General features: G+C 41.0%; 4 protein-coding genes and 1 pseudogene across 20 annotated transcripts; 2 read left to right on the top strand and 3 right to left on the bottom strand.

The window, feature by feature from the left end:
- Positions 1–14,240: 14,240 nt before the first annotated feature.
- Positions 14,241–150,983, top strand: ABL2 (ABL proto-oncogene 2, non-receptor tyrosine kinase). 14 transcript variants are annotated; one of them, XR_010840114.1, is made up of 15 exons: positions 14,254–14,695; positions 117,709–117,771; positions 119,229–119,399; positions 123,116–123,411; positions 126,438–126,710; positions 127,804–127,888; positions 129,397–129,574; positions 130,190–130,374; positions 131,387–131,539; positions 132,422–132,511; positions 135,232–135,405; positions 135,950–136,183; positions 145,771–145,921; positions 148,636–148,729; positions 149,220–149,302. XR_010840114.1 is itself a non-coding variant. In XM_067030924.1 (15 exons), exons 1-14 carry the CDS (start codon positions 14,539–14,541, stop codon positions 146,438–146,440), a joined length of 2,253 nt encoding a protein of 750 aa, XP_066887025.1. In that variant the 5' UTR covers positions 14,254–14,538; the 3' UTR covers positions 146,441–146,471; positions 148,636–148,723. The 14 variants fall into 14 exon arrangements, 10 of the variants coding, with proteins under 10 accessions (XP_058912172.1, XP_066887039.1, XP_066887025.1 ...); XM_067030924.1 differs by lacking the exon at positions 149,220–149,302 and adding an exon at positions 146,398–146,471 and having other exon boundaries at positions 148,636–148,723; XR_010840117.1 differs by lacking the exon at positions 117,709–117,771 and adding an exon at positions 146,402–146,471 and having other exon boundaries at positions 14,272–14,695.
- Positions 42,205–42,554, bottom strand: LOC131752384 (mitochondrial import inner membrane translocase subunit TIM14 pseudogene; annotated as a pseudogene).
- Positions 146,143–178,473, bottom strand: TOR3A (torsin family 3 member A). Of its 2 annotated transcripts, XM_059056502.2 has the most exons (6): positions 178,034–178,473; positions 176,797–176,910; positions 175,962–176,227; positions 173,950–174,128; positions 149,940–150,064; positions 146,143–149,344 (listed from the first exon to the last, which is right to left on the bottom strand). In XM_059056502.2, exons 1-6 carry the CDS (start codon positions 178,434–178,436, stop codon positions 149,094–149,096), a joined length of 1,338 nt encoding a protein of 445 aa, XP_058912485.2. In that variant the 5' UTR covers positions 178,437–178,473; the 3' UTR covers positions 146,143–149,093. The 2 variants fall into 2 exon arrangements, with proteins under 2 accessions (XP_058912485.2, XP_058912494.2); XM_059056511.2 differs by lacking the exon at positions 176,797–176,910.
- Positions 165,888–166,289, top strand: LOC131752379 (small ubiquitin-related modifier 1-like). Its single transcript, XM_067020231.1, has one exon. It carries the CDS (start codon positions 165,945–165,947, stop codon positions 166,287–166,289), a length of 345 nt encoding a protein of 114 aa, XP_066876332.1. The 5' UTR covers positions 165,888–165,944.
- A 3,917-nt stretch (positions 178,474–182,390) lies between the features above and the next one.
- Positions 182,391–229,830, bottom strand: FAM20B (FAM20B glycosaminoglycan xylosylkinase). Of its 3 annotated transcripts, none has more exons than XM_067030965.1 (8): positions 229,777–229,830; positions 211,115–211,623; positions 205,826–205,912; positions 202,147–202,256; positions 191,518–191,689; positions 191,111–191,302; positions 188,891–188,950; positions 182,391–186,386 (listed from the first exon to the last, which is right to left on the bottom strand). In XM_067030965.1, the coding sequence occupies exons 2-8, from the start codon at positions 211,489–211,491 to the stop codon at positions 186,155–186,157; spliced, it is 1,230 nt and encodes a 409-aa protein (XP_066887066.1). In that variant the 5' UTR covers positions 211,492–211,623; positions 229,777–229,830; the 3' UTR covers positions 182,391–186,154. The 3 variants fall into 3 exon arrangements, with proteins under 3 accessions (XP_066887066.1, XP_058912466.1, XP_066887071.1); XM_059056483.2 differs by lacking the exon at positions 229,777–229,830 and adding an exon at positions 229,553–229,745; XM_067030970.1 differs by lacking the exon at positions 229,777–229,830 and adding an exon at positions 227,226–227,248.
- Between the last annotated feature and the right edge of the window lie 58,528 nt (positions 229,831–288,358).

The following is a 288,358-nucleotide window of genomic DNA, read 5'->3' on the forward strand; positions in this document are numbered from 1 at the left end:
TACTTTTTTCCTAATTATTTATTTTGATGCTCTTATTTTCCAGATTTGTAAATGAGAGCCCATTCAAGCTAGCCTTTGCGTTCTTTGGACATGCCCCACCTTCTCTGAGCATTGCCTTCTGGCATAGCTCTAGAGTCAGCTATTTTCCTGCCCCAGACCTGTTTCAGACCATTTCTCTAAGAAGTTCTGGTTCTTTTTAGTAGAGAATTGTATTTAGAAGCCAAGATCTAGGCACTAGATGTGCTATTGCTATTGGAGTGTTTCTGATCTCAAATCTTTTCATGGATAGAGTAGAGAATATTATATATTTTAAATTACATATCATATTTCATAATTAGTAATAAAAACAGATGTACATTTCCATCTATGTACAAGAATACACCCAGGGCTGGCATCGTGGGTGTGAGACCTGTGTGGTTGCACAGGGCCCCCCACTTAGAAAGACAGCTGCACTTGGTTTAATGCTCTGCTCTCACCATCTTGAAATTCTTAATTTTGAACAACGGACCCCACATTTCCATTCTGCACAAAGCTCTACCAATTAAGTAGTCAGTTCTGAATACACCATAGGGTTCCTTTTAGTTTTTTCTCTTTCTATATCTGTAACTCCTTTCGCTGATAGAACCCTGGCTGAAATTACGAACAAATTTACTTATTTGATTATGCCCCTTGTAGGTAATGAATCTCCTATAACTACTGCTTCCTCCCTGATGTGGATACTCTCCTCATGGCATCTAGGCTCTGACACCCCATGCTGAGCCACCACTTCCACATGGTTGCACTTCCCACAATATTCAGGTTCTGACAGTTCATGCAAGACTGCTTCTCCATGGAGATGCCCTGCTCACCCCACTTGGACTCTGACACTCTCTCTCCCCACTGGCTGGCTGTCCTCCCAACACGAATTCTCCTTTACCTTGCTGGGGCTCTGACAACCCATTCCAAGCTACCCTTCTATAGGTATAGTGTTTATACAAACGAAGAAACAAATGGATATAGACTAGCCTAGAATAGAGAATATGAGTATATCACAAGAGTAAGCATTGTTTCCTGAAACTTTTTAAAGTTCAGTTATATATCAATGTATGTGTGTGTATGTGTGTGAACATACATGCTTGTATGTGTGTGTATAACTGAACTGTAATGTAAAATATACTTTTCACTATGGAGCAGGGTAAAATAAAATTGAAAAACCACTGGTACATACAGTATGATCCCAATTTTGCTTGAAAAAAGCGGACCCCGCCTCTATACACAAAGTAACAATATGAGGTGATGGATGTGTTAACTAACCTTATTGTGGTAATCATTTCACATTGTATACCTTAACCTTATACGATGCTATATGTCGATTATACCTCAATAAAGCTGGAGAAAAAAGTGAACCAACTTTTAACAACTGAGGGGAGGCTTAAAGGCCAACTTTCATTTCTTAATCTATGTTCTGTATTACTTTAATTCTTAGGACAGAGGAAGTTGTATATTATTTATTTTAAAGATAAAATTAACAGGGCTTCCCTGGTGGCACAGTGGTTGAGAGTCCGCCTGCCGATGCAGGGGACACGGGTTCGTGCCCCGGTCCGGGAAGATCCCACATGCCAACGGAGCGGCTGGGCCCGTGAGCCATGGCCGCTGAGCCTGCGCGTCCGGAGCCTGTGCTCCGCAATGGGAGAGGCCACAACAGTGAGAGGCTTGCGTAACGCAAAAAAAAAAAAAAAAGAAAAAAGAAAAAAAAAATGAACAAAAACCGTGTGTGTGTGTGTATACACACACACACACACACACACACACACACACACAAAAGAAAAAAACTGAAAGGAAAAACACCAAAAATATTTATATCTGAATGGTGGTATTATAGACAACATTTGCATTCTTCTTTATAATTTTATACATTTTCTAAGTCTCCTGAAATGAGAATTTATTACTCTGGTAGTTTTCCATTTATGTTTCAAAAGAAATATATTTGACAAATTATTTGTAGAAATGATAGAAAGTAGAGATTTCTAATGTTCTATTAATAAATACTTAATGGCCACTTTGTGTATACCAGGCACTGTACTAAGTTGTTGGGAATACACTGGTAAATGAGATCAACCCACTTCCTGCCCTCATGGACTTAGAATCTAGTGAGGAAGACAGCTATTAAACAAGTAATTACAATAATGTGGGATAAATGTTGGTAGCAGGTAATAAATTGCTTTGAAAGTGCGTAGCAGCGTGAAGGTGAGGTTATCTAACCTAGACTAGGATTTGGGAAGTCTTCCTAGGGGAAGACTTAGGCTAAGAGCTAAGAGCTAAGCAGAAGTTAGCCAGGCAACCTGAAAAAAGGACTGCATTTTAGGCAGCGGGAACATTGAGAAGTAAGTTCAGCTTTGCTTCTTTTGCTGAAAGCAGACTCACAAGAGATGTAGCTGTGGAGCTGGAGAGGAAACAAGGAAGCTGAGGAAGGTCTGGCAAACCCTCTTAAGGGAAACATGCGAAAATGTCTTTGTAGCTTCTTCCATCTGCACTTGCAGCTTTTCTAGATAGCTCAGTGGAAAATATAGTAGTTCTTGAAGCCACTAAACTAGTCACTTACTCACTAAAGGAAGACACTTGTGTGTACAATAAAGGACGGCACTTCTATGAGATTTTCAGCTTTTTTTTTTTCAGGTCTTCATTTATTGCTAAAGGTTTCTTTTCAATTGTGAGAAAGTTTATTACTGATCACTTCAAAACATTAACATGCTGGGAAAGATCCTAATGGAGTAGCACAACTTATGTGCTCTACAGACATCATTCTCCAATTTACCATTTATGGATGAGTAATATGCATTAAATAAACATGGTATTTTATGGCATTTGTATTGACTGTATTGGTTGTATTGATTAGGATTATTACAGAAAAACAGCTCAAACTAGCTTAAGAAAAAAAATGGATTATAAATATAAATGCTTGCTTTTTCTCCCTGCATATCAATTCCCTCCTCTTCTCTGCTCCAAATGAAGGGAAACATGGCTGCCAAAATATCTTGCACTTTACATCTCACAGTCCAAGTTCTCAAAGAGGGGCTGACCTCTTTCAATTCCAGTTCCAAAATGTCCAGGAGAGGACTGTAATTGGCCAAGCTTGGGTCAGCTGACCATCCCTAGACCAATCACTATGGCTGGGGGTTTGAGAGTAAGGCAATTTTGTGTTGTTCTGAGAGCATCACATATATTAACTCCTCATACAACCCTTGAAGGTATACATTATTATTAACCTCATATTATAGGTAAGGAAATTCAGAGAGGAGTTTTCAGAAGGAAAGCATAAACATTGTAGCAAATGCTGAAGTTTGCCCAAACAAAATGGTAGCACTTCTGGTATTCCCCTTCCTGCCTTTTCTGGTAACTCTTCCCCATTACCCTATCCAGAGAAGTTTTCATGTTCTTCTGTGACTTGCTATTTTTTTTTTTTTTCAGTAAACTTTGGAGATCTTTTTAAGCCCTATATGCCTATTTCATTCCTTCTTTTTTCAACCAGTGCTTAGTATTACATTAACTATTCCTATGTTGATGAACAGTTACTTTGGGTTCAATTTTTCACTATTAGAAACAATACTGTGGGATGAATTGGGAGATTGGGATTGACAGATATACACTAATATGTATAAAATAGATAAATAATAACCTGCTGAAAAAAAAATAAAATAAAATTCAAAAAAAAAGTAGAATTAGGAATTAAAAGAAAAGAAAGAGTACTCTGTGGGACTTCCCTGGTGGTCCAGTGGTAAGGAATCCACCTTACAATGCAGGGGACGTGGGTTAGATCCCTGGTCAGGGAACTAGGATCCCACATGCTGCAGAGCAATTAAGCCCATGCACCACAACTACTGAGCTGGTGTGCCTCAACTAGAGAGCCCGTGTGCTGTAAACTACAGAGCCCACCCGCCCTGGAGCCTGTGCACCACAACTAGAGAAGAGAAAACCTGCACGCTGCAACTAGAGAGAAGCCCATGTGCTGCAACAAAACATCCCACATGCCTCAGCAAAGATCCTGCATGCCGCAACTAAGACCCGACGCAGCCAAAAATAAATAAAATAAATAAATAATAAATAAGTCTTAAAAAACAAACAAACAAACAAACAAAACAATACTGTGGGAATTCCCTGGTGGTCCAGTGGCTAGGACTCCAGGCTTCCACTGCAGGGCCACAGGTTAGATCCCTGGTCGGGGAACTAAGATCCTACAAGCCATGTGGTGCAGCCAAAACAAAACAAAAAACAAAACAAAACAAACAAAACCAATACTGTGACCATACTTGAACATGTATCTTTGTGTAAATGTAAAAGTAATTTTTAGGAATTGCTAGGTAAAAGAATATATGAATTGTACACATAGTATGTATATTGTGTTTACAAACTGAGTATGTGTATTGATAGATACTGCTACAAAGACTGGTTTCAATTTACACATGGGCCAGTTTGTCCTTCATACTAACCTCAACGACTCTAAACAGGTAACTTCTAAAGCCTGGGGCATAGATAAGGGTTAATGTGGGCCCAGAGAAGGGACATCTAATCCAGCATGTCAGTTAAGCCTTCTTGGAGGAGGTGACTCCTAAGCTGAGTCTTTTTTTTTTTTTTTTTTTTTTTTTTGCGGTATGCGGGCCTCTCACTGCTGTGGCCTCTCCCGTTGCGGGGCACAGGCTCCGGACGCGCAGGCCTAGCGGCCATGGCTCACGGGCTTAGTTGCTCCGCGGCATGTGGGATCTTCCCGGACCAGGGCACGAACCCGTGACCCCTGCATCGGCAGGCGGATTCTCAACCACTGCGCCACCAGGGAAGCCCTAAGCTGAGTCTTAAAAAGACAAATAGGAGTTAGACAGTAAAAGAAGTGTGAAATGGATTAAAAAGTTAAAGGATGGAAAATATCTAGTGTTAGTGAGGATTTAGAGCAACCAAAACTCTTCTAACATTACTTGTGAGAGTAAAATTGGTGAACCCACTTTGGAAAACCATTAGATAGTATCTACTAAAGCTAAACATCACATCTCCTTTGTTCCAGAAAAATACCTAACAAAATGCATATCTATGGTCACCAGAAGACATGTACTAGGATATCTATATGAAAACTATGCTCATCAGCAACAGAATGGATAAGTAAAGTATACTATAATCTCATACAATGAAACCCTATACAGCAATGAAAAATAAATGATCTGCAACTATAAATGAAAATATGAATGAATATCAAACACATAACATTGGGTGAAAGAAGTCAGACACAATGATTACATACTGTCTGATTCCATTATATAAAGTACAAAAATATGCAAAAATCAATGTATGCTATTAAAGTCAGTATAGTGTTACCTTTGTGGAGTTGGGAGGAAATGTGTAGAGACTGAAAGGGAGCATGGAGAAGGCTTCTGAGGTACTGATAATGTTCTGCTTTTGGACCGAGATGCTGATGACATGGGTGCATTTAGTTTGTGAAATTCATCAAGCAGTACACACACACACACATGCTTTTCTTTTTTTTTTTTTTTTTTCGGTATGCGGGCCTCTCACTGTTGTGGCCTCTCCCGTTGCAGAGCACAGGCTCCGGACGCGCAGGCCTAGCGGCCATGGCTCACGGGCTTAGTTGCTCCGCGGCATGTGGGATCCTCCCAGACCAGGGCACGAACCCGTGTCTCCTGCATCGGCAGGCGGATTCTCAACCACTGCGCCACCAGGGAAGCCCCATGCTTTTCTATATGAACATTATGCTTCAATAAAAAGATGGAAATAAAAGAAGGGGGTATTTGCTTTCAAGATAGAGGAAATGGCATAAGTACAGACACCGAGGCTTGATGAGTTCACTTAGGAGCAGCCCTTAGAATGGAAAGAGAAGGAGACATTGGGAGTGTGAAGGAGGCAGAGGAAATTTATTCAGTAGTGGGAATAAGATTGGCCTGGGTCCCTTCTGATTCTAAAAATCTATGCTTTTATGATTAGCCCAAGGCCATATAGCTAGTTAATTGTCAAAAAGGATAAGACCCTATGGAAGACTGTAAACATAACCATAATATTTTTCTGGTCCTCTTATTAAGAGGTGGAGCCTATTTCCCCATCCTTTAAAACTGGGCGGGCCTCGGGGGCTTCCCTGGTGGCGCAGTGGTTGGGAGTCCGCCTGCCGATGCAGGGGACACAGTTTCGTGCCCCGGTCCGGGAAGATCCCACATGCCGCGGAGCAGCTGGGCCCGTGAGCCATGGCCGCAGAGCGTGCGCGTCCGGAGCCTGTGCTCCGCAACGGGAGAGGCCACAGCGGTGAGAGGCCCGCGTACCGCCAAAAACAAAAACAAAAACAAAAAAAACTGGCTGGGCCTGTGACTTGCCTTCATTAATAGAATGTGGTGGGAGTGATGTTGTGAGAGTCTTGGAGACTAGGACTCAAGAGATGATACAGCTTCCCCTCTTGCTCTCTTAGAATACTGAGACCACCATGCTTTAAGGAAGCTCAGTGTTATGGCTTGAACTTGTTCCCCAAAATTCGTATGTTGAAATTTTAACTTTTTTTTTAACATCTTAATCAGAGTATAGTTGCTTTACACACATACACACACACACACACACACACACACACACACACACACACACGGGGAGAATGCCATGTGAAGATGAAGCCAGAGATGGGGTGATGCTATGCACCAAGGAACACCAAAGATCACCAGGAAACCACCCGAAGCTGGGAGGGAGGCAGAGAACAGATTCTCCCTCACAGCCCTCAGAATGAACCAACCCTGCTGACACCTTGATCTTGGACTTCTAGCCTCCAGAACTATGAGAAAATAAATTTCTGTTGTTTAAGTCACCCTGTGGTACTTTGTTATGGCAGCCCTAGCAAACTAATATACCTCTTGTTCTCCAATAGGTTAGACTGTTTACATTAGCTTGCTAGGGCTGCCATAACAAAGTACCACATATTGGGTGAGTTAACAGAAATTTATTTTCTCAATGTTCTGGAGACTGTAAGTCTGAGATCAAGGTGTCAGCAGGGTTGGTTTCTTCTGAGACCTCTCCTTGGTTTTGTAGATGGCTGTCTTCTCCCTTTGTCTTCACGTGGTTGTCCCTCTGTGTGTTTGTGTCTAAACTTTCTCTTTGTATAACGATGTCAGTCATACTGGATTAGAACCCACCCTTAGGGCCTCATTTTAACTTATTTACCTCTTTAAAGACCCTATCCTCAAATACAGTCACTTTTTGGGGTACTGGGGTTAGGGCATTAACATATGAATAGGGAGGTGGGTATAATTCAGCCCACAAGAGGCCAATGGAGGAGAACTGAGACAGCAGCACCAAATGCCAGATATGTGAATTGCCAACCTTCCATCTCAGCTGAGTCTCCAGCTGAATGCTGTTACATGAGTGAGCCTAGGTGAAATCAACAGAATAACTATTCAGACAATCCACACAATTGCAAGAAGTGATAAATCGCTGTTGTTTTAAGCCACTAGGTTTTGGGATTGTTTCTTATTCAGCAATAGATACCTGAAAGAAAAACCCATTTCACAAAAATCTAAGCCAGGCTCAGTTTCACTACACTAGTTAGTGGTAGGCTACATGTTAAATGGATTGTTTAGTCAGCTATTTCATTATTACCATAGAAAAGGGGTGGTACTAATTTATTAATTTAAAATGAGTAGATATTATTGCCACTAGTAACATATAGCACTTTGCCAATTGTTTGAGATAGTCTCTTAATAATTTATAGTTTTTGTTTGTTTGTTTGTTTTTGTGGTACGTGGGCCTCTCACTGTTGTGGCCTCTCCCGTTGCGGAGCACAGGCTCCGGACACGGAGGCTCAACGGCCATGGCTCATGGGCCCAGCCGCTCCACAGCATGTGGGATCTTCCCAGGCCGGGGCACGAACCTGTGTCCCCTGCATCAGCAGGCAGATTCTCAACCACTGCGCCACCAGGGAAGCCCAATTTATACTTTTTTAATCAAAGAAATATTGAATCATAGACCCTTGAGGCTAAAAGGAACAACAAGAGGTCATTTAACCCATCTCCTTATCTTCAAAGAGAATGACTTATTCTATGCCAGCCAGATAAGAATCCTCCTCACTGTCATCCAAAAAAACTTTGAAAGTGTCGATCTGTAAATGGAACTGTATTTGGCACTCTATAGGCCTTCAAAGATTTAATACAACAACAATGCAGAGACAAACCATACATAAAACCCAAAGTACTGCATGTGCAAACAGCTTTAAAAGAATGGATAAAAAGGATACGGTATGTACAGGCAATGCTTGGACATACTATGGCTTCATTTCCATACCATTGCAATAAAGCAAATATTAAATAAAGTGAGCCAAATTTTTTGGTTTCCCAGTCTATGTGAAAAGTTATGTTTATACTCTGCTGGAGTCTATTAACTGCAATAGCATTGTGTCTAGAAAAACGCCACAATATACAGACTTCAATTAAAAAATACTTTATTACTAAAAATGCTAATCATCATCTAAGCTTTCAGCGAGTCAGAGTAGTAACATCAAGGATCACTAACTACAGTGGCACAGTGGTTAAGAATACACCTGCAGGGGACACAGGTTCAAGCCCTGGTCTGGAAAGATCCCACATGCCGTGGAGCAACTAGGCCCGAGCGCCACAACTACTGAGCCCACGTGCCACAACTCCTGAAGACCACACATCTAGAGCCTGTGCTCTGCAACAAGAGAAGCCACCACAGAGAAACCCGTGCACTGCAACGAAGAGTAGCCCCCACTCGCCGCAACTAGAGAAAGCCCACATGCAGCAGCGAAGACCCAAAGCAGCCAAAAATAATAATATAGATAAAATAAATAAATTTATTTAAAAAAAGATCACTAACCAGAGATCAACATAACAAATATAATAATAATGAAAATAATAATGAAAAAGATTGAAATGTTTCCAGAATTACCAAAATGTGCTACAGAGACACAAAGTGAGCAAACACTGTGGGAAAAATGGTGCCAACAGACTTGTGTGATGTAGGGTTGCCACAAACCTTCAATTTGTTAAAAAATGCGAAATCTGTGAAGCTCAATAAAGCAAAGTGCAACAAAATGAGGTTTGCCTGTATATACAACAGAATTTTATTCATGAGAAAGAAGGGAATCTTGCCATTTGTAACATTTGTGTTAAGTGAAATAAATCAGACAGAGAAAGAAGACTACTTGTATGATATCCTTTATATGTGGAATCTTAAAAAGCCAAACTCATAAAAACAGACTAGAAAGATGGTTAGTAGGGGCTGGGGGGAGCAGGGAGCGGGAGGAGGATTGGTATTGGTCAAATGGTACAAACTTCCAGTTACAAGATGAATAAATTCTGGGGCTCTAATGTACAGAATAGTGATTATAGTTAATAATACTGTATTACATACTTGAAAGCTGCTAAGAGAGTAGACCTTAAATGTTCTTACCATAAAAAGAAATGGTAATTATGCGCCTGCTAGAGGTATTCGCTAACACTATGGCAGTAATAATTTTGCAGTATATAAGTGTATCAAATCAAGGCACGGTACACCTTAAACAATGTTATATGTCAGTTAAATCTCAATAAAGCTAAAAAAAGGGTTGGTTGGCCTGGGGTGACCCAGCACTGGAGACTACGGGCCCTTTGGTGGGATTGATGGCAGACTCTGGGAGGGCTCACGCCAGGGAGTGCCTCCCAGGGCTTCTGCAGCCAGTGTCCTTGTCCCCGCGGTGAGCCACGGCCACCCCCACTTCTGTGGGAGACCCTCCAACACTAGCAGAATAGCACAAATGATTGCAAAATGTGGTAAGCTTCATGATATTGGTCTTGGCAATGATTTCATGGATATGACACCAAAAGCACAGGCAACAAGAACAAAAATAAACAAGCGCAACTACATCAAACGAAAAAGCTTCCGCACAGCAAAGGAAACAATCATCACAGTGAAAAGGGAATGAGTGTCGCTATACTGGGACCCACGTTTCAACATTTGGCAACAGATGTGAATCGCAATATCAGCAGTCTTTCTCTGATTTTTGTGGGCCGTGACTTCGGATATTTGGGTGGCTCTGTGATTGGTGGAGTTCTTTTTGACAATATGAATCATTTTCTTCTTTAGGGGGTGTCAATGTTCTCTACCACAATTGGTCTTTATCTTGTTCCATTTTGTAAGACTGTGGTGTTACTGATTGTCATGATGTCCATCTTTGGTGTTTCAACTGGCATTCTGGATACAGGTAATCCTACTGGAAATAAACCCAACAAGGAGAAGACAAGCATACAAAACCCAGGGACATTGCTGGATATGTGCTGGCCCATAAAATGGTATAAGTTTTGTGAAAATTGTGAAACCACAAAGCAGTCTCAATAACTGATGACTAGTTTAAAAGTTTCTCTGTTTTATATAAATATATAAAATAGAAAGGATAATAAGAACAAAATAAAGATTAACAGGTATAGAATTCAATGCATTCCTCCCTCAGTAAAAAATTTCTGTACTTGTACCATAGAATAAAACATTGAGTTAAAATAATAAATAAATAAATAAAAATAAAGCTAAAAAAAGAAGAAAAATGCTACATATGAAATTACATTTTTCTTCCAATTTATCTACACAAATATTTTGAGCCCATGTAGATAATATAGACAGAGATTAGCATAACTATACAAGCATATACATTATACAGGTAAAAGAAAAGATTTTGAGAAACATGACAGGTCCCAAATATTTGAAGGGCTGTTGTGTAGAAGAAAAGTGAAATTTATTCTATGTAGCTGTTGGGTAGAACTAGGACCAGGGGTGAAACAGATGGAAGTTTCAGGGTGGCATGTGTCAGTTTACCTTTAGGAAGAACTTTTTGACAATTAGAACTCTTCAAAATAAATGGGCTCCCTCACTGGAGTTATTGTGCAGGGAATTCCAGAAGATTATCCTAGATGACCTCTAAGGTTCTTTCTAACCCTATGACATTGAGCCATATGTCAAAATTAAACGCATTTGGGGGATGTAGAGGGAGGGTAATTGAATTTTATGGGCAAATAATTGTTAACCAGCTGTGGTTGTTTTAGGTATGGACCAAGTAGAGTACAGGGAAACTATTACGTCTCCATGGATAAGTCTGAGATTTTCCTAAGAAGGAGGCAGGATCTGAGTAGAACCCTGAATACTGTAAAGGGAGTCATTGGGCACCATATTGGGGAGAATCTGAGTATTGCAAGAGTCAGAGTTAAAAGGAAGACATCCTAGAAATAGGCCTATTGGATAAAACATATATGCCTGCTATAGAAGGTGTGGAGATTTGAGGAACAGGAGCTGATGAACATTAGGCAATTATAATCCAGTGTATCCTGGAAAATAATTTTGAAACATCACGTGAAAAATTTAGACATTGTACATGATGAAGGGGAGGGGAAGCACAGTCAAAGCAATGAGAGGAAGGAGTATTTTTGTTTTAGTGAGTTGCTTGGTGGGGAACCTAGAAAGAAAAGGCTAGCGGCAGGAGAATCTAGCAGAGAGATGATCTGAGTCTAAATGAACACTGTATCCATATAGACATAGAGAAAGAAATCCTGACTAATATGGGAGAAAATGTAAGGATGTGGCAATAGCCTGGAAATCCAGATTGGTAAAGATAGGGATCAGTGAAGCATTGCTTACCAGTTCCCTGTTTCTGGAAATAGTGGTATTACTCCGATTATAGGGAAGGTAAAGATGATGAGCATCTATGTCTTCATTGTGCCTTGTTGGTGTTGATGATGGGTTTGCTTTTGGGGGCCATCCCCTGGCCACTGCTCAGGTGAGGCTGTCCCTGTGCTACTGTGCACCATCCCTGCTCCTTTTTTTCATCTGGTTTCTGCACCTGCCTGGAGTTCACAGCTGCCCTCATTTCAGCTTGAGCTAATAGTACTTGGGATTGTTTTAAATGTTTTAATCGTTTAATTGTAATTCTCAGGTGAGTCACTTGGGCTTGGTTATATTGAGATGAAATACTGTCCTGCACCTAAGTAAGTAGATTTCTCCCTGGTCTATCAACCGCCCCTCCCCCTCATTCTGAAAATTCCCATTTCACTTTGAAAAACATCTCCACTTACAAGATATTTGCTTTAGTCTAGGCAGGATCTTAAGACTCTATGGTAGAGGAATCTTCATATGCTAAACAAAGGTAATATTTCACATGCAATAGTTCACATGTGCAGGTAACTGGTGATGACCAGGTAGGAATGACTAATAAAGTGATATATGATTCCACCTGTTTTTATTGGTTGATTGGTGTTTTTGTTTTTAGTTAAATAAAGGTGGCAGGTGGTGGATGGGGGCTCACATGAATAAATACTGTAGAATTTGTTCTATTATCTAAAAATATACCACTTGAAAAAAATTAGGCCTGGAAAAGTTGATGGATTTCTGAAAACATTACATTTTTTGTACTAATAGTAAGTGCTTGTATGACGCTTTTTATATGCCAAATACTGTTTTAAGTGCTTTATGTATATTAACCAATTTAATTCTCACAACAGCCCTGTGAGGTAGGTACTGTTGCTATCATCATTACTTCACAGATGAGGAACTGATGCACAAAGAGGTTAAATATTTGTCTAAGAGCAAACAAATATTGAGCCCAGTTTTGACCTCAAGCACTTAAGTGCCTCCCTTAACCACTGAACTATACTACACTTACCCATTACATACTATGAAAGAAATAGAGAACCCAGACCATTATCCCCCAAATTAAATTCTCTCAGATAATAAAAATCAAACAACAAACCAAATCATGGCTCTGTGACCACCTTTATCCCTTGTCAATGATTTTTTTTTTCAGTAGTTGCAACACTTCAGGAATTAAAAGGAAAAGACAAAGTATTTTAAACACAGGAAAACTTTGACCAAATGGAAAATTCACATTGTATCCAGTGCTAAAGCATAGTGTTTCTGTTCCCATTTGGTGGGCAATTTCAGTTATTTCTGGTCATACCCTGGATGGCAACGGAATAATTTCAGAGCACTTTTATAGTAGTGAGTATTAATGGTTCATCTAAGGTCAGCCCGGTTCTATGAAAGACATATAAAGGAGAGCTGTATCCACCTTTTTCCCTGAAATTTATCTTCCCAATGGTTGTTTTGTTGCTTCTTTGCAATAGCTCCCACATCCTCTGCTTTAAAGCAGAATTTCAGTGTGGTACCTCCAATAGTTGATGCTTTTTATAAAGGAAATAGGGAAGCTAAATGAATAGCTAAAGAATAATTATCAAGTTCTTTGAGAATGTAAAAAACTGGATCAATATGAACATGCAAGAATGCTCAGTAGGGGGGAGATGATAAGTGAATATTTATACATATATATGTATGTGTGCGTGCATTAAAAACATTTCTCTTCTGCCTGAGTCACTGTCTTCAGATAACATAAGTTAAAGATAAGTTCTCATTCAGAAACAGGGTCAAAGGTAGTTTTATTTTTCTCCTTTGTCATCAAAGGAGACCTGACCACGTTGCACTATATATAAAGCATGCCGGTAAGAAGATTAGCTTTACTGTCAAGCAATGTTAAGGGTAACAGAAACACACGTGGTTACACAGTAAAGGAGTTCAAGAGGAATTCATGGTAATACAATATGAGGAACCGGGTCATAACTGCTTCTCCAATGAGGCTGTAGAGTGCAGACAACCGAGGCGAGTGCAACTTAACATTATGAAATAGTTTCAAAAAATTACAATGAAATAATGTACCTTTTTATTATCTTCATGTAAATTTTATATCATTTATTTTTGCCTGTAGGTCGGCTTGATGACGAGGGTATTTAAAGGAATTCTCCGGGGCATTTTAGGGAGCCTCACCTGGATGGCAAGCACCAAACGCCTTGTGCTTTTCTGTCCCAACAGTGCCTGCTAAAGAGCGAGCTGTGCACCTGGGGCGCTAAGCGCGACTGATTGATTTGACAGGTGGAGGTGGGACAGGGAAGGCTTTAGACCGACCAACCCTAAAAAAAGGCGGTAGCATGTAGAACCGAACGTGGGAGGGGTTGGCTAAGGCGGATTCGGATGTGGGAGGCCGAGGTGCCGCGAACGAACCGAAGGGCCGAAAGACCTTAAGCAGCAGCAGACGTGCCAGTGAGGTAGGTACGGGGACTGCGGGGGGCGGGGGCGAACCCACCCTCCGAGGAGAAGGGGGCGCGCGGACGGGCCGGGCCGGGGCCGGGGCGGGGCGGGGCCGCTGGGAAGCCCTCCCTCCCTCGGAGTAGCGGAGGTGACTGGTCGGGTGAGGGGCGGGAGACGCTCTGTCCCACGCTCTCCCAGTGCTCGGTGGTTTAAAGATGGCGGCGGCGGCGGCGGCAGCGTTGAGGGCGCGGAGCCGCGGGATGGGGAGGGAAAAGGAGAATCTGTGAGGCGTCGAGAGGCAGCGCGGCGGCTGCTGTGAGGAGTCGGGTGCGGAGACGCCGGTGGCCGGACCGTTTAGGGCCGGGGCCTCGAGTGGGAAGGAGAGGCCGGAGCAAGCGCCTGGAGCCGGAGGCCGGAGCCGAGGAGGAATGTGACCACGGGTCGGCAGGGGCGCGGGAGTACGCAAGTGCAGGGATGGGGCAGCAGGTGGGCCGCGTCGGGGAGGCTCCGGGGCTTCAGCAGTCGCAACCCCGCGGGATCCGGGGCAGCAGCGCAGCCAGGCCCTCCAGCCGCAGGCGGGACCTGGCGGGGCGCACCGCAGAGGCCGGCTTCAATATCTTCACCCAGCACGGTGAGTGTGTCCGGGAGCAGGCGTGAGGGCGTGGGGGAGGCCGGAGGTGGGGTTGGGGCGGGGTGGGAGGCAGACAGGCAGCCCTAGGGGGTCGAGGGGTGGAGGGGTGCCCAAGAGTGGGGGCGGAATCTGCTGCCATCTGGGCCAGTCACGGGAGGCGAGTCACACCCCTCCCCCCCTCCCGTCTCCAGCCTGACTGGCAGCTCCCGGGGGCGGAGGAGGAAAGAGAAGTGGTCTTAGGGACCTTGGATGGACTGTTTTCTGCCCTGGGACGCGACTGTGCGTCTCGGGGAAGACGGTGGATAGTGTTCTCAGGGGAGAGAAGGATGAAGGGAGGTGTGAGCTCAGTCCAGGTGTTAGTATAAATCGGTCGTTAGCGAAGGGAACATGAGTTGTGCCTCGAGGGATTGGGAAATAGGAACTGAATCTCAGCAGGTAGTGGCCTATGAAGTATATATGTATAAATCAGGCCAATGAGCAGTGTCAGGAGAGTGAACAGTGCCCTGAAATACCCTTCTACGGGAAAGATAAGGGTAGTATCTTAGCACTTCGAATTTCTTTTTGTTTTTTCAAACTGGAAATGAAGGGCTTTGCCAAACCATCCTTTGTACTGCTCTTTTGAGTAGGACACATTACTGAGATGGCTGGCAGGGGTTAGAGGTTGGTGGGCATCGTTAGGACTTTGGATACAAACGAGTTTTTCTTCCTACCAGGTGTGTGTATATATATATATATATATATATATATATATATATATATATACACACACACACACATAAATACATACTTACATCCTCTATATGGTCTGGAACCTATTACTTTGGCGTCATTATCAAGGTATTTTTAAAACAGTTGTCTCCAGACTCGTGATCATGTACTCCAAGAATTTATGTATCTTTATTACTGTACTAATGTGTTACTCAGAAATGTACACAGAAACAGAATTTAAGAAAGGATGAGATGAAAAAATAAATATAACAAGAGTTCTAATAAATTTTTTCCTGCAGCCCAGTGGATCCTTTTGCACTTCCTCTGAGATGCACCCACACCACTTTTGAGGCCACTTGTCTAGAGGAAGGAAGAATGGAGAAGGGGGGAAAAAACCAAAATTAACCTTCATAGAGTTGAGATACCCTAAGACCTGAGAGAGGCTGAAGAGATAGATGTGACTTCTGTGTAAAGGACTGGCTAGTTGAGGTTGGATGAGAGGTAGCAAACTGGACTTTCACTGAAGAGGCATATGGAAAATAATAAAAGAGGGTATTCTGTGCTGCATAGGTAGGGACGACAAGGAAGGAAAAGAAGTGTGAACTATTCCTCAGAAATGGAGTTTTGGAGGAACTTAAGACAAATGATAGTATGCAGAGAAAGAGATGAACCTTAGAAGCTGTGGCTGCTAGGTGAGTTGTATCAGAGTTCTGGGTTTGGACTTTGTGAACAACCTGAGTTTCCTAATGGAAGATGTATAGGTGGTTTGGGCCATTCAGGAGTTACATGTCTACTCTAAAAGAGGTGAGTGAGCTTCTCTTCCAGGTATATAAACATTTTATGAAGGTGCCATATAAGTTAGTCTGTATCGAAATCACTTCCTGAAACATAGGAGAAAGAATGGGTAAATAGTTTTCAGGGAAGAAATGATCCAAGTAGCTTTGCTTTGTGGGAAGTGTTAAGTTATGTATTAAAGTTGGCCCAGTAGGTAATGGTGATCCTCTTCCTCTAGCATCTATTCAGGACGTAAGATTTTCTGAGAAGGAGGAGGTCATGAAGAATGGAATAGGAGATTTTAAAGAGTGAATAGGATTTGGATCTATGGAGCAAGAAAAAGAGGGCAGGCTGTGCAGGAGAAACAACTGAAGTGTGAGCAATTGAAATGAACGTAATTTGTTGATGGAATAGTGAGGGGAGACATCTGTCATGAGTGAAGCAAATCCTCCAGGAGTGAATCCTAGAGCAAAAGTTGCAAGAATCAAGTTCTGGTCTTGGCTCCACCTGGCTGGGTGATTTAGTCACTTACCATCTTTGGGTTTCTTTATCTGTTAAATGTTGGATTGGATGATTTCTAAGGTACCATCTGACTCTGAAGATGTTATGATTCTACTGATAATTGAGAAGCAGTGGGAAGAAAACTTTGAATACATTGGGTTATGGGCTGGGTTAATGAAAATGTGGCAGAGGAGTTTATATCCATTTACCTGATTGGTTAGTTTATAGGCTATGTAAAGAAACCCAGGTGTGAGGTGCTGAAAGCCTTGGCCTTGGGTGGAGGCAATGGAAACAGGTGGGGTGAGTTTGAGGGATATTTCATGCATTCAACAAAGAAAAGTTTTTTGAGCACCTATTATGTACTGGGCCCTGGGGATGTTGCTGTGAGTATAACAAGGTCCCTGTCCTTGTGGAACTTAAGGATTTTATGATTTGGTTTAGAGGATGAAAGAAGAGAGGACGACTTTGGAATACTTAGGAGGCATTCTGCCTGGATTTGAAACCTGGCTTGACTGCTTATTTGTGACCCTGGACAAGTTATTTAACTTTTTTGTGCCTTGGATTCTTCATTTGTAAAATGGGAATAATAAGAATACCTGGTAATAATAGTACCTAGATTAATGAGTTAATATGTACAAGGCACTTAGAATAGTGCCTGGCATGTAGTAAGGGCTAAATATGTGTTGGCCCCGGCCATTACTACTACAACTACTACTACTATTAAAAATAGGTATGAGTTAAAGATAATAAGTTTTGAAATTGGCTGTATTGACAAGTTTGGAAGTTAGAAGCTGATTGAAAGGATGGGAATAGGGTAAGTTTGTTGCCAAAGACTAGTATGTAAAGAATAGAATTGGCAAATAATATAGGAAACAAAGGTTAAGTGAGCACTGTTTTTAGACAGATGGGTGTTTATAAACTTCTATAGCTCAGAGTTTCTCAACCTTGGCAGTTACTGCCATTTTGGGGTGGGTCGTTCTTTGTTGTGGGGGTCTGTCGTATACTTTGTAAGATGTTTAGCAGCATCCTTGGCCTCTGCTCACTAGATGCCAGTAGCACCCCTTTCTGGCAAACTACCCCCCGCCCCCAGCCAGTTGTAACAACCAGAAATGTTTTCAGACATTGCTAGATTGCCCCTTGGTGAGAACCACTGCTTAGAAACATGATAAATTCTGGTTTGAATGAATAAATTCAATTAGATTCAAAAGCTTCTCTGTGGACCTGTTTGACATTTACACAAAAAACCTGGCAACTAGTGTACAAGCCAGTGTCTTGAGTTTCAGTATTGAGGTATTAGCACATAATTTCATATATGAAAGTTAGGTTTGACTGTTGAGTTTATGTGTAGGTTTAAATATAGATTAAATATTGTACGTAGTCAGTAAAAATGTATGTACGTTACAGAAATGGGTTTATCAGAGTCCATGATTTTTTTCTGTAGATAAAAGAAATGGTGTTTTCTCATTGAAAATGAGAATTATTTTTATTAATATGTGAGTAAGTTGTTATAATTTGCTTTGGCAAAAATGCCTTTTGTGAATGTAATTTAGAAGGAATAAAAATAATTGAGCTGTTTTTTGGTATGAAAGAGGTGAGTGCTGTGTGATTTTTCTGAAATCTGCTATTGAACCTTTTTGGTGAGCTGATGTTTTGTGACTAGTAATCTAGGGTTGAATACTTCCTTGTCTTTTTAATATCTGACATACATTACAACAGTTGAGTGATTTCACTTCAACTTCACTTCCTTCTCTCACTCATTTGCTGTAAATGCTATTAAAAATTAACCTTAAATTGTGAAGTTTTGAGTAATAAAACTTCTCCCTTAAACTCATCAGTTTAAGTGGTCTGATTTCTTTATTTAGGATTTGTAGTTCATGTTTTAGTCTTTGCAGAATGAAAGATGTCGGCACCACAGGTTGAAAACGATACTGTAGAAAAGAACAGGAAGGCTGTTTCAAGGGAATTTTAATTATGGTGACTTAGTATAGTGGCTACTGATTCTTATGAGAACCAGACTTTTAAAAATAAATCAGCCGTTAGGTTTTTGTTAACCTCCAAATCTGCGTAAGTTACAGGTATCTGGGTGTGTCTGTATTTTTAGAAAAGTGACAAAGTAATTTGTGGTACAGATTCTTTTATCACAGCCCAATTGACAGTAAGGTCCCAGGTAAATTTTGAAGTCTGAAGTTTCTCCTTAAGGGTCTTAAACTTGCTTAAAAAAGAAAAACCAGGGGCTTCCCTGGTGGCACAGTGGTTGAGAGTCCGCCTGCCGATGCAGGGGACGCGAGTTCGTGCCCCGGTCTGGGAAGATCCCACAGGCCGCGGAGCGGCTGGGCCCGTGAGCCATGGCCGCTGAGCCTGCGCGTCCGGAGCATGTGCTCCGCAGTGGGAGAGGCCACAGCAGTGAGAGGCCCGCGTACCGGGGGGGAAAAAAAAAAAAAGAAAAACCAGTATCTTTCCCCCTTGCAATTAGTATACTATATCATTTTTTTTTCTCTTCACTCTCTCTGTCAAAATCAGTAATGATGGTAATACTAATTTATATTTGTGTAGTTTTTTTTGAGTTTATGAACACCTTTTATGTCCTTTATCTTATTTGATCTTTACAATTACAGTTGGCCCTTGAACAACATGGGTTTGAACTTTCAGGGTCCACTTACAGGCGGATTTTTTTCAATAAATATGTACTATAGTTTTATCACGGTTGGTTGAATCCACAGATGCCAAACCTGGATATGGAGGACCACCTGTGAAGTTATAAGAGGATTTTCGACTTCGTGGAGCGTCGGTGCCCCAACCTCCAAGTTGTTCAAGGGTCAGCTGTACTCTGAAATAGGTGGGGACAGATATGAATCTTCCCATCTTATAGATGAAGAGTTAAGAGAATTAAGTGACTTCCCAAGGACATATAGCTGTTAAGTTATGGGCCTGAAACTAAGGCCTTTGTCGCCAAATCTTGCCATAGTGTAGAGATTTAGAGAACGTGGGTTTTATTTTATTTTATTTTTTTAAATGCTTTTTTTTTTTTTTTTTTTTTGCGGTACGCTGGTCTCTCACTGTTGTGGCCTCTCCCCGTTGCGGAGCACAGGCTCAGCGGCCATGGCTCATGGGCCCAGCCGCTCTGCGGCATGTGGGATCTTCCCGGACCGGGGCACGAACCCATGTCCCCTGCATCGACAGGCGGACTCTCAACCACTGCACCACCAGGGAAGTCCAGCATTTATATTTTAAGTCTCTGTTTTGTCTAAGTCTCTATTTTTCTCTCAAGTGACTCTTGATTATTAAAGGACTTTCAGAAAGCAGCAAAAAGGTAGGCAAGTTTTAGGGATCTGAAATCACCTTAGACCTGCCTTCCTTGAGGGTAAATGTTATCTTCTTAGAATAATTTGTCTTATGGGTCTTTCTTACTCTTTTCATACTGGTGTTTTTCTTCCTTCACAGAAGTTGAACTAGAAACACAGGCCAAGGCATATGTAAAGTTTAGGTTGAGACCTCATTCTAAGCTGGCACATTTGTTTGTTAGTTAATATTTTATGATTTTTTATACTGTAATCTCCTTCATCTGACATCCTTTAAGAACTTTTTGTGCCTGCTTGTATTATTTTTACCTCTGGTTATAAAGTTTCTTGTTAAAAGCATGTTTTAGTAGAACTTTTATATTCTTAATTTTGTGAGTCAAATTGGGCTTTTTCTCATATACTATGTGTATAAAATTTCAAAATACATAATGTTAACCTCATCAGTCTTAACAGATTTCTTCTGGAATAGATAAATTTGGAGTGTCACTGTTGATACTTTACCAGATCATATAGAATCGTCCTCAAACTTCAGTGTGGAGACCCAGATTGCTGGGTCCCACCCCCAGAGTTTCTTATTTAGGTCTGATGTGGGATTCGAGAATTTGCATTTTTGACAAATTTTCAGGTGTTGCTGAAGGCTGCTGGTTGGGGCCACACTTTGAGAACTGTTGGTAATGTGAGATTAAGAAGAGTGGTGGATCAAAAGTAATTCAAAGATTGTCAGTTGTCAGAAAACTTAATGTATTGACTGTTCTACTTAAAACTGGTTCAAAAGTCCATTTGTTGCAAGTCTAGTGTCCACATGCAGGTGTCCACTGTCTTATGCCACATTTTTTTGCGGCAGGAATAGATGCTTTGGCCTCAACTTTTTTTTTTTTTTTTTTAATCTCTAAAAGTTCATATGTTGAAGGTCTGTTGAGAGGTGCACTTTTGAAAGAATCTTGTGTCAGGGAAAAGGGAGGTAAGACACAGAGTTCTGCTGACAGACTTAGAGTGGGCCTTAGTCCCTGGAAGAAGCTGTGAAGAAATAATTGCCACTTATTGAGTGCTGTGTGCCAGGCATGTTCTAAGTACTTAATTGCAGGGTTTTTTTCACTTAAACCCCATAAAACCTTGCTTGCCCAAATTGAAAAAGATAAGAGACCAAAGAAATTGGGATACCTATTTGTGATTCTATAGTTATGTGTGATGATACCTAGTTACCTTTTGGGGTTTGTGTATATGTACATATGTATATGTATGTGTGTGTATATAGGAAGATGTTTTTAGTCTTTTTTTACCCTTTCTCTCTTGAGACCAATGATGAGGGTTTCAGAATGGTAGACCAGGGTTAGATCTATATACTTACTCTGTGGCTATGGATTGAGACTTAGATATTATGGCCTAACAAATGGAGCAGTAGGTGCTCACAGTGCAATTTGAAATCTCATGGTAATGTTGAACTGTTGGTTTAACCTCTAGACTTAGTATTACTAATATTTCTTATTTAAAGACTTTTATATCCCCTACTCCCTGTCGATAGATTACAACTCTCCTTTTCTCCTTGTATTGGAATCTATGTAGCCACTTAAAGTGATCTATGTAGTTTATTATTGTAATATGCAACTTATAAAGACATTTCTTTTTCCTTTTTAGGTAATATGATAGAATTAAAAAACTAGTTTAACACTCTAGAGTATTTTCTGTGTTTCTTTATTCAGTTATTTTACAGTAATTGCCTATGTTAATATCTGAGAATTTTTAGGTATAATTTAGAATTGCTGTCCAAAAGAATGATGCTGCTTAAGTAGATATTGATGAACACTCTCATGAAACAGTTAATAAACTAGTCTTGTTTTGTGTGTCTGTGTGTGGGGAAGTGTGATATTTTGTATGATAACTGTTGGTTACTAATCTCTGCCTTTTGGGGTTGAGGGCATAATTTCAGTATGTAAATTTGTGATCATTGTACTAATTAGAATGATTTCTCAGTTTAATTCTTTTCTTTTTTTTAAATAAATAAATTTATGTATCTATTTATTTTTGGCTGCATTGCGTCTTCATTGCTGTGCACGGGCTTTCTCTCGTTGCGGCGAGCGGGGGTTACTCTTTGTTGCTGTGCGCGGGCTTCTCATTGCCGTGGCTTCTCTTGTTGTGGAGCACGGGCTCTAGGCGCACGGGCTTCAGTAGTTGTGGTGCACGGGCTTAGTTTCTCCGCGGCATGTGGGATCTTCCCGGACCAGGGATCAAACTGTGTACCCTGCGCTGGCAGGCGGATTCTTAACCACTGTGCCACCAGGGAAGTCCCAAGTCAATTATTTTCAATTGAACTTTCACTCAAATAAATGCACAGATTAATGCACATTAACTATAATACTGTGACAGATTTAATTTTGGTTGCTTAAAAAAATGAGACCTATATTGAGCTTCTTCTCTGTCTTTGCTTTGTGCTGTAAATGTGCTAAGTCTATGGTGGTGGTACTGTGGGCTCCTCTGTAGTGAACTCTGCCAGTATTGGCTTTTGATCCAGCAGAACACAAAGCTCAGCAGGCCCAGGCAATTTATATTCCCTGGTTTGCTTTTCCAAGGAGAGGGAGGGTTTAGAAAACCTTTCACTTGATGTGGTCAAGGTCAAAGAAAATGTTCTGTGGCTTAGTATAATATACAATATGTACATATACAATTTTGTTAACATGTTCCTTTCTCTATGCTAATTCCAGCAAATTAAAATAACAATACTGAGTTAGTACTAAAGATTGCCACTTAGCATTTTGTGGTTCCAGATAATTACTAAGAAAACTTGGTAATTTTCTTAGGAAAACTTAAACATTTTCCTAAGACTAGCAGTACTAACAGGCATAATTCATATCACCGATCTGTTTCTTATAGGAAAGAAAGGTTGACACTTGAAGGTTTTTGTTATAGTAGCTTTCTTTTATTAATGTTGAAATTTGCATTTTTAAATTATGTAAAAATATATAAAGAGGTATCTCAATGTAAAAAAAAAAAAATCAGTACAGAAGCATGTAGATTAGACATGAAAGTCCTCTTTGATGTTCCGACCCATGATCCATATTCCCTTGTTAGAGGAAACTACTGTTCATGGTTTGATATGTTATCTTCCCAGAACTTTTTATGTATTTACATTTATGTGAGAGCACATATTAATACTTCTCTTGCCATTTCATAAATGCAAGTAAATGCATTATACTGTATGAATTTTTTCCTCCCAGATTTGTTTTTTGCATTTAATATGTCTGGAAGACCTTTCTATGCCAGGATGTGTACATTTCTCATTCTTTTCAATAGCTTTATAGTGTTCTGTGCTCTTGATATATATTTTAACCATTTTGTTTGATGTTAACCATTTTCTTATTGACGAATATTTGTTTACAAGATTATTAAAGATCTCCTGTTTTCCTCATATTTTTTCTTATTACCAGCTTGAACCTTTCTGAAATTTATATATACATATTTGAGATTGGAACCAACTTAATGTTTTTCCATTGTACTAGTAATTGAATAGTTCATCAATTTCCACTGCTTTGAAGAGCTGTATTTCTTATATATTTAATTCTCAAATGTCCACAGATCTTTTTAAAACTCTTTCCATTGTTCCGTTCATCTTTATTTCTTCCTGTACGTTGGTAACATATTTTAATTATGGTAACTGTATTACAAGCTTAAAGTGTATATGTTTACCTGGGTAGTTCCCTATTATTGTTTTACTTTTCAAAGTTTATTTGGATGTTATTGCATATTATATCTTCCAAAGATTCTTAGGACCAGATTGTTAAGATTCAGAAATCTTGATGGGATTTTGATAGTGATTGTATTGAATTATAGGTTAATTTGAGGGTGAGTTGACATTGTTGCATTATTGTGTCCTTACATCTGAGAATATGGTGTCCCTTTGCCAGTCTAGGTCATCTTTGTGTCCTTAAGTAAAAGATTTTCCATTGGTTTCTCATTGTTTTTGGACATTTCTTGTTAAGCTTATTGGTGGGCTTCTTAAAATTTTTGTTGTGATCATAAGTGTAATTCTTCTGCATTACATTTCCTAATTGCTTATTGCTAGTATATGAGTAGTGATTTTTGTTTGTCAGTCTTGGGTCTGGTTGCCTTACTGTATTCGTATTGCATCTAATCATTTTCCCTTTAATTCTCTTTCTAGGAAGGCAACCAGATTTTCTGTAGTAGTAAATTTCTACCAACGTTTTTATTTTCTTAAAACTGATATTCCTAGAGGCCTCTTTTTTTAAAAATAAGGAAGAGTTTTAAGCTGTTATTACTATTCATTCTTTATCACACTTCTATACTGTAAGGCGTTTGGTTGGAGGAGGCATGGTGGAAGTAGGAGTGGGTTGCAGGGAGAGAGACCGTCTATCCTTTTTCTTAATGAATTCTGGTTACTATTATTGGTGGTAACAATACATGTTTTGTCCATTTATTTTCTACAAAATAGCTAAGGTATATATAATACATATATCTAAAGTATATATATAATAAATGTGTATATATACACATAAATATCACATATATATTATTAAGTGTACTTTCAGAGAAATTGCCTGGTATATTTTAATATGGCAACTAGAGAAATTGTTCCTCTACATTTTGCATTAAGAAGTGTCATTGGTGACTAGCGTCTAGACTAAAGCATACAATTTATGTTTTTGCACTGGGGAATAGTAAGTTTGGTAAATACATTCCTAATGTTGACAATTCATAGTCACAGTGCTACATCAGTAGTTGAGACCTCTGAACATTGATTTTTGGTAAACGTAAATCTTTTAGCTATGAAAAAAGGTGTATTCTGTGTATACTGTAGAGAAGTTCCGGATTCTCTCCAGATAGCATCTGGACTTGTGTTTAGCTTCTGAATCAATATATATATTTTTAACTCTGCCGATAATCCATTAGCTAACTCAAAGACCAGATTCAGTGTGGAATGATTAATTCTGTGAAACTGAGAATTAACTTTAAGGAGGTATGAAGAAAGAATATTTTCTTTTATAAAAATGTATATTTATCAGAAGTTAAGTTTCTGATACCAGTAAACTCTGGTCTGTTCTTCAGAAATAGAAATAAAATGTGAGGAAAGCATTTTTTTTTTTAAAGGAAGTATTTCAAACATACAGAAAAGTAGAGCGCATAACAGAATGTCCAGGTACCCGCCATCCAGATTTAACAAATGTTATGTCACATTTTAAAAAAAAGAAAACATTATAGAGACAGTTGAATACCCTTTGCAGAGCTTCTCAAACCCATTCTTCTCCCTTCCTATCCTGAATTTAACACTACCCTGATGGTGTTTATCCTTCCCCTCTACATAGTTTCATTTTATTCCACTTGCAGTTATCTGTAGAGGGTGTGTGTGGGGCAGGCGCCAGTTTGTAGCTTTGTATGTTTGAAAGATTTACGTAAATTCTATGCCAGATGTATCTTGCAACTTTCTGTTTCTATCCTGTGTGTTTCTGAGATATATCCATTTGAAATAATATAGTTCAGTATTCCACTGTGTAACTATACCACAGTTTATTCAGAATTTTTCATATTTATGGTTTCCAGTTTTGCATAAAATAGATGCTTGGAGTTGCTATTTGCTCTGACCAGAAAACTCTTTATAGTTATTTTTATCAGAGATATATATGGAGAGTTTATAAATATTCAAAGAATATGACAAGATTTGAAATGGAAAAAAAAGAAAGCAGCCCCGTCCCTCTTCCTAGGTTGGCACTGTCCAGTATGGCACCTTCTAGCCACATGTGACTATTCAGCAAATGTCCTTTGCCCTTATTGAGAAGAGCTGTGTTAAAATACACACTACATTTCAAGAACTCAGTATGAAAAAAGAATGTAAAATATCACATTAATGTTTTTATGGTGATTACATGTTGACACGATAATGTTTTAGATATGTCAGATTAAATAGATTTAAAAAAATGTATTTATTTATTTATTTTTGGCTGCGTTGGGTCTTTGCTGTGCACGGGCTTTCTCTAGTTGCGGTGAGCGGCGGCTACTCTTTGTTGCTGTCTGTGGGCTTCTCATTGCGGTGGCTTCTCTTGTTGCGGAGTACGGGCTCTAGATGTGCGGGCTTCAGTAGTTGTGGCTCCCGGGCTCTAGAGCACATGCTCAGTAGTTGTGGCGCACGGGGTTAGTTGCCCCATGGCATGTGGGATCTTCCCGGATCAGGGATCGAACCCGTGTCCCTTGCATTGGCAGGCGATCCTTAACCACTGCGCCACCAGGGAAGTCCCTAGAATAGATTGGTAAAATTAATTTTATGGATTAAAATACTTAACCTAGCATCCAGAATATGTAAAATGACATAGTTTTGCTCACATTTGTGGCTTGCATTTCTGTTGGACAGTTCTGCTTTAAATGGTAAGCTCTATGAGAGCAGGAACTTGATCTTGTTCACCACCAGAGTCCATGTGCCTTTAACAGTGACAGGCACAAAGTTGACCCTCAATAAATTTAAATGAATTGATACATTCAACAAGAGAAGGTATTGTTTGCATTGTTCACTTAGGAATATATTATACCTGGCATGTTACAGTGCAGAGTTTATTCCATAGAGGTGCTTTGAGTTTTCTTTGCAGTTACTGATTGGAAAAAAGTTACTTTAAATTTGGCTTAATTATCCAGTGTATGTTTTTCCTTTTACTACCCTATTTTTAGCTTAACTGTACTTTTAAGTCTTAGGATTTCATAATGTTTTCATTCTGTCTTTATCATTATATTTTTCATTTTCTATTTTATTCTGTTATTAATCCTGCTGTTTGGGAATATTCTAATGGAAATCCATTAGAATTTGTAAGTTCTTTGATCTAATTATTTCAAGTTGTCTGTTTCTTGAAATTACTAGCTGCTTCAAAGAGAAAAGTCATCTTGGCCATGGGCTGTATCAGAATGGCTTTAGCTCTGGCAGATTTTCTACCATGCTGTTACTTTTTCAAGTCTGAGGTCATGCTTATCCTTTTATGTTTATCTGTTTATTCTTTTTTCTTGGCAGTATATAAAATCTTTTTATTTTAAAAATTCTTCCTCTTTTTTTTTCTTCCAGTTTATTGGGGATATAATTAACATATAACCTTATCCAAGTTTAAGGTATACAGTTGTTGATCTGATACATTTATGTATTGCAGTGTGAGTGCCATCATAGCAATTAACTGATACTTGCATCAAGTCACATAATTACCATTTCTTTTTTGTGGTGAAAATATGTAATATCTACTCTTTTAGCAACTTTCAAATATATAGTATTATTAGGTATAATCACCATGCACTGTACTAGATCTTCAAAACTTGTTAATCTTATAACTGGAAGTTTGTACCCTTTGACCAGTGTCTCCCCATTTCCCCCGCTTCTTAGGCCCTGTTAACCACCACTCTCCTCTCACTTCTCTGCGTTTAGTTTTTGTGTGTGTGTGTTACGCAGGCCTCTCACTGTTGTGGCCTCTCCCGTTGCGGAGCACAGGCTCCGGACGCGCAGGCTCAGGCGGCCATGGCTCACGGGCCCAGCTGCTCTGCGGCATGTGGGATCTTCCCGGACCGGGGCACGAAGCCGTGTCCCCTGCATTGGCAGGTGGACTCTCAACCACTGTGCCACCAAGGAAGCCCCTGAGTTTAGCTTTTTTAGTTTCCACATATAAGTGATATCATACAGTATTTGCCTTTTTTCTGTCAGACTTATTTCACTTAGCATAATGCTCTCAAGGTCCATCCAAGTTGTTGCAAATGGCAGGATTTCTTCTTTCTCATGGCTGTATAATATTCCATTTTGTATGGTTTTTTTTTTTGTGTGTGTGTGTGTGTATGTGTATCTCTCCCATCTTCTTTATCCATTCATCTCTTGATGGACACTTAGGTTGTGCCCTATCTTGGCTATTGTGAATAATGCTTAGTGAATGTGGGAATGCAGATATTCCTTTAAGGTGCTGTTTTCATTTCCTTTGGGTATAAACCCAGAAGTCAGATCACTGTTCATATGGTAGTTCTATTTTTAGTTTTTTGAGGAACGTCCATACTGTTTTCTGTGGTGGCTGCACCAATTTACATTCCCACCTACGGTGCAGAAGGGCTCCCTTTTCTCCACACCCTTGCCTGCCAACCCTATCTCTCTCTTTTTTTTAAATGATAACCATTCTAACCAGCATGGGGTGATATCTTTTTGTAGTTTTGATTTTCATTTCCCTTATGGTTAGTGATGTTGAGCACCTTTTCATGTACCTGTTGGTCATTTGTATGTCTTCTTTGGAAAAATGTCTATTCAGATTCTCTGCCCATTTTTAACTTATTTATTTTTCTTTTTGTCTTTCTTAAATTTTTGGCCACACTGCGCAGCTTGTGGGACCTTAGTTCCCTGACCAGGGATTGAACTGGCACCCTCAGCAGTGAAAGCGCGAAGTTCTAACCAGTGGACCGCGAGGGAATTCCCTGCCCATGTTTTAACTGAATTGTTTTTGTGTTATTGAGTTGTATAAAATTCTTCCTCTTAAAGCTTAAGAGCTTGGTAGGTAGATGTTTGAGGAGTCTGTCTTAAATGATTATTTCTCAGTCTTTATATCATATACCAACTGTCTTTGGTTTTTGGTTGTCCTTCTAGTTCAGGAAATTTTGACTATTTCCCTGGTTTCCACATTATTTACCTTTTCTGTTTCCTCTTTTGCCCTTATAGATTAGTTCTCATTGATCTTTTTTCTATACCTCACCATTGATTTCTTACTACTGTAAAGTTTCATCAGATTTATTTTTGATTTACTTGTGTTGAACTATTACTCTGCTGTAGTCGATTCTATCTTAGCAGTTTTCTGTGGGTAATGTGTGTGAGTAGGACTCTTGGTTACAAGTAGGAGAGACCAACTCCAGATTATGTAATACCTGGAAAATTTATATGGCGATAGTGGAGGCTCAAGAATAGGAATGCAGCTAGACTGGCCCAGAAACAGGACGTGGAAGGCTGCTAAAAACTCAGGCAATGTTTATTTTCTGTCTCTTGGATTTTGTTTTGTTTTGTTTTGCTGTATGCGGACCTCTCACTGTTGTGGCCTCTCCTGTGGTGGAGCACAGGCTCCAGACATGCAGGCTCAGCGGGCATGGCTCATGGGCCTAGCCGCTCCGCGACATGTGGGCATGTGGGATCTTCTTGGACCGAGGCATGAACCTGTGTACCCTCCATCGGCAGGTGGACTTGCAACCACTGTGCCACCAGGGAAGCCCCTGTCTCTTGTTTTGGCTTCTGTTTGCTCACGTTATTCTTCTCTCTTAGACATTCAACTCATACCATACTTTCCTTCTTTTTTTTTTGTAATCTCTCCTCTGACCAAAAGGATGGTCTATATTAAACTTTAATTTCTTTGTCTCAGTTCCAGATTCCCAGGAGAGTAGCTGTGATTGGTGGTCAGATCACCTCTGTAATATTGACATTTTGGGTTGAATGGTTCTTTGTGTGGGTTGTCCTGTGCATTGTAGGGTGTTTAGCAGGATTGTTGGCCCCTGTCAACTAAATGCCAGTAGCGCTCACCTAACTGTAACAACCAAAAAATGTCTCTAGATATTGCCAGAATCCCCTTGGAGATAAAATCACCCCTGCTTGAGGACCACTGATCTAGAATGTGTTTAGCTGCTCTGGGCCTACCACTGTGTGAGACTGATGTTTCAGGAGAGTCTTTGCGAGCTAGGCAGGTACTCAAAATGCTTTAAGTATTTTCAGTTTTTTGTAACAACTATAAATTAGCACTGTTTTTCATTATTTTTAGGTGTTCTTTTTTTTTTTTCCTTCTTTTTTGCTGTATGCGGGCCTCTCACAGCTGTGGCCTCTCCCGCTGCGGAGCACAGGTTCCAGATGCGCAGGCCCAGCGGCCATGGCTCACGGGCCCAGCCGCTCCACGGCACGTGAGATCCCCCCGGACCGGGTCACGAACCTGTGCCCCCTGCATCGGCAGGCAGACTCCCAACCACTGCGCCACCAGGGAAGCCCAGATAATTACTATTAAAGGGAAAATATTTCCTTAAAAAACTATATGTAAGAGATTACTGATCTACCAGAAATGACTTTGTGTTTGTTCCCTAATCTTGATGTAAACAGATTTTTCACACTTGCAATTCTTGAAGCTTTTGGGTTTTCTAGTTGAGTGCTTTCAATTATAACATCAGTCAGTGCCATTTATAAGCATGCTTTTAATAGCTGTGGACTCTGGTGTTAAGACTATGTGGGTTTAGATCCTGGATTAAATTTATGATTTAGCATACCAATATCTTGACATAGGTAGAAAATAAATAACTTGCATGGGAATACATAATTTCTATGGTCTCTTAGGGTTCTGAATTTTTTATATGTGTCTGTTTCCTCATCTGTAAAATAGTCATGCTAATAGTACCTGTCTCATAGAGCTGTGAGAATTAAATAAATATTGCATGTAAAATTCTCAGAGGGTGCGTGGTGAATGGTAAGTACTCAAAAAGTGATAGCTATTAATGTTTTTTTTTAAGTTGCCTTTCTAACATTTTTATTGGTTAATGTACTTAACAATTATGGTAGCATTAAGGCTGAGATAATCTTGAGACCTTAATACAAGATAGTATATTGTATTTAGGCTTCTTCTGTCCCTTGGTTTAATTCCCAGATTTCAGTGCTTCTGGATATATAGTTAAGTATAATGTATAGTTTTATTTTATTTTGGTACAGTTATCAGCATTCTGTTTGGATATTTCTAGCACTTAGGTCGATCACAGTCTTTCTCTCTCACAAAGGGCACTTTTCTCTCTCACAAAGGTATCATCCTGAAATACCTTTCCATTCATATGAATAGAAAAGTAAGTTGTAGGGGCCTTAAGAAAAAAAAAGGGAGCAGGGAATGGTGAACCAGTGGAGCTAACTCCAGTGGAAGCGTGTGTTGTACGTGTGTACACTGGAGATCATGACACTCCGTCGGTATGAGTCATGGTATGTCTGGGCCTCATGGAAACTGGAGCTAGTAAGCCATTAGAAATTAAGACTGCATACTCCATCTTTCTCTTTTAGGGGCTGCAAGGTTTTGGCATCGTTTTTTGCTCTGTATATCTGTTCAGTTTTCCTTTCTTCCAGCTGGCGTTCTCCGTTTCAGCTTGTAGTAGTACATGGAGTGTAATGGCTGCTCAGCTTCTTTATTATGATAACTCTCAATGTATTCTTTTGGCATTTATCCCTGCTGCTAAATGGCTCAGTCTTTTTCTCTTGTAAAATTTAAATCATTTATTTACTGAATGCTCAGTACCTTTGCATAGCTCAAAAATCAAATGGTATAGGGACTTCCCTGTTGGCACAGTGGTGAAGAATCCGCCTGCCGATGCAGGGGACATGGTTTGATCCCTGGTCCAGGAAGATCCCACATGCTGTGGAGCAGCAAAGCCCGTGCACCACAACTACTGAGCCTGCGGCTCTAGATCCTGCAAGCCATAGCTACTGAGCCTGCGTGCCACAACTACTGAAGCCTGCACACCTAGAGCCCGTGCTCTGCAACAAGAGAAGCCACCGCAACGAGAAGCCCGAGCACCACAACAAAGAGTAGCCCTCAATCGCCACAACTAGAGAAAGCCCGCGTGCAGCAATGAAGACCCAATGCAGCCAAAAATAAATTAATTAATTAAAAAAGAAAAATTTCTTAAAAAAAAAAAATCGAATGGTGCAGAAGTGTTTCTGCCATCCCCTTTCCCTGGCCACTCAAATTTTGGCAATCCAAATCAACAGGTTCTTATGTATACTTCCAGATAGGTGTGTGTGTATATGTATACACACATATATATACATATATATACACATACATATATGCATGTGTATCCTCCCAGTCTTTTTTTTTTTTGAGAACAATGGAAGCATATATACTGTTTTGCACCTCGCTTTTTTTTTTTCCACTTAATTTATCTTGGAGATTCTTCCATGTTAGTAAGTAAAGCACTTGCTTTTCTTTTTTTTAATGCATGGCATTTCATTGTATGGATGAATTATATAATTTGGTTGTTTCAAACAGTGCTGTAGTGAAAAATCTTATGTATCATTTGAAACATGTGCTAGGTATAGCTGTAGAATAAATGCCTTGAATTGGAATTGCTGACAGAAAGGATATAGGGATTTCAGAATAGCCATTTATTAAATAAACTATGTTGATTCACCTTTTTGTATAGTAAAATCCTGTGTGCATTTGATTCTGTTTCTGGATTTTCTGTTCTTTCTGTTGATTTGCCTAATTATGTGCCAGTATCACACTGTTTTAATGTATTTTTATAATGTGTGGTATAAATAAGAATATATAGCCTTTTGTGCTAAACTGCCTTGCTTTAAATCTTCACTTCCTTAGCTGTGTGATCTTGGGCAAGTTACTTAACATCCCTATAATTCAGTGTCCTTATTTGTAAAATAGAGATGATAATACCTATCTAATAAGGTTATTAGGAGTAAATGAGTAAGTTTATATAAAGTGCTTAGAAATAGTGTTTGGCATGTAATTAGTGCTTTATAGGTATTAGCTCTTTGTTGTTGCTGCCGTCCAGTAGGACTAGTTCATTTCTCTTTATTTTCAGAGTATTCCTGGCTATGCCTGCTTGCTTATTTTTTAATATTAACTTTCGAATCAGTTGGTTTGTCTAGTTAGATTAGGTTATAGGTTGGTAACAACAGCTCCCCACCGCAGTCTTAGTGCATTAACACATCAAAAGTTTGTCATACTACCTGTTCAGTGTAGATCAGTGTGTGTTGGAGGAGGGGGTCTTGGCAGAGGTGGGAGAGGGATTCTGCCTATCTTTTCTCATCCAGAGACCCAGGCTGTTAAGTCTTACACCGTCATTCTAGAATGCTGGCGGTTGCGTTGCAGAGGGAAAGAGAGAATGGTGAATCAAGTACTAGTGGAAACTTTAAAAACCAGAAGAGATGTTTGGCATCACATCATGTCAAGGGGATGGGGAGGGTACAGTTTTGCTATGTGCCTGGGAGGGCAGCTAGAAATATTTGATGGAGAGCAGTAATGACTACCTTAAGTTTGCTCTGCTGGTTGCTAAATATTGGGTCGTTCTTTGTGTTGTATATGTAACACACTAACCCCCTCCCTTAGAGAGAGGACCCAAATTTCTATCTAGTAACTATGTTGAGCTCAGAGGAGGTTCCTTTAGGCCCAGAGAGCTGTGAATGAAACAGATGTTATCAGCTGGACTATTAGAAGAGCATCCTATTAGTATCTTCTCAGGCTCCTTGGTGGTTGTGGGAGTAGAGGTATGAAAGGAACTTCCACTTTCAACTCTACATATGTCTATATTTGAAAAACAATTTTTTTTTTTTTACAGTTAGCAGGTGCTGTGTAAAGAGATATGTTAAGACAACCTACCGCAAAAGAATCCTCTTATCTCCTATTTACACTAAATTAAATAATGTATAATAAGTGGCACAGCCAAAACTGGACTGTAATGTAAGACTTACTTAGCCCACTGTGCTTTCCAGTATACCAAGCTACCTCTCTTAATGCATGAGCTTCTGTGTTATAGCTTTCTTTTTTTTTAAGACTGTTTTAATATTTTATTTATTTATTTATTTTCTTATATTTTTTTGGCTGCATCGGGTCTTAGTTGCAGCATGCAGGATCTTCATTGAGGTGTGTGGGATCTTTCATTGCGTGCAGGTTTCTCTCTGGTTGTGACCTGCGGATTTTCTCTTTAGTTGTGGTGCGTGGGCTCCAGGGCGTGTGGGCTCTGTAGTTTTGCAGCACGTGGGCTCTCTCGTTGAGGCACGGGAGCTCAGTAGTTGTGGTGTGGCATGTGGGATCTTAGTTCCCCAACTAGGGATCGAACCCGTGTCCTCTGCATTGGAAGGCAGATTCTTTACCACTGGACCACCAGAGAAGTCCTAGCTTTCTAACAATAATATAAATGTAGTTTTTTTTGTTACTTGCAATGAATATAGAAAGAGAAAAAGCAGTTTACTTTGAGGAGGATAATTTTGGGGAAAATAATGGAAGTGAAGAATGATCTAAAGTCTAAGGAGGACCTCAGTGAGAGGACAGTCTGTACTAATAGGGAGGGTGATGGTGCATGTTAACTGGCTCCTAACTTGAAGATCTTTCCTGGAGTATTTTGTTTTTTTTATTTTTGATCACTGAGTTTTGAGGGGAGAGCTTACAAAGCTAACAGAAGTATGGCCGGCCAAGTGTGAAATGTTTGTTTTTTGTATTATTTGTACAAGTATAAAATGTTTATTACAAAGATCTTGCTTCATCTTTAAACTAGAAAAAGGGAGAAAAAGCCATATATTTACTACTCGTTTCTTTCATTTCTTTAAGGGTAAAGGAAAAGAATTTTTTCTTATTACAAAAGTGGTATATTTCATTATTAAAAAAAAACATAAGCAAAAAGTAAAACAACCCCCAAACCCATCTTCCTGTTTGGGGACAACAATCATTAAAGTTCTCGTGTGTAACCTTTTAAACCCTCTTTTCATAGTTTGTGTTGTTAATCAAAAAGTATATAAAACATACATGCAATTTTTGTTAACTATCTTTTTTTCACTTCATATATTTTGAAACTTTGTAAATCTTAAAGGAGAAAGGGTTTTTTTTGTTTGTTTTTTTTTGGTCCTCTTAGAACTTCTTTTGCATTTATTCTTCCTCATATTATTTAACACCCATACTTTAGTCTTACACTTTTGTAATTCCTGTTTCCTTAGTTAGATAAGTTCTTCATTGAAGGCTTCTGTATTCTTCATTCTTCTGAGCTTATTATTAAGTTAATTTAAGGACAGGATACATTAATGGGAGAGATTGTAGGGAAAAAAGCAGAAGACATTTCAGCAATTATTTCACGGTACAGATCAGTGAGTAATTCAGTCCAGCATTGCTTAATTTGCTGATACAACCCCAAAACTAAGAAAGTACAACCGTGTGTATGTATATTTAAAAACCTTTCCTTTTTTTAAGCTAAAGTAAAATATTTCTATGATGTTAATTTTTTAATATGACCCTTTGAATAGAGCATACTTAGTCTGAGGCATTAACTCAAAAATGTGGAGGAGGACAGCAGGGTTGTGTTCTATTCCTTTTGAAATGTCATGAGTTGTTTAACTTCTTTCAAGAAGAAGGAAGCGTGGGTTTACTGTCTAGTTTTTTTTTTTTTCCTAATATATTTATTTATTTATTTTTGGCCACGTTGGGTCTTTGTTGCTGTGCGCAAGCTTTCTCTAGTTGTGGTGGGCAGGGCCTACTCTTTGTTGTGGTGCGCAGGCTTCTCGCTGCAGTGGCTTCTCTTGTTGAGGAGCACGGGCTGTAGGTGCACAGGCTTCAGTAGTTGTAGCATGCGGGCTCAGTAGTTGTGGCTCTCAGGCTCTAGAGCGCAGGCTCAGTAGTTGTGGTGCATGGGCTTAGTTGCTTCACGGCATGTGGGATCTTCCTGGACGAGGGCTTGAACCCGTGTCCCCTGCATTGGCAGGCAGATTCTTAACCACTGCGCCACCAGTGAAGTCCCTGGAGACACATTTTGGATAGAAAACAGGGATCACCAAAAACAAAACAGCAGCAGTACGTTGTTTCCAAAGAGAACTTCTCAGCGGTGCAGAAAAGACTGAACATAAGCAGGCTTGAGACCCATAATCCTTAGAACCCCCTGCCTACAAGGTTGGCCCTTGGCTGGTATCTAGGAACTTTGATTTTGGGAGGGTTTCCACCATTCCCAGAACTGTGAAGAGTGGCTCACTGTGTCTAAACTGTTAGTACAAACAATGTGGTTTATGCTCAACACCTACTTTCCTTTTGGGAGTCAGAATTTTGCTACATGGTAGGTAGAGGGTGCCTACGTGACGAGCCCCTAAGAAAAACCTTGGGTACTGGACCTCTAAGGAGCTTACTCTGTAGACAGCATTTTACACATGTTGCTAAAACTCATTGCTAGAGGAGTTAAGTGTGTCTTTTGTGACTCCCCTGGGAGAAGTCTCTTGGAAGCTTGTACCTGATTTCCTGCAGACTTTACCCCATCTGACTTTTCCTTTTGCTGATTATGCTTTGTATCTTTTAGCTTCAATAAATCATTACTATAAGTACAACTGTGTGCTCAGTCATCATAGTGAATCATTGAACCTGGGAGTGATCTTGGGGAAGCCCCCCAGCACAACAGTGGATCAGATAAAATTATAACTGGAATCTACCATGCTCATGGAAAAAGGCCTCTACATGGAAGTATCCAATAGGTAGATGTCAATTTTTTGGTTTGAATAATGTCTAAATAGGGTAGTAGATAGAATAAATGAAACTAAAAGTAATTTTGGGGTCAATAGGAGAGGGAAGAAAGCTCTTAATCTGTGACTGAGAAACTTTGGTTCAAGGTTCTATTTTTATGAAGCTGGATCTTGGTGTCAGGCTATCTGCTAAGGTTCTGTACTTTATAAAAATGTTATTCTAAAGGGAGAACTTGAAGCAACAAATGTGACTCAAAGCGCTATGATGTAGAAAGTACATGGGGTTTGGATCTAGACAGATTTGGGTTAGAATTGTGGTTTATTAACTATGTGAATTGTTTGAACTTATTTCTTCATTATAAAATGAGGATAATACTGCTGTATGGCTGGCTTGATTATTAAACAAGATAATGTATACAAAGCTTCTCCCACTGTCTTGCACAGAATTGCCTTAAAAATTGTTAGTATACTTTTTCTGCTCTCAAGATATAGAGAGATTGGAGAAATTTAAAGGGGAAAAAGGAGAGAACATGAAGCTTGGGTTTCTCTTCTCCTTATTGGTTTGATGTGAGGTTGGGTGTGAAGGTTAGTGAGGAGAGAAGAATCATTAAGTTTTAGAAAATGGAATTTTAAATTTATCTCCAAAATCACCCAGGGGAACTTTTCATAGTTTAAGAACTAAGAATATCATTAAGTACAAAGTCAAGAAGGGGCTAGGGGAGGCGTAGGAACTTCATGAATGTTTTTCTGTACCTTTATGGTGAGGTTGTCATAAATTAGTTGACACCTGTGTGTTATCAGGTTTCAGTAACTGATTAAATACATCCAGCGTCTATTCTCTCATGATGAATACTCCCAGGTAATAATGGGACAATTTGGACTAATTTATAGGCATGATTTCCTATTAGAATTTTTAGAATCAGTGTTTAGAAATAGTGGCATCTTAAAACAGAATTGTATAATTCTGATGTATGTATGTGTTTTTGTTCTTTTTATAACTTTATTTTTTAAATTTATTTTTATTTTATTTATTTTTGGCTGTGTTGGGTCTTCGTTGGCTGTGTGTGGGCTTTCTCTGGTTGCGGCGGGCGGGGGCTACTCTTCGTTGCTGTGCGTAGGCTTCTCTTTACGGTGGCTTCTCTTGTTGCAGAGCACGGGTTCTAGGCGCCCGGGCTTCAATAGTTATGGCACGTGGGCTCAGTAGTTGTGGCTCGTGGGCTCTAGAGCATAGGCTCAGTAGTTGTGGCGCATGGGCTTATTTGCTCCGTGGCATGTGGGATCTTCCCGGACCAGGGCTCAAATCCTTGTCCCCTGCATTGGCAGGCGGATTCTGAACCACTGTGCCACCAGGGAAGCCCTATAATTTTATTTTGAAAGTTAACATCATAGAATAGTTGCAAGAAAAAATTAAGAATTCTTTTACTCTTTGCCCTGTTTTCCCAATTGTTAACATTTTATTTTGTTTATGTTCCCTCCCTCCCTTTCTACCTTTTCCTCCTTTGCCTCCTCTGCTTAACCATGAGTATGTATCAACATCACCTGTAGAATATTAAAAAGAAAAAAAGTGCGTTCCTTCTGAACCAATCAGGTGCATTTACTAGGCTAAATCCCACAGCCTTGAAGTATATCTGCTTTAGTGTTCACTTTTCTCAGTATATTATTTTATTATCCCCTGGGTTCCATTATTGCTATTGAGAAGTTAGCTGTCATTATAATTATCCTTCCTGGAGACAGTCTGTCGTTTCTTTTTGGTGGTTTTGTAAATCTTTTTGTCTTTAGTATTTAGCATTTTCACTACACAGTAACTACTAGGTATAGATTTCTTATTATTTATCCTGTTGGTAATTCTTTGTGCTTTTTTTTTTTTTTTTGGCCATGCTGCGTAGGTTGCAGGATTTTAGTGCCCCAACCAGGGATTGAACCCTTGAGCCCTTGGCAGTCAAAGCGCCGAGTCCCAACCATCGGACCGCCAGGGAATTCCCTCTCTACTCTTTTCTTTTTCAACATTGTTTAGACATATGTTGGACCTTTTGTTCTATTCTCATGTTGCTTAACCTCTGTTCCGTATTTTCAGTTGTTGTATCACTGTGCTACATTTTGTGTATTTCTTCAGAGTGCTCTTTACCTGATCTAATCAGCTATTTAATTCATCGAACTTCTAATTTCAGTGATTATATTTTCTGTTTCTGCAAGTTCTATTTGATCCTCTTTAAATTGTCTTTTTAAAAACTGTGGTAAAATACACATAGTATAAAATTTACCATTTTAACAGTTTAAGTGTACAGTTCAGTGGCATTAATTACATTCGCATTGTGTGACCATCGCCACTATCCATCTTCAGAGTTATTTTCATCCTGCAAAACTGAAACTCTGTACCTATGAAACAATAACTCCTCATTTATCCTTCCTCCAGTCCCTGGCAACCACCATTCTACATTTTCTCTATGACTTTGGCTACTCTAAGAACCTCATATAAGTGGAATCATACAGTATTTGTCCTTTTGTGATTAACTTATTTCATTTAACATAATGTCCTTAAGGTTCATCCATGTTGTAGCATGTGTCAGATGATATTTCATTGTATGCATGTTCCACATTTTGTTTACCTATTCATCTGTTGATGGAACACTTGGGTTGCCTCCACCTTTTGACTACTGTGAGTAATAACTGCTATGAACATCTGTGTACAAATATGTGTTCGAGACCCTGCTTTAATTTCTTGGGGGTATATATCCAGAAGTGGAATTGTTGGAATATATGGTAAATCTATATTTGAGGAAGTGCCATACTGTTTTCCATAGTGGCTGCATCACTTTATGTTCCCCCCAGTACTACTCAGGGGTTCCAGTATTACCACATAGTCATCAACATTTATTATTATTGTTTTTTTTTTATGGTAACCATCCTAACGGGTATGAGGTGGTAAATCATTGTGGTTTCAGTTTGCACTTACCTAGTGATTAGTGATGTTGAGCATCTTTGCATGTGCTTATTGGCCATTTATATATCTTCTTTGGAGAAATGTCTATTAAAGTCTTTTGCCCAAAAATAAATCAGGTTTATTTTGTTGTTGTTGAGTTGTTGGTCTTTTTTGATAGTGAATTTTGTTTCTTCATTTACTGTCATCATCCTCTTTTTCTTTAAACATATACAGTACTTTATATATATTGCTGAGTAACCAGTTATTTCAGAGTTTAGCAGCTTAAAAATACCAATATTTATGATCTCACATGATTTCTCAGTGTCAGATATCCAGAAGTTTCTTAGCTTGGTGGTTCTGGCTCAGGGTGTCTTGTGAAGTTTCAGTCAAGCTGCCAGCTGGAGCTGCAATCATCTGAAGGCTCATCTGGGGCTGGAGGATCTGTTTCCAAGATGGCTTATGCATGTGGCTGCTGGTGGGAGGCTTCATTTCCTTGCCCTGTGGGCCCCTCTGCATGGCTGTCTCAATGTCCTCATAGTATGGCAACTGGCTTTCCCCAGAGCAAGTAATCTTCGAACAGAATGTCATAATTCCTTTTATGACCTAGTCCCCAAGTTACACAACTTTACATCCATCTTACTCTGTTTGTTAGAAGCAAGTCCCTAATTCTACTCCAAGGGTAGGGAATTAAGCTCTGCCTCTTTTTTACTTTTTTTTTTTTTTTCCCCCGTACGTGGGCCTCTCACTGTTGTGGCCTCTCCCGTTGCGGAGCACAGGCTCCAGACGCACAGGCTCAGCGGCCATGGCTCACGGGCCCAGCCGCTCCGCGGCATGTGGAATCTTCCCGGACCGGGGCACGAACCCATGTCCCCTGCATCGGCAGGCAGACTCTCAACCACTGCGCCACCAGGGAAGCCCTAAGCTCTGCCTCTTGAGGAGAGGAATATCAAACAGTTTGACAAGGAATAGATGAGAACAACTCTAGTACTGTGTTAATGCTAGTAATGAAGTAGTTTTTAACAACAAACTAAAACTCTAAAGAATAATCTTAGATGACAGAAGCAAAGTTTACCTCTTACAGGTTAAATGGGGCCAATACTAATAGTATTTACATGTGGCTGGCATTGTTCTAGGTGGTTTACACATGTATCGCTTAATTTTCACAGCAACCTAATAATAGAACTAATGATACAACTCTCTAAGTAACCTAATAAAATGAGCAGCCATTATTTAAATAAGTCAGTAAAAGGTGAGATACATAGTGCTATGAGAAGCAATAATAGTGAAATTTTACCTAGTCAGGGAGATGAGTGCTGATTTAGTTGAGATTTGAAGGATGGGCAGTTATTAAATATATTAGTAGATAGGAGTGGGGAAGAGTGTTTCAGATAGAGGGAGCAGAACGTATAAAGACCATGTGGATGGAGAAAGCATGGTAGCATTATTTTCAATGTGTAAGTATAATTGAAAAGGCTTTGTATACTTGTATTCTTCATTAGATTTTGCTCGATTACTTGGCAAAAATATGAAATAGTCATTGTTTAGTGTTATGTATATAGTGTCTTAAAAATTTGTTTTTAAGTCATTCTCCTTATTCTCCATATTATCAGAAATTATGTGGTATGTAAAAACATTATTTTCAAGCCTTTGTCAGTAGTTTCTCAAATTCATTTTTTGTAACCACTAGCTCTTTAAAAGTATTCTGCTTAATATTCATAATTCAATTGTTCACAGATCAGTGAGGTAATTTGAGTAATTTTCTGTTAATATTCTCCAGTTATCTTTTAATTTTTGTCATTTTGATTATAGTGTGTCTTGATGTGTTCCTCTGTGGGTTAATCCTGTATGGGACTCTCTGTGCTTCCTGGACTTGTTAGTGACTGTTTCCTTTCCCAGGTTAGGGATGTTTTCAGCTGTTATCTCTTCACATATTTTCTCAGGCCCTTTCTCTGTCCTCCTTCTGGGACCCCTATAAGGTGAATATTAGTGCACCTGATGTTGTCACGGAGGTCTCTGTCCTCATTTCTTTTCATTCTTTTTTTTGTGGCAGTGATTTCCACTACTCTGTCTTCTAGTTCACTGATCCATCTTGGCTGCTCTCCTTTTTATGGTATTTTGAGTTACATTTGTCATATGTTGAAATGCCCCAGGAACACTTTGGCCATATCCTGGGTTACTCCCATGGAACCACTGCAATACCTCCAGACACAAAGCCTGAGGCTTTGGGCACCCCTGCCTGGCCATGGACTTGGCAATCTCCTTCTTCCAAGTAATTTTCCTAGTAAACTTCCTTTGCTTTGAATTATATTATTAAGAAACTGTTAAAGAAGATTGATTTTACATTTCTAAATTCATGCTCAGTTTATATAACAATTCTTAGAAGAGATTATATTTGAAACAGTATTTTTTCAAGAAACAGATTTGGTTCTGTCTTGCAGGGCCCCTACTGACTTCAAAATTATGAAATTAAAAAAAAATGTTAACATTGCTTTGACCATGGAAAAAATCTGCTTTTCAGGTAAGAGTTTTAGTGAATTTGTCATGCTCAAATACTTAAAAGTTCAATTTAATAACCAAAAAAACTGTTCCTCACCAGTCCACTAGGGGAGACTCCAGTACTTAGGAAGAAAATACAGTTGCTACTATAGTTTAAAAATTATCTCTTGCTTAATAAAATTATTACTTTCCTGCTTGCTTAGATTTAAAAAAAGTATACTATTTAGGACTGGTTTGGGTTATTAATTTGACAATATTCATCTGTGGAAGAATTTACAGCATTTTTTTCAGCTTTATTAAGGTATAATTGACAAATGGTAATTTTGCATATTTAATTAAGGCATCAAGTTGTATGTTTGTTATGTTTTGATATATGTTGATGATACAACAGGCATGATGTTTTGATGTGTATACATTGTGAAATGAACACCACAGTCAAGCGAATTAACATATCCATCACCTCACAAAGTTATTTTCTTTTTTTTAATGTTGAACACTTAAGACCTACTGTCGCAGCAAATTTCAGGTATACAAATACATTATTATTATTTTTGTTAGCTTTGAGGCATTTTATTATAAAAAGCTGGTACTCATATACATAAATGAGTAAGAACTTAAAACTCATCATACATGTACTTCATTTTTTAGCTTGACCTTCTAGTAAATCTTTAGCTTCATTGATTTTGGCTGCTATATAAGAAGATCCTCCCTTGTCTGGGTGATTTAAAAGCATAATTAGTTGATGAGCATCTCTTATTTTTGCCTTATTGGCAGTAAGGCTTACATCTAGTGTTAATGCTGCTTCCTGTTTTGTCATTTTGGGCTCAAACCCACCTCTGTAATAGCCACCACTGAAGGCAGATTTCGGTAGACTTTGAAAAACTTGTTTTACTTGAGGCTCCATATGCTTCATCCTTGGAAAGCGTAATGGCCTGCAAATCCTTCAGCAGCAATGGTCAGTCCAACTGCTACCACTGTACTGGCCATGGTTCCTGCTCGGCTCCTCTGCTTCCACCGGGAGCGTGGTTTATCCCACCCCACCAACTCTATGCCTCTACCACAAAGCAACGCGGCCACCACCACCAACACGTGCAAAACCCCAAATACGTTATTTTTAACTCCAGTCACCATGCTGTACATTAGACCTCCAGAATTTATTCACCTTGCATAACTGAAACTTTGTACCCTTTGACCAACATCTCCCAGATTCAAGAAAGCAATTTAGGCTCTTGTGCTTACTAGGAAAAGGTTATCACACTTAATGTTTCAGAAAATACTTCAGTCAGCCAAAAATTTATTCTTTATTTATTTTTTCTAAGCCCTTTTTTCATTTCTTCTATGATATGATTGTATGAGTTTTCTACATATCATGGATTTCATTCCTGTATGCCTTGAACATAGATTCTTAAAGTGACTTTGTCAGATTTAACTCATCAATTCATCTGATTTCTGCTATTTATAAGTACAACAGATGGGTGAAATCATGTGCCATCATGATAGCATGCTTTGAAAAGTGTTTCCATTTTTCAGACAGTTTGGGATAAGAGTAAGTATATATATTTGTCCATTGAAAATAAAGGTGGTATAGGAATTATTGAGAGTTTGTTTCAATTTGAGCTTGGGTGATGATTTTATAGGATATTATGGTGATAACAGTGTTGGGTAGAAGGACTGTGTTTGACTTCCTCATATTGTGTGTTTTGTTATTTTTAATCTCTATAGCCCTAGCAAAATGGGGAAAGAGCTAGAGAGTGTTGGGATAATCAGGCCTTTTAGTTATGCATCTGGTTAGGTTGACTAGCATGGCCTAGATACCAGCTATGTATACCTATGATAGAATGAGAGCCAGAGTATTCCTATGAACCATATTTTGTAACTAGTTCTGTAACTGCTGAGTATGGTTAAGTTCCCTGCTATGTACAATGATTAATCAATAAATGAAATGTGACTGGTTCATGTTTTGTTGTATTTTGACTAGAGGAAAGGCAAAATGTCACAGTGTCACTGTTAGACTCACTTGCTTTCAATACTTTTTTGTTTGTTTGCAATGTGCTTTTTTTTAAAGTAAACAAAACAAAGACCATTGATAGTGTTTTTGCATAGGTCTAAACTTAATTTTTATATGATATGTTCCAACTGATTGTCATTGTTTTCTCTGACTTCAATTGAGGGAGTAATTAATTGTTCCATCTTTCATATAACACTATATAAACTGTTTCTTGGTAGTTTTGGGAAAACTCTTGGGTTTTTTTTTTTTTTTTTTTTTAACATCTTTATTGGAGTATAATTGTTTTACAATAGTGTGTTAGTTTTCCCTCTAGAACAAACTGAGTCAGTTATACATACACACATGCTCCCACATCTCCTCCCTCTTGCATCACCCTCTCTCCCACCCTCCCTATCCCACCCCCCCAGGCGGTCACAAAGCACAGAGGTGATCTCCCTGTGCTATGCAGCAGCTTCCCACCAGCTATCTAATTTACATTTGATAGTGTATATATGTCCCTGCCACTCCCCCACTTCGTCACAGCCCACCCCTCCCCCTCCCCATATCCTCAAGTCCATGCTCGAGTAAGTCTGTGTTTTATTCCCGTCCTACCACTAATCTCTTCATGACATTTTTTTCCCTTAGAGTCCATATATATGTGTTAGCATACGGTATTTGTTTTTCTCCTTCTGACTTACTTCACTCTGTATGACAGACTCCAGGTCCATCCACCTCATTATAAAAAACTCAGTTTCATTTCTTTTTATGGCTGAGTAATATTCCATTGTATATATGTGCCACATCTTCTTTATCCATTCATCTGTCGATGGACACTTAGGTTGCTTCCATGTCCTGGCTATTGTAAATAGAGCTGCAATGAACATTTTGGTACATGAGTCTTTCTGAATTATGGTTTTCTCAGGGTATATGCCCAGTAGTGGGATTGCTGGGTCGTATGGTAGTTCTATTTGTAGTTTTTTAAGGAACCTCCATACTGTTCTCCATAGCGGCTGTATCAATTTACATTCCCACCAGCAGTGCAAGAGGGTTCCCTTTTCTCCACACCCTCTCCACCATTTATTGTTTCTAGAGTTTTTGATGATGGCCAATCTGACCGGTGTGAGATGATATCTCATTGTAGTTTTGATTTGCATTTCTCTAATGATTAATGAGGTTGAGCATTCTTTCATGTGTTTGTTAGCAATCTGTATATCTTCTTTGGAGAAATGTCTATTTAGTTCTTCAGCCCATTTTTGGATTGGCTTGTTTGTTTTTTTGTTATTGAGCTGCATGAGTTGCTTATAAATTTTGGAGATTAATCCTTTGTCAGTTGCTTCATTTGCAAATATTTTCTCCCATTCTGAGGGTTGTCTTTTGGTCTTGTTTATGGTATCCTTTGCTGTGCAAAAGCTTTTAAGTTTCATTAGGTCCCATTTGTTTATTTGTGTTTTTATTTCCATTTCTCTAGGAGATGGGTCAAAAAGGATCTTGCTGTGATTTATGTCATAGAGTGTTCTGCCTATGTTTTCCTCTAAGAGTTTGATAGTGTCTGGCCTTAACATTTAGGTCTTTAACCCATTTTGAGTTTATTTTTGTGTGTGGTGTTAGGGATTGTTCTAATTTCATACTTGTACATGTTCCTGTCCAGTTTTCCCAGCACCACTTATTGAAGAGGCTGTCTTTTCTCCACTGTATATCCTTCCCTCCTTTATCAAAGATAAGGTGACCATATGTGTGTGGGTTTATCTCTGGGCTCTCTATCCTGTTCCATTGATCTATATTTCTGTTTTTGTGCCATATTGTACCATATTGTACCATTGTACAATATTGTACCATATTGTCTTGATTACTGTAGCCTTGTAGTAGAGTCTGAAGTCAGGGAGCCTAATTCCTCCAGCTCCATTTCTCGTTCTCAAGATTGCTTTGGCTATTCGGGGTCTTTTGTGTTTCCATACAAATTGTGAAATTTTTTGTTCTAGTTCTGTGAAAAATGCCAGTGGTAATTTGATAGGGATTGCATTGAATCTGTAGATTGCTTTGGGTAGTAGAGTCATTTTCACAATGTTGATTCTTCCAATCCGAGAACATGGTATATTTCGCCACCTATTTATATCATCTTTAATTTCTTTCATCAGTGTCTTACAGTTTTCTGCATACAGGTCTTTTGTCTCCTTAGGTAGGTTTATTCCTAGATATTTTCTTCTTTTTGTTGCAGTGGTAAATGGGAGTGTTTTCTAAATTTCACTCTCAGATTTTTCATCATTTGTGTATAAGAATGCCAGAGATTTCTTTGCATTAATTTTGTATGCTGCTACTTTACCAAATTCATTGATTAGCTCTGGTAGTTTTCTGGTAGCATCCTTAGTATTCTCTATGTATAGTATCATGTCATCTGCAAACAGTGACAGCTTTACTTCTTCTTTTCCTATTTGGATTCCTTTTATTTCTTTTTCTTCTCTGATTGCTGTGGCTAGAACTTCCAAAACTATGTTGAATAAGAGTGGTGAGAGTGGGCAACCTTGTCTTGTTCCTGATCTTAGTGGAAATGGTTTCAGTTTTTCACCATTGAGAACGATGCTAGCTGTGGGTTTGTCATATATGGCCTTTATTATGTTGAGGAAAGTTCCCTGTATGCCTACTTTCTGCAAGGTTTTTATCATAAATGAGTGTTGAATTTTGTCAAAAGCTTTCTCTGCATCTATTGAGATGATCATATGGTTTTTCTCCTTCAGTTTGTTGATATGGTGTATCACGTTGATTGATTTGTGTATATTGAAGAATCCTTGCATTCCTGGGATAAACCCCACTTGATCATGGTGTATGATCCTTTTAATGTGCTGTTGGATTCTGTTTGCTAATATTTTGTTGAGGATTTTTGCATCTGTGTTCATCAGTGATATTGGCCTGTAGTTTTCTTTCTTTGTGACGTCTTTGTCTGGTTTTGGTATCAGGGTGATGTTGGCCTCATAGAATGAGTTTGGGAGTGTTCCTCCCTCTGCTATCTGTTGGAAGAGTTTGAGAAGGATAGGTGTTAGCTCTTCTCTAAATGTTTGATAGAATTCGCCTGTGAAGCCATCTGGTCCTGGGCTTTTGTTTGCTGGAAGATTTTTAATCACAGTTTCAATTTCAGTGCTTGTGATTGGTCTGTTCATATTTTCTATTTCTTCCTGGTTCAGTCTCGGCAGGTTGTGCATTTCTAAGAATTTGTCCATTTCTTCCAGGTTGTCCATTTTATTGGCATACAGTTGCTTGTAGTAATCTCTAATAATCCTTTGTATTTCTGCAGTATCAGTTGTTACATCTCCTTTTTCATTTCTAATTCTATTGATTTGAGTCTTCTCCCTTTTATTCTTGATGAGCCTGGCTAATGGTTTATCAATTTTATTTATCTTCTCAAAGAACCAGCTTTTAGTTTTATTGATCTTTGCTGTTGTTTCCTTCACTTCTTTTTCATTTATTTCTGATCTGATCTTTATGATTTCTTTCCTTCTGCTAAATTTGGGATTTTTTTGTTCTTCTTTCTCTAATTGCTTTAAGTGCAAAGTTAGGTTGTTTATTCGAGATGTTTCCTGTTTCTTAAGGTATGATTGTATTGCTATAAACTTCCCTCTTAGAACTGCTTTTGCTGTATCCCATAGGTTTTGGGTCGTTGTGTCTCCATTGTCATTTGTTTCTAAGTATTTTTTGATTTCCTCTTTGATTTCTTCAGTGATCACTTCATTATTAAGTAGTGTATTGTTTAGCCTCCATGTGTTTGTATTTTTTACAGATCTTTTCCTATAATTGATATCTAGTCTCATAGTGTTGTGGTCGGAAAAGATACTTGATATGATTTCAATTTTCTTAAATTTGCCACGGCTAGATTTGTGACCCAAGATATGATCTATCCTGGAGAATGTTCCATGAGCACTTGAGAAAAATGTGTATTCTGTTGTTTTTGGATGGAATGTCCTATAAATATCAATTAAGTCCATCTTGTGTAATGTATCATTTAAAGCTTGTGTTTCCTTATTTATTTTCATTTTGGGCGATCTGTCCATTGGTGAAAGTGGGGTGTTAAAGTCCCCCATTATAATTGTGTTACTGTCGATTTCCCCTTTTAAGGCTGTTAGTATTTGCCTTATGTATTGAGGTGCTCCTATGTTGGGTGCATAAATATTTACAATTGTTATATCTTCTTCATGGATCGATCCCTTGATCATTATGTAGTGTCCTTCTTTGTCTCTTGTAATAGTCTTTATTTTAAAGTCTATTTTGTCTGATATGAGAATTGCTACTCCAGCTTTCTTCTGATTTTCATTTGCATGGAATATCTTTTTCCATCCCCTTACTTTCAGCCTGTATGTGTCCCTAGGTCTGAAGTGGGTCTCTTGTAGACAGCATATATATGGGTCTTGTTTTTGTATCCATTCAGCCAGTCTGTGTCTTTTGGTGGGAGCATTTAATCCATTTACACTTAAGGTAGTTATTTATATGTATGTTCCTATTACCATTTACTTAATTGTTTCGGGTTGTTCTTGTAGGTCTTTTCCTTCTCTTGTGTTTCTTGCCTAGAGAAGTTCCTTTAGGATTTGTTGTAGAGCTGGTTTGGTGGTGCTGAACTCTCTCAGCTTTTGCTTGTCTGTAAAGGTTTTAATTTCTCCATCAAATCTGAATGAGATCCTTGCTGGGTAGAGTAATCTTGGTTGTAGGTTTTTTTCCTTCACACTTTAAATATGTCCTGCCACTCCCTTCTGGCTTGTAGAGTTTCTGCTGAAAGATCAGATGTTAATCTTATGGGGATTCCCTTGTGTGTTATTTGTTGTTTTTCCCTTGCTGCTTTTAATATGTTTTCTTTGTATTTAATTTTTGACAGTTTGATTATTATGTGTCTTGGCGTGTTTCTCTTTGGGTTTATCCTGTATGGAACTCTCTGTGCTTCCTGGACTTGATTGACTATTTCCTTTCCTATATTAGGGAAGTTTTCAACTATAATCTCTTCAAATATTTTCTCAGTCCCTTTCTTTTTCTCTTCTTCTTCTGGGACCCCTATAATTCGAATGTTGGTGCGTTTAATGTTGTCCCAGAGGTCTCTGAGACTGTCCTCAGTTCTTTTCATTCTTTTTTCTTTCTTCTGCTCTGCAGTAGTTATTTCCACTATTTTATCTTCCAGGTCACTTATCCGTCCTTCTGCCTCAGTTATTCTGCTATTGATCCCATCTAGAGTATTTTTCATTTCATTTATTGTGTTGCTCATCGTTGCTTGCTTCCTCTTTATTTCTTCTAGGTCCCTGTTAACTGTTTCTTGCAAATTGTCTATTCTATTTCCAAGATTTTGCATCATCTTCACCATCATTATTCTAAATTCTCTTTCAGGTAGATTGGCTATTACCTCTTCATCTGTTAGGTCTGGTATGTTTTTATCTTGCTCCTTCATCTGCTGTGTGTTTTTCTGTCTTCTCATTTCGCTTATCTTACTGTGTTTGGGGTCTCCTTTTTGCACGCTGCAGGTTCGTAGTTCCTGTTGTTTTTGGTGGCTGTCCCCAGTGGCTAAGGTTGGTTCAGTGGGTTCAGTAGATTCCCTGGTTGGGGGGACTAGTGCCTCTGTTCTGGTGGATGAGGCTGGATCTTGTCTTTCTGGTGGGCAGGTCCTCGTCTGGTGGTGTGTTTGGGGATGTTGGTAACCTTATTATGATTTTAGGCAGCCTCTCTGCTAATGGATGGGGCTGTAGTCCTGTCTTGCTATTTGTTGGGCATAGGGTGTCCAGCACTGTTCTTTGCTGGTCCTTGAGTGAAGCTGGGTCTTGGTGTTGAGATGGAGATCTCTGGGAGATTTTTGCCGTCTGATATTACGTGGAGCTGGGAGGTCTCTTGTGGACTAGTGTCTTGAGGTTGGTTCTCCCACCTCAGGGACACCGCCCTCGTGCCTGGCTGGGGCGCCAAGAACCTTTAATCCACACGGCTCAAAATAAAAGGCAGAATAAATAGAGAGGAAAGAAAAGGAAGGAAGGAGGGAGGGAGGGAAGGAAGGCAGAAAGGAAGGAAGAAATGAAGGAAGGAAGCAAGAAAGGAAGGAAGGAAGGTGCAGAGGAAGAAAGGGAGGAAGGAAGAGAGGAAGGGAGGAAAGAAGGGGGGAAGGAAGGAAGAAAGGAGGGAAGGAGGGAAGAAAGGAAGGAAGAAAGGAAGAAAGAAAGGGAGAAGACAGAGTAGTATAAAGTATAGTTATTAAAATAAAAAATAATTATTAAGAAGAAAAATTTCCTTAAAAAAAAAAAACAAAACAGAAAAATGGGTCGGTCTAACCCTAGGACAAATGGTGAAAGCAAAGCTATACAGACAAAATCTCACACAGCAGCACACACATACACACTCACAAAAAGAAAAAAAAGGGGAAAATAATAGTATATCTTGCTCCCAAAGTCCACCTCCTCAACTTGGGATGATTCGTTGTCTGTTCAGGTTTTCAACAGATGCAGGGCACTTAAAGTTGATTGTGGAGCTTTAATCTGCCGCTTCTGAGGCTGGTGGGAGAGACCTCCCCCTCTCCTCTCTGTTCGCACAGCTCCTGGGGTTCAGCTTAGGACTTGGTCCTGCCTCTGCATGTAGGTTGTCCGAGGGCGACTGCCCTTCCCTCAGACAGGACGATGTTTTAAAAAAAATTTTATTAAGTAGAGATTACTTAAGTGATGTGGGAATATGTGTATATAGTTAAAATGATTTCATACAGGAAGATTGTCATATCACATAACACCTAATATTTTAATATACAAGAGTTGGAAAAGTATTCAGCATTATATGAATTTGAAAATTAAGTGCAGTGGTCTCTTATGTTATAGCTGGCAGAAATCAGTATTTATTCTTTCAAGTATGGTTTTATAATTCTGATCCTTCGTGATATAATACAAGTATAAAGTCCTGGGAAGGTCCTTAGGTCTAGTGTTGATATGTGAAGGATTTCATTACTATTGTCATGCTGGGTTTTCTCTTCTGAAGATGACCTTCTTCACATGGCCTTCATGTCAGTTGAGAGGAGCAATGTTTTCAAGAGAACTGGGAGTAACTTCCTGTTTAACTTGGGGATTAGCTGTGGTTAGAGTAGATAACAGGAAATGACTGAACAGCTACTTCCACTTTTCCCTTCCCAACCTTCTCACAACCCCATTACCAGGGCTAGGACTTCAAATTCTGGCTATACTGGAGCATATCTTAGAATATTCTTTGTAATTGCTGTCTTTGGTGACAAAATTTCTGATAACAATGTCCTTGGCAAACAACCTCATAATTAGTTAGTAAAAGGTATTACCACACTTGGCTGTTTTACCCTACCTGAATGAACTAGTGAATGTAGCTAACAACTTGCTAGTGACTCTTACAAGAGTAAGAGAACTGGTTAATATGATTCAACAGTAAGGGAACATTTAAGAAGGGAACGTAAAAGTTCTTGTGCTCTGAGAAATTCCTGAAAAACCTTATTAAACTATCCCAGGACATGAATAATGTCATATTTTTACCAGTAGCGTTCCACATCTTGAGAATGCAGAATTGAACTGGGAAGTTTATGTAATTCCAGCATCAATATTACTATCAAATTTTAAAATGTTATTAAAATTAATAGAAAGTTAACACATTAATTCAAGATTGAAGTTAACACATTAATATAATAAATGAAAAGTTAACACACTAATATAGTGTTAACACATTAAATAGTTCAAGATTTAAGAGGTATACATTTAATTGTCCCGTATCTCTCTCCCTTTAGCCATCCGGTTCTCTTCTCCAGAGGCAATATTTCCAGTTTAAATACACTTTGAACATTTATTATTTAAAGGACTTCTTTGGTATGTGTGAATAATTAAAGTTGATAGCATGGATTTTAGAGTCAGATGTTAAAATTTTTCATTTACAGTTGTCCCTCAGTATCTGCAGGATATTGATTCTAGGGCCCTCTGTGGATGCCGAAATCTGAGGATGTTCAAGTCTCATTTAAAATGGTGTAATATTTGCATATAACGTACGCATGTCCTCTGTATACTTTAAATCATCTTGTGATTACTTATAATGCCTAATACAATGTAGATGCTATGTAAATAGTTGTAAATACTGTGTACAGTGTTTTCGCCCTAAGAATCTTTGCTGCAAAGAATTATGCTGGAAGCAGTTTCACTGCACAACTACTTGACCATAAGACAATTTTGCCTTAAAAGATAAAATAACAAAAGTAAAAGAGAGACATTAAAAAGGACCTAATGAAACATGAAAAATTGAAAACAAAAACTTAAAAAGATCCTATTATGAAAAATGAAAATACAAAAAAAAACCTTGAATATATTTAAAGTGTTTGGAGATTCATGGTTATAGTTGTATTTGGCTGTATTGGGAATAAAGCGATACTTCTTTTTCAAAGTCCAACATTGAGGATTCAGGATCTAATGCTTCATGTCAGTTCTTTACAGTATAAAAAAAATTTGCTATTAAGTGTCTTCAGCTCTGCCTAGAAGTAAAATGGAAAAGGGATGCTGCTATTTCTTATCAATATATGTAACGTATATAACTGGTAGTACATATCTGGACTGCATTTAAGTGTTCCATCACATGCCTAGTCCTTATATTTCATCATATCATCTAAGCCAGATTCAGTGCTAAATACCAAAATTCTGTCTACATCATATTCTTCATTATTGAATAGCAAAAAATTTTCACCATTTTAAAGAAACTTATACTCATCAAGAATCACGTGGACTTCCCTGGTGGCGCAGTGGTTAAGAATCTGCCTGCCGGGCTTCCCTGGTGGCGCAGTGGTTGAGAGTCCGCCTGCCGATGCAGGGGACACGGGTTCGTGCCCCGGTCCGGGAGGATCCCACATGCCGCGGAGCGGCTGGGCCCGTGAGCCATGGCCGCTGAGCCTGCACTTCCGGAGCCTGTGCCCCGCAACAGGAGAGGCCACAACAGTGAGAGGCCCGCGTAACGCAAAAAAAAAAAAAAAAAAAAAAAGAAAAGAAGAATCTGCCTGCCAATGCAGGGGACACGGGTTCAATCTTCAATCCCTGGTCTGGGAAGATCCCACATGCCGCAGAGCAACTAAGCCAATGTGCCACAACTGCTGAGCTCACGTGCCACAACTACTGAAGCCTGAGCGCCTAGAGCCCTTGCTCCACAACAAGAGAGGCCACTGCAATGAGAAGCCCGCGCACCGCAACAAAGAGTAGCTCACTGCAACTAGAGAAAGCCCACATGCAGCAACAAAGAGCCAGTGCAGCCAAAAAAAAAAAAAGAATCATGTAACCATTTCTTTTTGGGGGGATAGGAGGAGCTTGAGTCTTCTTTTGCCTCCAGCTTCTTATATCGAGTGATAAAATTGGTAAAGATGGCATTAGAGAACAAGCTGTTGTATCTGAATTAGCTAAAGAATCAATAATTAATGCTCTTGAAGCCTTGTGAATTATTAACTGCATCTTTTGTGTTTGCTATAGCTTGGTAAACCTTTGGTTTTGTTGGGTGGGAAGGATGACTGTGCCCCCCAAAAGATTTGCAAAAACTGCTAGGTTATCATTTTCTAGTGTAATGAAACCTAAACTGTTGGTCAGTTATTTTATCTTTTATGCAAAATGGTCTTATGGCCAATTAGTTGTTTGGCAAAGCTGCTTGTGGCTAAGCGTCTCATGGTGAAAATACCTAGATCCTGTAAATACAGTATAAATGCTATGTAGATAGATGCTGGCGTGCTGCAAATTGAAGTTTTGCTTTTTGGAACTGTCTGGGTTTTTTTTTTTTTCTTCCCCTGATTATTTTCCATCTGTGGTTGGTTGAATCTGCCAATGTGGAACCCACGGATATGGTGAGCCAACTACATTTAATAGTTGCGCTTTCTTGGTACTGGGAATATGGCATTGAACAAATGAAACCACCTACCTTCATGGAGATTATCTTGTAGTGAGTAGAGACAGGCTTTTTTTAAAAGTTTACTATATCATGTGGTGATGAGTTCTGAGAGTAATATAAAGCTAGGTAAATTAGAGTGATAGGGGAAATGCTGTTTTGAATTGGGTGGTCAGAGAAAGCCTCTGGTAGGGTGACATTTCAGTAGAGAATTGAATGATCCGAAGGAGCGAGACTTAGGAATTTCAGGAGAAAAATATTCCAGAAAGAGGACCATCAAAGGCAAAATTCTGGAGAATATTTGTAAAGCAGAGGTTTTTATCCTTCCAGAATGGTGGAGGAGGCTGGACTGGGTAGAGAGGACTGGCTCAGGTGGAGAATGCTAGGAGATAATACATACAGGGAGAAAGAAGGTAAAAGTTGTGTGTAGGATGGGGATCTGTTGGTGTAGGGGAGTTATATTTTAAAAGGTTCAGTCTGTCCACTTTGTGGAGAATAAACTCTTGGGGGCAGAGGTGAAAGCAGAGAAACTAGTTATGAGTCTAAAATAGCCATAGAATATGCAGCAGTGTACTGGATACAGAGAGCTTTATCAAATTTAGTTTGGTGTCACTTCTCTCTAGGATTTGACTTCTACTGTTGAATAATGGGGTAAAAAATGACAGTGAATGCATAATGAATATTCATTTTTAAATGGTAACTTTAGAAATTATAGTTAAGCTCTGTAATGATTTAAATTTGTTTGTATAGATTCCCCAAGCATCACTTGCATCTTAAAGAAATATGGTGAGAAAAAAAAAAATAGGATAAGATTCCCAAAAGAACTTCCAGTACCTTTTATAGTTATATTACAGTATGTAGTAAATTTTTTTCTTAGGCCTTCCAAAAATGGCTATGTTGCAGATTTTTGACAAATACTAGGTGCTATGTTTTCCTCTCCAGTTTGACTAGGTGACTTCTCAAGTTTGAAACTGCTTTGCTTTCTCCAGCATATATCGATATGCTAAAAAGTATTTAAAAGTCAAAATTCTTAGACTTTAAGCAAGTAGGTTGCTAGTGGTGGAAATAAATGGAATATAAAAATGTCAACATGTAAAATTTAAACTTTCAAGTCACTGAGTAATTCATCTGAATTTGCTAGCAAACTTCCTATGTTTGATATTGTGGAAAGGAATCGCATCAAAAGAAATGTCTCAGGATTCTTAATATCTAAATGGGTAAATAAAGGCATTTTGAATCAAAGATGAAGTCATGGATAAGGGAGACATAAAGATCAGACATGGTAAAGATGTAGGAAATAGAAAAGCTAAACAGACACTGTGACGCATACTTAAATATAGTTAGTGTTGGAAGGAGAAGAGAAATAGAAAATGAAAGTTAAAGGGAAAGCCTAGTATATTGAGAGTTTATGAAATCTTTTAAATAAGGAATTGCTAGATCCAGTCAAGTTTAGGGACTACATTGAAATAACTAGCATAGTCATACACCCACTCAAGAAAGAACTCTGAAAGTGAATTCCAAAAATATTATATTATACATTATGTAGTTATAGCCTACAAGGGCATTGATAATTTTCTCTATTCTTAATTTCTGTTAATTTCATCTGCTTGTATAATGTTCCTGTGACTTATAAAGTAGCTATTAAAAGTTTCACATTGATGGTGTAGAAGATAATTTCAAGTTTTTTCAAATGTTTACAGAAGGAACTTTATCCAGAGAAGTAGTATGTATTTTTATTAATATATTTTCATACCTTTTCTTGGATTTTTATTTTTGCCATAGTCTTTAACTACAACTATCTTTTAGATAGTATAAGGCTACCTTTAACCCCAATTATGTAATAATTTATTATTATTTCTATTTAAGATAAGAAAATAAGATATAACCTCAGTTTGGTTCATGGAATCGTAAGATTTGAGCTGCAAATAACCTTAGGATGATCTCTTCCTCTGCCCCTTAATTTTGCAGATGGGGAAATGGAAACACAGTAAATTTTCATATCTGTGATGGAGAAAAGATTATAACTTAGGTCTTCTGATTTCCGATTCAGTGCTCTTCTATAACATTTTGCCTTATGTTTGTTTTGTATTATCATTTTTTGACTGTTTCAGTTGTACACTAATAAAGACAGGAGTTATCCTTTTTTGTTATTAAATTGGTGCTCTATGATTATCTTGAGTGCTTTGTGCATACATATAAAGATGCTCTCTTTATATTGAGAAGATGACAGCCTTGATTATCTTCCTCCAAGTGAAAGTTAACTTGGAATTTCTAGGGATACAGTATCTAAACCTTTTAATCTTAATTGCCAGCTTTCTGGTTGTGTTTATTGCTTTCTTATTTATTTTGATTTGAATTAAATTTTGCATAGTTAACTTTATTTAGAAGAGTTAAGTATGCAAAGTATAAGTGGAAATTTTTCTGTTAATAGCTTAAAGACCTTACTAATTTTAATAAGAAGAACCAGTTTGGCTTTATAGGTTGTCTGATTTATGGAATAGTTTAGGACATTCATTATTTTTTTGAAGTATAAGTAACTGCAAGTAGATTGAATGGTTTTGCTTATAAGAATCATTGGGACACTTGATTTAACAAATAGCTAAGGATGTTAGCATTTTACTATGCCTAATAGTTTAAAAAATTAAATGGAGAAAGTATCTTTAATTAATTTTTAAATTTTAAATAATGTTATCCTTAAATTTTTATTGACATTATTATTTAGTAAGCCAAATATTTACAGATATGTAGAAACAAACTTTGTTAACTCCTAACAAAATAGTTACAGTTTCCAAAACTTTGAGGTAATGAGGCTGTTAAAACACCCATAAATATTGAACTCTAAAGCACCCTGTTGGTATATCTAGTGATTCTAGCCAAAGTAGAGGAAAAAATGAAAGCTGCTTATAACTGAAATGTGCTCTTTGTGGAAGAGTTGTGAAAGAAATTGTTTTCTTGAGCAATGTTTGATACTCATCACAGGCAGACATAGCCAGCTATACTGACAATTGGTTATAAATATAATAATTGGCAGGAAAAGTCACAACTATCATTGGCAAAGGAATTAACACCTCACTCCTTAATCACCCAGCATCTGTCTTGAAGTTGATGCACACACAGTGTTTTCCTTGATTGTGAATTTTAACCAATAGCATTCTATGCAGTATAAAGTGTGTTCCTTGATTAGTCATATCCAATTCGAGTTTTGAAAACTTACTGTAGGAGAAACACCTGTGCCTACCCCATTTACATGAAAGATTTTAACTGGAAAGCACACTACAAAAATAAGTTGCAGTTATTAATAGATAGAGTAAAATACTGACCTGTACATAGTTTCCAGTAAAAATAACACAAATATGCAGTCAAAAATTTCTCAAACTAAAAACAGGGTTGTTTGTTATACAGTAAATAAATTTAGTGGAAGAGTGGGTATATTTAGCATTAGTGTGTATTATTAGACTCAAGTCAGTAGTTTTAATGGTTTAAGAATAATAGTCATTCTTGGGACTTCCCTGGTGGCTCAGTGGTTAAGAATCTACCTGCCAATGCAGGGGACACGGGTTCGATCTCTGGTCTGGGGAAGATCGCACATGCCGCAGAGCAACTAAGCCTGTTCACCACAACTACTGAGCCTGTGCTCTACAGCCTGCAAGCCACAACTACTGAAGCACGTGTGCCCTAGAGCCCACGTGCCACAACTATTGAGCCCGCGTGCTGCAGGTACTGAAGTGTGCGCACCTAGAGCCCATGCTCTGCAACAAGCCATTGCAATGAGAAGCCCGTGCACCGCAACGAAGAGTAGCCCCCACTCGCCGCAACTAGGGAAAGCCTGTGCGCAGCAACAGAGACCCAATACAGCCAAAAATAAATAAAATTTTAAAAAAAGAATATAGTCATTTTATTATTTTTTTATTTTTGAGACATCTTTCTTGTCCCTTAAACATTTTGATGCAGTAATTTTCTTGTAATAGAATACTTTGGAAACTGTTAAATGTAATACATATCTTGTTTATCTTTTTGGTTTGTAAGTTTTATCTCAATTCTGAATATAATGTAGATGTTTAAAAAGTACAGTTTTTTTGGAAAATGTGTTTTAAGTTACTGAATCTAGCTAAGCTTCAGTTTCTGCATTTTAAAAATGAGGATAATTTTAGCACTTTTCTACTCGCAGGGTTGTAAAGATTTAATGAGATGTCCACTCTTGCCACTCTTATTCAACATAGTTTGGGAAGTCCTAGTTACGACAATCAGAGAAGAAAAAGAAAAGGAATCCAAATTGAAAAAGAAGTTAAACTGTCAATGTTTGCAGATGACATGGTACTATACATAGAAAATCCTAAGGACACTACGAGAAAACTGCTAGAGCTTATCAATGAATTTGGTAAAGTTGCAGGTAACAAAATTAATACACAAATTTGTTGCATTTTTATACACTGACAGTGAAACATCAGAAAGAGAAAGAAACAACCCCATTTACCATTGCATCAAAAAGAATAAAATACCTAGGAATAAACCTACCTAAAGAGACGAGACCTGTACTCTGAAAATTATGAAATGCTGATGAAAGAAATTGAAGACAAACAGATGGAAAGATATGCCATGTTCTTGTATTGGAAGAATCAATATTGTCAAAGTGACTATACTACCCAAGGCAATCTACAGATTCAGTGCAATCCCTATCAAATTACCAGTGGCATTTTTCACAAAACTAGAACAAAACATCTTAAAATTTGTGTGGAGACACAAAGGACCCCCAATAGCCAAAGCAATCTTGAGAAAGAAAAATGGAACTGGAGGAATCAGGCTCCCTGACTTCAGACTATACTACAAAGGTATAGTCATCAAAATGGTATGGTACTGGCACAAAAATAGAAATATAGATCAATGGAACAGGATAGAATGCCGAGAAATAAACCCATGCATCTATGGTCAGTTAATCTATGACAAAGGAGGCAAGACTATACAATGGTGGAAGGACAGTCTCTTCAACAAATGATGCTGGGAAAACTGTACAGCTACATGTAAAAAAATGAAATTAGAACATTCTTTAACACCAGACACAAAAATAACTCAAAATGTATTAGACCTAAATGTGAGACTGGACACTCTAAAACTCTTAGAGGAAAACATAGGCAGAACACCCTGACATAAATTGCAGCAAGATCTTTTTCGATCCATCTCCCACAGTAATGGAAATAAAAAGAAAAATAAATGAAATGCGACCTAATTAAATTCAAAAGCTTTTGCACAGCAAAGGAAGCCATAAACAAAAGGAAAAGACAACCCACAGAATGGGAGAAAATATTTGCAAATGATGCAACCAACGAGGGATTAGTCTCCAAAATTTACAAACAGCTCATGCAGCTTAATATCATCAAAACAAACAACCCAGTCAAAAAATGGGCAGAAGAACTAAATAGACATTTCTCCAAAGAAGACATACAGATAGCCAAGAGGCACATGAAAAGATTCTCAACATCACTAATGATTGGAGAAATGCAAATCAGAAGTACAGTGAGAGCACCTCACACCACTCAGAATGGCTATCATCAAAAAATCCATAGTCAATAAATGCTGGAGGGGGTGTGGAGAGAAGGAAACCCTCCTACACTGTTGGTGGGAATGTAAATTGTTACAGCCACTGTGGAGAGCAGTATGGAGGTTCCTTAAAAAACTAAAAATAGACCTACCATATGATCCTGCAATCCCACTACTGGGCATATACCCAGAGAAAACCATAATTCAAAAAGACACGTGTATCCCAGTGTTCATAGCAGCACTGTTTACAATAGCCAGGATATGGAAGCAACCTAAATGTCCATCAACAGAGGAATGGGTAAAGAAGATGTGGTATATATACAATGTAATTTTACTCAGCCATAAAAAGGAACGAAATTGGGTCATTTGTAGAGACGTGGATGGACCTAGAGAGTGTAAGTAAGTCAGAAAGAGAAAAACAAATATTGTGTATTAATGTATGTATATGGAATCTAGAAAAATGGTATAGATAATCTTAATATTGCAAAGCAGAAATAGAGACACAGACATAGAGAACAAATATATGGATACCAAGGGGGAAAGGGGTGGGTTGGGAGGAACTGGGAGATTGGGATTGACACATACACATTATTGATACTATGCATAAGTAGACAACTAAGGGGAAAATACTCTATAGCATAGGGAACTCTACATAATGCATTGTGGTGTCCTAAATGGGAGGGAAATCCAAAAGGGAGGGGATATATGTATATGTATGGCTGATTCACTTTGCTGTGCAGTAGAAGCTCACACAACATTGTAAAGCAGCTGTACTCCAATAAAAATTAATTAAAAAAAAAACAAATTAAAAACAGCTACCATATGATCCTGCAGTCCCACTCCTGGGCATATATCTGGATAAAAACATGGTCAGAAAGGATACATGCACCTAAGTGTTTACAGTAGCCAGGACATGGAAGCAACCTAAATGTCCATTGACAGAAGAATGGATGAAGAAGATATGGTACATATATACCATGGAATATTAATCAGCTATTAGAAAGAATGAAATAATGCCATTTGAGAAATATTGTCTGATATTGCTTATATGCAGCATCTAAAAAAAAAAGTACAAAAAAGAAAACAGAAACAGACTCACAGACTTACAGAATGAATTATGGTTACCAGTGGGGAAGGGTGGGATTGACAGGTACACACTGCTATATTTAAAATGGATAACCGGGCTTCCCTGGTGGCGCAGTGGTTGAGAGTCTGCCTGCCGATGCCGGGGATGTGGGTTCGTGCCCTGGTCCTGGAAGATCCCACATGCCGCAGAGCGGATAGGCCCGTGAGCCATGGCCGCTGAGCCTGCGCGTCTGGAGCCTGAGCTCCGCAACGGGAGAGGCCACAACAGTGAGAGGCCCGCCTACCGCAAAAAAAAAAAAAAGAAAAAAAAGGATAACCGACAAGAACCTACTGTATAGCACAGGGAACTCTGCTCAATATTATGTAACGACCTAAATGGGGAAAGAATTTGAAAAAGAATAGATACATGTGTATGTATAACTGAATCACTTTGCTGTACACCTGAAACTAACACAACATTGTTAATCAGCTATTCTCCAATATAAAATAGAAAGTTGAAAAGATTCAATGAGATATGTGTATTTTGGTTGGCACGTAATAGGTGTATTGGTTAAGAATGTAGACTTTCTGAGTTAAATCCCATGTCAGCTACTTATTTAGTTGCATGACCTTGCAAAAGTTATGTTACCCTTCTTAGTCTCTTTGTTCCGTTCCCTTGAGTCTTCCTTTTCCGTAAAATACAGCCTGTGTTTGCAGCTGAGTCATTTTCTCAGCCTGTTTCCTCCTCATAGAAATATGGGGAATCCAAAGACCTGTTTTCATTTTATACTGTCTCTCTTCTCTTTAGTTCAACCTGGTAGTGCTTCTGCTAGTACACTTTTTGTGATAGGAGAAGTTACAGCATTTTCGTATGTACTTCATATGCTCATGGAAGTGATCTAGAAGAAAGGAGGAGAGGGAGATACTGGTGATATAGAAGAGAGCAGAAGAATTGCTGGAGCTGATATTGAAAAGAAGACAGATAGTTGTTCATTTATTATAACAAGAAGGAAGGCAGAGCATTTAGATGCTGATAGATGCTGATACTGTGGGTGGATATAATAGTAATTCCTGGAAATTTTGATCCCTTTAATTTTCTGAGCAAAGTTATCAGCTGAGGGCAAAAAAGGGTATGGAAGAAGGCATTAGAAGTTTGAGAAGCAGAGTGCATGTAATTGTCATTGAGAGAAATGGGAGAGTGAAATGGCCTAGGAAAATACAGTATTATTCCCAGGCAGAATTAAGGGCTTACTTGAATTTAAAGGTCATGAGTTAAAAGTGTCACCAGTCAGTTTGGTTGTGTGTGTGTATTTTTCCTCCATCCATATTGATTTTAGGAGTAGGAGAATAGAGAATTTAATCAAGCTTGTGATTTTGCAAAGTGAGTGTATCCAAGTGAGAGGGGAGCGAGTGATTACGTTTATGGATGATGGAACTTAAACTGGGTAAAGAGAGAAGAGGGGACTTCAAGGGGTGAGGGACAATGAAAAAATAGTTGAGTGGGTAGATCTGAGGTCCTGATGGGATCAAATTATGATAAGAGTTCATGCTGGAAAGAATGAGTTAGTAAGATAGAATATGTATTCAAAATGGGTTGTGTGTAATTTAGATTATTGAGAAGGGTGCATTGCAGTGTGTGGCTGAGGTAAGGTTACATTTAGTTCTCTGATCTTCACAGCAACCTTATAATGTAGGTAGCGTAAGCATCATTGTTCATGTTTTATAGATGAACAGACTGTAGCTCAGAGAGGTTGGACAATTTCCCCAAGGTCACAAAGCTAGAAAGTTGGCTACATAGGACTCAAACTCCATTACTCTCTCAGTACTCACTTCTCTACCATACTGTATCAAGTTTCTGAAAGATGGTGACTTGTTATCTTCTCTTTGAACCTAAATGGCAGTCTCAAGACTTTTAAGAAATACACATGAAAAAAATTATTTTCCTCTTCAGGAATCTTCAGAGACTAACGTAGCGATAAGGGTGATGTTAGAGGGGTTCATTACTGTTATTACCTAACTGATCTTACTGAACACACACACACATACACACACACATATTAGATGCTTAAATAAGACAGTTTTTTTGTTTAAACTCCCTTTTGTAAGGGGGCTTAGGGTGGGTGGGGGACAGGACAAGTAGGAATGTACTATTGTTTCAGCAGCATGCCTGGACAGACAGCTGTGCTGTTAGAATGTGTCTGCCCAAATTCATGTGCATTCTTTATGATGGCAGTTTGCACCATGGTAAGTCTCTAGGAAAGGATAGTGGGCTACTGGATGGTGTCCATTTGGGATATGATTCTCCTCTCTCCCCCAGTAAGATAGTAATTATCATACTTTTTCTTTGTGGTCTTAAACATTTTGCTTTGTGGTAGGAGGCAGACTTTGAAGAGTTCTTTAATTGTGAAGGAAGAATGAGGTAATTATAATTAAGTATAGTATGAACTAATGTGTTTACATTTTTGTAAAATGTTTGCCAGAGTAGAAAAAATAGGGTGCCTAAATTGCAGTTGTTTTTTCTTCTCTTTTTTTAAAAATTGTTTTTAATTGTGGTAAAATACATACAACATAGAATTTACCATCTTATCAGGTAATGTTTTAATATGCTCTAGTTTTATTTTGTTAATATAATATTCTGTTTAAAATTAGTAGTTCCCTGTGGATGGCCCTTAATGAATTTTGGCCAGAGGAATTCCCCTACATTACCACTCTTCTATCTTCTACCTGCTACTAGTATGGAAACTTTGTACCCCGTTAGCGTGGAGTCTGGTGACAGAACAAGAGTAGTAGACTTTAGTTGCCTATGTTCATACAGTATCTTTGAAACATGGGTCATATCAGCTCCTTCCTACTTTTCTCTTTGAATCCTTCATGCCAGTTCCTCAGAGAGATTGTATAGGAAAGCCTGAATCAGAGTGTATTGATCTTGATCAGAGTGTATCTGATCTTGTCATTTCCTTAATAGCTTTCATTGATTTCTTACCATCTTCAGCATGAGGTCTGAACTCCTTAGCAGAGCATCCAAGGCTTTCATAATCTGGTGCCTGCCTAGTCTCAGACATGCTAGGCTTCAGCCATACTAAAATACATGTTGAAAAAAAAAAAAAAAAAAAAAAAAAGGGGCTTCCCTGGTGGCGCAGTGGTTGAGAATCCGCCTGCCGATGCAGGGGACACGGGTTCGTGCCCCGGTCCGGGAAGATCCCACATGCTGCAGAGCAGCTGGGCCCGTGAGCCATGGCCGCTGAGCCTGCGCGTCCGGAGCCTGCGCCCCGCAATGGGAGAGGCCACAACAGTGAGAGGCCCGCGTACCACAAAAAAAAAAAAAATAAATAAAATAAAATAAAATACATGTTGTTCTCTAAACATGGTCTGTGCCTGGCAAATAGTAGGTAGTCTAGAAATATTTCTTGAAAGAATGAAAAAAAATACATATATGTATATATCTATGTGTATATCACAGTTGTACTTTTTTACATGCTAACATGCTGACTTTTATTCCACGTCTAACTCTTGGCTTTCCTTTAAGACTCAGGCCAAGAATCCTCTTTTAAGAGGCCTTCTTTGCTTTTGGCTATACTAGTTGGCACTCTTGTTCTATGATACCAAAACATTCAGGCCACATCTCTGTATGTAACCATGATAATTACTTTTTAATTTCTCCCACTAGTGTGTGAGGTTCTTGAGGGCCAGGGATCATGTCTTATTTACCTCAGTACTCCCTAGCTCTTGGCTTATTCTTCACAGATACATTCTATTACAGAAAACTTTTGAGATAGCTGTTCCTCTTGTTTCCTAATTTTACATTATGTAGCATTATATATTGAACATTCCTGGCTTTTAAATTTCACTTCTTCGCCTTCCCAAAGCGAAAATTGCTTCGACACTTGACTTGTGAAATAATCAGTATTCCAGTGAGTATGTGTCATAAAATCAAAATCAGTAGAATATGATTGCTTATTATGGGATTGGGATGTTAGGTAGGAAGATTAGAATTGCAGACTTCATCTTCATGTGGAGGAATTATCTGAACTTTTTAAATAATTGAACAAGATTAAGTCTTACCCTTCTATATCAGTACATCTGAGTTTGCACATTTTAAATTGGTGATTCATTAAATTGTTCCTTCTTAACATGTAACTATTGTTAATGCATTTGTGTTTCCTAATTTCCACTCTCTTTTTGTCAATCTTGCTTTCCTTCCTATTCTTGACGTCAAAAGTTGTGTCATCTGGGTATTCCTTAGAATTAATGACTTAGTCAGTGGGTGATACATGTTTGTTCTTACAAGAGGACTTTATGATAGATGTTCTTCCTTTTTAGAGTCCAGAATCTTAATCATTTTACTGTAAGTTTTTACTCTCTCTGTTACTAAATTTAGTTGTGAAATCATTAGGTGAAACAATATTCAAGGAGAGTATAAGCATACTAAAAATGTCTTGGATTTTTTGGCATGAATCTAGGTACCATAAATATTTATTATATAAACAGCAACTGTGTGAAAACCTGAATTTATTTAGATTTATTTAAATTATTTATTTTTGGCTGCATTGGGTCTTCGTTGCTGCATGCAGGTTTTCTCTAGTTGCGGCAAGCGGGGGCTACTCTTCGTTGTGATGCACAGGCTTCTCATTGTGGTGGCTTCTCTTGTTGCGCAGCATGGGCTCTAGGCGCGCGGGCTTCAGTAGTTGTGGCTCGCGGGCTCTAGGGCTCAGGCTCAGTAGTTGTCGTGCACGGGCTTAGTTGCTCCGTGGCATATGGGATCTTCCTGGACCAGGGCTCAAACCCATGTGCCCTACGTTGGCAGGCAGATTTTTAACCACTGCGCCACCAAGGAAGTCCCTAAATTTATTTAAAATAATTTTAAAAAATTAAAGTATGGGATTGAAGACATCTCTGTTGTGTTTTTTCCTGGGGTAGACCAGCTCTTCCGTGCCAGAACTACCTGACTCCAGCACATCAGCTTTTATGGGATTTACTCTTAAAATTTTTTTGTAGTGCTATAAAATATATATAACAAAGTTTGCTGTTTTAACCACTTTCAGTGTACAGCTCAGTGGCATTTATTACATTCACAATGTATTGCAACTATCACCTCTATTTCCAAACCTTTTCTAACAACCCAAGCAGAAAATATCATCAATAAGCAATAACTCCATTCTTCCCTCCTCACAGCCCCTAGTAACCTCTAATCTACATTCTGTCTCCATGAATTTGCCTAGTCTAGATATTTCATGTAAGTTGAATCATACAATATTTGTCTTTTTGTATCTAGTTTATTTCAATTAGCATAATGTTTTCAAAGTTCACCGTGTTGTAGCATGTATCAGAACTTCATTCCTTTTTATGGCTGAATAATATTCTGTTGAATGTATATATTACTTTTGTTTATCCATTCATTTTTTTCTTTCTTTTTTTAATATTCATTTATTTTGGCTCTGCTGGGTTTTAGTTGCAGCATGCGGATTCTTAGTAGAGGCATGCATCTGGGATCTAGTTCCCCCACCAGGGATTGAACCTGGGTCCCCTGCATTGGGAACGAGGAGTCTTACCCATTGGACCACCAGGGAAGTCCCTCCATTCATTTCTTTTTAGGCACTTGGGTTTTTTCTGCCTTTTGACTATTGGGAATAATGCTGCAATGAACATTGGCGTGTTAAGTATCTGTTTGAATCCTTATTTTCAGTTTGTTTGAGTATATACCTGGGAGGGGAATTGCTGGGATGTGATACTTCAATGTTAAGCTTTTTTTTTTTTTTTTTTTTTTTTTTTTGCGGTACGCGGGCCTCTCACTGGACGCGCAGGCTCAGCGGCCATGGCTCACGGGCCCAGCCGCTCTGCGGCACGTGGGTTTCTCCCGGACCGGGGCACGAACCCGTGTCCCCTGCATTGGCAGGCGGACTCTCAACTCCTGCGCCACCAGGGAAGCCCAGAATGTTAAGCTTTTTGAGGAACAACCAAAATGTTTTCTATGGAAGCTGACCATTTTACATCCTTACCTGCAATGTACTGGGATTCATTCTTAGGAGATAATTCTACCTGTAAGGCCTTTAACTAGTTATATATTACCTTGGATGGGTCTGTTAATTTCTATTTCAGTTACTTCATCCTTAAAAGTGGGGCTTGAATTAGATAATCTGTAAAGTTTCTCCTGTCTCTTAAATTCCATGGCTGACATTACAATGAATTTCCATGATGTTTACATTCCCAGTTTTTTTTTTGTCCTCTCCTCCCCTTTAAAAAAAAATAAAAAGAGCAGTTTGTACAGTGGGAGACAGAACCTCTATATGCCTGGTGGTACAAGTATATTCAAGTCTCCAAATACTTTCTAATTCTTATTTGTTAGATATGTTCATAGTTCAAAGTTAGTTTATTGAAGACTTTTCAAGCACATCTACATTGAAATATCATAAACTTTTATTGTATTCTGTGGCTATGAAAATCATAACTTGGGCAGAACTTTACTTTTTGCACAATTTATGTCAAAAAAGGTTTTGCTACACACCATTCTACATTAGTGATATATATAGTATTTACATATTATATGTCGTATATATTGTATATTGAATCACATAGTAAAATACTTATCACTTATAAGAAAGTAGGTTACTTTTAAGAGTGTATCACCATTTGCATATAGATAATTATCTCTAGATACTTAATGAAAACTTGAAATAAAGGGGGAAAAGCCATCAAGGATAACTGCAAACTTAAAACAGACACAAGTATATTTACACATAGCACTTCAATTACATACCAAAATGTATTACACATATACTGAGTAGAGAGACCAGAAGTCTTGGATCTTGTGTTATGGGCATTCTGTTAGAAGGCCAGGACACTCCAGTAGGCCATAATGTGTTAAGGTAAAGAAGTTTTAGTAAGAATTTTTTCCTTGGCTACTGATGATTGAACAGGGAGAACATTATGAGTAGCTCTTATTCCCGGACCAAAAACTTACTTCTTTTTTTTTTTTTTTTTTTTTTTTTTTTTTTTTTTTGCGGTATGCGGGCCCCTCTCATTGTTGTGGCCTCTCCCGTTGCGGAGCACAGGCTCTGGACGCGCAGGCTCAGTGACCATGGCTCATGGGCCCAGCTGCTCCGCGGCATGTGGGATCTTCCCAAACTGGGGCACGAACCTGTGTCCCCTGCATCGGCAGGTGGACTCTCAACCACTGCGCCAACCAAGGAAGCCCCAAAAACTCACTTTTAAACTGGTTATGTAACTTGTTAATATACAGTTGACCTCAGCTTTGCAGGAAAAGGGCCATCTTTTATTCTTAAGTATTTAAAAAGTTGATTTTAGCACCTATTGTTTTCCAGGTAGCCCCAGAAAACAAGATTTGTGAAAGAGGTAACAGTTTTAGTCTATTCTTGCTGTCCCTAATGAATTACATGAAGTAATTGCCATTAAATTTAATGAATTGGGAATTCCCTGGCGGTTCAGTGGTTAGGACTCCGCGCTTTCATTGCAGGGGACATGGGTTCAATGCCTGGTCAGGGAACTCAGATCCTGCAAGCTGTGCAGTGTGGCCATAAAAGTAAATAAATAAATAAATAAATAAAATTAAATGAATTAATTTCTATTAAATCCAAGGTTCCTTATTTTCCTGTTTATTTGGGTTTCAGTGGATAAGGAAGCAATGATAACAACTCATTGACCTTCTGATAGTGCCTTTAGACCCAGGGCAAGATACTCCCAAAGACCGACAGTCTCCCTGAGGATGGCTGTAGTTGGAAGGGGATGGTATGTCATGACTATTCTTGGAACTTGATTTAGCTGTTTCTATGCTTCTTTGGCAGAAGTCAGAAGGGTTGGGATGGATCTCAGGGCATCTTTGGAATAATCAAGATGCTTAGTGTAGCAGCCCAGTTTGCAACCAGTTTTTGTTTTATTTTGTTTTACAGTGTTTTTGTTTGTTTATCTCTTACAGTGTTTTCAATCCTTGTTCTTTTTGCCAGTAACAGACACCTGTGCCTCACTAGTCCCTCCCTTTCCCCTAGGCTAAGGTGTTAAGTTAAAATTGATTTTTTTCTATTGATATACTCACTCCTAAGTTTGGCTCATCAAAATCTAGAGTTTTACTTTGAAAAAATGATCAACTACTTGTATTTTTTTTTTTACCATAGGAAAATGTAACAACGTTAAAAACTAGCTGCTGTTACCACATAGCACAGGGAGATCAGCTCTGTCAGTGCCTTGTGACCACCTAGAGGGGTGGGACAGGGAGGGTGGGAGGGAGACGCAAAAGAGAGGAGATATGGGGATATATGTATATGTATAGCTGATTCACTTTGCTATAAAGCAGAAACTAACACACCATTGTAAAGCAATTATACTCCAATAAAGACGTTTAAAAAAAAGGCTGACAGCACCAACAGTATATCAACTGGACGTGGAAAAATGGAGCTCACAAATGTTGCTGATTGTAGGGCAAATGGTATAACCACTTTGAGCAACTGTTTAGCACTTATGCTTTTACTGTTAAGAATACACCTATCCCATGACCACCATTTCATTTCTAAGTATTTACTGAAAAGAAATGAAAGCAAGAAAAAAAAAGCAAAAAAAGCATGTTCATAGCAGTTTTATTCTTAATAACGAGAAACTGAAAACAGCAAAATTGCCCATCAGTAGGTTAATGTATAAACAATCTGTGGTATATTCATATAATGGAATATTAGTAACAATAAAAACATTTCTGATATACAAAAAACCCAAAACTAGCTGCTATTAATAACGGCCTAATAAGGCTTTTGTTTTCTTGAATAGCACTTGACTATTCCAGATACTTGCCTTCATCTCCCAAAGTGAGAGACTTTTAGAACTTTAAGAACTCTTTTGTGCGTATAGTTAAAAGGAGTGATAATTGATTTCTATCAGTTTCTTACAACCTCTTTTGATTGTGGAGAGAGCGGTAAGAATTTTACTAACCAGTAATCTCCTTTATTAATTTGATTCATCATCCCTTTCATCAGCAATGTCTTACTGGATAGGGCATGAGCTCACATTCTCATTTATTAGACTTACAAGACAGCATGCCAGACAGTAGTAAAACTTCCTAGGACATTTGTCTGCTGAGAGATTAAAATTAAGAGCTAGATGTTTATTCCTTTTTTAAAAATAAATTTATTTATTTATTTTTGGCTGCATTGGGTCTTTGTTGCTGTGTGCGGGCTTTTCTCTAGTTGCGGCGGGTGGGGGCTACTCTAAGTTGCAGTGCGAGGGCTTCTCATTGCAGTGGCTTCTCTTGTTGAGGAGCATGGGCTCTAGGTGCACAGGCTTCAGTAGTTGTGCCACACAGCCTCAGTAGTTGTGGCTCACGGGCTCTAGAGCGCAGGCTCAGTAGTTGTGGCGCACAGGCTTAGTTGCTCTGCGGCATGTGGGATCTTCGCAGACCAGAGCTAAAGCCTGTGTCCCCTGCACTGGCAGGTGGATTCTCAGCCACCGTGTCACCAGGGGAGCCCTAGATGATTATTCCTTAAGGACATCTATTTAAGGAGAGTAGCTTCCCCCTCCCATCCTACTCCTCAGATAGCTAATTTATTTCCTTTAGGTAGCTTCAGACTTGTCTGTTCTAATATTCTAAATAAGCCACCAAATATTGTGAAGTATTCTTGGCTGTGGAAATCTAGTCTTTACCAGCTCCAAGTGACTGGTGGTGGCTTTTCTTTTTTGAGTCTGGCCAGGGAACAGAAGGCCAATTCAAGTGGTAAAGGGAATAGGGTAAAGGAGCTAGCTCAATATCCAATATCAGCCTGGTCTAATATTCTACCCCTCTTTATTTTCTTTCTGGTTTTGGCATCCCTAATTTCCTATTCCTTCTTTGGCCATGTACATTTTCCACCTTGCCTATTTGTGCCCAAACCCCAAAACAAACAAAAACCCCAAGAATCCCCTATCTTATATATTTTCTCCTGTTTTTGAAATCAAAAGTGCTCTAAGAAATTTCACAGGGAGTAGCAAAAGGTAAAGACACTAAGAGGAGGTCAGGGGATAATCTCTCTTTTATCTTTCTCTACCTTCTCCTTTTTGCTTAGAATCAATAGAAAAGTTGAGGGATATTAAGAAAAGTTGTAGAAGGTTTTAAGACTATAGTGTGGACTAAATTGTAATATTCATATATATTTCAAAATATTTCAGACTAATTCTCAGGTGTATGTACTGGTAGAGGGGATTTCAGCGAAGAATATCAAAGAAGAATGAACTATAGTACTGCAATGGCTTTGGGTGTCTGCAAGTAGTAAGGATGGGGTAAGCTTCTTATTCTTTGACCCAAGGTGAGGAGATAGGAGTACGGGAGTAATATGTTCCCAGGGCTTGCAGGGGAGGGGAGGGAAAGTCAGAGACAAAGGAAGAGAACATGTTATAAGTGAAGAGATGCTCCACAGCTGCTTTTAAGACATACATACATAGGTCAGAATACAAAAAAGTGGAATTTTTTTCTTCTTTACCTGAAATTTGACATGAATACACACATGCTCACACACAAATAGTTAATAAGGGGAAACCGTAATAAAAATGGTGGTTTACCAATATATTTGAAGCTTTTTCTTTCCCCCCCTTGCAAGCATGAAGTATCATGCTTCAGGGTTTGTTTTTGTGTGTGTGTGTGTGTGTGTGTGTGGTACGCGAGCCTCTCCCGTTGCAGAGCACAGGCTCTGGACACACAGGCTCAGTGGCCATGGCTCATGGGCCCAGCCGCTCCGCTGGCATGTGGGATCTTCCCGGACCGGGGCACAAACCCTTGTCCCCTGCATCGGCAGGTGGATTCTCAACCACTGCGCCACCAGGGAAGCCCCTTCAGGGTTTTTTTGAGTGTTATTGTAATTTATTCTTTTAAAAAACATTTATTTGTTTTGCTTCTGTATAGTCATACATCTAGTTAGGTTCAAAAGTCATTCTCTTCTGAATTAGTATCCAGATAAGACCTATTTATCACAATGACATTTTAAATAATTGACATAACATTTGATATCTAATGGAATTGATATGTATCTTAAATCTTCATCTTTAGGTTCTCTCCCTTCACTTTTTTTTGTTTGTTTTACATCTTTATTGGAGTATAATTGCTTTACAATGGTGTGTTAGTTTCTGCTTTACAACAAAGTGAATCAGCTGTACATATACGTATGTTCCCATATCTCTTCCCTCTTGCGTCTCCCTCCCTTCCACCCTCCCTATCCCACCCCTCTAGGTGGTCACAAACCACCTAGCTGATCTCCCTGTACCATGCGGCTGCTTCCCACTAGCTATCCACCCTACGTTTGGTAGTGTATATATGTCCATGCCACTCTCTCACTTCGTCACAACTTACCCTTCCCCCTCCCCATATCCTCAAGTTCATGCTCCAGTAGGTCTGTGTTTTATTCCCGTCCTACCCCTAGACTCTTCATGATATTTTTTTTTTCTTAGATTCCATATATATGTGTTAGCATACGGTATTTGTTTATTTGGCTGCATTGGGTCTTCGCTGCTGTGCGTGGGCTTTCTCTAGTTGCGCCGAGCGGGGGCTACTCTTCGTTGCGCTGTGCGAGTTTCTCATCGCGGTGGCTTCTCTTGTTGCGGAGCACGGGCTCTAGGCGCGTGGGCTTCAGTAGTTGGGGCTCGCAGGCTCTAGAGCCTCAGGCTCAGAAGTTGTGGCGCATGGGCTTAGTTGCTTCGCGGCACGTGGGATCTTCCCAGACCAGGGCTCGAGGGAACCCATGTCCCCTGCATTGGCAGGTGGATTCTTAACCACTGAGCCACTAGGGAAATCCCTCCCTTCACTCTTAATATTGTTTTGTGCAAAGGAAAAGGTTATTATTTCTAAAAAGGCAGTGAATGCCTTTGTAGCTTTAAAATTTGTTACTGTGTTACTCTACTTGTATCAGCTATTTCCTAGAAAATGCTTCAAAATATTTCTTGATGGTTTTGGAAGAATGTTTGGAAGTATTTTTTTTAAACTAAAACTTTTCTTTATAATTTATGACTTTTTAAAGAATTTATTTATTGATTGATTTGGTTGTACTGGGTCTTAGTTGCAGCAGGCCGGCTCCTTAGTTGGGTCTTGTGGGCTCCTTTAGCTGCGGCTTGTGGGCTCCTTTAGCTGCGGCTTGTGGGCTCCTTAGTTTTGGCACATGGCATGCATGTGGGATCTAGTTCCCTAACCAGGGATCGAACCCAGGCTCCCTGAATTGGGAGCATGCAGTCTTAACCACTGCACACCAGGGATACATCTTGAAGTCTCTAATTTATGTTTAATACAAGTTTCTAAATGTCCAGATAAGGTTTGTTATATACATATTTTATAGTGCAGAGTTCCCCATAATATTCTGGGTAGACATTTGTCTGACCATTTTAATTTAGTATTTTCAGAAGAGATTTGCTTGCTTTTTGGCCAAAGTTAAAACAGAGCTAGTCCATGTGTATTTTTTAATAGGGATAGAAGAATAGGCTTTATGGCATGATTTTAGGAACACCAGCAGTGTCTCTCTGCTAGTTAATGGCTAAAATTCTTTGTTTGGAGGAATTTCTTTCATTTTTCACTGTGTAGCCTATTAAGATGTAGATATCATTATAGTTAGCGAGGTGGTGGGATTCAGTGCCATTATATGTGCATTAACATCTTAGTAGGGACTTCCCTGGCGGTCCAGTGGTTGAGAAGCTGTGCTTCCAATGCAGGGTGCACGGGTTCGAACCCTGGTCTGGGAACTAAAATCCCACATGCTGCATGGCCAAAAACAACAACAACAAAAAAAAAACCCAAAAACATCTTAGTAGAAGTTACTTATTATATTATCCTTAAATTCTAAGGCTCTAGAGCACAATTTTTCTGGAGACCTTGCCTGGAGGAGTAAACACCCTTAGCTCTTGTGTAGTGAAAATAAATGGAGTCCATTCTCTTCCCCCTAATACCACTCTCCAATCAAAGATAAAATCACTTCAGTCCTTCAGATAGAAAGAGATCGACCTGGGACAGTGTGTATGTGCATTCATGTATGTGTGCATATAGAGGGTAGTAGGAGTATCGTGAGGAGTGAAAGTCCTTGGGAAGTAAGGAGACACATTCATAAGAGAGGTCAGGAAAGGAGGGTACCTGTCCATCAAGACCTACTTTATGATCTTCTTTAGAACAAGACCTGATTAAGGAGTTACTTTTTCTTGAAGTGCAGCATATACCAACTTTTAATTCTAGTCTTTGCTATTTGAAAATGCTGATAACCTATTATTATTTTTAAGATGATTTAATTTGCTTTTTACTTTGCCATGACTTATTTTAAGCTCTTGCTCTATGATCAGTTTTAGTGAGGAGAAAGGTAGTTATATGTGGTCTCTGTTGGGATTTCCCCCACTGTGGGAGTGTTTCATAGCATCAATAAGGAACATTTGTGGCCAGTAGTTAGGTTTGATGATTTTATTGTTATTTTTCTGGGTACATGAAAACTCATTCTGTGAAGTTTGACAGAGTTCCTTACAGAATTTTATGTCCATTTCCTTGTATTTAGGTGTAGCATTATTAAGTACATGTTGTACTTTTGTTTCATAGCAGTGTAAAATGAACCTATTCTAACCATATCTCTAACTTAGATGTTAAGCTTTTTGAGAGCAGTCTCTATATCTTTCATCTTTGTATCCCTCTTAGTATCTTGCTAACAGTAAAACCCTGCTGTAAGTGGGTTCAAAATGTGGTGTGTTATGAACAGGTTAGTAGAATTATCAACGAGCTTCTGCACAAATGGCCCATCACCAGTCATGTTATATCACAATTATAGTCCCTTGAACAGAGTAGTAGTTCAAAAATTTTTGAGTGAATGACGATTTCTGTATATATTAATTAATGCTAACACAGATTACTGAAGTTTACACTTTCCATTTAATTCTTTTTTATTCTCAGATACAACTGTGTTGGGGATTTGTATTGTGTATTTTTTTTTAGAGAGAGGTATTAATGTTTGGTCTTAATGACTAAAATAACCTACCTTTTTAGCAGGTTTTTCTATAGAGTTGGATAGAATGAAAACAGTGTTCTTAATTCAACAAGAGCTACTTTAGGTTATTTCCTGTATTTGACTTTCCCTGCTTATATTTTACATAATTGTTTAAAGTCCCTTGGTTTTGACTTTCAGTGCTTCTACTGGTATGCTTGGTGTTTTGAGAGACTGGTTAGATTCCTTTTGTGTGCAAAAGGGTTTATTCTTGTTTGTATTATACTTCGATGATTTTCATTTGGAATTGCTCTTTAGAAGTGATATTTATCTAAATCTCAACTTTCTGAAAAATTAAGGCAAGCAGAAAATGGGAGGAAATTCTAACTCAGAGGTCTTTTAATACTTAATCAGTATAACCAAGCAAACCTGTTTAAAGATAGGACTAGTTTCCAGATTAAGTTCATCTATATTATCCTCTGTGAGTATTGTGGAGAAATTTAAGTTTCGACTGTAATGAACTCTGAGTCAGTAAGTATATTAACCAACTCAGTTTTGACTGACTTGAATATATTTGGCCCCCAGAGTAGATTTTACCATTACTTATTGGATATTTTTGGCATTATTAATATTACTAAATGAACTAGAATTTGGCTGAAAATTTGAAGCCTCAGTAACTGGATGAGTAAGTCATGCTAGTTAGTGTCATATAGCAGTGTTTTTCATACTTTTTTATTCACATATTTCCTAAAAGGACTTCTGGAAGATCTAGGTTAGAAGAGGATGTAACTGTAAAGGGGTAGCATGAGGGAGATGTATGTATCTATTTTGTATCTTGTGCAAACAGGTAGTGATTACATGAATCTATACATGTATTAAATTCATAGGACTGTACACCAAAAGAAAGAAAATAGATGTGTACTCTCTTGCACATGTTTTTGGTGACATCTAAAAACTTTTTTCATCGTAAGTTTAAATAATTGCAAATTATATAATTTTGGATGTGTTATAAATAATGATATTTTAAAATAAAGCTCTTAACATCATTTTAAAAGAAAAAGTATCCAGGAATCTAAATACTGCAGTGATTTATCACTTACCATTACCATTTAACAGCTGAAAGTTGTAAATTATTCTTGTTTTCTTTGGATTTGTATTTCTGTCCTACTTACCTCATAGAATTTTATCCTAATGTCACATTATGTTGACTCCCCAAATAACCATATCATAGTCCTCTGCACCTAAGATAAGTATATTAATTGAAATTGGATATTTTTTAGTTTCTCTGTTTAAAAATTTTATGATTGATTTAGGATTTGAACCTGTTAGTACATAATCAAAGCAATATGAATGTATTTTTGATAATTAAAAGTAAGATTTTATTGGAAATGCATTATATCAGCTATTGCTGCAAAAATTCTATGTTAGTAAATAATCTGAAATTTTCAGTGGTTTAAAACGATGTTTTTTCCCTCTCCCTCATGAGTCTCTGGGTCAGCTGGGTTTTGGTTGATCTCAGCTGAGTTTGACTGGGTTCAGCTGGATTTGACTCCAAGCTCATAGGTCTGCTCTGCATGTCTCATGATCTTCCTGTGGAGAAAGTGGAAACACAAGAGGGTGAGAAAGAAACACACATGAAAGCTCTCAAGGCTCTAATTCAAAACTGGGGGACTTCCCTGGTGGTCCAGTGGGTAGTACTCTGCGTTCCCAGTGAAGGAGGCCTGGGTTCGATCTCTGGTCGGGGAACTAGATCCCGCATGCATGCCACAACTAAGAGTTCACATGGCACAACTAAGAAGTCTGCCTTCTGCAAGATCCCGTATGCCACAACAAAGATCCTGCGTGCCACAACTAAGACCTGGTGCAACCAAAATAAATAAATAAATATTGAAAAACAAAACAAAACCAAAATTGGGCAGAGAAAGTCATATGACCACGCCCAACATCAGTGAGGCCAGGAAACGTACTTTCTCTATTCTAGTGGTAGGTAACTGCAGCGTCTTTTGGCCAAAGATTTGTATGTATAATTCTATAACAGGGAGGAACTGAAAAACTGGGAACAAGAGTCCAACCTATTTTGTGCATCTTTTAATTAGATGCTTTCTTGCATGTCCATGCATATTATTATTATGCATGGACATGCATATTATCTCATTAGAATGAGATACCTAAATTGATATCTGAAGCAGTAGGAGTTAGCCAGGAAAAATCCGAGTAGGGGCAGTGGGGCACAACGTATTCAGGGGTGAGGGAACAATATTTGCCCAAAAAAAAGAGGGTTTGGGGAATTACTGAGTATGTGCAAAGCGTAAGATGAGAGTCCAGGTGTTTACCAAAAGGAGAATGGGTAGGAGAGTAAGGCCGAGGTCCCCGCAAAAGAACCTTTTATGCCATGTGAGGGAGATTAGACTTTAACTTTAATGCAGTGGGGAAATCATTGGAAGGTTTGAAACAGAGTAGTGATGTAATCATTTTCCCGTGAGCTAGAAGAAGAAAATCATCTTTGGCTGTTTATGCATATTAGATTGATGTCAGATAAGACCAGAGGCTGAGAGACCAGTGAGGAGACCACTGCAAAAACCCAGGTGAAGAATAAGGTGGCCTAAACTAAGGTTGTGGAATTAGGGCCAGAAAGAGGTATTGTTGAACCACAGAGAACTAATTTGATCTGTTTTTAGCCAGCGAGTACATTGGTCACATTCTCTCATTTATATGTAATTTGAATGTTAGAACAAGGGCAGTTTTTCAATTAACATATGTCTTCAATCTTTAATTTTATAAAATGGTGTGAATGTTAGCAGTATCTGTTAAAAATGATTTTACTATTTATTTACTATTTGTAAATAGTAAAGTTTAATACAAATGTCAATTATTAATATGCAGGATGTTCTTCATTTGAATTCCTTGGGAAAAGTTAATAAGTGAATATGTTGTTCTATTGAGGCAAAGAGAAATACTATTTAATTATTAGCTCAGTGACGTAGTGTGTATTCTGTGTATTTTCTGTTTCCTTGGTTTAACTATTTGTCCCCTGCTCCATAATCCAGAATATTCAAAATACATATTTGTCTGAAAAACTCTTGAAATTGTTACTGCTATTAATGGCTTCTAATTGCTAACAAGATAAATCTGAAATTCTTGGTGTGGCATTCAAGGTTCTCCAAGATTTGGTCCTTGCTTACCTCTCCTACTTTAATTTTCTTAGCACTTCATTTCATGCACATACCTGCCTCCGCACAAAGAACAAACAGAAATCCTGGGGCCATACTAAATTTTTTTCCGTTTCCATCATGTGCTGTGCAGTTTGCTGTCATTGATCTCACTTTACTTCAGATGGTTGATATAAAAATGACTTGTATGTCTTTAAATTGGAGGTGATGGATGAGGGCCAGATGTCATCTTTCCAGTTTACAGATATATCCCAAGTGCTTGTTATAGTGTTTGGTACAAAGTGGATGTTTGATAAATATTTGAATAATTAATAAATTGATGAATTAATACTGAGAGGCATTTTAGAATTTCCTATGGATTGAGTTATATTGTTTCTTTATGTGGGCACAGACACATCATATACATTCCATGCAGAAATGTGTGTGTGAGTGTATGTAAGCAGTTGTTGCATACTTCCCTAGTCTCAGTGAAACAGCTGATTGCTTGGATTACAGAGGATTGTATTGTAGATCTTTAGGAATGATCTAGGTTTATTTGTGAGTCCCTCCCTAGGAATGTCAGCTCTGAGCTTGCATTGAAGTCATTGTACCAGGTGCTAGTTACATTGACTTTGAGAATTCCACGAGGGAAAGAGGATTGGCACATTCCTTTCATCCCTTAGATATTTCATTATCTTTTGCCTAAACAACATAGGCAATGATGTGTTTCTGCTAAGATGCAAAGACCTTGGAATACTGAATTCCACACATTTTATGTGTTTAGGAAGGCTATTACTTTCCTCTAAACTTTTGTCACAATTCTGAACAGAAGGGTATTTATATCTAAAATAAGTGTGGAAATTTTAGATTGTCAAATTAAGCTGTAAATTCTCATCTGTAGGTATTACTAAAATTTAGTGTTCTGTAATACGATATTTACGGCATGGCTTTTTATTATTTTCATGTAACTGGTGTGAAAATATGCTTCAGCCCCATTTTTTGCCTTTTTTCTCTTTATTTTTAAAATTATCATACAGTAAAATTGATTTTTCTGTTCGTTTTACAGTTCTTTGGATTTTAACCCCTGCAGATCTGTGTAATCCCATAATCAGAGCAGTTACATCATTCCAAAAAACTTTCATGTACAATCCCTTTGTAGTCACATCTTTCTTCTACCCCTAACCCCTGGCAGCCACTGGTCTGTTCTCTGTCACTACACAATTGACCCTTGAATAACGTGGGGATTAGGGGTGTCAGCCCTGTGAGCAGTAGAAATCTGGATATAACTTCACAGTTGGCCCTGGTACCTACAGTTCCACATTCATGGATTCAACCAAGCACAGTTTGTTGTAGCACTGTAGTATGTATTTAGGGAAAACTTATGTATAAGTGAACTTGCACAGTTCAAACCCATGTTGTTCAAGGGTCAACTGTAGTTTTGTCTCTTTAAGAATAGCATATAAATAGAAGCATACAGTGTGCTTGCGAGACTGGCTTCTATTGTAAATTTAGCAAAATGCCTTTGAGATTCAAGTTGTGTATATCAATAGGTCATTCCTTTTTTATTGCTGAGTAGTATTTCATTGTATGGATGTACCACAGTTTATTTGTAAATCTGTTGAAGGACGTTTAGGTTATTTCCTGTTTGGGGCAGTTATGACTAGAGCTGCCATAAATGTTTCTGTAAGGGTTTTTGTGAATACAAATTTTCATTTCACTAGGGTAAATACCTGTGAGTGGAATTGCTGAGTCATATGGTAAGTGTTTGTTTTACTTTATAAGAAACAGCCAGGCTGTTTTCCAGAGTGGTTGTATCACTTTGCATTCTCCCTAGCAGTGTTTGAGAGTTCCAGTTGGTCAGCATCCTCAGCACTTGGTATTGTCAGTGTTTTTCATATTAGCCATTCTAATAGGCATGTAGTGGTATCATCGTGGTTTTAACGTGCATTTTCTTAGTGGCTGCTGATGTTCAACATCTTCTCATGTGCTTATTCACCATTTATATAACCTCTTTGGTGAAGTGTCTGTTCAAGTCATTTGCCTGTTTTTTTTAATGGGTTGTTTTCATAGTGTCTTAACCCATTTTTGTTTGGCCTTTGTATATCCTGAGTAAGTAATGTTTCTTGTTCTTATCACTTTTCTTATTAAAAGGCAGTGTCACAGGACTTCAGAGAAAGACCAACAGCCAGTTTTTAAAAGTGGGTTACTCTAGGGACTTCCCTTGTGGTCCAGTGGTTAAGAATCCACCTTCCAATGCAGGGGATGTGGGTTCGAGCCCTGGTCGGGGAACTAAGATCCTACATGCAGCGGGGCAACTAAGCCCACGCACAACAACTAGAGAGCCCGTGTGCCACAACTACTGAGCCCACACGCTCTGGAGCCCGTGTACCACAACTAGAGAGATGCCTGTGTGCTGCAACGAAGAGCCCGCTCGCCACAACAAAAGATCCTGCGTGCCACAACGAAGATCTTGCATGCTGAAACTAAGACCCGACACAGCCTAATTAATTAATTAATTATTTAAAAAGTGGGTTACTCTGTAAGTCATCCTGTGATTTTGGCTACATTATTTACCTGAAAAGATTATTATAAAAATTAGATAATTTTAATTCATGTGTATGAAGTGCTTGACCTAAAGGTGTGTCCAAACCTTTCTCATCCCCCTCAGTTCATATTTCAGAGTGCCTTCCCTGGAATACTAGTTGTTTGTTTGTTTGTTTATTTGCTTTTTAGTATCTTTATTGGAGTATAATTGCTTTACAATGTTGTTAGTTTCTGCTGTACAACGGAATACTAGTTTTTTGAGATGCTTAAAAATAGCAGACTGAGAAAAGAAATCTGAGATATGCTACATGCTGTAGCTGCCTTTTGGATGGCTGCTATAAACATGAGTATATTAATGACTCTAATAAGTTAGACATTTCTTTGTTATAAGACTTGTTTTATTCAGTATTGTCCTGTGACATCTACTCAATCTACTTTCATGGAACATACTTTGGGAAATACTGACTTACTAGTATGTTACCCCAAATAGTGTGGCACATGATAAACACTCATTATTTGTTAAATATATAGATACATGATTTCATTTAGTTTTAAGTCTTGAAACAAGCATTTTAAAAAATCATATGCTTTTTTTAAAATCTCTTTTTATGACTCATTTATTCCATTTCTAAGGCAGTTTTAGGCAGTAGTTTGAACGTTTGATTCCTATACCAGTACCATCACTTTCACCTCTGGGTGATAGTAGAAATGCAGATTCTCAGGTCCCACCTAGGCCAACTGAATCAGAAACTCAGAGTGTTTTCTCAGAGGAAAACCTGTGTTTTCCCACAGGTTCTTCAGGTAATTCTTGTTTGTGCTAAGGCTGAAGAACCCACTCTAGGGAATCACTCAGTTTGGGATTTTGTTAGCAGAGGAACAACAACTGAGAAGGGAAGATTCAGATCATCTAGGTCTGACTAGGATTAACCAGAATATCTTTTTGTACTATCTACTGATGTTGAAAAACTTTATAAAACACACTAGAAAACTCATACAACAGATTGACTCATTTTATTGCCTTAGACAGTAGTTTTCCAATTATGGGTTGTGAAATCAGTCCAGTGGGGGAGCCACACTAGCAGTTGAGATTGAGATGGTAGAGAGGAAAAGAAAAGGGAACATAAGAATGCGTCACATGTAGTAAAAATGTTTTATGACTGTTTCATTTGTACATGTTTGTAAGCAAGGTCACACTAGCACGTATTTTCCTTGGATTACGGGTTGGGAGCTTATAAGGTAGAGCAGAAATGCTGTAGAGGGAGGAGCACTGGATTCAAAGTCTGAAAACGGGCTTGAGTACCACTCAGGATTTTTGTCAAAGCCCTATATATTGTAGGATTGTTGTAAAGATTAACAGTGGGGCAATTTGCCCTCCAAGGGACATTTGACAACCTTTTGAGGTATTTTTGGTTTTCACAGCTGGGGATGGGGTGCTATTGGCATTTAGTGGGTAGAAGCTAGGGATGCTGCTAAACATCCTATAATGCACAGGACACCTCCCCAAAACAAAGAATTATCTGGCCCAAATGTCAGTAGTGTCATGGCTGAGAAACTCTCAATTAAATGATTCCATTAGAAAAATTGTAAATTGTCATAAAAGGTACATACTATTTTATTAATAATTTAATTAGAAACACTTACGTTTCAGTATTATCTTTCAAAGGTGAATTTTTATCATAAAGTATAACATGTAAGGAAGATGAAGAAAATTGGAGCAAATCTGTATGATCTTGGATAAGTTATTTACCTGACAGGATTATGAGAATTAGATAGTTAGATGTGTACTAATTAGATACATAATAATATGATAATTATATATATATTTATACATGTTCCAAAAGGTTGGTATTCAATTTAAATAGTGTTTTTTAAAGTTGAATCTTACTTTATTTCATTTTATTTTTGTGTGTCTAGAAAGACAGTAAACAAAGCCATATTTCATTTTTAAACCATACGACCTCTTTATTTTATTTTTAAAAATATATTTATTTATTTATTTTGGCTGTGCCGGGTCTTAGTTGCGGCATGTGGGATCTTTAGTTGCCATATGCGGACTTCTTAGTTGTGGCATGTGGGCTCTTAGTTGCGGCATGCATGCCGGATCTAGTTCCCTGACCAGGGATTGAACCCTGGCCCCCTGCATTGGGAGTGTGGAGTCTTACCCACTGGATCACCAGGGATATCCCTTAAACAGTGTTTTTAAAAAATTTTGTTAACATCTTTATTGGAGTATAATTGCTTTACAATGGTGTGTTAGTTTCTGCTTTATAACAAGTGAATCAGCTACGCATATACATATATCCCCACATCTCCTCCCTCTTGAGTCTCCTTCCCATCCTCCCTATCCCACCCCTCTAGGTGGTCACAAAGCACTGAGTTGATCTCCCTGTGCTATGCGGCTACTTCCCACTAGCTGTCTGTTTTGGTAGTATATATAAGTCCATGCCATGCTCTCATTTTGTCCCAGCTTACCCTTCCCCCTCCCTGTGTCCTCAAGTCCATTCTCTACGTCTGCGTCTTTATTCCTGTACTGCCCCTAGGTTCTTCAGAACCATTTTTTTTCTTTAGATTCCCTATATATGTGATAGCATACGGTATTTGTTTTTCTCTTTCTGACCTACTTCACTCTGTATGACAGTCTCTAGGTCCATCCACCTCACTACAAATAACTCAATTTCGTTTCTTTTTATGGCTGAGTAATATTCCATTGTATATATGTGCCACATCTTCTTTATCCATTCATCTGTCAGTGGACACTTAGGTTGCTTCCATGTCCTGGCTATTGTAAATAGAGCTGCAATGAACATTGTGGTACACACTTAGGTTACTTCCATGCCCTGGCTATTGTAAATAGAGCTGCAATGAACATTGTGGTACAAGAATTTTGAATTATGGGTTTCTCAGGGTATATGCCTAGTAGTGGGATTGCTGGGTCATATGGTAGTTCTATTTTTAGTTTTTTAAGGAACCTCCATACTGTCCTCCATAGTGGCTGTATCAATTTACATTCCCACCAACAGTGCAAGAGTGTTCCCTTTTCTCCACACCCTCTCCAGCATTTATTGTTTGTAGATTTTTTGATGATGGCCATTCTGACTGGTGTGATACCTCATTGTAGTTTTGATTTGCATTTCTCTAATGATTAGTGATGTTGAGCATTCTTTCATGTGTTTGTTGGCAATCTGTATACCTTCTTAGGAGAAATGTCTGTTTAGTTCTTCTGCCCATTTTTGGATTGGGTTGTTTGTTTTTTGGATACTGAGCTGCGTGAGCTGCTTGTAAATTTTGGATATTGGTCCTTTGTCAGTTGCTTCATTTGCGAATATTTTCTCCCATTCTGAGGGTTGTCTTTTCATCTTGTTTATGGTTTCCTTTGCTGTGCAAAAGCTTTTAAGTTTCATTAGGTCCCATTTGTTTATTTCTGTTTTTACTTCCATCTCTCTAGGAGGTGGGTCAAAAACGATCTTGCTGTGATTTATGTCATAGAGTGTTCTGCCTGTGTTTTTCTCTAAGAGTTTGATAGTGTCTGGCCTTACATTTAGGTCTTTAATCCATTTTGAGTTTATTTTTGTGTGTGGTGTTACGGAGTGTTCTCATTTCATTCTTTTACATGTAGCTGTCCAGTTTTCCCAGCACGACTTACTGAAGAGGCTGTCTTTTCTCCATTTTATATTCTTGCCTCCTTTATCAAAAATAAGGTGACCATATGTGTGTGGGGTTATCTCTGGGTTTACTGTCCTGTTCCATTGATCTATATTTCTGTTTTTGTGCCAGTACCATACTGCCTTGATTACTGTAGCTTTGTAGTATAGTCTGAAGTCAGGAAGCCTGATTCCTCCAGCTCTGTTAAACAGTGGTTTTTTTTTTTTTTTTTTTTTTTTTTTTTGCGGTATGCGGGCCTCTCACTGTTGTAGCCTCTCCCGTTGCACGCAGGCTCAGCGGCCATGGCTCACGGGCCCAGCTGCTCCGCGGCATGTGGGATCCTCTCGAACTGGGGCACGAACCCGCGACCCCTGCATCGGCAGGCGGACTCTCAACCACTGCGCCACCAGGGAAGCCCTAAACAGTGTTTTGATAGGTACGAATGGTGCAGAAAATAGAGTAGTTGTTTAAAAAAACAGTTCTGTATCAATACAAGCAGCTTCAGAGAAGCTTATATTTAGACACATTACATTAATCCAGTTCAGGTTATTTGAGAGATTAATATAATTCTATGTTAGCCAAGTATAAGAAAGTGTAGCTACCCATGGCTTTTAATCAGAATTCCAGGAAGGCTGCAAGGTAATGATATTCAGAAAAACAACCTGAAATGGCAAATTTTGAAGGGATAGGTAGAGATCCCACCATATTCTCTAGCCTCTTTCTTTTTTATTGAAGTATAGTTGATTTACAGTATTATGTTAATTTCTGTTGTATGTTAAAGTGATTCTGTTTTTTGTATATATATGTACAGACACGTATGTGTATATATATATATATTCATATTTATTCTTTTCAGGTTCTTTTCCATTATAGGTTATTACAAGATATTAAATATAGTTTCTTATGCTATACAATAGAACTTTGTTTATCTATTTTATATATAGTAGCGTGTATCTGTTAATCCCATGCTCCTAGTGTATCTTCCCCCACTTTCCCCGTTGGTAACTATAACTTAGTTTTCTAAATCTGTTTCTATTTTGTAAATAAGTTCATATGTATCATTTTATAAGATTCCACATGTGATATCATGAGGTATTTGTCTTTCTCTTTCTGACTTCACTTAGTATGATAATCTCTAGGTCCATCCATATTGCTGCAAATGGCATTATTTGACTTTTTTTTTTTGCGGTATGCAGGCCTCTCACTGTTGTGGCCTGTCCGGTTGTGGAGCACAGGTTCCAGATGCGCAGGCTCAGCGGCCATGGCTTACGGGCCCAGCTGCTCTGCGGCATGTGAGATCTTCCCACACTGAGGCAGGAACCCGTGTCCCCTGCATTGGCAGGCGGACTCTCAACCACTGCACCACCAGGGAATCCCTCACTGTTTTTTTTTTTTTATGTCATCTGTTGATGGACAGTTAGGTTGCTTCCATGTCTTGGTGGTTGTAAATGTTGCTGCTATGAACATTGGGGTGTCTGCATCTTTTGGAATTAGAGTTTTGTCCAGATATATGCCCAGGAGTGGCATTTCTAGATCATATGGTAGCTCAATTTTTAGTTTTTTAAGGAACCTCCATACTGTTCTCCATAGTGGCTACACCACTTTACATTCCCACCACCATTGTAGGAGGGTTCCCTTTTCTCCACACACTCTCCAGCATTTATTATTTGTAGACTTTTTTTTTTTGCGGTTTGTGGGCCTCTAACTGTTGTGGCCTCTTCTGTCGCGGAGCACAGGCTCCAGACGCGCAGGCTCAGCGGCCATGACTAACAGGCCTAGCCACTCCGCGGCATGTGGGATCTTCCTGGACCGGGGCATGCACCCGTGTCCCCTGCATCATCAGGTGGACTTTCAACCACTGCGCCACCAGGAAAGCCCTATTATTTGTAGACTTTTAATGATGGCCATTCTGACTGGTGTGAGGTGATACCTCGTTGTAGTTTTCATTTGCATTTCTCTAGTAATTAGCAATGTTGAGCATCTTTTTATGTGCCTGTTGGCCATCAGTATGTCTTCTTTGGAGAAATATCTATTTAGATCTTTTGCCCATCTTTTGATTGTTTTTTTTTAACATTTATTTTTTTAACTTATTTGGCTGCATTGGGTCTTAGTTGTGGCATGTGGAATCCCTCGTTGTGCCGGGCGGGCTCTTTGTTGAGGTGCGTGGGCTTCTCCTTAGTTGTGACGCATGGGTCCCAGAGTGCACAGACTCAGTATTTGTGGCACATGGGCTCTCTTGTTGTGGCACACGGGCTCTAGAGCACTCAAGCTCAGTAGTTGTCGTGTGCAGGCTTAGTTGCCTGGCAGCATTTGGTATCTTAGTTCCCTGACCAGGGATCGAACCCGCGTCCCCTGCATTGGAAGGCAGATTCTTAACCACTGGACCGCCACGGAAGTACCGGGTTGTTTGTTTATTGATATTGAGCTATATGATCTGTTTGTATATTTTGGAAATTAATCCCTTGTCGGTTGTGTTGTTTGCAAATATTTTCTCCCAGTGCATACGTTGTCTTTTTGTTTTGTTTATGGTTTCCTTTTGCTGTGCAAAAGCTTTTAAGTTTGATTAGGTCCCATTGGTTTATTTTTGCTTTTACTTCCTTTGCCTTGGGAGACTGACCTATGAAACATTACTACGATTTATGTCAGATAATGTTTACCTACGTTCTAGGAGTTTTATGGTGTCATGTCTTATATTTAAGTCTTCAAGCCATTTGGAGTTTATTTTTGTGTATGGTGTGAACAAGAGTTCTAGCTTCACTGATTTACATGCACCTGTTCAGTTTTCCCGATACCACTTGCTAAAGAGACCATCTTTTCTCCACTGTATATTTTTGCCTCCTTTGTCAAAGATTAATTGACCATAGGTGTGTGGGTTTATTTCTGGGCTCTCTGTTCTGTTCCGTTGATCCATGTTTCTGTTTTTGTGCCAGTATCATGCTGTTTTTGTGTGTGTGTGTGTGTGTGTGTGTGTGTGTGTGTGTGTGTGTGTGTATGTGTGTGGTATGTGGGCCTCTCACTGTTGTGGCCTCTCCCGTTGCAGAGCACAAGCTCCAGAAGAGCAGGCTCAGCGGCCGTGGCTCACGGGCCCAGCCGCTCGGCAGCATGTGGGATCCTCCTGGACCAGGGCACGAACCCATGTCCCCTGCATTGGCAGGCGGACTCTCAACCAGTGTGCCACCAGGGAAGCCCTATCATGCTGTTTTGACTATTGTAGCTTTGTAGTATTGTCTGAAGTCTGGGAGGGTTATGCCTTCAGGTTTGTTCTTTTTCCTCAGGATTGCTTTGGCAATTCTGGGTCTTTTGTGGTTCCATGTAAATTTTAGTATTATTTGTCCTAGTTCTGTGAAGAATGTCATGGGCAACTTGATAGGGATCGCATTAAATCTATAGATTGTTTTGGATAGTATGGCCATTTTAACAATATTAATTCTTCCAATCTAAGAGCATGGGATATCTTTCCATTTCTTTGAATCATCTTCATTTTCCTTTATCAGTGTTTTATATTTCTCAACATATAAGTCTTTCACCACCTTGCTCGGGTTTATTCCTGGGTATTTAATATTTTTGATGTGATTTTAAAAGGGATTGTGTTTTTACTTTTTCTTTCTGATATTTCACTGTCAGTGTAAGGAAATGCAACTGATTTCCTTATGTTAATCTTGTACCCTGCTACCTTGCTGAATTCGTTTATCAGTTCTAGTAGTTTTTGTGTGGAGTCTTTAGGGTTTTCTATATATAGTATCATGTCATCTGCATATAGTGACAATTCTACCTCTTTCCTTCCAATCTGTATACTTTTTATTTCTTGTCTGATTGCTGTGGCTAGGACTACCAATACTACATTGAACAGAAGTGGTGAGAGTGGACATCCTTGCCTTCTTCCAGATGTTAGCAGGAAGTCTAGCCTTTTTAAAATAGATTAATCTCTTAAATTCATAGGCAGAAAATCAAGAAATCACCTGAACCAGAAATCCCATCATAAACAGCTTTTGCTGATAATTTATGAAACATTCTGTCAGTACATTTGAGGCACTATCTTGTCTAGGACTACTTACCACTCCTTCACCAGCAAGATGTGATAATCTTCATGTGCTCTGTGACTATTACACCATCTGTTACCTTCATTGTGAGAAGAAAAGAGTTAGCATAGATCCCCTCTGTGCACTGGAAAATTAATTGATCTTGGACATCATGTTCTAAGGATTCCTGATTAAAGAGATTATCTGTCCTTAGAGTGTGCATCTTACCCACATTAAAGTTGGATGAAACCAGCTTTCATCTGATCATCCAGTACAGTCTGATAGAAAAGGCAGAAACTTCATTGCTAAGGTCTGAAGATAGGGCTTGGTGTACATTCCTTCTAATTAGCCTTTTCATCTTCACCAACCAAATAACTAACTTTTTATACAGCTCTTATTTTGTATCACTGTTTTAACATCTTTACATACAATAACATTTAATTCTTATGCCTTTTCTATAAGAGTAGGTACTATCATACCGTCCATTTTTGGTTGTGGAAACTGAGGCACAGAAATGTTAACTTGATGAAGGTCACACAGTTACTAAGTGTAGAACTAGGATTCAGACACAGGGAATCTGGCTTCAGAGTCTGTGCTCTTACCTACTATGCTCTACTGCCTATTTATACTCATAACAGCTGTCTTGAAGGGCGGTTTTAATTAAATTAAATTTCATGTGCCTAACACTTCACATGTATTAGGTACTCATTAAATTAGTCATGATATTATCATATACTCTTGTTAAACACAACTAGAAAGAATTCTGCAAAGCATGACTTCAAAATGCCTCTTTTTATTTTTTTTAATAACAGTTGTCTTTTAAAAAAAATTTTGGCTGCTCTGGGTCTTCGGTGTGTTGCTTGCAGCTCATGGGCTCTTTGTTGCAGTGCACAGGCTTCTCTAGTTGTGGTGCACGGGCTTCTCTAGTTGTGGCATGTGGGCTTAGTTGCCCTGCGTCACGTGGGATCTTAGTTCCCTGACCAGGGATCAAACCTGTGTCCCCTGCATTGGAAGGCGGATTCTTAACCACTGGACCACCAGGGAAGTCCCTAAAACATCTCTTTTTAAAAGCTAGAAATTATGTATCTAAATAGGAATGCTTTAGAAAAATTTTCCCACATAATAAGTAGTTATTTTGAGATGGTCATATGTATTTTTCCCTTTATTAACTTGGTGTATTGCATTGACTGAATTTTTTTTAAAATATTTATTTATTTATTTTTGGCTGCGTAGGGTCTTTGTTGCTGTGTGCGGGCCGTCTCTAATTGCGCGAGCGGGGGCTACTCTTCATTGCGGTGTGCGGGCTTCTCATTGCGGTGGCTTCTCTTGTTGTGGAGCATGGGCTTTAGGCACGCGTGCTTCAGTAGTTGTGGCTTGTGGGCTCTAGAGTGCAGGCTCAGTAGTTGTGGCACACAGGCTTAGTTGCTCCATGGCATGTGGGATCTTCCTGGACCAGGGCTCGAACTCATGTCCCCTGCATTGGCAGGTGGATTCTTAAACACTGCGCCACTAGGGAATCCCTGCATTGTTTGATTTGTATTTCGAATCAACCTTACATTCCTGGGATAAGTCCCACTTGGTATGGGAATATGTATAGTCCTTTTAATATGCTCCTGCATTTGATTGGCTAGTAATTTATTGGGGGTTTCTGCATCTGTATTTATAAGATGTATTGATCTGTAGTTTTCTTGTGGTATCTTTTTCTGGCTTTATCTTTTCTTTTCTCCTCCCTCATCATGGAAAAGACCTTGTTTTACCCATTTCCACCTTAGGTCAGAGGTCAGTTTTACTGCATAAGTGCAGAAAGCCAAGCAATCAGGTGATTGTGGAGGTCTATAAAACATTCTGGGGCTTCCCTGGTGGCGCAGTGGTTGAGAGTCCGCCTGCCAATGCAGGGGACGCAAGTTCGTGCCCCAGTCTGGGAAGATCCCACATGCCGCCGAGCAGCTGGGCCCATGAGCCATGGCTGCTGGGCCTGCGCGTCCGGAGCCTGTGCTCCACAACGGGAGAGGCCACAGCAGTGAGAGGCCTGCATACCACAAAAAAAAAAAAAAAAAAAAAAATTAAAAAAAAAACCATTCTGGTTTAGGCAATTCAGGGCACATGATCCTTGGCATAGGAGGATATTTAATAAAATGCATATGATTTTGTAATACTATCATGGTTCTGTTGTGCCATGCTGTAAATAGAGTGGCTTTATTTGTTTTCAGAGTTATTTATTTATTTTTGTCTTATTTATTTATTTACTTATTTATGTTTTCAGAGTTATTAATTGCCCACAATTTCAAGGCTTATAAATGTTAGAGGCAGAATTTCAAACCTTACTCCAAAATTGTCTCTCTGGTTATAGTCATAAATTAAAATTAAAAACACATATAGTTTGCATTATGTGGCCTGTTTATCTGAGAAAAGGGATAATATTATATTTCTATCATTGTTAAGATGAGGATTAGTGGTAATAGATATAAGTGCTTGGCTTAGGTCAGCAAGTACTCAGCAACTGTTAGATGTTAATTTTCTCCCATTCTCTGTCTTCTAAATTGCTCCTAAATGATACGGTGCTCAAAAGCAGAATTTAAGTTTCGCTCCTGTGGGGTTAACATAACATTGCTTTTTTCAACCTCTTAACTTATTCTTCCCTGTCCCTTATTTCTTTTCCTCACAGTCTGGCTTAGCATTTAGGAAGAGTTTTGATATCTGATTTACATTCTTCCTCAGTCTGTCCTGTAAATGTTACTAGTGAGCACAGTATTCTGCCCTTCCATCATCAAGTTAGAATCAGTGGAAATATAGCAAAACTGAAAAGGGAAATTGAAATTTGTAACACTTTTGGGTTAATTTAAATGTACAAAACCACTGCTCTCTTGATCTGGGCCCAGATATCCTGGTGAAGAAATTCTACTAGCTCCTGCTCTTAAGGATTCTGTATTTTTATCTTTTGGATACCTCTAAAGTATTCTCTTTTCCTCCTTTCCTCCTTCCTCCCTTTTCCTCCCTTTCTTCCCTTTTCACCTACAACTCTCACCTGGATATTTGAACTAGTGACCTGGAAAGACATTATTGGCAGTGGTGGTGGTGTTAAAGCAAAGTTTTTTTGCTGCCCTGTATGATTTTACCCCACATCATAAATTAAGCCAGTGATAATAGTGAACTTTGAGTCATAGTATAGTTACATAATACATAGTATTTATGTAGTACTTATAGTACTGTGTATTCTCAGATCTTTTAATAAAAATAACTCAGAGCTTTATTAACTAAGATGTATCTTTAAAATTTTTCAGTAATTTCGTAATTTCACTGGTAGTTTTATTTTAGCTGGAGAGAAGTACAGAGTTTAGCAATGAAATCATATGGATTGAGTCCTGAGCATGTTTTTTTTTCGTGTGTTTTTTTTGGGGGTGGTATGCGGGCCTCTTACTCTTGTGACCTCTCCTGTTGCAGAGCACAGGTTCCAGACGCACAGGCTCCACGGCCATGGCTCACGGGCCTAGCCGCTCTGCGGCATGTGAGATCCCCCCGAACCGGGGCATGAACCCACGTCCCCCGCATCGGCAGGCAGACTCCCAACCACTGCGCCACCAGGGAAGCCCCTGAGCATGTTTTTATAGATTATTTGAACAAAAATATATATATTATTTTGAGCCTTAAACCAAAATAATTTTGTAATTTGAAGTATGTTTTTTTTCCCTTCTTACCTCTAACACTCGTGCTGTAGGGAGGGTTCTATTGCTTTGGACAGCCATTGCTGCTGAAATAAGGGTAATGAATCAGGTCTCTGTTTCTTTTAGTTAAGGCCATTGGAAATACCTGAATTCAGCCAGCAGGAAATAGCTTGCAGCCAGGACCCAAGTATAGAGAATGTAGTATATACATATACACATGCCTCTTCATAGACATTGGAAAACTTGCTCCACCAGTTGGAAACAGGAAAGACCAGCTTTTTTGATTTTTAGCATCACATGAAAGGATTATTTTACTAAGTTATCTGCAGGGCAGTGACAGGTGTCCTAGAGGGTAAGGTTAGAGGACCTTTAGAACTATAAGGAATATTTCCTAATGAATGCCCACATATACGGTATTTTTTTTGTTTCAGATGTTTGTGAGATGAGCCGTACATTAAGGGAAGCCTTTTGTTCAGCTCATTACTTCATATTTGAGGACAAATCAAAAGTAAAGACACAGTATTTTGTTTTGGTCTAAATGAGATTCTTCAAAGAAGAGATGAAAGTTGTCAGTTAAAGAAAGGTTATATTTTTGGATGCATTCTGAGTTCGGGCATGACCTACACAAATTTTTAAAACTCTTCTGAGTCATTGTGCCTTAACTCTGGAAAAATTTGTAATTACTCTGCTGCTGGCAGTGAATTCCAGCAGTTTCCTTTGATGGAATCCGTTTGTTGGTGAGCACATGTATATCATTCTGATTAGTCTCTTAGGTTTGACTCTTTTTTTTTTTGTTTTTTAATTTAACTTTTATTTTTTATCACAGCAAATTTGATTACAATGTTTTCTTTATTCTAGGTGTGCAAGATGTGGTTTTTTCACACATATGCATATATCTATTCCTTTTTTTTAAACATCTTTATTGGAGTATAACTGTTTTACAATGGTCTGTTAGTTTCTGCTTTACAATGAAGTGAATCATTTATACATATACATATGTTCCCATATCTCTTCCCTCTTGCGTCTCCCTCCCTCCCACCCTCCCTATCCCACCCTTCTAGGTGGTCACAAAGCACAGAGGTGATCTCCCTGTGCTATGCGGCTGCTTCCCACTAGCTATCTATTTTACATTTGGTAGTGTATATATGTCCATGCCACTCTCTCACTTTGTCACAGCTTACCCTTTGCCTCCCCATATCCTCAAGTCCATGCTCTAGTAGGTATGTGATTTATTCCCGTCCTACCACTAATCTCTTCATGACATTTCTTTTTCTTAGATTCCATATATATGTGTTAGCATACGGTATTTGTTCTTCTCCTTCTGGCTTACTTCACTCTGTATGACAGACTCCAGGTCTATCCACCTCATTACAAATAACTCAGTTTCATTTCTTTTTATGGCTGAGTAATATTCCATTGTATATATGTGCCACATCTTCTTTATCTATTCATCTGTTGATGGACACTTAGGTTGCTTCCATGTCCTGACTATTGTAAATAGAGCTGCAATGAACATTTTGGTACATGACTCTTTTTGAATTATGGTTTTCTCAGGGTATATGCCCAGTAGTGGGATTGCAGGGTCGTATGGTAGTTCTATTTTTAGTTTTTTAAGGAACCTCCATACTGTTCTCCATAGTGGCTGTATCAATTTACATTCCCACCAACAATGCAAGAGTGTTCCCTTTTCTCCACACCCTCTCCAGCATTTGTTGTTTCTAGAGTTTTTGATGATGGCCATTCTGACCGGTGTGAGATGATATCTCATTGTAGTTTTGATTTGCATTTCTCTAATGATTAATGATGTTGAGCATTCTTTCATGTGTTTGTTGGCAATCTGTATATCTTCTTGGGGAAATGTCTATTTAGTTCTTCTGCCCATTTTTGGATTTGGCTGTTTGTTTTTTTGTTATTGAGCTGCATGAGTTGCTTATAAATTTTGGATATTAATCCTTTGTCAGTTGCTTCATTTGCAACTATTTTCTCCCATTCTGAGGGTTGTCTTTTGGTGTTGTTTATGGTATCCTTTGCTGTGCAAAAGCTTTTAAGTTTCATTAGATCCCATTTGTTTATTTTTGTTTTTATTTCCATTTCTGTAGGAGGTGGGTCAAAAAGGATCTTGCTGTGATTTATGTCATAGAGTGTTCTGCCTATGTTTTCCTCTAAGAGTTTGATAGTGTCTGGCCTTAACATTTAGGTCTTTAACCCATTTTGAGTTTATTTTTGTATATGGTGTTAGGGAGTATTCTAATTTCATACTTTTACATGTAGCTGTCCAGTTTTCCCAACACCACTTATTGAAGAGGCTGTCTTTTCTCCACTGTATATTCTTGCTTCCTTTATCAAAGATAAGGTGACCATATGTGTGTGGGTTTATCTCTGGGCTTTCTATCCTGTTCCATTGATCTGTATTTCTGTTTTTGTGCCAGTACCATACTGTCTTGATTACAGTAGCCATGTAGTATAGTCTGAAGTTGGGGAGCCTGATTCCTCCCGCTCCATTTTTCGTTCTCAAGATTGCTTTGGCTATTCGGGGTCTTTTGTGTTTCCATACAAATTGTGAAATTTTTTTGTTCTAGTTCTGTAAAAAATGCCAGTGGTAATTTGATAGGGATTGCACTGAATCTGTAGATTGCTTTGGGTAGTAGAGTCATTTTCACAATGTTGATTCTTCCAATCCAGGAACATGGTATATTTCGCCACCTATTTGTATCATCTTTAATTTCTTTCATCAGTATCTTATAGTTTTCTGCATACAAGTCTTTTGTCTCCTTAGGTAGGTTTATTCTTAGATATTTTCTTCTTTTTGTTGCAATGGTAAATGGGAATGTTTTCTTAATTTCACTCTCAGATTTTTCATCATTCGTGTATAAGAATGCCAGAGATTTCTGTGCATTAATTTTGTATCCTGCTACTTTACCAAATTCATTGATTAGCTCTGGTAGTTTTCTGGTAGCATCTTTAGGATTCTCTATGTATAGTATCATGTCATCTGCAAACAGTGACAGCTTTACTTCTTCTTTTCCGATTTAGATTCCTTTTATTTCTTTTTCTTCTCTGATTGCTGTGGCTAGAACTTCCAAAACTATGTTGAATAAGAGTGGTGAGAGTGGGCAACCTTGTCTTGTTCCTGATCTTAGTGGAAATGGCTTCAGTTTTTCACCATTGAGGATGATGTTGGCTGTGGGTTTGTCATATATGGCCTTTATTATGTTGAGGAAAGTTCCCTCTATGCCTACTTTCTGCAGGGTTTTTATCATAAATGGGTGTTGAATTTTGTCAAAAGCTTTCTCTGCATCTATTGAGATGATCATATGGTTTTTCTTCTTCAGTTTGTTGATATGGTGTATCACGTTGATTGATTTGCGTATATTGAAGAATCCTTGCATTCCTGGAATAAACCCCACTTGATCATGGTGTATGATCTTTTTAATGTGCTGTTGGATTCTGCTTGCTAGTATTTTGTTGAGGATTTTTGCATCTATGTTCATCAGTGATATTGGCCTGTAGTTTTCTTTCTTTCTGACGTCTTTGTCTGGTTTTGGTATCAGGGTTATGGTGGCCTCATAGAATGAGCATGGGAGTGTTCCTCCCTCTACTATCGTTTGGAAGAGTTTGAGAAGGATAGGTGTTAGCTCTTCTCTAAATGTTTGATAGAATTAGCCTGTGAAGCCATCTGGTCCTGGGCTTTTGTTTGTTGGAAGGTTTGTAATCACAGTTTCAATTTCAGTGCTTGTGATTGGTCTGTTCATATTTTCTATTTCTTCCTGGTTCAGTCTTGGCAGGTTGTGCATGTCTAAGAATTTGTCCATTTTTTCCAGGTTGTCCATTTTATTGGCATACAGTTGCTTGTAGTAATCTCTCATAACCTTTTGTATTTCTGCAGTGTCAGTTGTTACATCTCCTTTTTCTTTTCTGATTCTATTGATTTGAGTCTTCTCCCTTTTTTTCTTGATGAGTCTGGCTAATGGTTTATCAATTTTATCTTCTCAAAGAACCAGCTTTTAGTTCTATTGATCTTTGCCATCGTTTCCTTCATTTCTTTTTCATTTATTTCTGATCTGATCTTTATGATTTCTTTCCTTCTGCTAAATTTGGGGTTTTTTTGTTCTTCTTTCTCTAATTGCTTTAGGTGCAGTTAGGTTGTTTATTTGAGATGTTTCCTGTTTCTTAAGGTAGGATTGTATTGCTATAAACTTCCCTCTTAGAACTGCTTTTGCTGCATCCCATAGGTTTTGGGTTGTCATGTCTCCATTGTAATTTGTTTCTAAGTATTTTTTGATTTCCTCTTTGATTTCTTCAGTGATCACTTCGTTATTAAGTAGTGTATTGTTTAGACTCCATGTGTTTGTATTTTTTACAGATCTTTTCCTGTAATTGCTATCTAGTCTCATAGCGTTGTGGTCGGAAAAGATACTTGATACGATTTCAATTTTCTTAAATTTACCACGGCTAGATTTGTGACCCAAGATATGATCTATCCTGGAGAATGTTCCATGAGCACTTGAGAAAAATGTGTATTCTGTTGTTTTTGGATGGAATGTCCTATAAATATCAATTAAGTCCAACTTGTTTAATGTATCATTTAAAACTTGTGTTTCCTTATTTATTTTCATTTTGGGCGATCTGTCCATTAGTGAAAGTGGGGTGTTAAAGTCCCCTACTATGATTGTGTTACTGTTGATTTCTCCTTTTATGGCTGTTAGTATTTGCCTTATGTATTGAGGTGCTCTTGTGTTGGGTGCATAAATATTTACAATTGTTATATCTTCTTCATGGATCGATGCCTTCATCATTATGTAGTGTCCTTCTTTGTCTCTTGTAATAGTCTTTATTTTAAAGTCTGTTTTGTCTGATATGAGAATTGCTACTCCAGCTTTCTTCTGATTTTCATTTGCATGGAATATCTTTTTCCATCCCCTCACTTTCAGTCTGTATGTGTCCCTAGGTCTGAAGTGGGTCTCTTGTAGACAGCATATATATGGGTCTTGTTTTTGTATCCATTCAGCCAGTCTGTGTCTTTTGGTGGGAGTGTTTAATCCATTTACATTTAAGGTAATTATTGATATGTATGTTCCTATTACCATGTACTTGTTTCGGGTGTGTTCTTGTAGGTCTTTTCCTTCTCTTGTGTTTCTTGCCTAGAGAAGTTCCTTTAGCATTTGTTGTAAAGCTGGTTTGGTGGTGCTGAACTCTCTCAGCTTTTGCTTGTCTGTAAGGTTTTTAATTTCTCCATCAAATCTCAATGAGATCCTTGCTGGGTGGAGTAATCTTGGTTGTAGGTTTTTCTCCTTCATCACTTTAAATATGTCCTGCCACTCCCTTCTGGCTTGCAGAGTTTCTGCTGAAAGATCAGCTGTTAACCTTATGGGGATTCCCTTGTGTGTTATTTGTTGTTTTTCCCTTGCTGCTTTTAATATGTTTTCTTTGTATTTAATTTTTGACTGTTTGATTATTATGTGTCTTGGCGTGTTTATCCTTGGGTTTATCCTGTATGGAACTCTCTGTGCTTCCTGGATTTGGTTAACTACTTCCTTTCCCATATTAGGGAAGTTTTCAACTATAATCTCTTCAAATATTTTCTCAGTCCCTTTCTTTTTCTCTTCTTCTTCTGGGACCCCTATAATTCGAGTGTTGGTGCATTTAATGTTGTCCCAGAGGTCTCTGAGACTGTCCTCAGTTCTTTTCATTCTTTTTTCTTTCTTCTGCTCTGCAGTAGTTATTTCCAGTATTTTATCTTCCAGGTCACTTATCCGTTCTTCTGCCTCAGTTATTCTGCTATTGATCCCATCTAGATTATTTTAAATTTCATTTATTGTGTTGTTCATCATTGCTTGTTTCCTCTTTAGTTCTTCTAGGTCCTTGTTAAATGTTTCTTCATTTTGTCTTTTCTATTTCCAAGATTTTGGATCATCTTTACTATCAGTATTCTGAATTCTTTTTCAGGTAGTCTGCCTATTTCCTCTTTATTTGTTAGGTCTGGTGTGTTTTTATTTTGCTCCTTCATCTGCTGTGCATTTTTCTGTCTTCTCATTTTGCTTATCTTACTGTGTTTGGGGTCTCCTTTTTGCAGGCTGCAGCTTTGTAGTTTCCGTTGTTTTTGGTGACTGTCCCCAGTGGCTAAGGTTGGTTCAGTGGGTTGAGTAGGTTTCCTGGTTGTGGAGACTAGTGCCTATGTTCTGGTGGATGAGGCTGGATCTTGTCTTTCTGGTGGGCAGGTCCACATCTGGTGGTGTATTTTGGGATGTTGGTAGCCTTATTATGATTTTAGGCAGCCTCTCTCCTAATGGATGGGGCTGTAGTCCTGTCTTGCTATTTGTTGGGCATAGGGTGTCCAGCACTGTATGTTGCTGGTCCTTGAGTGAGGCTGGGTCTTGGTGTTGAGATGGAGCTCTCTGGGAGATTTTCGCCGTTTGATATTATATGGAGCTGGGAGGTCTCTTGTGGACCAGTGTCCTGAGGTTGTTTCTCCCACCTCAGAGACACAGCCCTGACACCTCACTGGAGCGCCAAGAGGCTTTAATCCACATGGCTCAAAATAAAAGGGAGAAAAAATAGAAAGGGAAGAAAGAAAGGAAGGGAGGAAGGAAGAAAGAAAGGAAGAAATGAAGGAAGGAAGGAAGAGAGGAAGAAAGGAGGGAAGGAAGGGAGGAAGAAAGGAAGAGGGGTAAGAAGGGAGGAAGGAAGGAAGGAAGGAAGGAAGGAGGGAAGAAAGGAAGGAAGAAAGGAAGAAGACACAATAAAGTAGGATAAAATATCGTTATTAAAATAAACTATTAAGAAATATTTTATAAAAACAAAACAAAGAAAAAACAAACAAACAAAAAACGGGCCAGTCAGAGCCCTAGGACAAATGATGTAAGCAAAGCCATACAGACAAAATCTCACAGAGCAGCACACACATACACACTCACAAAAAGAAAAAAAGGGGAAAATAATAATATATCTTGCTCCCAAAGTCCACCTCCTCAACTTGGGATATTTTGCTGTCAATTCAGGTTTTCCACAGATGCAGGGAACTTAAAGTTGATTGTGGAGCTTTAATCCACTGCTTCTGAGGCTGCTTGGGAGAGACCTCCCCCTCTCCTCTTTGTTCGCACAACTCCTGGGGCTTAGCTTTGGACTTGGCCCCGCCTCTGTGCCTAGGTCATCTGAGGGCTTCTGCTCTTCGCTCAGACAGGACAGGGTTAAAGGAGCAGCTGATTCAGGGGCTCTGGCACAGGCCGGGCGGAGGGAGAGGCACGGATGCGGGGCGAGCATGAGGCGGCAGAGGCTGGCATGACACTACACCAGCCCGAGGTGTGCCGTGCATTCTCCTGGGGAAGCTGTTCCTGGATCTCGGGACCCCAGCAGTGGCGGCCTGCATAGGCTCCCAGGAGGGGAAGTGTGGAGAGTGACCTGTGGTCGCACACAGGCCTCTTGGTGGCAGCAGCAGCAGCAACCCTAGTGTCCCACACCCGTCTTTGGTGTCCGCACTGACAGCTGCGGCTCGTGCCTGTTTCTTGAGCTACTTTACGCGCGGTGCGCTTAATCCCCTCTCCTCGTGCCCCAGGAAGCAAAGCGGCAAGAAAAAGTCTCCTGTCTCTTTGGCAGCTCCGCGCCTGTCTCTGGAGCTCCTTTACGCGGTGCGCTTAAACCCCTCTCCTCGTGCACCAGGAAGCAAAGAGGGAAGAAAAGTTCTCTTGCCTCTTCGGCAGCTCCAGACTTCTCCTGGACTCCCTCCTGTCTAGCCATGGTGCACTAACCTCTTCAGGCTGTTTTCACACTGCCAACTCCAGACCTCTCCCTGGGATCCGACCTCTGAAGCCCGAGGCTCAGCTCCCGGCCCCTTCCCACCCCGGCGGATGAGCAGACAAGTCTTTTGGGCTGGTGAGTGCCGGTCGGCACCGATCCTCTGTGTGGGAATCTCTTTGCTTTGCCCTCCTCACCCCCGTTGCTGCGCTCTCCTCCACAGCTCCGAAGCTTCACCCCTCCGCCACCCGCAGTCTCCGCCCACGAAGGGGCTTCTAGTGTGTGGAAACCTTTCCTCCTTCACAACTCCCTCCCACTGGTGCAGGTCCTGTCCCTATTCTTTTGTCTCTGTTTATTCTTTTTTGTTTTGCCCTACCCAGGTACGTGGGGGTGTTTCTTGCCTTTTGGGAGCTCTGAGGGCTTCTGCCAGCGTTCAGTGGGTGTTCTATAGGAGCAGTTCCACGTGTAGATGTATTTCTGATGTATCTGTGAGGAGGAAGGTATCTCTGCGTCTTACTCTTCCGCCATCTTCTCTTCTCCCCTGCATATATCTATTCTTCTTCGGATCCTTTTCACTGATTCTTCTCAAAATCTTTGAAAAGATTGAAGAGTAAGGAATACTTACAAAGACATTCTATGAAGTCACCTTCACCCAGATATCAAAACCAGATTGGGGGGGGGGACTTCCTTGGTGGCACAGTGGTTAAGAATCCGTCTGCCACATAAATCACAGCAAGATCCTTTTTGACCCACCTCCCGGCCCGCCGTCTGCACGACTGTCGCGGCTTCATCTGCCCAGGCCCCTCCAGAGCCGGTAGCCTCAGTGAGGCCGCCCTCCCCTCGGGCTCTGGTGCAGTTCCATGATGGCGGAGGGAATAGACACCAAGCCGGGAGTTCCAGCTCTTAGGTTTGACTCTTAAATGTCATCCTATATATGGACTGATGAATCAAGTTCATTCTACTTGGGGAGTCTGGCTGTCTTAAAATCCTTCTCTAGAAGGTAAGAAGAAAACATTTCTCAGTAGTTTTTGTACCACTCTCTATTGAGGCAGACTTGAATAGCAAAAGGAGCATGGGCTTTGGAGTTATATATAACCTATGGTTTTGAATCCTGGCTTCACCAGCTAGCTCTGGAACTTGAATAAGATACTTAGCATTTCTGAGCATTTGTACATTGGTGATAATAAAGCCTGTCCTTCAGGGCTATAGTTAATAATATTATAATTTGTAATATATCAATTAAAGTGTTCAAAGTGCCTGGTTTATAATATGTGCTCCATAAATGGTAGCTATTATTATAATCAAAGTGTAGAGAGAGCTAGAATTGCTTTGAGTCATTTTTAATTTGCATGGAAAACTCATGCTGGCAGAGTTTTGTGAACACTAATTAAAAAATACTGATTAGTATAGAGGAAAATTAGTGATCACATTGTTGAATGCAAACAGCTATCTGTTTAAATAATCTTATCTGCAAATGGCTGGGTGATTCTTTCCCAAATGCAGATATTTTAATACTATCTCATGACAACTATACCTTCAAAAAGAGGGCAAATGATAGTGTGAGAAATAATGAGAAGGGGGTGCTATTAGGGGATGATATTAAAGAATTCTCTTAGAGACAGCACAATCCCTAAGTTCCCCCTATATCACTCCTCTAAACAGGATTCTTTTTCAAGAATGACATCTGTACATGGAACTAATAAGCAAAGCAGGATACACTTTCTGTTATTAGAAGGAGTTTTTGCTTCAAGCCTATTGAAGAAATATAGTTAGCTAGGACCAAGTTATAGATCTTACCTCTTTTGTTGCATGAAAAGACCATACCTTCTAAAAAGAAACAGGAGAAAAGCACAGTAGACAGAGAAAATGTGGCCGAGTCAACATCTCTGAATATAATAAATTATAGCAAGTTCTCCATTTCCTTGAGGGTGGAGTTGAAAGTCAAGATTCTAATTCAGTTTTGTGAGGAGAATAAAGATCTGCGAATGGCGAGGAGACATCAACTTCTCTTTTCATGGAGACCAATACAGAATTAAGTATGCCATTTGAAAATAATCAAAATTATAAGCCCATTAGAATAAATTTCTGAAATATTCAGACTTTGAAAACTTTGCTATTTGATTTTGGGAACATGTGTGGACTATTTTTACTTTTGGGCAGTTGATATTTTGGCCACAAAATGGGTAAAATACTTTAGGAATAGATTATAACATGTTTCATTTAAAATTTTATTCATCCTTGAAAATTAAAATTGTTTATGCTTTATAAAGATATAAAAACTACTTACCTATTGATAAAGTTGCTTTGAATTTCTTTCTAAAAAGCATATTGCTTTTATAAATTTTGAATCTTAGGAATCTGACTATGTAGAACAAAAATCTAAATGAAATAAATCAAATTTACACATCCCAAACAGTCTATGAACTAAATTCTTTCTGTTGCCAAGTTCCAAATCTTAAATTATAGGAATTGGTAGATTATATATTAATTTTAATCTCAAGGCTAAAAATTGATGTAAGAGTATGTGTTAGAGAATATATTTAAGAACAGGATACAAAAGAGACTGGATATAAATGTATGAAAAATATTATCAGTAGTTATTTCTGGGTGATGGGATCCTGATTGCTTTTAATTGTCTTCCTTTCTGTGTGTTTTGGATTCTAGAAAATGGACAAGTATTGCTTCTATAATTAGGAAAAAATGATATGTCAACAGATATTAAATACATATTCTAGGAAAATTAATGAGTGAGGCATATAATTTGCAAATATTTTCTCCCATTTATAGCTTATATTTTCATGTTCCTAACAGTATCTTTCAGAGAACAAAAGTCTGGTTTTGCATTTTTTTCACCTTTTATGCCTTAAGTAAAAACTTTATTGGGACTTCCCTGGTGGTGCAGTGGTTAAGAATCCGCCTGTCAATGCAGGGGACACGGGTTTTATAGCTGGTCTGAGAAGACCCCACATGCTGTGGAGCAACTAAGCCCATGTGCCACAACTACTGAGCCTGTGCTCTAGATCCCGTGAGCCACAACAACTGAAGCCCGCTCACCTAGAGCCAGAGCTCCGCAACAAGAGAAGTCACTGCAGTGAGAAGCCCACACACCACAATAAAGAGTAGCCCCCGCTCTCTGCAACTAGAGAAAGCCCATTGGCAGCAACAAAGACCCAATGCAGCCAAAAATAAACTTATTTTAAAAAAAAAGAACAACTTGGGCTTCCCTGGTGGTGCAGTGGTTGAGAGTCCGCCTGCCGATGCAGGGGACACGGGTTCGTGTCCTGGTCCGGGAAGATCCCACATGCCACGGAGCGGCTAGGTTTATGAGGCATGGCTGCTGAGCCTGCGCGTCTGGAGCCTGTGCTCCGCAATGGGAGAGGCCACAACAGTGAGAGGCCCATGTGTCTCAAAAAAAAAAAAAAAAAAAGAACGACTTTTTTTTTTCTTTTGTGTAAATGAGAGTTTATTGACAAAGACAAAGTTAAGCTTCCCCAACTGCCACCCTACCCAAGAACAGATCCCAACAATAAAAGAACAGTAAGCATTCTTAGGACAATACTTGTCCCTCCTCTCCAACTCCAGAGTTCCAAGGTTCACAACACAGGCACACAAAACTTGGGCAAGGACAGACGCTTACGGAATCTCTGACCAGCAAGAGTTCTGGGTGTGTGTGGGCTTCCCTTGCCCTTTGTAAGACACCAGCTGATGTTATAAAGACATATTGAGGCAGAGGAAAGGGGAATGCAGGGCAGTCTCCAATCTGTTCCCCAATTCGTTCCCCAGTTCGGCCAAGCGTGAAATGAACCCAAAAGGAAGCTGTGATGGAGGCAACAGGCTCTGTCTCTTTAGGAGAGAGGTCCTTTTCCATGGAGCAGAATCAGGGGCAAACTGGGATGCAGCCTCTTCAAGGACCGAAGAGTTGATTGGCTCAAAAACTTTATTGACTTATGATTTACATTCTATAAAACTTATATTTTAAAAGATGTACAATTCAGTGATTTTTAAAAAATGTACATAGTTATGCAACCCTCACTACGATAATAGTTGTTAGAACATTTCCATCACCCAAAACGTCCCTTGTACTAGTTTGTAGTCAGTTAGCATTCCTAACCCAGTCCCAGGTAACCACTAATCTCCTTTTCTCTACATATGCTCTTTTTGGAGATTTCATATGAATGGAATCATGCAATATGTAGACTTTTAATCTGGCTTCTTTCATATAGGATAATGTTTTTAATGTTCTATGGAGATATAGATCCACATATCATAAAATTCACCCATTTAAAGTGTATAATTCAGTGGTTTTTAGTATATCCACAGAGTTCATCAACCATCAGTACAATCTAATCTTAGAACATTTTTATAACGCCCCCAAAGAGACCTTGTAGCCATTAGCAGTCGTTCCATATTCCTCCCCACACCCCCAGTCCTAGGTTACCACTAATCTACTTTCTCTATGGATTTACCAATTCTAGACATTTCATCTGAATGGAATCACAGAATATATGTTCATTTTGACTGGCTTCTCTCACTTGGCTTAATGTTTTCAAGGTTCATCTATGTTATAGCATGTATCAGTACTTCGTTCCTTTTTATTGCTGAGTAACTTTATCCATTCATTAATTGATGGACATTTTGGTTGTTTCCACTTTTGGGTGTTATGAATAATGCTGTGAACGTTCATATACAGGTTTTTGTGTGGACATATGTTTTCATCCTTTTATTTTTAACCTACTTATGAGATTATATTTGAAATGAGTTTCTATTAGATAGCCTATCGTTGGATCATATATCTGCCATATGTCTGTGTTTAGGCCATTGTCCTTTAATGTAATTATAAATATGTGAATTTAGGTCTATCATTTTATTTTTTTAATGTTTGTTCCTGTTTCCCTTTTCCTGCTCTTTCTTGGGTTCACTTTTTTTTTTTTTTTTTTTTTTTAATAAGTATTACATTGTAATTTATCTGTTGTGTTTTGGGCTATATCTCTTTGTATAGGTTTTCTAGTGGCTGCTCTAGGGATTGCAGTATACATATTGAACTTTTCACATTCTGCTTAGATTCAACATTTTACCACCTCAAGTGAAATGTGGAAACCTTACTGTCATGTAATTTTCTTTCCCCTCTTTATGTCGTAGTTGTTACATATTATATCTATATACATTGAAGAGTCCCTACAGATAGTGTTATACTTTTTGCTTCCAATCATCTAGCATATTTTAAAGAACTCAAGAAGAGAAGAGTAGTCTATTCTATTTACTATTTTTGTTTCTCTTTCTTCATTCCTAATGAATAAAGTTTCCTTCTGGTATTTCCATTCTGTCTGAAGAATTTCCTTTAACAATTCTTTTAGAGCAGGTCAGCTGTCAATGAGTTTTTTCCTTCAACTGAGAATGTCTTTATTTCACCTACATTTCTGAAGGATGTTTTCTGTGATTATGGAATTTTGGGATGACAGTTTTTTCTCTCAGCACTTAAGATAATGTTTTTTCATTTCTTTCTAGCCTCCAAGGTTTCAAATGCAAAATCTGCAATATTCCAGTCATTGTTCTTTGTAAGTGTGATCCTGCAATGAAGTAGTGAAACGCCCCACCTTACCTCAACCTGTTACATTTATCTCTTATGGACTTTATTTCTCGCCTAGCACTTGATATATCCTGCCTAGCAAAATGCTTTGCACATAGTATCCACTCAAATAATTGGCTGAATGAATGATATATGATGCAGATTAAAAGGGCCAATATTTTAATAATTTAATAAATGGGGGTGTAGAAGTGGGTAGTGTGTCATCTATTTATATATAGTTCCCAGATTTTCTATAATGAGTATATATTGCTTTTATAAACTGAAAACAATTTAAAAAGAAAACATGTCATACTAATAATTTTGTTGCATTTAATCTTAGGCTTTCATTTATCATTTTTTTGGTGGTTCGTTTTTCATGTGCACTTTTTCATTTTATTTTTTTCTCTAAAATGTTAAAGGTGGTATTAGATGGGTTAGATAATTAAAAGCAGCATAGAATGACAAAAGTATCTTTTCATATTTTACTTTTAGAGTATTTTTAAAATATCTTTGTTGGAGTATAATTGCTTTACAATGTTGTGTTAGTTTCTGCTGTATAGCAAAGTGAATCAGCTATATGTATACATATATCCCCATATCCCCTCCCTCTTGAACCTCCCTCCCACCCTCCCTATCCTACTCCTCTAAGTCATTACAAAGCATTGAGATGATCTCCCTGTGCTATGCAACAGCTTCCCACTAGCCATTCATTTTACATTTGGTAGTGTATACATGTCAGTGCTACACTCTCACTTTGTCCCAGCTTCCCCTCCCCCCCGCCGTGTCCTCAAGTAGAATGTCTTTTCTTAATTTTTGTAGTTTTCTAACTTAGATGCTGTCGTCATTTAAGATTCATTTCCCACAGAGCTGTTTGCACATCCTTTGTATGTCTTTAATGACTTTGACTTTTCTGAACCTTGCCTAATTTTTGTGGGAGTTGTGTAGGTTTTTTCCTTCTACTTTTTTCTTTGACCAGTATTTAATGTAAGGGTGCTCCTGAATGTCCTATCATTATTGTAACTATTCTTTTCTTACCCACAAGTTATAAATAGAAAGGTACTTATTGTCTGAACTTGGTTTTGTAGAGAAATGTTGAATTATTGAGAATTTTTTTAGGGGTCCCTTATTCAGTTCTGTACAGTGCAATTCACAGAGAGGTCAATACGCTTTAGTAAAAAGTATATGTTGATTTGTGTTTGTGTGCATAAGTTGATAACAACTGGAGATGTCTAGTTGCCTTAATAGGAGTTGAACAACATAAACAGCACTGATTAGTTCTTCTCCAACTTCATGAAGGAACCGTTTAAATGTAACTGGCATTTTTTCACATTCATGATCCAGAATAAAGAAACCTTAGTATTTATTCTTGAATTGTCCTCATTTAAGAGTGTGTTAATTGGCATGAAATATTATGCAGCTGTACATAGGAAGAGAACTATTTCTGTGTGCTAATGTGGAGTGAACTTATAGTTAAGTGAGAAGAGCAAAATGGAGAAAGTGTGAAATATCCTACTGTTTAAGAAGAAGGAAGGGTTTGTGAATATGTATCCATTTACATTAAAACAGTGTAAGAATAAAACAGTTAAATTCAGGTTACCTCTAAGGAAGGAGTGAATAGGGTAGAGAGGGGAGGGTGCCCCATTCTATAGATTCAACTTTGGAACCATGTAAATATTTTATGTAATGAAATGAAATTTTAAAAGCAGAGCTTAAAAATTGAAAATAAATGAAACATTAACTCAGGTGGATATCCTAGAGGCAGCAATTCTCAGAATCTGATTGTGGGGTTTCCCTGGTGGCCCAGTGGTTAAGAATCTGCCTGCCAATGCAGGGGACATGGGTTGGAGCCCTGGTCCAGGAAGATCCCACATGCCACAGAGCAACTAAGCCCATGCACCACAACTACTGAGGCCTGCACGCCTAGAGACTGTGCTTCGCAACAAGAGAAGCCACCTCAGTGAGAAGCCTGCGCACTGCAACGAAGAGAGCCCCCTCTCACCACAACTAGAGAAAACCCGCACGCAGCAGAGAAGACCCAGTGCAGCCATAAACAAACAAACAAACAAACAGATTGTGTTCAACAAATCTCTGTGCTGACATTTGCACTGATGGTGCCAAAGCACTGTAGGTAAGATGTTTATGCCCTTAATAGAAATCAAAGTAGTGACATTAAACAGCACCTAGTAGTCATTGCATTGTCGCTGCCACGTTCTTGCAGTTAAAAGTCAGTTTTCATATTGGTTCAATATGAAACTTGAATTCAATATGAAAATTCTTCTACTCTGAATAGAAGAAGAGTAGAGTAGAAGAATGTGTGCTTACCCCTTCTTGTGAGAGCCCTGGAATCACAACTAACTGCTGAACAACTATCCACAGGCAGATGCTGGAACCCACCAAAAAAGATACCCTGCATCCAAAGACGAGAGAAACTGCAGTGAGATGGTATGAGGGGCACAATCATGATAAAATCAAATCTGATAACTGCCAGGTGGGTGACTCACAAACCGGCGGAAAATTATACAGAAGTTTTCCCACTGGAGTGAAGGTTCTGAGCCCCATGTCAGGCTTCCCAACCTGGGGGTCTGGCAACAGGAGGAAGAATCCCCAGAGAACTGGACTTTGAAGCCAGCAGGATTTGATTACAGGACTTCCACAAGACGGGGGGAAACAGAGACTCCATTCTTGGAGGGCACACACACAGTCTTGTGCACACAAGTACCCAGGGGAAAGGAGCGGTGACCCCATAGGCTACTGAACCAGACCTACCTGCTAGTGTTGGAGGGTCTCCTGCAGAGCTGGGGGGCAGCTGTGGCTCACCACAGGGACAAGGACACTGGCAGCATCAGTTCTGGGAAGTACTCATTGGCATGAGCCCTCCTGGGGGCTGCAGTTAACCCCACCAAACAGCCTTTAGGCTTCAGTGCTGGGTCACCTCTGGCCAAACAATGAACAGAAAGGGAAGACAGCCCCACCCATCAGCAGACAAGCTGATTAAAGTTTTACTGAGCACGGTCAGTGCCCACCAGAGCAAGACCCAACTCTACCCACCACCAGTCCCTCCCATCAGGAAGCTTGCACAAGCCCCTTACATGGCCTCATCCACCAGAGATCAGACAGCAGAAGCAAGAACTACAATCCTGTAGCATACGGAACGAAAACCACAATCACAGAAAGTTAGATAAAATGAGAAGGCAGGTGATTATGTCCCAGTTAAAGGAACAAGACAAAACCCCAGAAAAACAACTATATGAAGTGGAGATAGGCAATCCACCTGAAAAAGAATTCAGAATAATGATAGTGAAGATGATCCAGGATCTCAGAAAAAGAATGGAGGCACAGATTTAGAAGATGCAATAAATGTTTAACAAATACCTAGAAGAACTAAAGAACAAACAGAGATGAAGAATACAATAACTGAAATGAAAAATACACTAGAAGGAATCAATAGTAGAATAACTGAGGCAGAAGAACAGATAAGTGACCTGGAAGACAGAATGGTGGAATTCACTGCCACGGAACAGAATAAATAAAAAAGAACGAAAAGAAATGAAGACCGCCTAAGAGACCTCTGAGACAACATTAAGCGCACCAACATTCACATTATAGGGGTCCCAGGAGGAGAAGAGAGGGAGAAAGGACCAGAGAAAATATTTGAAGAGGTGAAAGCTGAAAACTTCCCTAACATGGGAAAGGAAACAGTAAACCAAGTCCAGGAACACAGAGAGTCCCAGTCAGAATAAACCCAAGGAGGAAATGCTGAGACACATAAAAATCAAATTGACAAAAATTAAAGACAAAAAATATTTAAAAACACCAAGGGAAATACAACAAATAACATATAAGGGAACTCCCATAAGGTTATCAGCTGATTGCTGAGTAGAAACTCTGCAAGCCAGAAGGGAGTGGCATGATATATTTAAAGTGATGAAAGGGAAGAATTGACAACCAAGAATACTCTACACAGCAAGGCCTTCATTCAGATTTGACAGAGAAAAAGACCTAAATGTGAGACTGAAGAACTCTTAGAGAAAAACATAGGCACAACACTCTCCAACATAAATCACAGCAAGATCTTTTTCGTTCTGTCTCCCAGAGTAATGGAAATAAAAAGAAAAATAAACAAAAGGGACCTAATTAAATTCAAAGCTTTTGCACAGCAAAGGAACCCATAAACAAAACGAAAAGACAACCCACAGAATGGGAGAAAATACTTGCAAATGATGTGACCAATGAGGGATTAGTCTCCAAAACAGCTCATGCAGCTTAATATCATCAAAACAAACAACCCCGTCCAAAAATGGGCAGAAGACCTAAATAGACATTTCTCCAAAGAAGACATACAGATAGTCAAGAGGCACATGAGAAGATGCTCAACATTATTAACATTTCCCCAAAGAAGACAGATAGCCAAGAGGCACATGAAAAGATGTTCAACATCACTAATGATTGGAGAAATGCAAGTCGAAAGTATGAGATATCACCTCACACCAGTCAGAATGGCTATCATCAAAAAATTCACAGCCAGTAAATGCTGGAAAGTGTGTGGAGAGAAGGGAACCCTCCTACACTGTTGGTGGGAATGTAAATTGGTACAGCCACTGTGGAGAACAGTATGGAGGTTCCTTAAAAAACTAAAAACAGAGCTAGCATATGATGTTGCAATCTCACTGCTGGGTATATATTCAGAGAAGAACATGGTTGGAAAGGATAGATGCACCCTAATGTTCATTGCAGCACTGTTTACAATAGCCAAGGCATGGAAGCAACCTAAATGTCCATCAACAGAGGAATGGATAAAGAAGATGTGGTATATATATCCAATGGAATATTACTCAGCTGTTAAAAAGAATGAAATTGGGTCATTTGTAGGGTTGTGGATGGTCCTAGAGTCTGTCATACAGAGTGAAGTAAGCCAGAAAGAGAAAAACAAGTACCGTATATTAACGCATATATGTGGAATCTAGAAAAATGTTATAGATGAACCTATTTGCAGGCCAGGAATAGAGACGTAGATGTAGAGAATGGACGTGTGGACACTGGAGGAGAACGGGAGGGTGGGACGGATTAGGAGATTAGGATTGACATATATACACTACCATGCGTGAAATAGATAGCTAGCAGGAACATGCTATAAAGCTTGGGAAGCTCAGCTCGGTGCTCTGTGACGACCTAGATGGGTGGGATGGGGGGTGGAGTGGGAGGGAGGTCCAAGAGGGAAGGGATATAGGTATACATATAACTGACTCACTTCATTGTACAGCAGAAACTAACACAACATTGTAAAGCAATTATAGTCCAATTTAAAAAAAAATGAAATATGCCATTTGCAGTAACTTGGAAGGATCTAGAGATTGTCATATTGAGTGAAGTAAGTCGGAGAAAGAAGTATCACATAATATTGCTTATATGCGAAATATAAAAAGAAATGCAAATGAACATATTTACGAAACAGAAACAGACTCACAGACTTAGAGAATGAACTTACGGTTACCAAGGGGAAAGGGTGGAGGAAAGGGATAGTTAGGGAGTTTGGGATTGACATGTACACACTGCTATATTTAAAATGGATAACCAACAAGGCCCTACTTACTGTATAGCACAGGGAACTCTGCTCAGTGTTACATAGCAGCCTGGATTGGAGGGGAGTCTGGGGGAGAATGGATACATATATATGTATGGCTGAGTTGTTTTGCCGTGCACCTGAAACTATCACAACATTGTTAATCGACTATACTCCAATATAAAATAAAAAGTCTAACAAAACAGTTTTACTTAAAAATTTCCTTGATTAAGCAGTAAAAATGATTAATTTTATAAAAATCTTGATTCTCAGATACATGTCTTTTTAGTATTCTATGTGACAAAATGTAAAGTACGCATAAAGTACTTCTGCTGCTTGCCAAAATATTGTGGCTGTATTTAGAGAGAGCCATGTGCAATTTTTTTGTGTTTTGAGCTGAACTGGCTGCTTTTTTCATGGAACACTGTTTTCACTTGAAAGGTTGAACGACAAACTATTCAGATTTGGGATTTGGTAGACATTTTCTCAAAAATGAATGAAGTGAGTTTGCTGTTTCAAAGAAGACAGGTATTAATTGTTGGAAATGGTAGAATTTGAGCTTTTAAGTAAAAATTAGAATTTAATAAAATTAGTAACCATCTTTCTGATCATGACAACTTCTTACTTAAAACTTTTGTGATGCGATTGATGGTGATAGTAATGAATAGGATGTTTCAATGTTTTATAACAAAGTATATCAACATTTAGTGAATCATGATTTCCAGATGATCAATGCATGATGTTAAAAAATGCAAAGTACAGAATAGACCCATTCCAAGTACAAGATAAACCAACAAATTTTAATTTGACAGATTATGAAACTTTTGTGTCTATGGTTTCAGATTTCAATTTACAGTTAACCTTTGTTGAGTTTTGGTGTGGTACAAAGAAGAATATCCATAATAATCTGAAAGAATGTTAAAATATACCTTCCTTTTATACCTCCATATCTTTGTGCAATAAGATTTTCATATACTTAAACAAAAATAACATCACAACAGGTCAAATGCAGAATGAAGATTCTACTATCTTGTTTTAAGCTAGATATTAAAGAGATTTGCAAAAAATGACAATGTTACTCTTACCTCTTAATTTTCTTTTCAAGGGTAGTTATTTTTAATAAATATGTTAACATGAGTTTATTGTTATTTTAAAATTAATATTACAGTTTCTCAGTTTTAATTTCAAATATGATAAATAATGATAGACATAACCCACATAACAGAGGTCTTTGGAAACGTCAGTAGTTCTTATTTTTTAATTAAAAAATTTTAATTATAAAATATACATAACATAAAACTTACCTTTTAAACTATTTTAAGGTATACAGTTTAGTAGCCTTACGTACAGTCATCCATTTCCAGAACTAGAACAACTTCTAGATATTTCACGTAAGTGGAATCATACAATATTTGTCCTTCTGTGCCTCACTTATTTCACTTAGCATAATGTTTTCAAGGACCATCTATGTTGTAGCATATGTTACAATTTTATTCCTTTTTATGGTTGAATAATATTCTGTTGTATGTACCACATTTTGTTTATTTGTTCATTCCCTCTGTACTCCTGGTAACAATATAGGAGCCTTAAAAAATGTAACTATTAATTATTGGTAATTTAAATAGCAGATTTACTGATTAAATAGTAAATCATATGGTGTAGAATATAGATATGTATAAAATATGAATTATGGAGCTCCTTTGCCTTTTGTGTAATTTAGGCAAGGAGAAATTCAACGCAGTATTTGAAATTCTGAGTCATTAATTTGAGGCAACCCATTAGTCATTTAACTCTTGCTTTCCCCATGATGTTAACAGTACTGGCTTCATAAAGGTTAATTTCTTGGAGTGCATAATGTTTGTTTTTTTTACACTGTTAATAATTACCTACATCAAAGTCATTCTTTCTTTAAGTTTACATTATAATTTTGTAACATCTTTATTGAAGGCTATTTCAGTTCTACTACCTATAATTTTACCATTACCTTTATTGACCTGGAACCAAGCACAGTGGCTGGTACATAGTAGGTACTTAACAAATATTTCTTGAATCAATGAGTGTTCTTAGGTGTACAGTAACACATTCTTGTATTATTTTTGTAGATTATACCACTGAAGTCATCCATCATTTGTAGATTTTACTAATTTCCTATAAGGTTCTTAAGTTTTATTTAACTTTGTTCCTATGTATTAACAAAGATTAGGCTTTCAATTTTAAAAGTTTTAATACTCAAAAGTTTTCAGCACTATCATGCCATGTTTTTAACCTTTATTAAGCTATAATAGAGTCAGAATTTTACTGAAGGCCGTCATTTCCTGGCTTCTGTGCTTATGAATCAGATTGTAACTATTTCTTTGACTTTGGATTTGTGGTTTCATGAACTAATTTAAGTGATGCAAAAGATGAGTCTTGTTAGGCGTTTCCTCTCTTTTAAAAGTGTAAACACTTTTATTGTAAAAGCGTTTTCTTCAAGGAAACTTTTCTCTACAGTCTCACTTCATTATCACTTAGGAATGAAACCCCATCTATATGTACTAATCCCTACGTGTTTTATTATTTGTTACTCATGTGTGTCGGTTTTTACTTATTTTTTCAAAATGTTCCAGAGGTTTTGAAGTATCTCCATTCTGACTCAATGTTTTGCTAATTACTAGACATTTTCCTTTATGTAACTCTTCACCCACTTGGGACTTGTAAATGCTTACCCTTCCATTGGTTCCTTCTTGCTACTGAGTACATGAGTGAGTGTCACATGCATATGGTATTGCTTGTCAGAGAGTGGAATTCCAAGACTTCCTCTGTACATAGATCAGTTAAACTTTTGTGATTCTGGGCAGAGGAATGGTCTTTGGGACAGCTCTGCTTCTACCTAATTGTTATGGCAGAGATCAGGACACATTGCTTTGCTGCCTGTGCAGTGAGGCCTCAGAAACTGCTCTACCCAACTTGACAGGTATGATATAAGGGTGATAGTTTGGGGAGGGTATATAATCACAGTAATCAAGCATGAATGGAGATTTCAAAAAATTAATATTATCTACTATTATCATCTTTATTCTTGGCCAGTGAAGCTTCATGTGTTTTTTTTTTCCTGGTATTTCATAGTAGGGCCTTAGTAAGTACCTATTGAATGAAAGAAGAAATGAATAACATGATATTTTGTAGTATTAAGATACATATGGCTTGATATTGAGAACAGTTGATTTATCTAACCACCTTACACAGTTTTTAAAAGAGGTGTTAAAAAAGTATTAGTTTCTTAGGGACTTCCCAGGTGGTCCAGGGGTTAGGACTCTGTGCTTTCACTGCCGTGGGCCTGGGTTTGACCCCTGGTTCAGGAACTGAAATCCTGCAAGCTGCGTGGTGCAACCAAAAGAAAAAAAAAAGTATTAGCTTCTTAGAGAATATGCAGTCAGACAAAGTAGAATTCTAGCAAGATAAGGGTTCGTAAAAATGCTTGGAAATGCCTAAAATGAAATTTTTGAATATTAATTTCTCCAATTACTACCTGACAAATTTCTACCTAGAAATTTCTTAAACTTAGAAATTTCTGCTAAAAGTTATTGAATGACTAATTGGTAAAAAGTGTTTTTAATAAAATTAAACATTAATTTTAATTAAACATTAGACATTATTTAAACAGTAATTAAACATTAAATGTTAAATTTAGGAATTATCTCTGAATTTGAGTTTTATTCTGGATTTTAACTTGTTTAATCCTGATAATTTACTTTGTACAAGCTGCTACTTCTATGTTTTACCTTATTTTTATTGTTTCCTACAAGTGTATTAGTAGAAAAAAGTAATAAAATTACCTTTTCTTAATAGTCACAATGTATTTCTGCTACCTGGGTTCTGTATCCCATAAGTAAAAATTAGAGTCTTCTGTTGTGTCATCTTAAGTTCATGATATACCTCAACAATAGTGAGTAATGAAAGATAACTCACTGTCAGGTTACCTCATGTATAGTAGTCGCTTGACATTGTTCAAAAATAAAACATTCCTAGCCTACACACTTGTATTTGGGCGGGTGCAGTACATCTGAATCATCCAGATTTGACTGTCTTAAGCCGATGAGGAAAGTAGCATAGACTAGACCTACTGGATAACATGGTTGCACTTACTTCCTATAGGTCCTCCCTCCTCTTTTTGTCTTCATTCCTTAGCTTGCTCTACCCCATTTAGTTTTTTAACTCTTTATAATTTAAAACATGTTCATTCCTGGCCTCAGGAAAATGTTAGGATGTTTCTTGTCTTTGGAAAATTTCCCCTTTTGTTTGGTGCTAGTGGGTAGGATGGGGTTTAAGTGGATATCCTGTGCAGGCGGATTGTACAGGAAATAGAGCCTTAGTACTGTGAGAACAAACGAGTGGGAAGAAAGAAGAAACGAAGGAAATAAGATCTTTTGACTTGACCAGAAAGACTGTGAAACCAGAGATGGGAAGAAGGGGATTGGGGAATAAAAAGGATTGTTTTCCACATTGTGGTTCTTTTAGTACTTTGGTCTCAGAAATGACTCTTTTCCTGTATTTATTATTTTGTATATATTACAGAAATGTATGGTATTTTTTGGCCCGTATATATGTTTTAAGTTTTCATAAAATTGTGTCATAGGTCTCATTCTCTTTTCTCCTTTTGTCAAATAACATGGTTTTAAGAAGCTGACTTGCCTTTAAAAATCCTCCTTTGAGCTTGATGGAGTTCCTCTCCAGTACAGATGAATCACATGTCATAGATATGTTCTTGTACTTTGACAGTCTGTCATTCTACTATCATCAGAGCAGAATTCCTGCTCATCCAATTTAAATGCTTTCTCTTCTCTGAAACCTTTTCTGACTGCAGAGTTTTGTTTTCTTATTCTGTCCTCTCATAGCATCCTCTGTGAGTATAGGAGTATGCATGGTTCATTTATTCAACAGATTGTTTTCAAGAGCCTCTTATATGCATTCACTGTTTGGGGTGCTTGGAATTTATTAGTGAACAAAGCAGGCAAAAATATCTGTCCTCTTGAAACTAATATTCTAGTTGGGTGAGGTAATAGTTGATGTGAATGTGATGATAAATAAATTACATATTTTGTGGTAATAAGAGTGATGGAGGGACTTCCCTGGTGGTGCAGTGGTTAAGAATCCGCCTGCCAATGCAGGGAACATGGGTTTGAGCTCTGGTCCGGGAAGATCCCACGTGCTGCGGAGCAACTAAGCCTGTGTGCCACAACTACTGAGCCTGTGCTGTAAAGCACGTGAACCACAACTACTGAGCCCACTTGCCGCAACTAGAGAAAACCTGCGCACAGCAACGAAGACCCAACACAGCCAAAAAAATAATAATAAATTTATATATTTTTTAAAAAGTGATGGAGAGAAATACATTAGGAAAGGAGGCGTGGAGGATGTGGAAGTGTTGTCAGGAGTAGATGCATTTTAAAATAGGATGGTCAGAGAATGCCGTACCAAGAGGGTAACATTTGAGTGAAGTGCCATGTGGATGTCTTGGGGAAGAATGTTTTAAGTGGATGGAAAAGCCAGTACACAAAGGTCCTGAGGTAGGAAGGAGTGTGCCTGTCTTGTTCAAGCAACAGCAGGGATGCCAGTAGTCAGAATGAGGTAAAATGGGAGAGGAATAGTAGGAAGATGAATTGGGCAAGGTAAGTTGCAAAGGGCCTTGCAGGCCCCTTGTAAGGACTTTAGCTTTTATTCCAAGATAAGGAGCCATCAAAGAATTTCAAGCAGAGGAGTAAAGCAATCTGACTTATGCTTTAAAAGCTGGTTGGTGTGTTGAGAATAGACAGTAGAGAGCTAGGATAAGAAGCATGGAGATCAGTTAGAAGTCTAGTGAAATAATCTAGCTGAGAGGTGATGCTGGTAACAGGGCAGTAGTAGTGGAGGGGGTGAGAAATGGATAGATTCCAGATATATTCTTGGAGGCAGTGCCAATAGGATTTCCTGATGGATTGGATGTTGTGTTGGAGAGCAAAAAAGGAGTCATGATTCCAAGGTTTTTTGTTTTTCTTTCCCCACCTTTATTGATATAATTGACATGTAACATTGTGTAAGTTTAAGGTATAATAATACATAAGTGTTGATTTGGTACACTTTGGTAATGCAAGATGATTACCATCATAGCATTCATTAGCTAATACCTGCATCATGTCGCATAATTACCATTTCTTTTTTTGTGGTAAGAACAGTTTCAATCTAGTCTCTTAGCAATTTTAAAATTTATAATACAGTATTATTAGCTATAATTACTGTGTTATACACTAGATCCCCAGAGCTTATTTATCTTACAGTTTGTACTCAAACTTCCAAGGTGTTTGGCCTGAGGAACTGAAAAGATGGACTTGCCATTAACTGAGGTGGAAAATTCTGTGAGAGCAGCACATTTGGGGGAAAGAATGGATGCTAGTTTTTTTATAGTAAGTCCAAATAATGTTATTAGTGATTTTTAATCTTTATATTCTGAGGCCCAGCATGGTGCCTACTGTATAGTAGATGTTCACTAAAATCATTAGTTTTGTAAGTCTTAGATTTTTAATATACTGGGTTTCACAAAGTAAGGTATAAATATACAGTATTTGTTGTTTTTGGCCTGATAGGATTTAAGAGTTGGCTTCATTCAGTGTCTACTTGATTACTGTTTCTGACTTGGTAGTACAGAGGTTCTTGTTACCCTTGATTTTTGTTCCTCTTACAATGTCAAATAAGGGGGACTTTCTTTTATCTAAAAAGAAGGAAATATACTTGAACTGTTTGACAATCATTAAATCAAATAATAATCATAAAACATTGTAATGTGTTACCACTATCACTGGCAAGAAACATTTATCATTGTGGATGGAACATGTGATATTCAGTACAGAACCTAAAAAATATTAGAATATTCTCTGTACTTCTTTTTGGCGGTTCTTTTCATTTTAATAAAGTAGCCCAATGGAAATTCCATTAGAGTAGATAATATTTCATTAGAATGAAGAAAAACATAGTACCTGAGACCAGTTTGAAGCATGTTTTATATGATATAGTATTTTGTTTGTTTGGTAATCCTAATTTGTTATCTTAGTATATATAATACAGCTGTTCCTATTCACTATAATTCTGCATTTAAACAAGAAGCAAGGTAATCTGTTTCAAATTAACTTTTCAGGACTTATGGACATATCTTCAGGTTTGTTGTAACATTCTTAATGTAAAACAATTAGCTGTGAAATTTAAAAAATATATTCTTTTTAAGAGGAGGAAGGAATGTGAAGAAGTGAAATAAACTGTTAGAAGAACATCCAACCTATAAGAGGAATTTCTATCTATATGATACGGTTATGAAGCCATTTTAAAAACATTGGTTAATGCTATTTTAAGTTTAAAAGACATCTCAATGTTTTCTGTCACTTATATTTTTGTGTAATTTGGTTATTCATTCAGTCAACAGTTACTGAACACATATTATGTGACTCTTGCTAGAAAAGAGTTACAGTTCTTATGCCAAGGAGCACATTGTGAAGTTGGGGAAACGAACATAAATTGAGGATAAAGATAGGAGGTGTTACTGCAGCAAGTGTAATGCTTTTGTGAGCACAGGGAGGAGGAGCATGTGGGGCTTCCAAGGGGAGGTTATATTGGAGTTGAGTATTATATCAATAAAATGAATAGAAGTCAGCTAGTCAAAAAAAAAAAGGGTGGAATGAGTTCACGTTCTAGGTAGATAGGACTATGTGAACAAAGGCAAAAAGGTAGGAAGCATCATGGTGTATGTTCAGATGTAAAATTTCAGGTGTGGAATGGGGGAGAGGTGAAGCTGGAGGAATAGGTAGAGATCTGATCATAAGAGACCTTGTAGGCCATGTTAAAGAGATTTTAGCTTGATGGTGAACTATTAAAGAATCTTAAGAAGAGTGACATGGTCAAATTTTTGTTTTAAATAGATCACTTTGCCAGCTGTGTGGAGGATGGATTTGAGGGAGACAAGACTGGAGGCAGTAGTCCAGGTGAGAGATGATGGGAATCTGAACTAAGACATTGGCAGTACAGAAGGAGAGGAGGGAATGGATTGGAAAAGAAATAAAATCACAGATTCAAGGGTTTTTCTTGTTCATGTATGATAAAACCAAGTTTAAATTAAAAATGAGTGGAAGGAGAGGGAGAGAGAGACATACTTGAAAAGTGTTGTTTTATGACAGAGGCAGTTGGATAGTGGCAGATTGCCACAAAAACCAGTTTTTAGTGATTAAGAACATTGCTACTGAAAGATGAGTGTATTTTTTGTACAATCATCCTGAACTGTGAGAAGCAGGTGATCTTTAAGATGGTATAGGGATCACCGGTTTGTGTAGTATAACTAAATCTAAGAACCACAATGCCTTGAGGAAGAAACCAGGTCTTACAAGGCTTCAGCCAGTACACATGATAGAAACTCAATAAATCATGTCCACTGCTGGCAGTATTTTCTAGAGCCCTAAGTTAGTTATTTTATAAAAATGTACCACTTAGGAAAAGAAAATAGGGTAAAAATTTTTTTTTCATTAAAACAATTAACAATTGAAAGCTGTTATGTTATAGACAGTGCATGGTAACACAAAGGTATTTTGGGATGCCAAAAATATTTTGTATTAAACCAAAATATTTTTCTGTTATTTAATAGATAATTTTAGGATTTTTTTCTAAAAGCACTATTTCTGGGCTTCCCTGGTGGCGCAGTGGTTGAGAGTCCACCTGCCGATGCAGGGGACACGGGTTCGTGCCCTGATCCGGGAAGATCCCACATGCCGCAGAGCGGCTGGGCCCGTGAGCCATGGCCGCTGAGCCTGCGCGTCCGGAGCCTGTGCTCCGCAACGGGAGAGGCCACAACAGTGAGAGGCCTGCATACCGAAAAAAAAAAAAAAAAATTTAAAAGCACTATTTCTGTAATTTTCTATATGTAAATGGAAGGCCTGGATTAATACAATCTGTACATATTTCTTAAAATCTCTGTTATCTTTTCCACAATTTGTTTTATATGGAGAGAATAAGGGGAGAAAGGTACTTTGGGAGGACTTATAAAACATAACTATTCCTTCTTAAAACCACCGTCACCTAGACAAAATATCTTGTGTGTTTTATAAAATGAACTGCCATTTCTTTTTGAGATTTCTTTTTTTATTTTGAGGAAACTGTGCCTTTCCTATTCATTTATTTCTGATTTTGGTTAATGCAGATAACAGCCAAATGCTCATTTTGTGTTCTTTTCTCTATCTTGTTGTATTTTCAACAAGTAGACTTCTCTCCTGCTTAGGAGATGATGCTATTTTGCTCATTCTTCATGACTACACAACTACGTGTACAATTTTGTTCCACCCTGGAGCCATCAGTATAATGCCAGCAGCTAAAATATTGTGTATGTACTGAATTCAAAGGAATTTCCATCTCTTGGACTTACTGTGAACTCCTTTCTCTTTATGTCTTTCAGAAGCCTTGCACCGCCCCTATGGTTGTGATGTTGAACCCCAGGCCCTGAATGAAGCCATCAGGTGGAGCTCCAAGGAGAACTTGCTTGGAGCCACTGAGAGTGACCCTAATCTTTTTGTTGCACTTTATGATTTCGTAGCAAGTGGTGATAACACACTGAGTATCACTAAAGGTGAGCTTCTGTGTAACATCCTCTCACTTTTCAGTTTTTATTAGTGGTTAAGAAATAAAGGGGTGGGGCTTCCCTGGTGGTGCAGTGGTTGAGAGTCCTCCTGCCGATGCGGGGGACACGGGTTCGTGCCCCGGTCCGGGAAGATCCCACATGCCGCGGAGCGGCTGGGCCCGTGAGCCATGGCTGCTGAGCCTGCACATCTGGAGCCTGTGCTCTGCAACGGGAGAAGCCACAACAGTGAGAGGCCCGCGTACCGCAAAAAAAAAAAAAAAAAAAAAAAAGAAAGAAAGAAATAAAGGGGTGTATTCTAGATTCTGCCTCTGACTAAAATTAACTAGGCAATTTGGACCCACATACCTTTGGGTCGTTCTTGTATTTTAAACCTGTGTAGGGGATAATGCCACTTTATCTACTTCATAGGATTTTTATTAAGGCTAGAATGAGACGAAGTACTTTAGAAAAAACACCACACGATATATACATAAACTTAACTCATTACGTATAGTACAATTCTGTACTATACGTAATATGCCAGCATTCACCTGCCACAAAGGTGAGGTTTACCGTACACCTCTTCTCTCTGAACTGTGGCTAAGATGTCATGTTGCCAGACCCCAATGCTACTCTAAGTGTCGTTAGTGGACTGACTACCTACTTGAGAACCATTCATTACCAGTCTGCACTGAGATTAAGAACTTTCACTCAAAATGTAAAACAACTGTATTGATAAGTACACTATTTATTATTTGGTTCAGCTGACATTTTCCTTTTTTGGAACAAGACTTTCAGCAGGAAGAAAGTAATCCAGTGATTCACATTCTGGCACAAGCATCTTGTTGCGGACCTACTTTGATTAGCACTGGCCTAGACAACTTACCTCTCATTTGTGTTTATATGGGTTAGTGAAAGGACTAGTAGGAAGGTTTTCTATAGTAGTAACACTCTCAACAGAGTAGTAGTTTATTTTCAGTAGTAAATTTTTATCAAAGGGAACATCGAGAACATGTCCAGGTAAAACCAACCATTATTGTTTTTTGAACAAGGACAGAAAACGTGAAACTTTTTTGAGAAAGAAATAGTATACGACATTCTCATTGTGTACGTGAGTTGGATTGCTAATCTGCTTAAGCTTTTCTTGTCTTTTGCATTTATGAAAGCTCCCTACTGGGAAAAAATAAGATTCAGGATAATTTTTAGCTAAATGAAAATGTAACTTAAATGATTATTTGTCGAACATATTCTTTTTATTTGTGAGGGTTCAGAATGAGGTATTAAATGGGAATGCATATACCAAATTAAGAAGACAGGTCTCCACTCAAGGAATGTTACCATTAAATAAAATTTTTATATACATCAATTATTAAAATCCAGCCAGATTCTTCAAAAGCAGAAATCCTTAAAACTGAGTTTCTCAAATGGGGGTATGGGTATGTCCCAGAGGTACCTGTGCAAGGAGGTTTCAAAAGTACAGGAAAAGTAAAGCGCATTATTATCTCCTAACATCAGTTTACTTAAAGATTTTGGGGCAGCAGGTTGGTGATGGTATTTGTACATGTGTGTGGGGGGCTGTTTTTTATGATGGGAGGAAAATTTTACACAGGTTTAGGATAAAACAAAGGACTTCAAAAGCATTTTATACTGTGTGGTAGGTAGTCTCTTTGGGCTACGACACACTCTTTTACCTTAAGATGCTTCAGTGGAGAAGTTGGTGAAGTGAAGACTCAGAACCTTCTTTCCTAAATATAATTTTCATGTCAGTTATTTTCCAAGATAGCTCAGTCACCAAGGAAACATTGATAAAGAAAGCCTGTTGATTCATCAGTTACCAGTAATGGCAACTATTAGTGTGCAGCTCAAGAAGTGGGATTCCCGTTATCTTATGACCAACAGTGATTTCTTTTAAAACCTACGAAATGCCAGGTTTTTATCCAGGTTCTTATTAATATATAACAATGTCATGCTAAAGCTAATTTATGATTTTAAAAGACAAGAAAATATTTTAAAAATAAAATAGCAGTACTTATTTTAGTTCCTTCTTCAAAGATAATATTTTGCTTGAATTAAAAAACAAAGTTCTCCCAGGATTCCTCTGGCAATAGGGCCAATGTTTATATCCATTGTCAATTTCCATGGTATTCAAAACTTCCAGAGTGGAAAATTCTCCTAACTGCTAAAAAGAGAAAAACAAACAACCAAAAACCTAGGGAGTTTGACTGTATCCTGATTATGATGACATGTCATTATCAGTTCTTTGTAAGGAAGCAACAGTAATGTATGTGGTAAAGAACTTAGTCTTTAATTCTCATTCTCTTAGAGTAGTGGAGAAAAGCTACAGACTGACGAGTCTTATTTAGCTTTTCTGGCAGCCGTAAGGTTTTTTTTCCCCTGCAGATATGTATTTATCAGTACACATGCATTTCCACCACCACATGCGCATACACTACTATATACCTATATGTATATATATATTTTTTATGTGTGTGTGTGTGTGCAGTGTGCACAGCATATGCTCATGTTTTTTCTCATTGAATGTCTCTCATACCAGGGTCTTGGGTGAGGTGCTAGGGGCTAATAGAAAGTTATCCTATGGCAAACATTTCTGTAGACCGCTGAAAAAAGTTAGATGGCTGCCAGAATAGTAATTTTGAGTTTTTCCTCAACAGCCTTTGCCTGATAACTACTGAGCCATGTGCTTTTGATTGCTCTGGCTTTCTTCTGTTTCCTGACACTGAGAAGTCAATGTGAACTCTGTAAGAAGGCTTGCATCTCAGATATGGGATCCTAAGACCTTATAAGGATTCTTTAAGTTATCATTTATCACTAATGATACCTCTTTCACCTTCCCTGTTTTGCCTGTGCTGCAAGTACAGGTGCAGGGTGTATGTTTGGGGAGTCTAAAGTTGATGTTCACAGCTTTATTAGATCAAGGACATTGAAGTTGATAGCAAAGATAACTCCGAGTAACTTGTGTCTTGGGTTCCAAATTCAGACTCAGCTTCCCTTTGCCACACACTGATTTGAGAGGAGCAGATAGGGGTGATTAATTCATCATGGGGAATGGGAGGGAAATTGGGAAATTCTAACTTTTAAAACTTGAGTCCTGGAAAAGATTGTGCTTCGGGAGTCCTCACTTCCCAACTCCACCTCCAAGTACTTTTCTTTCTGAAAATGTTGCTGAAAGCTCTGTGGTCGGTTCCTTTTTGTTCTTTGCTTTTTTTGTATTGATGGTTTTTGTAGCCTTTGTGCCAACTGAAATTTAGAAGTTACTTTGTATTTTACATGTCTTATCCCTAATCCTTGATTGTGGTTAACACTGAACAATATATAAGATACATTCCCTGACTGACTGTTTTGAGGAAAAAATTAATTTCATTTTTTGAAGAGTGAGACTGTGTCATTTTCCAGACATTTGAGTAACCTTTTAATCTTTGTATGTTACCTTAGTTGCATACATGGAGTTTCTGGTTAAAAACCTTTAAAACTCTGTAGGTAATGTCAGAAAACCATCTCTTAACTATGCTGCTTTTGTTTAAGCTATGTGCTAAAGATATCAATCAGGCTATGGTGACAGCCAAGTTTTCACTATTTTTAAAAATTTTGTTGGCTTAAAAGTTTTTGATTCATTTTTCAATGAGTTTTAAGTTTGACAGTAGACTGCTTCCATTTGAGATAGTCTTAACATCTTTTCTTTCATTCTGTGATGACTTCCTGGCTAGGTGAAAAGCTACGAGTCCTTGGTTACAACCAGAATGGTGAGTGGAGTGAAGTTCGCTCTAAGAATGGCCAAGGCTGGGTGCCAAGCAACTATATCACCCCAGTGAACAGCCTGGAGAAACACTCCTGGTACCATGGACCTGTGTCTCGCAGTGCAGCAGAGTACCTACTCAGCAGTCTAATCAATGGCAGCTTCCTGGTGCGAGAAAGTGAGAGCAGCCCTGGGCAGCTGTCAATCTCGCTCAGGTATGAGGGGCGTGTGTATCACTACAGGATCAATACCACCACAGATGGCAAGGTAAGACTGGCTGGCAGCCGCCTCTAGGTGTGGACTGGCTGCTCTTTAGAAATAATATTCAGAACGACTAAAGAATATAGTTTTTATGTCTGACATGAAATAAACTAATCACTGACGTGAGTTTGAGCTATTGGCATGTGAGAGAGAGCTTACTCTTTTCAAAAGAATATGGTAATGGAAATTAAAAACACTATTATGTTAATAGTTTAATGATGAGCTAGATTTGAAGGTGAAGAATGAAGAAAACAGCTGTATAGTTAACTGTTCTCATCATCAGTATACAAGTATGCATGTATGCATCTAGTACATTATTTAGAATTCTTGTATCTATGAAAATGATAATGATCTCTACCAGAAAGTTTACCGAGTAAGAATTTAGGCTTCTGAGACTGATGTTGATCATTAATTTATGTTAATATAAATATTTCAATCAGTCATTTAGCAGTTTATATGTTAGAAAGACCAACCATCTAGAAATGGCCATATTAGAATGGAACTATTTTACTTTATAAATGGTAAAGTATAGGCTTATGTCAGTTCTTCTGTTGAACAGTAAATTTAGATTGAATTGTTTCTTCCACTCTTTCTCTTTGTGATATGCATAGTAGGGGAAAAGCACACAGGCTTTAAAGCAAGCACATCTGGTTTGCTGGGTAACTCCATCATTTATTAACATTGTGACCTTAAGCCTGTTTCCCATCCCATATTATTGGATTCTTGTGAGGATTCAGTGAGATAATTTCCATAAAACATAATGGCTGGTAAAAAGTAGGAGATAGTAAATTATTAATTTTCTTTCTCTTTTGCATCACCTTACAGACATATTTTTTCTTGATGAAACCCAATAGAATCAGATAAGTGATGGTATAAGAGAGACTCAACAGATCTACTTCTGGTTGTATACCCAATAGAAATGAGTGCATATGTGTACAGAAGACATGTACAAGAATGTTCACAGCAGCATTATTTATAGTAGTCAGAAACTAGAAACACCCAACTGTCTAACCACAATAGAATGAATTAATACATTGTGGTATATTCGTAAAACAGAATCTCATACAACAGCAAAATTAACGTAGTACTGTTACACACACTCTCAGGAAAAACTGTGACCCACCAGCTGCCTACTTCTGTAAATAAAATTTTATTGGAATACAGATACACCCATTCGTTTATGTATTGTCTACAGCTGCTTTCCCAACATTACGGCAGATTTGAGTAATGACAGACGCTATGGCCACAAGCCTAAAATATTTACTATCTGGTCCTCTAGAGAAGTTTGCTGACCCCTGTCATAGATGAATCTCATACACATAAAGTTGAGCGGAAGGGGTTAATGATTGCCAGGGGATGGGGATAAGGGGAGTGGGAATGACTGCTAATGCGTATGGGTTTTTTTTGTAGGGTGATGAAAATATTCGGGAATTAGATAGTGGTAGTGGTTGGACAACCAGTGAATATATTGAAAAACACTGTATTGTACACTTGAAATCATGAATTTTATGGTGTGATATATGAATTACATCACACAAAAAAAGTTGAGTGAAAGAAAGCAGGCACAAAACAGTACTTACTGTGTGATTCCATTTGTATAGGTATAGTTCACAAGCAGGCAAAGCTAATCTAAGGTGTTAGAAGGCAGCAGAGTGGTTACATTTGCAGGGGTAAATAGCTGGGAGGGCACGAGGGAGGCTTCTGGGTGCTGGTAATATTATAACTTTCCATGTGGGAGATGTTTACATGGGTGAGTTCACTTTGTAGAAATCATCAATTCTCCATTTATTAATTGTATACTCTTCTGTATACACTAGAAATTTCTTTTTTAAAAAAATAAGCAAGCTCCCTTGGGAGATAAAGCCCAAAGACTGCTATCTTACTTTATACTTCTTACTGCTTATCACAAATTAACTACTATTTTGTTAACAACTCTCTGAAGTAAAATTATGGCTTTTTGTAAAATGGCCTAGACACTCAAAAGCATATTTTAATGAAATAAAAATTATAAGATATTTGAATACCCTCTCCCTACCAAAAAAACTGAAATCAGTGTTTTTCAAATTATGTTCTGTGCAAGATTCTGAGGTGGTATTTCATAAACTTTTACAGGAAGCCAGTCCCCTCTTTTACCTACTTTAATCAGTGTTTCTCTTCCTTTATCTCATATATATGGGTTCCATAGTCTTTTTGCATAAAAATATTTGAAGACCAGTGATCTTGATGATCCAGAGAGAGATTTTGGAAGCTTTTCCCTCTCAAGACTAGAGCTACTTTAAGAACCATAGGAAGAGTGGTTTAAATGAGATTAAACTGAAGTTCTGTTTCCCTCTGCCATCATGGTTTAATTCTTCCATTTACCTCAATAAGATAATTCCTTATTTTCATATTTTTTAATCAATATTTTTTAAACTGAAGTATGATTGCTATACAATGTTGTGTTAATTTCTGCTGTACAGCAAAGTGATTCAGTTATACATATATCGACACTCTTTTTTTATATTCTTTTCCATTATGTTTTATCATAAGATACTGAATATAGTTCACTGTGCTATACCATAGGACCTTGTTGTTTATCCATTCTATATATAAATCTTACAACTGCTAACCTCAACCTCCCACTCCATCCCTCCCACCCCCCTCCACTTGGCAACCACCAGTCTGTTCTCTATGTCTGTGATTCTGTTTCTGTTTCAAAGATAAGTTCATTTATGTCATATTTTAGATTCCACATGTAAATGATATCATATGATATTTGTCTTTCTCTTTCTGACTTACTTCACTTAGTATGATAATCTCTAGTCACATCCATATTGCTGGAAATGGCATTATTTTGTTCTTTTTTATGACCAAATAGTATTTCATTGTATATAGGTACCACATTTTCTTTATCCATTCATCTGTCAATGGACATTTAGGTTGTTTCCATGTCTTGGCTATTGTGTATAGTGCTGCTTATTTTCATATCTTAAGACCAGTGAAATAATGACCTCTTCCAGGTTGGTTTAGCTTTTCTCCACTCTCCTCACCAGGTGTATGTAACTGCTGAGAGCCGCTTTAGCACCTTGGCCGAGCTTGTTCACCATCACTCCACAGTGGCTGATGGACTGGTAACAACACTACACTACCCAGCACCCAAGTGTAATAAGCCTACAGTCTACGGTGTGTCCCCTATCCATGACAAATGGGAAATGGAACGAACAGATATTACCATGAAGCACAAACTTGGGGGTGGTCAGTATGGAGAGGTTTACGTTGGCGTCTGGAAGAAATATAGCCTTACTGTTGCTGTGAAAACACTGAAGGTGGGTTGCTGAGAATTACAGTTTTCAGGCATCTTTTTCTTTTGTGCTGAATCAGTTGGAAATAATCAGCTTGCCCTTCTTTAGCTTTGGAATGCTTTCCACCCATTGGTGCCAAGCACATCAGCAAATTGTGATGATTAACCCTGGTGCTGTTGCTGACAATGCAGGGGCAGATTATTCACTGAAATGCAGTGAAATCCACATGTGGGGAAGGTTTGTCTCTGGAGGCTGTTGATGTAGATCTTGGTGGGAGGTTAGAAGCACGTTATTACTTGTAAAAGCAAAGCAAGCTGCTTTCCTTCCTCAGAACAACCCCTGCTGGACAGAATTCTTCATGCATTGTTGGAGAATCATGGGCACTGTCTTTTCTTGTTCTGTCCTTTATCTCCCTGCTGCTTGCTCCTCCCATCTCCATGAGACTAGATCACTTTTTCTTGTTCTTCATATTCACAGAAATCTTTTTCCTGATGCCACCCTCTTTCTCCTTTAAGCATCCTGATATCGAATTACAAGTTTTGTCACTCATTCCATTCTCTGAAGATTTCCTCATATGCCTCAGTAGCTCTGGCATGTCACTCGAAAGGACTGCTCTTCACCTATGAGTAGTAGTCAGTTCTTTTGCAAGCACTTATTAAGTGCTTGTTCTGAGTGTGAAACAGTATGTACAGCCTTGCAGGTATACTTTGCTCCTTAAGAAATTTGTCAGGAAGACAAATGTGTAAACAGCTAACTGTTCTGTCTCCTCTTTCAGAGGCTTGAGGTATGTAGGGAAGTAAACTAGCAGAGAACTGAGTTATCTATCCAAGTCTTTTGTGTTTCAGTTGTGATAGGACATGATTGCTGAATTTTACTCACCCTACTAAATTTTACTCCAGTTTCAAATATTGAATAAATTCAAGGAGACATTTTTCTTTCTTATTTGGACTTGTATAGAGCATATTATTTTGTGATAACATTTCTTGAAGTAAGTGCTAAAATATTCAAAAGATACCACCTTTTAAAGCTGAAGTTTTAGGATTGTGAATTGACTCAAATAATTAAGATGGGGCTTGTCCCTTTCCTCTTTTTCTTTCTTATCTTCCTCCCTTTCCAGGAAGATACTATGGAGGTGGAGGAATTCCTAAAAGAAGCTGCAGTGATGAAGGAAATCAAGCATCCTAATCTGGTACAACTATTAGGTGAGGACGCTTGCCTGAACCATAGGTTTCTTCAAAGATACTTGTCCCCTAATCCCCTGTTTTTTCCAAATCCTCCTTTTGAATCACCATAGTGGAAGCTCCTAGTACAAATCTATTTCAATAAATGGTTGTTGTTTTAATTAGCAGTCTCTGTGTTTAAAAATTACCCAACAAACAGTGACCTGGATTGATTGCTATGTATAAAACTGCCCAGGGCTTCCCTGGTGGCGCAGTGGTTGAGAATCCGCCTGCCGATGCAGGAGACACGGGTTCGTGCCCTGGTCCGGGAAGATCCCACATGCCGCGGAGCGGCTGGGCCCGTGAGCCATGGCCGCTGAGCCTGCGCGTCCGCAGCCTGTGCTCCGCAATGGGAGAGGCCACAACAGTGAGAGGCCCGCATACCGCAAAAAAAAAAAAAAAAAAAAAAACTGCCCAGCTTATGGTAATTGCCCCAGACCAAAGTTCAGAATCATTCAAAATGATACTAAACCAAAAACTGTCCCAAACTTTTTGCAAAATAAAGAGGCATTAAGCAAAGGACTATGATTAAAGTCCTTCTTTTATCACAGTCATAAAGAGGCATTAAGCAAAGGACTAAGATGAAAAATTGTGACCACCCATCAGTTTACCTTTACAAGCAGAAAGTGCTGTGCTGTGATAGATTGGCTTCTCACCTATTCAGATCACAGAGAAACCTTTGACTGAAACAATTGCCCTTTTAAAAATAGGGCCAGTTTCTTCGGGTGTTCATTGCAGCAAACTATCCCAAAGGAAATAGTTTCTTTTGGTTTTTTTTTTTTTTTTTACAAGGAGTCCTCCATGTATTAGTGAAATTCTTAACTATAGAAACAGTTATAATCTTTTTTTTTTTTTTTTTTTTTTTTTTGTGGTACGCGGGCCTCTCTCACTGCTGTGGCCTCTCCCGTTGTGGAGCACAGCCTCCAGACGCACAGGCTCAGCGGCCATGGCTCACGGGCCCAGCCGCTCCGCGGCATGTGGGATCTTCCCGGACTGGGGCATGAACCCATGTCCCCTGCATCGGCAGGCGGACTCTCAACCACTGCGCCACCAGGGAAGCCCAGTCTTTTTAAAAAGCATTATTACTATGTGAGTCTGGGCTCACATAGCCTTCAACATATGCACAATTGCTATTACTTTTAGATAAACATTGTTAGCATGCAGTTGATGATGGGAATTGTGGGCATGTACAGAACTCTAGAAGTATCGGTAGTCCTGACCCCTTATGGAATTAATACAAGTAACTCTGCTTTTGCTCAAACAGACACATACTCAAAATGCATGTAAATTTCCAGAGTGTGATATCAATGGAAGTAGACTTCCTATCAGCCAGCTTCTTAACTTTCCTGCATTATTTTCAGAGAATGACATGGCAAGAAAGGAAAACATTACTGCTGAACTAGACTTTAAAAATTGTCCATTATTCTTGCCAAAGTGGTTTGGAGTGTTTGAATATATACTAATAAAGCAAGCTCTATTTGAACTATCAGGTGTATGTACTTTGGAGCCACCATTTTACATTGTGACTGAATACATGCCTTATGGGAACTTGCTTGATTATCTCCGAGAATGCAACCGAGAAGAGGTGACTGCAGTTGTACTGCTTTACATGGCCACTCAGATCTCTTCTGCAATGGAGTATTTAGAGAAGAAGAATTTCATCCATAGGTGTGTAAAACCTGATTATCGCCTATGATTAACCATGAAACTGCCTTGCCTGACATGCAAATAAAGGAAGAATATGAGAATCTTCCCAGAAATTTTCAGATAACTCAGGAAAGTAATTTTCTCTTTCACAGGGACCATTGTAATGTCATTTCCTATAAACCTGCTGTGTATTCTGATTAAAGTATTAATGCAGGGCCTTTGCTGTTCTCAGAACAGAAAGCTGTTTATTTTACCCAAGATTATATCCAAGATCTTTTTGCTCCATCTAGCAGCTTAAGTTTAAAAATAGCTTTCTGTCTTAGGAAAGAACTTGAAACCTTGTAGAAGAGCATCTGTTACTCACCTCTGAAACCTAGCCCACTGTACTTACAAATAGGAACCCATTTTCTGAAGCCTGCTTTATTGTGGCATCACAAAACCGCCTCTTGATGAGTACTCTACAAGTGATGTATAATTAGTGGCTTTCTACCATGTCAGCGATTTTCATAAAATACCGTATCTGTCAACAGTTACTTATCAACTCTGCTTGTAGCACAAATAACCGATAACAGAGCATTCATGACCATTTTCCAGAACCATCTGGTTGGAATCACATTTGGCTTCTCTTTCTCACAGAGATCTTGCAGCACGTAACTGCCTGGTGGGAGAAAACCATGTGGTAAAAGTGGCTGACTTTGGCTTGAGTAGATTAATGACTGGAGACACCTATACTGCTCATGCTGGAGCCAAATTTCCTATTAAATGGACAGCACCAGAGAGTCTTGCCTACAATACCTTCTCAATTAAATCTGATGTCTGGGGTAAGGTTGGAAGGGACATTTTTGTGTGTTTTGTCATTTTCTTTATAAGTAAATGCTTAATTCTTTAGAGGTTCTCTTTTATATGTTCAGTATCCTTTGCCTTTACACCTGTTTGTTCTTCTTCAGTCATTCAGCAAGCATTTATTAACTATGTGCTATCTGCCAGGCATTACTATCTGTGAGGCACTTACCGTAGAAAGAAGTTGTAAAGAAAAAAGTAAAAAAAAGTCCCTGCCTTCAGAGCACTCACAGTCTAGGTATTATATTGCACTGAAGTTCTAATGATCCTCTCTGTGAACCTCCCTGTTTTCCACATTAGGCTTTATTGCTTGTTTCTAGAGCACTGTGACACAGAGTAGCAACCTCTTTTCAAGGAAGGCATGGTGAAGTTTCATCTAGAATTTGTCCTTGTAACTGACCTTGTTTCTACTGTCCTGAAAAGAAATATGATTTAGTAGAGGCTCAGGGGAAGGAACAAGTCTCGAAGTTTGGATTGTGGGCCAGTAGAAATCGTTGAGGATTCTAGGTCATATTTTACCAGAAATCTCAAACTCAGGAATAACCTGTGAGAAAATCAAGCAAATTCTTTTTTAACATGCGAATTTTATCTGATTTTAAATGAGTCCATTTTTATATTATTCCTCTAGTATTAACTGACTTAAAAATTGTGAAATTCATTAAATAGACCATAAATTGCTCTAAGAATAGTTTGCTTATGCCCCAGACTTCTTACATGGTCATAGTTTATTTTCCCTCATTGAAGTAAAGGAAATCCAAATAAAAATTGGGAAATTTAAAGAAAACTGTCTTTAAAGTGAAGTGTTCCTTCATTGAAGTGTTCCTGTGGAAGATATCTTCGAAGAACAAGTCATGTTGTAAGAATTATAAGAGTATACTAATGTTGTAGTAGTGTGACTGTTACCCACAATTTGAAAGAGAAGTTACCTAATGGTATAAAATAAATAATAAATCAGAAGAAGTATAAAGCTCTTTTTTTTCATCCCTTTTGCAGCTTTTGGGGTGCTCTTGTGGGAAATTGCTACATATGGAATGTCACCATATCCAGGTATTGACCTGTCTCAGGTCTATGATCTACTGGAAAAAGGATATCGAATGGAACAGCCTGAAGGATGTCCCCCTAAGGTGTATGAACTTATGAGAGCATGTGAGTATTTTTGCATATTTTAATTTTGAAGGTTTAAGTGAGCAATTCAGGATGATTAACAAAACTGAAAACATTTTTCCTCTCAATGTTGTAAGATTGTGTCCAGCCTCATGACATAGAGTTGGTCATTGATCATCCAGTTGGGATATCGCATGCTCTACCAGTGAGTCTTATTGGAATCCGAAGAGTCATTCTCTGTGGCCCAAATATTCAGCCAATTTTCCACATTTGCATATATAATAGGATAATAAGAAATTGGGTTTGGAGATTAGGTAGGGGAGGGCTGCTTTCAGCTACACAAAATGATTGTTAAAGACTATGGAGAATGCATGAAATTGACTTCTATGATGAATAAACAAAAGCATCTGACTTCTTAAAGATGAGAAAGTAGGAAGGTGAGTAGTGAGTTAAACTGCAGTGTGTTTGAATATGTCTTGTTATTTTCCCATTGAGCATTGGTGTTGCCTATTGCTCTGTCTTTGTCAAATGTGAATTCCAAGCTCCGCCTTTCTGATATACTGTTGTTTCCGAATGTGTACAACTGATTATTTATAAGAGTGAGTTTAAAGACAGGTTTTACTACTTTTCATTTTTCCAGTGGAAGGAAACTTGTCATTTTCTAAAACATCTCCCCACCCTTCTGCATCCCTATAGTAGAGGGAATAGGAGCTGAGGCTACGTAGAAGGACTGGCCCTAGGAAGTGGGTTCATCACACCTCTGAGTCTGGAACTAAGAAACAGCTGCCTCACTATCATTGTGAACTTGCTGTAACTCTGCTTTAACAAGCATGTGTCCTAATGCATGGAACTCACCATCAGGGTGCCCCTGAATATTTAATTCCTGCAAGAAGCTTTTAATACTGTTCTTCTTTTGTTACATAGGCTGGAAGTGGAGTCCTGCCGACAGGCCCTCTTTTGCTGAAACACATCAAGCTTTTGAAACCATGTTCCATGACTCCAGCATTTCTGAAGGTGAGAATCTGGTGATTTACTGTCAGTGGTGGCTAGTTCTGAGTGCTGGGGATGATAAAAACATTTCAAAAATTATAGGTTCTTATAATTTGGGACTCCATTTCAAGATATTGAATTCTTGGCCCTTATTATTCTTGTTTTGCTTTTTTTTTTCTATTTTAAGATGTATCTTTGTGTCTCTAGCTCATATTAATTAGAAATTAATAAGAGAATAAGTTCAAGTTCAGTGGTTAAGCATTAACATGATGCAGGAAAGAGAATAGGAAAAAGTGAGAATGTAAAATATTTCATCTCTCTAAACCACACCTATAAAGGCAGAACCAAGTCATAAAAGCAATATCCAGAAATTCCATTTCTGGAAATAGATCTTAAGGAAATAATTAAGAGTATGAACAAAGATTTAGCTGTAAGGCTGTTACATCAGAGTGTAGTTTATAATATTGAAAAATTAAGAACAATCTAAATATTGAGTGTGCTAATTATTATATCCATGTAATTGAGTAGTTAAAATGATATTCTTAAATATATTGACACAGAAAGTTTAGAATGAGAATGTTAAGCTATGAATAGTGAGAATCTTTTTCTTATCTAAAAAACAAACAAGTACATGGACACATACAGGAAGTTTTCTACTTCTGTGTATAATGTCTCTTTAAAATTATCTGCAAAAGTGAAACAATAAACTTACTTGTTATAAAGGGAGGGAGACTATTCCTAGAGAGCTAAAAACAAACAATTCTTAGTTACACTTGCCTGTAGACATTTTGGTGTAGTACCAGAATTGTATACATATTTTTCAAATTTTTCTTTTCCTTCATAATTGAACAGAGAACTTACTGTTTAAGTTCAAGTTAAAAATGTTAGAAGAGGAAGTCAGCTAAGTTGATTTCTGTCTGCTTCCCTTAGTGATTTATCGTGTCTAGGTAAGAAGAAAGGAAGAAGTACAACACCAAAGTTTAATGAAAAGTATTTTCATCCTCGTCCCTTGATGTATGGAACTTCTGCAGCTTGGGGAGGGCACAGCTTGCCCTTTGGGCCAGATCAATCACAGCACTCTTCTTTCCTCTGTTGCTTTATATCCTATGCAGTCAGAGTGGTAGAAGTCGTAAATATTGGTCAAAGAATTGGGTGCTTCTGTGTAAACGTTTAACTTCTGTTGAATCCTTAGCTAAATATTTCTGCTTCTCTTGAAAATGTTATATCCTTTTAGAAAAGCAACCGTATCAATTTTCAAAGCTAATTTCAATTAAAAATTGCTAAGCAAAAAATTTAACATTATTAACCCACATTTTATTAAGTATTTAATCTGTGGTAAGCACTATACTAGGTCTGAGGACATAGAGGTAAGACACAGTTCTTACCTTAAAAGGTTGTATATTAGTTGTAAGTGAAAGAAACTTAGCTCAAACTTTCTTAAGCAACAAGAGGAAGATTTATTGCCTCATAACCAAACCATGGAAAAGCAGGGATGGTGCTAACTTCAGGGTCACTTGAAAGCCATGGACTCAAATAGCTTCAGATCTCCTTTCTTCTTCTCTTTCTTTCCTTCCCACACCTTCTCCTACCTAATATCTCTTTACGTTTGTTTCTACGTTAATCTCATCCTCCATATCCTCCAGGTGGCATAGAACACAGTTATCAGCATCCTCATGTCTGTCTCTCAGCTGCTGTGTAAGAAAGGAATCTCATTGGCATGGCTTGGGTTATGTGCCATGTACCCACGCTTGTAGGGGGTCAGTTTTGAAAAATAATTACCAAAAAAAGTTGTAAATTAATTTAAAAATTCACAATTTAATTGATCCATACTTCATTTTTGTTCAGGAATGAATAGCAAAGTATGTCTGCCTTATTAGTAAAAGCCACAAAACCCATGGCCGCTTTTAATTAGCTGAGGCTTACTAATGGGTTGAACACATTTTCAGGAGCCTCGTTTGCTTCACTGGCATGAAATGGAACGGATTGTATCTACCTTCCTTTTTATGAGAGGCTCAACCTGAAAATAAAAATATGTGCAAACATCTGTTTGCTTTGTTCAACATGTGAACAAGCGCTTGGTAAACAAGGATATCCAAATGACCAAGGAGCACACAAAATCACCCATCATCAGAGAAGTACAAAATAAAACAGTGAGATGGCCACTACACATCTATCCCAGAATGGCTAAAATTAAAATCAAACAAAAAAAACTAACATCAAACTTTGGTAAGCATGCACGGTAACCAGAACTTTCATACAAGTTAGTGGGGATGTAGATTGGTCCAGCCAGTTTGGGGAGGGTTGGCAAGACCCAACAAAGCTGAATTTATGTGTTCCCTGTGACCTACCTGCTCCTATACCCAGCAGACGTGCATACCACTGTGAAGCCAAAGACACATAGTACAATAGGATGTCTCTAGCAGTATATTCATAATAGCCAAAAACTAGAAATGACTTAAGTATTCATGAAGAAGAGAATGGATGAATTTTGGTGTATTCATGCATTTGAACAATACACAGCAACAAGAAAAACCCCTGCCACATGCAGTAACAGGAATGAATCTACAGATAGAATGCTGAGCAAAAGAAGCCAGACCAAAAGAGTACATAGTATGTGATTCCACTTACATATTTTATACTCTGTTCTTCAATTCTTCTCAGTTGTATGCCTTTCTGAAAAGAGAAACTCCCATTTTTTTGTCATGAAATTGTTCTTTTTATCATTCCCCTTGCCTTCCTCACAGAGGTAGCCGAGGAGCTTGGGAGAGCTGCCTCCTCCTCATCTGTTGTTCCATATCTGCCCCGATTACCTATACTTCCTTCTAAGACCCGGACGCTGAAGAAACAGGGGGAGAACAAGGAGAATATTGAAGGGCCACAAGATGCCACAGAAAATTCTGCTTCCAGTTCAGCACCAGGTATGAATGAGTCCCTAGGCAGGTAGAGTCAAACTGCCTTTTTTAAAGAGCCGTGGGGTATGATGCTTTTATTTCCACTTTGCTGCCCATCTTCCCGGAGGAAAGTGTGGCTGGCATCTGTTTTATTTACCACTCTAGTCCTCGGCTCTGCATTGCCAGTGTTAGTAGTCCTGATCTGTCCATCCAGCATACAACTCTGCCTCCCACTCCATTTCCTAAACTCCTGATTCCCAAATAGTTACTGTCTTTACAGTTCCGGCAAAAATTTCTTCATCGAGTCTGATAGATGAAGCCAGGTTGTGCTGTAGTTTCTAGAGAAAAGTTGAATGCCGAGGTAAAAACCAGAGGATTATTTCTTTCCATTTATATCCCATATTGCACTTGGAACAGTAGCGTGAAATGATAATGTATTTATTAGTTTCCTATGAGTCCTGCTAACACCGGACATTTACCAGATGCCGACAGCACTCTTACAGTTCAGCCTTAGTAACTCAAATGAGTCACTTCTTATTTTTCACATTACTGATTGGCCGTTTTTTATCAGGGTTCATTAGAAGTGCACAGGCCCCCAGTGGGTCCCCAGCACTGCCTCGAAAACAAAGAGACAAGTCCCCCAGCAGCCTCTTGGAAGATGCCAAAGAGACATGCTTCACCAGAGATAGGAAGGGAGGCTTCTTCAGTTCCTTCATGAAAAAGAGAAATGCTCCCACACCCCCCAAACGCAGCAGCTCCTTCCGAGAAATGGAGAATCAGCCCCACAAGAAATATGAACTCACGGGTAACTTCTCATCTGTTGCTTCTCTACAGCATGCTGATGGGTTCTCTTTCACTGCTGCCCAGCAAGAGGCGAATCTGGTGCCACCCAAGTGCTATGGGGGTAGCTTTGCACAGAGGAACCTCTGTAATGATGACAGTGGCGGGGGTGGGGGCAGTGGCGCTGCTGGGGGTGGGTGGTCTGGCATCACAGGCTTCTTCACACCACGCTTAATCAAAAAGACACTGGGCTTACGAGCAGGTAAACCCACAGCCAGTGATGACACTTCCAAGCCTTTTCCAAGGTCAAACTCTACATCTTCCATGTCCTCAGGGCTTCCAGAGCAGGATAGGATGGCAATGACACTTCCCAGGAACTGCCAGAGGTCCAAACTCCAGCTGGAAAGGACAGTGTCCACCTCTTCTCAGCCAGAAGAGAATGTGGATAGGGCCAATGACATGCTTCCCAAAAAATCAGAGGAAGGTGCCGTTCCGACCAGGGAGAGACCAAAAGCCAAACTTTTGCCCAGAGGAGCCACCGCTCTTCCTCTCAGAACCCCCTCTGGGGATCCAGCCATTACAGAGAAGGACTCTCCAGGGCTGGGGGTGGCTGGAGTGGCAACTGCCCCCAAGAGCAGAGAGAGGAATGGTGGGGCACGACTTGGCATGGCTGGAGTCCCAGAGGATGGCGAGCAGACAGGCTGGGCTGTGCCAGCCAAGGCTGCGGCGGTCCTCCCAACCACTCACAACCACAAAGTGCCGGTCCTTATCTCACCCACTCTGAAGCACACTCCAGCTGACGTGCAGCTCATTGGCACAGACTCTCAGGGGAATAAGTTCAAGCTCTTATCTGAGCATCAGGTCACTTCCTCTGGAGACAAGGACCGACCACGCCGGGTAAAACCAAAGTGTGCCCCACCCCCGCCGCCAGGGGTGAGACTACTGCAGCACCCGGCCATGTGCTCAGACTCCATGGAAGAGCCCACGTCAGAAACACAGGAGGGAGGGAAGAAGGCGGCTCCAGGGGCAGTGCCCATCAGCGGGAAAGCTGGGAGGCCTGTAATGCCCCCACCTCAAGTGCCTCTGCCCGCGTCTTCCATCTCGCCAGCGAAAATGGCCAATGGCACAGCAGGTACTAAAGTGGCTCTGAGAAAAACCAGACAGGTGGCTGAGAAAATCTCAGCTGACAAAATCAGTAAGGAGGCCCTGCTGGAATGTGCTGACCTACTGTCCAGTGCAATCACGGAACCTGTGCCCAACAGCCAGCTGGTGGACACTGGACACCAGCTGCTTGACTACTGCTCAGGCTATGTGGACTGCATCCCCCAAACTCGCAACAAATTTGCCTTCCGCGAGGCTGTGAGCAAACTGGAACTCAGCCTGCAGGAGCTGCAGGTGTCTTCTGCAGCTGCTGGTGTGCCCGGGGCAAACCCTGTCCTTAACAACTTACTGTCATGTGTACAGGAAATCAGTGATGTGGTGCAGAGGTAGCCACCGTTAGCCGGATGGAAGATGCACACATTTCTGAGGGGAGAGGAAAAGGGACTTGTTTTCCTGTGTTCTCATTTAAAAAGTGGAAGACTGATACTTGAGTGTGTTTCTGTGAAGTACCTCAGATCTCTGAGCTCTCACGTTTACAGGTTCATCTCAAAAATAACAAAAAGCAAAACCCATAGGAGAGGGAAAATAGATGGGGGCAGGGCAGTTGTGGACCGGATTGGAAGCTGCACTGGGACATCAGGGAACATGCATATGTCGTGCCATGAAGAACCAAATCCAGCCCGTTCTTACCTGGAGTGATGTGAGCTGGTTAGGGCTGCTCCAGCAGGGCTGCAGGGACTGTGCCCAGACAGTGTGTTGGCTGTGGCACTCATTCTGCACCACACAGAAGGGAATTGACTTGGGGCCCCAGTAGGTACTAATGGTGATTATACTCCAACTCATCTAACTTATTGGGTGGACAGAAGAAAGCTGGGAATGTGCCAAGAGACGTTTTGTTCAAGGCTGTTGGAAGCTGCTGTTAGCCTCGCTTCCACAGGTCACTGCTGCAATAAGAACTGCAGATCAGGTGGCTAGATGCAAAACTGGCTCTGTCAGTATGCTCCTGTCCTGTTTTCCATTGGTGTATTAATTGGTACAGGAGGTAAAGAATGCTAGGAAGTATATTTAGGGAGATTGAAACCTTCTCCTAAAATCTTACATTACTTAGCAGAAGCCACTTCTCCCAGGCTAGTATATTGTTTCCAAATGGATCAGGATTGGCTTTCTGCTTGTTGGTGCCTATCTTGTAAACCATAGGCATAGGAGTCTCTTTGGTGATTCTTTTCTGCCCCTTGCTGGGCAGGCTGTCTTCCTTTATTCCTGGCAGCATTCAGGGCATTAACCAACACTGAACATTATTGAAAACAATGGTCATGTACAGGTCTCACAGGGGAATCCTTTTCTGTTACAGTGCCCCTGCATACTGACATACTGGCAAAGGACTTGAGCAGCTATTTGTTTCTTTATCAACTAAAATGCCAGGGAAAGGGTGTCTTCTTGAAACCCAGTGGTCAGCCCAGAGGTCTGTGACTGAGAGGAGAAGCTGGCTTGGTCCTAATGGCTGTTTCCCCTCCCTCCCTTATCACCTTAGACCCAATCTAGGTAGAGAATAGGGAGAAGCATTCTCTCACTCTGTACGGTTTCAAATGAATCACCCTAAATTATTCTCACATGCTTTTCTCCTTTCACATACTCCCCCTGCCAATTGTGCTTGTTTGTAAAGATCATATTGGGAATATTCTTTGATATTTATTTTATCATTTCACCTCTATTTTAAGAATGCATAGTTGAAGGAGCAGGTTATTTTCAGGGGACACCAATTAGATCCCAGAAACCTAATGATTCCTTTTCTTTCCCTGTTCAGTTGTTATGGAAGTTAATTAGGATCGCTTCTTAATTTAGAACCAAGTCTGATTGGCTAGATATTATTAATACTCTCAATATCAGGTCTAAATCCAGTGACCACTTCATTCTCTTTTTAAAACTATATGACCCCTCCATTCCTGCCTCCAAGGAGAAAGCAATATAAAAAAAATACATTATTTTTTCCTCCCAAAGGAATATTAACTTAGGAAGATAGGAATTCAACTTTGATGAACAGTGAGTTTTCTTCCTGGCTCTGTCATCGATCCACTGTCAGGCCATATCCCCGTCTCTTAATCCATTAAATGGAGGTAATGATACATGTTCTCAAGGGTGTTTTGCAAATAAGTGTATAGTTATCCCTTTGAGAGCCTCTCTGGAAAGCTCTTCAGTGCAGTATTGTTATATATGAATACAAGTTTTTCATTCTCTTCTTTGCTCAGCAGCAGATAATGAAATTTAAAACTGCTGAGATTATACTAATTGGGCTAGAATACTAAGGGGGGAAAAGCATTTTGGATAGAGTTTGGCATCTTTGACCAAGGAGAAAATTTAGTTTTTATTAGAAAGAAAGGAACTGATTCTTACCGTGGGTGTTCCAGAGTCCCAGGCCAAGAGAAGGATAAGAAGGGAGGAGACAATACTGGGCATTCCTTTCAGGGGTTGGGTGATCCCTGTCTGTCTGTTACCTACACAGGTGGAGCACAGGCAACTAGTGATCTGGCTAATCTCCTAATGGTTGGAAGAGTTCCCTTTAAGTTGGATTTAAAAACCAGCAGTCCTCCTACCTTCTTCTTTGCCACTCTCCTTCATCATATGTTTCCATAAACTTGAAATCGTTTTAGCAATTAGCCTTTTAAGGGTGGGGCAGGGAAAGCTAAAACTTTGGAATATTGTTATGCTGCTTTTTAAGTTTATCCCTGTCATTGTGGATGCAAGTTGAGGGATTCTAATTGTTTTTCAGGGGATTTTTTTTTTTTTTTTTTTTTTAAAGCAAGGGATCTTTCCTTGAGAGCTCTGAAAATAAGCCTTGGAGGAACACTACTGAGTGTATTTAAGCTCCCTGGTTTTCTCATCGAAGAACAGTCTTTGAGGGTGGGGGCTGGGTCTTTCTCAGGGGCCGAACCTGGCTCTGCCTCATCCACAGTAGGTGCTCAGTACGTTCATGAATAGAATGGATTTTTTTCTCATCACTGTCAAGAGTAGCATTGACTGTTGTAGCACACCCAGCCACGTGATGCTTTAAGTGTGTAACTTAAAGTTGAGGGCTCAGGGTTCAGGTTAAAGAGGCACTGTCAACTTACTATAAAAGTGTAACTTAACTTTTTTCCATTATCTACTTGAAAAGGACCAGATTTTAAAAATAACTATAGATAAATTTAAAAGTTTGAATTCAAAGCAGAGAAAACTGCTTTTAGAAACTAAAAATGTAGTTTAATTCTATCTAGTTTGAAAACAAAGCAGGTAGCAAAAGCCCTTCTATAAGGTGTTGAAAACTTTCTAAAGTGGTTATACGTATTGTATACCTTTGGGGTTACCACAGCTTCAGTCTTTTCATGCACAGATAATATGATTTCAGTTTAGATTTACTACCTTAAAATGCAGTGTTTAGAATACATCTTGATTGTGCTTTACGTGAAGTATTTTCTTAAAAGGCTTTGTGTAAAATTAAAATGTGTATATTTTCCTACAGATCTCCATCATGATTTTCAGAGATGTAGCCTTAAAAAAAAATTGGCCCTGAGAAATTTATTCAGTATTTCCCAGTTGACATTGAGGTTCTTATAGTGGAGACCCTTTCTCAGCTGAATTATGGGGTTTAAGTTAGAATTTTCTTACAATTCAGTTGCAAGTTAGTTAGTAAAATAGTGCCCAATTAATAAAATGCTGACTTTCCTAATGTACCACCCATATTTATTTAACAAAATCATGGAGATTTTGAGCTTCAAGGATACAGTTTAGATAGTGATTAAGAGTTCAGACTCTAAAGCCAGTCAGAAGGCAAGTCACTTAACCTTCCTGGGCCTTAGTTTCCTCATTGGAAAATGGATAATAATAGTAACTACCTCAGGGTTGTTGTAAGGATTAAATGAGATAATGTGTGTAGGATAGTTAGCTTGAGTGCCTGGCATGTAATGAGTACTCCATAAATGTTAGCTACTACTACTATTATTATTAATGCTTATTCCAGTGAGTCTTAGCCAAGGATGTGCAACAAAATTTCCTGGGGTTTAAAAAAAGAAAAACAACAAAAAACCTGATGCGTCGGCCTCACCCCAGATCAAGAATTCCCTGTGGGGTTGGATCTCAGCCAGTGTGTTTGCCAAGAATCTCTCCAGGTATTTCAGACACCCAGCACTGTGGGAACACTAGCAATACCCCAGCTGTTTGTTTGTTTTTTTTTTACAGCTTAAGAAATTGGAAGAGAGGATGGTTAAGTTACTTGCCCATGTTCTCAGAGCAGTTAATTAGTGGCAGAGCCAAGGCTAGAGTTGGGTCTCATCTACTTTCTCATTGTGGGGTCTTTCCACCATTCCTGTTGCCTTGTGAGACACTGCAAAAAAAAAAAAAAAAAAAAAAAAAGTGGCTCAGACAATCAGTCTGCACAGTGCTGCACACTTTCTAAAGCACACGTTCCTGGCACTCCCTGACCTTAAGGGACTTGAATGTTGAGTAATGGCAACACTAGCAAAGCAGGCATTCAGTAGAACTCAGTAATTTAAAAAATTATATGGGGTCATTCTTTTGGACAGACCTCAGTGACACAGCAATCTGCACTTTGTAATAAAGAAATAACAACTTAAGTTTTAGAAAACCTAGTCCTACATTCCTTTTTCTTTAAAAAAAAAAAAAAAGCAAACTTTATTGTTCCATTTCATTTTGATAACTATGAGGTAATGTATATGAAAGCACTTTGAGAAAAGTATCAAGTGTAATATAACTATAAAGTTGTATTATTAATGTCTATTGAGAAGTTAAAACAGTTAATTAGATGTTGATTGACTTACAAGCTTTTGCCTGTGGGGGACCTGAAAATGCAGATATATGAACAATCAGCTCTGTAATTTATCACATTTATAAATATGAAACTGCTAGATGAATATGTGCAGGTATAGTAAGTGTTTTGCTAAAATTGTAGCTCAGTGCTGAATAACTTCAGAAAACTAGGGACCAACTTTCTGGGTTAATTGTAATCTTTAAAAAATAGTGACATGTACTCACTCCAGAACAAAGAAGCTCTTCTAGGGACCTTGACTCAAGAAGAGTTGAGGCCCTCTCATCCTTGAACATTTGTCCAGCACATGCTCAGCCATTTAGTACCCTAAATATGGTGGGAGCAGACTCGTTACCTGTTCATGTTGACAGTGTCTTTTTTAACCTATGTCCTGCATAGTTTTGTTGTTTTTTGGGGGTGGGGTGGGGGCAGAGATGTGATGGCTGTAGAACCAGTGCACTTTGGGAATTACTTTTCTGCGATTTCCTAACAGATGTAGATGACCTTGATATTCATCATTCCTTTCCCCCCGCCCCTAAGAGGAGTAGCTGAACATAGCTCACCTATTAAATTATTTTAAAAAGAGTAAATTGCATTGGTGGCCACATCTGAGTTGTAGCTCTACTGCATTCTGACCTCTCCCACATCCTTCCACTTTTGCTACCGATGTCATCGTTACTATCAGGCTCTGCTCCCACAGGAGTCCATATTGAGCTGACAGGGTTGTCTACATTTTTATTCTTGATGATTTGGGGGTTTCATCATCTTGCTTACATTAACTTGTTCTACCTGGATTTGGGGGCCATCTCTGTGCTCCAAGCATCTGTTATGACCCATCATCTTTAGGTAAGTTTCTCTCGACATAAGTTTCTTCATATGTATTGGTGGACTTCAGCTATCTATATCTCTGTCTTAGCTTCTGTCAAGCCAGTAGCTCAGTTCTTTTGTAAATTCCTGCTTCGGTCTGGGATATGTGGGAGCAGGGGAGAAATAGGGAAAGGCGGCCCTTAGCCTATACTACTTCCACGTGACAACACAGGGAAATTGCTGTAGGCCTCACTGGTCAGAGAGGAGAGGCCTTGGGCTGGTTCTGAAACTTGTCCCACTCTTAACAGTCAGGATAGAGTTCCAGTTTTCCAGCTATCAGACTTTTAAAAATATAATACAAGGCTAGCTTTTTTTGCCAAGCCAACAGTGCCTGGAGTAACAATTACTGTTACCTGCTTTGTTGCAGCTCTGTTACAGCCAGAACTTCACTGCCATCCTCTGCCCTCCTGTATTACTTGGCGGGGGCGGGGGGTAGATTTCAGGGCTGCGGAATGAGCTGCACCCTGCTCCAGAGCATCTACCCAAGTGACTCTCTTAGTTCCAGACTGTCTTTTGTGAAGTTTCCTGCAATGTCCCAAAAGATGAGTTTCTGCTCTGGGGCTATTGGTTTTCATGTCACCCACCTGAGGTGTATATGTTCTATTGTGTGCAAGATATTTCCTTCACTTCTGACTCAATATCCTAGATCCAAAGGACAGGAAATTAGGGAAGATTCCACCCTGTGATAATCAGGGTAAGAAGATCCAGTGTTTCTCTCCGGGTAAGAAGGCCTGGGCAGGTCATCTTGATTCTGGGCTGACTTGGAGTGGTAGAGATCATTCCTAGAGGATTGTGCCTTCAAAGATGGGTTTCATGTGTTTTGCAGAGGAAAAGATTGTCAGCTAGGTTGATGTTGCACAATTATCAAACTAAAACTGGTGGAAACGAACTTTTTGGTAGCAGTGGCTCAAAGCCCCCGTCAGTGAGATGTTCTCTCCACATGGGGTGCTGATTTGGTAGATTGCTGCACTTTTCTCCATCCCCTTGGTGAGCTGGGGGGAGGACGCTCTAACTGGACCCTTCCCACCCTCCAAGTGCACTATGTACAATTATGAATTTGAAATTGTTTACCTCTCCTAGAAAAATTATATCCTTTACCCTCTCCATTGCTCTGTGAGCTGAACACAGTAGCAAGGCCCTGTTACCTCAGCCTGAGGTCACAGATGGCATGTGAGCAGATCTTCAAACCTGCAGACCATCTAAGGGAAGGGATGTCTCCTTGTAAGTTGAAAGGCCAGGCCCCACACACGTACACACTGACTATGTCTGTTCTTTGAGATTCTTTGTTCATCATTGTACTCGAAGCAGCAAGTTTCCGGATCCTGCATGTCATTCCAAGCTGCTGAGCTATACCCACTGGGCTTGAGGTCTTGGATCATTCTAGTTAATTCTTTAAAACACGGTGGAGGTGGACTGTCAAATGCCAGCAGGCTTTAAGAAAGGAAATACCAAGAGTTTGTATGGTTGGAGCTTGCTTAGATTTGCTTCTGAGCCTCAGGATAGGAGTTTTAAATCATGTAATTAAGCACCATAAACTTTAGTTGCAGAATGGGACTTCTGGTTAGTAAAATTTTCACATATAAAGGCAATTAGTCTTCAGCAGTTCTAACACAACAATAACATAGATATGCCAAATAAATTTATTCTTGATTCGGAAGATACTGCAGGATCCTGCAGTGCTTTAGGTTCATTGGTGGAGAATCCAAATTCTGTTCTGTACAATTCTGAAGTACCGTACCATGTGTTATAAGTGGCAAGAATGCCAAGAGGCAGATGTTTCTGGTAGATGAGGGCCAGATAACCAGCCTTCCTCCATTTTGACAAAGCAGTTTTCACTATGGCCACTCTTCTTGGGACTTCATCATGAGGGAAATTTGCTGAGGTCTTGAGAAATCACCCTGATTAGGCTGATTGTCCTTCAGAGAAATGAGTATTCAGCAGCTAGAAGGAACAATGAGGTACTCATCTTACAGTTCTTTAGGGCGTATGTTTGAAAACCCTTGTATCTCAGATCTGTGTAGAGGGTACATGTGATTGATTCCACATTACGTACATACACTGTTGTCATGCTCACTAAGAAAGGAGGGGGGTGAGAGAGGAGTTAATCAGATCTTTCCCTGTGGTGAATGGAAGCTGTGCCCTGCTTATTAGTGTGTTGGCCATGAACAGGCCGACTGAGCTGTTAATGCATGCTCAGAACCCCGTCTCCTGGGTAGACCCCACGCTTTCCCTTCTTTGCAGTCTGATTCTGTCATGACTATCAGTGGAGAAACCCCAGTTTTGTGCTTGCTTGGCAAAAATAAGTTTGAACATTTCAAGGTGGTTGATGGAAGTTTGTCCTTAAAACATACGATTCAGATTCTTTAAAACTTGTTTAATATTTATACCAAAGGTCACGCTCTGCAGGTGTATGTGTGGTGGGTGCACAGAGGAGGAAATCTGGAGGGCCTACCCCTGTGTGCATTGCTAAGGGGACACAGTGAGACAATATGGGATTTAATTGAAAACACATCAATCATGGGTCACACTACCAGTGTTGTCAGGTATTTGTTCTTAATTGTTATTGTAATATATTTTCAGGTGTTTTGTTTTTCTAATTTAATACTTTCACCCTGTTGTCTGACTGTGAACTGCTAACAGTGTTAAACTTGATGTAAATATTGAGGCCCTTGAAAGGGGAATGCTGTCTGCCTGTTGTCTCACAAGGCTTGCCAACTTGTGTTTTATTTTAAATAAAGGTTGCAATATTTTATTGGCAATGTAGGCTTGTGATTGGAGTGTTTCTCCTATAATTTTAACTGATGGGTAATCTAAGCATAATTTCTCTCTCTCTCTACATAAAATAGATATCTGTAAGGTAAAGAAGCTGATTTTAGCAAGCATTCCTCTGGCATATTCTTTAGAATGGTCCTCTATGGGGGTGGCTACTCACCCTTTGATGGATTACAGTTTTGGAAATGGCCAAAGGCATCATCTGGAGCCCAGCTGTTACATAAGGTGGGTGATGTGTGTGTGGGTCTGTCCATCCATCCAACATGAGGTGACTGTAAAATGAGGCTTAATTCTCTCAAAGTTCATTCTGAGGACAGCTTCAAATAAGTTGTAAAAATGTTTTGAGCCAAAGCAGCATTAATGGAGTAAGTGTAGAACCTCACAGGGAACATTCTAGTCTTGTTTGACTTGGTCTTCAATTTTTAAAAAAATGAATGACTCATTGCTTTTAGAAGTAACATTTTAATTCAGGATGAGTAGTATATACTCAAGTGATGCACACATAAGGTCCAATCAGAATGGCTGTTGTAGGGGAGCAGAATTTGCCACCCCAAAATATCCTCTTTGGCACAAGCGTTATTTTAAGCTGGTTATCTTTAAGAAACTGCAGACACAGGTGAAACCTGAGTAACCCTTTTGTAAGAGAGGTTTACAGTTGTGAGGGAAATCTCCATTTGTAAGGGTGTCTCCCCTTGCTCAAGGAAGAAGAGGAGGGAAGAAGAGGAGGGAAGAAGAGGAGGATGACCAAATCTCTAGAAACTTATCAGTGGAGAAGGTGAGGACTTAAATTTGCATAACCTCACAATTGTTTACTGTGCTTTTCCTGGTAACCGTCCACCATAACTGACCTTCCAGCCCCAATATCTACTTTTGTCTTTAGCTGAAAATAGTAAAGGTGCTAGTTCCTGCCATTTTGGAATTAGTTTTCCTGGGTCTCTCCCATGTGTACATTTTACTAAACTTTTGTTTTCCTCCTGTTAATCTTATGTCAATTTAATTATTAGGCCAGCCAAAGACGCTAGAAGGGGAAAAGGAAAAATTGTCCTCACTGACCCTGTTAAGCATCAGTTTATACACCTCCTTAACATGCCACTTTCAGTCCTTTTCTCCCATGCATTTCTGGTTTAGTTTAGGAAGGCTTGTTTCAGAGTCATTCAAGGAGAACCTCCCATTGTTTCCACCCACTTTCCAACCTCCCATTGTTCCACACACTTTCCACACCGGAGGCTATGGCATTTGCTAAGAAAATCATTTTTAAAACATTTAAGTCATTAATGCATAGGAATTGGAGTTGGACTGCCCGGGTTGAATCCCACTCCTTCATTGACTAGCTCTGTGACTTAACCCAAGTTATTTAACCTCTCAGAGCCCCAATTTTCTGTCATTAAATGGTGATTAAATTGGTCCCTAAGTGTTAAGTATTACATGAGGTATCGACTAGGCTATAGAGCGCTTAGCATGCAGTATGACACATGGTATGTTTGCAAATGTTAGTTACCTAAAACAAAACTTGCAGGGTTCCAAGAATTAGAATGGAGGGAAAGGCCCAGCCTGGGCTTTGAGTATGGTGCCAAAACTGACAGCAGTTTTACTAGGTTTTATTGTTCTTAAAACACCTAAAGCTGTGTCCTGAGTACTTGATAAATATTAATTCATTTAATTCTCACAGCCCTGTGAGGTGGGTACAGTTATGCTCACTTTTACAGAAGTGGAAACCAAGGTTAAACTGAAGCCAGTAGCTTTCCCTGTGGTCTCAACAGCAAGCGGTAAGTGCCGGAGCCGCTGAGCAGAGGAGTCTGGCTCCAGAGGAGTGTTCGGAACCACTGCAGTCTGCTGCTTATTTTGGTTCTGGAGGTATAAGAGATTCAGGCCCAATGTTTATGACATCAAACATGGCTGGCCAGTGCTAAAAGCATGTCAGCTGCTCTGTGGCTCTGAGACCTAAACCTATAGAACATACCTTTTAAAGTGTGTATTTACAGAGTTTAGGGTATGTTACAGGATTGGGTGGCTGCATGCTGTTCCTGAAATGCTCTAGAGTGAGACAGGGAGCCAGCACCTAAAACTGGCCCCCATTTTATTGTGCAGTTAGGCCAGGTTTACGTCTGTCCCATGGGTGGTGTAAAACTAAGTTCCTTTAATTCATGTGAGTATTGATTGGGTATCTAATGTTGCTCAGGCTAGGTACTGCCTAACCTAGAGGTAAATAAATGAATTCAAGTAAATGAATGTAATAAAGTGTTAAACAGGAGAGAAGCAGAAGTGTTCCATTTTACCAAGGCTAAAGGTGAGAGGGTTGGGAGGACTTTAAGAGGGCCACTTGAGGTGATGACGCATATAAAAGAGCCGTGTGTAATTCCAGAAGCATGTTAGAAGGGAAGAATCAAGAGAAGGGGAAAAACATAATGAGCACCTCCTGTGTATAGAGGCACAATGTACACATTTACACATGGCCATTCAATCCTCAACGATGACTGTTTTTCTTTTTAAAGCTGGGAGCACAGGAGTGCTGTTTTCATATATATAAAGGCAATATGCTGTGGATGCCTCTTCAGTAAGAGGTTGAAATAGCCTGGCTCAGCTGATGTGGTCCCCAAAGCAAACTGAAGTAAACTGGCAGACCAGGCAATCACCGTCAGCTCTGTGAGTGCCAGTATATGTCCCCCGTCTCCACCAGTCCCCATCAGTATTACCTGGCATGTGGAATTTTGCTGAGTGAGAACGATTACTAGGGCTCAGTAAGAAGGTAAGTAAGCTGAGGGTTTTAGAAAAATACAAAATTTTAATCTTTACATATGATACAATCATGTCAAGGTCCCTAACTTAAAAAAAAATTCTTTAATTTTAATTGATTTAAATCTGCAGAGCAGAACAAGTCTTAGCCTACACTGACCTGATTTAAAAAAAAAAAATCTTCTTCTGTGCACTTTTTCCTTCAGCCTGAGGCTCTTTCCTGATCTCACAGATAGAAGCTGATCAGCTTCCCTCTGGGAATAACAACTTGAAAGCTAACCCACCCAGTTCCTGCCGCTGGTAAGCAGAAGTTCATTTTCCCCTTCTCTGTCACTGAGGATACTGCAGCCTCAGGCCCAACACCCAAGTCCAGGCATCTGCAGGCAGGAGCTGATATGCTAATAAATCCTTGGGATTTATCTCCCACATGACTTTCTCCAACCAGCTGGCCCACATGTTGGAATGTGGCTCTGTAAGGCACCAAGTGATTTTAAGAATTGGCTCTGTCTCTGATTTAAGGCCTCCCTTTTACATACCACTTGTGCTCGTGGCTGCTGGATGCTAGCCTGCCCCTCCAACCCATTACATCCTGGACAGTGTGCTGACAGGCCCCAGGATGCTATTAGTGGAAGGAAGGCAGCTTTGGGAAGTTTTCATCTAGCCCTCAAGGCAGGAAATAGTTAATTCTCTGGGAAATAGATTTGCATCCCTGAGAAGAGAAGAGTTGTTCCTCCTTGGGGACGTACACCATCATCTTGGCGATTTCATCTAGTGCCTCTTCCGTATACAGGAGCTCCTGGCTCAGGAAAGCATCACGTGCACACAGCCTCACGTGACGGTACTCCAGTGGCAGGAAGGGGATGAAGATGTCAATCAGGTTTTCCTTCACAAGACAGCTGTGTCCAAAGCCACTGTCTAAAATCAAGAGCAAAGTTACATGGAGTCTGACCTGGGGCTGAACCCAGCTGGAATTGTGAGGTGTCCCCCACCCTTAGGCCTGGGCAAGGTTTGTTCTCATATGCCAACTCCAGGAGGGCTGTCTGAACTTTATGTCAAGAACTATGCAACTGTGTCTTCCTTTAGGGAAACAGGGCTGTGATTAACTGGATGTGTGAGAGGGGGAGAGGGGCTATGCCTGCCAGGTTATGGTTTCATTGGATGGCAGAAAGCAGAAGGTGGAGTGACCCTGCCTATCTGACTGTAGGCTGAGCCACTAAGGCTCTCACAGTGAGACTTTCTTCCTCAGGGTCTGCATACTCCATAGACCACTGCCTGTATGGCCACGGCCAACTACTCCCTTAGAAAGGACTTTCAGAAAAGGACTTCAGCTTTCTTGGCACTTTTCTAGTGCCTATCTGAAGTTGACAATGAGATGATTATATGGCGCATCCTCTGTGATCCTGAATACCCTATCATCTCATGAGTACACCTTCTAGTACATACACATTACCCTCCTCCTCCCCTCTCAACAGAGGCTTATTTTCTGCAAGGCTGGGTGGGAGTCACTTACCTGTGGATTCCACAATCTCAGCCTGGAGTTGGAGCTCCAAGTGCTCCATCCCAATTTCTTCCCGGGACCACCCAGCCTTAAGCAGGTTCAGGACTACCTCATTGATGATATTGCCCCCAAGGTTACTGAAAGAGACAAGCCCGGTTAACAGATTCTGTTGTTGATTTTTTAAAATTGAAGTAGAGTTGACTTACAATATCGGGTTAGTTTCAGATGAACAACAAAGTGATTTAGTTTTATATATATTTTTCAGATTATTTTCCATTATAGGTGATTATAATATTGTTGTTGGGAATATCGTTCCCTGTGTTATACAGTAAATCCTTGTTATCTATTTTACATAGTATCTGTAAATCCCGTACCCCTAATTTATCACCCCCCCCTTTTCCCCTTTAGTAACCAGAACTTTGTTTTCTACGTTTGTGGATCTATTTCTGTTTTGTATATAGATTCATTTGTATTATTTTTTAGGTTCCATATATAAGCGATATCACATAATATTTGTCTTTTTCTGACTTACTTCACTTAGTATGATATTCTCTAGGTCCATCCAGCAAAGGCAATATTTCTTTATTATGGCCGGTTAACATTCCATATTGTGTGTGTGTGTATACCACATCTTCTTAAACGAATTGTCTGTTGATAGGCATTTGGGTTGTTTCCATGTCTTGTCTATTGTAGAGTGCTGCTGTGAACACTGGGGTGTTAAAGAACAGCACACTAGTGCTGCTAAAGAACACTGCATGTATCTTTTCAAATTAGAATTTTTATTATTTCTGGATATATGCTTAGGAGTGGGATTGCTGGATCACATGGTACCTCTATTTTTAGTTTTCTGAGGAACCTCCACACTGTTTTCCATAGTGGCTGTACCAATTTACATTCCCACCAACAGTGTAGGAAGGTTCCCTTTTCTCTATACCCTCTCTAGCATTTATTATATGTAGACTTAGATGATAGCCATTCTGACCAGTGTGAGGTGATACCTCATTGTGGTTTGTTTGGTTTTTTTAAAATTTATTTAATTGAATTATTTTTGGCTCCGTTGGGTCTTCGTTGCTGCACACGGGCTTTCTCTAGTTGCGGCGACCTGGGGCTACTCTTCATTGTGGTGCGTGGGCTTCTCATTGCAGTGGCTTCTCTTGTTGTGGAGCATGGGCTCTAGGCCCGCGGGCTGATCAGTAGTTGTGGCTCACGAGCTCTAGAGTGCAGGCTCAGTAGTTGTGGCACACGGGCTTAGTAGCTTCGCGGCATGTGGGATCTTCCCTGACCAGGGATCAAACCCGTGTCCCCTGCATTGGCAGGAGGGTTCTTAACCACTGAGCCACCTCATTGCTTGGGTTCTATGAGGGGACCAGGGAAGTCCCCTCATTGTGGTTATGATTTACATTTATCTAATAATTAGTGATGTTGAGCATCTTCAGATGTGCCTGTGGGCCATCTGTATGTCTGGAGAAATGTCTATTTAGGTCTTCTGACCATTTTTTGATTTTTTTTTTTTTTTTTTGATATTGGCAGGAAGCTGTTTGTATGAGCTGTTTGTATCTTTCGGGAATTAAGCCCTTGTTGGTTGCATTACAAATATTTTCTCCCATTCCGTAGCAGGTTGTCTTTTCGTTTTGTTGATGGGTTCCTTTGCTGTGCAAAAGCTTGTAAGTTTGATTAGGTCCTGTTAATTTTTGCTTTTATTTCTTTTGCCTTGGGAGACTGATCCAAGAAAATATTGCCACAACTTATGTCAGAAAATGTTTTGCCTATGTTCTCTTCAAGGAGTTTTATGGTGTCATGTCTTAGATTTCATTATTTTTGTATTTGGCTTCCAAATGGATAATCTGACCACTGAAGCCACTGCACTGGTGACTGGAAGAATGGAGGTTGAGGGGCCTGGGCCTCCCCTCCTCCAGGAAATCTTATCACAACACACCATCCTGCTTTGTCACCCATTCTCCCTGCCTCACTCGCTTGTGACAGACACTGAGACAGTACTAGGTGCAGAGTGCACAAAGATGGTATGATGTAGTCCTTTCCCTTGACCTCTGTGTGGAAGGAGAGGCACATCATGTGTGTGTGATTCCAGGACAGTGTGGCAAGGGCCAATGTAGGAGCAATTAGGGCCCAGGGAGAAGACTTCAGAGGGAAGATGAGAATTCTGGGCAAATGTAGACTGAGTAGTGATCATCAGACACAAGGCAGGGAAGGGCACATGTCCAGGCATGGACGATCAGAGGGCTTGTGGGGTTCAGGGGCTGCAATTAGCTTAGAGAGGCTGGAGGAGCATAGGCATGAAAGGTAGGCTGAGCCTGGCATCAGGTCTTTGTGAGCCATGCACGTGGATTTTAGCTTATGGGCCATGGAGAGCTGTTGAAGGTTTTGAACTTGAGAGTATAGGGTAGTAGGGTAGTCAGTCTGATCGACTTTACTTCCTAAGAAAATCATTCTTGGGCCACAGTGGTTGGATTGAAGAGAAAGCTAGTCAGGGAGCTTTTTGCAGCAGTCCATGTTTAGAGGTGATGTAGGCAATGGAGAAGGGTTTAGAATTAGTGTAGGAGGCACAATTGACAGGACCCTGTAACTGATGGATGTGAGAAGCGAGAGAAAGGTGGTCAACAAAGAAAACAAGTGTCTGCCTTGAGTGGCCTGCAGCCCCCTCAACGAAAGTGGAATATAGGAGAAGGGTGGAGGTGCCAGCTTGGATTTACACACGTTTGAGTGTTGTGCACTTGCCTATGACCTCGCCAGGGGTTGTGATTTCACTGGGCAACTGGAATCGTGGGTCTAAAATATAGGAAAGAGGGGTGAGAGATGAAGGGGAGAAGAAATCTTAGAGCTGGGAAGGAGGAAGTGGAGGCTGGGACTGGCAGCACATCGTCCTCCCCGCCCCTGATACACTTCTCTCCACCCCAGTGCACCCATCTCCCCTCCCAGGCATTCTGCCAGCTCCTTAAACAAACCGAGCTCTGCCCTGCTTTTTCCTCAGGCCCAGCAGAGTGAGGGAATATAATGGGTGAAGGAAACAGGGAGACAGGTGGCAAGTGAAGGGGTGGGGATCCAGTATTTCCCTTCTGTTCTCATCAAGCTCTGACACTCAGGTATGTTAGCTTATTTGTCTTCTCATTTAGCATTTGAGTATATCCTAGGGGCCAGGCTTGGGACACAGAGGAGGAGCTGGGTGGTTCTCTCCCTGCCTGCCTCCATGGATGGGCAAGGAGAGAGAGGCTGGGGCAGGCATCCTTTCCTGCCAAGTGATCCCATCTTCCTTCTTGTAGGGGCCAGTGTGCCCCTCATGGCTAGATTTCACCTGAGGCCATGAGCCCCTAGCTAGAGAGCCCGGGGGCTCCCTGCTCAAGTTCAGCTGCTCAGCCAGACTTCCCCTGACATCTGTAGCTGGGGAAGCTGCTTATGACGACACTCTTCTACTTCCTGAAGCTGTGGCCCTACTCCTCCTCCTGCCAGGCAGGTCATCTGTGTACACGCAAGACCACAGTTGCATCAGCTGAGGCAAGACCTGCCCACTGCCAAGGGATTGCCCAATCCTGCATTCCTCACAGGAGGCAAAGGAGGGTTTACCTTTTCCAGGGGCTGCAGGACAGGCATCCAGGGTAAAAGGGAGAGGAAGAGGATTCACTTCCTCAGCCCCAGGGGCACAGACTCTGGTGCCTTCCCCATGTCGGCCCAGAAAGCCACCTGACACTAAGTTTCTTGAGAGCATAAGCCTAGCCTTTTGTGGTAACCCAGTGCCTAGGACCTATCAGGCGGTCAATATTTATTAAATGTTTGTTTATTGAATAAATGGACATCTCTGCATGCTTGTCTACACTATCTCTATTGTCTACACTATTTCTCCTTTTGTCCCACAGCCAATGTCTCTCTTCTTCCTCCATGTTACAGGCTTCATCTCACCCACCAATACATAACCTGGGCCCTTTTCTATTCCAACCCCACCCCTAGTCTTCAGCTCCTGAAGCACCAACAATTATACCTTTAAACAGACGTTGCCTTCCCGAAACACTTCAATTCCATTGCACAGCCTCTCAGGTTGTCTGCTGACTAGGAGGTCTGAAGGGATCAAGGGACAGAAGGTACCTCTAGAGATGAACTCTCTCCCCTGGCTCTGGGACAGGATGACATGAAATCTCACCACAGAGGAAGGAGGCTCAAAGGCCACTCCAGAACTGTGATCACAAAACCCAGCCTTAACTGCTAAGTCTTCCCTGAAGAAGAGATACAAACTTGACTCAATCATAATCTCTCTGAACCTTAGTTTCCTAATTTGTAAAATGAGAGACTTGAAGCAGACAATTTAAGAAGCCCTCCTTAGGTCACCTTGAATTCAGTGGTCAGTCAACAAATAGACACTTCTGTGGAGCACCTGCTATGTGCTGGGGTACAAGGCCTTTGACTCCATGAATAACTGACATTTGTATAGTTCTTGGCATTTTTCAAAGCCCTTTCTATCCATTCTTTTTCTGACAGCAGCCCAAAGGAAACAGGCATTAATTACCCTCTTCACTTGACAGCTTCAACGGAAGAGGCCAGTAGCTCTGATCTCCAGAGTTCCGCTGTGCCTGTCCTGCCCCGTGACTCCATTCCCAGAGCCTTCTGTACTTGGTAGAAATGGGCCAAAGTAGTCAATGTCAGTAGTTAGTTAGTCAATGTTACTAACTACTTACCAAGTAGTTAGTTAGTACTTGGCCAGGGGCCCCAAATTCCTCAGGCCCAGATGAAGGACTGGCTGAGTGCTGGGGCAACTCTAGCCACAGCCCCACTCCCCACTACACCCCCTGCTTCAGCTGCCACCCAACACCATGGCTTTGCAGGGGGGCCAGCAGAGCCGCTAGCACTTCACTTCAAATAGCAGGTTTAGGATTTTTTTCAGCATTAAACCACTGGCCTTACACTAGTGATTTGTTTACACCATCAATTTGAATCAGCTGTGCTTTTCTTTTAAATATGAGTCCTCACCACACAGGTAAAGTTATTGTAGAAATCAAGTCCAGAGACACCATCTTCCCCCACCTATCACTAGACTAGCTGAAAACTTTGGGGTTTAGAGACACTACTTTCTGGCTGCCCAAGGCAGGGGTGCAAGGTGCCGCGCCGCACTGACAGCCTGGCTGGCCCACGGGCTCCAGACAGTCCACCCAGGCCTGTTGGGGACCACTGGCTCTCACAGGCCAGGCCCACACCGGGGCCACTGGAACTGGAAGCCGTGTCCTCGCCTCTCTGTCACCAGTGTGCATCCTCCTCCCTAGGGGCTCAAAGGCTCCTTCAGGGCCAGTGCAGCCTCTGCATCCCCTGCTACAGTAGGCCCACAGGGCAGCTTGTCCGCAGTGGCTCTCTTCCTGGCCCTGCCTCCACTCTGTCAGTGTCTGCTCATCAGGACCCTGTGGCCTCAGACAGTGCACAGATGCTGGGTCACTAGGGGGAAAGGGCAGGTGGCGGGACAGGGGCACTGCCAGCAGGTCAATGACGAAAATACTACAAACGCAGACATTTGCCTAGAGATAGCAGGATCACCTGGGTCACATTAGGAAATCCTGGCAACAGCAAGGGTGAGGTTTTCCAAGCTGAGAACTGGTGGGGAAGTCAGTGCCCTGGCACCTCGAGCCAAGCTGGGGAAAGGTCGGCTACAGCCACAAGACAGAAGCGGGCTTGGCCTGGAAGGAGGAAGGAACCAGGCAGTGGAGGGGGGAAGAAGCCACGCGTGAAGTCAAAGGATGCCTGCAATAGAAAGGGCATCCTGAGGTAGCTGGGCACTATGCTTCCTTCTGTTCTGAGGGAAGGACTCTCCCTGCAGGAATGGTTCCAGGGGTCCCCTGCCCCCACCCCCTGCCAGGGCTTGGGTGGAGAAGCCTCGGGGAACCAAGGTGACTCCTTATTTTGCCTCCTCTGCATTTTGGAGCCCCTACCTAATTCACTGCAACAGGAAGAGATCTGTACTTCTGGGCTACCTCAGAAGGTGATAAGTAGTATCACAGAGTTTACTGTCCTTGCCTCCTAATTCTGATCACTCAAGTCATGTCAAAAAATCTTTCTCTGCTTTTCTCTTAAAATCACCTTTGGGGGCTTCCAAAGGCCCTCCTTTGCAATGCATTGTAGTGACCCGTCAGCCTTACTTACAGACCAGGAAGGACTTGCTACTAACACACCAAAATCCCAACCAAGCAACAGTTTAAACCGGTTCCACCTTGTCTTGTGGGTCCACAATGAAACAAGATCTACCCTCCACAGCTCACTCCTTCACACACTCCAAGCCTGGATGAAAAACCAGACTCCTTACTTCTCACAGGGTGTACCCTAAAGCTGGGGGAAATCCCCTAGCAAGCATGTATTGGCCTGCAGGAGGCGAGTTACAGCGGGGAGGAGTGGTTTGGCTTCCACTGAGTGCAAGAAGCTGCTTGTGAAGCATTCAAGTTGGGCCAACAGGGACCCAAACTTGACTGCTAACAGACCTTGGGCAGGACTTTCTGTTGGAGCTGCCATAAAAAGATAGGATTGGACAACTTGATTTCAAAATTAACTTTTTGCAAGCCATTTCTACAGCTTGTGGCACACAGTAAGAGGGAACTCCTAGTGTGTACATTTCCAACTATATTACAAAGCTTTAGCAATCAAAGCAGTATGGTATTGGCATATAAACAGACACACAGATAAATGGAACAGAATGGAGCCTGGAAATAAATCCACACATATATGGTTAATTAATTTACGATAGAGGAGCTATAAATATGCAATGGGGAAATGAATGACAGTCTCTTCAATAAATGGTACCAGGAAAGCTACATGCAAAAGAATGAACTTGACCACAAAAAAATGCTAGAACTGACCAAACAAGATATCCTATAACCAAAGACAAAGAAGAAGCCACAATGAGACGGTAGAAGGGGCATAACTGTGATAAAATCAAATCCCATACCTGCTGGGTGGGCAACCCATAAACTAGAAAATAATCATATCACAGAAGTTCTCTCACAGGAGTGAAAGTTCTGAGCCTCACGTCAGGCTCCCCAACTTGGGGGTCTGGCAACAGGAGGAGGAGCCCCAAGAGAATCTGGTTTTGAAAGCCAGTGGGGTGTGAGCACAGGAATTTCACAGGACTAGGGGTAACAGAAACTCCACTCTTGGAGGGTGCACACAACGTGTTGTGTGCACCAGGACCCAGGGAAAAAAGCAGTGACCTCATAAGAGCCTAGGCAAGACCTGCTTGCTGGTATTGGAGGCTCTGCTTTGGAGGCAGGGGGCAGCTGTGGCTCATTGTGGAGAAAAAGACAATGGTGGCAGCAGTTCTGGAGATGCTCATTGGCGTGAGCTCTGCTGGAGGCTGCTATTTTCTCACCAAGACCTGGTCCCACAACAGCCTTCAGGCTCCAGTGCTGGGACCTCAGACTGAACAGGGCAGGAACACAGCCACACCCATCAGCAGACAGAGTGCTTAAAGTCTTCCTGAGCATACAGCTACCTGCTAAACACACCCCTTGACATGGCCCTGCCCACCAGAGGGACAAGACCCAGCTCAACTGCAATCACAGAAAGTTATACAAAATGAAAAGGCAGAGGAATGTGTCCCAGATGAAGAAACAAGATAAAACCCCAGAAGAACAACTAAATGAAGTGGAGACAGGCAATCTACCTGAAAAAGAATTCAGAGTAAGGACAGTAAAGATGATCCAAGATCTCAGAAAAAGAATGGAAGCACAGATCTAGAAAATACAAGAAATGTTTAACAAAGACCTAGAAGAACTAAAGAATAAGCAGACAGGGCTTCCCTGGTGGCGCAGTGGTTGAGAATGTGCCTGCCAATGCAGGGGACACGGGTTCAAGCCCTGGTCTGGGAAGATCCCACGTGCCGCGGAGCAACTAGGCCCGTGAGCCACAACTACTGAGCCTGCACGTCTGGAGCTTGTGCTCTGCAACAAAAGAGGCCGTGATAGTGAGAGGCCTGCGCACCGTGATGAAGAGTGGCCCCTGCTTGCCACAACTAGAGAAAGCCCTCACACAGAAATGAAGACCCAACACAGCCAAAAATAAATACATAAATTTTTAAAAAAAGAATCTGTTACAAAAAAAAAAAAAAAAAAAAAAGCAGACAGATGAACAATACAATAACTGAAATAAAAAATACACTAAAAGGAATCAATAGCAGAATAACAGGCAGAAGAATGGATAAGTGAGCTGGAACACAGAATGGTGGGAATCACTGCCATGGAACAGAATAGACATTGAAAAGAGAAGAGGACAATCTAGAATACCTCTGGGACAACATTAAATGCAACAACATTTGCATTATAGGAGTCCCAGAAGGAGAAGTGAGAGAGAGGACCTGAGAAAATATTTGAAGAGATAATAGCTGAAAAATTCCCTAACATGGGAAAGAAAACAGTCACCCAAGTCCAGGAAGCACACAGAGTCCCAAGCAGGATAAATTCAAGGAGGAACATGCCGAAACACACAGTAATTAAACTGACAAAGATTAAAGACAAAGAAAAAGTACTAAAAGCAACAAGAGAGGGCTTCCCTGGTGGCACAGTGGTTGAGAATCTGCCTGCTAATGCAGGGGACATGGGTTCGAGCCCTGGTCTGGGAGAATCCCACATGCTGCGGAGCAACTAGGCCCATGAGCCACAACTACTGAGCCTGCGTGTTTGGAGCCTGTGCTCTGCAACAAGAGAGGCCAAGATAGTGAGAGGCCCACGCACTGTGATGAAGATGGCCCCCACTTGCCACAACTAGAGATAGCCCTCGAAATGAAGACCTAACACAGCAAAAATAAGTAAATTAATCAATAAGCTCCTTAATAAACTCCTATCCCCAACATCTTCTTTAAAAAAAAAAAAGCAACAGAGAAAATGACACACAAGGGAATTCCCATAAGGTTATCAGCTGATTTCTCAGCAGAAACTCTGCAGGCCAGAAGGGAGTGGTATGATGTATTTAAAGTGAAGAAAGGGAAGAACCTACAACCAAGAATACTCTACCCAGCAAGGCTCTCATTCAGATTCAATAGAGAAATCAAAAGTTTTACAAATGAGCAAAAGCTAAGAGAATTCAGCACCACCAGACCAGCTTTGCAGATTCTCTAGGCAGAAAAGAAAAGGCCACAACTAGAAACAAAATTATGAATAGAAAAGCTGACTGGAAAAGGTGAACATACAGTAAAGGTAGGAAATCACCCACACACAAATATGATATCGAAACCAGCAATCATAAGAAAAGGTGAGTAAAATGCAGGATATTGGAAATGCATTTGAAATGAAAAGACCAGCAACTTAAAACAATCTTGTTTATATATAGACTCATATCAAAACCTCATGGTAACCGCAAGCTGAAAATCTACAATAGATACACAAAAGAAAAAGGAATCCAAAAACAACACTAATGTTAGTCATCAAATCACAAGAGAACAAAAGGAAAGGAAAAAAAGACCTACAAAACAAATCCAGAACAATTAACAAAATGGCAATAAGAACATACATATCAGTAATTACCATAGGACTTCCCTGGTGGCGAAGTGGTTAAGAATCTGCCTGCCAATGCAGGGGACACAGGTTCGAACCCTAGTCCGGGAAGATCCCACATGCCATGGAGCAACTAAGCCTGTGTGCCACAACTACTGAGCCTGCACTCTAGAACCTGCGAGCCACAACTACAGGGTCCATGTTCTACAACTACTAAAGCCTGTGTGCCTAGAGCCTGTGCTCTACAACAAGAGAATCCACTGCAATGAGAAGCCCGCGTACCGCAATGAAGAGTAGCCCCCGCTCGCTGCAGCTAGAGAAAGCCTGAGCGCAGCAACGGAGACCCAACATAGCCAAAAATAAATAAATAAATTTATTTTTAAAAAATTACCTTAAATGTAAATGGATTAAATGCTCCAACCAAAGAACACAGACTGGCTGAATGGATACAAAAACAAGACCTGTATATATGCTGTCTATAAGAGACCAACTTCAGACCTAGAGATACATGCAGACTGCAAGTGAGGGGATGGAAAAAGGTATTTCATGTAAATGTAAATCAAAAGAAAGCTGGAGGAGCAATACTCATATCAGACAAAATAGATTTTAAAATAAACACTGTTAGACAAAGACACTACATAATGATCAAGGGATCAATCCAAGAAGAAGATGTAACAATTATAAATATATATGCAACAATATATTTGACACCTAGATACACAAAAGGAGCACCTCAATATATAAGGCAAATACTAAGAGCCATAAGAGGAGAAACTGACAGTAACACAGAAGATAACACAGAAGAGTGGGGGACTTTAACACCCCATTATCATCAATGGACAGATCATCCAGACGGAAAATCAATAAAGAAACATAGGCCTTAAATGATACATTAGACCAGGTGGACTTACTTGATATTTATAGAGCAATCCATCCAAAAGCAGCAGAATACACATTTTTCTCAAGTGCACATGGAACATTCTCCAGGACTGATAACATGCTGGGCCACAAAGCAACCCTCGGTAAATTTAAGAAAATTGAAATAATATCAAGCATCTTTTCCAACCACAACACTGAGATTAGAACTCTACATGAAAAAAACTGTAAGAACACAAACACGTGGAGGCTAAACAGTATGCTACTAAACAACCAGTGTATCACTGAAGAAATCAAAGAGGAAATAAAAAAATACCTAGAGAAAGATGAAAATGAAAGCACGATGATCCAAAACCTAGGGGACACAGAAAAAGCGGTTCTAAGAGGGAAGTTTATAGCAATACAATCTTACCTCAGGAAACAGGAAAAATCTCAAACAACCTAACTTTATACCTAAAGCACTAGAGAAGGAAGCAAAATTCAAAGTAAAACGAAATAAATCATAAAGATCAGAACAGAAGTAAATGAAATAAAGACGAAGAAAACAATAGAAAAGATCAATGAAACTAAAAGCTGGTTCTTTGAAAAGATAAATAAAATTGATAAACCTTTAGCTAGACTCATCAAGAAAAAAAGGGAGAGGGCTCAAATCAATGAAATTAGAAATGAAAAAGTAGTTACAACAGACAACACAGAAATACAAAGGATCATAAGAGACTACTACAAATAACTATATGCCAATAAAATGGACAACCTAGAAGAAATAGACAAATTCTTAGAAAAGTACAATCTCCCAAGACTGACCCAGGAAGAAACAGAAAATATGAACAGACCAATCACAAGTACTGAAATTGAAACTGTGATTAAAAAATTCCCAACAAGCAGAAGTCCAGAACCAGATGGCTTCACAGACGAATTCTATCAAACATTTAGAGAAGAGTTAACACCTATCTTTCTGAAACTATTCCAAAACAACTGCAGAGGAAGGAACATTCCTAAATTCATTGAGGCCCCGCCACTCTGATAGCAAAACCAGACAAAGATACCACAAAAAAAGAAAATTACAGGCCAATATCACTGTTAAACATAGACACAAAAATCCTCAAAAAAATACTAGCAAACCGAACCCAACAATACATTAAGAGGATCATATACCATGATCAAGTGGGATTTACCCCAGGATGCAAGCATTTTTCAGTATCTGCAAATCAAAATATTCTTCAAAAAACTGAATTATAAAAACCATATGATCATCTTGAAGATGGCAGAGTAGGAAGTGCACTCACTCCCTTTTGCAAGAGCACCAGAATCACAACTAAATGCTGAACAATCATTGACAGGAAGACACTGGAACTCATCAAAAAAGATATCCCATATGCAAAGACAAAGGAAAAGGCGCAATGAGATGGTAGGAGGGGCGCAATCACGATAAAATCAAATCCCTTAACCGCTGGGTGGGCGACTCACAAACGGGAGATCAATTATACCACAGAAGTCCACCCACTGGAGTGAAGGTTCTGAGCCCCATGTCAGGCTTTTCAACCTGGGGGTCCGGCAACAGGAGGAGGAATTCCCAGAGAATCAGACTTTCAACGCTAGCGAGGTTTGATTGCAGGACTTTGAAAGGACTGGGGGAAACAGAGACTCCATTCTTGAAGGGCACGCACAAAGCAGTGTGCACATCAGGACCCAAGGGAAGGAGCAGTGACCCCATAGGAAATTGAACCAGACCTACCTGCATGTTGGGGGGCTCCTGCAGAGGCAGGGGCTGGCTGTGGCTCACTGCAGGGACAAGGACACTGGCAGCAGAAGTTCTGGGAAGTACTCCTTGGAGTCCACCAAAGAGTCCACCATTCACCCCACCAAAGAGGCCGTAAGCTCCAGTGCTGGGTTGCCTCAGCCCAAACAACCAACAGGGAGGGAACTCAGCCCCACCCATCAGCACACAAGTGGATTAAAGTTTTACTGAGCTCTCTGCCCACCAAAGCAACACCCAGCTCTACCCATCACCAGTCCCTCCCATTAAGAAGCTTGCACAAGCCTCTTAGATAGCCTCATCTACCAGAGAGCAGACAGCAGAAGCAAGAAGAACTACAATCCTGCAGCCTGTAGAACGAAAACCACATTCACAGAAAGAGACAAAATGAAAAGGCAGAGGACTAGGTACCAGATGAAGGAACAAGATAAAACCCCAGAAAAACAACTAAATGAAGTGGAGATAGGCAAACTTCCAGAAAAAGAATTCAGAATAATGATAGTGAAGATGATCCAAGACCTTGGAAAAAGAATGGAGGCAAAGACCCAGAAGTTGCAAGAAATGTTTAACAAAAACCTAGAAGAATTAAACAACAAACAAACAGAGGAACAATACAATAACAAATGAAGAATACACCAGAAGGAATCAATAGCAGAATACCTGAGGCAGAAGAACAAATAAGTGACCTGGAAGGCAATAGTGGAAATCACTGCTGTGGAACAGAATAAAGAAAAAGAATGAAAAGAAATGAAGACAGCCTAAGAGACCTCTGGGACAACATTAAACACAAAAACATTCACATTATAGGGGTCCCAGAAGGAGAAGAGAGAGAGAAAGGACCTGAGAACATATTTGAAGAGATTATAGTCGAAAACTTCCCTAACACAGGAAAGGAAACAGTAAACCAAATCCAGGAACACAGAGAGTCCCAGGCAGGATAAATCCAAGGAGAAACATGCTGAGACACATAGTAATCAAACTGACAAAAATTAAAGACAGAGAAAAATTATTAAAAGCAACAAGGGAAAAATGACAACGTACAAAGGAACTCCCATAAGGTTAACAGCTGACTTCTCATCAGAAACTCTACAAGCCAGAAGGGAGTGGTACGATATATTGAAAGTGACGAAAGAGAAGAACCTACAACCAAGATTACTCTACCCAGCAACGATCTCAATCAGATTCGATGGAGAAATCAGAAGTTTTACAGACAAGCAAAAGCTAAGAGAATTCAGCACCTCCAAACCAGCTCTACAATAAATGCTAGAGGAACTTCTTGAAGTGGGAAACACAAGAGAAGAAAAGGACCTACGAAAACAAACCCAAAACAATTAAGAAAATGGTAATAGGAACATACATATCAATAATTACCTTAAATGTGAATGGATTACATTCACCAACCAAAAGACACAGGCTCGCTGAATGGAAACAAAAACAAGACCCATATATGCTGTCTACAAGAGACCCACTTCAGACCTAGGGACACATACAGACTGAAAGTGTGGGGATGGAAAAAGATATTCCATGCAAATGGAAATCAAAAGAAAGCTGGAGTAGCAATATTCAGATCAGATAAAATGACTTTAAAATAAAGAATGTTACAAGAGACAAGGAAGGACACTACATAATGATCAAGGGATCAATCCAAGAAGATAGAACAATTATAAATATATATGCACCCAACACAAGAGCACCTCAATAAATAAGGCAACTGCTAACAGCTATAACAGAGGAAATTGAGAGTAACACAGTAATAATGGGGGACTTTAATGCCTCACTTACACCAATGGACAGATCATCCAGACAGAAAATTAATAAGGAAACACAAGCTTTAAATGACACAATAGACCAGATAGATATAATTGATATTTAAAGGACATTCCATCAGAAAACAGCAGATTACACTTTCTTCTCAAGTGCACATGGAACATTCTCCAGGACAAATTACGTCTTGGGTCACAAATCAAGCCTCAGTAAATTTACGAAAATTGAAGTCATATCAAGCGTCTTTTCTGACCACAACGCTATGAGATTAGAAATAAATTACAGGGGAAAAAAATGTAAAAAACAAACACATGGAGGCTAAAAAATACGTTACTAAATAACCAAGAGATCACTGAACAAATCAAAGAGGAAATCAAAAAATACGTAGAGACAAATGACAATGAAAACACAATGATCCACAACCTATAGTTGCAGCAAAAGCAGTTCTAAGAGGCAAGTTTATAGCAATACAAGCCTACCTCAAGGAACAAGAAAAATCTCAAACAATCTAACCTTACACCTAAAGGAACTAGAGAAAGAAGAACAAACAAAACCCAAAGTTAGTAGAAGGAAAGAAATCATAAATATCAGAGCAGAAATAAATGAAATAGAAACAATAAATGGAATAGCAAAGATCAATGAAAGTAAAAGCTGGTTCTTTGAGAAGATAAACAAAATTGAGGAACTTTTAACCAGACTCCAAGAAAAACAGGGAGAGGACTCAAATCAATAAAATTAGAAATGAAAAAGGAGAAGTTACAATGGACACTGCAGAAATACAAACCATTGTAAGAGACTACTACAAGCAACTCTATGCCAATAAAATGGACAACCTGGAAGAAATGGACAAATTCTTGAAAGGTATAACCTTCCAAAACTGAATCAGGAAGAAATAGAAAATATGAACAGACTGATCACAAGTAATGAAATTGAAACTGTGATTAAAAGTCTTCCAACAAACAAAAGTCCAGGACCAGATGACTTCACAGGTGAATTCTATCAACCATTTAGAAAAGACCTAACACCCATCCTTATCAAACTCTTCCAAAAAACTGCAGAGGAAGGAACACTCCCAAACTCATTCTACGAGGCCACCATCATCCTGATTCCAAAACCAGACAAAGACATTACAAAAAAGACTACAGACCAATATCACTGATGAATATACTTGCAAAAATCCTCAACAAAAATACTAGCAAACAGTATCCAACAGCACATTAAAAGGATCATACACCATGATCAAGTGGGATTTATCCCAGGGATGCAAGGATTCTTCAGTATACACAAATCAATCAATGTGATACACCATATTAACAAATTGAAGAATAAAAGCTATATGATCATCTCAATAGTGCAGAAAAAGCTTTTGACAAAATTCAACGCCCATTTATGATAAAAACTCTCCAGAAAGTGGGCATAGAGGGAACCTATCTCAACACAATAAAGGCCATATACGACAAACCCACGGCAAACATCATTCTTAGGTGAAAAACTGAAAGCATTTCCTCTAAGATCAGGAACAAGACAAGGATGTTCACTCTTGCCACTATAATTCAACATAGTTTTGGAAGTCCTAGCTACAGCAATCAGAGAAGAAAAAGAAATAAAAGGAATCCAACTTGGAAAAGAAGAAGCAAAACTGTCATTGTTTGCAGATGACATGATACTATACATAGAGAATCCTAAAGATTCCAGCAGAAAACTACTAGAGCTAATCAATGAATTTGGTAAAGTTGCAGGATACAAAATTAATGTGCAGAAATAGCTTGCACACCTATACACTAACAACGAAAGATCAGAAAGAGAAATTAAGGAAACAATCCCTTCAACAATGCAACAAAAAGAATAAAATACCTAGGATAAACCAACCTAGGGAGGTAAAAGACCTGTACTCAGAAAACTGTAAGACACTGATGAAAGAAATCAAAGATGACACAAACAGATGGAAAAATATATCATGTTCTTGGATTGGAAGACTCAATATTGTGAAAATGACTATCCTGCCCAAAACAATCTACAGATTCAATGCAGTCCCTATCAAATTACCAATGGCGGTGCTGTGGGGAAGGGAGATAGATTTGTAAACCCCGGAGCGAGGTTCTGCCTACCCGAGGCCACTGCTGTGCGGAGACCCCAGGGGAAACCACCGTCACCATGTCTGACCAGGAGGCAAAACCTTCAACTGAGGACTTGGGGGATAAGAAGGAAGGAGACTATATTAAACTCAAAGTCATCAGACAGGATAGCAGTGAGATTCACTTCAAAGTGAAAATGACAACACATCTCAAGAAACTCAAAGAATCATACTGTCAAAGACAGGGAGTTCCCATGAATTCACTCAGGTTTCTCTTTGAAGGTCAGAGAATTGCTGATAATCACACTCCAAAAGAATTGGGAATGGAGGAAGAAGATGTGATTGAAGTTTATCAGGAAAAAACAGGGTTGTTCAACAATTTAGATATTTTTATTTTTTTCCCCTTAACCCTTTTTTATTTTTAAAAACATTTCTTTTGTAATGTGGTGTTCAAAACAGAATTGAAAACTGGCACCCTATCTCTTTAGAACATCTGGTAATTTGAATTCTAGTGCCCATTATTCATTATTATTTGTTTTCATTGTGCTGATTTTTGGTGATCAAACCTCAGCCCCGTTCATATCGCCCTCTCCTTTTTAAAAACTACGTGTGTGCACAGGGAGGCCGCCTTTTCCAGGACTGTGCATTTACAGGCTTGTGATAAATAAGATTGACTAATGCTAGTGTTCATAATGACTTTCCAATTGGCCCTGAAGTTCTAGCTTCACTCCTGGACTGTGACTTGGAAGTTTTTCAGAGAACTGAACTGTGGAAAAATGACCTTTCCTTAACTTGAAGCTACTTTAAAATCTGAGGGTCTGGACCAAAAGGAGAGGAATATCAGGTTGGAGTCAAGGTGACAGAGGTGGTGAAAATAATGACTAACTCTAAAGATGGCTTCACTGAAGAGAATGCATTTTAAGATGAAAGAAAAATCTTGTCAGAAGATCCCAGAAAAGTTCTAATTTTCATTAGCAGTTAAAGTTATTCATGCAGAAGTGTATACAGCAGAACGCTGCTCTTTTGACTTTTTGGCCTGGGATATGGGTTTTAAATAGACAATGTCTGTACCAGCTTCATTAAAATAAACAAAATATTTATAAAAACAAACAAAAAATTACCAATGGCATTTCTTACGGAACTAGAACAAAACGTCTTAAAATTTGCATGGAGACACAAAAGACCTCGAATAGCCAAAGCAATCTTGAGGGAAAAAAACGGAGCTGGAGGAACAAGACTTTAACTTCAGACTATATGACAAAGCTACAGTAATCAAGACAATATGGTATGGGCACAAAAACAGAAATATAGATCAATGGAACAGGACAGACAGCCCAGAGATAAACCCACGCACCTATGGTCAACTAATCTATGACAAAGGAGGCAAAGATATACAATGGAGAAAACACAATCTCTCAATAAGTGGTACTGGGAAAACTGGACAGCTACATGTAAAAGAATGAAATTAGAACATTCCCTAACACCATACACAAAAATAAACTCAAAATGGATTAAAGACCTAACTGTAAGACTGGACTCCATAAAACTCTTAGAGAAAGAGATAGGAATAACACTCTTTGACATAACCCACAGCAAGATCTTTTTTGACCCATCTCCTAGAGTAATGGAAATAAAAACAAAAATAAACAAATGGGACCTAATGAAACTTAAAAGTTTTTGCACAGCAAAGGAAACTATAAAAAAGATGAAAAGGCAACCCTCAGAATGGGAGAAAATATTTGCAAAAGAAATCAATGGACAAATGATTAATCTCCAAAATATATGAACAGCTCATGCAGCTCAATATTTAAAAAAACAAAAAATCCAAAAATGGGCAGAAAACCTAAATAGGCTTTTTTTTTTTTTTTTGCGGTACGCAGGCCTCTCACTGTTGTGGCCTCTCCCATTGCGGAGCACAGGCTCTGAATGCACAGGCTCAGCAGCCATGGCTCATGGACCCAGCCACTCTGCAGCATGTGGGATCTTCCCGGACTGGGGCATGAACCCATGTGCCCTGCATTGGCAGGCGGACTCTCAACCACTGCGCCACCAGGGAAGCCCCTAAATAGACATTTGTTCAAAGAAGACAGACAGATGGCCAAGAGGCACGTGAAAAGCTGCTCAACAGCACTAATTATTAAAGAAATGCAAATCAAAACTACAATGAGGTATCACCTCACACCAGTTAGAACGGGCATCATCAGAAAATCTACAAACAACAAATGCTGGAGAGGGTGTGGAGAAAAGGGAACCCTCTTGCACTGTTGGTGGGAATGTAAATTGATACAGCCATGGTGGAGAACAGTATGGAGGTTCCTTAAAAAACTAAAAATAGAATTACCATATGACTCAGCAACCCCACTACTGGGCATATGCCCAGAGAAAACCAAAATTCAAAAAGACATGCACCCCGATGTTCACTGCAGCACTATTTACAATAGCCAGGTCATGGAAGCAACCTAAACATCCATCGGCAGATGAACGGATAAAGAAGATGTGGTACATATATAAAATGGAATATTACTCAACCATAAAAGGAACAACATTGGGTCATTTATAGAGATGTGGATGGACCTAGAGACTGTCATAGAGAGTGAAGTAAGTCAGAAAGAGAAAAACAAATATCGTATATTAACACATATATATGGAATCTAGAAAAATGGTACAGATGAACTGGTTTGCAAGGCAGAAACAGAGACATAGAAGTAGAGAACAAACGTACAGACACCAATGGGGGAAAGAGGTGGTGGGGTGGGATGAATTGGGAGATTAGGACTGACATATATACACTAATATGTATAAAATAGATAACACGGGGTCTACTCTTCGTTGCAGTGTGTGGTCTTCTCATTGCAGTGGCTTGTTGTGGAGCATGGGCTCTAGGTGCATGGGCTTCAGTAGCTGTGGCACATGGGCTCAGTCGTTGTGGCACACAGGCTTAGTTGCTCCGTGGCAATGTGGGATCTTCCCAGACCAGGGCTCGACCCCGTGTCCCCTGCACTGTCAGGTGGATTCTTAACCACTGCACCACCAGGGAAGCCCCCTCATTTTCACCACTTTTATTTAACATAGGTTTTGGAAGTCCTAACCATGGCAATCAGAGAAAAAAAAAGATATAAAAAGAAAAGGAATTCAAATTGAAAAAGAAGTAAATCCATCACTGTTTGCAGATTACATGATACGATACACAGAAAATCCTAAAGATGCTACCAGACAACTACTAGAGCTCATCAATGAATTTGGTAAAGTGACAGGATACAAACTTAATACACAGAAATCTGTTGCATTTCTATACACTAACAACAAAAGATCAGAAAGGGAAATTAAAGAAACAATCCCATTTACCATTGCGTCAAAAAGAATAAGATACCTAGGAATAAACCTACTTAAGGAGCCAAAAGACCTGTACTCCCAAAACTGTAAGACGCTGATAAAGAAATCAAAGATGACACAAACAGATGTAAAGATATACCATGTTCTTATATTAGAAGGATCAATATTGTCAAAATGACTATACTACCCATGGCAATCTACAGATTCAATGCAATCCCTATCAAATTATTGTACCAATGGCATTTTTTCACAGAAATAGAACAAAAAATTTTATAATTTGTATGGAGACACAGAAAACCCCAAACAGCCAAAGCAATCTTAAGAAAGAATAACAGAGCTGAAGAAATCAGGCTCCCTGCCTTCAGACTATACTACAAAGCTACAGTCATCAAAACAGTATGGTACTGGCACAAAAACAAATATAGATCAATGAAACAGGATAGAAAGCCCAGAGATAAACCCATGCACCTAAATGTCCATCAACAGAGGAATGGATAAAGAAAATGTGGTACATACAGTGGGATATTACTCATCCATTAAAGAATGAAATAATGGATGGACCTGGAGATTATCATACTAAGTGAAGTAAGTCAGACAGAGAAAGACAAATATCATATGATATCACTTATATGTGGAATCAAAAAAAATGATGCAAATGAACTTATTACAAAACAGAAACAGATTCACAGACTTAGAAAATAAACTTATGGTTACCAAAGGAGAAAGGGGGGGGGGAGGGATAAACTGGGAGTTTGGGATTGATATATATAGACACTACTATATTTAACATAGATAACCAACAAGGACCTATTGTATAGCACAAGGTGCTATGCTCAATATTGTGTAATAACCTAAAGGGAAAAGAATTTGAAAAAGAATAGATACATGTATATGTATAACTGAATCACTTTGCTGTACACCTGAAACTAACACAACATTGTTAATCAACTATACTCCAATAGAAAATAAAAAAATTTTTTAAATGGATTAAAGACTTGAACTTAAGACCTGAAACCATAAAATTCCTACAAGAAAATATAGGTGGTAAGTTACCTGACATTGGTCTTAGCAAATATTTTTTGGATTTGATACCAAAAGCTAAGGCAACAACATCAAAAATAAACAAGTGGGACTACATCAAACCAAAAAGCTCCTGCACAGCAAAGGAAACCATCAACAAAACAAAAAGGCAGGGACTTTGCTGAGGTCCAGTGGTTAAGACTCTGCGCTCCCAGTGTAGGGGGCCCAGTTTCGATCCCTGGTCAGGGAACTTGATTCCGCATGCTGCAACTAATAGCCTGCGTGCCACAACTAAAAGAGCCCGCATGCCACACCTAAAGATCCCGCACGCAGCAACGAAGATCCTGTGTGGCACAGCTAAGACCCAGTGTGACCAAATAAATAAATAAATAAATAATAAAACAAAACAGCAACCTACTGAATGGGAGAAAATATTTGCAAATCATATATCTGATGAGGGGTTAGTATCCAAAATATATAAAGAACTCATACAACTCAATAGCAAAAAAATAATCCAATTAAAAAATAGGCAGATCTGAATTGACATTTTTCCAAAGAAGACATACAAGTGGCCAACAGGTAGACAAAAAGGTGCTCAACATCACTAATCATGGAGGATATTACAGAAATCATAACAGGCATGAGATACCACCTCATACCTCTTAGAATGGCTATCATCAAATAGACAAGAAATAACAAGTGTTGGTCAGGCTGTGGAGAAAAGGGAACCCTTGTGTATCATTGGTGGGAATATAAATTGGTGCAACCACTATGGAAAACAGTATGGAGGTTCCTCAAAAAATTAAAAATACAACTACCATATGATCCAGCAATTCCACTTCTGGGCATTTATCCAAAGATAATGAAAACACTAACTTGAAAAGATATCTGTACTCCCATGTTCACTACAGCATTATTCACAATAGCCAAGATAAAAAATAACCTGTGTCCATCAACAGATGAATGGATATAGAAAAAAATGTGTGTGTATGTATGTATACATACATACACACACACACATATAAATATAAATATATATATATAATGGAATATTATTCAGCCATAAAAAAGAAGGAAATCTTGCTATTTGCAACAACATGGATGGACCTTGAAGGCATTATGCTGAGTGAAATAGGTCAGACAGAGAAAGACAAATAAGACAAATACTGTACAAACTTCAAGTAATAAATAAGTCATGGGGATGTAATATACAGCATGGTGGCTTTAGTAAATACTGTAGTGCATATTTGGAAGTTGCTAAGAGAGTACATATTAAAAGTTCTCATCACAAGAACAAAAAGATTTTGTAACTAGTATGGTGACAGATGTTAACTAGACTGAAATTAATGATCGTAAGACATAATTAATTAATGGTCTCAGGACATAGTACTCCACTATACCCCCCCTGAGTGAAAGAACTGTATCCCTTGAGAGTCCTTTTTTCCCCCTACCCAATACTAATCACCTTCTTAGATAGTTACCACCTCCTTAGACATGTTGCCCCCTAGATTTACAAGGCATTTTTTAAAAAAATTAATACTAAATCCGACACAAGCCCCATGACACAATCATACGAACGCCCCTCCTGCATCAACAGTTAACGTAGCTTAAACTTTTCACAAAGCAAGACACTGAAAATGTCTAGATGGACTTGCTAGTCCCGCTAACACAAAGGTTTGGTCCCAGCCTTCTCATTAGCTCTTAACAGATTTACACATGCAAGTATCCACACCCCTGTGAAAATGCCCTCCAAATCACAAAGATCAAAAGGAGCAGGTATCAAGCACGCTATACCAGCAGCTCACAACACCTTGCTTAGCCACACCCCCACGGGACACAGCAGTGATAAAAATTAAGCCATGAATGAAAGTTCGACTAAGTCATGTTAACTAGGGTTGGTAAATTTCGTGCCAGCCACCGCGGACATACGATTGACCCAAGCTAATAAGCATATGGCGTAAAGAGAGTCTAGGAATCACACAAAATAAAGCCAAGCTTTGACTAAGCTGTAAAAAGCCATAGTCAAAACCAAGATAGACTACGAAAGTGACTTTAATACAGTCTGACTACACGACAGCTAAGACCCAAACTGGGATTAGATACCCCACTATGCTTAGCCGTAAACCTAAATAGACATAGAACAAGATTATTCGCCAGAGAACTACTAGCAACAGCCTGAAACTCAAAGGACTTGGCGGTGCTTCATACCCCTCTAGAGGAGCCTGTTCTGTAACCGATAAACCCCGATCAACATCACCAACCCTTGCTACTCCAGTCTATATACCGCCATCTTCAGCAAACCCTAAAAAGGAATAAAAGTAAGCATAATTACCCCACGTAAAAACGTTAGGTCAAGGTGTAACTCATGGGGTGGGAAGAAATGGGCTACATTTTCTATATCAAGAACACCCTTCACACTCACACGAAAGTTTTCATGAAACCTGAAAGCCAAAGGAGGATTTAGTAGTAAATTAAGAATAGAGTGCTTAATTGGATAAGGCCATGAAGCACGCACACACCGCCCGTCACCCTCCTCAAGTACCACAGCAAAGCTCCAATCGATCAACCCACGCTAAATAATTTCACGAGAGGAGACAAGTCGTAACAAGGTAAGCATACTGGAAGGTGTGCTTGGACAAAACAAGATATAGCTTAAGTAAAGCCTCTAGTTTACACCTAGAAGATTCCACAGCCCGTGTATATCTTGAACTAGATCTAGCTCACACCTCTCAACTCTTACCACCACAAACCAATCAAATAAAACATTCACCACGCATCTAAAGTATAGGAGATAGAAATTTAAGTATCAGTGACGCTATAGAGAGAGTACCGTAAGGGAAAGATGAAAGATACACTAAAAGTAAAAAAAAAGCAAAGATTACCCCTTGTACCTTTTGCATAATGATTTAACTAGTAACAACTTAGCAAAGAGACCTTAAGCTAAGCCACCCGAAACCAGACGAGCTACTTACGAGCAGTACCCAGAACGAACTCATCTATGTAGCAAAATAGTGAGAAGACTTGTAGGTAGAGGTGAAAAGCCTAACGAGCCTGGTGATAGCTGGTTGTCCAAGAAAAGAATTTCAGTTCAACGTTAAACAATACTAAAAACCATACTAAGTCCCAACGTGATCACGTTGGGACTTAGTATGGGACATACTAAGTATTGGGACATATATTGACAGGATATTGTGATCACCTCACAATATAAACAGATAGCCAATCACGTTGTCCACCTGAAACTAATGTCAATTATACCTCAATTAAAAAAGAACACTTAATGTTCTTCTAAGAGGAGACTCCCAGTGTCCCTCCCTCAGGAGGCTATGTACTAACTGAGGAGTCTGAGGGGAGCCTCCCTATCCTAAGAGAACCATGGAGGAGGTCAGATGAGGGACAGCTTGTCCTCCCCAGGCTGGTTCTGGGAGTTAGTTAGCTGGCCTGTGCTGGGGGAGGGGATGTCAGAGTCCTTCAGAAGTGCTTGGCAGAATCAAGGCAGGAGCAGGGAGACCTAAGGCTCTCCACCCCAGCTGCCACCCAGTCAGCTGGGCTTCTGTTTTCTCTCCCAGAGTTTGTGTTGGTCTCTCTTATGGAAAAGGGTGGGCAGCCTAGGAGAGCGTGGAAGCCCTCCACCATCGGCTTAACAGCCCCCAGGCCTGGCACACACAGCGCCTGGACAGCGTTCTTCCTCCCCTCACCCAGTCCTCCTGACTTTTGTTCCCTAGACCTTACCTGAGAAAAAGGAAGATGGTTCTCGGGGACTTGGCCCTCAGGTTCTCCGGGGCCTGGCGTCCCAGGTGTGGCCTGAGGGCCTCCAGCAGTCCTGGGTGCAGCTTCTCAGCCTCATCTAAAATGAACAGGGTTTGGTGGCAGTGTTCCTGCGTCTTCCTGATCTGGGCTGCCAGCTGCTCCTGCATAGAATACAGGGAGCTGTTGAGGTGCAGTGGGAGGTACCTTCTAGCCCTGAGGGCCCTGGTGAGGCACTGGTTTCCCCAGGGCACCTGCAATGGATCACCGGGAGCTGGATTCCACTACAGAACCACCAATCCAAACCTCTGGGGGTGGAGCTAGGGAATCTGCCTCTAATGAGCTTCCCAGGTGATTCTCCTGTGCCCTGAGGTTTGGAAGCCAACTAGGTGGAGACAGCCTGGGGAAAGGGAGAGGGCCCTTGGGAAATGGCCCCAGCCATGCTCCCTCCCCTTCAGGATGAGGTTCCGTCTCAGAACTAACCCTAACTCACCCTCCCCAGGGATAGGATGCAGGCTCTCACAGGGGGGTGATAGGCAGAGATAGGCTCGAATGCCCACAGGTGCCGACTTGAACTCCCACAAGCAGAGTACCTGCTGGCACCAGGCTGGGCTCTCAGGGAAGAACCCAGGGGAGGACCTGTTTGGGACCCAGCCAACTCAAAACTGGGGTTCCCCACCCCAGGCAGGATAGTAAGCCCTCTAGTGAAAAGATGCTGCTCTACAGGGTTCAGGAGAACAGGGCCAGCTCCTGCCCCAGGGTGGGGTGTTTTAGCAGAGCCCACACTCACCATCCACCTCTAGCCTTCCTGGATTCTGACTTCAGCCCCATCTCTCCATAGTGTGTGTGAGAGGATGGGCAGGGTATAAGAGAGAGTACACACGTCGATTTTCACAGTGGGGAAGCTGAGATTCACAGCTGTTTTACTGCAAAGCCAGCCAGTTCTTTCTGGGAAGGCTCGGCTGACCAGCTGCCAGCCCTTAGAACACATTAGCCTACCCCTGCCCTCCCGGGCTGCACTGAAAGATTGTCAGGCAATCTCTCCTCAAAGGCTTACATAATCTTCCCAGGTTAACACACTCCAAATATTGGAACTAAAAGCCAAAGGTAGACACAGCCACCTCTGTCATGCTGTAATGGGGTTTGGTCATCGTCTGGCTAACATGTCTGAATGAAACCCAAAATAACAGAGCAGTGGAGACACTTTCTGCCCTCCACTTGTTGACATATAATGAGTAGTTTGGGGAAGACATGGAAAAATCACTTACGATAAGCCTGTTTAAAAAAACAGTGGGATATGCAACTTTCTGTTCAGTATAATTACAGTGACATAAAAGAGCGCAGGGGAATGGCCTGAAGGAAGTACACCAAAATGCTAACTGTGGTGGTGTCTGTGTGGGGAGATCATGGTAAAGTTTTTGCTTTCTCTGTTCCACACTTCCTGAGGCACTTCCACTACTCCCACGACAGAAAAATCAACACAAGAAGTCTCTGGTTGGTCTTCCCAGGTGGCGCAGCGGTTGAGAGTCGGCCTGCTGATGCCGGGGACGCGGGTTCGTGCCCCGGTCCGGGAAGACCCCACATGCTGGGGAGCGGCTGGGCCCGTGAGCCATGGCCGCTGAGCCTGCGCGTCCGGAGCCTGTGCTCCACAACGGGAGAGGCCACAACAGTGAGAGGCCCGCGTACCGCAAAAAAAAAAAAAAAAAAAAAGTCTCTGGTTAAGCTCTGGCCTCTCCTGTATGGCTGTGAGGGCAACAGCTCGGGACGAATAGCATTTGGGACATCACTCTTTCCTCCACGCGTTCAGGGCCTCATCTGTGTGGAGTGGATGCCCCTGTGGGTTACAGGTTCCTTTGCAACGGCACCCCAGTCCTCCCATCGCCACACCCAGGGCTGGCTTCAGCTCCCCTCCCAGCACAGGGGCTTGTGCCTCAGCTGCCGGAGCCTCAGCCGGGCCCAGCCCCACTAGCCTAGCTCCCCGGCACCGCCGGCCTCACCTGGTACAGGTCCACATACTTGTGGTGAGGGAAGTGCAACGTGGCGATGAACACCTTGACACAGTCGCTCCTCAGCCCGTCCCGGTACAGGTTCTCCGCCAGCATCCGCGCCACGAAGTTCTTGCCTGTGCCAGACCAGCCGTGGAACGACAGAGCCAGGGCCTTATCTGGCCGGGGCAGCTCCAAGTAGCCCCTGGCTGCTGTCAGGACCAGCTCCCGGGCCAGGTGCTGGCCGTGCAGGCGCATGCGCAGGTCCGCCTCTAGGCCTAGGGCCAGGAAAGAGCCATGCTGAGAGGTGCCCACAGGCGCGTCCCCACCAGGCTTGGCAATAGCCAAGAGACTGAGCACCTCTGAACGTCTATGAGGTGGGAGCCATCCTGTTTGGTGGCCTCAGGACAAGAAGCCACTGGGCAGACCTTGCAGCAGAAGAGATTCAGGGCTATTTTCTGAGGAGTTTGAGAAATCAAGGTTGACTTCACCCTTTCTGAAGGCCCTGAAGACACCCCAGAAGGGTTGGCAGAATCCTATCGGGATGAGGAAGTTGCTCCCACCCAGAAGTTTCAGGACTCCCTAAATATTTTATGGAGACACCCTCGTGTTATTCATTCTAATTCAATTCAGCAAACACCTACTGGAGGCAGCTAGTGTGTGCAAAGCCCTCCTCCAAGGCTTTCCTTCCTCTCAGCCGTGAGGTCGCTGGGTTTCGATCAGGAGCCGTGGTGGAGACAGGGAGGGTGTGCTGCCAGCTGAAGTTGGGTCCCTCCACCCTAGCATTTTCCTGAATTGCCTCCCCTCCCCACAGATTCCTGGGCCTCAGGGCCATGTAAGGTCTAACCTGTGAAGTTATTGATGATCCTGCAGTCCCCACTGTCACAACAGTCCTGGAAGCTGCAGTACCAGGTGGTCAGGATATCCAGGTACTGCTGGCCCAACAGGGGAAGGCTCCAGCCTGGAAAAGGAGGAGCAGTGAGACTGGGACAGAGCCCAGAGCCCAGGGCGAGCTGAGCACTGCCTCCCTTCTCCCGTCCTCTCTCCAGAGCCACCCCCCGCTGCTCTGCCCTGGGCCTGCCTTGTGCCGCACTAGGGAATGGGCACAAATGGACACCTCCGGCTAGGAGGAAGTAGACGGCCTTGCTATATATAGATGCAGCTCCAGCTGCAGCAAGAGCTCAGTTCACTCAACAAATAAGCCTTAAGCATTTGTGCCACACGTGTAAGAAACCCAAGGCCTGCCTGCAAGGAGTTTGGAGCCTAGGAGGAAGACACAGTAACTGGTGATTATCATTCTTCCTACTTGCTTTGGATTGCAGAATCATCCCAACCCCAAGTGTCTCGATTCTTTTATCAAATGTCAATTTGAATATGCCCAGCATTAGCAAAGATGAAACAAAAACCATTCACTGGAATTTAGAACTCTCGATTTAAATGGAAGATGTTTCTAGCACCACTGCAGCATTACCATTACAGGACTATTACAGGACCTAGAATTAACAACATCGACTGCAAGGAGCTTCAGAGATCACTGGGTCCACGACGGTGACGTGACAACCCTGCCTCACAATTTGTCAGTGACAGAGAATAAATCAGAACTCAGGTCCCGTGCCTCATAGCCCAGCCTCCGCCGCCATAAGCAGCAAAGGGGAAGAAGGTACTTGGGGGTGTATCCAACCGGGTACTTTCCTTAAAGCCATCAAGAAGGTGGGCAAGGGCAGCTCCTTGGAATAATGCCAGGGCAGGTTCGCAGACAGCAAGGAAGTGTGAGCCGTCTGGAGGAGTCAAGAACGGGCGACGTGGTGGAGCGCAGCCAGGCCCACTCGTATGCACAAGGGCGCTGCGCCAGGGCTGGGAACGGGGGCAGTGACGGGCCTTTCTGGTCCCGCAGAGGCTCCCTGCCCTCAGCCTGGCCCAAAGGCTGGGCGGAATAGCAAAGCCGGCGGCTAAGGCGCCCGCCTGGTGACCCCGATCACAACTGCCCAGGGCAGGCGCGAGGCTCTGACCTCCGTGCCCGGATTCCATCGTGCCTCGCGCACCCAGCCCGCGCTCTCCCGCCCTCCTGAGCCGGCGGGTCTTACCCAGGGGCTGCGCTGGCGCCTCCTCATCCTGCCTACATCCCTCGGGCCACACGCGGCAGCTGAAGAGAGCCCAGTAGCGTCTGCAGAGGGCGCCGGCCGCCCTCAGCCGCTCCCGCAGGCCCTGGAAGGCCGAGCCCGCCTCCTCGGCCCCCTCCCTCGGCCTCGCGCGGCCGCCGTGTCCCGACGTGCTCGGGGGCGGCAGCAGCAGAAGGAGCAGGAGCCAAAGCGGACTCCGCGGGCCGCGAGGCATGGCCGGGTCGGCAGCCGGCCCCCTCCGCCGCTCGTCCTCCACGGCCCTTTCCAGCCCCCGGTGGGCGGGTGAGCGCCGGCACTTCCGAGGCCCGGATTGGCCGGGGATTGGCGTTGCCACGGGAACCGCAGGCGGGCAGAGCTCGCCTCCCATGTGACCCAGGGCGAACCAGACGCCGGCCGGGAATCGAAACCCGGATGGTGCCCCGGAGGGCATCCCAGGGCCGCTTGCAGGCACCGCCCACCCACCGGGGACTCGCTGCCAGGCAGCAAGCAGTCTCTTCTGGGTGATTGTGGTTGCAAAGAAATTGAAGTCAGGCCTTAAGATGGCCACTGTCAGTAATCACCCAGATACTGTCGGGCAGCTCTGGTGGCCCATCTGAGGCCTAATTAACACGGGCACCCACTTGTGCCCTGTCCCGTGTTTGCAGATCAACTTCTTGCCAACCTGTTGGACGAAGCCGGGCAACCATCTCACCCAGGAGCTTGAGTTGGCCAGGGCACTCAGCCCTGGGCGTGGCTCCTCTACAAAGGGAAATGAAACAGAGCAGCAAATAATCAGCAGGTTTCCACAGCTGGAGTCCACCAAAAGCAAGAGGAAGCTGGCGGGCTCCAGTCTGGAGATATTTGGGTTTTGGAAGCTCCCAGAGCCATGGGAAAATCACGAGGTCTCATATCAATGTTATCATAGCCCATTAAAAACAAGTTAGGCCGAGTACTGGGTGCTCTTTCTTGGCTTTAAGTTTGCAACTTTCAAATGCTTGTGACTGTGAGCAGCTTCTCAGACACTACTGGCAAAAGACCTACTAGCCTCTTTCCTGGGACTCTGTTCTCATAACCTGAGCAGGTAACAAGGTCGCTAGATTTTGGAAGAGCTTAATGCATTTTTCAAAATCACCTGAGTTATTGAAGCCACTGGCCTAAGAGCCATCTTGTCCTAGGAAGAAACTGCTGTCTCGAAATCATGGGACTTGACTCACTTCACAGGCTCAGTGGCTTTGAGGCTGGCCTCCCCATACAATAAGGTGAATCCTAGCACCAGTCTGTCACAGCCAAATTGATTCATATGTTCATTCTAGTCTCTTAGGTAACTAACACTCAATGCTAGGTCTGTTCCTTCCTCAAGAGCTCACCAAATGTGCTCCTGCCTTTAATTCAAACAGCAATAGAGAAAGAAAAAGACTTACAAAAACAAATCCAAAACAATTAACAAAATGGCAATAAGACTATACATATTGATAATTTACAAAAGAGGAAAGAAAAAAAAAAAGACAAGACAAACAGCTGCATATATCAGATAAGCACCTGTGTGAGGATACCAAGAAAGTGAAATTGAAAAGCTACATTATGTATGCATATTGTATGTTTTAGTCATTCAGAGTGATGTCAGAACTGAACTCAAACCTTCCACAGAGCAGTCTCTAGTACACCAGTGCTGAGTTATCTGCAATCAAGCTCGTGAAACCCTTGGAAGGACAGTTAACAAGGAACACACCATTATGCTTATTTGGAAATTGAAAACATTAACTCATTCAATAAATGTTTGAGCATGAATGGCAATCTAGTATAGTGATTAATTGAATGGCCCCTTTTCTGATATGTCACTTTGGGTGTTACTTAACTGTTCTATGCCTCAGTTTCCCCACCTCTAAGATGGGGATAATAAAATGGTCACTTCATAGGCATGCTGTGAGGGCTAATAAGCTTATTCAGTTCTACATTAACCTTTATTATTGTAAATGCCCCCGCCTTGGAGGAGACTGGATGGTCTACACAGGAGGCTTTGGAAGACTTTATTTACACTTGTGAACTTCACAGGTGAATTTATGGTGATAAAATGACTATTTACCCTGGCTTCTTTTAAAAAAAAATCCATGTTTTAAGAATGTGGAAATAATTCTCTACTGGTAACTTTCATGTAGGTCTAACTGATAATTTTTGAGATTGGCTTTTTATTTGGATTTCACATTTCATGGTAAATAAAAGCAGGTAGCTTGGAAGTTCTTGGACAATTTGATTTCAAGACATCTTTTTCCTGAAAGAGTAAACTTTTTTTTTTTTTTTTTACAAGATCAGTCCCACATAGAAACAATGAATCCAAACACCAGTTTTTAGCTAAGCCTCTATTTCAAGTAAATTGCTAATATTTCATTCTCAGCGCTTGGAAGCTACCGTTTATAAGTCTAGGAGGAAGATCTCATAGATGATGGGGACATCTAGAGGCTTTTGTGAAAACTACGGGTAGCTTTGATTGCTTAGCAAGCAAACTCAGTGCTACTAATGAATGGCCCAAGGACCAGTGGCACTGGCATTGCCCTGGAGCTTGTTAGAAATGCAAACTCGGGCCCCAAACCTACTCAATCAAAATATGCATTTTAGCACAGTCTTTCAAAGAGAAAATGGGCACACAGCACCTTTATTGAGGTCATCTGAATGGGACCTAGCTTAGCAATTAGACAACTTCCCTACCCCAATGAAGGCCGTCAGAACACCATCCGCCTTGTAAACCACCTTTGGGTAAAAATCAAGTCTTTATCTCCAAATAAATTTGGCATGTAAAAAGCAAACTCTGAAAAGATAAAATGAATGTTTCACAGCTGATCTATAAGCCAATGGCTCCTTTAACATCTATGAAGTAGAGCAACTGAAGCATCACAGTGGACTGAGACTTCCTCTCAAGAGGCAGGGCACACCTGATGAAAACCAAAGGAAACCCCTGAAGGGTTATTTCTGGTGACCCAGGTACTGAAAACAGAGTACAGGCCCAGGAAATTCTGTATCTTCCACACATACGGCTTTGCATTTCTGGAGTCGGGGTTCTACATACACCACATGTCAAGCCTGGATTGATCTCCCCTTCTTCCCCAAGGTAGGTCTGCCTACCTCTCACTCTCAACCTCCTGTGATTCTTTCCTGCTCCTTATTTCCACGCTAATTCACACGATTCCTGAGGCATTTGGTACTTCACAAGTAGTCTCTTCTGCTAGGACTATGGGCTCCTTGAAGGAAGGGACAGTCATTATCATCTTGATGGCCTCCAGCACAAGGCCCAAATGTCTACTGAAGACCAATACTCTACACACTGTGACTTCATTCTCTAATTCCCTCGGATTTATAAAGCGGCTTATCTTACAGAATTCACCCATGCTAAACCAGCGGTTATGACCATTCTTGTCTATTTTATAAAATGAAGGCTGCTAAAAATAAGTTTCCTCTCCCGTTGCGGAGCACAGGCTCCGGACACGAAGGCTCCACGACCATGGCTCACAGGCCCAGCTGCTCCGCGGCACGTGGGATCTTCCTGGACCGGGACACGAACCCGTGTCCCCTGCATTGGCAGGCGGAGTCTCAACCACTGCGCCACCAGGGAAGCCACAAAATAAGTTTTTATAGGCAAATACAGTGGGTAAAATGAGCCCGTAACAGAACCTCTCCCTCCCTACTCCCAGCTGCCTTTTCAGGTTTTAATACTGGTCTTTCTGGTATGCTTGAGAAGAAAATGAAGCCTGAAATCTCACCTGGAAAATGATCGTATGAGGTGAGTCAGCGAGGAACCTGTTAACTAGGCTTTAGCCTCCCTTTGGTATTCAAGTGCAAGTGACAAAAACTGGCACAAACAAAAATGCTACAAATCAAGTAAAAATCTTGAGAACTCTGCTCAGTTGTCTGGTTGAGGTTTATGATGCTGCATTTCCATTTCAAAATTTAAAAGTCTGGGAGTTCTAAGAATTACAATCAGGGCAGCGGGTCTTTTCTTCCAGGCCTCTATGATACTGTGCTGACAAGTTCTTTGGGATTCATAATTCTTTATCTCTAAAGAAGCTGCAAGAAAGAAGTTAACTATTAAATAAACAAAAAGCACCTAAGAATTATCTACTGAAATTCTCGGTTCAGTCACAACCTGATATGGGCCTTCTGAAGACTAGTGAGAAGTGTAAAGGTCTCATCCATCGATTCTGTGAAACAATCCCTGTGGAAGTTTATGTGGATACAGAAGATGTAATCTTCTGTCCCCTAACAAAACAGGAAATCGGAATTGAAAACAATGGAAGTATCCCAAACCGGGGTGGGGAGGTGGGGAAAGAATGAGGAAAAGATGGTACATCAGTACTTATTAAAATCTTTATTCAATTTCTTTCTTTCAGAATTGAAACCCATAGAACACATTAGAAATTTAGGTGCATATCTGTCTTGTTTGGTATCTTACCAAGCACAACCTCTATCTGTGCAACAGCTCTGAGAGGAAATCCTTGGCAGATCAAAATAGGGGGTAGTGGTTCCTACACCTCTCTTTGAAGCAAATAAATTAACTTCCCAGTTCCCCCACAGACATTTTGTATTTGCGAGTAACACCTTAGTTCCTTAAAAACCTGTGGCAGTAGAGTATCCAGCCCTCACCTTTTCAACCCAGACTTGAGGCGTCGAAGGGGGAAAGCTGGCCTTCCCCTGTACAACAGTCTCACGAGGCTGGTCTATGTGCCTCGGGAGTCGGCCCTGGCTAGCACAGGAGGTGTTTGCTGAATGGGTATCTTTATGTCACTTAGATTCACTCTCAGAGACTAAGAGAACCTTTTCCTAGCTTCAGGTTCTTCAGCAACAGTGTTTCCCTGTGTCAAAATAAATACATTTTTTCTTGTTAGAATACATATATGACTATATATATACACATATACCTTGACTCATGTTTCCTGAAGCCCAAGCTCACAAGACAACTCACATAAGACAGCTCACTGATAGATGCTGTTTACCATCATTTGAGGTGTGGTCAGGTAATGGTCAAACAAGAATACGGAAGCTGTGGAGAAGGGAAGGTGAAGGAACATGGTGGATGGGAGGGGAAGGCCAAAAGCCTTTTTTTAAAAAAGAAAGGAAAAGATGATTTCTTTGGAAGAACATGTTGCCTTCAGGTGACACGGAATTTCTGCCATGTATAGGATTCATCTTTCCCCAAATAATAGGATGTACCTGAATTCTCCCATTTCCTTATTAAATTTCATTTGACATATTAATCCTGAGTGCAAATAGGGAGAAATGCCTTATTAATAAATTATTGAGCAACACTCTGAGTAAATCAGATCCTATTCATGTTTAGCACAGAAAATTATTTACCCCCAAAACCCAAAATACAGCTTCATATTAAATATCAATTCTAGAATGAAACCTCTATACCCATATTCACCCAAACTATGGAATAAATATATTGGGTTGGCCAATAAGTTCATTCAGGTTTTTTGTAAGATGGTGTGGAAAACCAGAATGAACTTTTTGGCCAACCCAATATTTAAGAAGTGGAAGAAGGGGGGCAGGAAATGGTACTCAGTTCTGATTTTCTTAGTTTTATAATATTAAAATGTACCCACATCTACCTTTAGATGTTAGCTAGGCACGCCCAGCTTAGGACTGATCGAAAACCCTTCCAATGACCTGTTTGATTATAATAGTCCTCGATTCTAAAAGATAAACCATCAAGAGGACAGTGTTAAAACTTAAAAAAAAAAGATATCTACCTCTTTTTTGAAACAGAATTTAGTGTTTATGAATTTTAGGGCTATAAGCTTATGGTTGGTTTTTTCCAAGATTCTAAACGTACTTTTGCAGCTTAATCCGATCCTGACTTAGAACATAAATTTATATTCTAAGCATCAGTTCACACCACTCTATGAGCATAATTCTAATTTTAACCACGATACATCTGAACACCTTTTAAGATCATGAATTTTAAAATAGGGAAAGAGAATGTGATTATACATTTTCTGCAATGTTTGGAAAAAAGAATGAGGCATTTTTCAAAGCAGCTTTTCCTCCTGCTTTTATCCTTAGCAGAATCTTCTGCCTTCAACATCATGAATAAAGTTCCCAGTTTGAGAACAGCTCTTATTCATTTCACTGGGGCAGTATGCAGGTATCACATGTTTGAAAGAAATTTAGTTCAGCTAACATTTACCAAGGACAGCAGCGTTGACTTCCTTCCCACTGTCCCTCCAGCTGGCTCCCTGATGCTCTGACTCAGTAAGCACCATCCAAGGTATTCTCAAACTCAAATGTGAACTTCCCTGGATGCACATAGTAAATGAGTTTAAAATTGGAATTAATGCTTCCATTAACACTAGCTCAGTGTTTTGTGCTACTACCTGTCTTCTTAAATTCAATACCTTTTTAAAAATAACTCAGCCCATTCTGTGTACATCACCAGATGTACATACTAAATACAAAAGCGTCCTAATTTCATGTTACTTTAAAGTAGTTATGGGGTACTCAGTTATCTTTCAATTTGAGAAAATTGGGGCATAAATTCTAAACTGTTTTTGAAAGGATGGTTACCTAAAACTGGTCTCCAATGGCTGGCAGTAAATTTGTTTAACCACATTGTTTAAATATTAGTGTCTGCTTCACAGAAGTCAAAACCAGAACAGTCCCCGGACAAAATGCAGGAGAGAAGCACCCACCTCTGAGGGCACGTGAGTGGGCACACCAGGCCTAGTTTTCTCTGCCCTGTATTTTAATGCAAGTGCTTATATGTCAAATTGCTTTGGCAGAACACAGAACTAAGCCTGTTTTAGCAACTTGAAATTTGAAAGTGCTAATAGGAGATGGAAGGACAATACTACATCGTGGGTTCAGAACACCAAACAAGATTAAATGATGAAATCAGGGTTTGACATAAATCAAAATCTTAAGGCTCTTCCTGGTAACCACCTTAATTTTAAGGCTCAGAAGGCTTAAAATCTTTGTTTCCAGCCTTCCACATGGCCCAAATCACAAGATAGGTCCAGCCACCAGCAGGATCTGAACTGTATTATCTGTAGGAGTGAGCTGGCTTTTCTCACAAGAAAGGCACAAATAGGATCGCCAATCTCTTGGGAACAGCAGCTTTAATGACCAAATGCCTTGAAGACAGAAGTGGAAATTCATTTTAGAAATCAGGATGGCAGAGAAGACAGGCAACCTAACTCTTATTCAAGCTGTTATTTCAGTTTGCTTTGATAATTTGCAAAGGATTTTCCTGCTTTGGGCAAAAGGAAAAAAAAAATCTCCATAACAGAATTGTGCTTGGGTTGTAATGGTAGGTTCTCCAGGGACACTTTTTTGGATTAATTTGGACACAATTATGAGAATGCAAATCTTACTTAGGTACAAGTCATGCTTGCTTTTATATACATTAAGAACTTAAATACAGGGGAACCTGTTTTTCACTAATTCAATCACCGCCTTGATTCTGGTTCTACCAAGTAGGTCTCTCTCTCTTCTTCCCTTCTTTAAGAATCATCAAAAGCACCACCTACTCAGCTAAAAGCCCAAACATCTTTCCTGCTTTTGTCCTTCCTCTAATTCTATCTTAAGAACATAGTCCCTCCAACAGAGCAGGCTACTTTGGCTCAATAGAATGCTGGGTTACTTGCTGCCACTGCTTAGGAAGCAGTAAAATTCCCAATTTGACTAGTCCTGGTTAAAAAGGACTCAAGAGATTACAAAGTGTTTTCGGAAAATCCACAAGTGTGGAGAAAGGATTATAAGGATGGACTCAAAACACACACTCTAGAACCAACCCCAACATTAACCTATTCAAATGTCACACCTCTAATTTGTCCTTTGGCGTGAGAATTAATACTGACCAACTGTGACACCCACTGCTAGAATGGGCATACGCCGAGGAAGTCAGAAGGTGGTTCAGCAGGTACAGCTCCGTGGTCTGAAACTTGTAGTCTTTGCTTCAACTTCTACTACAGCAAACACCAAAGAAATCCAAGGCCACCCTGTCCCCTATCACCAGAACGTGCTGCTGGCCATTTCCAATCTACCTCATACCATTCGGAATTGATTGTGCTGTTTCTCTATCTTTGTAAAAAGAAGTTTCACTTATTTTGTGGAGAATTACAAGTGGGAGAGAGGCATCCTGTCTTCCACCAGCACTGCGTCCATCCCAAACTGGTCGGTGCACTGCTTCACGGTGGCCAGGACACTCAGGAGCCGCTGGTCCACAGCGTCTAGGTGAGGATCAGAGAGCACTGGGGAGATGGGGTCATGGGCCATGGCAGATTTTAAGGCAGACTTCAGCACACCATTCTTCAGAGAGTTCAGTCTGTTCCAGGTAGAAACCCGAATGCTGGGAGAAAAAAAGTTTTAGGACAGGTTACATAAAACCTCTCACTATCAAATGGAGATTAAAGCCCGCATGGCAGGCAAAAGTAAAGAAATAATTATGTGAAATATCTCAACTAGAAAAATCATTTCTGTTTTAAAAGTAGCTCTACATTATGAGTAAGTAACATTACCACATTTTGATATTTCTTTCTCGGTAATTAAGGAGAAATATATACAATATTTACACATGTTCATTGCAGTGCTATTTGTAACAGGAAAAATGTGAAACAATCTGAATGTCCAACAACTGAGAAATAGTTAATTATGGCTTATCCATTCCAGGGAATACCATGCAGCCATTAAAAGCAGTTATGAAAATTCAGTGGCATGGGGAAATGCCCATGATATAATATTGAGTCAGGGAAAACAGCTGGAGGGAAAACACTCTTTTACTCCAAACCTGTGGGGAAAGAAAATGTGTGTATAAGCATACACACAAACATATACACACAATTACAATGAAATCACTAGAGTGTTAACAGGAGTTATCCTTACATCTTAATAAGTAATTTAATTTCCTTCATTTTATGTTTCTTAACTAAAAATTCTAGCATTATTATAAATAGAAAAAGTTTAAGGATACCTATTTTTCTCAATTATTTTACCAACTAAAGAGGATATTTTGTTTATCTTAGAAAAAAAGTATTTACCTCCCTGTGGGTAATGTGGGAATTACTAGGTATGCATTAAAGTCTGACTCTGCATGAGGCAGGCAACTTGTTCTGCAACCATTTAAAAAGTAAGAAAGTAAGGATCTTCGGATAAAGCATGGCAGGGATGGACAAGCACAGAGGCAGTGTGGTTTTACTCTTCTGAAAAATACTACAAGTGCCTAGAGCATTAGAGTTCCCCCTGTGTGACGAAGGTATCACTTGATCGCCTCTCAGCTCCAAATTCACTCTTCATATATGCCCTGCTATAATGGACAGAGGTCCTTTAAGCATCTCTCCTCTTAGGCTTTCTCAGTAGAGGACACTGGAAGGAGACTGCAGAAGGAAGAGGTTCTCCAGACGCTTCTGGCTGCTGTACAGTGAGTGGGTCAGTAGTGTGTGGGGAAGGTCATCAAATGAAACTCTGCCTTGGCCACATTTCCAGAACAGGCAGGCCCACCATGATGCTGTGGCCTTGGCCTGGCTTGGTGATAACTTTCCTAAGGCCTTCTTGACATGGACACCAGAACCCCCAAAGCCACGCACCCATGCTGGTGCCCCAATTCCCCGTGCAGGCCCACAAATAAGCCTTGCCTGTAGCCTGGAGGGTTTCTACTAAGTTGTTGCTCTCTCGGTATGCCATGCTACTACCTGCTGATTGCCTGTACCCTCCCTGCCTGCATTCTGGAGGGCTGTTTCCTGCACTCCCAGCACCTGCAAACTAGCACACTTCTCTGCTATTCAGTGGGCTGAACTACACCTTCGCCACTGAGGTCAAAACCCCAGGCTTCCCCTTCCAAGTTTGTTCTTCCTTGGGTATTCTCCCTCAGCTCTAGTTTTCTTTTATAGTCACTCTTGTATCAAAGAGTTTAATAATTCTTATACTAAACTTTCCTGTTTAACCCACCATGTCTTTTCTATCTCCTGACTGGACCAGACTGATAGCACTGTTAAAACAAAAACATCTTCCTTCACAGATACAGGTTGTGATTGGATGTATCACTGCTTCCCAATATTAATGAAGATAATTAAGGGTTGCCTATGTAAACACTTTCTGCAGAATATTGTTGTTATTAAGAAAAGAAAGAAAAGAAAAGTAAAGCAGACCAGTTGCCAGAAGAGGCAGTCTTACATGGTCAGTGTGTCTCTGGGAGCCAAGCAGCAGAAGTGGCGCTCCAGGACCTGCACTTCTGTGTAGCCAAGCAAGGTGGGTCCCAGCTGATTCTTAGTGCCCACGCTTTAAAATCATACTGGCAATGAAGATCTGAAAAGGAGCTCCTGAGAGCCCAGTCTTTATCTCATTTTCTTGATTTACTTTTTAATTTCTCTGTTATCTAATATAGACTTTTAAAAAATCAATTACTAAATACCTATGGAGAAAGCTACTTTTGGTTTACACAATTTCAAACTGAGATAAGCAAACCACAGGTGGGTTGTGGTGTTGAGTGAGAGGACTTGAAACCACAAGGTAAACATAGTACAGCAACTAGGGGCATGGGTTGCACTAGATTTTGGGTGGGGGGGAGTGAGGACTATATTCTTATATTAAAACAAACATGGATATACATTATTGGATAAACTGAAAATTTCTACTCATACAAAACTCAAAATGCATTCTGAGCTTTGGGCTACACTGCTGTGGAAACCTTTCCCTGATCCCCTACAGCTCAGGATCTCCAGGAGGTTCGAGTTTAGAAAAGCATGAAAAGTGCTGCTCAGGTATTAGGAAGTTTTAAAGCCAAGAAAACTGATGTACTGTTACCTGAGCCTGGAAAGGAAGGCAATGCAGGCAAATGTACTTGACTGCGTAACTTACATGCAACACTGATAGAGAGGGGCAAGAATGCTTCTCTCATCCAGCGAGGGGTTCCCAAAGCTGAAAATTAAATGAAAACTTAGTGAATTAGGTGGAAGCACCCATCCCCTTCTTAGCATCAAAGCAAGAACAAATTCTATAAGAAACCCGAATGTGATCCTGGATAATTTCATGCTCCCACAGCTCAAATCACTTAAATTAAAAATAAACGGGGGCTTCCCTGGTGGCGCAGTGGTTGAGAGTCTGCCTGCTGATGCAGGGGACATGGGTTCGTGCCCCAGTCCGGGAAGATCCCACATGCCGCAGAGCGGCTGGGCCCGTGAGCCATGGCCACTGAGCCTGTGCGTCCGGAGCCTGTGCTCCGCAACGGGAGAGGCCACAACAGTGAGAGGCCCGCGTACCGCAAAAAAATAAAAAATAAAAATAAACAGGGCATGACAAATTAGACACAGGATTCCTAACAGCTTGTACTGCAGCATCAAACAACAAATATACTCCTTTACAAGCATCCTTTCTCCTGCCGGGATATTGCAAGGTGTTGAAGCATAACCATCCTAACACGGTATGGAGTCCACAGACCAAGGGAGAACCTGAAGACCCCCAAACCTGAGAAGGTTTTAAGGGTATGTAGAGAAATAAAGGCTATTGATACCAGGTTCTTGCAAACAAGCGGAAGGTCATTACCTGTAAAAAGAAGTTATACTTGTTCTACGCTAATATTACCAATCAGAAAAAGACTTAGATTATCGTATTCCCTACAAGAAAGTATATGGTCAGATTCAAACTGGAAAAACTGCTCACAGAGTCTGAGAAAACAGTGATTCAAAGCAGATGTAAAAATGCTCTTACTAATTCTGAGTTAGAAAAGGAGAACTGATTCTGGAAAAACTGTCAACCTTCCACTCTTTTCCTGGAAGCTCACCTTAATAGCTGGAAGGTCTGGTAGCCCTCAGCACAGGGCAGGCCCTCAAATAATAAAAGGCAAAGGCAATTATTTCAATGTGTATTTCCACAGCACACGATCATTTTTACAAGTAAGGATAAAGATATGCAGGAACTGAAAATATAGTATAAATGAAAATGAAATACATAGCACTGGTCACTACCTGCTTTGCTGGGAATGGGAGAGGCAATGTTTGCTGGCCTCTCACTCTCTGTAGCTGTCACCCCCTGTCATGGAGTATGAGGCACCTGGTGCTCAGTATGAGGTGGTGGCCTCCTTAGCAAATGCTGCCCAAGCATTCTTCGCTGAGTATCCATGTCTCAGCTTATTCTCAGCAACCAACGTTAACAATAGTGACGCATCTTCTTTATCCATTCAAAAGAAGATGTGGTACATATATACAATGGAATATTACTCAGCCATAAAAAGGAATGTGGATGGATCTAGAGACTGTCATACAGAGTGAAGTAAATCAGGAAGAAAAAAACAAATATCATATATTAACGCATATGTGTGGAACCTAGAAGAACAGTATAGATGAACAGGTTTGCAGGGCAGAAATAGAGACACAGATGTAGAGAACAAATGTATGGACACCAAGTGGGGAAAGCAGCAGGGGGTGGTGGTGGTGGTGGGATGAATTGGGAGATTGGGATTGACACGTATACACCAATATGTATAAAATAGATAACTAGTAAGAACCTGCTGTATAAAAAAATAAATAAAATTCAAAAATATGAAAAAACCACCCAAAAAAAAAAAAACCAATAGTGATGCAGAGCCTGGACAATTCCAGCTCCAAGGAAGTATTCTATTTAGCAAATATTTATTATGTATAACTAAAAGTGTGGCACTTAACTGGGTACCATGGAGAATGAAGAGTGCAAACTGAAAATACAATGTGCTCTTCAAATAGCTCAGGCCTAAATAAGGACATTCCATTTATTCAAAATTATTAAAATTGTCAAGAAAGAATGATATAAGTAGCAATAAATAGAAGACCTTGGTTTTCAGTTGTCTGTGAAGAGAATCATACTCTTTGACTCTTTGGAAAAAGTGAGTTTTCCACTTTTTTAAAGTCCTCAGATCCCTGAAGGTGAAAGGAGTACAAAATGAACAAGTTGGAAGGATGGGTGCCAATGGCAAAGACTCCAAGTGGAAACAAGAAGGATGCCTTCTGTTGAGCCTGTTCTGGAGGTTTTCCAGGATACCCCAGAAAGCATTCTTCTTGTATACACAGGACCCCTAACTGACAAGGAGAGTCCTGCTGGTCCTACCTTTTGGCATTATCGAGAAGGATAAGCATACTAGCGCCTTCATCGTCTTGAAAACTCTCGTAGTGATGGCGGTCAGCGTTGCCAATCAGGTAATCAAAGACAGCTGTATCAATGATGTCCAAGAGGCGAGGGCCGGAGTCATAAGGGGATGTTTTCTTCACAGCGTCACAGTAGCTCTCATCATACTCCCACCTGGAGGGAAGCAGCATCACCAGGGTTGTTCACTGAGTGCCAGCACTCAGTAACATTGTTTAAAACATAGAGAAGATAGAGTCCCTGACTAGCAGGTTTCCCCCTGAACCCCCCATAGTCTTTTTTAGTCTTGGACAGAACCCTGGCTCCTACACAGGGTTGGCACCTGACCAGGCACAGGAGAGAATGAAGTAGTGGCTCACAGGAGCATTTACCTGGCTAATTTGCCCTCTCGGTAAGTCCTGCCCCATGGGTGTCGGTGTTTCTGTAGAGGCCACACATCTGGAAGCCAAAGCGTGACAGACCCCTCCATCGTGTCTCCATCAGCACAGGCTGGCTCTGTTTCTCGGCAATAATAACACTTCCCATAGAAACAAGTATTATTTCCTAAAGGAGAGAATGGAACCAAATACACTTACAGAAAAAGGATGACTCCAAATTCTCCCCAAACAATGCAGAAGGGGGCAGCTCTGTGTGAAAACAAGGATCCTGAGCTTATTTTTTAAATCTTTATTTTCTGTATAGGAAATAAAAGCACATGGTGTAAAAAAATTCAAAAGGTACAAAAGGATATATAGGAAATTAAGTCTCCCTTTCCCTCTCTGTCCCTTCTACCCAATCTCTTCCGGAAGTCAACTACTGTCACAAGTATCTTTCTGAACTCACTTTAAGTAATGTCCTCTTCTCCTTCAGCAGGACTGACATTTTGGCCAGAATGCCCAGGGGAGGGAGAGAGGGCATGTACAAGGCCAAGCCATGGACCAGGACTTTGGATACATACAGAGTGGGGAGGAGGGTCTAGAGCAAATGAGTAAACAGACTGAGGATAATGGGAACCAGGTTTCTCATAGATGGAGAAGGGAGTTTAACATATAAAAAGAGAGAAGGCCAGAGTAAATCCTGCAGTGTTGAATTAGAACTGGAGATACTGGTTTGAATTGATGGTTTTAAAACACAGAGATATAAAAGAAAGTACAAATGTTTGTGTGTATATGTATGCATATATATACACATGCATGTATATATATATATACATATTTTGCCCCTCTAGACCTGGAAACAATAACACTCAGGTAGTAATGAACACACTCACATATCAGTTTCTAAATATCATTTTAATACTATATTAAAAGGAACCAGGGCTCCTTGGAGAAACAGATGACCCTTAGGGCAGGGGCAGGGAAAGTACAAGATGAGCCTGGGTCATATTGCTATGCCAGCTGTAAGGAGGCACTCAGAGAATGACGGGGGACATTCCAAATGACACAAGAGACAGTTTGTAGGGGTTCCCACTGGCCAAATCTGGGATAGTTTGAGCACCAAAATAAATAATCATAGTAACAAATTGTAACTGAGTAAATTAAGAGTCTATGTGTTCATAGTGATATAAATCAAAAAGTAAGTAAACAAAAGTGGGGCAGGGAGACGGGAGTTCTACTCATCAAAAGAATGGCAACCAGTAAGTCTAGAAGAAATGACAGAATTAGCAAATCACCATTTGGCAACTATCACAGTAGTAACTGATTCGGATAAGAATTATCAATGAATTCTAAAACTGGTGGGTACAAGTTTCATGAGGATAGAATATTTATATAGTTTTGAGTTTCTCCCTACAAAGTACTCAGTAATTACTTATTAGTAAGTATAAAATACTGGAGAAACCTTGCAGACACTCACCATCTTAATCAAGTGATGAGTTAACATCACCAGCAATGGGACCAACATCACGTGCCTCCTGATATGATGCACTGAGAAGTGAACAGTAACACTTTACTAGCGTTTCCACCAAAGTTCTTAAATCCTGAAGAAACATCAGACAAATCTAAACTAAGAGATATTCTAGAAAGTAACTGGCCTGCACTCTTCAAAAATGTCAAGGTCTTGAAAAACAAGAAGAGTGAGGAATTGTTTCAGCCTGATGGAGGCTAAAAAGACATGACAAGTGAATGCAACTGAATGCAATATCCTAGATTGAATCCTCGATGTACATAGGCCATTACATGGACAAGTGGCAAAATCTGAATAGGATCTATGAATTAGATAGCAATATTGGATCAATGTTCATCTCTTGATTTTGATGGTTGAATGCTGTTGTGTAGGACAGTGTTCTGGTAGTTGGGATATACTCACTGAAGTCTTAAGGGAGCATATAATGCTGTAATGGATATTCATGTCTGCAACCTGTTCTCAAGTGATTCAGAAGTATTAAAAATTGAGGAATCTGGGGGATTCTGGATCATTTCTGCAACTTTTATGTAAATCTAAAATTATTTCAAAATAAAAAGTTAAGGTAAGTAATGCTTTCTTTGCTCTCTACCTCTACGAAATAATAGCCATCAAATGAGCTAATTCCCTACACCCAGAAAACCTCACATACTCCTTTAACGATTGTTTATGTTCTCATGTATATGTGTCCTTGAAGAGACAAACAGCACTCAAACTTTTTAGTATTTCCAACCTCTGTCATAGTACACACTAAATAGAAACTAATCCACTATATACCCACCCACAAAGCTGATTCTATCACTGTCCATTACTTTACAAACTTTTCTAGGTAAAGAAGATTTGAACACTAATTGAAAGATATACCACAATTATTTTTTAATTATAAAAATATAAACTTGTAAGTTTAACTTGATCCATCAGAAATACCAACGGATCTTCTGGAGGGTAACTAGGTATGACAATTTTAAAGGTCATAAGAAAAAATAAATAAGAACTGTTAGAAAATTGTTAAAATAACTGCAAAGAGAGGGGACTAGACCTACCAGATATCAAAACATAGTATAATGCCTCAATAATTAAAACATTATAGGGGACTTCCCTGGTGGTCCAGTAGGTAAGACTCCACACTCCCACTGCAGGGGCCGCGGGTTCAATCCCTGGTCAGGGAACTAGATCCCACATGCATGCTGCAGCTAAGAGTCCACATGCCACAACTGAGAGTCCGCATGCCACCAGAAAGATCCCGAGTGCCGCAATCAAGACCCAGAGCAGCCAAAATAAATAAATAAAATAAATATTAAAAAACAACATTATAGACCAGCTCATAAACAGATTTAATGTCCAATGGAGCAGAACAGAAAGTCCAGAAACTAAAGCTAAATAAAGAAACTAAATAAAGAAAATTTACTACGGGGAAAAACAAGAGACTTTAACAAATGCTACTGGGACAACTGACAGCCATCTGGGAAAAAAACAACAACAGTGGAGCCATACTTCATTACATATACCAGAATAAATTCCAACACTATCAAAAACTTAAATGCAAAAAATCAAACTATAAAGGTACTAAAAGAAAAAAAAAAGCAGAATTCCTCCATAATGTTGGAATGAGCAAGGCTAACTATGAGTCAAAATCAGAAAATCTATCAGAAAAGATGGACTGATTACATTAAAAACAAAAAGTTTCTGTAAGGCAACCCCCCCAAAAAAAAACAAAACAAAAAACTATAAGCAAAGTCAAAAGAAATTAAAGAATTGGGGAAAATATTTTTATCTCATATCACAAAGGGCTATTATCCTTCTTATGTATGAGCTCCTGTAAATCGACAGGACCAATGACAAAGTTAAAAATGAGCAAAGGGGACTTCCCGGGTGGTGCAGTGGTTAAGAATCCGCCTGCCAATGCAGGGGACATGGGTTCGAGCCCTGGTTCGGGAAGATCTCACATCCCGTGCAGCAACTAAGCCCATGGGCCACAACTACTGAGCCGGCGCTCTAGAGCCCATGCTCCACGAGAGAAGCCGCCGCAATGAGAAGCCCACACACCACAACAAAGAGTGGTCCCCGTTCGCTGCAGCTAGAGAAAGCCCGCTCACAGCAACAAAGACCCAACACAGCCAAAAATAAATAAATAAATACATAAATTTATTTTAAAAAATGAGCAAAGGATATGCAAAGACAAAATACAAATGGCTCTTAAACAAATAAAAAGATGCTACATGTGAAACAAACAAAACCCGAAGTTTGATAATACGTTGTTGATGAGGCTAGTGGGGAACAGGCATTCTCATACATCACTGCTGAGAATGTTAAACTGATTAAACATCTATGTAAAAATGTATGTGCCCTTTGATGCAGCACTTCCACTTCTGGATATATTTGATCATGTATGAAATAAAATATGTACAGGGTAATTTTGGGCAACAGTGGTTATAAAAACAAAATACTGGAACTTTTATGTCCAACAAGGGCCTGGTTAATTGAATTATGGTAGATGCAATGGAGCATGCTATAGCTGGTAAAAAAAAACAAAAAAAACAAAAAACCAAGAAACTCTTTACATGAGATAATAGATTTCCAAGATGCATTACAAAAAAGAATAAGATGCAGAAGTATGTACAGTATGACATATGTTGTATAAAATAGTAGAGTTAAATAAAAATATATATTCATATTTCGAACAAAAAGGACATAAGGAAATTACTGATAGAGATTACCACTAGGAGGAGGGAGAAGGAATGGTCGAATGAGAGGAAAGGTTTTCATTGTAGTCCTTTCGATATTTTTTAAAAATTGTGAGTTGTGGGAATGTATTACTGATTCAAAAAACATTAAAAAACAAAACAAAACATTGTTTGGTGTAGGAAACCTGTTGCCTATGTGACAAAATCCAAACTTCTGAGTTTGGTAAATAAGACCCTTTATAACTGAATGGAGTCAGATGTACTGGCTAAAAGTGCAATCTAAGGTCAGGTTTGTGGGATCAAAATATAGACTCTAAATAGTCATTAGACTGCAAGACATTGGGCATGTAATTTCACCTATCTAAGCTCCCTCTGTAAAACGGAGATAATATAACAGTTCTTCCGCCCTTGGGTTGTGAAGAATGAAAGAGACAATCCCCAGTAATGCTCAGCACGGTGCCTGACACATTGTCAGAAACCAATCAATGCCAGCTATTTATTATGAATAATCTGGTTCCAATCTACCTTTCCAGACCTCAATATTCCGGTTTTATAGCCATGAACCTGAGGCTCTGAATCTTTCACTACTTCCTGGATGCGCCAAACTTTTAAAACTGGTTTTCTGATGACCTCGATCTCCATGCTCTCCTTGGATGAACTACCACCTATGATAATAAAATCTATAGCTCCAGCCCACACTTCTCGCCTAAGCTACAGATTTTAGCTCCTAAATAAATAGTCAACATTTACTCCTGGATGTTCCTGTCAAGGTGAGATTCTGTACCCAATTTCACTGTGTGTGGGTTTTCCCCCACCACCAAGCAATTCTTGGACACTAGCTGGGTGTCCTACAATTTAACTTAATTCTGACACTATCTACCCAGAGATAGCACCAGACTCCACAGGTTAAGGGCTCAGTCCCATAGGACTGTCCTCCACCACTTCAGATGCCAATTGCAAGTCCAGGTTGTCACCTGTGCTTCTGACCAGCTGGCTATAAATTAGAGGTCCCTATGAGCCCCTGTTTGGGTTCAATTAATTTGCTAGGGTAAAGAATATACAACAGGGAGAGGACAGTCTCTTCAATAAATGGTGTTGGGAAAACTGGGCAGTCACATGCAAAGGAACGAAACTGGACAACTATTTTATAACATATGCAAAAATTAACTCAAAATGGATTAAAGACTTGAACTTAAGACCTGACACCATAAAACTCCTAGAAGAAAACATATGCGGTGACTTCCTTGACACTGGTCTTGGCAATTATTTTTTGGATTTGACACCAAAAGCAAAGGCAACAAAAGCAAAAATAAACAAGTGGGACTACATCAAACCAAAAAGCTTCTGCACAGCAAAGGAAACCATCAATAAAACAAGAAGACAACCTACTGAATGGGAAAAAATATTTGCAAATCATATATCTGATAAGTGGTTAGTATCCAAAATATATAAAGAACTCATACAACTCAATAGCAAAACAATAATCCAATTAAAAAATGAGCAGAAGGTCTGAATAGACATTTTTCCAAAGAAGACATACCAGTGGCCAACAGATACATGAAAAGGTGCTCAACATCACTAATCACAAGGGGAATGCAAATCAAACCACAATGAGACATCACCTCATACCTGTTAGAATGGCTATCATCAAAGAGACAAGAAATAACCAGTGTTGGTAAGGCTGTGGAGAAAAGGGAAGCCTTGTGCATCACTGGTGGGAACATAAATTGGTGCAGCCACTGTGGAAAACAGTATGGAGGTTCCTCAAAAAATTAAAAATAGGGCTTCCCTGGTGGCGCAGTGGTTGAGAATCCGCCTGCCGATGCAGGGGACACGGGTTCGTGCCCCGGTCCGGGAAGATCCCACATGTCGCGGAGCGGCTGGGTCCGTGAGCCATGGCCGCTGAGCCTGTGCGTCCGGAGCCTGTGCTCCGCAACGGGAGAGGCCACAACAGTGAGAGGCCCGCGTACCACAAAAAAAAAAAAAAAAAAAAAAAATTAAAAATAGAACTGCCATATGATCCAGCAATTCTACTTCTAGGTATTTAACTGAAGAGAGAACAAAAACACTAATTCAAAAAGATATCTGCACCCCCATATTCACTGCAGTAATATTTATAATATCCAAGGTATGGAAACAACCTAAGTACTCATCAATGTATGAATGGATAAAGAAAAAAAATGTGGTATATATACAATGGAATATTACTCAGCCATAAAAAAGAATAAAATCTTGCCACTTGCAACAACACTGATGGCCCTTGAGGGCATTACACTAAGTGAAATAAGTCAGAGAAAGATAAATACTGTATGATCTCACTTACAGAATCTAAAGCAAAACGAAACAAAATAAACCTAAGCTCACAGATACTGAGAACAGATGGGTGGTTGCCAGAGGCTCGGGGGTCGGGGGGTGGGAGAAATGGGTGAAGGGAGTCAAAAGGTACAAACGTCCAGTTATAAAATAAGTCATCAGGATGGTGACTATGGTAAATAATACTGTACTGCATATTTGAAAGTTGCTAAGTGAACAGATCTCAAAAGTTCTCCTCATGAGAAAAAAAAAATTCTGTACCTATATATGTTTGTTAACTAGACTTATTGTGGTGATCATTTCACAATATGTACAAATACTGAATCATTACGCTGTACATCTGAAACTAACATAATGTTGTACAATTATACCTCAATTAAAAAAAATTTGCTAGGGCGGCTCACAGGTCTTGGGAAACCAGTTTACTCCCTATATTTCTGGTTTATTACAAAGGATATCAATCAAGAGCCGATGAAGAGATACATAGGTTGAGGTCCTGAACAAAGAAGCTTCTGTCTTTGTGGAGTTTGGGGCCTGGCATGGCGGCACATGGAAACTTTTGGTTCACCAACCTGTAAAGGTCCCCGAACCCCGTACTGTTGGAATTTTTATAGAGGCTTCCTTACGTAGGCAAGATCAATTAGTAACTCCAGCTATGATCAGTTATTTCCAGCTCCTCTCCCCTCTCTGGAGAAAGGGCAAGGGTGCGGGGCTGAAATTTCCAAGCTTCTAATTATGGCTTGGTCTTTCTGGTGAACAGCCTCCATCCAGGAAGCATCCAGGAACCAACCCAGAATCACCTCAATAGAATTAAGATATGCTCCTGGTGTGTTCCTATCACTTAGGAATTTACAAGGGTTTTAGGAGCTGGGGACAGAAACCAATATATCTATTTCTTATTATTTTACACAAGGAAACAAAATATCCAAAATTAAATTCATTATCTTCCTCTGCTCCATCTCCCTAAGTCTGCTCCTTTCTATATATTCCTAAGATAGCTAACAGCTTCATTATACACTTAGTCATCCAATCCAGAAATTCAGGAGTCATTTTTAACTTTTTCCTCTCTCTCATTTGTCTCACTCAGCCCAAATGTTCACCAAATTCCTTCCATTCCAGTTCTTGAGTATCCCCTAGATGTCCAGGGGACATGTGCATGTGCATTTACTACAACAGCCCCCAAGGGCTCTCATCTCAGCTTCCCCTTCCCAATTCATCCTCCACAATGCTGCTACAATTAGTTTTCTAAAACTCAAATCTGATCTTTCCACATTCAAACTCTTTTCCATGGCCTCCCAGTGCCTAAGGAGAAAATCTTTACTTCAGCTCAACTACACAGTCTCCTGAGCTTGCCATGCTCTTCTCTCGTTTCTTGTCGCTGTTGTCTCTGCTCTGTCCTCCACCTAGAACAGGGTTAACTCAGGGAGCCTGTGAACTGGATGGAAACAAAATCACATTTTTATTTTCACTAACTTCTACCTGAAACTTAGCATTTCCTTCAGTTATGATGTTAGGCAGCAAACCATAGTATTAGCATTACCTGTGACTTTCTCAACAGAAGAAATCAATAAATTTTTCATATCATATTAGCATTGTTGCAGATACTGCAAAGTATCATTTATATTTATGGTCCAAAATTATGGTAGTTACTAGATCACTCTAAATCTTGTTATTTAATGTGTAAATAACGAAGCACATGTTACTCTATCACAAATTAGCTTTTTGTAATTTTAGGTTAAAAAATATATACTTCAATAATATTAGTTTTGTTTATAAGCCTACATATTTTAATTTATGTATTTAATAACATTATTTTGAGAAAGGATCCAGAAACTTCTCTAGACTGCCGAAGGAGTCACTTGCACAAAAAAAAGTTAAGAGTCCTTTTCCAAACCTAGGGTGTTCTTTCCCACTGTATCTTCCTGCAGGATTGCTATTTTCCCTTTAAGACTTGGTTGAAACTATGACCCCAGCCCTAACTTCTAGACCCCCTCCCTCCTCTTCCCCTCCACATTCCCACAGGCCCTCTGTATATGTCTGGCTCCCCCATTAGATAAAGCTCCTTGAAGGCAGGAAGGTGTCATTCATTTTTGTATATTCAACACCTAGTTCAGAGCCTGCCACACAGATTGAAACAAAATTTTGTTCAATAAATAAAGGAATGAATATAGAAGAATATAAGCAGATCAAATATTTTAGTCTCAAAATCTGGGTTTGAATCCTGGCTAACAATTAGTAGCTTTGTGAATTTGGGAAAGTCATTTAACTCTTTTAAACCTCTTTCTCAGGTCTGAAATGTGGATAAATCTCCCCTACTTATTGCACTCTTGTCAAGAGGATTAAATAAGGTAACTGTGTGAAAGTGCTTTGTCAAGTTGCAAGGGCTATACAAAATTTAGTTATCATTATACCAAGTTATCTAGTAATACATTTAAAAAATGGTGCTAAGGTCAGCCCATTATTTAAAACCTATCTCCAGCCAATCCCTCTACCTGCCTGCTATGGACTGAAAGTTCATGAGCCCCTTAGAATTCACATGGTAAAGCCCCAATATGGTGGTATTTGGAGGTGGGATTTTGGGGAGGAGTCCTCATGATGGGATTAGTGCCTTTATAAGAAGAGACATGACAGAGGTGATTCCTCTTTCATTCTTTCTCTGCAATGTGAGGATACAGGAAGAAGACTACTGCCTGTGAATCACAAAGAGGGCTTTCACCAGAGAACCCAACCACGGTGGCACCCTGATCTTGGACTTCCAGTATCCAGAACTGTGAAAAATAAATCTCTATTGTTTAAGCCACACAGTACACGATATCTTGTTATAGCAGCCAAACTAAGACACTGCCCTATGCTGTAGAGTGTATCCAGAAGCTTTTCTCTAAATGTACCAGTCCTTTGTACTTTCAGGTCTTTGTGCCCTCATTTCCATTATACTTCCTGTTATTTTGCCCAATGCCCTTCCCTCTTTGCAGCCTGGGTAGCGTCTACGGATTCTTCAATACTCAGCCCAAGTGTTAATAACCTCCTCTACAAACCTTTTTCTGGCCTCTCCCTTCCCCCGCACCTTGCACAATATATGAGAGTTAACCTTCTCTGAGTCCCTAGACAGCAGGCCTATTCTTCTCATCCATCAGGAATGCATGTTTGCCTAAGCATAAAATTGGACAAGCAGAAGTGATTAGAAAATATATGAAACAAATCAGTGACAGTGTATGCTTTTGGTTATTTGTAAGAACAGCAGAGCCCTAGCCTGATAAGTTTAAATTCTGAATGATGAATCTGTCAAAAGTGCTTTAAATATTCAGTTTCACCTCATTATAAATGTAAATCCATTCACTCTAACAAAGCAAGTTGAAGTTCATCTTGCAATGTCTATTTCAACAGTCATATCAACGCAGAGTACTGTGTCATTGAAAATGGCGCCCTGAGGAGGCTCAGACAAGAGACCACAGCACCTGTGGTCTCTCTCCATTCCTCCCATTCTCACTATGTCTGCAAGGAGAACAGGAGTGAGAATTCTAGCCCAGATCCCTTACCTCAGAATGTGACAATGGAGAACAGAGGCCAGAGGGATGGCAGTCAGGTCCACACACAAAGAGTTACATAGGCTAACCTTTGCAGAGTAGGAAGAGGCAGTGGTGATCTTCCAGGCCCAAGGGAAACCCTACAAGGGAATTTCTGACCCTCTTATAGAGTTGCCTTAAGGTTTGCTCAATTCTCAGGAGACAGGAAACAGTTCCCAAGAAAGTACAGGAGTATGAAAAAAAATACCACCAAGGCAATGATACACAGACAGTAACTGATTTAGACCAAATTTTGAGTTTGAGATTTAGTTTAAGATCAAGCAGAAGGAAATAAAGTTATCTCCTAGTTACACTGTCGTAAATGATCTCACTTCCTACTTCAGAGACACACAAAGCAAGAATTAGGGAAATGTTTCAATTTCCTGCCATCCACCTTTAGATCTATTTCCCCCAGTACTCTGAGAACAAGTTGCCTGATTTGCTTTTGTAGTCCCTTGAGTTCTTCAGTTCCTAAAAGTCATGAGCCAGCTTGCTCAATGATGCCCCATTTAATTTATTAACTATTCCCTTACCTAAACGTCCTCTATAACCTCCTTACCTACAGTTAGGAAGGTGCTCAAGAGCTGCTCCGTGGCAACAGGCTTGATCTCTGTCCGCAGATTAACAAATCTGCCAACCACCAAGGGGGCTCGGCGGAAACCCAGAATCCTGGTTTGGAAGGTTGAACAGAAGAGAAAAATCTTTGGGGATATATTTTAAACAGTAGTCTTTTTTTTTTTTTTTTTTGGCTGCGTTGTGCAGCTTGCGGGATATTAGTTCCCCAACCAGGGATCGAACCAGGCCCCTGGCAGTGAGAGCACAGAGTCCTAACCACTAACCACAGGACTGCCGGGGAATTCCCTAAACAGTAGTCTTAAAAATCATGGTTAATCATGTTAGGTGCATAAAGGTATTGCTGATTGCTGATAAGTATTTTTTAGAGGTACATATATTTATGAATTTAATATCAAGATGTAAATAATTTATGTAAGACAAATCTAGCAAAATGTGAGCAATTGTTAAACCTAGGGAGTGTGTATATGGGTTCACTATACTATTCTTTCTACGTGTTAGAAATTTTTCATAATAAAATTTTAAAATTTAACAAAGCATTAAAAAAAAAATTGGGCCTAAACCCATACAGGGCTTCAAACCTTTACATGAAACATTGACAGAAAACTATACCGATTAATCTAAAAGGATAAACTCACAGGACAACTTAAATATTGATACATTTGAAGATACTTCTAATGGTCTAAAAGTGCAACCTTATCCTTGAGCACCATCATTTTTTTTAAAAAAAGGAAATTTTCTGGCTAAAAAATACACACTTGCTGAAGAAAAGTTGGAGGCGCAGGATTTGGAACACACAGAAAATTTACGGAAGAAAATTAAAATCATCCATAATTCCACAACCGAGAAGTAACTACTGCCATTTCGGCATAAGACCATTTTTTCCTTCACATGTATATATAAACACATACTCACTCTTGTGTGTATATACACAATTGAGATTATGCTATATGCAGTTCTGTCTCCTGCTTTTCATTCATCATTGTATCATAAGCCTTTTCTCATGTTATTAGAAAAGCCTTTAAAAATGACTGTGCATATATGGGGCATATGTATACATATAACTGATTCACTTTGTTATAAAGCAGAAACTAACACACGACTGTAAAGCAATTATACTCCAATAAAGATGTTTAAAAAAAAAAGGACTGTGCAATAAATAATCCATTGTTCAGGGATGCTGACTGACTCTGTCCTAAACTCATTTTTAGAAAAGCCACAAAAGCAAGGAGATCAATAGATGTCAAAATAACATAAAAAATGAAAGAACTTCCTGAGGCCAGAGGAGGTGGTTAAATCCTAATGTAATGGAGAAAGAGAAACCCAGAGCAGAAAAGTATAAGGTGGGAAAGAAAGTGGGTAAGTATTTTTTTCTCCCCATTGACTGTTGTCAGACATTGAAAGAACAGCAGCCACTTAGTGCTGGGAAGCCATGTCCAGTGGCACCTGAGCTTGGATGGGGCAGTTAACAAAAAGGGTAGGGGGACTGGCTACAGAATATCTTTCAGACTTTGAGGGAGGGAAGGGCTTTAAAATACAAGACCCCCAAAACACAGGTGATAAATTGAAACGTTATAGGGACTTCCCTGGCAGTCCAGTGGTTAATACTCGGTGCTTCCACTGCAAGGGGCACAGGTCAGATCCCTGGTCAGGGAACTAGGATCCCGCATGCTGTGTGGCAAGGCCACAAAACTAAATAAATAGAAACATGATTATATTTAATTAACATCAAAAGTAATAATTTCCATACAAAGACCACTTCACTCTAAGTTAACAAACAGGTGTTGTGCTGTGAAAAGGAGGTACTAATCTCAGCCCATAATTGGGGGAATATAATATAACGAGATACCACTTTACATATATTAGATTAAATAAATTAGTATGTTGGACAATATAAAATATTGGTATGAATATGGGAAAAAGATCTTCATGAACTGCTGGTGTCCATCAACAGGGAAACAGGAAGGGGTTTAGGGATGAAGAAAATAAGGAAACAAACGAGGTCTTGGAAAGACTGATTCTAATGTGCAATTAAGTGATGAGTAGGATTTATCCAACTCTTTTCCACTAGGCCTTAGAAGAGGCAGTGAAAATTCATGGTATTGTGAACAAACATTTATTTAATCCTTCCCTTTCATTAGATGTTTAGATTGCTTCCATATTTTCACTACTGAAAATGCTACTAGCTAAGATCTTGGTATATGTATCTTTGAATTTCTGATTCTCTAGGGTACTTCCTAAAAATATCTGGGATGTTTGCATAAAAAGGTAGTTACTCAATCAAAGGGTATGAACATTAAGGATTTTGATACATAATGCTGGAGTTCTTAAAAGAATGACTGAACCAATTAACAACGACACAAGCAGTATACGAATGTCAATGTATTCCTGCCAATAAAGTATTATCTTTTTTCTAATCTTTGCCATTTTCAGTAGGAGAAAATAGTATCCCATTGTTTCAACTGGATTTTTTTTTTTTTTTTTTTTTTGACCATGCTGCGCGGCTTGTGGGATCTTAGTTCCCTGACCAGGGATTGAACCCTGGCCCACAGCAGTGAAAGTGCAGAGTCCTAACCACTGGACCACAAGGGAATTCCCTGGATTTTATTTTATTACTGGTGAAGATGAACTCCTTCTGTCATATTTATTAGCAATCAATAATTTCTATTCAACCGTGTTCTTAGACCATTTTCTACTAGCGTTTTAGAGCATGTATAAGATTTTCTAAACATTTATATATTAAGGCTATTAATGCTTAGATTATATTAGATTCAAGTATTTTCCTCCTACGTTTGTTTGCTTTTAAATTTTGTTTGATGTTTCTTGACATATGAGTTAATTTTTTTTAATTTAGTTGAATCTATTGAGTTTTTTCTTTGTGATTTTTAAATTATTGCTTTTATGCTTAGAAAATCCTTCCTAATCCAGAAAAAAGACAAAAATTCACCTTTATTTTCTTCTGGTTTCCTTATAGATTCATTTTAAAATATTGTGAATAATTTCTTTTAAAGTCTACCAATCTGCCCTGATTAAACAGCTGATCAGAGGAGCAACTGGGATACTAGACAATTCAGTTACAAGGATCCTAACTAGTAACTTGCTAAAAAAGTATTAATTTTCCTAGTTAACTTATACATTCAGAATTCACATCTATTTTCCTCTTAGAATTATCCTGGTTATTGAAGCTGTGCATATTTTGTATGAAGGACAATAAAATTCACATATATGTCATGCTATATGTTTCTAGCATATGAGGATAAGTGAGTATTATTTAAAACAAAATCAAAACAAAACAAAAGTCAGCACGGCCAGGCCCAATTAATGACCAGTTCAATTTAGGGACTTGAATTCAAACTCTGGTTTTCTTCCTGCCATTTTATTTACCAAGAACATCTTCACTCATGCTAATGAGAGAGGGCATAACAGAATGAAATGACCTAAAAAAGCCTGGAGTTAAGACATTTACTTTGGTATTCCTAGTACCAAATAATGAGGAACTCATACAAATTTAATGGAATTAATCAGTTATCTAAAGTAGGTAATAAGTTAAAGTTATTAGATTTTGGTTTTTTTTATTACATTCCTTTGAAAGGCGTCCACAAGTCCTCTCCAAGATATTTCTAAAAGGAAACAAAACGAATGTAACCCACTGTGATTACACATACCTGTCCAAATGAAAGGCTGCTACCTCTGCATTGTGTCTATCATAACCAGCATATGGTTCCCCTTCTACCACATAGTCTCGGTTATACCTGCAGAGTGAATGGGAAGCACAGATGTAGTCATGAATTACATCAGTACCAGAGGCGACAGCATTAAGAGGCAGAATAGAAATTTGCAAGCCTGATTTTGCTCTAGAAAACTTCTCTGTCAATCCTGAGAACAGTCGTGGATTAGCATAGATCACTGGTTTATGTGGTGAAGATGAAGCGGAGAAGAAAACTAGAATTATACATCTACCTCTGCAATCATTCTATGAATAAAACACAGATGTTATTTTTACCCCTCAAAAGACTTTCAATGTAGCTTAAGTAAAACTATAAGGTACTTTTCTGGAAGGGGAGGACCATCTTTGTATCTTCAGCACAGTGTTAAGCCTATAGTTCGTGCTTAATAAATGTCTACTGAAATGTTTATTAGACTAAGCTGAAGTAAAAGGAAAATATGGAAAGGCTTACCAGAATGGCTATGGCAAGGCTTGTTAGAGAAGTTTAAATTTCTTGGGGAAAACAATGGTCCAGATATGCCTCTGTTTTTGTTAACAAGGAGGCAAAGGTACATTTGCCTTCCCCTGTTAATGGGAAGAACTAGACACAATTCACCTATGACCTCTACTGTTCACTTGCATTTCCTGAATCAAAAGGAGACCCATCAGGCTTTACAAGACAGAAACAAGTTGAGAATGATGTGAAGAGGAGCCACTCCACTAAGGGCACTTGGATCTCCAATGCTGAAAAGGCCATGGGGAAGTGGGAAATGGTACTATACAAGGCAGTGACCTTCAACATAAATGACCACAGAATACAAAGTAAAACTATGTCCACCAAACACATTTTCAAATCAAAGTGATGAAACATTTATGTTAGAAGACAGACACGCAAAACCACCTGGTTGGACACCAGTTTCTTCCTAGCATGGTCAATACACTCAAACATATTTTCTTGTTTCTAATGTCAAAGTATCATTTAGGCTGCCAAGGATTACACCTGTTACCTCCAAATTAAAAGTCTCAGTTTTAAAACAGGACAGCAGCAAAAGCTGACACTATTCAAGCACTTCTCTCTCCACTACAGCTGCAGGCTGTCCATAAAGATGGGCGACAGTCCTTGAATACCTTATTTCTCAGGACTCCAGAGGAGCCACAGGAAGATTTGTGGTGATGTGCAGTCCACTCCTTTCAGTGAAACATTAGAGAACTTTCCAGTACATGGAAAGGCTGCTTGGAGTGAAATGTAAAACCCTAGAAAAATCCAGGAACTTTGGGAGTAGGCTGGAGAAACAGGGAGGGAAGGAAAAGGGAAAGGAACAAGAATCAAAATGAAAGCACTGCATTGGGGTCCAAAGGTCTGAATCCTTAGTTCATGCTTTGGTTATGAGAAATAAGGAAAGTCAGAACTCTGGATCTTATTTTCCCCAGCTGTAAAATGAGTAGTTGGACTAGTTGATCTCCAAGGTCCCTTTCAGCACTTCCTAAGATCAGGCACTGACTTCTACCCACCCCCAGGCCCTTGCTGTCTTGTTCCTTTCCCACGGTAACTGCAGTTTTTGCCTGTGAAAATCAATTTACTTCCAGAAAGGATACAGCTTTGGGTTGGCCCAAAGGTTCGTTCAGTTAGTGAAAACGTTATTCAATAAAGATCTTTGTGAAAGTGAAAAATGTCTTTTTTTACTTAAAGCCCCATTAACTTGTTGGCCAAACCAATATACTGAAAAAAATCACTTTTATAATAATGTAGTAAAGAAAAATGTGCAAATAAAGGCATCACTGTATTCCTATATATTTCATGTACTATACAAATCTTCCATCTCTGGCAGGAGGACATGGACAACCAAGCTCCAGAAATGCTGAACCACAAGTGGCTGTTAAAGAAAAGTGCACGTCTAGACTTAGCAGAAAGGTCTTAGATCCTCCTCTCAACAGAGCAATCCATCTTAAGTCACTGACAGAGCAGCAAAATTCATATAGTAACTGCCAATAAATCACTCCTATCCTTCTGGTGAAGGACATCAGAATGTGACCAAGAACACTAATTTGCACTTACACTAGGACTAAATAGCCTCAGAAGCCCACAGGGTCAGAATAGCAATTTGCTGGGTGTTTGGGGGCTGGAGTCAATTTCTACAAGCACTTAAATGTACACCCACTTTCCCCACCGTGGGAGAGTGCCAGGTGTAATCAGCCCAGGTCAGTGTGTGCAGTGACTAGAGCGCTATCACCTACTGCAGGGGCTCGACAGCTTGTGGGAGGTGGGGCAGGAGCATCTCTGGAGCTGGGCATAGACAAGGGCTCTTCAGAAGGTGATAGGGGAGGAAGGGGCCGCACTGACGAGAACAAAGAGCTGGGTGTAGAGAGGAGGACCAGGCTGTGAGGGGCTGGCCACTAGGCTGTGCAAGCTGGGTTTTGTCTGGTGAGCAATGGGAATCCCTGGATATTTTAAAGTTGGGGAGCACAGTGATTATATGGGTATTTGGGAGAAGAATGAAAGTGGATTTCAGGATGGTCTGGAAGAGGAAAGTAATGGGAAGGCTGCAGTGGTAGTAAGAGATATAAGACAAAGCAACAGTGACTAAGGTTAGCTTATGCATTTATCTGCTGCCATGTCCACTAGTCACCAGTCTGGCCTCTTCCTCCCTCCAGTTATGCTTTGTCTGAATACCCCAGGCCTATCTGCAAAGCACCTGGACTAATACTAATGTTGCACACCATCAGTAGTATCTGTCTTCTAACACTTCCTGCTGTCCCACCTCACCTTCAATTCTTAGTGTACAAATAGTGGGTGTGGAGAGGGTACCCTTTTATTTAAACACAAAATGCCTGCAACTCATCTCTTTTTACATGAATTTAATTTTTGTTTTTAGTTTGTCTTCTTTCCATCACTCTGCTTATGCTGCGATCTCTCAGGCTACAAATCAAGAGGTCAAAGATCATATTTCAAAAGGAAAGCAGCAAAGTTTTGATGATGGGTGATCCATGTCATCTCTCTTACAGGAAGGCAAACAAATTTAAGAGAATCACACGTGTGTGGCAGAACACAAGCTGCTCACACTCTGACAGCTCCATTCGTTAATGCAGGGTGATCTTGTCAAGTTATTCTTTCTCAAGTTATTCTTTCTAAGTCTCAGTTTCTTACTCTGGAAATAGGAACTGTAACTGCCCACAGTTGTGACAAAGGTCAAAAGCATTAACAGATACAAAGGTACTCAGTGTAATGCCTGGCAAATAATGTGCATGCAACAGAAATTAGACCCAAGTCCCACATAACTATGCTTTTTCCTCATTACCTGCCAAACAGACTTTCTATTCTCCAAAAGTCTACTGCAATTTAAAACTTTCCTAATTTCCACATCTTCCACACACCATACTTCCCAGTTCCAGGCAAATGTAGATCCCTTCCATTTCTGGAATTCCAATAATATTAGCTCTCTGCTTGCCAATTATCTACAGATATTTGTGTCATGAAGGGAGCTAAGCCAACTACTCTGGTCACAGTGGTTTCTGCACTCCTTCACCCCATATTTCTTCTCCCACTCCAGCAAGAGACCCAAAGTTATGTGTTATAATTTTCTCAAAAGCTCTACTGAGGAATGAAAAATATGTTTAGTACATAGAAAATTTTGGACATTACAAATTTTGAGAAAATCCACTAGTAACTAATTCCTGTCAAAAGAATATAAATCACCATCATGTTAACCTATTTCAAATTCATATACAAACAGAAAACTTTTAAAAAATTAATTATACTATAGAATGGCCACACAAATTATCTCTGTAGATCCTTTAAAAAGTCCAAAGGGATCACTGTCTAACAACATATGATCTAGCCCTCTCTAGTTCAAATTTGGACTGAGGCAACTAAAATGGCCCAGTTCTCTGCTTAAAACAGGTAAAAGAAACAACAACAAGGTATCACTACACACATATTAGAATGACCAAAACCCAAAACACTGACAACACCAAATGCTGTTGAGGATGTGGAATAGCAAGAACTCTCATTCGCTGCTGATGGGAATGTAAAACGGTACAACTACTTTGGAAGACAGACTGGCAGTTTCCTACAAAATTAAACATACTCTTACCATATGATCCAGCAATTGGGCTCCTTGGTATTTACCCAAATGAACTAAGAACTTACATCTACACAATTCCTGCACATGAATGTTTACAGCAGCTTTATTCGTAACTGCCAAAACTCAGAGGCAACCAAGATGACCTTGAGTAGGTGAATGGATAAACAAATTGTGGTACAGCTATACAATGGAATATTATTTAGCAAAAAATATCAAGCCACAAAAAGACATGGAGGAACCTTAAGACACAGAGATAAGCGAATCTGAAAAGGTTACAAAAGGTATGATTCCAACTATATGGCATTCTGGAAAAGGCAAAACCATGGAGACAGTAAAAAGATTAGGGGTTGCCAGGGGTTCAGGGGAGGAAGGGAAGGATGAACAGATAGAACACAGGGGATGCTGAGGTCAGGGAAGCTATCTGTATGATACTGTAATGGTGAATACTTATTATAAGCTTATTGAAACTCTCACAGAATGTATAGCACAAAGAATGAACTTAATGTAAATTATGGACTTTAGTTAATAAATTAATATTGGCTCATCAACTGTAACAAATGTACTAATTTGATGGATGATGTTAATAATTGGAGAGACTGGGGAAAAGAGGGGAGGGGTATATAGGAACTTTCTGTACTCTCCCCCTGATTTTTCTGTAAACCTAAAATTGCTTAAAAAATAAAATAAAGCCTATTAATTCAAACAAAACCAAAGCTCAAGTGAAAGAATCACAGCTTTAGTGCTAAAAAGGACTTAAGTCACCCATCCAAAACCTACTCCAACTCTGGGTAACTCCTACTCCACAGCATCCCTGACATGTGGTTGCCCAGTCTTTAATTGTACACTTATGGTGACAAGTTGCTTATTTCCTAAACAATTCATTTTGTATCTCTAACATCTGGCACAAAGTAGATACTTGACAAATTTCAGAATCCAGGATAGCTCTAACTGTAAAATGTGCAATCTAATATTGAACCAAAACATATTCCTATACATTTCCCTTACTCAAAGAATCATGGAACATTAAGAGCTAGAAGAGACATCAGAGATCTTCTAGTCTCTCCTTCCCATTTTACTGAAGAGAATACCAAGAGAGGGAGATGAGCACTCATATAAATCCCAAGTTACAACTGAACAGCACAGATAACTTCAAGATGAAGACTTACCGCTTAGGTTTGAAGACAACTTTCTGTCCTCCTTCAAGTATCAGTAAGGCTTTCAGTTGTGTCCCTTTATAACCTACATCAGCTTTAATGATTTTCTTGGTGGCCATGGCATGCATGATTGCCCCCAGCTCTGGTGTCTCTTCAGGGTACACTTCCCGGGGAACCACCCACTGGGCTGCAATCTCCCAGGGAGACTGCAAGGTGTGGTCCAGCTTGGACACCAGCTCTACCCGCAAGCCAGCCATCATTCGGTGAAAGGCCCTCTGGTCCTCCCGGTTGGCAGCTGATGTATCTAAGTTGTCAATCAGGAAAACTTTGGTGAAGATAAAGATGACAAGGAGAATTGCTAACAGCACGACTCGCTGCTTTAGCTTCATGTTGACCTCTTTTCCTTCTCCCCTGACTACTCTCTCTCACTTATCAAGAAGAGCAGGTGGTGATTGTCAGCAAGGAGATTCCATGATTATACACACTGGTCCATTTCTTCACTGAGGTGCCTCCCATAATTCCTGCAAGCCCAAGTATAAAGCACAATTCAATCAGAAATTCTGTCCTTCCACCCCTGAATCTTTTGCAAGCCTCAAATATATTACTCACCATTTTAGCCTTGCTAATCCTATGCCCGAGAAGACCCAATAATTTAAAATGAACTGGTGCAAGGAAGGACCTAATAGTTAAGAACCGGGTACATAGAAAACTTAAAAGCAAATACTACCGTTTTAACAGGGTGCAGAGCCATCTAGGAGCCATTTGGATGGCTACTAATTCCTAGAAACCAAAACAATAGGAAAAAGCACAAAAAAGTAAAACATTAAGATATACATAACTCCTTAACTTTCATTTTTACCTTTCAAAATCCATAAAGGACTTTTGAATATCCAAAACCACCAGTATTTGGTAACTTTTCAGTTATCTCCTCCAAATATAAGTTTTATGACACGTTATAAGACAGGAACTCCTAAAAATGCCAAAGAGGGTACAGAGGAGAGTAATAACTCCCTCTAGCAATCCTGGACATGTCTGTCATATCTGCTATTCATGTATCTAAATACAACAAACACCCAGATATGTATCTCTACTTAATCAGTCTTCTACTAATTATTTTTCAAAATTAAAAACCCTGTAAAATATGGATAATCAAATCTGGATAAGTTAGGTAAAGGAAAAACATATCCCTATACCATCTGGCTATTAGTAGAACATGACCAGAAAACTAATGAAACCTGGTACTAGAGCAACACTATGAAATCTGGGCTGGTCGGGCACATAGCAAAGATACTGATGTTACAGACATAAAGAAGTGCTGCTTCCGGTGTGGGATGCACCACCCTCTGGTCAATTCTGAAGCTAAAAGATTCCAAATACAAGATTTTTGCAAGGGTGTCAAGAACATACAATTCAGCCTCATTTGCATGCTGACAGGTTGCTTTCCACTCCACAGGGCCATTTAAAAACATGCACACGCTCACTTTGCTACATGCCTACAGGCAGCACGCACTGGGCTAAGACAAAGATGACAAGAAGATAACAGGGTGTTGCTTCACTCTCCAATTCATTTAACAACCCAAACCATTAATTGAAAAAATAAAACCAATACAAAAGATAGGACAAACGATTCAGGCTGAGACACTCCCACCCAAACTGGAGACTGCTCCCATAATAACAGCTGGAAACACATCCAAAAACAGTCTACTAGATCAACAGTGTGTTCTAAGGGCAGCACCTTGCTCAGAGCTTGCTGACATGCAGTTTATTCGTGATTAACCTCTCTTCCCATTCATTTTCATAAAGATGGGAAAGAGAGAGTCACATTCAAATTCTAATTATCTCCAGCCACCTGTTTTGTTGCATCATCATCTCCCAGGGAGTACATAACACTATTAGCTGAAACACAGGCAACTCAAGTATATCCAAAATGTAACTGTGATGGTATCAAGTTTGGTGTGAAACTCAGTAAAACAGTTCCCTGTGATTACTGATAACAGCAATGCTAGTAGAGCAGATTTCAGAGATTTTTGCTAGTTCCAACATGACCTAAGCCACACAACTTCTTCAATTATTTGTTCAGCAGTACACATCTCTGGCTGCAGTGGTAAAAGGTAACATGGAAATCTCCCTGTGTCAGCAATCATTTCCTCAGCACCTCCAGCTGCAACTACCTCCTGCTGAGGCACAAAGGGGTCAGATGAACAGCCTTTCACTTCCTACAAAACCCTCCTCAGGACTAAAGTCTGGTTAACCCGTGAATTTCTAATGATGCTGCTCATTTCATTTAGAATGAAGAAATTCCTCCCTTATGCTATATAAACAAATTATATCTAAACATTTAGCACAAAGGTTAGGGAGAGTGAGGGCTTTTTTTTTTTTTTTTTTTTTTTTAAATCACCAATGCAATAGGAAGTTCTAGTAGCTCCAAAATTCAAACAAAACAGAGTCTGTATGCTTTTCAATTTTGAAATCTCATTACCTTCTGATGGTCCTCAGAATAGCACATTCATCAGTTCAGGGCTGCAGATAATTCATCCACTCAACTAGGACAGAAATTTCTATTAAGTGAACTGAAGAGTTCAACTGTTACCTCACTTCACTATTTACCTCTGCAGATTAGTAGTGAGGGCAGGTTTAACGAAGGGGCTGAACAAGTTTTCCTGTTTGTGATTAGTCACCACATCCTGGTAGAACAAGTAAGATTGCAAATGGACACTGTTCTCTACAACTGCCCGTCATGCCCACAGCCATCGACTTCATTTAGTGCTCAGCATCTTCTACTGGATCCCTGAAAGAACTGCCTCTGGGCCTCCAGGTCCTCCAATCCAGACTAGATAATGCAGCAAAATCATATTTCTAATCACATCCCATTTTTGAGTTCTATAAGTCCCTTATCAAGGCATTAAAGCCCTACCCTAAATGACTTCGGCCAATCTGCATTGCTAGGCATCACTCTCCTTCTCTTCACTCATCACTTGTCAGCATCTACCACAAACATGGTCCCCTAAGTCACTCCTCACTGGATCTTTCTCAAAATTCCTCTAGCTCTTATCTTTTCTTCCCATATTCTCCTGTTTAAAGCCTAATTAAGCTTTCAAGGGCCATCTCCAAAGCCATTTCTGGTCTCTCCTCACACTCCATAGTAACTAACCTCTCTCTCATCTTTAGACCAGTACTTAACTACATTCTGCCTTATCCAGTGTCTTCTTGTATGTCATTCTCAATCCCCCTCTCAGAATCCTGGCTCCTTAGTGATCTTAACTACCTTTGCACTCCCTGCAGTACGTAGCATAGTAAGGGTAGATGCATTATTCATCTAACCTGAACAAACTACTGCAAATGAGGCTATGCAAGTATCTTAGGACTCTGCTGTTAATTTCCTCGGTATTTTGGTATCAAATGAGTATGTATTAACTGGCACCTTAATGTTGGCTGTCCTTAATTAGCTCTCCTTTTTTTGGGAATCTACTTCTCTACCAACACTCTACTCAATTTAGTTGGTAGTTTCAGAGTACAGTCTCTTTTTCTAAGTACTGACAGTTCAGAAAGAGGTTTTCATTAGCTGGAAAGCTGCTACTCCTTCAGCCTACAGGGCAAGCACTAAGATATTAAAGAAATCGACAACGTAGAGGTTTTAGTGGAATTTTTACAAAGTTTATGAGTTTGTAAGACTCCTATTCCAGAAAAATATATTAGATACACGATACAGAATAATTCCATCCTCTAATAACAGTAGACTCTTTTACTCTTTACAATGATCCCCTTCTCTCCTGTATGCTTGAGAGGGGAGGGTACCCAAGACAGTCTCCATGCTGTATTATCTTCTTTTCTTACTTAGACAGCAGCATACTATGCACACTCTGCAAACTGGGTTTCTAAGAGGATCCCCCCTTTCAGATACTAAGAAAATGAAAGCAAGCTCACTGGGTATACCTCAAGTTATTCATGAAAACTTCTCTTGCATTACCAGGAGCCTGCCTGCTATATTTCATGCCCTCACCTCCTGTATAAATGCCTCTAACAGTGTAACATTGTCCAGTTATATTATGGTCATTTATTTTAATGTTTTGGTTATGTGAAACAGAGCCTACCTCAAAGAACAGTCTCAAGGTAATAACATAACTCAAAAAATGTTAAATATAAAAAGGCAGGGCAAATGTAAGTCTTCACACTAAAAGCTGGTATAAATTCCCAGACTGGAGTTCTGGAAGGTAGAAGCTTATTAAGGAATGTTCATACTGAACCCTGGTTTCAAGACTAGAATCCTCTGTTCAAGAATCTGGCTGATGTCTGGAGGAACACATACAGAAATACACATCAGTGCAGAGATCTGTTAGTCATCAGCTGATAAAATTCAATATATGTAGCTGCTGAGGAACATGCAAAGACCTCACCCCAACACTTATTACCTTACCAAGGGCTCCCATAAGCCACCAGTGAGGTTCCAAGCCTTATCAGTAGCAGTGCCATGTTGTATCGCCCTCTGATCAAGTGACAACCTCACGCTACTTCTCCGAAGGTCACGGAGAAGAAATCCCAACTTCTGCTCATAGCAACTAAAGTGAAGGCTTCAGTAATACTCTTTTTTTTGTGCTTCCAATTCAGTGGTCAAATCAAGTTCTTACCACATGAAGGGAATGTAACATGCTTTGTAAGTGTCAAATACTGGAAGAAAACATTCCGTATGAACATTTCATACAGAGGGCTATTAACAAAGTAGATGGTGAAGGGGGTAGAATTTATTATATAACTAGTAAAATATCTTATCATGTTTACTCACACAATCTCCTTACCCTTGATCCTGAGTAGAAATTACAAGGACACTTTTACAAACTTCTTCTTTGGTCACACTGTTGGTCTCAGCAAACCTCTGAAGGTTTTGTTAGTATAAAAGGTAAGACCTGAATTTAGTTAAGAGTTTTTGGTTGACTGTCTACAAAGACAGACACCAACAAGTCCTCCCATCAGGAGGTGGAATCTATTTTTCCTTCCCCTGAATCTGGGCTAGCTTTGTAACTTGCTTTGATCAACAGAATGCTGTGGAAGTGGCTGTGTACTAGGTGTCTTAAAAGACCTAACAGCTTCCATTTGGGGCCAAGCTACTATGTAAAGCAGCTCAGGCTAGACTACTGAATGATGGGAGACCTGGCCAGCCCCTAGTTATTCTGGCCACTCAAGCTAAGTGCCAGACACAGAAGTGAAGCCATTAAGGGCATTCCAGTTCCAACTGAGGCCCCAGCTAAATACAGCCACCCATCTGACTCCAGCCTGTATCATGTGGGTAGAAGAACCAGTCAGCTGGGCACAGTTGATCTATATAGTCATGAGAAACAACAAATCATTTAGTCTTATGCCACTAAATTTGGGGGTAATTTGTAAAACCCAGCATTCTCACATCTATTCTGTCCATATCAACTATTTGGGAGACATTAAATTAACCATTAATACAAATAAAGACTGGATTAATAAATAATTAAGGTCTCTTAAAGGTAACACAAGAAAAAAACAGAATCTCAAATGGATCATTTACTAAAGTCCCTTTATATACTTTAGAGCAATCAAGGCTAACCTTACATACTCACAAACTCACACAACTATACACACCCAGTTTATAAAGCCTAACCTTTAAACTTCAGCCAAAATTACAACCCTTTAGTACAACAACAAAAAAAATTTAAAACACACATACTTTCACCTTGGGGTAAGTCTGATATACTGCCCTTTTGTTAATTGGTGGTGACATTAGAGCACTGTGCTACATTCTTACTAGCTGCCCCCTAGAAATAAATGCAGTCTCTCCTGATGGTTAGTGACATTTATTATAAGTAAAATAAAGAGCATTCAGAAATCTCTCCACTTATCATTGTGTGTTTCTAGCTAGGAAGTCAAAACCTCTAATACCAATTGGCATCCAGTTTTTAATTACATGAATAAATCCCTATTATCCTCAGAAAACGAACCTACTCCTGCACTGCCACCACTGCCCACAACAGCATAATACTGTTCTTTTACACGTTCAATTGGGAGTCCTCAACTAAGACAAAATCTAACAACAAGTAATATCATTAATCAGTATCTACATACAGTTTTCCTTTCCCTGCTAACTCTCCACTTAAGAAGCAGCTTAATTCACCTTCTTTCTAAATATAAACTCTTCTGTAGCAGAAGGGTTAAGAATATGTGCTCTGGATTCAGAATGCCTGGGTCTGAATGCCTGCTAACCTCTCTGGGCCTCAGTTTCCTCATATGGAAAATGAAATAAGAACACTATTACCTGACTCACAGAATTGTTCAAAATGAGTGTCATTACCATGCGTACTGTGCTAAAATTAGTGCTTGGACAACCTCTAGTAATTCTTGTTGGTCATTATTATCGTATCGAAAACCCAAAAAGGACTTCCTGAGGAGAAAGAATGACAAAGAAAATAACCCTCGGCAACAGGTTCGGAAGATGGCGGAAAAGTAAGATGTGGAGATCACCCTTCCTCTCCACAGATACATCAGAAATACATCTACATGTGGAACTGCTCCTTCAGGACAGTGGTCCACAAGAGACCTCCCAGTTCCACATAATATCAAACGGCAAAAATCTCCCAGAGATCTCCATCTCAACACCAAGACTCAGCTTCACTCAAAGACCAGCAAGCTACAGTGCTGGACACTGTATGCCAAACAACTAGCAAGACAGGAACACAGCCCCATCCATTAGCAGAGAGGCTGCCTAAAATCATAATAAGGCTACAGACACCCCAAAACACACCACCAGACGTGGACCTGCTCACCAGAAAGACAAGATCCAGATTCATCCACCAGAACACAGGCACTAGTCCCCTCAACCAGGAAACCTACTCAACCCACTGAACCAACCTTAGCCACTGCAGACAGAAACCAAAAACAACTGGAACTATGAACCTGCAGCCTGCAAAAAGGAGACCCCAAACACAGTAAGATAAGCAAAATGAAAAGACAGAAAAACACACAGCAGATGAAGGAGCAAGGTAAAAACACACCAGACCTAACAAATGAAGAGGAAATAGGCAGTCTACCTGAAAAAGAATTCAGAATGATAGTAAAGATGATCCAAAATCTTGGAAATAGAATAGACAAAATGAAAGAAACATTTAACAAGGACCTAGAAGAACTAAAGAGGAAACAAGCAATGATGAACAACACAATAAATGAAATTTAAAATAATCTAGATGGGATCAATAGCAGAATAACTGAGGCAGAAGAACGGATAAGTGACCTGGAAGATAAAATAGTGGAAATAATTACTGCAGAGCAGAAGAAAGAAAAAAGAATGAAAAGAACTGAGGACAGTCTCAGAGACCTCTGGGACAACATTAAATGCACCAACACTCGAATTATAGGGGTCCCAGAAGAAGAAGAGAAAAAGAAAGGGACTGAGAAAATATTTGAAGAGATTATAGTTGAAAACTTCCCTAATATGGGAAAGGAAGTAGTTAACCAAATCCAGGAAGCACAGAGAGTCCCATACAGGATAAACCCAAGGAGAAACAGGTCAACACATATTAATCAAACTATCAAAAATTAAATACAAAGAAAACATATTAAAAGCAGCAAGGTAAAATCAACAAATAACACACAAGGGAATCCCCATAAGGTTAACAGCTGATCTTTCAGCAGAAACTCTGCAAGCCAGAAGGGAGTGGCAGGACATATTTAAAGTGATGAAGGAGAAAAACCTACAACCAAGATTACTCCACCCAGCAAGGATCTCATTGAGATTTGATGGAGAAATTAAAAACCTTACAGACAAGCAAAAGCTGAGAGAGTTCAGCACCACCAAACCAGCTTTACAACAAATGCTAAAGGAACTTCTCTAGGCAAGAAACACAAGAGAAGGAAGAGACCTACAAGAACACACCCGAAACAATTAAGTACATGGTAATAGGAACATACATATCAATAATTACCTTAAATGTAAATGGATTAAATGCTCCCACCAAAAGACACAGACTGGCTGAATGGATACGAAAACAAGACCCATCTATATGCTGTCTACAAGAGACCCACTTCAGACCCAGGGACACATACAGACTGAAAGTGAGGGGATGGAAAAAGATATTCCATACAAATGGAAATCAGAAGAAAGCTGGAGTAGCAATTCTCATATCAGACAAAACAGACTTTAAAATAAAGACTATTACAAGAGACAAAGGACACTACATAATGATGAAGGCATCGATCCATGAAGAAGATATAACAATTGTAAATATCTATGCACCCAACACAAGAGCACCTCAATACATAAGGCAAATACTAACAGCCATAAAAGGAGAAATCAACAGTAACACACTCATAGTAGAGGACTGTAACACCCCACTTTCACCAATGGACAGATCATCCAAAATGAAAATAAATAAGGAAACACAAGTTTTAAATGATACATTAAACAAGTTGGACTTAATTGATATTTATAGGACATTCCATCCAAAAACAACAGAATACACATTTTTCTCAAGTGCTCATGGAACATTCTCCAGGATAGATCATATCTTGGGTCACAAATCTAGCCGTGGTAAATTTAAGAAAACTGAAATCATATCAAGTATCTTTTCTGACCACAACACTATGAGACTAGATAGCAATTACAGGAAAAGATCTGTAAAAAATACAAACACCTGGAGTCTAAACAATACACTACTTAATAACGAAGTGATCACTGAAGAAATCAAAGAGGAAATAAAAAAATACTTAGAAACAAATGACAATGGAGACATGACAACCCAAAACCTATGGGATGCAGCAAAAGCAGTTCTAAGAGGGAAGTTTATAGCAATACAATCCTACCTTAAGAAACAGGAAACATCTCAAATAAACAACCTAACTTTGCACCTAAAGCAATTAGAGAAAGAAGAACAAAAATACCCCAAATTTAGCAGAAGGAAAGAAATCGTAAAGATCAGATCAGAAATAAATGAAAAAGAAACGATGGCAAAGATCAATAGAACTAAAAGCTGGTTCTTTGAGAAGATAAATAAAATTGATAAACCATTAGCCAGACTCATCAAGAAAAAAAATGGAGAAGACTCAAATCAATAGAATTAGAAAAGAAAAAGGAGATGTAACAACTGACACTGCAGAAATACAAAAGGTTATGAGAGATTACTACAAGCAACTGTATGCCAATAAAATGGACAACCTGGAAGAAATGGAAAAATTCTTAGAAATGCACAACCTGCCAAGACTGAACCAGGAAGAAATAGAAAATATGAACAGACCAATCACAAGCACTGAAATTGAAACTGTGATTAAAAATCTTCCAACAAACAAAAGCCCAGGACCAGATGGCTTCACAGGCGAATTCTATCAAACATTTAGAGAAGAGCTAACACCTATCCTTCTCAAACTCTTCCAAACGATAGTAGAGGGAGGAACACTCCCATGCTCATTCTATGAGGCCACCATAACCCTGATACCAAAACCAGACAAAGACGTCACAAAGAAAGAAAACTACAGGCCAATATCACTGATGAACATAGATGCAAAAACCCTCAACAAAATACTAGCAAACAGAATGCAACAGCACATTAAAAAGATCATACATCATGATCAAGTGGGGTTTATCCCAGGAATGCAAGGGTCCTTCAATATACGCAAATCAATCAATGTGATACACCATATCAACAAACTGAAGGAGAAAAACCTTTTGATCATCTCAACAGATGCAGAGAAAGTTTTTGACAAAATTCAACACCAATTTATGATAAAAACCCTGCAGAAAGTAGGCATACAGGGAACTTTCCTCAACATAATAAAGGCCATATATGGCAAACCCACAGCCAGCATTTTTCTCAATGGTGAAAAACTGAAACCATTTCCACTAAGATCAGGAACAAGACAAGGTTGCCCACTCTCACCAGTTATTCAACATAGTTTTGGAAGTTCTAGCCACAGCAATCAGAGAAGAAACAGAAATAAAAGGAATCTAAATCGGAAAAGAAGAAGTAAAGCTGTCACTGTTTGCAGATGACATGATACTATACATAGAGAATCCTAAAGATGTTACCAGAAAACTACCAGAGCTAATCAATGAATTTGGTAAAGTAGCAGGATACAAAATTAATGCACAGAAATCTCTGGCATTCTTATACACGAATGATGAAAAATCTGAGAGTGAAATTAAGAAAACACTCCCATTTACCACTGCAACAAAAAGAATAAAATATCTAGGAATAAACCTACCTACGGAAACAAAAGACCTGTATGCAGAAAACGATAAGACACTGATGAAAGAAATTAAAGATGATACAAATAGGTGGAGAAGTATACCATGTTCTTGGATTGGAAGAATCAACATTGTGAAAATGACTCTACTACCCAAAGCAATCTACAGATTCAATGCAATCCCTATCAAACTACCACTGGCATTTTTTACAGAACTAAAACAAAAAATTTCACAATTTGTATGGAAACACAAAAGACTCCGAATACCCAAAGCAATCTTGAGAACGAAAAATGGAGCTGGAGGAATCAGGCTCCCCAACTTCAGACTCTATTACAAAGCTACAGTACTCAAAGACAGTATGGTACTGGCACAAGAACAGAAATATAGATCAATGGAACAGGATAGAAAGCCCAGAGATAAACCCACACACATATGGTCACCTTATCTTTGATAAAGGAAGCAAGAATATACAGTGGAGAAAAGACAGCCTCTTCAATAAGTGGTGTTGGGAAAACTGGACAGCTACATGTAAAAGTATGAAATTAGAACACTCCCTAACACCATACACAAAAATAAACTCAAAATGGGTTAAAGACCTAAATGTTAAGGCCAGACACTATCAAACTCTTAGAGGAAAACATAGGCAGAACACTCCATGACATAAATCACAGCAAGATCCTTTTTGACACACCTCCTACAGAAATGGAAATAAACACAAAAATAAACAAATGGGATCTAATGAAACTTAAAAGCTTTTGCACAGCAAAGGATACCATAAACAAGACCAAAAGACAACCCTCAGAATGGGAGAAAATAGTTGCAAATGAAGCAACTGACAAAGGATTAATATCCAAAATTTATAAGCAACTCATGCAGCTCCATAACAAAAAAACAAACAACCAAATCCAAAAATGGGCAGAAGAACTAAATAGACATTTCTCCAAGAACATATACAGATTGCCAACAAACACATGAAAGAATGCTCAACATCATTAATCATTAGAGAAATGCAAATCAAAACTACAATGAGATATCATCTCACACCGGTCAGAATGGCCATCATCAAAAACTCTAGAAACAATAAATGCTGGAGAGGGTGTGGAGAAAAGGGAACACTCTTGCATTGTTGGTGGGAATGTAAATTGATACAGCCACTATGGAGAACAGTATGGAGGTTCCTTAAAAAACTAAAAATAGAACTACCATACGACCCTGCAATCCCACTACTGGGCATATACCCTGAGGAAACCATAATGCAAAAAGAGTCAAGTACCAAAATGTTCATTGCAGCTCTATTTACAGTAGTCAGGACATGGAAGCAACCTAAGTGTCCATCAACAGATGAATGGATAAAGAAGATGTGGCACATATATACAATGGAATATTACTCAGACATAAAAAGAAACGAAATTGAGTTATTTGTAGTGAGGTGGATGGACTTGGAGTCTGTCATACAGAGTGAAGTAAGTCAAAAGCAGAAAAACAAATACCGTATGCTAACACATATATATGGAATCTAAGAAAAAAAAAAGTCATGAAGAGCCTAGGGGTAGAATGGGAATAAAACACAGACCTACTAGAGCATGGCCTTGAGGATATGGAGAGGGGGAAGGGTAAGCTGAGACGAAGTGAGAGAGTGGCATGGACATATATACACTACCAAACGTAAAATAGATAGCTAGTGGGAAGCAGCCGCATGGCACAGGGAGATCAGCTAGGTGCTTTGTGACCACGTAGAGGGGTGGGATAGGGAGGGTGGGAGACGCAAGAGGGAAGAGACATGGGAACATATGTATAACTGATTCACTTTGTTGTAAAGCAGAAACTAACACACCATTGTAAAGCAATTATACTCCAATAAAGAGGTTTAAACAATTTTAAGAAAAAATAATAATTAAAAAAAAGAAAAAAAAAAGGAAATAACCCTCATTGGTTGTCTTCTGGGTTACACAGTCAGGGGCTGGATACCTATGTTGTATTACCAAGAGTTCTAGTAATCTTATATTCCTGAACTAAATCCTTTCCTAAATTTGAGGAGTAGCTAAGGCTGTAAGCAAGTAGTTTTCTTCAGAGTGGGTACCAAGTGAAGCAGAAGACTGGGAGGTTATGTCACTAATTTGACCAACCTGTTTCTCTTCTCTACAAAGTTCAATTCTACCACATTCGATGTAAGTGAAACAGATGGGAAGCATGAACTTTTTCTATTTCACAAAAGCAGCCGAATAGAATGCCCTTCACAATATTCTTCAGTTTGGAAAATCAAATCTGTGTTTTAAAGATGACAGCTTTGCAGGTGTTTTAAAGATGACAGCTTTGCAGGTCCTAAAGCTTTTAAGATAAGCTCTGAAGTAACCTAAGTTACAGGTACAGAAAAGCAAATCTCCATATAGTCTGAATTGGTTCAAGTGCTATATATTCCTCACAATTTTCTCTTCCACTTAAATAATTATTCGCATATGTAAACTTTTTTTGGTGTGAAATCCTCTAACAGTTCCCTGTGAAGGAACGAAAATGATCACCAGACATTAATGAAGCATAAAGTAGCCTTTCTTCCTGGTGTGAGAGTAAAACTGAAACAGGCTATGGAGTGTTTGTTCCCTCTTTGAAAAAAACTCAACTCCTGCAACCTGTCCCATTTAAACCTTGATTTAGGGCAACCCTCCAATGCTCTTCCTTGAAAAATGAAAAGAAAAAACCTTCAGCTCATACTGCGAGTGAGATTTGTTCTAAAAAGCCAACACATGCAATGTTCACTGATCTAGAAACTCTGTAGAAATGCCTAAGAATTTGCAGTGTTTCAAATGGGCCAGGTATAATGAACTTTCCTAAGTTCCAGGTATTTCACTGCTCAATTATCGGTACCTAACAACCATTTAAGGCTATGTAGGATATAATTACTATATAGCATAGAAATATGGAATTTCAAATCATATAACATTTACTTCAGATTTTCATGTTTTCCATCTTTATTGTTCAGTTCACTACAGTATATATATATATATATATATATATATATATATATATATATTTTTTTTTTTTTTTTTTTTTCCGGTACGCCGGCCTCTCACTGTTGTGGCCTCTCCCGTTGCGGAGCACAGGCTCTACACGTATAGGCTCAGAGGCCATGGCTCACGGGCCCAGCCTCTCCGCGGCATGTCGGATCCTCCCGGACCGGGGCACAAACCCATGTCCCCTGCATCGGCAGGCAGACTCTCAACCACTGCGCCACCAGAGAAGCCCCACTACAGTTCTTGAAAAGGTATGTAAGCTTTATTCAACAGTGACACCTCACACTTTTTTTTTTTTTCCCCCCGGTACGCGGGCCTCTCACTGCTGTGGCCTCTCCCGTTGCGGAGCGCAGGCTCCAGACGCGCAGGCCCAGCGGCCATGGCTCACGGGCCTAGCCGCTCCGCGGCATGTGGAATCTTCCCGGACTGGGGCACAAACCTGTGTCCCCTGCATCAGCAGGCGGAGTCTCAATCACTGCACCACCAGGGAAGCCCTGACACCTCACACTTTTAACTTTATGTTCTAGGGTATGTCAAACTGACAGGCCACAGATCACTTTAGAATAGGAACCCCAAGCAGGTCTGTGCTGAGTTATGGCTGAGTGGCTCCAGGCACGATCCCTTGTTATATATGAATATAAATGCACACACACACATACATACATACACACATATATTTTTTGGCATGCCTGTCTCCTCTACCCTATTGTAAGTTCCTCAAGGACAGGGGATATATTTTACTCTCTGTAGTTCCAAGTAACCTAGCACAGTGCAGGGCACATGAGAGGTACTGGATAAATGCTTATTGAATAAAAGGAGTGAAGAGCAAGGGAGAGAGACCTTTATGGTTGTAAGAATTTCTTCAGCTCTTTGGTTTAAAGATGGCCTCTTTTTTTTTTTTAACAGGCATAGGGAAACTAAGTCATGTGATGAATTCAGATACACAGCACAGTAAGAATGTTGAAATGTCAAATATGTATACCAACTTTATATACTCAATTTTAAATTGCTGCCTTCTGTACACCTTGCTTCCATCTTTCAAGGCAACTGCTATTGCCAAGCTGTTGTGTGGTGTTGGTTTGGACTGGGAGTAAAGATGATCTGGAAATGCTAAGAGGAAGATTGGAGACGGTCCAACATTGCCCAAGAATGATACAAGACAGAGCTGGAATCAAATTTTCAAGTATTATTGGCAATGCTTTCTGAAATGAGAACCAACACTGGTATTTCCATATCATTTTCTTTTTTCTACAGAAAGAACTACAGGGACATAAATGCACCTATACAGAGTGCAAATTCACTATCTAAACCAAGGATAAGAAACAAGAAATGAACAAAAGGTCTCTGGGCCGCCAAAATAATGGTCACAAAGTTCATCCATTAATACAGAAGAGGCAGGCAGACCCTCACTAAGCCTATTTAGCTGTTTTGCATTCAGTTTCAGGAAGCAGTGTTATCTGGGTTGCTACTCCACAGAAGATTAGAAGCTGCAAAAATTTTTAAAAGGGCAGCAGGCGTGCTAACAACAGCAAAAGTACAGCTTTTTCACCTCTGAAAGAGACAGATTGACTACTGAAAGCAAATTCAAGAATTCAAAAAGTAAAGGGGACAAACAACTTACATATTTCAATCACCTCAAAGCCCTACAGGATTAGTGTCTGTAACCATAACCTCAAGTCTATAAAGGTTACACTATATTTCTTAAAAAGCAAATAAACCATATAATACATTGTAAAAAATTCTTCACAAAAATATAGCTAAAATAAGAATTTTTGCACCCAATATCTTATTCCCACACCACTATATAGATAAAGCAGAAAGTTAGCATTTAAGAGCATGGAATGATCAACTTCAATGCCTCATCCTGTACTTGGTTGTGTTTCACATTCATAATTTCATATTCCTTGACCTCATTTTAAAATGTACCCAAATTAACACCTTCCCCTCCATTGGGTAGTTACCTTGCCAGAAAGTAGTCTGCTAAACACACACCAAAGCTCAATATCTTTCTGCATCAGCCTTCATTTCTTATCTCATACTAGGAAGACAGATGCAACCCCCCAACTCACCAGGTCCAGAGCTAGGCCTTCCCTCTTCTGATTTTGGATATGAATGACAAAAGTTACAACTGAGAGCTTTGCATCACATTCTCTCCTAAATGGCTCTAGCACTCATGTTGACATAAGTTGGTCAAAAGCTAGTTTCAGTTGCAAAGTAAGGTCTTCTGTTCTGTACCCCAGGCCAGTGCCAATGAATTCATTACTCCCTGAGTGTTACAGAGGCAGCTCAAGGAAGGAAAAGAGGAAGAGATTTACAGGTGTGGAATGAGGAGCACTTCGGGGAGGGATAACTCCCCTCTCCCACCCCCAATATGAAGGACCAAAAGATGGACAGTCAGGGTCAATGATACTGGCATGGCCAATACCAAGAGCTCTAGTTCTGCTATTAGTGCAAAAATATTGTCTACCAATCCAACTGCTCGGTGAGCCTAGCCAGAGAAAGCTGCAGGAGCAGGTCTGTGAAGCTGCACCCAGGCTGCAGGTGGCTAGAACACCACCCAATCACACAATTAGATCTCAAGGCAGCTCCAGCAAGTAACACCCTTTACAGATACCCATCTCAACAGAACTATTTTCAACAGGAATCAGAAACACACTTTCTTGGCTTTTTTTTCTTGTAAAGAGGAGCTAAACAATTTATCATCTGCACTAGAATATTTCCTTCTCCCGCATACTGTTTTCCATTCATTCATTCAACCACCAAACATTTACTGCACACCTACTATGCACTATGCAATGTTAGGTGCAAAAAGAAAAGGTCATCAATCATCATCGCTACTACACCAAACTGTAGTGCCTCATTGTAACTGTGCTTCTCACCCCAAAACTACCTGGCCCTTAGTCCCAGAGTGGCCTGACATCACCTTCAGAAGACAGTCTCCTTTTTACTGTTTCCAACTACTGCCACAGAATACAAAGAGCAGCCTCCTGTTTTCTATTATGAGATTGTAGCAGTCACCGAGAGACAACCACTGTGGTTGCTATTTTAAAAAGTTGTCAATTCAAGAGCTGAAGTATCTGGCTTCAGGGTTTATACCATTAAAATGACGGTCATACAAAGTGTAGGAAGCTGAAGTCTGCCCTGCAAGTAGAGGAAACAGAAAATTTCATTTAGAAATTCAAAATTCAGAAAAAACAAAAAGCAGAGGCTTTAACACTGTGTGAAAGAACTGGAGTCTACAAATGGAAGTCAACAGAATGGACTAAAAGTCAAGGAATTACCAACTCAACATAAAGAAATTCTATGACATAAAGGATTATATGATAGAAACAGGGATCTGTTTGTTCCCTATTCAAAGAACCCAGGGCCTGTGTTTTCCAATTTTCATTCTTTAACTTAATCATGGCTATTTTCCTACTAGCTCCAGAGAAACAAACAGAACAAATCAATCTCACATTTTTACCAGTCACACTGAAGAAAAGATATGAGCTCCAAGATTTCCTGATTATCTTTTACCACCACTCATTTCTATCTTTGCACTTTAATGTAAGTGAGGCTGACTCTGAATTGCTTTCTTGTGCCTCTTAATTCTCTTTTGACAAGCACTTTCAAAGATGGAAGGCCCTCCTGTTGATTGATTCCACTGAACAGTTCTAGGGGCCAAAGTCCAACATCTCCACAAACTTCAAAAGTTATTAAATTAACACAAAACAATTTTAAATCTACCTTAGACTGGCTCTAAGTCTAGGCAAATAACTTAGCATCTTTAACATCTGTATCTCAGTTTCTCAAGGACATGTCTTGATGATAAATAACAATATATGTGGAAGAGCTGTAAGGCTTAGCTCAGAGGTCCTGCATAAATTCCAGGACTGCAATACATAGAGCACACTGAGGTCTCTAACCCAATTTAAAATAATCAACCCCATGGGACTTCCCTGGTGGTCTAGTGATTAAGAATGTGCTCCCAACACAGGGGACCCGGGTTTGATCCCTGGTCAGAGAACTAGATCAACTAAAAAGATCTCGCATGATGCAACAAAGATCTCACACGCAGCAAGGAAGATCCTGCCTGCCACAACTAACCTCCGGCACAGCCAGATAAATACATAACAAAAAATAAAATAATCAACCCCAATGAAATTTATGCATTAGTTTACAACACAAGGAGGATAGGAATAGTTAGTAAACAGTAATCATAGTTATCGTTTTACAGAGTCCTGCAATTTAAAAGCTAAACGACCCACATTCCTGTTCCTTCTTTTCAAGGTGAGAAATCAAACCTCTGAAGGGAAACTAGCTGGGTGGGGATGATACTGATACTTGGTCCTAAGCTGAAGTCACTGTACCCAGCATCCCTCATTTTCCCAAATTATGAACTCCTCACCCTTCCAACTGACGATATGGCCATTTAAAGGACTAATAATTCCCTAACAACCAATCACGTCTTGTCCCCTCCACTTTCACTCCAACATCCTTCTACCCCTTCTCTTCCTGCCAGGAGACTTGCAGGTTACAGAAGCCTGATTAGAATGAAACTCTTATTAGATCCCACAATCAAGGACGCAACTTGACAACTGCTCACGCTCATCATTAATGGCAACGTTTCGGTTCGCTTTTAATTGCGGGACCACAGCACCCGGAAATAAAATCTCAAGCGTAACCCACTTGGGACAACCGTATCATTTCCTTAAGTTGTGCCCGACTGCGAGCGCGGGGTGCACGACCCCGAGGAGACCGCGGACACCTAGGCACGGTTACCCTGCCTCGGGCCTGGAAGTCACTCGCGCTTCTCGGCCACGAAGTGGGCCCGCGGGCGCGCGATACCCCCCACCCCCGGGCCGCCGCAACGGGCACTCGGCGGGACACGAGGGCGGCACCAGGGCCAGTCGCCTCTGGGGACCGCGTCCGAACGCGAGGGTGGGTCACTGGACGGATCCCGGGCGGCTCAAGGCGCCCCCAGGTAAGGCCCGCGCCTGAGGCGGGCTGAGGAGGCGACGGCCTCGGCCGCGTCCCTCCAGCCACGACGGCCGGTAGGAGCCCTCTCGGGGCCGGCGAGGCGGGGCGCGCGGCCCGGGCCGGTCTCTGAGGCAGTTGCCACTCGTGGACCGCTCTGGGTACTGGTGCCCGGCCCCTCAGGGAGGCGCCCCGCCCCCAAACGGCCCCAGCCCGGCGCGCGCCACGCACCGCGCCCCGCCCGCGGGTGGGCCTGCACTTTCCCGCCCGCCCTCCCGCCCCCAAGCCGCTCACCTGCGGCACCCTAGGCTCGCTCCATGGCCGCCCGCGCGGTGCGGTGCGGCGAGGCCCCGGCCGCCCCCGCCGCCTCCGGGAAGGGGCAGCCCCGCGCCGCGCTCACCGCCCCCAGCCGCCGCTACTGTGGCTCCCGCCCACCCCCAGCCCGGCCATTCCCTGGCCACCTCACCCCGCGGTCCCACACCCACCCCCCCTCCTCCGCGGCTCGCGACTGTTGGTACCTTCCTAGCGTAACGCCTTCCCCGCGGCCAATCCAAGGGCTTCTTCCGCGAGGCCGCACCCCCGCCCTCCGGTGGGCGGGCCTACCGGACCTGATCCGGACCGCCCGCCTTAACCTTTTGCGTCCCGGGCCGGTCAGCTTAACTCTCTCGACGCCGGCTCACGCTTCTCCTGCTTCTCCTTGCTGGCCCGCCCCGCTTACGTAAATGGACCTCTAACTTCTCTCTAGCCTTAGCTTTTTCTTTCCTGGTTTTCGTGAGCAGCTAGGCAGCCAGTCAGCGGGACTGGAAGTAGGGGTCCCTTAGGTCAAGTTCTGTTTGTGAGAAGCAATTTCCCTCCTCCTTTAGCCCTTTTCATTTGCCTCGGCTTCTGCTTCTGCCTATGTAAGTGTATCCCCTTGCCCAAAAGAGGCCAGCCTTACCATAGTGAGCACTCTTACTTCGGACCAGAGCAAAGCTCCCTGCTACATTTTGTAGCATTTAATAAAAGTGTGACTAGGGCTTCCCTGGTGGCGCAGTGGTTGAGAGTCCGCCTGCCGATTCAGGGAACATGGGTTCGTGCCCCGGTCCGGGAAGATCCCACATGCCGCGGAGCGGCTAGGCTCGTGAGCCATGGCCGCTGAACTTGCACGTCCGGAGCCTGTGCTCCGCAATGGGAGAGGCCACAACAGTGAGAGGCCCGCATACCGCAAAAAAAAAAAAAAAAAAAAAAGTGACTAATTTATTGTAATAGTTTCTTAACGACTGTCTTTTGCAATGGACTATAAGGCACATGAGGACAGGGCAGTCGTGTCTGGGTCTTCAATGCCTGACACTCAGTAGACTCCCTATAACTAGTTTTGTTTTGGCCTCGCCGCGGGGCTTGTGCAATTTTAGTTCCCTGAGGAGGAATCCAACCGTGCCCACAACAGTGAAAGCACCAAGTCTTAACCACTGGACCCCCAGGGAGTTCCCTCCTTATAAATAGTTTGAATTAAAGATTCTTCCTTCTCTTAAGCTGTCTCTTTTCCACTGACTCCCTACGGTGCATCGCTGTATAACGCATCCATTCATTTATTCATCATATACTAAGCTTGGACTTAGTGTGCCTGTCCATGAAATATTATAATGCACACTAATCCATGCGATAAGATGTGTGACGGGAGAGACCGGGCTGACACTTTTTTCAGGCTCCATAGTTCATTTAAGCAAAGGAAGGAACTTCTTACTGGCTGTATGATATCAGGTGTGCCACTTAATCTTTCAGAATATGTTTCCTTACCTGGCAAACGGGAGTTTATCATAGTACATACCTCACAGGGTTGTTGTGAGGACTAAATTAGGAAATGTGTGGGGAGAGTACTTGAAGATTATTGTATAATGTTAGTTATTATTCATTTGTGTATTTTTTGAGCACTTAGTATCAGATGATCCTAGAGACGTAATTGGTCTTGATATCTGCCCCAGACAATCTAGTTAGGGAGACAGCCCCTTTGCAGAAAACATTACATCAATGCAGGAAGGAGTACACAGTCAAATGCAGGAGGAGTTGTATCAGCCTTTTACTGGATGTATTTGAAAATGCTTGGGGGTTGTATTCTGACCATGGAACACATAATTCTTGGGGAAATGAGCTGGATAGTAATGAGAGTCCACCTTATTTCTCTATACAGGAACATTGGTCTGCCTGCAGTCAGCTAATCCTCCTAGACCATGTTCATTACATCCGGAGATCATAAAGCAAAAGGGCAAAGCAACATTTCCTCTAAGACGCTTTACCCCCAAAGGACTCTTTCTTACCTGTAACTCTGATAAAGACAGCAAGGATGGACTGTCCAACTGGTATTCCTCAGGAGGCCAGTCAGTGCATTCTGCAGCCTCAGTTTCCTGGTGATCCCTTTGTCTTTAGGGACATTCAGAGAGAGGGGTTCATGACCTCTCTAGGCAACCCACTCCAGTGCTTAATTTCACATCCATCAAATCCTTCCATCCACCCCACATGCTGCAGGACAGACACACCTTCTCTTCTTCTGTCCTCAGAGAAGGACAGTCATGGATTTGGGGCCTCTGTGTCAGAGGCTTTCAGAGAGCAAAACTGTTTGGTCCCCCAGTTTTCTCTCCACTAGGCCCCATTATCCAGGCTCTTTGTGCATGTATGCACAGCACTAGCCTGTGCCTGCCACCCCAGGATGTGAGTTTCTGCCCCTCCCTCCTGTAATGGGCCTTATTTCCCAACCAATCAACAGTCAATATATTCTAGGTATTATGGGGGATGCAGTCATTTAAGAAGGGGACTCTGCCTTCAAAGAGTTTACATGACTAGCACACAGGAAGCAGCTGCAAGGAATACGGAGTACTTAAATTATGCAGCACAGACTGTGATCCCTGAAGGAATTGAGGTCCAGGAAGATAGTGTGGGCTGGTATTGTCAGCCCACACTAACAATAAGGGAGGGAGGATTGAGGTAAGCACAGTATGGGTGGGAGCAGAGAGGGACAGTAAGAACCAAAGTTAGGCAGTGCTGTGTGAATTTAAAGCCAGACTTCCTCAGCAAATGATGGGAGAATTGTTCCTCCCTCCCTCCCTCCCTTTCTCCCTTCCACCTTGCTTCCTTCAACGAATGTCTATCAAGTGCCAGACACTGAGCTAGATCCAGGGCATGCAAAGACGAAGAAGTCCTGGTCCTCATCCTTGAGAATTTTACAGTCTAATATTGAGAAACAGAGTGGAAGGTCAGGCAGAGCCCCCGTTAGTTAGGTCGGAGCACTTTGCCAAGGCTTCTGTGATGCTTTTCACAACGCATGTGATATCTTGTGGTACTAGGTATCTTTGTCTAATCTCCCCCTTTGCCTCTCTTGTCCCTGTCCTTGAATTGCAAGGCTTTTGAAGACACAGACTGACTTTACTTCACCTTTATTTCCACCTGTGGACTGCCTCACGCAGGGTAGTGTCTCTGCACTGATGTGTTGAAGTGCATTGAGTTGAAATCAGAGCAGGGATCTGGCTGTCCCCCTCCAACCAAGGGCAGCGCACTTCCTGTGGGACTCCCACCTCACCCCACCCCGACCTTCATCTGTGAAAATGTTACATAATCTCTCTAAAGTCATTTGCTCAGGAAGGCTCTCCTGAGTTTTCTAAATGTATGTCTTCCTAGGCTTCTGAGACTCAGTACTTTGTACCTCTCTCGCGGTATGGTTTGTATTGATGTCTTTGGGGATATGTCTGACCTCTTCCCCTGAACAGTAAACCCTTTGAAGCTGAGGACAGTGTTTTATTCATATCTGTATCTCCCATAGCACTAACCCTGTACATGGCACATAGTAGACCCTCAACACTTGAAAGAGCTTTAGGAGAGCAGGTCCTGCAGACCTGGGGAATCACTGGAGGTTTCTTTCTTGGCTCCTTCATCACTGTAAGCATTTTCCTTCAACTCTTTCAGAATTTCTAAGTCTCTGACAATCTGTCAAGCCCTAGGTATAAGGGAAACATAACAGTCCAGCAGTCCCAAGGTATGAGGGGAGTACTGTCTTAAGGTGCCTGCATACACGAACACAGCACACACACTCCTTCTTTTCAGAGAATATACCCACAGTGATGGATCCTAATGAAACTAATTAAGTCAATTCTGCATCAAGAAAATTGAAGGGAGCTGTAGGAGAGCTCACACTGGTCCAAGGTGCTCCAGCCTGGGAGGAGGTGGCGGGAGGATTAGTAAGTGAAGGAGCACTCGTGTCCTTCTCTTCCCTGCTAGGAGGTGTGCTGTGTCTCATTGTCTCTGGGGCAGGTTTGTTCCCTGCATGGGGCTCTCTATGGATGCTGCTTCTGCATTTCTTTCCCAACTGGGCAAACTCCTTTCTTTCATTTTGCCACCGGCTCTGCAGAGCTACTCCTAGCCCACCCCTTGCTTACAGCATCGGGACTGCCCACTTAACTCTTCCTGTGTCACCTCTGTCAGCGCCTTCTGAGGGAACCTCTCAAGTCCCAGGGACAGCATCTCTCATACACACACACACACACACACACACACACACACACACACACACCCCTTCTTTGCCAGGAAATTCAGAATTTATATTAACTGTTTTCCGTTATTTTTTTTCAACCCTAGTATTATAGTTTTTTTTTTTTTTTAAAGAGCAGCTTTATTGAGCTATAGCTTACATACCATAAAATTCACCGGTTTAAAGTGTACAATTGAATGGTTTTTATTATATTTAGAGTTGAGCAACCATCACGTAATCTAATTTTAGAACATTGTCATCACCCCAAAAGTAATATATGCTATTTTCTCTTTTATTCTAAATATATATTTATCTATTTATTTAGTTTAGTTTTATTTTAATCTGCTCATTAAAAGAAAAAAAAAGACATTAAGGGGAAAGTGAAACTCCTAGAATTACTAAGAATACAAAGGAGTTATAACTCACAAAGAGTGTTTCACTAAACTGCCATGTGTGGCTGAAATGATTTAATTAGTCCGGCCAAAATGCACACTTTGTTGTGGTGTTTGCTCTTGAGTGCATGTCCAGGGCCACATCTTTGAACGTTTTCCAGTTTGTTGTGTCTTTCTCTAATGCCACTGGGCTCTTCAGTGGGTTTGGCAGAGACAATAGTGCAAATTCCAGATTGCTAATTCTCACAAGGCAGTCATTTTGTAATGTGCTTAGGATGGTACCACATGCACATGTGTATTTAATACACTTTTTTTTTTTTTTTTTGCTGTGATGAAAATTCTTTAATTCTTATTAACTCAATTTAACGCATGAAGTAACTGCATTAATCGCTGCATGAGGTAATTGCAGCCACATGGCAGCTCTGGGCTCCTAAAATTCAGCTCCCATCGCCCACAGGTAATATGCTAAGGAGTTAAGCTGAAGACTCTGAGCCTCTCTCATGACTGACCCAATGATGTGCTAAAGCTGCAGTCCTTAATCTGGCTGTACAGGAACTTTAAAAATATTCCTGTGCCTGCCCCCATCCTCAAACATTTGAATTTAATTGTCTTAGGGGGAAGTCCTAGCAAGGGTAGTTTAAAAAAGCTCCCAGCTTATTCTAATTTGCAACACAGGCTGAGAACCACTGTTCTACTAGTGACTAGGTCAGGATCATGTTAATCAGTTGAACCATGTGAAATTGCCATCTTCAGGGGGCAAAACCATTTCAATATTGGCAGTTTCATACAATTCAGTCTAATATATGGGCAATTGGTTTTTATTTTTGAGGGGAAGGTAAGATTGTCCTTCCAAAGGCATTCTGCAGGAAACCCCTGTCCAGTGAAAGGGAAGCCAATGACCTATACTGTCAAGATGCTGCCCCTTGATGGACCAGACCCCCTGCATCTCCCCTTCCAGTGGAGCTTAGTTCAGAAGCCTGAAGCTGCCAGGCATGAAGGGAAATGAGCAAAGCAGGCCAAGGGTGAGACAACCAGAGGTTTCCAGGGAACATGACAAAGAGAGAGCCCTCCTTCAAAGGCATTTACATTTAAGAATATATATTTTTTTAATACAGGGCAGGCCAAATAAAACACATGGTTGGGGGAAATCTGGTGCTCAGGCCTGCAGTTTGTGACCTTGTCCTGAACGGTAGATGTTCATGGAAGAGGGAGGTGGCCCAGAACAGGAGAGGACAGGATACTCAACACCGCAGGCCTAGGAGCCCAGGGAGAAAGCAGCCAACAGCTCACTGCCATGCTTAGTGTGCTCTGGGGGACCCTGTGCAAGAAACAGGGAGACAAAACACATTGGCACGGGGCCCTTTGGGGAAGGGAGTGCAGGGGACGCATGAGGGGGGTGTGTAAGCATTTCGAGAGAGGTTAGCACATCCCTGGCAGAAATGGTACTACCAGGATAGCATGTCCTCCAAGACAATGCACAAGAAAAGGGAGAAAAGAAAAACAGTTTAAGACAATGCCCAGACACCCTCTGACCTGTTTCTCCTCTGGCATTCTGGTTTTCACTCACTGTGGCAAGCACTCACCCAAATCCAAAACACTGGATGTCCTAGATGTATCGTCCTCACCCACCTCCAATCGGTACCAACTTCCACCAACCCTGGCTCCTAAAGACTCCTTGAATCCAGCTCCTTCCCTCCAGCCTTACCATCACTGCTCCTATTCAGGTTCAGGCTCCGTTTTCTCACCCTGGATTACAGCAGTGATTCTTTTTCCAGACTCTCTGTCTCCAATCTTTCCACCTTGACTCCTTGCAATCTGTTCCAGAATATCCACATAGACAATTCCATCTGGAAAGATCTTTCCAAAAGGAAATCTGAACCACATTATATGCCTGCTTATAACCTTTCAGTGACCCAAAGAATAAAGCCAAAGGTTCTCAGCAGAGCATATAAAACCCCCAGGGTTGGGACCCACTTGCCCCGATGGCCTTCTCAGCCTTCTTTGCCACACACTTCACATTCTGGAAATACTGAACTGTGTAAAGCTCTCCTGCATACCCCATGCTAGTTCATGCCTGTGTGCTTTTGCTCAAGTTGTTCTCTGTTTGGAACTCCCTTCCCACGTTCCTCCAGCCTTACTCATCCTTTAAAATGTCATCTTTATGGAAAAGCTAAGTACCCCATCTCTCAGGTCCCCTAAGCCTCTGCACATCCCTCTATCTTACAATAATTTAAGATCTTTCTTCAGTTTAAAATATAGGCATTTACTGTATGTTTCCCTCTAAACTTTAGCTACGTCCTATAAATTTTGGTATCTTGCTTTTTTTTTTTTTTTTTTTTTTTGCAGTATGCAGGCCTCTCACTGTCGTGGCCTCTCCCGTTGTGGAGCACAGGCTCTGGATGCGCAGGCTCAGCAGCCATGGCTCACGGGCCCAGCCGCTCCGCGGCATGTGGGATCTTCCCAGACCGGGGCATGAACCCATGTCCCCTGCATCGGCAGGCAGACTCTCAACCACTGCGCCACCAGGGAAGCCCTGTTTTCATTTTATAATTTCCCTTGTGATTACTTCTTTGATCCATTGGTTTTTTTAGGAGTATGTTGTTTAACTTGCACATGTTTGTGAATTTCCCAAATTTCCTTCTGTTATTGATTTCTAATTTCATTCCATCATGGTTTTAAAATATACTTTGTATGACTTTAGTCTTTTAAAATCTATTTAGGCCTGTATTATAGCCTAACACATGAGCTATCCTGGAATGTTTCTACTATACTCAAGAAGAATGCACATCCTGTTTTTGTTGGGTGGCGTGTTCTATAGATCTCTAGGTCTAGTTGGTTTATAGTGTTGTTCAAGTCTCCTGTTTCCTTGTTGATTGATATTCTGTATAGTTGTTCTTTCCATTACTGAAAGTGGGTATGTATTAAAGTCACCAACTATTATTGTTGAATTGTCTATTTTCCCTTCAGTTCTGTCAGTTTTTGCTTCATATATCTTGTGGCACCATTATTAGGTGTGTATATGTTTATAATAGTTATGTCTTCTGGACGGATTCTGACCCTTTATCGTTATAAAATGTCCTTCTTTGGGACTCCCCTGGCCGTCCAGTGGTTAAGACTCCGCATTTCCATTGCAGGGAGCATGGGAAGCTAAGATCGGGGAGCTAAGATCCGGGAGCTTAGTCGGGGAGCTAAAAATTTTTTTTTAAATAAAATTTCCTTCTTTGTCTTTAGCAACATTTTTTTAAAAGTCTATTTTGTTTGATATTAGTATAACCACCCAAACTCTTTTTGGTTACTCTTTGCATGGAATATCATTCTCCACTCTTTTTCTTTCGATCTAAAGTATATCTAGGGCTTCCCTGGTGGTGCAGTGGTTGAGAGTCCGCCTGCCGATGCAGGGGACATGGGTTCGTGCCCCGGTCCGGGAAGATCCCACATGCCACGGAGCGGCTGGGCCTGTGAGCCATGCCCGCTGGGCCTGCGCGTCTGGAGCCTGTGCTCCGCAACGGGAGAGGCCACAACAGTGAGAGGCCTGCATACCGCAAAAAAATAAAAAAATAAATAAAGTATATCTCTTGTACATATCATACAGTTGGATTGTGTTTTATAATCCATTCTGGCAGTATCTGCTTTTTAATTGGAATGTTTAATCCAATTAATGTAATTACAGATAAAGTAGGATTTGTTTGCCATTTTAATATTTGTTATCTCAATATCTTATGACTTTTTGTTCCTTTATTCCTCCATTAATGCTTTCTTTTGTGTTAAATCAGTATTTTCTAGTATACCATTTAATTCCTTTGTTTCTTTTACTATATAGTTTCTGAATTGTTTTCCTAGTGATTTCCCTGGTGATTACCATAAACATCTTAATTTATTAGTGTAGTTCAAATTAATGCCAACTTTATTTTAATAGTACGTAAAGATTTGCTTCTATATAGCTTCATTCCTTCTTCTCTCTTGCAATCTGTTTCTCCCAGTGACTGAAAGCTCTCTGAAGGTATGAACTATGTCTTACTCATATATGTATACCTAGAATCTGGAAGAGTGTCTGGTACACAGTAAGTTGCTCAATAAATATTTGTTGACCAAAAATAAAATGAATTGAACACTGAACTGGTACACTGAGACTATAGAACTTTTGACAGATCACTGAATAAGGATGCACTGGTGGTTGAACTTAATTCGCTTCATCGTTAATTGTGATGCTTTACCTATTTAGGGAAGTCAGTTAGTGAGTTATTATTAAGTTATTCTGAGGCAAATCCATTTGTTTAGTTCTAGGAAAGTATTGGTTATACTAAAAAAATTGATTGTGGGTGGTACTCATGTGGTATGTTGGTAGGGTAGTGGAGATGTATTACTCCCTGGTTAGGTCTAACAGGTGAGAGAGAGAGAGAGAGAGAGAGAGAGAGAGAGAGAGAGAGAGAGAGAGAATGTCAGGATGGAGAATTGTTGTGAGAATGGTGCTTCAAAAAAGTGCTTACAGAAGGAAGCAAACCAACCTCAAAAACACCAAAAGGGAAAACCTTTCATAATAACAGTTGGGCAACATTATCTAATGTCAGCAACAAAAGCAGTTCAATGTCCTCCTTTCAAGGACCCTGAAGTAATGAAGTTTCATGCAAGATGCACTGACTTTGAATTTGGTCCCGTCTCCTCATGTTACTGATGTAGAAACAGGTCTAGAGTTGAAGTAAGTTGCCCACAGTAACACAACTGGTTAGAGTGGGAACTAGAGATGGGATTCCAAGTCCAGTTTTCCCTCCTAGTACCTGCTTGATGGGGCTCTCTGATATCCTAGGACCACCTTCTTACCTCACTTAGCCCTCCCTATCAGAAAGGAGCTATATCTCTCTGGATCTGGCTAGTGATTAAGTCTTTCAGCAACATGTATGACTCTTACTATATGGGGTGGACACTATTGGTTTCCCATCCTATAATAGTTCCTTCACACTTCCCTCTCCTTTCAGCCTCTGGTAGGGGGCTGGACATGCCAAAAGTTGTTTTTCCAGCTTCCCGTGCTGCTAGAACAGGGGCATATGACCAATCCCAATTGATGGGACCTGAGGAGAAATCACCTGGAGGGTTTCTGGAGAAGGTTGTCCTCCTTACTAAAAGGAGAATGACAAGGAAAAATGCCCAACTTCCTGCCTTTGGATGCATCCCTGTAAAGAGTTTTTTTTGTTTTTGTTTTGTTTTGTTTGTTTTTGTTTTTGGCGGTATGCGGGCCTCTCACCGCTGTGGCCTCTCCCGTTGCAGAGCACAGGCTCCGGACGCCATAACGTACCACAAAAAAAAAAAAAAAAAAAAAAAGAATCCACCTGCCACTGCAGGCGACACGGGTTTGAGCCCTGGTCCGGGAAGATCCCACGTGCCACGAAGCAACTAAGCCTGTGCGCCACAACTACTGAGCCTGCGCTCTAGAGCCCACATGCCACAACTACTGAAGCCTGCGTGCCTAGAGCCCATGCTCCGCAACAAGAGAAGCCACCTCAATGAGAAGGCTACACACCGCAGTGAAGAGTAGCTCCCGTTCGCCGCAACTAGGGAAAGCCCGTGCAGAGCAACAAAGACCCAACACAGCCAAGAATAAATAAATTTTTTTAAAAAGCTTTAAAAAGAACTGAAATTGTTTTCTTTGATAATCCATTTAGCTACACAAGAATACACTGAAAGTGTTCTTTGCTAACAGCCAACTAATCACCCAGTAGAGTAACTACCATTAACTGAGAACTCATTTTATTTGCCAAGCCCTGTGCTAAGAGCATCACATATATTATCTTATTTTATTCTCACAATAAACTTAAAAAAGATTTTTGTGCCAGTTATCAATTTCTGGCCTCTCAGCTCCAATCTACCCTTCATTGCCTGCTCTGTGAAAATCATATTGGACCTTTTAAATATTTTTCCTTTGCTGGGTGGCACCATGTTAAGCCCTGTCAGTAGCAGGTGCCAGAGAGACACTGCAAGAAGGAAGGGGCTTTCCATCTCCATTCTACTGTGCCCGTCTCGGATGACCAGGCTCCTGTAGTGCACAATGGCCAGGGGCTTCCCTAATTCCCCTTCTGGTGTCTCTAGTGAGACACCTCTCCATAAATGGCTTTTTCTAGAACCCTAGAGGGTGGGTTTTAAGCAAGTTTAGAGATTTCCAGCAAGTTCCTCTGTCGCAGCTCCACGGAGACTTCTCTGCTACTCAGTGAGCTGGATCTTAGTCCTGGGAAGGGAGGAGCTTCCTTGGGGCTTTATCTCAGCAGGAGGGGCTGGTGGCTGCCCCTTGTGTCTGCTATTTTTGAACTCTATAGTTTCTTCACTTTTTACCAGCCAATCCCTTCTTACTCCAATCCACTATTATAGTTAATAACTCTTTCAAATTACTGTATAATTTCTATTTCCCGCTTGGATCCTGATGGATATAGTCCTTGTCTGATTACCTTTTTTTTTTTTTAGGTTAATGATTGTTTTTCCTTTTTATTTGTTTACTTGTCCTTATTATTATTATTTCAATCCCCAAATCTCTGCCAGTTGCCTATATCTCCTCTCTGTAAAGTCAAACATATTAGTTATTCCAACAATTTCACCTTCCTTAAGAAATCTTTCCTTGGAGCCTTCTGATTCACTCCCACACAGACTTTTTGACCTTTTTACTTGGTCTCCCTTCAACATCAGGTTGGGAATCTCCTTGGACTCTCCTGTGTGGATCACTCATCCATGTGCTTCCAAATTTTGTCACTTTCTTTTTTCCTCCCTATGTTTGCAAGTGTATGCCTTTATAAAAATACCCTTTGAGGCCATAGTTACAGGCCCAGGTTTATGTTCCTTTAGTCTTGCTTTAATGCAAATTTTCATTGTTTGCTATCCATTTTAGAGAACCTGTACAGTTTACTAATATCACTGCTAAGTTTCTAACAAAGAGCTTATTTCATTTAGGAAAAAAAAATCATTTTATTGTTGTTTTAGCAGGGTTTGGGGAGGAGCCAAAAAAAATACACATGTGTTTATTCTGTCATCTTTACCCAGAATTCCCTGTATATATTCCTTTGAAATCTACTTTTAATTTTTAAATTAACAGTATATCATTAACAACTTCCCACACTATTACATATTCTTTTATTACATTTTCTTAAATTACTAAAACATTTTAAAATATCTTTGGTAACCTCTGCTGAAGATATGCTATAGTTTATTTAGCAGTTTTCCCTTTGTTGGACATTTAGGTTGATTGCATTTGTTTGCTCCTGAGAAATTTTTATAAGGGTTGTGGGGTAGACCAGCACAACAGAGACGGGGGTGCTCACCCAGGACCCTGGCAGACATGACACAGAGACCTCTTGTCATGTTCACAGCCCAGTTATACTCCCAGGGGCTCTGGAGAATCCATAAATGACTAGAATTATCTTCTTCGATGACCCATCCACCTGCCAAGGGCAGAACATCCTGACCTCCGTCTTAGCTAGCTGCCTGCTAATCAACAGCTTACCCAAGAAAAGGCAAAGTTCATTATTTCCAACTTGTCTTCAGTTTTACCTTCTCCCTTTTCTCCTCTATTTTGCAGTTAACTCCTAATTTTGCCTTCAATATATGAAATCGATCTGCTATTGGCTTCCCTTGAACACAAGTACGTAGTGTGCTCTTAATTAATTTTCTGTCTTTGAGTTAATATTTGACACTATAACCTACAATGTTTCTGTACTCATTCTCCTGGATAAATCAGTGTGTTCATCCAGGACCATCATCCATGGATAAATGAGGCCCCGTCTAACTTCTGGGTGGGTCTGGATTCTGGGGCGGCTTCTTGGCTCATCTGACTTCAGCACATAAGTGGTATAGAAGAATTTTAGCATCTCTGGTTATAAAATGCACCAAATAATGGCATAATTACACAGAAATAAATAGAGGATGCTCAATGAAAAGCTAAGTTGTGGAGAAATTTACAGGGAAACTGAAAATAATTTTGACCCTTCAAGTCTTTACCTTCCTCTATACATAAACACAGACTGGCAATTCACAAGTAAATGCAAGGTTTTCAACATCCAGCAGTTTGGAGTAATGAAAAAAAAAAAAAAAGAGGTCAGAAGTAAAACACTTTACACAGTGCCTTTCCTTGTCCTTTTTAAAACTCGAAAGAGGCTCAAGCAACAACATTCTCCTTCTGAGTTGAAACCCACCGGGGCTGAGGCTGCCCTGGGACAGTGCTCCTTTCATGAACTATGAGTGAAGACTGGGCTTATTCATAGAACTTGTTGGGCAGTTAGACCACACCCTTCCTGGGCTGCTGCTTTTGACCCAGTCTGTGGTGTAGGCTGGGCCTTGATGGCATCACTGACCTCCAGAGGGCGAAGTGGGACCCGCTTCTGAAGTGGCCTTCTTTGGGGAAGCATGCTGAAGGGGGTGCTTTAAGGTCAGGTATGATCTGTTGCTCTTGGTAGTCAGGCTTTCAATGTGCATTTCCTGAGCTGCTGCCCTGTGCGAGGCCCGGGAACAATACAGAGCACCAGTCTCGTGGGGAGACAGACACGTACAGCTAGAACCACAAGACGGTCTTTTCACACTCCTTGCTCAAATAACAAACTCCTACCCACCAGCTGTGTGTGCCAGCCCCACAATTTCAATAGAGAAGAAGTTTAGGGGAGCCTGTCTGGTTGGAAGGGCATAGCCAGGGAACTGGATGGAACAGTTTCTTCTTAGATTGTATACTGCACACCAATACATATGGCAAAGTTTTCCAAAGGTGCTTTTATTTGTGTATATAAGGTTGAGAAAATGTCAGTTTTCCATATTACATATTTCACCACATTTTAAAATGTTTTTCTTATTTTGTTATTATGCAAGGGAGTAGGGGAGCCATGGATGGAGAGGGTAGGAGGGCAGCTAAAGCCCCCAAACCCACCTTGTGCTGCCTCTAGCCAGGCCCTGCGTTAAGCACAAAGGACGTTATCCAGCACTGTCCCCACTGCAGAGGTTACTGTGTCCAGGAGACTCTCTATGCAAATAAAAAAGGCCATAGAGGGTAATAAGTGCTGCTGATCATTCTTCCACTGTTTATTGAGTACCTACTACAAGCCGGCCACAGGGTTGGGCCCTGAGGGTACAAGAGTCCTTGTTCCCTGATCTCAAGGGGCAGGGAGACCCTAGGAGCGGGGTTGTCTGATTTAATACAGGACAGCCAGTTAAATGGGAATTTCAGAGAAGCAAAGCACAATTTTTTAGTACAAGTTATGTCCCATGCAATGTTCTGATGTGCTAAGTCAGACAGCAGATAGGAGAGCCCATAAAGAACACAAAGTGCTCAGGAACGCAGAGGGAGAAGGACCTCCTTCAGGTCCCTGCCTATGTGGCATCTCCTCAGCGAGGCCACCACGACCGGCCCTGCACCTTCATGGCTCTAAAATGACAGTACGTGTGGGTGTGTTTATCATCGGTCTCGCCCTGGAGAATGGGAGCTCCCCCAGGGCAGCGTCCTTATCCATCCTACTCACTGTTCTGATTTCCAGCAAGCAGGTGTTCAGGAAATACTTGTTGAATCGATGAATGTCCCTGGGGAGATGGAAGGAGGGCATGGTGCTCAGGGCAGGGTCTTTACTAAATAGACAGAGGGGTAGGAAGGACCTTCCAGGTAGGGCAACCAGTGTGAGCAGGGATGTGCAGGAGCCGAAGAGCAGGTGGCTATGTTTTACAGGCGTGTAGGGAATGTGTCTGGGAAGGAGGTGGGAATGAGAAAAGTGGCAGGGGTCTGGCTGGGGCAGGTTCTTGTGTGCCTACCCCACTGAGGGGGAACCATGGGAGGTTTTAAGGTTTAAGGGAGATTCAGAGAAGTGTGCGGTTAGAGCAGAGAAGGTGGCCTGGAGGCTATCTCAGCCTCACGAAGGTCTGAGTGCGAGGGTCTGAACTGAGGCCAGGATGGTGCTGGTGGAGAAGAGGGGACCATTGGTGGGTATTTAGGGGAAGAATCAGCAGGACTTGAGTATGCAAAGTGCTAGAAGACAAGGTAACGGATTCTGCCTTGGTTGGGGGGAGAGAGGGTGACATTTCAGCAGGGTCCTGAACACTCCAGGGGGAGAGGGGCAAGGTCTTGGGTTGGGAGGAAGGAATTCTAAGCAGAGCCAACCATCGCAAGTACATGTGCCAAGGAGCGATGGGACACAACCCTGTGGGGAACGGTGGGCACTCTGTATAAATAACCAAGAACAACTGACCTGCAATTCTCTCCACGTGGATAAATTACAGCTCACACCCTGGCCCCACCAGCTGGGAGGAGCCCTGGGTTATGGCTACGATGAGTCTAGTATGTGATAAGTTTTCCCCCAAAGGGCTGTGACCTCAGAGAACAAATTCTCCCTTGGAGAGTCATGTGGGTAGCTCAGCTGTTTCTGAGTGGTGAGGTCTAAGGATTAAAAAGCAAACATGCAGGGCTTCCCTGGTGGCGCAGTGGTTGGGAGTCCGCCTGCTGATGCAGGGGACACAGGTTCGTGCCCCCGTCCGAGAAGATCCCACATGCTGCGGAGCGGCTGGGCCCGTGAGCCATGGCCGCTGAGCCTGCACGTCCGGAACCTGTGCTCCGCAACGGGAGAGGCCACGGCAGTGAGAGGCCTGCATACCACAAAAAAAGAAAAAAAAAAAAAAGCAAACACGCAGAGATGGACAGTGAGCTAATGGTGTTTCACAGGACAGCGATGATTCTAAAGCCATGTGAACGGTTGCATAGGAAATTAAGATCATGAATATCTGCTCTGAGCCAGGCCCAGCCCTAGTCCTTGAGGTCTCCACCATCTGCCCTTCCTGCTTGAGCTTAGAGTGAAGGTCAGGGTCGGTGAAGGGAGGACAGAGTTTTACTGTGGATCTTTGTTTTTACATATAATTTTATCTTATTATTTTTACTATTTATTTATTTATTATTTATTTATATTTTGGCCATGCTGCATGGCTTGTGGCATCTCAGTTCCCCAACCAGGGATTGAACCCAGGCCATGGCAGTGAAAGCCCCGAATTCTAACTACTAGGCCACCAGGGAACTCCCTTGTTGTTTTTTGCTTTTACTAAATTGTTTTTTATTTGCATACAGTGAAAGTCACTTTTTTTTTTGGTGTATAATGTATGCATTTTTACACACCTATAGATTCTTGTGACCTCAGACAGGATATAGAACAATTCCAACACCCCAAAGATATCTCTAGTGATGCCCCTTTTGTATTCAGACATTTTATCCCATCTCTAAACTCTGGCAACTACTACTCTGTTCTCTGTTCCTATATTTTTGTCTTATCCAGAATATCATAGAAATGGAATCATGTAGTAGGTACCTTCTGGAGATTGGGTTTTTACTCAGCACAATGCATCTGAGATCTAACCATGCTGATGCAAATGTCATAGTCTATTCCTTTTCACTGCCCAGTAGTTTTCCGTGTATACATGTAACAGTTTATCCACTTGCTGTTGAAAGACATCAGGTTATTTCCAGTTTGGGGCCGTCATCAATGATGCTGGTATAAACATTCATAAACAGGTTTTTGTGTGAAATACATTTTCATTTCTTTAGGATAAATACCAAAAAGTGGATTGTTGGCTCCCATGGAGATGAAGGTTTAACTTTTTAATAAATTGCCTGTTTTCCAGAATGACTGTGCCATTTTGCCTATGAGAGGGCCAAGTTTTGTTGTTGATTTTTCTTTTCATTGGTCTCTTCCTTTTTTGTTTCTTCTTTCTTTTAAATTTTTATCGAAGTAGAGCTTACATGCCATATATATATATATATATATATATATATATATATATATATATATATATTTTTTTTTTTTTTTGGCCATGCCATGGAGCTTGTGGGATCTTAGTTCCCTGACCAGGGATTGAATCCCGGGCCCATGCAATGGAAGCATGGAGTCCTAACCATTGAACCACTAGGGAATTCCCTTACATGGCATCTTAAGTGCAACATGTGTAAAACTAGATGAACTTTTATTTATGTACACACCCATGTAACTACCACCCAGATCAAGATATAGAACCTTCTCAGTAAATACTCCACAATCCAGCAGGGGAATTGCTATCCTGACTTCTATCACCATAGGTTAGTGTTGCCTGTTTTAGAGTTGCATTCATATGAAATCATACTGTATGTAATCTTGTGTCTGCCTTCTCTTCGCTCAACGTCACGTGAAGTCCATCCAGGTTGATGTGCACGGCAGAGTGTCTGTCTTTTTTGTATTGCTGAGTAGTGTTGCAGTGTATGACTATGCCTCAATATTCACCCTCCTCTGATGAACATTTGGGTTGGATCCAGTTTTGTGGCTGTTAGGAATAAAGCTGCTCTGAATATTCTTGGGTGTTTCTGTATGCTTTGGGTAGCCATAAGCACTCATTTCTGTTGGGTGCACACCCAGGAATAGAATTACTGGGTATGTTTAGCACTAGTAGAAACTGCCCAAGAGTTTTCCAAGAGGGGGACCAATTTACAGTCCCACCAGCAAGTAGACGTTTGCCCTGCAACCAATCGCACACTTGGTGTCCTCAGGTCTTTTCATTGTAGCCATTCCAAGTGGAAGTATAGTCATATCTCATTGTGCTTTTAATTCTCATTTCCCTGATAACTAATGATACTGAGCATCTTTTCACATGTTTTTTGGCCATTTGTATATCCTCTTTTGTGAGGAGCTTGTCTAAATCTTTTGTCCATTTTTAAGGTTTGGGTTATTTTGTTGACCTGTCTTTGCAGGAGATCGGAGGCCATATGAAGTATCTAAACTTAGCCAGTGATCACCTCAGAGAGAAAACTGACATTGGCCTGGGGGCAAAGGATGTTTTTTGTGGGGTGAGTGGGAAGAAGGGAGAGGGGAGCTGTCTCCTCTGAAATCTTGCACAGCCTGGGGGGGTTCCTATGTAGTTGGCTCACTGGCCTCAAAGATCTGGAAAGCCCCTTTCCCACTCCTGGTCTTTTTCACAAGCCCCTTTGGTAAATATTGGGAGATTGGGGTCTGGGGAGGGACCAGCCTCTCCTCTCAGATCACAGTGCTGACTGCTTTGCACAGCAAGCTGGGTCCTTGATTGAGTGAGGACCATTCTGGAGGACAGAGTGAGACAGGGTGCTATCTAGTGCTTCTCTAACGCAGTGAGACACCCTGAGAGAGGTGTCACCCTGGGCCCCTGGCAGTGTGTCCAACAGGGCTTACGGGACAGCCGGAAGGCTTCACCTACCACACCCCTGGGCCTGTGACTGTATCTGACTGTGTAAGTTATACCTACATCACTTGTCTCTTGGGGAATATAGTCCAATCACTGAAACAGTTTTTTTTAATTGAAGTGAAATGTGTTTACAGAAAAGTTTAAAAATCAGAAGCTAACAGATAAATTATCACAGAATGAACACACCCATGTAACAACCACCTAGGTCAAGAAATAGAACATTTCCAGCATCCCAGACGCCCCACCTACCTTCTCCCAATTGCTGTCTTGTTTGTCTTTCTCGTAGGTAACCACTATCCTGGCTTTTAACAGCAGAGATAAGTTTTGTCTGGTTCTGAACGGACGCTGTTTCTGGATAGTGAGAGTGGTGTCAGAGCAAACCTCTCTTAGGGATGCCCCTCTCGGTGCATACTGTTTCAGAAAGTGCTGGGTGTGCTCATTTGTTTAGCAATATTATAGCATTCCCTCACTGAATTATAAACCACATGAGGTCAGGAATTTTGCCTACCTTGTTTGCTGCTATATTCCCAATGCCTAGAACAGTGCTTGATACATACTGGGAGCTCCATAAATATTTGCTGAATGAATGAGCATTGTTGAGAGGGCAATGTGTCACTGCTCACACATATGAAGTCCATAGACCTGGATGTGGAGAGGAAGGAACATGGCTGGGGTCTAGAGAAGCAGCAAAGTCCACAGAAGAAAGGGAACAAGCAGAACCAGAGACTTGGGAGGGAGCGGGAATGGAGAATGGTGCAGCTGGCCAGGCAGACTCATGCCCATGTCTGACAAGTCACAGACAGTTGAGGTCTCCAAGGTGAAGTTTATACCTAATGCCCTCTCCTCCTCCTAGCCCAAGGGTCTCCCCTCACTTTGAAAAAAGCCTAATCCCAACATTGGAAGCCTCTCTCTTCTCTGCTTATTTTGCTAAAGTCTGCTCTGCCCACCTAAAATCAGGCCCTAACCAGACAGAGTCTAGATGAGACTAAACTTCCTCTTAATGGAAAGACAGGGGGGTCTTTTTCTCTAAGGTCTGGATCTAGCAGGCCAAAGGAAAACACAAAATCCCTTCAGCAATGAGGACGTCATAGAGGCCACCAGATGTTAGCTAAGGTTGACTTCCCACAGAAAACAATCAAGTGGAAATTTACCTCATTACCAAAGCTTCAATTTCCCTGAAGTTTGGGAGAAGAAGGGAGTTATAAAATGCTGTATAAACACAGTAACCAAGATAATAATAATAACCTGGAGTGTGAGTGAGCTAGATTAATCATTTCAGCTTGGGGGCAGAGCAAAAATCAACACCATTCCAAGCACATTCATTTCATTCATTGATTTTTCAAACATTGGCTCAGCACCTACTTTGAGTGAGACATTATTCTAGGGCTCCGTTGTACAGAAACGAACAAGATGTTGGGTCTGTCCCCAGATTTTATGGTTTAGTGGAAGTCAGCCAACTTCTGTACCTGAGATCATACGTGCATAAGTTTTGCCACTCTGGGTCAAAGACGTGCTGTCAGAGAACTCCGTCATCTTTCTTGTTGTTAACCTCAGAAGTTTTGAACTTGTGATGCATCCTAGTTCCCCTATGCTCTGTCTCTCCTAACTCTCGGACCCACCTGCCTTTTGTGATTCTGGCTTTAGTTCCAGCCTCTGATCCTGCCCCTTAGGGTAATGAGTCCTGGAATCCCGTTCCCTGTTGGGGGAACTGGGTGACCCCCCCTTTTGGTTTTCACAAGCCTATCTCTCACACTTTAAGGGGGATCCTCTAGTGAACAGTTTCCATGTGTGAACTCACCATGTTTCCTTCAACCTTGCTCTTCCCACTGTATTTCTCATGCCGTTGAAGGGCATCACCATTCACTCCATTCTCCAAGTCAGAAAACCGAGATGATGCTCTCTGCTCCCGTCCCCCATTGCGCATGGCCACCATGCGACAATCAGAGTGTTAAAGCAGCACTGGGTCCAAGTAGATGGGGGTAGGAAATGGAGTGGGGAAGTGGTTCATTGGCTGTGTTGATGCCTAGGGTTCTACAAAGACTGCTCTTTAACCTCTGGCCCTAACTTAGTCCTTTAGTTCAACTAGGATGGGACCCAGAGATCTCAACATCTCACCTCTGCCTCATTCTCTCCTCCTCCTTTTTAGGTTCTCCTGCCCAAAACAAAACACTCTGTCTCCTTCATTTGGCCAACAAACACAAGCTTCTGTTAAAAACAAGACAACAGACCCAAAATGGAGTTGCTTATGCTAAGCCCATGTCACCAACCTGAGACTTAATTGTGCTTTTGGCTCTCCTGGAAATGGAATCTTAAACCAGTCAAGCAGGAATTGCCTAATCAGCATTAGTTAGGTAATCTGCCTGATAGGCCCTGCCATCCACGAAAGGAAAGTAACTTTGCAATAACAAACCCACCGTTTTCTGCCTAGTATAACTTCCTTGTTCCTGCTCTCTTTTCCCTATAAAACTCTTTTATTTGGTAAACTCCCTGGAGTTCCTTTCTATATGCTAGATTGGATGCTATCTGATTCATAAATCATTGAATAAAGCCAATAAGATCTTTAATATTTACTCAGTTGAATTTTGTTTTTTTAGAACTTCTATTCATATATGCTCATGCAAGTAGCTACTTTGGAGAAGAGGTGTCTCTAACATGGCAGACAAACCTTATGTTCAGACACTGATCTGATATTTGGTAACTGAATGAATGAATCTAATAAGTTGAGAATTTACTCTGTGCCCATGAGTGTTCTAGAGGCCAGGGTACAAAAGTGAACCAAACACAGCACAATCTCAGCCCTTAAAAAAATTCACAACTCACAGTGCAGTAGAGTCAGTGCTAGAGTGGGGTTGGGGACAGGCCGGGACAGGAAGAGGCACATGGGAGAGGATCCTAACCCAGGCTTTGGTTTTTTAATCTTTTCTTTTGGAAACTTCCAAACATATACAAATGTTGCAAGCACAATGAACCCTTACGTAGCATCCATCATCCAGCTTCAACAGTTATCAATATCCTGCCATTCTTATTTCATCTATCTCCTGATCCCACGTTTTTTCTTGAGTATTTAAAAAACCAACCCCAGATATTATATCGTTTCTCCCATTTTGATTTTGTTTGCAGCTCTAACCAATGAGGCATGCCCTAACCAGTCTCAAAGGGGACAGGAAGGCTCCCTGGGGGCAGTGGCATCTAATCTGAGGTCTGGAGGAGTAGGATTGGCAGGCACGTGGGTAAAAGTGACAGGGCAGGAGGAGGAGGGCAGGAAGGAGCAAACATTTCAGACTGAAGGAAGAGTTTGTGCAGAGGTCAAAGGTGTGGGGAATGTGACGTGTTTAGCACTTTGTCACTCACCTGTGGTCTATGGACCAGCAGAATTGGCATTATCTGGGAGCTTGTTAGAACTCTAGAATCCAGAGCCCCACCCCAGGTCTAGGAAATCAGAATCTGAGTTTTTATTAAAGTCCCCAGGATATTCATTTGCACATCAGGTCTGAGAGGTAGTGGGTTAGGGGACTGTCTAAGGATCAGTGCAGCTAGAAATTAGAATGGCATTGAGGTTGGAGCAAAAGGAGCAAGGTCGGGAAGGCCCCTAAAGCCAAGGCAAGGTCTTGGCATTTGCCCTGACACCAGAGGAGAGCTGCTGACAGGGTTGAGCAGGGAGTGATGTGGTCAGATTTGCCTTTTAGGCGGCAACTCTGCTGCAATGGGGAGAGTGGATTAAGGTGGAGGAGGTGGGAGCCCGGGAAACGCGTGAGGCTTCTGTTCCCTTTGAAGCTACAGGGTGCAGGGGCTGGACAGGGACTCTGGAGCCCAACAGCCTTGCCTGTGTTGTATTTTCATTTTTATTATTCAAACCCCAACCTGGCTTCTTACAAACGGAATAGCTGTGGCTTGAGACAAAGCCACCTGACTTGTCTGAGCCTCTCTTTCCTCCTCTGTCCCAAGCATGGCACTTTCTTTTTACGGGACTTTGATCACAGCATCAAAGAAGAGTGAATGCTTAGAAATAGAGCCTGATTTTGATACGTTTGGAATTCAAATAGCCACAGAAATGCTACAACTGCTTGGCTCTACACCCACCCCGCCTCTACCCCCAGACTGCAGCATTCGGGCCCCTTGCCTTCCAGAAAGCCTTGTGGTCCGGGAAAGACCATAGAATTGGGGCTGGAGACTCAGCTTCTAAAGATGTCAATTCAGAGCTCCACCTATCCTGGAACCTTTGCTTCTCGAGAGGCAGCGCCCCTGGCCAGCCCTCCATGCCATTCCCACACCTGCCTGCCTGCCTGCCTGGGCTCAGGCCAATTCTCTCACCTGGAGTGCAGGTGTGCGGCCAACTGCTTATTCCTCACTATCAAGTAAGCCACTATGTTTGGGACATTGTGCTCTGCGCTTTGGGGACCTGAGGATATGTGAGGAACAGAACTCTCCTTCCCTCAGCCTGTCAGAACCCTTCCTGTTCTTTGAGCCCAGGTCCACCCCCTCAGTGGCACTTCTCCTGCCCACGTTGAGCTCAAATGGCCGGTGAAACTGCAACCCAGAAAGAGCATGGAGGTGAGTTCCTGATGGGGACATGTCACCAGAGGAGAACAGTTAGCAGGCCCTGAGGGGGCCGGATCCCCCCCGCCCAAAGGTCATGTGCTGTGAGTAGGGACCAAGCTTAGCTGATCAGGGAGGGCCTGAAGGGGTCATTTGCCTGAGGTCAAAGGGCCAAGGGACCACACCAGTGGGTGCCGGACTCCCTTTCCTTTCTCTCCTGGTGCTGCACCTCCACCAGTGGCCACACGGGGTCAGTGTCCTTTCATGCTTGGGTTGGCACAGTTGGATGGGGACTGCCCCGGACCCCACAGCTCTCTGTAGCATCTCTCGGCAGGCTTCTGGCTAACTGTGCAAAAAACCTCCCTAAGGCTTGGAGCAATGTGGTCAGAGGGACCCAGTAGTCCGGGTGAGGAAGAAGAGCAGCAGGTTTTTTGCACAGTCACGTTATTTCACTGAGAGGAACCACAGAACCCTGCCCAGATGCCCTGCACAGGCTGGCTCCATGCTCTCTGACTATTTAAAAACAGTAGGCACTCGGGACTTCCCTGGTGGTGCAGTGGGTAAGACTCCACGCTTGCAATGCAGGGGGCGCGGGTTCCATCTCTGGTCAGGGAACTAGATCCCACACGCGTGCCGCAACTAAGAGTTCGCATTCCACAACTAAGGAGCTGGCGAGCCGCAACTAAGGAGCCCACCAGCTGCAACTAAGACCCGACGCAACCAAATAAATAAATAAATAAATAAATAAATAATAAACAAAACAGTAGGCACTCACTTGGGCCGATGTGGGGTGAGCAGGAAGTTGTGCAAAAACAGGCGAAAAGCCTGAATTATGCAAGTTTAGGAAGATGGAGTGTCATGCCCCTCAGGAGCATCTGGGGGTTCCAATCAGCTGCATCTCACTTCTGCTGGTCCTGTTTTTAACAGCTACAGGACACCTAGTCTCAGGTAGTTCTGGTTGTCGGGGTCTCAGGCCAGGCCATGAGGCCCGGGGGGCTCACTTGTAGAGTGTGGTGTGTGCTGTGTGCTGACACAATGGCCAACCACCCTGCCGACAGGGCTTTCTGAAGGAAAGTCCCCAGAGGCCTAATCCAGCAAAGGCATGTCTCACTGGCTGGCAGACCCTCCCACTCCACAGAGGGGTGAGGTGCTCCTGGGCTTCAAGTTGTTGATGGCTCCCACGGCCTGAGAGATGAGGCCAGGATAGAGACTTTGGAGGAGGAGTGGGCTGTGGACCCCAGGGCACTCTGAGGACCGAGACTGGCCCCAAACCTGGGCCCAGGCCCAGATCTAGGTTTGTGGGTCTGAAGCTTTTACCATTTGGGTATCTCTTTAAGAAAAATAATATAAAATTACAAATACAAAATTGTATTTGTAAATACAATTTTATAAGTATTTACTTAGAATGAGATTTTTACTTCGAATGAGAAATAAATATTTACTTAGAAATAAATATTTCCTTAGAATGAGACAATAGGTGATGTCAAATTACAAATTTTAAAAAGCTGACAAATAGCGCAAATATCACAAAACCTAGAAAAATAACCTTTTTGTTAACCGACCACTACACCTCTATAGTATTTTTCCAGGTGTTTTTGGCTGCATACTCTTTTTTTTTTTTTTTTGCGGTACGTGGGCCTCTCACTGTTGTGGCCTCTCCCGTTGCGGAGCACAGGCTCCGGACGCTCAGGCTCAGCGGCCATGGCTCACTGGCCCAGCTGCTCCGCCGCATGTGGGATCTTCCCGGACCGGGGCACGAACCCGCGTCCCCTGCATCAGCAGGCGGACTCTCAACCACTGCGCCACCAGGGAAGCCCTGCATACTCTTTGATAACCATTTCATTTGCCAACAATTTTGTAATATTTTCTACAGGAAGATAATTCAACCTTTACTATGGTTGATCAAAATTTTATGTAATATTTGCTACAGGTTTATGCTTACAAACTCAGGAATTCATATATTCTATTTTGTCAATCCCAACAAAGAAGAGAAAACATGTGGTGTGCTTATAATTGTAATATGCTGCATTATTAAGTATATTCTTCTTTTTTTTTTTTTTTTTTTTTGTACGTGGGCCTCTCACTGCTGTGGCCTCTCCCGTTGCGGAGCACAGGCTCCAGACGTGCAGGCTCAGCGCCCATGGCTCACGGGCCCAGCCGCTCCGCGGCACGTGGGATCCTCCCGGACCGGGGCACGAACCCGTGTCCCCTGCATCGGCAGGCGGACTCTCAACCACTGCGCCACCAGGGAAGCCCTATTAAGTATATTCTTGACAAGAGAGAACCTCCTGGCAGAAGAAAACTTTGACTGGACATTGCTGAGAACCAAACTCTGTCTTTTACATTTATGATGACTGGAGGAATTTTCCACAAACTAGCTTCTGATTCTGTACATTTTGAACCTGTTTCTCTCACATTTCCCACCTACTTCCGGTACTAGGTGCCACAGGTCACATTCATATTGCAACATGGCCTTTGGTCATGAGTCATGAGTGGACAGGAGGAACATTGCTAGGAGCCATTCCTACACTGGGGAAAGGGTGTCAGAAATTATTTAAATATACTAGGAAGTCATTGCAAATCGCATATATAAATGCACTCTGGGCTCAATTTCCCTTTAGCCAGATACTAAAAATGCCCATAGCCATTCCAAACACAGTCCACCATGAAAGGAAGTGTGACCAAGAGATGTCAAATTGGGAAAAGACTATAGCCTTTTTTTTTTTTTAGATGATGGATATTTTAATTAAGTCAAAGGGGGAATCTTTTCCCAATGTATACATATATCAATCATCTAAGATGATAGTCTTAATTGATAATGGTTAATATATCTCATTCTTCCAAATTTTACAAATTTTAAGCAACTGCTAAGGGCCTCTCCCAGGTCCTTGCTAGTGAGGGGTCCTGAAGCTTGTGCTTCATTAGGTTCATGCTAAATCCACCCTTGCCTGGAACCCATAACTCTCTCCCTGCTTCTTCCCTCTTCCAGGAATTGGCTTGCCTTCTTGGCTCTCCACTGCCCAACTTGTGTTCCTTCTGGTAGAGGAATTTCTTCCCCTCCCAGATGGAAGCCAGAGCAGATCTGGGTCCCCAGCCTCTCTAGGACCTTGCCCTTCCTTCCAGTAAACATACGGCCCTTCCAAGCTTTCCACTGATTTGACAAGTAGAGACAACACACATAGGAAATAAAACAAATCCTTCTAACTTGCCTTCATCTTCTTTCCACTTGGGTGTCCCAGAGAGACAAAGGCACACCTTTGATGGTATTGATGGTGCACCTTTAGCTGTGACCAGAGGGCTGAAGTGAGTAATCATATTTCCGAGGAAAACATATCTGGGATCTCCACAGGCATTTCCTCCCTGGAGTGAGGGTTGAAGCTCTAGGTTGACAAGATGAGGTAGAGGCTGGGGCAACTGGTGGCTGATGCTGGGGTCATTGCCATTTCCCCCCATGGCCCCACCAGACCCTACCCTGAGTTGTCTTTGGATGAGACCAAATCTCCTGATGGCAAAGGCTGTGTCTTACTTATCTACATGTCCCCTGCACCTAGCATGCTTCTTGGTATGTAGTTGGTGCTCAGTGAATGTTGAATTTGAAGAGCAGAATGGGGTTGGGGCATCTGACTGCTCCCAGGAGGACCCTGAGGGCATAATAAAGGCTGTTTTGTGCCTGAGCGTCCATGGGTGTAATGAGGGCCAGGGGACAGCCCACAAAATGCAGCAACCAGGTAACCAGGGCCAAACCAGCTGCCTTCCTTCCCTTTACCCATCTTCTCATCTACAACACTATTTTGTTTAACAAGGTTCTTCCTTCAGAAATCAGGCAAAGACCAACTGCAGCCTAGTGTTTATATGCAGACATTTCTTGGAAAATTAGTATGCTTTTCCAAATCCTGAATCCTGAGAAAAATCAATCTGGGAAACAGGGAAAAGTATTATAATTCTCCTGTGAGAATCAAAGCTTAACAGTCAACACAGAGACATGACTGGTTTGCAGGATTCCGCTGACATCTAGTGAAATCAGAAGCAGAAAGTGCTGATAACTCCAAGTTGAGGGTTAAGGTCGACATTTTTGGGAACAGTGATGGGAACAGAGATGTGTTCACCATATAATCGGTCTTGCTTAAAGCTGTTATGATATTATGAGTGTGTGTTTGTGGCCCTGTTTGGTGCTTGAGTTACTACTGCAAATAACATAAATATTAATAGGGTTATATACTTTGTATACTTTTTTCAAATCCTATGAGTGGTGTTCCAAGAAATAACAAGCTTTGAAAGCAAAAATAAGTCCCTAAATTGGCAATTTTAACACAATTCTGTGTAGCACTGTTTACTTTGTTATAAGATCTGAATGTTACATTATCCAAATAGAACTCAACCCAACAACACACCACGTTGTCTTCCCATGTTTAAATATTCTCTATAGGCCGTGATTCTTTGTGAATACCACTAAAGTTAATATTTCTTATATATTAAACAAAAATTTTTAGATATACATAATAATGAGTAAAGAGTATCAAGAATGTTGAAAGTGTTTTAAGAATAACTTATGCTTTGGAAAATTTCCAAGAATCCCCAGGAATTTAACTTCTTGTTACCGAATCCTGAAGTTAAATACCTGTCAAGAATTTGGAAACACTATTCCAGCCTCCGTGAGGACCCAAGTTTGAGTTAGGGGACTGAATGAATCAAGTTTTATGTACTAGGACACTGGCTGGGGGAGCTGTTAGGGTCACCTCATTGTCTCCTGATAAACATCCAGGTGGAAATCTCAGCCCAGGGCACATAATTCGTATTTGGGTCAGTGGGTTGCACTGAAGTAAGGAATTGAGAATCGCAAGGGACATGGGGGGTTGTCCAATGACCTTGCCCTGGGAGAGCACCCATGACAGACAAGCCTACACCCACTGTTTCCTTACCCATGACCCCCCAGGCTCCCCACGGCCTCCAGCCCTGCAGAGGGGAGCACTCACCTTCTCCCAAGGGAAGTAACTTTCTTTTGTGCTGCCCAGGTCAGGGATTTAGAAGGCAGTACGATCGCCCCTTGTCCCTCGGTATCCATCAGGGATTGGTTCCAAGACCCCCAGGATCTCAAAATCCCCCGATCAAGTCCCTTATATAAAGTGTTGTATTTGCATATAACCTTCTCCTATATACTTTAAATCATCTCTAGATTACTTAACGTACCTAATGCAGTGTAAATGCTAAGTAAATTCGTTGTAAATACAATGTGAATGCTATGGAGATAGTTGCCAGCACACTGCAAATTCAAGCTTTGCTTTTTGGAACTTCCTGGAAATTTTTAAAAAATATTTTTATCCGCGGTTGGTTGAATCCACAGATGTGGAACATGTGGGTACAGAGGGCCCACTGTATATGATTCTTTAACTTGAATTCTGATGAGGAAAGAGCTCTGGGTCTGATTTGATAACCCAGATTTGAGTCCTGTATCTGCCAAGTACAAGCCTTATCTCGCTGGCCTCTGCCTGTTTACATGCGTGTTCCACCAGGCTCTGAGGCTGGGGTATTGAAAAAATACTGGTTAAATAAATGAATAGATAAGCAAATAAATGAGTAGTTGGGAAGGTATTTGTGAAGGAGCTGGAGCCTGATAGGCACAATATCTGGTCATCACAAAAGAAAAATGAGAACTTTGGGTTAAACAAGATGGATTGAAAACATATGTATATCTCTCCTCCCTCCCCAAACTCCACTTAAGAAGAAGTTTCATTAAAAAACACTGGGACTCCCCTGGAGGTCCAGTGGTTAAGACTCTGCGCTTCCACTGCAGGGGGCACGGGTTCGATCCCTGGTCAGGGAACTAAGATCCCGCATGGGACACGGCATGGCCAAAAAAAAAAAAAAGAATTACAAAACGTGTAAACTCCCAGAGACAAAGATAAGAGATGTCAACAACTGTTTAAAAGACAGAATAAATGGAACTGGCCTGTCAGGGCCAAGGAGGCTGCAGTAGGTGCCAGCTTCCTCAGAAGGTGGGGGACGAAATGGGGCAGAGCATGCAGGGAGAGTCGGAACCCACCTCTCCTGTCCTCACCCTTGTGGGAGATGGGAAGTTTATTCACTGCAGAAATAGATCAGACAGACCACCTTCCAGGTGACAAGGCCCAGCGGACTGGGAGGAAGGCACCCACTGAAGTCAAGGCAATTGAGTACAAGGCCTCACACTATCCTCTGAGGCCCCAGGGGCCCTCTTCCACTCTGATCTGAGCAGCCCGGCAATTGTAGGTGCTTCCAGGTTGGCAGCTGGAGGGTTATTCTCTGGAAAAACTGACCAGCTTGAGAGAAAAGACCTACAGCTTCTGAAATTTGGGTCCTCCCAGCAAAATAAGCAGGTCTCAGCCTGGTCACTCTGTAGAGAGCCCCAGCGGGCCCTATGCCTGGTCCAACACTCAGAGAGGCCCACTCAATCACTCCCAGACAACCCAGGGTCACCAGAGTGTGAGAAAATCATTAGTAAACCAACACACACAAACTTGGCCTTGTATTCAAGTTTTAGGGAAAAATGCTCAGAAAACACTATCCAGGCATAGCTTGGAGATATTGCAGGTTCGTTTCCAGACCACCACAATAAAGCAAATAAAGCAAGTCACATGAATTTTGTTGTTTCCCAGTGCATGTATTAGTTATGTTTATACTACACTGTAATCTATTAAGTGTGCAATAGCGTTATGTCTAAAAAAATAATGTACACCCCTTAATTAAAAAATGCGTTATCACTGAAAAATGCTAGCCATCACCTGACAATGCAGTGTTGCCACAAACCTTCAATTTGTAAAAACCTCAATATATGCAAAGCACCATAAAGCGAGGTATGCCTGTGAATATTTAAAACAACTACCACTCTACTGCAGAAGTAAGAGAACAAGTAGAATTATCCTGATCTGCTAGGAGTTTACACTGAGTTTTGAAAACCATGCTTTTTACGAAAAACGGCTTACGTGAACTTGAAACCATTAATATTATTCATAGTCATAAATTTATGATTAACATAATTATCTAAATAAGCTTTCACAAATCTGATGACTAATTCAAGAATAGGAGGTGTTTTCTATGTGTTTCTTATATTAAAAACAAGTTTTTTTTTTTTTTAATTGCGGTATGCGGGCCTCTCACTGTCGTGGCCTCTCCCGTTGCGGAGCACAGGCTCCGGACGCGCAGGCCCAGCGGCCATGGCTCACGGGCTTAGCCACTCCACGGCATGTGGGATCATCCTGGACCAGGGCACGAACCTGTGTCCCCTGCATCGGCAGGCGGACTCTCAACCACTGCGCCACCAGGGAAGCCCTAAAAACAAATTTTAATGCAAATAAAGTTTCTTATTTTTTATTCCCTGGGTGTCAGGAGTTCTTAAGAACAGAAAATACAGCATACAGCAAAATGCAATCTCATTTGGGATTTTTAATTTTACCCTAGTGAGTTTACCTGGCAAAGCATTTTATTGAAAAAAAACCCTAATTTCTTTTCCTTAAGAGGGGAGCTTATATATATATTTTATTATATTTTATTTCTAAAGGGAGGCTTATTTATGTTTTGTTTTTTTGGCTTAGTAATTTTATCCATACCAGACAACCCCAATGTTAAAGATGGAGACAAAACAAGCAAAAAATAAATAAATAAACAGAAATCAAAAAGAAATTCAGGAAACAAAGATAATGTAAGGTACAGAAGAAAACGTAAGCAATTATAATGATCCTCAGAAAGATCAGGATCCGTAAAAAAGAGGACAACATATACACCCAGAGAACAAAAAATAGTTCTTGGAAATATGATAGTCAAAATAAATTCAGCAGGAGGGGTGGAATGTAAATTCGTGGAACTCTCTCAGAAAGTAGAACAAAAAGAGAGATGGAAAATAAGGTGGTCAAATATCATATACTAGAGAAGTTTCAGTGGAAGAGACCAGGGGAAATTGAGGAGGACATTATCAATAAACTAATACAAGAAATATTTTCAGCAGCTTCAGGCCATAAATCACCAATCTGAAAGGTCCCACAGGGCACCAGCAAGAAGAATGAAAATAGAGCCAACCCAAGGTACTTAATCTTGAATTGTCAGAACATCCAGAATAAAGAGATGATCCTATCAGCTTGTGGAGTCAAGGAATAAAGTCACAGGCAAAGATCAATAGTGAGAAAGGGATGAGGTTTCTCACCAGCAGCGCTGGGAACCAGAAGACAAGGAAATGATCCCTTCAAAATAATGGGAGAAATGCCTTCCAGTTTCAGCTTCTATTTCCAGCCAAACTCTTAATCTTGGGAGGACAGACTAAAGGCATTTCAAACCTGTAGGGCTTAAAACAATGTACCTCCCATGCACATTTGTCTCAGGAAGCTACTGGAGCTGGAACTCCAGCAAAATGAGCGAGTAAACCAAGAAAGAGAACTCCAAAGGGAGGTGAGGGAAATCTCCAGGATAAGGTTGAAGACCAGTTCTGGATGGCAGCCCTGAACTCCCTCAGGCCCAGGTCAGAGCCAAGGCTGGGAGCTGGTGAACAGCGTGTCTCAGAGGAAAAACAAACGTGGCCCATTACCTGGGTGTCAGATCACATAGAGAGAGAGGGGTTTATGGAGAAAAATTAATGATAGGTACATAGAGAAGAAAGCAAACAAAAAAGGCAGTTCCAAATGTACGGGTGGGGTAGAGGTGAGGAAGCTGCACAGGAAAGAAAGTGTAATCTGGAGCCAGGAACCTCAGCTGGGAACAGTATTTACTTAGTAATAATACAAATACTGAATATTGATTTTTAAATACTGCCATACAACTTACCATGAGGTGGGAGAGTAGAAGTGTGTGTATGTGTGTGTTTCGGCGGCGGGGGTGGCGTGTAAGAGAGATAAATTCTTATCTTTTGTGGTAGAAGTCAATAAAGGATGTCTAGAATGAAAAATAAAGAAATAGCCTTTTAAAGATGGAGGTAAATTTTTAAAAATAGCTACAGGAAATAAAGGTGGCTTCCTCTGGGGTTGAGGCTCAAAGTGGGATAGGAGTGGTGGAGGACCCCTGTTTTTTATTACAAGCCTCGAAATACTATTTAACTGTGAAAACCATGTATCTGTATTAGTGTGCTAAAAACAAAAACTGATGGCAATTTCCCAAACTTCTGCCCTCCCCCCTCTTTATACTACAACCCAACCAGGCCCTCTGCACTCAGAAACCAGGTCTCCATGCATCTAAGAAAGGGCTTCTCAAGTCCCCTGAAGCCCACCAGTCACCAAAAGCAGAAGCAGCCTCTGTGCCCCTTCGTGAGACAGAGAAACTCAGCCAACAGCGCAGCAGCCTGTGGAGAGGGTTTATTCCCTCACCTTCCCTCTACGCTGCTGGGCTCCTGCCCAGACTTGATTCTTTACTAAATCAAACCCTGAATCTCCTGCCTCACCCTCACACCAGATCCAGCCAAACTAACTTTGCAGGAGGATTTATTAAACTGGAGGCACTTACAAAGGGGGAAAACACACACACACGCACGCACACACACACATACACACACACACCCCTCAAACCACAAGGCACCTTTGGTTGCTATTGTCCTCTGGAGAGAGCAGGATGGATGGGCTGCCCTGGGAGATCCCGCAGATCTGAAACTCATTACAGATGTGAGACTCAGGGTAACAGGGACACTTGGAGACCTGAACTTTTCAGGAGTTTGGGGGTATTCACGTGTTGCCTGGAAACCAGAGACCAAATAGGAAACAGGAAGCCCCAGGAGAGAGAGGCTTAAATATTTCAGCATCATTTCCAGAGTTGAAGGCTGCCTGCCAGGGCCTGAGGGCAGCTGTGGTCCTTATTTTTCCTCAGACTCAGATTATCAGAACTCCTCGTACCTCATGACCCACTCATCCCAATCTCACTTTGCACCTCTTGGAGGTAGAGGTTAGATTCTTAAAGGGGCCATGTTGGAGTCCATGTGTACACACACACACACACACACACACACACACACACACACACACACACACACATATGCACGGCTGCAATGCCATTTTCTGGCACTGGTTTCTGATGAAGCTGGAAGTTTAACAGAAATGACGGCTCACACCTCCAGGCTTCCAGCAGCTGCACTGGCAACTTGTTCAGGGCTCGGACTTAACGGCTTCCATTTGTGTGACCCTGGGTGAGGCTGTGTCTATCTGAGTCCATCCCAGAATCTGTAGTGGGAGCAGAGTGTGGCCAAACTTGGAGACTTCCTGGGACACAAGGGAGCCCAGAGCATGAAACTCAAGTAGCCCCCATCTGAACACACCAACTGTGTCTTTCTCTGCTGCAGACACAGACCGGGCCAAAGGGGTTCCCTTCAATGTGCCCTGCCCCTTATGCTCTGTGTCCTTCTCTGTCACTGCAAACCCGTGTGGAATCCCCTCCCCACTTCCCACCTGAAGACCTCCTTGGGGGCTCTGGCGTTTTGTACTCACCCCTCCTCCACACCCTGCAGCTCTTTGACTGCAATTCTCATTTGGCTCTAGCATCTGCACACTTGGATGTCTGGGGCATGTGTGTGGTGTGAATTTCAGGGTCAGGCAGACCTCGTTTCCCATCACCAGTTGTATCTGGGGCAACCTAACCTCTCTTAGTCTCAGTTTCTTCATCTATAAAAACACGTACAGTCCTTTTCTTTCAGTTGTGAGGAGTGGGGAGTATGAAATATCTGGGTCCTGAATAGACCTTTCGCCAAAGATATACAAATGGTCAACAAGCACATGAAAAGTTGCTCAACATCATTAGTCATTAGGGAAATGAAAATTAAAGCCACAATGAGATAACACTCCACCCCTACTAGAATGGCTGTAATAATAAAATGAAAAATGAAAAATAACAAGTGTTGACGAGGATGTGGAATAATCGGAACACTCGTACGTTGTTGGTGGGAATATAAAATAGAGCAGCTGCTGTGGAAGACAGTTTAGTGGATCATCAGAAAGCTAAAAATAGACTTACCATATGACCCAGGAATCCCACTGTTAGATATATGCCGCCAAAGAATCAAAAACAGATACTCAAATAAAAACTTGTGCATGAATGTTCATAGCAGCATTATTCACAATAGCCAAAAGGTAGAAACAACCCAAATACCCTTCAACTGATGAATGGATAAACAAAATGTGGTCTATCTACCCAATGGAATATTATTCAGCTATAAGAAGGAATGAAGTTCTGATACATGCTACAACATAATAAACCTATGCTAAGTGAAAGAAGCCAAAAACAAAAGGTTCCATCTACATGAAATATCTAGATTAGGTAAATCCACAGAAACAGATTTTTTGGGGGGCTGGTAAATATTTTATTTAGTGGTGCTCCTGTTACTATTTCTGGTGCAGATCTGACTCTTCTGTAAAGGAATTTCCAATGTGAATGTGAGAAGACAAACCCACAAAGAAGCCCTGGTAAATACGGTAAATAGGATAAATAGCAGGACATGTGCACAAGGTTTCATGGGAAATTGAATGATGGAGTGGTTCATTCCACTTTGAAGATTGGGCACCTTGGCTAGTCTTTAACTCACCAGGTAAATATGAACAGAAGCCCGCTCCAAGCAAAGGACATGGCACGGGTAGAAACAGCAGACTAGCACTTGCCAGGGGTTGGGGAGAATAACTGCTTAATGTGTACAGGGTTTCCTTTTGAGGTGATGAAGATGAGCTAGATAGAGGTGGTAGTTGCACAACACTGTGAATGTAGTAAATGCCACTGTACACTTTAAAATAATTAATAATTAATTAAAATAATTAATTTTATGTTATGTGAATTTTACCCCAATTAAAAAAAAAATCTCTACTACAGGCCCATGTTTGATGATGGATGAAGATCTTTGGTTTTCAAACTTGGCTGTACATAGGAGTCACCAGTCAATACTGGTGGGTATTGACACCACACCTGGGTGTGGGTCCCACACCCAGGTTTCTAAAATAATTGGCATGAGGAGAGGTGTGAACACAGAGCTTTATGAAAGCTGCCCAAGGGATCCCAGCACCCAGGACCTTCCCTTCTATTTCCACTGGGCTGGCACCTCTTCCTCCCAGCTTGCAGGCTTGCTGAAGGCTCCAGAGCAGCTAGACAAATAGTCCTTGGCTGACCTTGGTTGTGCTTCATCATAATTGTGTAACAGGGTCTGACCTTGTACTTGAGCATGTGAATGTGGGAAGCAGTGAAAAGTTAGATTTATATGTGAACGTGTAAAGAAATGTACAAGGCCTCTGGGGTGTGAGATCTGTGTCTATGATGGTAAGTGAGGGTGGCCAGCCACGGCCTTAAACCCTTCTACCTTGAAGGAGGAGTTCCAGTATTTCCTATGCAAGTCACCTGTGGAGCCAACCCCAAAATGGTACAGTAAGCCAAGGGAGGAGCGTGTCTAATTCTTCTGAAAAAAAGTGTTGGGGAAATTTTCAACATGATTTTCCAACTTAATTCTGACCAAGCAAAAAAAATTGGAAAGTACAGATGGTAGATCTTGTGGGGAGGCCACTGTGCCATCTTAGAGCCAATGGTAACTAGACAGCCAGGGAAGCACCAGGACTGCAAACACAGTGCCTTGGTTATCCACTGCTGCATGACAAACTAACCCAACACCTCACAGCCATTGAGATATTTTCTCTTAAACAAAAACCTGAAGAACAGAAAATAGTAAGTGTTGGTGAGGATGTGGAGAGATTGGAACACTTGTGCACTGTTGGTGGAAATGTAAAATGGTGCAGCCGCTATGGAAAACAGTATGGCAGTTCCTCCAAAAATTAAAGACAGAATTACCATATGATCCAGCAATTCCGCTTCTGGGTTTATACCAAAAAAAATTGAAAACTTGAAGAGATATTTGTACCCACATGTTCCTAGCAGTATTTTTCACAATATCCTAAAGGTGGAAGCATTCCAAGTGTCCATCAATGGATGAATGGATAAACAAAATGTGATATACACATACACACAATAGAATATTATTTAGCTTTAAAAAGGAAGGAAATTCCGGGACTTCCCTGGCGGCACAGTGGTTAAGAATCTGCCTGCCAGTTCAGAGGACACAGGTTCAATCCCTAGTCTGGGAAGATCCCACATGCCGCAGAGCATCTAAGCCAGTGAGTCACAACTACTGAGCCTGTGCTCTAGAGCCCACAAGCTACAACTACTGAGCCCACGTGTGGCATCTACTGAAGCCCACGTTCCTAGAGCCCGTGCTCCGCAACAAGAGAAGCCACCTCAATGAGAAGCTCACGCACTGCAACGAAGAGTAGCCCCTGCTCACCGCAACTAGAGAAAGCCCATGCACAGCAAGAAAGACCCAACACAGCCAAAAAATAAAATAAATAAATATTTAAAAGAAAAAAAAAAGGGAAGGAAGGAAATTCTGACCCATGCTATACCACGACAATACTTAAAGACATTATGCTAGGTGAAATAAACCAGTCACAAAAGGACAAGTATGATACAATTCTACTTGAATGAGGTACTTAGAGTAGTATCGGGTTGGCCAAAAAAGTTCCTGCAGTTTTAAAGTAAAAATAAAAGACACATTTTTCATTTTCACCAAGAACTTTATTGAACAACATATTCACCCTTTTGTTCCACTGCCTTCTGCCATTTTTCAGGCAACTTCATAACTCTATCTTCCCTAAACTTTTAATCTTTTTGAGCAAAGAACTGTTTCAGGTGCCTTTTAGTCTTCCAGGGAATTGAAATTTTTTCCATTAAGAGAATTTTTAAAGACCGAAGTAAATGGAAATCCAAAGTTGCAACGCCTGGTGAATATGGCGGATGAATCAGAACTTCCCAGCCAAGCTGTTACAGGTTTGCCTGGTCATCAAAAAACATGCAGTCTTGCATTATCCTGCTGGGAGATTATGCGTTTTCTGTTGACTAATTCCAGACGCTTTTTGTTGAGTGCTGCTTTCAGTTGGTCCAACTGGGAGCAGTACTTGTTGGAATTAATCATTTGGTTTTCTGGAAGGAGCTCATAATAGAGGACTCACTTCCAATCCCACCATATACACATATACACAACATCACCTTCTTTGGATGAAGACCGGCCTTTGGTGTGGTTAGTGGTGGTTCATTTCACTTGCGCCACGATCTCCTCCATTCCATATTATTGTACAGTATCCACTTTTCATCGCCCGTCACAATTTGTTTTAAAAAAGGAATGTTTCTGCTACGTTTCAGTAGAGAATCACATGTGGAAATACGGTCAAGAAGGTTTTTTTGCTTAACTTATGTGGAACCCAAACATCAAGTGATTAACATAACCAAGTTGGGGCAAGTAATTTTCAATGCTTGATTTGGATATTTTGAGTATGTCAGCTGTGTCCCGCGGAGTATAACATTGATTGTTCTCAATTAATGTCTTGATTTGATCGCTATCAGCTTCAACTGGTCTACCCCACCGTGGAGCATCATCCAGCAAGAAATCTCCATCGTGAAACTTCACAAACCACTTTTGACACATTCAATCAGTCACAGCACCTTCTCCATACACTGCACAAATCTTTTTTTGCATTTCAGTTTAGTTTTTACCTTTCTTGAAATGATAAAGCATAACATGCCAAAAATGTTGTTTTTTTCTTCCATCTTCAATATTAAAATGGCTACACAAAAATTCACCAATTTTGATAAGTTTTTTTAAAATGCACGCTGATGTGACAGCTGTCACATACAATCTTACAAAATTGTTTCCACTGAAGTTAAAGACAACTAAGCGCTACTAGAGCCATCCTACAGAAAAAACTGAATGAACAGTTTGGCCAACCCAATAAAATTCATAGAAACAGAAAGTAGAATGGTGGTTGCCAAGGGCTGTGCCAACAGAGTTACTGTTTAATGGGTACAGAGTTTTAGTTTGAGAAGATGAAAATTATTCTGTGGATGGATGGCGGTGATGGTAGCACAACAATGTGAATGTACTTAATGCCACTGAACCTTATACTTAAAAAGGATTAAAATAATAAATTTTATGTATTTTTACTCCAATTTTAAAAAAAGTCTATATACTACCCCACCCCCACCCCCACCCCCCGAAAAAAAACAACCAAGACCCATTTTATTATCTCTCATGATTCTGTGCATTCCCTGGGCCTGCCTGAGAGGTACTTTTTCTCCATGTGATGTCCGCTGGGGCTGAAGTCATCTGGGGCTTGGCTGGGACTCACTCACATGGTTGGCACTCCGGGGGGAACACCTGGAAGGTGGGCTCAGCTGGGACACTGGGGTGACTGGGCCTCTCTCTCCTTGTAGACTCAGGGCCTCATCCTCCCCAAGCGGCCTCTCCAAATGGTCAGTCCACATTGTCACTCCAGCAGGGTAGCCAGACTTCTTACATGGCAGTCTGGGGCTCCCAAAGGTGCAAAGGCAGGAGATGCCAGACTTTCTTACAGCTCAGGCCCTGACCTGACACAGCATCAGAGCCACCACATCCCAACGGTTAAAGAGACCCATAAGCCCAGCCTGGATTCAAGGGAGGGTCATATACTAGGTGGTGACTACTGGGAGGTGGTGGGTCCTTGGGGACCATTTTTACAGACTCACTGCCAGGCTCAGCATTTCTAGAACTGGAGTTTATCACCTCCTCCATTCTCCTCTACCCACATCTCTGTCTGCCCAGTCTGCCCTTCTTCTTGGGTTCCTCATCTTGAGGAGGGGCACAACCATCCAGTCCCCTAACACTGAGCCCAGACCCTCCCCTGAAGTTCCCCTCTCTTCTCTGCCCCTCCCCCAACAAACTCAGTCACCAGAAAGTCCTGCTTGTCTGTATCCTAAACACCTCCACTCTCCCCCAACCCCCTGTCATGGTCTTCCTCTAGGACACTGCCATCCCACGCATGGGCTACTGAAAGCACCCCTCTACCTGACTCGCCTCCTGGACTGGCCCCCTCCAGCCCTCCCTAACACTACCCCAGAGAGAGCAAACTACAAAGTCAGTGCGTCCTGTCCCCTTGAAGTCTTCCCCACCTTCCTGAGTGTTCCCAGGGCACAGACCAAGCTCCTATGCAGGGCACACCAATCACCTTCCCTGGCCACTCAATCTAAAGTGGCTCCTTGGTGCTCTGCCTGATGGGGCTGGCTTCCTTGCTTCTACTTCCTGTTGTGTATTTTCCATACTTGTAGTTATTTACATGTCTTCTCTTTCCTTAGGTTGAACTGTATGGAATTATTAATGATCTCGACTTTTTTAGATCTTAAAAAAAATGCCAATTTCATATGGTCCAGGCCAATGGATTATGAGCTTCGTGTAAGTGAGTGACATTGTATCTTGGTATCTTAACTAGTCATTCCCATGTATCAGGCCTTAGGGAAGGATTTCAGAAAGTCCAGAGGAAAGGCAGGCATGACCCCAGAGACACGAAAAAGCAATACAATGTGAGAGGGACAGGAGGTTCTAGGAAAGGAAGTTCTGAGAGTTTAACCAGGAGTAACCTCAGTGAAGAAGAGCGGCATGTCTAAATAAATGGAACAGGGTTCTCTTAAAAAAGCTCTTTATCTGAAACAACACACATCAGTCCTGGATGGGGGGACAGAGAAGCAAGGACAAACTCAAGGGAAGAGCAAGAATACTTTCAGAATAGTGTTGGGAAAGCCAAAGCTGAGCTTTGAAAAAACAGTTGTTCTTGTTTGGTTGTTTTTGTTTATTGTTTGTATATTTGTTTCCTATTGCTGCTGTAACAAATTACCACAATTTTAGTGGCTTAAAACAATACAAATTCATAATCTTACAATTCTGGAGATCAGAAGTCTAATACGAGTCTCAATCAAGGTATTGGCACTCTGTATTCCTTCTGGAGGCACTAGAGGAGAATCTGTTTTCTTGCCTTTCCAACCTTCTAGCGGTTGCCCATGTTCCTTGGCTAGTGGCCCCTTCCTCCATCTTCAAAACCAGTAACATCGGGCCATGCCTGTCTCACGCTGCCATCTCTTCTATCTCCCTTTATTGCCTCCCTCTTCTACTTTTAACGACACTTGTGACTTCCTTGACCCACTAGGATAGTCCAAGATAATCTCCTTATTTTACAGGCAGCTAATTAATAACCTTAATTCTATCTGCATCCTTACATTCCTTAATTCCATAGATATCCTCTTTGCTAAGTAACATAACACATTCATAGATTCTGAGGATTAGGATGTGCGCATCTTTGGGGGACCATTCTGTTTGTCATAGGTATTTTAGTTTTGTTTGGAAGAGTAAGAAAGATTAACAAGAAAGGGGTAGACCCACTGCTTGGTGGTAAATGCTGATGGATGTCAGAGCCCACTCAGATGCTATCTGCTCCGTAAAGGGGAAAACAAACAATTTTAAGAGGAAATTGCAACACGACATGGAGTGAGATAGTGTAGCCCATGAGAATCTTGGTTCACAAATTCAAATGTGCACGAAAGGTCACATTTCTCCATTTTCTTCAAATTGGCAAGTTCCTATCCTGCCAGGTTGGCAGGAAACCCAATTTGAATTATTACCCAAGGCTCCTCCTTTCCCTGGAATTCAGAGGCTGCACCTCTGAACAATCAATCATTACCATCACTACAGCTCTACCTGCCAGGCACTGCTCTAAGTATTTACACATATGAACTCATTTAATCCTCATAACAATCCTGACACAAGTAATACTAACATCTCCATTTTACAGATGAAGAAACTGAGACCCAGAGAGGTTCAGGAACTTGTCCAAAGTCACACAGCTCTAGGCTCATATGGTTGTGGCTGATATCTTCCTTGTCTGAACTCAGAGTGATCCCTTGAAGGTTTTCTCTGTTTGAATGCCACGTGTGGGTGTGGAAATCATTGATGAGATGGGGCATCCTGGTACCTGTGCTCTAGCCTCTCCAGGGGTACCATGCAGCCATCAACCCAGGACTTACTACTTCCTCAGCACTGCCAGTCCTGCTCCTTCCTATCTTTTTTTTTTTATGAGGTCTATCAAGGCACTTACCCCACATCCTTCCTATCTTGATTGATCACTATTTTTTTTTTGCCTCAGGGAATTCTGTCCCCTACTCTTCCAATTGCCATAAAAATGTTTATCATAATCTCTTCAACCAGTTCTAGAATAGACAGCCAAGTGAGTACTTCTGTTTTGGGCCTCATTGTATAAAACTCCCATAGAAGGTAACACATAAGGACCCAGCTACCTTCACCAATCTGGGGACCAGGACATTTATCTTTTATTATTTATTTATTTATTTGGCTGCTCCAGGTCTTAGTTGCAGCATGTGGGATCTTCGTTGCCTGGGCAGGATCTTCTTTGCTTCATGCGGGCTCTTAGTTGGGGCATGAGGGATCTAGCTTTGACCAGGGATTGAACCTGGGCCCCCTGCATTGGGAGCACAAAGTCTTAACCACTGGACCACCAGAGAAGTCCCAGGACCAGGACATTTAAAGGAGAAATTATCCAGTTACACAAGGAATGGAGTTCCTGGCACCTTTAACCTAGTTCAGATAACATCCCAGAGCATGGACAGAACCTGCAAAGAATATCCCCAAATTCTGATTGGTCCTATTTGAGGAGTCTATGGGAGATAATTAGATGAAGTCATGAGGGTGGGGTCCTAATGGTGGGATCAATGCCCTAATAAGAAGAGGAAGAGACACCAGAGCACCTTCTTTCTCTCTCTCTTCACCGCATGAGAACACAGTGAGAAGGTGGCTATCTGTAAGCCAGGATGAGGTGTCTCACCAGAATCCGACTCTGCTGGCACACTGATCTTGGACTTCCAGTCTACAGAACTGTGAGAAAATAAAATCTCCATCGTTTCAGCCATCCAGACTGTGGTATTTTGTTATGGCCACCCAAGTTGACTAACATAGATGGGCTTGTAGGCTGGTTCCACGAAAGTTCTTGAAAATGGCTTATTAATGGAATTCTATCAAGGAGGGTGGGCAGGGATCAGGGCAGACCTAAATTGACAATATACAGGGTACTTAGGTCTTGTGCCTCTCTTGCTGAGAATAGTGGGTAGGGATATCAGGAGGCAGTGGAGAATTTTTTTTAGGGTGCAGTGCCTAATTTAAATCAAGGTGGGGAGCAAGAACATGAAGCAATACTTCTTTTCAAATTGCTTTAAACTAACAATGTTTCCCACCTCACATGACCACCACAGAAGGAACCCTGACCCCACAGCCAGAGCCCGTTGCCTCAAGATTATGTCTACAGAGGGCCGGGGTTGGAGAGACCAGTAGGGCTGACCAAATGTCAGCCATTTCAGTGGGGAACAAGCACACTTGCCCAGAAACAGCGAGTCATGTGCATTCTTATCACAGAGGGAGGCTGGAGCTGTCATTTCTCTCCTAACTGGTCTCCCTGCTTCTCTGCAGTCTACTCTCCACATGGCATTCAATTAGCCTTTTCAATCTTAAGTCAGAACTCTCCAGTGGCTCCTCATCCCATCAGGGTAGAAGCCAAAGTCCTCCCCTCGGAAGCCCTAGGGGGTCCGGCCCCACCTTCCTCCCTCTCAGCTCACCTCCCACTCTGCCCCCACCCCCCCGCTCACTCCACCCAGGTCCTGCTGGCCTCCCTATTATTCCTGCAACACACCCGGCTTTGCGCTTTGCACAGGCTGTCCCCTCTACTTACAACACTTGCCTCCAGATGCCTGTGTGGCTCCCTCCCTCACCTCCTTCAAGTCTTTGCTCAGCTGTCATCTTCTCAATGAGCCCTACTCTGACTATCCTATTTAAAACTGCAGCCCTTGATGGCCCAAAAGCCCATGAACAGATGCTCAGCATCAGTAATCATCAGAGAAATGCAAATCAAAACTACAGTGAGGTATCACTTCACACTGGTCAGAATGGCCATCATCAAAAAGTCTACAAACAATAAATGCTGGAGAGGGTGTGGAGAAAAGGGAACCCTCTTGCACTGTTGGTGGGAATGTAAATTGGTGCAGCCACTATGGAGAACAGTATGGAGTTTCCTTCAAAAACTACAAATAGAATTACCATATGATCCAGCAATCCCACTCCTGGGAGTATACCTGGACAAAACTATAATTCAAAAAGATACATGCACCCCTATGTACATAGCAGCACTATTCACAATAGCCAAGACATGGAAGCAACCTAAATGTCCACTGACAGACAAATGGATAAAGATGATGGGGTACATATATACACAATGGAATATTACTCAGCCATGAAAAAGAATGAAATAATGCCATTTGCAGCAACATGGATGTACCTAGAGGTTATCCTGCTAAGTAAGTCAGACAGAGAAAGAGAAATATCATATGATATCACTCATATGTGGGATCTAATTAAAAAATGTTATAACTGAAACTTATTTACAAAACAAAACCAGACTCACAGATTTTGAAAACACACTTATGGTTACCAAAGGGGAAACGTGGAGGGGAGGGATAAATTAGGAGCCTGGATTAACATACACACACTACTATATACAAAAGAGATAACCAACAGGACTTACTGTATAGCACAGGGCACTCTACCCAATATTTTGTAATAACCTATATGGGAGAAGAATCTGAAAAAGAATGAATATATACATGTATAACTGAATCACTATACTGTACACCTGAAACTAACAGAACATTGTAAATCAACCATACTCCAATAAAATTTAAAAAAATAAAATAAAATAAAAATAAAAATCTAAAAAAAAATTGCAGCCCTCAACTTACGATGTTTATTGTCTTTCTCCTTTAGCTAGATGGTCAGCTCTCTGAGGGCAGGGGTTTTGGTCTATTTTGTTCACTGTTATATCCCAAGCATCTAGAGTAACAGCTGGCCCATTGGATTCCTTAGTAATCTCTGCTGCCACTTATTGTTCTGCTTCTTCTGGTACAGGGTAGAACCACACTCTCCCCACTCCCCTGGAATGGCCATTGGATTTGTTTTGGCTCCTGAAATGTGAGTAAAAGGTGATATGTGCTACTTCCAAAAGGGACATTTCACAGCCAGTGTGTGACTTGCCCCTTGCATTCTGTATGTTTGCCCTCATCCCTTAGGACCGGGTGGAGCAGAGCCCCTGCAACCTGAGGTGCACAGTAGCGTTGGCAAGAAAGACACCTTGTTGTTTTGAGTCACTGAGATGATGGGGATGTTTGTTATTGCAGAATAATCTAGCTGATCTTGACTGATACATTAGGCCCTCAATAAATATTTAATGATAAATAAATAGTCAATGAATCCTTTGGTTGCCTTCATAAAGTCCTGAGTTAAAGAAGTCCACTCTAGGTATTGACAGATATATCATATACAATAATAACATTAGTTATTATCAGCATTATTAGGTTTTTTTTGAGTGCCAAACACTTAAAAAGTTTGCGAGGCACAGATCTAAGCATTTTATGCGTATTCATTTAATTCTCAAAAATTAAATATGAGATAAGTGCTATTATTATTCCCTTGTGTCAGATGAGGAAACTGCAGCATGGAAAAGTTCAGGCCAGATCCACCAGCCACCGCTTGACTTTTATTAGTCAACATTCTGGAGCTCACAGTGGATGAACCCCAGCTCCAACAGACCTCAGTCAAAGCGTGCCAGCTGGCGGTGGGAATACCTGCAGTCATCATCTCCTTATATCTCTGCAGCTTCTGGGTGTGGAGCGAGGCAGGAATGTGTGCTCAGAAACAGGGAGGGGCTGACAGCTTGGTAACCTGCAGAGCTGGGTGATAGATCACTTGGATGACTCCACGTCTGGTTAATACCTCAGGTTGTTGTAAGTGGTTTGGCTGGCAGTAAAATTCCCCCAAATATGATTGGGAAACACCCAATCATCCAGGAAAAAAAAAAAAAATCCAACCCCCACCTTAGCCCTTTAATTTTTAAATTCTTTGTGTATTCTTTGGGAAAATTCAATCCATATGTTTCTCAGTCTTTTATACACTGAAATGTTTCCTAGGGAGTTTTGACTTCCCCAAACCTCAGAACCTTCCCCCACTTTCCTCTCCCTGTCTTCTGCATTATCCCATCTCTCCCAACACTTTAGAAGTGGGAATTCACGTTCCAGCAAAAGCCAAACTTGGGGGAAACACTCAGTCTATGCCCTGAGAAGTGTGAATGGCTTTGAGCTACTGAGATGCCTACAGGGGCCTCCTCCAGGGGCTGTCACCTACGAGCCTCACGCCACATCAGACAGACTGCCCTCATCCATTCCCTGCGTGTCCCACTGCCTGAGCGTTGCTTTTGGAGCCACAGAGGCAGCTTTCGGGACCTCGATGTCTCTTTACACACTTGGAATCAGGACAGTACAAAGCCAGATAGTACAAAGCCTTATATGAAACCAGACAGGGATTCACATTTTGTTGGGAGCCTGGGGTCTTGGCCAGGAGAATCCCAGGAAAGCTCTACCCACTCCTGATGGTGGCTTTTCATCGAGGGCCAGCTGGGGACAGGCGAATGGGAAGGGGAGTGTGTGTAGTGCAGTGGGGCTGAAGTGCGGTCTACACTGGGGCTTCAAGCCAAGCTCCACATGGTGGAAGTGATAATAATTATTAATGCCTGACATTTGTGTAACACTTCATAGTTTTAAAAATGCTGTCAGCAGGTTGATATAGCCAGTATTTTGGAGCCAAAATGTTTAGATTCCCATTCTTTGTCCTAGCTGTGCAACCCTGGGCAAATCACCTAACCTCTCTGAGCCTCCATTTACTCATTTGTGAAATGGGGAAAATAATGATTCCTGTTTCATAGGCTAGTTGTGAATCTCGTGGGCAAACTCCAGCAAACTCATGTTCAAGTTGTAAAGTGCTAACAGCTGAAGGTGGCTGTTGTGGAGTTGACACCTCATCTCACTTGACATTCAAGTTTTTTTTTTTTCACTTAAAAAAATTGAAGTATAGGGCTTCCCTGGTGGCGCAGTGGTTGAGAATCCGCCTGCCGATGCAGGAGACACGTGTTCGTGCCCTGGTCCAGGAAGATCCCACATGCCGTGGAGCAACTAAGCCCGTGAGCCATGGCCGCTAGGCCTGCGTGTCCGGAGCCTGTGCTCCGCAACGGGAGAGGCCACAACAGTGAGAGGCCCGCATACCGCAAAAAAAAAAAAAAAAAAAAAAAAAAAAATTGAAGTATAGTTAATTTACAATGTTGTGTTAGTTTCAAGTGTACAGTAAAGTGATTCATTCATATATATACATATATTCTTTTTCAGATTCTTTGCCATTATAGGTATAGTTTCCTGTGCTATACAGGTCATTGTTGTTTACCTATTTTATATATCACAGTGTGTATATGTTAATCCCAAAGATGCTCAACTCTTGATGCTCAAGAGCCTGATGGTGCCCAAAGATGACAAATGAATTTTCAATTTTCCATATATGTTTTCTACAAAGGAAAGCAGATGTCACTCTTTGGCTCACCTTCCTGTCTTGAGTTCTCCTAGTTGCCAGCAGTACGTGTGGGTCCCAGAATTCTGGGCACTGGGGGTCTGCTGGGGCCCATTTCTAGCAGGGACCATGAATCGCCCACAAGGGAGAACTCACCCTGATGGAGGAAAGGGTAGAAGTCAGGGCTTGGGGTGGCTGTCTGAAGGGGAGGGGTGGCTTTGAGTACCTCTGGGGAATCCCAGCAGGAAGGTCAATAAACACAAGGGATGGCATAATTTCCCTAAGTTCCTTCTCAGTCCAGGAGGACAGGCCTGCATGAAGCTGAGGTCCCCATGGTGGGGTGCTTCATGGAGAAGCCTCAGTACCATCCGGGGGCCCAGGGGCCCTTCTTGGGCTCCAGGGAGCACTCGGCAGAGGATGCCTTTACAGGGGCTGGAAGAAAGGCACAGTAAGAGTGGGGTGGGCACCACAGTGCTGCCTTGGTATGGCCAGAGACAGCCCCAGGGACTCCCAGAATTAGGCTACCTTGAAGCAGGCATCCCATGATAGCAGGTGGAGGCCAGGAGGGCAGCAATATTCGTCTTGTAGTGACTGTGACACTACTTGGCCTGAGGCTCCCATGCATGGGCAATGGGGGTCACCAGGTAAAGGCCTGAGCTCCTTAGCATGGCTCATGAGGCCTGACTGGGCCCCTGTCTGTCCCTCCCTTGGACCATCCTTATCTCACCGCTTATAGCCCCTGGCCTCTGCCTGACCTGCTCCTCTGCCTGAACCTTCTTCTCCCCTACCCTTTCTGCCTGGCAGTCACTCACACCAATTAATTTTTTTTCTCAGGGCCCAGCAGAGTGCTTGATAAATGGTGGAAAACATGTATGAAAAAATGAATAAGTGGAGAGAGTGAGGGACTCACCCGGATTCTCTAGTATTCAAACCAAGACCCAAACCCAAGTCTCTAGCATCAGCTGCTTTTGGTGCTTGTGGCCTTCTCCCGGGTTTCTGCAGTTGCTGCCGGAGGGATGATGGCCACAGACACAAAGACCCCTGAAGCTTGTGTCCAGCTAGCACACTCACCTTGCCTGGAGCGGGCGGGAAGGCAGCGCCCAACGCCCTCTCTGCAGCCAGGGCTTGTCCGCCTGTCGCAGGGGCCTCAGCTGTGCCACTGATCTGGGTGTTGCTGGTCACTCCTGGTTCTGGTTCCACCGGCCTCTTGAAGTGCCTCTTCCTGACCAGGAATGAAAATCTGAGAAAAGCCGAGAAAGTATCACCAGCCAGTGTGATGCGAGCCTCCTGTGGAGAGGCCTCCAGGTGAGATGTGTTTTTGCTGCACATTAGGATCACCTGGGGAGCTTCGAAAACCACAATGCCCAGGCTTCACCCCATAGCAGAATTGCTGGAGGTGGGACCCAGCCATCAGTAGTCTTTAAAACACCCCAGAAACGTGGATCGACCTAGAGAATATTATGCTTAGTGGAATAAGTCAGACAGAGAAAGACAAATACTATATGATATCTTTATAAGTGGAATCTAAAAAGTAATACAAATGAATGCATATACAAAACAGAAACAGACTCACAGACATAGAAAACAAACTTGTGGTTACCAAAGGGGAGAGGAAAGTGCAGAAGGACAATGGGTTAGATGGGATTAACAGATACAAGCTACTATATATAAAATAGATAGCAACAAGGATATATTGTACAGGGCAGGGAATTATACTCTTTATCTTGTAATAACCTATAATGGAATATAATCTGCAAAAATACTGAATCACTATGCTGTATACCTGAAACTAACATAATATAGTAAATCATCTCTACTTCAATAAAAAACAAACAAACAAATAATGCCCCACAGGACTCCAAGGTATGGCCAAGTTTGGAAAAAGGTGATCTAGGGAATTTAAAAAAACCCTCATGTCCCAGCCTCACCCTAAACCAATGAAATCAGACTCTCTGTGAGGGCCTGGGCGTTCTTTTTTTTTTTTTTTTTTTTTTTTTTTTTTTTTTCGTTATGCGGGCCTCTCACTGTTGTGGCCTCTCCCGTTGCGGAGCACAGGCTCCGGACGCACAGGCTCAGCGGCCATGGCTCACGGGCTTAGTTGCTCCGCGGCATGTGGGATCTTCCCGGACCAGGGCACGAACCCGTGTCTCCTGCATCGGCAGGCGGATTCTCAACCACTGCGCCACCAGGGAAGCCCCTGGGCGTTCTTTTGGTTGGTTTTGATAGGTCTCCATGTGGTAATAAAGTGCAGGGGGCTGAGAACCTCTGATGAAGTCCAACGCCCTCATTTAGCCCACAAAGAATCTGCAGCCCAGAAAGGTCAAGGTACTTGCCTGAGGACATGTAATGTACAGTGGCGGGTGGGACCAGACTATGAACCCAGCTCTAGGGTCCTGAATCCTAATCCACTGCCCTTCCTGTCACACAGGGCAGCCAGCACTCATGGAGACTCCCTCTAGACATTCATTTCACAATTTAGGTGTTGGGTTGGCACAGTTGGTCAAGACTTGCAAGATCGCTCTTAACTGATCAGAGAACTTGCATGCGGCCACCACTCCCCTCCCTGAACTTTGTCAAACCTGAAGGGCAAAGCCCTTTGGAGAGACATCACCCAACTCAGTGGGAACAGATTTAGAGTTCTTGTGATGCTGAGACTGACACAGATGGTGATGATAAGACATGAACAGGTGTGGGGTAAAAATCTAGAAGAAAGAGCCCTCCCCAGAGGGATTATCTGGGCTGCACTATCCCTGTACTCTTCTGGAAACTGCCTGGGTTTTCTATGCCTCTTGCCCCGATTCACAGTTCTCTTTCTGTCCTTCCCATTATGTGGTTCTGTGGGAGCATCATGGGTTTGAAGACAGACTGCCCCAGTTGGAAACCAATATTTATTGAGTGCCTCCCATGTGTAGGCACTGTACTTTCATGTCTTTGTCTTCTCTTAATACTCAGAAGAATTAATATTCCCATAGGGATCATTAATGCCCATTTTACAGACAAGAAAACTAAGGCTTGGGGAGGTTAGTAGCTTGCTCCAGATCACCTGGGTAGTAAGTGATGGAGCTGGGATCTAAACTCAGGGTGCAAAGTCTGTGCTTTCTCTCCTGGAGCACACTGCCTCCCAGCATGGGCCTCATCCAGTTCACTTTAGTCAGGTCTGAGCTCTTCATCTGTCAAAGTCGTCCTCATCTTTTGCGACCTCAGGGACTCATTTCCTGCCCTTGTAACCCACGCCATAGCCTGGACCGTGCCTGGTCTGTCCGCCACCTCCATGGTGCCATCTCTCATTTTCCTCTTGATCCCTGGGTACTCGGCCCATGGGAGGAGCCCGGAAAAGTGTAGTGGTCTCTATGGCCAGCGGAGCCATGGAATTCTCCAGCCCTGTGAAGAGACATACCAGGTGCTGGGGAAGCAGAGACCTTGTTTCACTCTGCCCCACCCAAGACCTCACCTCCTGGAATCTCCTCTTCAGTTCAAGAGGTCCCCTTCCCAAGAGACTTCTTTCAGATCCAAATATGTAACTAGGGGAAGGTAAACCACAAGCCATGATCAGCTTGTCATGAATTTACTTGGATAAGTAAGTCCACTAACCTGGCGCTTCAATTTTATATGACATTTTTATTATTGACACAACTTTTCAGTAACGTTGAAGGAATTTAGAGATAACAGTCCAATGTATAATCTTACCTACTCTTCTTACACAATTGTTTTCATTTGTCTGTGTCTCTTTTTCAACCTTTAGCCAGAGAAATACACATTTTTAGAATTAGTTCTAATCACAGGGTTTATAAACAGTTTTGTGTTCTGCTTATTTTACTTGGAAGTAACTTACAAGCATCTTTCTATACTCTCATCTTCAAGTTGATCCATTCTAATATCTGTAGAGTCTTCTATCACATTTTTGAGCCATGGTTAAATTATTCCCCAATAGTTGAAGATTGAAGTTAATTTTTATAAAGAATTGTATGATGGAGATCTTTGCCCATACATTTCTTTTGGAGGGACAGAGAGGCCAGGACTGCTGTGTGTGGAGGTGGGATTGGAAGGGGTGGTCAGAATGGGAGGGAGAGAAAGTGGAGGAAGGTCAACTTTTTTTTTTTTAATTAAAAAAAATTTATTCTTGGTTGCGTTGGGTCTTCGTTGCTGCACACGGGCTTTCTCTAGTTGCTGCGAGCGGGGGCTACTCTTCGTTGCGGTGCGCGGGCTTCTCATTGCGGTGGCTTCTCTTGCTGTGGAGCATGGGCTCTAGAGAGCAGGCTCCGTAGTTGTGGCTCACGGGCTTAGTTGCTCTGCGGCATGTGGGATCTTCCCAGGCCAGGTCTCGAACCTGTGTCCCTGCACTGGCAGGCAGATTCTTAACCACTGCGCCACCAGGGAAGTCTGAGGAAGGCCAACTTCTGCCTCAGTTTTTTTTTTTTTAAATATTATCCGTTGATTTATTGATTAAATAGCTGGTTTTAAGGTTGTCTGCCTCAGTTTTGTCTGCACCACCCAGCTCACAAAGCAGGCTTCCCAGACACCATCCTGTAGGCAGTTAGGTCACAGGTATCACCAGCAATTTCTGCACTGTCTCTGGCTCTGAAAACTTGGCCCTCTTCCCTGCCTACATTTGTAAAACTTGTATGTGAGGAAAAGACCTCACCTCAGAACTCTATTTACTTAGAGCTGGTGGATGAAGAACACTGTGTACATCTAAGTGATGTTTGGTGGGGGTGGTGGTGGCTTGTACACAGCAACGGTCGCTTGGATCTAATGCATAAGTACCATGTACCAGATACTAAATGCTTCGTGTAAATGATCTTACTGCACCCTTTCACACAATGAAGTAGGTATTTGACGGCCTGAGGCTCAGGAAGGATGCTCAGGAGCTAGTAGGTGATAATCACAAGGTCCTAATCCATGTATGTCAGATTTACATCACTCCCAAACCCTAGTGAATAAGCAAATCTGAACACATCAAAAGCTGTCATTTCCCAACAACTTCAGGAAGTGGTTGGGGGCAACTCTAGCAGGAAGAGGGGCTGGAATGGTGGGGTGCTGGTGAGGTGACAATGAGGTACAGGCATAAGCTGCTAAGAGAAATGAAGAAGGCAAAGGGCTAAGTGTACTTGGGGTTTTCCTCTAAACACCCAAGAGAAATTTCTTACCCCTCCCAATTGCAGTTGTCATTTTAATTTTTATTTTATTTACTTTCTGGCCACGCCACGCAGCCTGTGGGATCTTAGTTCCCTGACCATGGATTGAACCCACACCCCTGGCAGTGAAAGCCCGGAATCCTAACCACTTGTCATTTTTTAAAGTCCATGTTGTACCTCCATCTGTGCAAGAAGCTGTAGGAAGGCAGGGTCTGGGCCATACTCTGCTTTGGTCTGAAGAGGTGATGGGGTCCCCATCACTGTGTGCTGGAAGCAATGGAGGCCAAGCTCAGCTCTGAAGGGTGGGTGAGACTCCAGAGGCTATAAAGAAACGGGAAGGGCAAGCTGGGCAAGGAGATGGTAGAAGCTCAGGCTGGGAGATGGGACTAAGAAGGGAGTGTGTGGGGTGAGTGGGGGGCCAGTGAGGAGACAGAACTCACTCGGGTGGATTTGTGTTGGGGAAAGGCGAGAAATGAGGCTGGAAACAGGGCCGCTGGACTAGCTGTTAGCCTGGGGAGTGGTCCTTCTCCAGGTCTGACTTTCTCTGGCTCAGAGTGGAGAACAGTGATGAGGATGAGGGGGCTGATTACATTTGTCAATTTCTTATAATCAGGAAAGGGGAAAAAAATAACCTAACGCTTGATTAGGTAAACAACCGAGATCCAAGTTGCTGTGTCCAGACCCTGAGTGAGAGCAGGCTGCCTAGCATCTGTCTCAATTCTAACAACACTCTCAGATGAACACAGTCCTGCAGAGTCAGGAAAGAAGCTGCACTGTCTTGGATCGGCCAAGAGGGCAGGTGATGCTCAGGCCAGACACTCCCTACAGCACCACTAGAAATGGCTGCTTGGGAGATGGGAGAAGGTCTTTCTCGGCAAACCTGCCTCTGTTCCTCACTTCTGTGGTTCCTCCAGAGGCTCCAGAACAAACCAGGAAAACCTGGGGAGACATCTTCTGGAATGGCCAGGGCTTGCTCCAAGAGCCTCTATTGCCTTGGTTCCAGGTCTCCATCACTCTTAACTTTTCTCTAGGGTTAGCAATGGGGAGAGGTGGCTGGCCCCTTCTCTGGGTCCCAGCCTCTTGGGCTGTTTGCTAAGTTTTGTTTTGGAACTCTGGTGTTAAGTAGAAACATCAGGGATTCCTGGCAATGACTCAGACAAAATGAGAATTAGAAAAACAGAAGAGTCTCCAAGTTTTCCCAAGCAAATAGCCCAAGCTGTTGATGGCCCCTTTGGCAACAGACAGCTTCAAGCCACCTGCCTTTAGCTTGAGAGGCTTTCTCTGCTTGTGGTTCATGTTAGAAATTCTGACCCATATGTCCAACTGAAACTGACTGTTAGACGTTTCCATCTGAATGGAAACATATCAAACTCAATAGGTTTGATACAAAGTTGATCATGTGCCCTGCCCCATTCCCTTCCAATGTACAATGGAGAAAACAGTTGAAAACCAAATCATTGCAGGCAGCGTCCTTCTGAGGGTGAGGCAGTGGCACAGTTTCTATCAATGGGCAAATAAATGTCCATCTCCTTTCCCCTTGCAGGAAGGGGTGGGGAGAATAGGTGAGAGCTGCAGAGAAAGGCTTAGTGGTCACTGATGACTTATACTGTGAGAAAAGTAGGTGGAAGCTACAAGGTATGTTGTGTTAAGTTGGAAATAGTAGTATACCTTTCTGTCTCTGTTACCCTCCGGGTGGCACCCTTGCCCCTGTCACTCACTTCCCCCGATGCTCACATGTACCTCAAGCTCCCATATTGTGGTCTCTGATATCACTAACAGGAATGAGGATTCCACGGAGGACAGGTGATTCCATGTACTGAGGCTGGAAAAAAGTTAGGATAGGTCTGGAACGTCTTGTTGCCAGAAAGCAAGAATGCTTTCAAGAATGTCAGGGCAGTGTCGCAAGGACAAAGGAGCCAAACCAGGGGGCTTCTGGGCCAAGCTTTGACCATTTGGGCATTAATTAGAACAAGTTGAGCCAGAGAAAGAATATGGGTTCAAGACAATTCTCAAAAAATTCTGAAGTATGTAGCGCAGTGGTTGGAGAACAAAAGAAGAGAGACTACAATGGCATATGTTAATTTGTATTGACTTTAGTAAGTGGGCACTTCATATAAACAGGTCTTTTGTTTCTTCTATTAATTATATATCTGTTTACCAAGGAGAGATATGTTTTTGTTTCTATCTGTGACAGCAGGAAAGAATAAATGCAGGGAACACTGAGTTAGCCAACTTGTTTAGGAAAAAGTAGGCACTGTCCCAGGATGGGGCTTCTCAGCCCTGGGGTCACACAGGACAACTGAGTAAAGGTGGGTCCCTCTGTGTTCCATGGGGTCCTAGAGAGGAGCAGAAACTATGGACTTGGTGCCTCCTCCCTTACGCTATGAAACTTTGAGATGGTCTCTATAAATTATAATACAACACCAGCAAGGAGATGCACATTTTTAATAATGCTAACAGATCAGCTCAATACATCATGATGACAGGACAATGGGTTAGGCCAATGCTGGCCAAGCAAGATGAGAATTCATCTCATTTCAGAGAGAAAATTCAATGCTGTCAAACTGGAAACCTTCCCCAAAGGTGTGGACTTAAAAAGTCTTATTGAAGAAACAAAGAATAATTATGAAAGGATCCCCCCCTCCATTTGCTTTCTTTTCCTTTGCAACCCAGGCTCACATCCTGACCCAGAATGAATTGTTCGACCACCCAGATTTTGCAACTCCAGCAGTCAAAGTTGGTATTTTTCTTTTTCCTTTTGGTAGGGTAAGATTGTTAAAATCCCTAGGAAGGTAAAAATAGTACTTGGTAAAAATCACTGAAATCCTAGGAAGGTGTCAAAACTGGCACCCCAGAAAGGTGTGGCATTCAGGATAAGAAACAAAGTGAAACCCACAATATTAGCACTTTTAGAATAGGTTTTGATGTAAGGGTATTGACTAGCTTTGGAATTGTAATATTTTGTATATTTAATGCACGGAGAGTTTTTAAGAGGATCTGCTATATGAAATTTGTGAATTTAAATTAAATGGAGGTATTTCTTTAAGTTTGCAATCAATGTTAAATGCCTGTGAAAATCCGACGGGCTAAATTAATGAATTTTTGGAAAAAGTATTTTTAGAACAGTTTCAGGTTCACAGCAAAATAGTGGGAAGTAGAGAATTCCCATTTACCCTGTCCCCCAACCAGATGCAGCCTCCCACACTGTCAACATCCCTCACCAGATGGTAGGTACTATAGTCAGTGAACCTGCACTGACACATCATCATCACCCAGAGCCCATCGTTTACGCTAGGGGTCACTCGTGGTGGTGGGCACTCTATGGGTGTGGACAAAGGTATAATGTTCTATATCCACCATTATAGTGTCACACAGAGTAGTTTCACTGCCCTAAAAAGCCTCCGTGCTCTGCCTATTCATTCCTCCCTCCCTGCCAACCCTTGGCAACCACTGAGCCTTTCACTGTCTTTATAATTTTGCCCTTTCCAGAACATCATGTAGTTGGAATCATACAGTGTGTAGACTTTACAGTTTGGCTTCTGTCTCTTAGTAACATGCATTTAAGCTTCCTTCATGTCTTTCCATGGCTTGGTAGCTCATTTTTTTCTTTTAGTGCTGAATAATATTCCATCGTCTGGATGTACCACAGTTTATTTATCCATTTACCTACTGAAGGACATCCTGCTTGCTTCCAAGTTTTGGCAATTATGAATAAAGCCGCTATAAATAGTTGTATGCAGGTTATTGTTTAGACATAAGTTTCAACTCTTTGGGTAAATACCAAGGAGTACAATTGCTGGATCACGTGGTAAGAGTATGTTTAGTTTTGCAAGAAACTGCCAAACTGTCTTCCAAAGTGGCTGTACCACTTTACATACCCACCAGCAATGAATGAGAGTTCCTGTTGCTCCACATCCTCCAAGCATTTGGTGCTGTCATTGCTCTGGATTTTGGCTCTTCTGATAGATGTGTAGTGGTATCTCATTGTTTACAATGAAGTTTTTATTTATTAGCTGTGTTAGTAGTGTGTGAATATTTAAAAGAATGCTGATAGTTTAAGGAATGATGATTGTTATACTTTCATAAGATTAATCAGTGGACATTAAACCAGGTGTAAAGAGTAGTCAGTATTCCTCTCCATGCCCAGAGGCCCTTCAGACTTGAAATTGCCATCAGTGGCCTGAACATGCACCGAACATTGCAGGCCTGGGCGAGGGGTAGCAAAAAAGGGCCAAGTTGCTCTCTGCGATAGATAGAAGGATTTGCAGGGGCGGGTGTCAAGGGCAGAGAGATTCAGTCAAGGTTGGAGAGAGGGGGACAAAGAAATATGGCAGGAGACCAAAGCCCGGGATTGTGGAAATGGCTAAGGAAAAATTTAAGAATGGGCAGTTTAATATTAAGATTGATGTAATTAGCATCACTATGATGTTGACCTTCTCCATTTCCACAAATTGGCTATGCGGTGTGAGTGAGCTTTTTTTTCTGTGGAACTCCAGGAAAAGTGACTGAGCTCCACGCCTGAGTCCATGGGGTAGAGAGAAGGAAGAGCTATGGGCAGGGAGAGGTGAGGGGGACTGAGTTACTTAATTAATCTGGGGCCCCTCTACCCAAGGACTTTGTAGGGATTCTGTGGCAGGGAACGGGGGAGGGAGGGTAGGGTTTATATGTGACGTGTGATGCACTCGTCCTTTACCAGCTCGCAAACTGATTGTTGAAATTCCAGGAATTTTCGTGAGTTGGATGTCAAACTATGGGTAGATCGAAATCTGCCATGGAGGGAGGTATTTATACCACGGAAACTGGCACAAACATTACACATCAGCAACTTGCCCAGCTCTGCCCACAGCTGCTTGTTAAACATTTACCCATGAGGCCATTTCTGGTCTGGCTCCAGGCCTCTCTCTGGACCCAGCTCACACACCAGGAGGGCCTAAGGGCTCACAATTCCTGTCTCCTGGCTTTCTGCAAATGCTGCCCCCTTTCCCTGGCTCCTTTTCATTTTACAAGATTCAACTCCAATGTTACCTCCTGGAGAAAGACTCCACTCGGGGCTGCTCCCTGCATACACAGTGCCTTGAATGCCTGATGAAAAGTGTCTTGATCCTGGGGGTCCTCCCCCACATGTCCCTTGAGATGGGCCTGTGGATTCACTCATTTCTGAGTCAGGAGAGCCTGGCATGGGGCTAGGTCCTCTCTGATCTTCTGCAGAATGATCTCCCAGAGCCGGTTTAGTCTTTAGGGACAGTCACGGAGGGACCGTTTCAAAGACACTGTCTTTGAAATTAGAGAGGAAATTCTGTGGGGTTCGCTGGATGGGGTGAGGTGAAGGGCGGCTAGAGTTGGGCCTGCTGCTGCCGCAGGGAATGACAGAGAAGACACCCTCCTGAGCGCGGAGGCCTGGAGTTTCCCTCCACATGGCAGGAGCGCTGGCTTGCAGTCCCCACCCCCCCCTGCCCCGTCGGGGTGGAGGAACCAATCTTGCAGCGTGAACTGGTCCTCAGGCCTCTGGGATGGCTCCCAGCTGTTGACACACGGGCCAGGCCTGGCTGCCTGCTGCTGGTGTGCTGTTGCTTCCAGCCAGAGCCACTTTCCGACCCCGCAGACTTGTCAGCAGGACTGGAAATGGTGACTTGAATGAAAAATTTAAACTGTGGGGAAACTGTTCAGGGCTGCAGAGAGAAGTGCTGCTCTCAGGGCTTTTGCAGGGGTCTCTAGTCCCCAAAGATGATACTGGCTCAGGGTGTTCACAACTCATTCCTGACCCCAGCTCCATCAATTCCGTTTTGGGGGAAAGGGTGGTAGAAGACGAATGGGAAGATGCCAGCTGAGCTGGCCTCAGGAACCTGCCTGGAACAGGAAACCGAGCTGCTGGTCCCCTGGAGGACCCTGGGGGGGAGATGCGGGTCACTGAAGACAGCAGTTATACGGGGGAAGGACAGGCGGGAGGGCCAGGTGGGGCTGGCAGAAGTATGTTCCCTGACACTGTTTCTTAGTCTCGAAGCAGCACCCCATCACAAACACTATTTGCTTTAGAATCCTGAAGTTCATTTAAAAATTCTTATTGACAAGGGTTATAAAATACACACGCCAATTTTCCTGGTGGTGATAGGACCACCAGGAGATGGCTTAGAATGAAGTGGAAGGCTGGGAACCAAGACGGGTAAGTCACCCCACATCCTGGTTGGCCAGAAGTCCTGCCCAGGTGCCTGCCCTAACCCTGTGCTTTCTGGTCAGAACGTGCTCTTCACTGCCTTACCTCTCCGGTTTTAGATTTTCCTGAGTGGCCAAGACTTCTTTTCCTGGAAAGCCAAGTGTCTGTTTTTCCCGCTCCTCTGGTGCCCAAGTAAGTCTGCTGTTCTGATGTCACTGCTGCTTTCCTGGGAACCGCTCCACGGTGGTTCACTTGGTAGCTTGCAGAAACCCTTTTTGCTCAAAAAAAGCCATCTCTGCGCCAGGTGTGCCTGCCAGGGGAGACCTGGGAATGTGAAATTCCTTAGCAGGTTTGCTCTGAGGGCTGAAAGCAACTGAATGGTTTTAGAGAATCATGTTGAGCTTTTGTTACTCTTGTCATTCTGGCCTGAGATGCTCAAGTTTCGTATGTTTCTTTGTGTCTCCTTTCCTCCTTCTCTTGTGACTGAAGTAGGTGCTAAAATAGGTCACAGTCTTGCCTTCTCCACTGAAACAAGCCATGACCCTGAGGATGGAATTCCCATTAAGATTTTTGGACACAGTGTCATCCTCGGTGCCTCTTAACAGATTACAGCCCTGCAAACAGCTGCTGGGCACTTCCTGAGGGCCAGCGATCGTGCTAAGCAATGCAGGCACCATCTCATGTAATCGTCTCCACAGTCTTATGAGGAAGAGAAGTACTACTATTATCACCATTTTCCAGGTGAGAAAAGTGTGATTCAGAAAGTTATGAAGCTGGTCGCATAGCTCACAAGCTGTAGAGTCAGGATTTGAACTCAACTCTTTCAGACTTGGGGGTGCAACACTGCCTTCCAGTGATTTGTCAGTTCTGTCTGATTCTGAAGTTCAGCTCTTTGGACAGTAGACAAACCTTGCAATATCAGTCTCCTTTGGAGAAAGTAGGAAAATGCCATTCCTAGAATATTTCTATCAACACGTTATTGAAAGGTGAAACTTAAAGTTTACCACATACTGCTGAACTTCTTCTTCCTTGTTTACTCTCCACAACCTGTGTTTCCCTGTCTCCACTTACCTGGAAAGTATTATGTTGAACCAGCTGAAATCAATGTTATTGGTAAAACAGTAAAATATCAGCAGTTTCATGTGATTTAATCCAATAGTAGACATTGCAACTTGAAAAACCTTCACTATCTTTACTACTCCATCTCCCCCCATCTCCAACCACGTTTCTTGTCCAAATTTTACCCTCACTTCAAAGTTCAGCTTAAATAATGACACCTCCTCCAGGAAGTCTTTGCTGAATTCCCATCTGGAAATCATCTTTCCTCACTGCCCACAGCATCTGGTTTGCATCTTTTGTCACCGTTTTCCAGGCATCATGGTTATTTGCCTGTGTGTGTACATGCCTTTTCTCTGGTGAGGAGGCATGTCTAATGTATCCCTATCTGACTGGCTCCTGGCATAATAGCTGGCACACCGTAGGTGCCTGATAGGAGTTTGTGGAGCTCAGCTATGTGACTTCCTTCTCCTGGTAGGGACAGTGTCCATCCCAGGGCTCCATGCTATAGCTTGTAAGAGAATCTGAGGTAGGGGTAGCACTGCTCCCTGCCCGCCACCCTCCCACCCCTGACCCTCACAACCTCCTCACCTCCACTTCTGCACTCTCCTGGGAAGGTGATAGTAAAGATGCACCTTTGGCCCTGCTGTTCATTCAAAACCTTGAGAGCTTCCCTGGTTGTCACTGGAAATGTGCCCCCTGTATACAGAAGGCAGGGAGAGACTGAAGAAAGAGGCAGACTATGGCATATTAAATTGGTAGGTGGCAGGTGTAATAAGCAAGGGGACTGACATACAAGGCTTGTCTTGGCAGCTGCAAGATAAGTGGATCTCTGTGTACCCTCTGCCAGAATCTTAAAAGTTTACATAGAGGGCTTAACTGGGTTC

Source organism: Kogia breviceps, chromosome 1 (assembly GCF_026419965.1).
Source record: "Kogia breviceps isolate mKogBre1 chromosome 1, mKogBre1 haplotype 1, whole genome shotgun sequence".
Lineage (NCBI taxonomy): Eukaryota > Metazoa > Chordata > Mammalia > Artiodactyla > Physeteridae > Kogia > Kogia breviceps.

Excerpts from the sequence above, each read along its gene's own strand:
- ABL2 (XM_059056160.2), top strand. The coding sequence starts at position 14,539 with ATGGGGCAGCAGGTGGGCCGCGTCGGGGAGGCTCCGGGGCTTCAGCAG. Across the intron at positions 117,772-119,228 it reads GACTGGAGGCAGTAGTCCAG|AAGCCTTGCACCGCCCCTAT; the intron begins GTGAGAGATGAT and ends TATGTCTTTCAG. Across the intron at positions 131,540-132,421 it reads GTATGAACTTATGAGAGCAT|GCTGGAAGTGGAGTCCTGCC; the intron begins GTGAGTATTTTT and ends TTTGTTACATAG.
- LOC131752379 (XM_067020231.1), top strand. The coding sequence starts at position 165,945 with ATGTCTGACCAGGAGGCAAAACCTTCAACTGAGGACTTGGGGGATAAG.
- TOR3A (XM_059056502.2), bottom strand. The coding sequence starts at position 178,436 with ATGGGAGGCGAGCTCTGCCCGCCTGCGGTTCCCGTGGCAACGCCAATC. Across the intron at positions 174,129-175,961 it reads AGTATGTGGACCTGTACCAG|GAGCAGCTGGCAGCCCAGAT; the intron begins GTGAGGCCGGCG and ends TATTCTATGCAG. Across the intron at positions 150,065-173,949 it reads ACCATCTTCCTTTTTCTCAG|TAACCTTGGGGGCAATATCA; the intron begins GTAAGGTCTAGG and ends TGTCTCTTTCAG.
- FAM20B (XM_067030965.1), bottom strand. The coding sequence starts at position 211,491 with ATGAAGCTAAAGCAGCGAGTCGTGCTGTTAGCAATTCTCCTTGTCATC. Across the intron at positions 205,913-211,114 it reads GTTGTCTTCAAACCTAAGCG|GTATAACCGAGACTATGTGG; the intron begins GTAAGTCTTCAT and ends TTCACTCTGCAG. Across the intron at positions 186,387-188,890 it reads CCTCTCTATCAGTGTTGCAT|CATTCGGGTTTCTACCTGGA; the intron begins GTAAGTTACGCA and ends TTTTTCTCCCAG.